The sequence below is a fragment of the Cololabis saira genome, chromosome 15 (genome assembly GCF_033807715.1).
Source record: "Cololabis saira isolate AMF1-May2022 chromosome 15, fColSai1.1, whole genome shotgun sequence".
Taxonomy (NCBI): Eukaryota; Metazoa; Chordata; class Actinopteri; order Beloniformes; family Belonidae; genus Cololabis; species Cololabis saira.
The window spans coordinates 14,422,562-14,710,919 of NC_084601.1; the positions used below are offsets into that span (position 1 = coordinate 14,422,562).

The 288,358-nt window shown below is 41.9% G+C and overlaps 9 protein-coding genes across 28 annotated transcripts; 5 read left to right on the top strand and 4 right to left on the bottom strand.

Moving 5' to 3' along the window:
- Positions 1-1,156: 1,156 nt before the first annotated feature.
- col1a2 (collagen, type I, alpha 2) lies at positions 1,157-18,739 on the top strand. Of its 2 annotated transcripts, XM_061742677.1 has the most exons (49): positions 1,157-1,369; positions 4,361-4,413; positions 4,859-4,942; positions 5,475-5,534; positions 5,726-5,770; positions 5,866-5,919; positions 6,023-6,076; positions 6,186-6,239; positions 6,345-6,398; positions 6,825-6,878; positions 6,974-7,018; positions 7,118-7,216; positions 7,381-7,434; positions 7,667-7,765; positions 8,167-8,211; positions 8,594-8,692; positions 8,809-8,862; positions 8,965-9,072; positions 9,157-9,210; positions 9,305-9,403; positions 9,585-9,638; positions 9,732-9,830; positions 9,929-9,982; positions 10,144-10,197; positions 10,324-10,377; positions 10,615-10,668; positions 10,772-10,816; positions 10,993-11,091; positions 11,223-11,330; positions 11,423-11,476; positions 11,576-11,629; positions 12,178-12,231; positions 12,330-12,383; positions 12,502-12,609; positions 12,795-12,848; positions 12,961-13,014; positions 13,110-13,271; positions 13,427-13,534; positions 14,318-14,425; positions 14,546-14,599; positions 14,691-14,798; positions 14,903-14,956; positions 15,915-16,022; positions 16,121-16,174; positions 16,375-16,482; positions 16,599-16,842; positions 16,974-17,158; positions 17,274-17,516; positions 17,644-18,739. In XM_061742677.1, the coding sequence occupies exons 1-49, from the start codon at positions 1,288-1,290 to the stop codon at positions 17,788-17,790; spliced, it is 4,086 nt and encodes a 1,361-aa protein (XP_061598661.1). In that variant the 5' UTR covers positions 1,157-1,287; the 3' UTR covers positions 17,791-18,739. The 2 variants fall into 2 exon arrangements, with proteins under 2 accessions (XP_061598661.1, XP_061598660.1); XM_061742676.1 differs by lacking the exons at positions 1,157-1,369; positions 10,993-11,091; positions 11,223-11,330; ... (1 more) ...; positions 11,576-11,629; positions 12,178-12,231 and having other exon boundaries at positions 4,314-4,413.
- Positions 18,740-30,143: 11,404 nt separating this feature from the next.
- On the top strand, positions 30,144-44,562 carry casd1 (CAS1 domain containing 1). Its single transcript, XM_061742679.1, has 18 exons — positions 30,144-30,342; positions 32,857-32,953; positions 34,293-34,413; positions 34,977-35,021; positions 35,114-35,176; positions 35,253-35,297; positions 35,413-35,536; positions 36,996-37,210; positions 37,349-37,768; positions 39,469-39,558; positions 39,662-39,781; positions 39,913-40,069; positions 40,207-40,286; positions 40,397-40,498; positions 41,069-41,209; positions 41,380-41,457; positions 41,709-41,801; positions 41,995-44,562. Exons 1-18 carry the CDS (start codon positions 30,210-30,212, stop codon positions 42,262-42,264), a joined length of 2,394 nt encoding a protein of 797 aa, XP_061598663.1. The 5' UTR covers positions 30,144-30,209; the 3' UTR covers positions 42,265-44,562.
- A 117-nt stretch (positions 44,563-44,679) lies between these two features.
- sgce (sarcoglycan, epsilon) lies at positions 44,680-61,352 on the bottom strand. 4 transcript variants are annotated; one of them, XM_061742688.1, is made up of 13 exons: positions 61,169-61,350; positions 58,709-58,816; positions 54,771-54,893; positions 51,879-52,036; positions 51,329-51,401; positions 49,873-50,071; positions 48,032-48,194; positions 47,635-47,849; positions 47,158-47,184; positions 46,539-46,727; positions 46,215-46,258; positions 45,186-45,223; positions 44,680-45,033 (listed from the first exon to the last, which is right to left on the bottom strand). In XM_061742688.1, exons 1-13 carry the CDS (start codon positions 61,203-61,205, stop codon positions 44,983-44,985), a joined length of 1,425 nt encoding a protein of 474 aa, XP_061598672.1. In that variant the 5' UTR covers positions 61,206-61,350; the 3' UTR covers positions 44,680-44,982. The 4 variants fall into 4 exon arrangements, with proteins under 4 accessions (XP_061598672.1, XP_061598673.1, XP_061598675.1 ...); XM_061742689.1 differs by lacking the exon at positions 47,158-47,184 and having other exon boundaries at positions 61,169-61,352; XM_061742691.1 differs by lacking the exon at positions 58,709-58,816 and having other exon boundaries at positions 44,681-45,033; positions 61,169-61,346.
- ppp1r9a (protein phosphatase 1, regulatory subunit 9A) lies at positions 58,112-116,320 on the top strand. Of its 7 annotated transcripts, none has more exons than XM_061742681.1 (20): positions 58,112-58,418; positions 69,215-70,664; positions 83,562-83,694; positions 85,053-85,173; positions 90,396-90,500; positions 97,974-98,109; positions 101,570-101,722; positions 102,803-102,856; positions 103,739-103,968; positions 105,252-105,348; positions 106,013-106,145; positions 107,759-107,835; positions 108,504-108,618; positions 108,814-108,868; positions 109,796-109,844; positions 110,107-110,151; positions 111,429-111,551; positions 111,901-111,924; positions 112,388-112,570; positions 113,493-116,320. In XM_061742681.1, the coding sequence occupies exons 2-20, from the start codon at positions 69,324-69,326 to the stop codon at positions 113,673-113,675; spliced, it is 3,357 nt and encodes a 1,118-aa protein (XP_061598665.1). In that variant the 5' UTR covers positions 58,112-58,418; positions 69,215-69,323; the 3' UTR covers positions 113,676-116,320. The 7 variants fall into 7 exon arrangements, with proteins under 7 accessions (XP_061598665.1, XP_061598664.1, XP_061598666.1 ...); XM_061742680.1 differs by lacking the exon at positions 58,112-58,418 and adding an exon at positions 67,341-67,734; XM_061742682.1 differs by lacking the exon at positions 58,112-58,418 and adding an exon at positions 67,341-67,734 and having other exon boundaries at positions 101,573-101,722.
- A 38-nt stretch (positions 116,321-116,358) lies between these two features.
- asb4 (ankyrin repeat and SOCS box containing 4) lies at positions 116,359-122,736 on the top strand. 2 transcript variants are annotated; one of them, XR_009784194.1, is made up of 6 exons: positions 116,359-116,907; positions 117,149-117,448; positions 117,548-117,790; positions 117,872-118,119; positions 118,228-118,366; positions 118,585-118,708. XR_009784194.1 is itself a non-coding variant. In XM_061742692.1 (6 exons), exons 1-6 carry the CDS (start codon positions 116,607-116,609, stop codon positions 118,771-118,773), a joined length of 1,395 nt encoding a protein of 464 aa, XP_061598676.1. In that variant the 5' UTR covers positions 116,359-116,606; the 3' UTR covers positions 118,774-122,736. The 2 variants fall into 2 exon arrangements, 1 of the variants encoding a protein (XP_061598676.1); XM_061742692.1 differs by having other exon boundaries at positions 118,253-118,366; positions 118,585-122,736.
- Positions 122,737-123,074: 338 nt separating this feature from the next.
- Positions 123,075-134,203, bottom strand: pdk4 (pyruvate dehydrogenase kinase, isozyme 4). The gene is made up of 11 exons (XM_061742693.1): positions 133,822-134,203; positions 133,363-133,504; positions 131,901-131,972; positions 129,750-129,934; positions 128,731-128,820; positions 128,371-128,448; positions 126,811-126,887; positions 126,620-126,718; positions 126,396-126,509; positions 125,232-125,345; positions 123,075-124,964 (listed from the first exon to the last, which is right to left on the bottom strand). Exons 1-11 carry the CDS (start codon positions 133,937-133,939, stop codon positions 124,821-124,823), a joined length of 1,233 nt encoding a protein of 410 aa, XP_061598677.1. The 5' UTR covers positions 133,940-134,203; the 3' UTR covers positions 123,075-124,820.
- A 1,493-nt stretch (positions 134,204-135,696) lies between these two features.
- LOC133461606 (cytoplasmic dynein 1 intermediate chain 1) lies at positions 135,697-194,355 on the top strand. Of its 8 annotated transcripts, none has more exons than XM_061742698.1 (18): positions 135,697-135,794; positions 136,636-136,769; positions 137,027-137,141; positions 137,790-137,877; positions 139,065-139,106; positions 140,401-140,460; positions 140,688-140,803; positions 156,077-156,169; positions 159,071-159,242; positions 161,522-161,621; positions 161,783-161,908; positions 175,569-175,715; positions 179,012-179,125; positions 179,618-179,751; positions 180,068-180,212; positions 187,791-187,931; positions 191,093-191,218; positions 193,529-194,355. In XM_061742698.1, exons 2-18 carry the CDS (start codon positions 136,650-136,652, stop codon positions 193,637-193,639), a joined length of 1,950 nt encoding a protein of 649 aa, XP_061598682.1. In that variant the 5' UTR covers positions 135,697-135,794; positions 136,636-136,649; the 3' UTR covers positions 193,640-194,355. The 8 variants fall into 8 exon arrangements, with proteins under 8 accessions (XP_061598682.1, XP_061598681.1, XP_061598683.1 ...); XM_061742697.1 differs by having other exon boundaries at positions 135,701-135,997; XM_061742699.1 differs by having other exon boundaries at positions 135,701-135,997; positions 156,080-156,169.
- On the bottom strand, positions 193,844-238,106 carry LOC133461607 (electrogenic aspartate/glutamate antiporter SLC25A13, mitochondrial). 2 transcript variants are annotated; one of them, XM_061742707.1, is made up of 16 exons: positions 237,979-238,106; positions 232,979-233,094; positions 228,828-228,967; positions 224,617-224,763; positions 222,552-222,690; positions 217,247-217,340; positions 216,334-216,418; positions 213,074-213,155; positions 211,985-212,143; positions 209,992-210,044; positions 209,613-209,693; positions 204,609-204,749; positions 199,128-199,266; positions 196,574-196,732; positions 196,113-196,203; positions 193,844-195,371 (listed from the first exon to the last, which is right to left on the bottom strand). In XM_061742707.1, exons 1-16 carry the CDS (start codon positions 238,086-238,088, stop codon positions 195,188-195,190), a joined length of 1,920 nt encoding a protein of 639 aa, XP_061598691.1. In that variant the 5' UTR covers positions 238,089-238,106; the 3' UTR covers positions 193,844-195,187. The 2 variants fall into 2 exon arrangements, with proteins under 2 accessions (XP_061598691.1, XP_061598689.1); XM_061742705.1 differs by having other exon boundaries at positions 213,074-213,158.
- Positions 238,107-263,825: 25,719 nt separating this feature from the next.
- sem1 (SEM1 26S proteasome subunit) lies at positions 263,826-266,387 on the bottom strand. Its single transcript, XM_061741902.1, has 3 exons — positions 266,249-266,387; positions 265,683-265,776; positions 263,826-264,248 (listed from the first exon to the last, which is right to left on the bottom strand). The coding sequence occupies exons 1-3, from the start codon at positions 266,322-266,324 to the stop codon at positions 264,206-264,208; spliced, it is 213 nt and encodes a 70-aa protein (XP_061597886.1). The 5' UTR covers positions 266,325-266,387; the 3' UTR covers positions 263,826-264,205.
- Between the last annotated feature and the right edge of the window lie 21,971 nt (positions 266,388-288,358).

Genomic DNA, 288,358 nt, shown 5'->3' on the forward strand with positions numbered 1-288,358 from the left:
TTAGGGTTTTGAGGGTTAAGAAAAAGTGAATGAACTGAACAAAAAGCTTATATTGTTCCTTTTATTGAAAGTATGGCATTAACACGCTGAAATCAAAACTACATTTGACCACGTTTATGCTCTAAGTGACTTTGATTAAGGCAAGAAGAGGCCCATTGAAGTAATAGAGGAGAAGCTGGCATGTCTGGTCATGTGGGCAGGTAAAAGCTGCTGAAAGAGTGAGCAGGAGAGGCTGAAACCAGATATCTCCTCAAATCTGCCTTTTGAAAGTGAGAAGCGCTCCTAGTACTGTGTGTCACAACATTTATTCAATTTATTTTAGGGGGTGTGATGTGACATGACAGGCTATAAATCCTGCATCTCTGACAGAGTAAATGAGAATAAAGTCATCACGGAAAAGGCTTTATTTTAAAACACAACTGAAACACTTGCAGGAATGCTTGGTGCATACGTGTGCAATTTGTGTGGAAAGAAGATAGTATCTGCGTTGCCGTGTGAAGAATATTATTGGCAGCGCCGCATTTAGCACAAAATTGACATCGCCACTAGATTGTCTTCCCCTGCAATGGAAAAGTTGCGCTTCTGGAAATTTCTGCAAATCCGTGCGCAAAAACCCAAATCCAACCGAATTCCAATAAAATAGATCAAGAAAAATCAATCAGATTACATTGCCACTCTTTTTCATTATAGTCACTATAAAATCCAGCGCGGAAAAGAAGGACCATGGTCCTCGCCGTGCCAAATAATGCCCATCGATGTGCGCCGAGGAGCGGGCACACTTTTACGCACAGCGCGCTGGGTTGAATGCCCGGCCGGGGCCCGCGTCTCAGCCCGCAGCCTCCGGATTGACTGCAAGCAACCCATAAATAGAGGGGAAAATGTAGGCCTCCATCTCCCTTTTAAACCTCGACGCTGTCCACGTCCTCAAAAAGAATGGATCTAATTAAAACGTTGCACTCGTCATCATCGCCAAAGCTTTGCCAAACGCGTTCTGGTGGAGAGAAGGCAGGGAGATGCAGGACCACATGACTGCTCCGAGCACAGGAGGGATGGGAGTCAGATTGGGTTTCTCCTCTCTCATTGGCCGGTGGGCTGACTTTTGACACGCAGACCAGGGACCCTCCTGCCGTATAAATAGGCCTGATAGGACTTTATTATTCTAGCATCACGGCAGCAGGTCCCTGCAAAGCTTGGAGTTACTATCGTCACCATAACTGTATGCCTGCTTGAAAGGTGGTTCAAAAACAGGGGCTAAGCGGCACAAGGAGTCTGCATGTCTGTTTAGACATGCTCAGCTTTGTGGATACCCGGATTCTGTTGCTGCTTGCAGTAACTTCATACCTAGCATCATGTCAATGTAAGTTCAAATGTCTTTCTCTATGATGGATATTTTTCTTTTTCCTTTTTTTGTTCTTTTTTTTCGGGGCTCACTGCTTGAGGATCTGTCGCTTGGCTTTTGTTTGGGACTTCCATGATGGTCAGTCTGAAGACAGATCTAAACGCTGCTGAATAAAACTCAATGGACTGAGCTCATGCTGAGGATTATTCACTTTTTCCAAGGATACAATTATGATGAGATTAGTTTCCGAGGGGGAGAAGTTGCGCTGCTGAAAAAAAGAAAAAAAAAGTTTTTTTCTTTTCTTTTCTTTTCTTTTAAGAAAGATTATTTATGTTGCCATGTTAGTGTATTTTCACAACTTCCAATGCATGTTGAGCTTTAAAAGTAGACTAGCTGTGCATTTTCTTTGAGATATGGGATGAAAGGCTTCGTGGGGCGTTGTACACATTGTTCCATCCAGACGTCCAGACTGGAACTCTGCTGTCGGAAACTACAACAGCTCCCCCTGGTGGCCGTGGGTGCAAACACCTACTTGGCACCAATTTCATTCTTCCCCTCTTAACACACGTTTTTTCTTCAAAATAGTACATGCATGGCACTGAAATATAGAATAATTCTTTTAAATGTATTTTTTTCAAATAGTATTAACTTTGAATTTCTTAACTATTATCTTAACTATCTATTATATCTAGAAAAAAACATTTAAAGATAACTAGACAATAAATGGATTTGACTTGGAGCTTCCAGGTCACTTTTATGTCGTTTTAGTATAAAGATTAGAGAAATAAATAGTCTCACAAGGATGTCAACGTCCAAGGGCGCCACCTTATGGACTAGATGGGGCATGGCATGTACGAGTTCATGGGGAGGTCCCAGCTGTGTCAGTCCCAGCAGGTCCAGAGGCTTCCAGAGCCACTGAAGTACACCTGCAATACAGATGAGAGATGCCAACATCAGCCACCAAAACCACAACATTATTTTACCTATTGCTCTAAAACTCAGTTTCTAAACAGCTCCATCACAAAAAACTCATTTTGGCAAAAGTATCAGTTCAGCAAAAGTACCAATGTATCTGTAGCAGGTCTCATTGGAAGGGATCTAGTCCTTGTCTAGTTTGCAGTAGGAACTATTCGTGTCCCAAGGGAACGAGCTGCCTGTTCAGGCCTGTTAGCAGCGGGAGCTTTGGTAACAGGAATGCTGCAGCGCTGGGACCTACATCCATTACACAGTTAGACAGGAGTCAGCTTTGCTAAAAAGATATTGCTCTCAGGCACATTTTACACAGGGCTTAGGCAGTTAGCAGGGTGTTAGCAGACAAATATGTGGGGAAGCAGCTTGAGTTTGTTTTTGATGTGTTCTGGTTTGACAAGGAATTTATTTTACATTTTCAGTGTCAGATAATGGCTCAGGTGAAGTTGACTCAGGATACATGTTTTACATGAAATATAAAATCCCTGCAGATTGTTTTGACTGCTGCAGCTATCCCAGTATTTTATATTTTCTATATGAATGCATGCAATCTGCAGAGTATAGCAGCACCCTGCAGCAGGTGTGCATTACCCTTTTCTTTTTTACCTTTTTTTCAACAAGCAAAGGGAAATATTACACTAAGAAGAGGTTAGCACATTTAGCAAGTATATGGATGGATGGAAATAACATTTCTTCTTTTTCAGGTTTTACCCTTAAATGTATATAATGTTCTAACAGAGTATTCCCTTTTCTCTCCCTCTCCACCCTCTTCTGCCTCCTCCTCCTCCTCATCTCTACAATGCCACAGTATCGGTTAGTACTTATGCATGCTACCATGTCAAAATACGTTAAAGACAGTGTTACCTGGTCAAATTGCCCCTTTGAATCATCCCGGTAAAAGAGGGTTTCAGCCTTTCTTGACCGTCCGAGCAATCTCAAGCGCAGCAGAGCATTTCGTTCAGCGCTTTCTGACTCCGAACTGAGTTATTTCATATACTTCTTTCCCTTCCTGTCCATGAAAAGGTGAGGGTCCTATTGGCTAAAGATTGTGTCAATGAAAGCTAAAACCGCAGTGCTGAGGCCCCAAAGGGCCTGGCACAAAGGATCCTTTCTGAGGACAGCAGAGAGGAGAGGTTTGCACCTAGCAGCTGGCTTTGGGTCAGTTTGGGATCCTCCTCTGCCCCTTGGCTTGCTCATATTTGTCAGACGAAATCCTGGTCTCAGATCAGTGCGGCCAGGCTGAAATTGGTCATATGGGGAGAACACATAGAAAAATACATATTTTAAAAAGAAAAGAAAGACTGAATTCCTCTGCTTGTAATTGAGATTGCTTGGAACTGAACACCACTTCTACGCTTAGTGTTTGCAGTTTGAGCAGCATTATGTTGAGGTTGCAACACTCACTGTGGGGTTCTGGTATCAGGTCAGGATGTGGCCGGTCCTGCAAACTAACACGCTAGTTTATGCCAAGAAAGGTTGGAGTCTGGTTATGAACCATCTTCAGCATGTCTGTTCACACGCTCATCATTTAATCTCATTAGCACATTACTCCACTCTCCTCCTCCATGTGTAGTATCATGATGACAGAATACCTGCATGCAGACACCACTAATAATTACGCTCATGCAGAAAAAAAACAATGAGCTGCATGTTTTCTATAGTCTTAGAAGTCTAAACAAGTAAACGTTGCAATTAGTTATCTTCTCCTGCATGAAGGGAAGAGATGATGTGGACACAATGTTGTTCTTAGGTGTCATTTCATGCCTGAAGTGCGGCATGTCAGACAGATGACGCATCATTTCCATTAGAAATGTTCAGGCCATCGTTTTGATTTCTGGTGGAATCACTAAAATGTCTTTTTGATTGGCTTTTTATCCTCAGGGGGAAGTCACATCGTATGCCTGATTATAATACAAGCCTGGTGCATGCCTTGCTCTTATAAATAGTGTAGATTCAAAGCAGCGGCCTGCTTTGCTGGAGGGATGATTTAGACTTTACACATTGCTAAAGCAATAAACCGAGCCATCTGCTCTGCGTTGTGGTCTGACTGAGTCATTTCTCTGCCGCAGGGTCCCAGAGGAGACAAAGGACCTCGAGGTGACAGGGTAAGTCCAGATTGAACTCTGCTGCCTTCTCATCTGACAAGCAAATGCGTGATTCCTGCATCTGATGAAGTTTATTTATGAAGCTCTTTAGCAAAGTGTTTGTTGACGTCACATGACCCATTAACCTCACTAGGCCACACCCCTTTGTTTACATCAACCATTACTCTAGTCACGGTGACATAATGTGAACACATGACAGATGTCGATTTCATTCACATTCGTTTTTTTTTTAACTATTCATGAAATGAACGGTTGCACTTTATCTTTAGGTTAAATAGTAACATAGTTTTGCAAACCAGCGTATCTGTTTGTTTATGGCATAACATTTGAGGATTGAGCAGATCAGCCTGTCGGCGCCTGCAGGATTCACGCGCTGCATCCTCCAACATCCCCAGCTGATCAGGAACAGCAATGTTCACTCACTGATCCCTTCTGTTTCTTTCAGGGTTTTCCAGGCCAAAGTGGTAGAAATGGAAACCCCGGACCCAATGGGCCTCCTGGCCCCCCTGGCCCCCCTGGACTCGGAGGAGTAAGTGTTCTCTTTATACACCAGTAATATCCAGGGCATGTTCGGGTAAAACAATTCAAAGTGGAAAAATGTGCTGGAAAAGTACAAAAACGGACAAACGTCTGACCCACATCTGGCCCCGTACTGCAGCACATGACAAGTCCAGTAAAACCTTGATTTTTATTTACTGACCTCTGTTGACCTCACTGCCCCATTAATCTTGTGGCAGTTGTGCAACTTCTATCTTTTGGGTCCTTTTTTATCAATTTGAACACCACATGCACGACGCAGAATCAGGTCATCGGTATAAATTAGTGATTTAAATCAACTGATTTAAATGCTTTTTATAAATTCTCAAGCCACAACGAGTGCAGATGTGTACTGAAATGTTAAACTTAAGCGTGTTTAAAATACTGGCCCTTCAGGTCTGCACAGTAACTTTAGTGATTTACCTGGAAGTTTTTGAATTGTGTGTTTTTTTTATACTGTTTATTCCTTCAGTACTTCATGTGTTAATCATCATAATTAATCTGTGTTTCTACTTTCCCTACAGAACTTTGCTGCTCAGTACGATGGTGGTGCAAAAGCCCCTGATCCCGGCCCCGGACCAATGGTGAGGGCTGCTGTGTTTCATCCAACTCCAAATCACACATTTCCAGTCATAAGTTCAGCTATATTGTAGATATGCCTTTGCAAGACAATATATTTGAATTTACTTTTAGCCAGTAATGTTCAAAATAGAAAAGGCTTCAGGAAAACTTCATTTACATGTGATTACCGATTGTTTTTCTTGTTCCTCTGTAGGGTTTGATGGGTCCCAGAGGCCCTCCTGGACCTCCCGGACCTCCCGTAAGCACAACATTTGCTAAAATTCAGCCTATTTTAGCATCTCTTGAAATGTTTATGCATCGCGGCTAATTGCTGAACCTCTTTTCATTCAACAGGGACCTCAGGGACACACAGGACACCCTGGCGAGCCTGGCGAGCCTGGACAGTCTGTGAGTATAACCTCCGAAATATTCACAATTGTTGAGTTTGGGAAAAAAAAAGAATCAATCCATTTTATCTACGAGATTTTAACGCGCTACTTCTCTGTTCAAGGGCGGCATTGGAGCTCGTGGCCCACCCGGACCCCCTGGCAAAGCAGGAGATGATGTAAGTATTTTTTCCCCCCCACAACATATTCTTAAAGGATTTTGAGCTACTTCTGTGATCTGATGTCCCTGAAAGATCAAATAGTGACGTCTCCTCCGTTAACTCACAGGGTAACAACGGAAGACCTGGCAAACCCGGAGACAGAGGTGTCTCTGGCCCTCAGGTAAGAGGTCTTCAGCAAGTCAGGGAGCCTGATAAGCTATCATGTCCAGATTGATTACAAACGTAGCAGGTATTTTAAACTTTTCTTTTTCCTTTTGAATTGCAGGGTGCTCGTGGATTCCCCGGAACCCCTGGACTTCCAGGAATGAAGGGACACAGAGTGAGTGGAGATTTTTTCCTGTGTTTGACCTGAAATGTACCTTCTCCTTCATGCTCACCTGAGTCCCACAAAGCCATCGGCCCAAAGCAGCGCAGTAGTGAAGTGTTGACCTCAGTGTAAAAGAACATCACACCCCATAACAAGCACTGCTTGATGTGATGACGGTCCTAACATCCTGCCTCTGCAGCACTGAGGCCCTGCAGGTTCATAACTGATAACAACACTACATACAAGCAAGAGCGAGATGCAAAACATCCCCTTCAGTCAGATTTAACGGCAAAAAGCATCTTTATCAGTTATAATGAGGCTTGTCCTTTTTTTTTTACACATAAGACTATTATAAAGGCTAGATGTCCCTCAAGAACCGTGATTGTCTTCACTGCCCTCCTTCTGATTTGTGTGCTTCACTGTGCTCCTGTGTTTTAGGGTTACACTGGTCTTGATGGACGTAAGGGAGAGGCCGGTGCCGCTGGCGCTAAGGTAAGACATCACCTGACCTCCACATTTGCATCTGCAGACGTTTCTGCTTGACACTTTGATCCACACTTGACACATCCGTCCTTCTTCTCTTACAGGGTGAGCCCGGTGCACATGGAGCTCCTGGAAGCTCTGGACTTGCTGTAAGTTTTTGATCATTAAAGGCACAAACCCTCGGGTGTTTGAAGCGGTTCCCATCATTTATCAGCATGCAGCGAAGCTAATGTCTGCCTTGTCTTTAGGGTTCTCGTGGTCTGGCTGGAGAGAGAGGTCGCCCCGGCCCTGCTGGCCCCACTGGTTCTCGTGGTTCTGATGGCAACGTTGGACCCTCCGGCCCCGCCGTAAGTTAACCCTTTCATCGGGATGCATATTCTGTCTGAACTTCGGGGGCTATTTAAATCAATAAATCATGGAAAATATGAACTGCAATTACAACTACTCTGCAGAGTTGATATCAACTTTGACCTTCATGACATGTTTCAGGACATACTTTTATCTCTTCTAGGGTCCCATGGGTTCTGCCGGTCCCCCAGGTTTCCCCGGTGGTCCAGGCCCCAAGGTGGGTGTGATGTCACTTCCTGTTGCCACAGTCTGCCACAATGGCCAGAAAATGAAACCCATCCCAGAGCTTTTTCTTACACAATCTCCCTTTGGGAATGAATGCACATTTCAAGTCTTTTATTTTTTAATACTCAAACTCAATACAAGATTTCCTTTCTAGATTATGTTTTATTATCACAGAATAATATGGATACATTGATTGAGTGTGGGTCAATTTCTGTTGTTAACAGGGAGAGATTGGAGCTATTGGTTCAACTGGCCCATCTGGACCTCAGGGAGGCAGAGGAGAGCCCGGTCCCAATGGTGCCGTTGGCCCCATTGGTCCACCTGTAAGTATATGGAGAAATAGGTGCCCTCTTTATTTTCTTCTCAGGTGTTGACTTGACTTTAATTCTTCAATTCCATCTCTGTGACATGAAAGACAACATACATCAGTTCCAGAGCTCTGTTTCGACTAAAAATATTGACATTTTGACTTTTAGCATGGAGTCTTATATTGAACAAGCTGCTTATTTTTCTTATTACATTGTAATGTTGGTGTAAAATATTAAGTTAAAACAGAGACACAAAAATAGAAATTAACTCTTTTTTTTTTAATAGCTCTTGATAATGACATTTAGTTTTAGTTTTTTACCTTGTTTGGCATCAGAACAGCCAGTTATAATAATCTTAGTTTAATTGCACATTCTTGCAGTAGATTGATCTCTGATCTCTTGTCCTTTTCCTTCAGGGAAATCCCGGTGTTAATGGTCTGAACGGAGCCAAGGGAGCCGCTGTAAGTATCCGAGTTATAACAGATATTTGTGTGAGATTATACTTTAGTGTACAGACAACATGAGTAGAAATCATTTTGCAATGGCGTCACATCTGCTGTGATGCTCAGATGCATCTTGAGAAGTTTATACACCTCATCCACCTCATATCTGGATGCATTGACAAAGACTGGCCAGATGCACGCACATAAATATATTCCCAAATGCTTTCTCCGGCATAATTGATCACACACACAAGTGTACATACAGAATAGGAAGTGAAAACAATATCAGCATTGCCTTTGCTGTCACTGCTGTGGAAGCAGTTGTTTTTTTTAAATCAAAAAGAAAGATGCTAGACTTGTGGAACCATCGTGCTGAGCTCTCTCCATGCCTGTTGTTAAGGGTACCCCTGGTGTTTCTGGAGCCCCTGGCTTCCCTGGACCAAGAGGAGGACCTGGACCCCAGGGACCTCAGGGTTCTGCTGGACCAAGAGGCCTTGCTGTGAGTAACACCAACATAACACACACCCTAACATGCAGATACAAGGAGCAGAGCAGTAATTGTTCACAGAAATGGACTGGATTTTAAATCTACTTGTTTATCTCCATGTATTTTAGGGAGATCCTGGTGCTCAGGGTATCAAGGGAGACGGCGGTCCCAAAGGAGAGCCCGTAAGTTCTTATTTTGATCAATTTGAAATTTCCCCTAAAATGCATCCCAAAACCTCTGCAAGCGTTGTTCACGACCCTCAACTCCTCTGTCGACTTCTTCAGGGTAACGCTGGAGCCCAGGGAACCCCCGGACCCCAGGGTGAGGAGGGAAAGAGAGGACCCACTGGTGAGCTTGGAGCCACTGGCCCTTCTGGCAACCGTGGAGCTAGAGTGAGTACCGCACCATCATCCTCAATCACGAGACACGAGTGGCGTTGCCGAGAGTAGGTGTTGACGTATGTGTCTCTTCTTCAGGGTTCTCCAGGCGGCCGTGGTCTGCCCGGTCCCGATGGAAGAACTGGCCCCGTTGTGAGTACAACCATCCCGAGACAGGCAGCATTCAGCCATGGGGTGTGTTTTTATTTGTTCTCCTCATGGTTTATCGTTTCCCTCATTTCCGTAGGGTATGCCTGGTGCTCGTGGTGCCACCGGTGGCGGTGGATCCCGTGGACCCCCCGGAGATGCTGGTCGTGCTGGTGAGCCCGGCCCAGCTGGTCTCAGGGTGAGTCTTCTCCGAGATGTCGTTGTTGAGTCATCATGGTGCCCCGAAGGCAGAATGAGTTTATAGCTAACTGATAGCCTAGCGAAGTGAATTTGAAAAGTAAAAATAAACAACTGAGCCCTTAGTTACAATCGCTGTCATTAATTGTGGAAATATTAATGGTTGTCCTATGTTTCTATAGGGACTTCCAGGAAGCCCCGGCAGCTCTGGACCCCCAGGAAAGGAGGGACCTGCTGTGAGTGCAACATCTTTCTGATACACGGGTATCTGCTGGTCTCATTACGTGATCTTCATGACCAACTGTTGCTTGTTTTGCTTCGTCTTCTAGGGTCCTGCTGGACAAGATGGACGCTCTGGACCTCCCGGCCCCACCGGACCTAGAGGCCAGCCTGGAACCATCGGGTTCCCTGGACCCAAAGGACCTTCTGTAAGCAGAAATCCAACAAAGACCTTAAAATAAGCATCTTGAACCAGGTCCTGTTTCAATCTTACACAAACCTGTTCTTAACCCGTCTTTTATCTCAGGGAGAGGCCGGCAAGCCTGGAGATAAGGGAGCTACTGGCCCCACTGGACTGAGAGTAAGTCAGAAACCTTATCCTGTCTGATTACTGCAACTTCTTCAAAATGGAAACGCATTTTGTGCAATATGACAAATAATCCAGACACGTCCTTGTTATCTGCCACTGAAGAATCCCTGAGCCGTTCCCTCATTTGTCCTGTTCCTCTCTCTTGTGTTCAGGGTGCCCCCGGAGCTGATGGTAACAATGGAGGCACTGGCGCCATGGGACCTGCTGTAAGTGTGATAATGTTCTTAGATGCACCTCAATCATGTTTTGTATCAAATGCAACACGTGGCTCTGACCATCACCAAACCCTTTGTGACAGCGATAACCATTCTTTTCTGTCTTTCTTTGCGTAGGGCGGCGCCGGAGATAAGGGAGAGCAGGGACCTTCCGGAGCTCCTGGTTTCCAGGTTCGGATCCATCATTTGTCTCTTCATAAACTACCAATTAGTGGGTGCATTGTGATGTTGTGTGAGAAATAAATAAATAAAAATAGAAAATAATAGAAACCTTTTGCAGCTACATTTGGTCTGATGTATTAATCTAATTGTAAAAGGAAGCTTAAAACATGATCATCGTAAAACCAACTTATTCGCTTCCTTCCTGTTGACCCCGCTGCGTCTGATGTCAATACGCAATGTTTTCAGGGCCTGCCTGGACCCGCTGGACCTGGTGGAGAGGCTGGCAAGGCTGGAGACAGAGTAAGTGAACACAAACGGAGTTTCAGCACAGTCAACGTGCAGAAAAATGACAGTTAGGATGGCTGTGAAGTCCAACTCTAACCCGGCGGTTGTGTCTCTGTAGGGAATCCCCGGAGACCAGGGAGCTGCTGGACCCTCAGGTGCCAAGGTGAGATCACATGGACGTGCATATTGATCATAACTGGATTAAACTGGACCTCATTTCACATATTTTGATTATATTTGACGGTATTTAATTGGGCTTGAATAGAAACTTCTATAAACTAGTTTACTTTTGTCTGTAAAGTACAACATTGAGTTGAATGAAACTGTGTGATCCTGCAGGGAGAGCGTGGTAACCCCGGTGCTGCTGGAGCTTCTGGAGCTCAGGGCGCTATTGGACCCCGTGGACCCGCTGGAGCCCCTGGACCTGATGGTGGCAAGGTAAGATGATGGCATAGCAATAGGAAGTTGCAAGTAGGGGGAAAAGAAAGAAAAAAAATACAGCAAAATTGAGGAAAGCACCAGTAAAAAAAGATAGGAAATAACCATGAGTTTGTGCTGTCCATCTGCAGGGAGAGCCTGGTGCTGTTGGTGCTAACGGTGGCCCTGGACATCAGGGACCTGGTGGCATGCCCGGTGAGCGTGGAGCAGGTGGTACTCCTGGACCCAAGGGAGAGAAGGTAATTGGCCTGCAGATAGGCTCATCATTCACCAGTGTATCATTTCTCTTGGTAACTGTTTGTTTCACAATGTCTTTTCTTTTGTCCGCCAGGGAGAGCCCGGACACAGAGGCCCCGACGGAAACGGAGGCAGAGATGGATCCCGTGTAAGTTAAACCCTCCTCTTCTTCTTGAGGAAACACGGTTACTTTCTGAGTATTTTAGACAGCACCCTTACCTGACTGTCCCTTCCTTTCTCTTACTAGGGCGGACCTGGACCTGCTGGACCTCCCGGACCCACCGGAGCCAACGGTGATAAGGTATATTCATGTAATGATTACAACTTGAAAATAAAAGTTTAAAAAACATACCTGACAGAAACAAAACATGGCATGTATGTAGGATGTTGTCTGTAATATAAACAAATGTTACATTTAGACCCGACAGCAGCCCCCCCGCCCCCCCACCACAGTCTCATATCACTAGCTACAGCATCAATATTGCCATCTGATGGCCATTTTATGAAACTACAGCACTTATATATCTGCATCTAATTAATTTGCATTTGTGCCCTACAACTGACCTCAAACCCAAAATGACATTAGTCATACAGGTGATTAAACGTAGCAAGCGGGTAAAGGTTTTCCAGCGATATTATACATTTTTGGGTCTTTTTTAGTGGAAATTTCAAATCACTCTGTTTTGATCCATCCTGGAAAATGTTCTGTGAGAGGCAAACTGCTCAGCTGTGAACCACATTCACATCTGTAAAAATAAAAGCATAAGCACACTGGAAATCCACATTTCATCGACTGATCGTTAGCTGGTGGAGGTGGAACAGTTCTGACCTGAGTGTTGTTTCCTCCAGGGTGAGAGCGGTTCCTTCGGACCTGCTGGCCCCGCTGGAGTTCGTGGAGCATCTGTAAGTAGCTTTACTCATCTCAACCCCTTTAGGTCATTATGTCGTCATTATATACATCATTAGGCCGACCTTTCTAACCGGCCGCCTGTTCTCCACAGGGAGAGCGTGGAGAGGTTGGACCTGCTGGACCCTCTGGATTCTCCGGACCCCCTGTAAGTCTGACACTAATCCCCTCAAAATGCACTCTGATCATCAGAAACGTATCCAGATCATTTGATGCACACAAGCTGGCTCTGATGCTGACCCCGCCATGTTCCTTCCCACCTACAGGGTGCTGATGGTCAGCCTGGAGCAAGAGGAGAGCGTGGACCTGGTGGTGGAAAGGGAGAGGTTGGCGCCGCCGGCCCTGCCGGACCCGCTGGACAGAGTGGACCCCCTGTGAGTAAACCCACACACACACACTCACACACACACACACCAGTGCAAATGTTTGTCAATTAATCAACCATCCAATGAAAATCCAGCCACAGAGTTGATTCACATATTAGTTTATTTGCATGATCATAAAGTTAAGGATTGTAGTTTTAACAGATATAAGTGATGCTGATGTCTGATCTGTTTAGGGAGCTTCTGGCCCATCTGGACCTGCTGGTGCTCGTGGAGACACTGGCCCATCTGTAAGTATATAAACACACATTTAGTCGCTTTGAATAACATACACACACATACACAAAGTTATACCAGATGTTAGCCAGGACGTCTGTTTATTGAGCGTGTGTTTCTGGACAGGGTCTGACTGGTTTCCCTGGTGCTGCTGGTAGAGTTGGTGCTGCTGGTCCTGCTGTGAGTACTCAGTTTGAATTAACATTTATTTGTCATTCATAAACACGCACACGGCCTTAACTTTAACTCATTGGCTTCCTTTTCTCCGTTCACAGGGCATCGTCGGCCCTCCCGGCCCCTCTGGTCTCGCTGGCAAGGATGGCCCTCGTGGAGGCCGTGGTGATGTCGGTTCCGCTGGTCCTTCCGGCCCACAGGGATTGATCGGACCACCTGGTCCCCCCGGAGAGAAGGGATCCCCCGGAGAGTCCGGTCCTGCTGTAAGTCTGGTTCTGCTTCAAGTTGGGAGCGACTGCAGAGAGCCGAAATTCTGAGAACGGCTTAAGTTGCGCCCAAAACAATCACCAAGTGAACATATAGACCGCCTTCATCAACGGATGCTTTTCTGATTGTAAACCCTTGTGCATTTGTCTAGGGAGCACCCGGTACCGCTGGAACATCTGGTCCTCTTGGTCTTCAAGGATTCGTTGGTCTGCCTGGTGCCAGAGGAGATCGTGGTCTTCCCGGTGCTGCTGGAATTCTCGTAAGAACAAAATTAACTCTTACTGTTTTACCTAAACATTGAAGCGTTAAAAGCTACGACATGTTTGTTAAATATGCACGGACATCAGTGCTAGAACCCATCCACCAAGGGGCCCGTTTTCTTGTAGCGCCTCTAAGTAGCCAGGATAAATGTGAGAGGTTATGTCAGTCAGGGTACCTGCTGTAAAACATATGTCAAGTTCAATAAAACTGGTGGCAGGAGGTGGAAACAGATGGTCCAAAGGGCAAAGCCAGAAGAGGAAGAAGATGTACATCAGTGTTAGACTAGCTCAGATCCGGTAGCCGTGACAGCTGCATTATCAAGACAGACTCAAGAAGACATGCTGGAGAATGAGAGGATTCTGCTACAGGCAGTGCTCGGTAACCGTTAGCTCGCTTAGGTGTCTTCTTGTTGGTAGGAACTTGACCTTATAAGGAAATGACACTATCTTACGTAAGACAGAGCCAGTGATAGGACTAATAATAATAATAATAATACATTTTCTTTGCCTCTGTCTCCCTGTGCAAGATGATAATTCATTGTTACAACACAGAAAAGCCTAATGTGGCCCCTTTAATCATTTAAAGTGGTGCCCACTTGGTAATTTGTTTGAACTGAAACAAGTCTTCAATAGGTGATTTGTTATTCTGTAACATCTTATCTGCCTCTGTATCACATCCTTACCTCCCCCACATGTGCACCACGTATCGTTGAGGTGTTGCAGAGCGTTATACGGCATTTACTTGTATTTGACCCACTGTTTTGCTCTGTATCCTGTCACAGGGAGATGCTGGTAGAGTTGGACCCGCTGGTCCCCCTGGAGCCCGTGGCCCCTCTGGAAACAGCGGCATGCCTGGTATGACCGGACCTCAGGGAGAGGCTGGACGTGAGGTAAGCTGAAGCATGTTCAAAAAGGATGAGGGATTTTTAGTAACCGGTACCAGAAAGTTGCTTTTGACGTGTTTGAGGTTTAAAGATCTGCTAGTTACTAATATTTTTTGCCACCCACAGGGTAGCCCTGGCAACGATGGACCCCCTGGCCGCCCCGGTGCCGCTGGATTCAAGGTAAGGACCTCGGATACACCTGTTTGGATTGCGGACCACACCCACACGTACCGGGCCCTGACCCGCACTTGCCCTGCCCCTCTGTGCTTAGGGAGACCGTGGAGAGCCTGGATCTCCTGGATCTCTGGGACTCGCTGGTGCCCCTGGACCCGCCGGACCCTCCGGAGGTGCTGGCCGACCTGGAAACCGCGGAGAATCTGTAATTATTTCTTCAATATATTGAATTCCGGTGTTTCAGTGAAATCATTTTGCATCTACAATCCTCTGCTTGCGCCTACTCATTGTTCTTTCCACGTGTCCTAGGGCCCCGGAGGCCCCGCCGGAGCTGTTGGTGCTGCTGGAGCTAGAGGCCAAGCCGTGAGTATTCAGACCGAGGGCGTAGGTTTGCATAGGGACGGGAGGGACATAACACTACCAACTTTTCAGGAGGCTCAAATTGTCCCCACCAACCTTACTTGCATTATATAATGATATAATGCAAGTAAGATATAAAGGTAATTTAGATTGTCTTCCCAAATGTTGTAAGGATAGAATTGACCCTCACATCATTAAGTGAATTATTTTCATTATGTTCAGACTTACATTTACCCCTTTTCACTTGCTGAATTTGCCGGTCCATTTTATTTTTCCTCAAACGCACGTTTGATTGGCTGATGACTTGACCATTTTTTTCCATAATTGCTCAACCCACTGATGCATTTTACAAATGAAAATAAGGGAAAAGAAGGTGAAAGAGACAACCAATTAAAGCAATGTATTACGCTTGTGGTGAAGGACCATGTAGGCTAACATGTAGTTCCATATAGGTTAAGTAGTAGTTAAGAGATTATTAATAAGTTTGTATTTATTGTGTATCTTAATATAATTTAAGTTTTGTTCAAATATTGCAATTTAAATTGCTAATAAAATCTTGGAATATTCTGGAAGTTTTCAAATGTTTCTTTAGTAGTTTTTGAAAACAAAGGTTTGAATGGAACCGTCTATCAGGTGAACCAATACACATTATACACAGTATAAGTCAATGCAGATTTATTTTGCATTGATCATTTAGCCTATCAATTAATTAGGTTCATATTCGTGACAAATGTAGCCCTGACCCCCGTTCACCCAATCTGTTTGGTCTTATTAATGTCCCGTCCCCAGCAAAAAGTACATGCAGGTTATGCTGTTATATTGTCCCTACCAATGTTGAGACCAAACCTACGCCCTTGATTCAGACACAGCTTTGTTCAAGCTGCAAGCTCTCCACTACATTTATTTCCAAGCCCTAGCGATGTGATGTTGCTGAATGAGTGTGCGTCTGGCGTTTTTCTAGGGACCTGCCGGAGGCCGTGGTGAGAAGGGAGGTGCTGGAGACAAGGGAGAGAGAGGCATGAAGGGTCTGCGCGGACATCCTGGTCTCCAGGGCATGCCCGGACCTTCTGTGAGTGTCCTCATCCACACAATGGACCGGGATCATATGGAGATGGGTCGCCCCGTGACTGCTGTGTCGCTCATCCCTGTATTTTTCTCTTCATCCAGGGACCTCCCGGAGACTCTGGAGCTGCTGGCCCAACCGGACCTTCTGGACCCAGAGTGAGTGGACGCCTACATGTTTCTATGTTCTTACCTGCAGTCCCTACAGAACCCTAGATGAGAAGTTAGCCTCTTTAGCATGTCACATTCTTCAAATATCAAAAGGAAAGGTTAAGGGGGGAAGGTTTTGAGACGTGTTTGATTGAGAATTTCCGTTAAAAACGTCCTTTGACCGTGTATTGTGATGATTTCTTCTTAAGGGAGCTAGCGGCCCACATGGACCTGCTGGTAAGGATGGTAGATCTGGTTCCCATGGCTCTGTCGGTTCTCCTGGTGCCCGTGGACCCCCTGGAACTTCTGGACCATCCGTAAGCTTGAATTTATAACCTCTGATGTTCATCATTTCAATGACCGGAGCCTTAAAGACAAAGGTTCCAGGTTAAGCCTCCGTCTGCCCGTCAATTCACCGTCTTATCCACCTCAGGGTCCTCCTGGAGCCCCTGGACTCCCCGGACCTCCCGGTAGCTCTGGTGGTGGATATGATGTCTCCGGATACGATGAGTACAGAGCTGATCAGCCCGCTCTGAGAGCCAAGGACTTCGAGGTCGATGCCACCATCAAGTCCCTGAACAGTCAGATCGAGAACATGCTCACCCCCGAGGGATCCAGGAAGAACCCCGCCCGTACCTGCCGTGACATCAAGCTCAGCCACCCCGAATGGACCACCGGTAAGCTACACTTCATCCGATGATCGCATGGTACAAATATAAAACCTTAGGGTGTCTTTTGGAATCTATATGTGTAATATTGAATCTCATCAAACTGGAAAAATAAGACACGGTTTAATCTTCTTCTGTAGGATTCTACTGGATCGACCCCAACCAGGGATGCATCAATGATGCCATCAAGGTCTTCTGCAACTTCGACACCCGCGAGACTTGCATCCACGCCCACCCCGGAAGCATCGCCCGCAAGAACTGGTTCAGAAGCACCGAGGCCAAGAAGCACGTCTGGTTCGGAGAGACCATCAACGGCGGTACCGAGGTGAGACGCGTACTCCTTTACTCGACACCACACAGTCAAATAAGACCAGAAAATAACATACTGTAATATATTCCTCGCTCAAAATATTGATTGCTCTTTTTTTCCCATCTTGCAGTTCACCTACAACGACGAGACCCTCAGCCCCCAGAGCATGGCCACCCAGCTTGCTTTCATGCGCCTGCTTTCCAACCACGCTAGCCAGAACATCACCTACCACTGCAAGAACAGCGTTGCCTACATGGACGGTGAGACCGGCAGCCTGAAGAAGGCCATGGTGCTCCAGGGCTCCAACGACGTGGAGCTCAGGGCCGAGGGCAACAGCCGCTTCACCTTCTCCGTGCTGGAGGACGGCTGCACTGTGAGTAGATCCCCTTCTCATCCTTAGTTGCTTTATTCAGACATTGCAGTGTGCTTCAGTCACACCTCAGCTCCACCTCACTATTTTGATATGTAACCTTTTCCTTTTCTTCCCGTCCTCCCTGCAGAGACACACTGGTGAGTGGAGCAAGACAGTGATTGAGTACAGAACAAATAAACCAACTCGCCTGCCCGTTCTCGACATTGCACCTTTGGACATTGGTGGAGCTGAACAGGAGTTTGGCTTGGACATTGGCCCAGTCTGTTTCAAATAAATAGACTCATGTTAAATTAACACCAAAAAAAGAGAGAAAGAACGAGAAAAAAAGAACCCCCAAATCTCAGCCCTGCCCTTCTTTTTGTGTTGTTTTTTTATACTGAATGCTGATTTTTCTCAGAGCATCCACTTGTTTAAGATGGGCAACTATCGGAAAGGACTAAGGCGGACTGAATGGAGTTTTTTGTGCAATGCAAATTAATACAGCCACCCAAAGGGACGCGGGAAAACACCTTGTTGTGGGACATCATGTCATCTTTTTGTAAAAAATAAAAGAAGTGTAATAAAAATGCTGAAAGTGTGCATCACTTTGTGGTCTTTGTATGTCTTCCAAAGAGGAGGTTTAAATCCACAATCTCCAAGAAAAAGGTTTGAACTACCTCATGCCTGTACGTAAAGAAAATACTATTGACGAAACCCAGGTCCACAACGGAGATGTTAAGACTTCTACTGCTTCAAGCTTTGTCCCATATTGGAAGGTGCTTAGTTACGTACTTGAAGCAGCAATCGATGGTGCTATTATGCAGCTGTGGAGCGAACCACTTTTTACTGTATTACTTTGTATTGACCTTTGAGGAGTCCTGCATTTATTCCCACTGATCCTCCCCATTTTAAGCAGGTGGAATGTTTCAAAACCTAATGTCTGTTTTTTTTTTTTTTTCTCCTTTTGTTTAGTTTCTGTTCTGTTTTTTTTCCTAGAAGTTTGTTTTTCCCTTTTGTTGTTTTTTTTTTCCTTCCCGATCAGGCTTTTCCCTTCTCCGTTCCCACTCCAAGTGTTCATACTGACAGCACATAATTCATCCAGCTCTAAATGGTTTTTCAGCGGCCTTTTTTCTCTCTCAGACAATGACATCGCAAAGTCTATTGTACCTATTTTGTATATGTGAGATGTTTAAATAAATTGTGAAAAGTTCTGAAATAAAGCATGTCCAATGTTCCAAAACCCACCACGCAGTGACTTAAGTGCTTTCATGTTTTAATAACACCGATGCAGCTGTGTCACTGTAAATTTGTTTTCAGGTTTTATTTTAGCTGATGATTTATACGTCATCACTGACTTAAACATCTTCCTATTGTGGAAGCAAAGCCATATTCATTTGATCTACCCTCCCCTTTTCCCTTGCCTTTCAGCAATACGTCCAACTTTGATGTATAGTAAATTTCTGTTTACAATGTCCATGCCAATGTGTGATTACTAATGTGCATTGTTTCTTGTAAATACTCATCCTCTCATGATGCTTTTTTCTGGCATAATACAGCTTTTGCATCCAAATAAATCTCTATGATTTGGATCAAGGCTTGAACTGGAGTGATGCATGAATATAATCGATATTTATTATTTTTTCAAAAACACTAGGGGAACAGTAATTTAGTATTGACTTTGAGTTGCAACACCTTGTACAACCACGAGAGGGCAGTGTAGGTCAATATTCAAGAAGGTTAGAATACATGCTGAAACCATGCAACCACCCTCCTTAACATAAACAAAACCAAAACAGGACAAAGGATATGCATTAGGACAAATTAAGATCATACCTTCAATAGTAGAAAGTCTGAGTGTAACGAAATAAATAAAGTGCACATTGTCTGAAGAAAAATAGCAACAGTCAATGTGATGGTGATGCTGCAGGAACAGTTGAATTGGAGCTGGGATAATTCAGGAGACTAATAGCTTATGGAAGGAAACTGTTTGTCATTCCTGTAGTCTGTGATCTCACACCTCTGTAGCTCGTCCTTGAGAAAAGCAATGTTAAGAGATTATGTTTCATGTGTTCGTTGGCTTTAACTATGTTGTGAGCCCTCCTGGTGTGTCCCTGCAAGTATAAGTTACCTCTGTGTGATGTACAGCTGTTTATACACACTGGAGCGCCTTCCTTGTCTGCAGAGTGTAGTTCCTTTGCCTCACTGTGGTGATACTTTTCAATGTGCTACTCCAGAGAAGACTGAGATTTGGGGTGAAATGCCAAATTTCTTCAACATGTTTAAGTCTCTTCAAAGAGTCATTGTAGAGTTATTGCTGTGAGCAGGAGGGAACTGTGTTGCGAAGAGGATGCTCAGGGTTGTCCACAATCTTCTTTAGTTTATGAAGCATCCTTCGTCGCACAATCGCCTCCAGAGGCCTGTTCGATTTCTTTAAGTCACTAGCTCTGATGCTGCTCACCCAACTTTCTCTTCCCTGGATTTATAACAATCTCCCTGGCTATGTCCATGTATAAGGAAGGATTATTTATTTATTTATTTAAAGGACAATGTGCAGGTACATTAAAAAGATGGCTGCACCAGAGTTAGCCACAAGCTAATTTCCATCTGTAGTCCTTGACAAACATAAATAGTACACATTAGGATTTACAATAATGACAGTATTAAAATGCAAATACAAGAAACAGACTACTACTACTACAAGATAAATAATTAAGAAAATCCAAATGCCATCAGATGGTACCCACAAGGGTACCGTCTACCCGTCCAGTATTGTCAATGAGAACAGGACTGACTATCCAAAAGCCACTTTTTGACGGCCGTAGAAAAACTATGGAAGTCAGCCATGTTCATTAGATTGTTCGGGAGCCCATTCCATTCCTTCATAGCTTTATATGAAAAAGCTGATTGAGAAAAGGCGGACTTCCTTATTGGAACGTTGCACTCACCCCTGGAGACAAACCTTAGCACTCTACTTGTCGATTGAGAGCGTAGCTGAACATAGGCCTTTGGGGCAGCATCGTGCAGGATTTCGTGTACCAGGTGGGTATTGGAGTACCTGATTAAATTATCAAAGTTAAAATTTTAAGTTTTAACAATATGTGGCAATGATGGGAACGTTGTGGCTTTCTATCAAGAATTTTCAAAGCCTGATTGTGCAAAGATCTAAGAGGGTTTAAAAATGATGATCTGGCCTGAGACCATGAAGACAAACAGTAAAAAATATGGGATAAAATCATATTAACCTGAGACCAATTCACAATACCAACCAACTCTATCCTTTAGTCTGCCTCTACCCCTACACAAAGGTGACTGAGGAAGAAAATGAAAACCTTTTAAAAGGTTAAACGGTTAAAGGGTTGCAAAAAGATAAATGACTATCCTGCCAAATTTAGGGTAACAACAGCGGTGAGTGCAATGGGATGGTCATGTCCACACTTACACCTGGTTTATCTGCACTCACCTTCATTAAAGAGGATCTGGTGAAAAGGCCTCAGAAAAACCCTGGAGAACAGCTGGCCTGGCTTGGCCTGGCTTGGCACAGACTACATCTGTGGTCATGTTTCAGGACCCGTTTCACTTCACAGGTATTTGCATCCCTAAGAACAATACTACCACAGCTCCTTAACACTTAACAGCCACCTTACATGTCCCTACATCGCTTTCATAGACACGTACATGTCACCTACATCAGCCTTCATGCACACGCACGCCACATACAACCCCAACTCTTGAACTCCTGTAAACTTGAATCCTTTACCAGGGCACCTACCTCACCAGCAGTCAGCACTTTGACTTTGTTTTTTTGTTTTGTTTTTTCTTTGTACTTGACTTATTATCTCATTTTTATCTCATACATTTTATTTTAAATCTGTGGATATATATTGTCAATCTAGTCTGGTTTTTATATTTATATTTTGTGTCTATCTTACAGTTCAGCTACACATTATTTATTCCATATAAAATAGAATTGTATAAATTCTCTGATTATAATTTTCTTTCGTAGTATTTTTTCTTGTTAATTGATATTAAAATTTGCATGCTATGCACCTATGCACCAGGGACAGCCAAATATTGTTAAATTGCACTGACATGAATTCACAATGCTGAACTCTTTTGGTCTGGCATACTTTCAATAATGTCTCCTTTTACACTCAATTTATAACCTATATAATCATACTCAGCAAAACAGACATTTTATGTTTGACCACTGAGCTTTACTTACTTTGGTACCTAGACCATAAGATGTGTCTGTGTAATAAAGCCAAAACAAGGGATGTTTTTATTTTTGTCTCAACAGTAAAGTGTATTTGAATCCTACACTATTCATCTAAAGATATCTTTCAAAGCTTTAGCAAAACAACAATCATTAAAAGGACCTGCAGATAAACTGCTCATAAAAGTGATCAAAAGCTGCAGATCTGATTCAAATGCATTAAATCAGTCAGGAAATGTCCAATGTTCGACCTTGAAAAGTAACGTAAAGGCAACCCACCCAACCTGCGCTGCAGCCTGATTGTGTTGTTGTGGTGATTGGCTGCCCCCTGCTGGTCAAAGAAAGAATTTCACTTAAAAGAGTTGAGGCCTCTACAAGCTTTCAGCAGCCCCAACTTTGCTTGGCACAGTTCTTTATTTCCAAATCCTTCATGTTGTCATCAAGAGCAATTAAGATTCATATGATTTGATTTTATTATTTTACCATTTGGACTAAAATGATGTACATATGAGCTCAGATAAACTTAAATGACATGCTAACGACTGTCTATTTAATATTACTATCAATTTATATTTGCATATCCATATCCATCCATATCCATTTGCATATCCATATTCTATGGAGCTGGCAGTTGAGGAAGCAACATGCCAAAAACAAAGGAGATCAGTGTGGACCTCAGAATAAGAATTATAGATGCCCACAAAGCAGGGGAGGGATATACGAAGATATCCAACCGTTTCCAGGTGTCAAGGACTGGAGTGAGAGGCATCATTCAACGCTCCAAAGACAGCAACACAGTGCAGAACAAGCCTGGCAGAGGTAGAAAGAGAAAGATTTCAGAGAGACTGGGGAGGAAACTGGTGAGAGACGTGTCTAGAGACACCAGATTAACTTCCAAGGCGCTCGCAAAGGACTTGGCCACATCAGGAATCATTGTCTCGAAGAAGACCATAACTAGAGCTCTGCACAGGAATGACCTATGAGGGTGCAGACCAAGAAAAACCCCACTTTTGAGGAAGAGGCACCTTCAAGCCAGACAACCTGGCTGCTCGACACAACCTGGAGAAAGATTATTCATACTGGAAGCGTGTCTTATGGTCTGACGAGACTAAACTAGAGCTCTTCGGCCACAGGGACACTGCTTACGTTTGGAGAAAAAAAGGACAGGCATTCAACCCAAAGAACACCATCCCCACAGTGAAGCATGGTGGTGGGAGTATTATGCTGTGGGGATGCTTCAGTGCATCTGGAACAGGAAATCTTGTCAAGGTGGATGGAATCATGAATAAAGAAGAATATTTGGCTATTTTGAAAGAGAACCTTAGGCAGTCAGCTGTGAAACTGGGTCTGAGACGTCACTTCATCTTCCAACATGACAAGGATCCTAAACACACCTCCCTCTTGGTGAAGAACTATCTCCAGACGACCAAAGTGAATGTCATTGAATGGCCTGCAAAAAGCCCTGACTTAAATCCAATAGAAAATCTGTGGGGTGACCTAAAGAAACATGTCCATGCCAGGCACCCATCAAATCTAGAGGAACTGGAGAGATTTGCCAAAGAAGAATGGGCCAGGATTCCTCAAATGAAGTGTGAGAGACTTGTTGTAAACTACAACAAACGTCTGCAGGCAGTAATACAGCAAAAAGGATACACAATTGACTATTAGGGTGTGGGGGGCTAATCATTTTGACCCTGGTAGTTTTTGTGTTTTGTACAATATCTTCATTTCTGAGTGGAATATAAAATAGTGTAGGCATCCAAAATAAAACTACGAGGTCTACAAAAAGCTGTGTTCAGTTTATTTTGCTCTGGTTAATATCACTTGGAAAACACTTAGAAAACAAGCACTATTTTGTAAGGGGGCTAATAAAATCGTCCTCAACTGTGTGTGTGTGTGTATGTATGTGTATGTATATGTATATATACATATAGTACAGACCAAAAGTTTGGACACACCTTCTCATTCAAACAAATGGGGAAGTATACAGCACTTTAGAATAACCTTTCAATGTACCAAAGTGCTTTACAGAAGTTAATAAATAAACAGGAGGATAAGTAAGAACAATCAAAAACATTGAAAGAACAGTGAAAAAACAATAAAATACAATACAATCTAATAAGATAAAAGTGTCGTCACCCTACTGGGTGTTAAAAGCCATCCTAAATACGTAGGTTTTTAGCCTAGATTTGAAGATGCTGAGGTCAGAAACAAGCTCCGCAGGGAGCTCATTCCAGAGCCTGGGGGCGCCAATGGAGAGGGCTCGGTCACCCCAGTGTTTTGACCTCAGGACCTCGAGCAAAAGTTGATTTATTGACCTCAGAGCTCTACTGGGATTACGGACAGTTAAAAGCTCAGGTAAATACAAGGGTGAGAGCGGCCATTAAGAGCTTTAAAAACAGACATCAAAAGTTTAAAATCAATTTTATTCTTGTATTTCCTCAACCGCACCATTACCTCACATGAAGAGGGTTGCTGATTCCCAGCAGTGGTCTTTCTGTGTGGAGTTTGCATGCCCCTAGAATCTTCTTTAATCTATCAATTGATAACATGATCTTAATTATTGTAGCCTGTACTGCATCTCATAGTTGTCATCATTGTCAGATGGAGGGTTAAGCCCTCCTAAAGACATGACCCCTCATGTTTTCAGCATGCCCATATTCCAGCCATGTTTCAGTTCACATTAGAAAATGGAGCGCGCATACAAATGTTGACCTGGGTTCTTTAAGACCAACGTTCAGACAACGTGACATTCAACATTTGCAGATTGCTGCACTGAAAAAAGTGCATCATGAAGAAGCGGCACTATGGCAACAAGAAAACATTCACCACAACAAGCAAATGTTTTGCCCCTCTAGTTTCTTCCCACGGCCTGTTTTCAAATGTCCTTTTTTACTTGCCTTATCGCATCATGTCTTGTGTCATTTCTGGCGTATATTTTGTTGACAAAATGTGGTTTGGAGATGAGATAGCATGTGGGGAACTGAATCTGGGTGATTGCGAACACCAAAACAGCACAGCCGTCTGCAGACATTTAAACTAAGTTGACACAGAAATTCAACATGAACAAAATATAAGACAACATAAACTGGAAACATAAACAGGATCAAATATGTATTCAAAGGTTTCTGTGAACTGTTGTTGCACGATTGTTGCATGCAGCTTATGATTTACAGTAAAGTATTGTAAAGCTTGTCTTCTCAGCTTTTAGGAAGCGTTTGAATTTCTTTTTTTTCCAGGTTGCAGAGTTGCACTAATTCAAAGAGCACTTGAAAAGACATTAGGAAAACAAATCTTGTTTCAAGGTATTTGGCTCCATCCTTGGAATTAAGAGGGTTGTTGATGTAAAATAAATGTTTCAAAAACCTCCGTAACAGATGGAACCCAACAGTTCTGTTGGGAGTTCTTGGAGCACCCGTCTCAATAGCACACACAGCTACTGTCTGAAATCAGGTGGTCGTTGCTCGACTCAGAGCAGTCATACTTCACACATACTGTAAGTGTGAAAAAGGATTTACCCCAACCTCAGATTTCTTTTAATTTTGCCTTTTTGTCAGACTTGCATGTTTCAGATCAAACAAATTTTAATTTCAGACAAAGTAGCCACATGACTTCATTTACTGTATATTGCAATTTTTTTTCTTTTTTTATCCTTATATTAATGCTTTTGGAAGAAATGTGATACTTTCATCCATTAATTCAATATATACAGACCCAAAGACGATGACAGGGAAAACCTTTTTTCCCACGTGTAATTATGAAGTTAGGTGCTTTTGATTGACTTAGTATTCTCAATGGTGGTTGATGAGCTAAACTTGATGAGAAAGGCGACATGTGACAGCAATCACACACACAAAGATAAGACCAAACAGGAGATGGGAGTCTAGATAATGTGTAGGAAGAGAGGGAGAAGGCAGACAAGACAAACACCTGTGTACCGTCCGCTAGGTGACGCTGCAATCCAGATAGAGAAACTTCCCAAGAATATTATAAAGGTGGTTGGATAGTTTCTTGAAAGTCTAAAGTCCTGAAAGTCAAGTTTATATCACATCAAAAGCAAAGGGCTGACACCTGCAGGGCAGTAATAACTGGTGCCCCCACATGCAGTCTAAATTTGGGTAAAGTGTCAATTATTGCTTGATGACAATAAAGAAATAAAAACGGGATAACAGCACTCAGTAATAATTTATGTCACCTTAACTACTCCACCGTGGGGAGTAACAACTTATAAAACCACCAAGATTTTTCTACAAAATGCTATAAATTGACAAGCCTATAACCACTGATCCGCAACCATGGAATTGCCCAACTCCACATATTTATGATGCTTTGCAGTTGTGAAATCGTGAAGTAGTTGCAGCCCACGGTATTATGTGAACTTGTCCATTATTTCAATTCAATTTATTTATTTATTCTGTATCATGGAAATGGTAGTTCACATACATGTTCCATTCCATGATCGAATTATTGTGTTTAAGGATTTAGTTGCAGCTTCTTGCATTTCAGGACAGACGTGCGAATGCTTCAACGTGGTAAATTAGTAACTTCAAGATGAAAGAATTATGGGATTAGATTAGATTAGAGATTAGATTCTCCTTTATTCCTCCCTCAGTGGGAAAATTCACTTTGTGTAGCAGCAGTACACACAACACACACATGCAGCATAAGGGTAAAAAAGTAAAAAATATATAATTACAAAATAGTATATTCACTGGAATGAAAATAAAAGTAGTGCAGTACGAGAAAGAAAGAAAAACGGTGCAAAAAAAGCAGGTAGGATGTGTATGAGGTAGACAGATATTGCACATCTTGTTGTTATTGTCCGTTTGCTACTGAAAGATCCTCATGTTCGTTTGTCTGGTGCACCATAAGAAAACCAGTGAACAGAATAAAATGTTAATACAAGCTTTTTCATGCACAATGTTTTTCAGCCGGAGGTACACTTTTCTCAAACCACGTGACGTAGGTAGGAGAGAAATGCACACTGTGGTCATCAATCCAGTCATATTTGTACTAAAAAAGGGAGGTGTTTTGTACGTTATAGGAGCAGAACCTTATCTTTTGAACCTTATCTGTTGAACTTTATCTGGGAGGCCAACTGCAGGGAAAGAAACTTAAACATGTCACACTTTCAGCCATATATTTTCTGTTTTCTATCTCTAATCCGACATGCCAACCCAGCAAAGATCTACGACAACCAAAACCCAGAGAAAAAAAGGAGGGGACCCATCAATCAATCTTAAACATCCGTTCCTCTTCACCGTCCTCACCTAAAGAAGAACTCAGCTAATCAGTCTAGTCATAAAAACAGGAGGGGGTTCAGCACTGAGAGCAACCATCAGGTTACAATCTTATACAAAAACCCCTCATACTTTTAACAATTTCATAAAATCCTAACACTACTGTGAGCTGTCTGGAAGTTAGTAACTTCTGGAAGTTAGTAAATTCTGGAAGTTAGTAACTTCCAGATGAAAAGAACGAAAGAATTACTGTATGTCATAAACGTTGGTTTGTAGTTGGTTCATTACAAAAAAAAACTTTTTTTTTATTTATTTATTTTGTTGTTTATTTTACCCATGTCCCACTTGGTTCCAAAGTTTCGTGTACTTAGTATTGTTTTAAATATATCTTTTACTTTTTTTTAGCGGTACACACAACACACATGCAGCGAAAGGGTAAAAAAGTAAAAAATATATAATTACAAAATATAAACAGTATATACATTGGAACTAGAAGTTAGTAACTTCCAGACGAAAGAATGATGTCATAAACGTTGGTTTGTAGTTGGTTCATTGCATAAAAATGTATTTATTTATTGTTTATTTTACCCATGTCGTACTTGGTTCCAAAGTTTTGTGTACATACGGTAGTGTTTTTTAATATATTTTTTACTCTTTTTCTTTGTGCAGCAGCAGTACACACAACACACATGCAGCAAAAGGTTAAAAAAAGTAAAAAAAAAATATAATAACAAAATATAAACAGTATATCCATTGGAATGAAAATAAAAGTAGTGCATTTCAAGAAAGAAAAAAAAACTGTGCAAAAAAGCAGGTAGGATGTGTATGAGTAGACAGATATTGCACATCTTGTTGTTCAGGCAGCTGCAGCTGATCCAGAACTCTGCCGCCCGAGTCCTTACAAACACCAGGAAACTGGACCACATTACACCGGTCATGAAATCACTACACTGGCTTCCAGTGAGTCAAAGGATAGAGTTTAAAATCTTACTGCTCATCTACAAAGCACTGAATGGTCTTGGACCAAAATACATGGTTGATCTGTTAGTTCCTATGAAGCTCCCAGACCCCTGAGGTTCATCTGGATCTGGTTTGTTGTGGTTCCCAAGAACCAGAACCAAGCAAGGTGAGGCAGCGTTCAGTTATTCTGCTCCTCACCGGTGGAACAAACTTCCTGTAGACCTGAGGTCTGCTCCAACTGTCAGCTCCTTTAAATCAGGGCTAAAAACATTACTGTTTACTGAAGCGTACTCTTAAATTAAATACTTATCTGCCGTACTCTACTGCTCTTCCTTTTTTTTTGTGATCCATTGTTTTTATTTATATTTCTTTTTTTTTAAATTATAAACGGTGGCATCCACAATGATGTCAAACAAACATATACATATTTTCACCCCCTTCCAAACCCACCCCTTGGAAGTGGGTTTGGACTGCCCTTACTTTTTAACAACTTGTGCTTTTTATTATTTTACCTTTTCTTATCATTTTATTTTATTAGGGCCCGAGCACTTGCAGTGCGAAGGCCCTATTGTTTGTAGGAATTTTTCTTCTTTCTTTATTTTCCTGACGAAATTAGGGCCTTTTTGCCCTCCTAAACGTGCCCCAAAAGTCACCAAATTTTGCATGCAAGCCAGGCCTGGCGAAAGGTTTGATATTTAATGGTTTGCATTAATGGGCGTGGCCTAATGGCTCAACAGCGCCCCCTAGAAAACTTTGTGCCTCAAGCCCCACAATACGGTTTGACGTACATGCACGAAAATTGGTACACACCTGTATCATGTCGCAACTTAAAGAAAAGTCTCTTGGCGCCATGGCCGAAACCGAACAGGAAGTCGTCATTTTGAATTAATCGTGTAATTTTGGCACAATTTATGCCATTCCTTCGGCAGTTAATACGGCCCGAACCGTAACCTGCACCCAGGTGTGTTATACATCAAAATGTGCGTCTCCATCCTGCGACACCACGCATTACTTTTCTCAGTCAAAAGCGTTACCCTGGCAACGCTAGACGCCAAAAAGCACGCCCCCCCTTCATCTGATTGGTCCATATTTGATAGTTCCTACTTTCTGCCATAACTTTTGAATGGTTTGATATAAAGACTCGTGGGTGGTGTCATCGGACTCGGTATTGAGTACTTGAACATAATTGGTGAAAATTAGCCCCGCCCCTTCTTCTGATTGGTCGATATCTGATGGTTCCTACTTTCTGCCGTAACTTTTGAATGGTTTGATACAGAGAGTCGTGGGTGGGGTCATCAGCTAAATGTCCAGGCCTGAAGAATCTACATGCAAGTCATACAAGCGCTTCCACTCCAGCACGCCTGAACGTGCACAAGGGTGCGAGGGCCCGTTCATCGTTGCTTGCAGCTTTAATTTTATTTGTTATTTACTATTTCATTGTGTCTTGTTGCTTTTAATGTTGATATAAAGCACTTTGAATTACCTTGTGTTGAATTGTGCTATACAAATAAACTTGCCTTGCCTTACCTTAATAATACACATTTAAAGCCTTTTAAAATATAGATATATGGCCTTATGGTTCATCTGGGCATTATGATAACTACGTGAGGGTGGAAAAGAACACCTATTTACATTACACTTCTTAACAACTTGTGCTTTTCATTATTTTACCTCTTTTCTTATCGTTTTATTTGTTATTTACTTTTGTTATTTACTGTTTAATTGTGTCTTGCTGCTTTTAATGTTGATGTAAAGCACATTGAATTACCTTGTGTTGAATATAGCCTACAAATAAACTTGCCTTGCCTTGTTATTGTCCGTTTGCTACTGCAGTCTGGAAGTTAGTAACGAAAAGAACGAAAGAATGATGTCATAAATGTTGGGTTTGTAGTTGGTTCATTACAGAAAAATGTATTTATTTATGTTGATGTTTATTTTTACCCATGTCCCACTTGGTTCCAAAGTTTTGTGTACATAGTCTTTTTTTTTGCGCAATCGCCCATTAAAAAAAAAACAAGACAAAATGGGAATTCAAATGTTTTTGTGGTCTCTGGGTGGAGACAATATTTTTCCACAAATATGTCCCACAGAAATGCGTGAATCAAGCCTGAATTATGGTTCTGCGTTAAATCGACGCCGTAGGGTACGGCGTAGGGTACGCGGCGACGCGCACCCGCTCTGCGTCGGTGTAACGCGGAACCATAAACCCCGCTTGACGCTGCTGGGGCGCGGGGAGGAAGAGCAGCAGATGGTCCGCCGCCGCCGGACCGCGCAGCCGCTGGTTGTCATGGAGGAGCAGACATGGCGGTCCTGGCCTGCAGCCTGGGCAAACGCGAGATAAACCAGCACTTCACCGTCAGAAACGCCAAGCTCATCTCGCTGGCGGTGGTGGCGCTGCTGCTGGTGTTCCACGCGGCTCTGCGGCGCTACGGAGGTGAGGGCTTTTCCCCCGTTATAGTCGGTTAGCTGCAGACGGCTAGCGGGGCTAGCTCGCTGCGCGCTCCCGCGAAGCCGCGGCGCGGCCGCGCGCACCGGCCGTGGAAACGCGCTGTAGAAAAACGGTGTATGTACATGTAGGCTATATGTATATATGTGTGGGATAAAGGGCTGTTTGCATTAGTAATATCCAGATACAGCAGCAAGGGACTGCTAACCAGAGCTAACACCTGCACGGAGCTGTTTACCTGCTTCACCTGGAAACGTCATGGAGCTGGTTTTGGTTAATAAAATACAACATATCTGGACCTGAATCTTGGTCTGGCTTTCACTCAACCTCAGTAAAAACTCTACAAATCATAGTCAAAGCGTGAACTAATTCACTTACAGGCAATTTACAGAAAATGTTTTGTGACAGGGAGGGGGGTTATAATTTAAGAGGAAAATTTAATTAAAAAAAACAATGTGTTCATTCTAAAAGGAAAAGCATGTGTATCTCAGTTGTTGGAGTGGATCTATGGAATGGGTTGGTGATGGGTTGAAGCAATGTACAAATATAAATCAATTTAAAAAACGGTATAAAAAGGAAGTTCTGGGAAGTTATTTGAGTGAGGAGGAGTTAAGATAAGAAAAGATTGTGTTTGTTAGCTGGTTAGGTGCAATGGCACAACCAATGGGAAAATCAGTAGCCTAATAGGTAAATTAGCAGCTATTTATTATTAATATTTATGTTTAATTTATAATAGAGGTAACAAAGGGGCAGGGTTAAATAAGTTTTACTTCTACCTGCTCCTTTTCGGACACTGTTTTTTTCCCCCCTGTTTGTATAACGTTTTTGTTGTTGTTGCTTTTTTTTCTGTATGTTTTGAATTTGTTTTAAAATTTTATATATTTTTTTCCTTATGTGTTCGAAATAAACAATTCAATCAAATCAATCAACCTCACACTTAGTTATAGAGCTGGTCCAGTTTGCATAACAAGGAGCGATGATCACATTTAGGGTGCAGATTTTCTTTACATTCATGTATATAAACCTGCTAATGGACATTTGAAAGATGTTCAAACTCTTAAGAAAACTTAACTTTTATAGTCTGCCCTAGTAAACCTGAACCAGAAAGCAATCTCTGGACTACATCTGGGTGAGAGGAGCCTCTCTGTTCATGGCTAATGCAGATAAATGTCATGTCCTTTTTTGTTTTCTTTGTCTTACTAATTAAGAAACTTTTCACAGGAGTTTACTGACATTATCGTGGATTTTGCACGGTACTTCACATAGTGTATATTAGTGGTGGGGGGAAAAAATCGATATTGCAATATATTGTTGCGCTCTCTGTCGCAATAAATAATCGATAAACTGACAGCAAATATCGATATTTTATGGATTAATGGATTTACGCGGTTGTCACTGCACTATTGTTCATGCACTTTAATTTGTCCAGCTGTACAGTGTTTACATATACAGGACTAGGAGGCAGTGAGGTAATATGCAAAATTAAGTTGCTTACTGACTTTTCAGTATTAGAAACAAAGCAGCGCATTGTCCTGGTTTATATAAAGCATGTTATTAATGTTCATGCACTTTAATTTGTCCAGCTGTACAGTGTTTACATTTACAAGCCTAGGAGGCAGTGAGGCAAATATATACAAATGCATTTTCTTTGTACATTGTATGAAGTTTTGGCATTGAATAAATTCATAACTACAGACTTTTTCCTTTTTAATGGGTATTTTTTCTTTTTCAGTCACATATATCATAATATATCGTTGGTGAAATTTCTTACAGTATATTGAATATCGTGATATTATCGTTATCGTGGGCCACGTATTGCCACAGTATTGCATTGTGATTTACCCGTATCGTCCCACCCCTGGTATATATGGTGTGAATTTATATAGCTGCATAAGAAGCACTGCAACACCTTTTTGTAAGACGGTTATTTGTGTGTGGTTCATGTCTTGGATTACCATTATCTCAGCATGTTTTACATTTTTTCTCTTTTTCTCTCCATGCATGGTTTATATGTTTGTAAAAATATGAGGGATAATGACAAAGATCTGATCTGAATACGGAAGGAAATTATTTTGATTAAAAACAACCAGTTAGATAAAAGAGGGAAGAGAAAAGCCTCAGAGACCTGTGTGTGCACTGTGAGCAGCTGCTTTGGCCGGGGGGGCCACTAAATGCCCGTGTCTGTCGCCAGCCTGCAGACCCTTCATGTTCGCCGGGGTCTGTGGACTGATTCAGTTGCAGATGGCGCTATTCATTTTGCACACAAATGAATAGCTGGAGTCATTTATGGTGGAGCTAAATCCCTGTTGGTTTCATTTTGTTCTCTGACCGCTAGCAGAGCCGGGTATTGTATATTCTTTTGTCAGCAGCGTACCCAGTGAAATGCCAGGATACCATCTACACGGACAGATTTCTCTCATAATCAGAGAGAAACGTGAGAGAAAGTGGGATACAAGTTTTGTTGTTTGGACTTACTGTTAAATTCTCTGTTTGTGCCTGTAGGCGGAGACTCATGTGACTGGCTGCTGTCCAGAGGACGCTACTTGGGGGAGAATGTATGGCAGCCTTATGGCTGCATGATGCACAAATACAAAAGCACGTGAGTCACACAAACTACAGCTGCACTTAGAGACAAAGATGTTTGTGTGTGCTTGTCTGTTTCTGCAAGGATTCCTGAGCCTCTTAAAGAACGAGGGGGTGGACAGTGGTGCTGAACAGTTTTTGAACTTTTTATTTACTTAACTTTTACAGAATTATGATTTGAAACATAAAAACATTTTCACTTAGGTCCTTCAGGTGAATTAAAGGTGAAACACTGAAGTTACACAATTATGTTGATAAGTTGTGCCATGCACTTTGGAGCACTTATAACCTAACCCTTTGTACAGAACAGCTTTGAATCTGGGATGTTGGTTGATTTCCTCACATGCACCACTTATTTTTGATCCCTTTTAACATCATTTCTCATAGATTGTCAGGACTTTTATTTGGTCATTTGAAAAGGTTAAAATCCTTTTTTCCATTTAATGCATGTAGCATCAATGTTTTGCTGACCTTTCTCTTGAGATGGATGGGTATTACTGTGCCGACCTAAATTATGAAAAACTGATCCAAATAATAATACCACCACAAACATGTTTCACAGACAGGTTAAGGTTGTTTTTTTTAAGGAAGGCCATGTGTTTTCACGTCTACAAAAGTAATGCTTCTCATTTAAAACAGTGAATGAATGAATACATAAGTATAGTTGTTAGTACAGTGTTTGCCATGTTATCTGTCATAGGTAGAAATGTTCTCTATGGGGAGCCTCTCTGTAAAACATTGTTGTTCAGTATTCTCCCGACGGTGGCCTCATGAACGTTAATCTTAGCTGATACAAGATAAGACATGGTCTTGCTTCAGTTTCTTTGTGAACAGGGTGTGTGCTAGTTTTGCATGCGCTCTTGGAGGCACCTGTGTTGGTTAACTACTTCGGGAGCGTGTTAATAGTTTTGTTATTTGTACAGAGAGCCCAACTTTTTGAGAGGTGTAATTCAAACTCTTAAGTGTTTGATCTTTAACACTTTAGTTGACATTGCAAGCATTGCAAGTTTTCTTCCTTTTATGTACTCTGAAATCCTTTTTCATGTTGCCGCAATTCGCTTAGCAAAACCTGTTACACAAAGATCAGGCGTTGACAGATATCTGGTCTTTTAAATAAATAAAACAAGGTCCTTCCTAAAATTAGTCATCCTATCAATTTAAAAAGAAAACAAACTGATTCTGAATTAAATCTTTTGAAACTGTCTGTTAATCCTGGAAGTTCACATATTTTCTTCCGTTACAGATAAGATTTCAAAACACAGTGATACAGCCATGTGCATCTTCCATCTGTAGTTGTTGTCAGATTAATCACTGTTGTTTCTTTTTTTTCTTTTTTTTTCTCTTCTATCTCGCAGTGAAGCCAAAACATGCCTTGCAGACAAACGGGTGGCCTTTGTCGGTGACTCAAGAATAAGGCAGTTATTTTATTCCTTTGTCAAAATTATTGACCCTGAGCGAAGAGAAGATGGAAACAAGGTGAGGTTTAAAAACAGCACATTTTAAGCCCCATGTTTTTCTTACCAAAGGTTGGGTTTAACAGGTCAGGCTCAGCTCGAGTCCACGCAGTTGGTGGACTTCGTTTTCTTACATCCAAGATGCCTTTACAGAAAAGATGGCCCTTAATTTTCCCTGCTCAGATTTAGAAGAAAGTTCATCAACAAGATCAAAATAATTAATTTTAAATATTTCCACTTTTGTGAATAGTAATTTAGTATATACTCTGTTATGAATGACTACAAAGGATTTGGAAGAGCAAACAGAACTATGGCTCAGTGTGGCAGTGGCAGCAGTTGTGGAAGTGTGGTTTTATGAATATCTACCAATGACAAGTAACTGTTATTTTATTCTTGTCTATTTTTTTATTCTAGATAAGCTTGAAATGTTTTCTCAAAACCTCACAGCTTATACAGCAGTGTGCATGCATTTATGACTATGCAGAAAGCACATGGTTTGGTTTGTGGGAGAGCTGGAAAAAAGAGGAACAATAACAGTTCTTCTTTTCGTTTTTGTTTTTCACCCTCTGTATTTGATGTCTGAAGCACGAGGACATTTTCTTCAAAGATGAGAGGTCTTCTGTTAATGTGGTGAGCTATTTCTGGATGTGCTGTTATTTTCTGTTCAGTGAAGTAAAGCATAAACTGCAAACAAATTTTCAAAAATGTACTTTTGTCTCCAGGACTTTCTTTGGTATCCAGAGGCAAATAATTCGATGAAGGAGCGCTTAATAGCGTGGACATATGTGAGTGTTGCAAAAATTAAACTGTCACAAGGGGTGGACTGCGCTTTATTCTATGTTGTCTTCTGTTTGTCTTCAGGAAGCTTCAGTCAAGCCAGATGTCATCATCCTCGGAGCTGCCACAGTAAGCTGCATAAATGCACACTTGGCAGTGCACATTTCATACTGGACAAGCACAAGCACAGGTGTTGGCAGGATCATGTCAGTCTTATTCTTACCTGTTTGACTGTTTACCCCAGTGGTCCATCAAGTTGCACAGTGGCAGCAGTGACACCCTGCAGCAGTACAAATCTAACCTGACAGCCATTGCTGTGCCCCTGGAGAGGCTGGCTGAGCATGGGGAGGTGTACTGGGTCCTACAAGGTTAGTAATGTCCCCTACCAGAATAAGGCCCTGTCCCAATACTCCCCCTCGCCCTTGTTTTCATCACTTCCCCTAAATTTTGCGCGTTCCCGTGAAGGTAGTGGTGTCCCAATTCCTCTTTTCACCTAGGGGGAGTGAAGAAAACGAGGGCGAGTGGCTCTGAATAGCCCCTTCAGAGCGAGTGTTTTCAGATGCTGACTCGATGACCTAGGGACCATAAAATTTCCCAGAATGCTTTTCGTCCGTTTGAATCCCAAAAAAAAAACATGGCGGACATTTCTTATTTTTTAGTGAATAAAATCAATATTTTGAGTTAGTTTCTGCATAACAATGAGTTTTGATTACATTTCTAGCGAGAAATATATATTTTACTTTCATAATATTCAGTCAGTGAATGTACATAATCCCTTTTTTGGCCGTTGTTCACGAAGATCGCGCCGGAATAAAGGCTGTTAGGTTACGCCGTAGGCTACGTAACCTACACAACCTACGCCGTAGGCTCTGCTTCGATTTGACTCGCCGACCGAGGGCAAACAGACTGCAGACTCGTCTCAGATTGTGACCAAGGGAGCAAGCATTTTTTTGTGAGAAATAGAGAGAAATAATCCTGTGACTCGTCGGATTTGTTTTGGATGTTTCTGATATACCGGTAATAGTTTTCAGAAACCACAAAGTAATCCAGCTGTTATCTGGGTAATTTACACACTTTCAGATAAAGCTGAAGTGAAGATAGCGGAGCTGATTTATGGTTCTGCGTTAAATCGATGCAGAGCCTACGGCGTAGGTTACGCGGCGACGCGCGCCGTACCCTACGCCGTAGGCTCTGCGTCGATTTAACGCGGAACCATAAATCAGCTGCCGGAGCCGGCAGTCAGACAGAAATCCCGAAATTTTCGGAGCAAATTTCTTAACAGGCGTTATTTGGATAAACTGAGCCCAGGTAGGGGATCTTAACGGTTACTTTTACGCCTGAAAAGATATTAAAACTTAATAAAGTGCCATATTAACAGCGCTACAGCTGAAATTAAAACAGCTTTTGGCTCTCAGCTTCCTGATCAGGGTAGGGATGAAAACGAGGGGGAGTATTGGGACAGGCCCCTGGGCCAAGTGCCCTAGATTTCAATTGCCCTAAAATCTGCCCCTTCTTTTTTAGGGGGTAGTGAAGAAAAGTAGGGCTAGTGAAGAAAAGTAGGGGGAGTATTGGGATTGGGCCTAACCCGTTTAGAAATGGAATCATTTTTCATGTCAGTAGGGTAGGTGAAGGATTACTGGCTTTTAAGTTTATGTATTTACAATATTTACAGTTCTATTTTAATAAATGTGATTAAAACACCAACATCCCTAAACCTTAGATTATTAATCACTATTTAACAACACAGGCTTTGACATGTTTAGTAGTTTCATGTTTCACTTCAATACTGCTGTATACAGTACATAATAGCACATCTCCATGCCCCAGATCCAGTCAATGAGGCCGTCTTGAGTGAGAACAGGAAGATGATCACCAACCAACAGCTGGAACTGTACAATGAAGCGGCAGCAGATGTGCTCAACAGCAGCAAGTATAATGGCAAATCTCGGGTCAAGCTGCTGGCAGCGTCCCGCCAGGCCGCGATGGAAACCATCACCCAGTCAGATGATGGTTTGCACTTACCTGAGAGCACCAGGAATGTGGTATGCTGGCTTTCTTTCTTTTTTTTTTTTGTTTTATTTCTCTCAATTTAGCGTGTTAGAATCTAAACTGGCAACACACCTCTTTAATCTGTGTACGTCTCACATAGTCTTTTCTATCCTCTGTGTCTCCCCTGTCAGGGGGCCATGGTCCTCATGAACTCTCTGTGCAACAAGATACTCAAGCCCATTGATGGTTCATGTTGCCAGACTCTACCGCCCCCGAACTTCCTGCAGAAACTGTCAGCCTTTTTCTTTCTGGGCTCGGCCATCGTCTTCGCAGCCCTCCACGTCCTCGGAAACAACCGCCACCGTCGCCCAGTGCCCCCCGACGTGGAGAGCCTAGAGGAGAAGAAGCCAGTAACTGCAGCCATCCCCCTCGGACCAAAGGCGCCTTTTCAGGCTCTCTGCAGGATGGGCGTCATAATGGGCTATTTTTACCTTTGTGACAGAGCAGATGTGTTCATGAAAGAGCAGAAGTTCTACACACACTCGACGTTCTTCATCCCTCTCATCTACATATTTGTCCTGGGAGTGTTTTACAGTGAGAACAGCAAAGAGGTGAGTTCATTGCAACATCATGTGTTAAGACACATAAGGCCAAATCCACAAAAGGATTGCGCGGCTTTTGCGGCCGCTAAACCGGTGCGAATGAGACAAAAAGAGAGCGTCTAATTCACAAAGCACCCGCAAAGGGCGAATTGCATCACAAACTGCGCTGCCAAGCAAATAGCGTCATGGTGCGCCTGTGCCATTTGCATGCATGTAAATTAGGTAATATTCATACATTCGGCGCAAAATTGCCCCCTTTCTATGCAAATAAGCCTCATTGCAAAAACCGCCTAATTCACAAAGGCCAGCGCTATTTGCCACACGCAAAAATAGTGGAGCAAATACCGTCTTTCAGAAGCGTGTATTAACTGCGCGCAAACTCACTCCTCACTCCCCATCTCTCTGTTTCTCTCTCTCTCTTCAATGTCATTCAAGCCTGTGTGATACTGAATGATATTAAGGGTGAAATCTATAGTCAGACATGACTGTAGACAATCAGATCAAGTGGGGTTGTGGACTTATCTCTGATTTAAAAATAAAAATAACAGGAGCTCAGGATTCATCCATACAGTAAGGGTCTGCTTATAACAATTCCACCATATAAACATATAAATCTAGAATGTGTGTGTTTAACAGCTTAATAATGTCATCACATATCACAACATATATCAGACTTATAAAATAGCGCTGATCGTGTCCCTGTGACGCTCAGCGTCAGTCAGGACTCTCAGCTGCTGCTGGAGATGCAGCCGCGGTGAGTGGGCTTGCCACCCGCCCTTGAAATACGGAATTGTTACGTAATTGGGAATTAGAATTCATATAAAACAGTTTATTCCGTATTTCACAATCGTCCCATGCACGTCTGTCACACACGCACACACTAGTTAAGCCTAATTATGCCTAAATAATGGTCCGCGTTAAATCGACGCAGAGCCTACGCCGTAGGGTACGCGGCGACGCGCACTGTACAGTGCGCCAGCCGCGTAACCTACGCCGTAGGCTCTGCGTCGATTTAACGCGGAACCATAAATCATCCTTGAACAGCACTGAGGGAGGAGGGAGGAGGGGGAGTGGGGCTCTTCGCACAGTCTCTTGAGGATTTACAGGCTGAGCCTACCGTTAGTTCTTAAACTGTAAAAAAGCTGGGGGGGACTAAAGCATGAGTTTGAAAAGTGGGGGCATGCCCCCCCTGTTCCCAGTGGAAATTGCGCCCTTGCGCCTCACGGCGTTTTATTTTCACTCGCTTTACTTTTTATTTCTGCAGTTTTCATTATGGACCAATGTGTGTGCAGAAATATGGAGAACACTGGAAACAGCTCCGCTCACTTACTCAGACAAGTGCAAATTGCACTCAGCCGCAAAACTTTATGGGCGTGTTTGCTCCGGTATATCATTAGAGCAAAATCTTTTGTGAATAGGACCTTAAAGCGGGGCAAATTGCGGGCGCAAGTGCAGCGCAATTCACAGCGCTATTTGCGGGCGCAAACTATTCTTTGTGGATTTGGCCCATACTGTAGTCATGAAATATAATAGTTGTAAAGATGAGATCAATCATCAAATAATGTCGTAATGACAACCAAGCACTCATGAAATGATTTCCCTTGAAGTTTGGATTGTATCATGCTCTTGGTAAAACTTAATTTATGACTTAATTCAGCGTTATTCATTCAAATCTGGTCACAATTTTGATCCCATATGTTCTTCATCAGACCAAGTTGCTCAACCGAGAACAGACAGATGAGTGGAAGGGCTGGATGCAGCTCGTCATCCTCATCTATCACGTATCTGGAGCCAGTGCTGTGAGTCTCAATCGTGTCACCTTCGCATAAATTTGCCAGTCGCCCGGTTGGACACACCCTGGGCTGATATTTGATGAGCAAACTGATTCTGTCTGCCTTTCAGTTCATTCCAGTGTACATGCATGTGCGGGTGCTGGTGGCAGCGTACCTGTTTCAAACTGGCTACGGACACTTTTCCTTTTTTTGGCTCAAAGGAGATTTTGGACTTTATAGAGTGTGCCAGGTAAGAATACAGTCAGTTGTACCGTATCTTTCTCTGGTAATGGACAACAGTTTCCCCCATGAAATCTCAACTGTGGAGATTTTCATAACCGACTGATCTTTGTATGTTTGTGTCGTCACGGGCGTCCACAGGTGCTGTTCCGACTAAATTTCCTGGTGTTGGTGCTGTGTGTAGTGATGGACAGACCTTACCAGTTCTACTACTTTGTCCCCTTGGTTACCTTCTGGTTTGTCATCATCTATGGCACCATGGCCATGTGGCCTCAGATCCTTCAGAAGAAGGCTAATGGTAGGTATCAAAATAAATGCTTCACCCAGTCACATGCCAGTCCTGTTATTGTGGGAATCTATACCCACGATTAGTTCGGCTTATATTTGTATGCAGTTGAAGAAAAATTCTGTTTGTCTGACGTGTTTCCTGTACAGGTAGCGGCATGTGGCACCTTGGGGTTCTGGCAAAGTTAATGGGTCTTCTGCTCTTTATCTGCTTTTTTGCCTTCTCACAGGTGGGTGGGTTTACATTTTTGCACTTAAACTTGGTTGTAAGTCATTTGTTTTTTTTAAATCAGTGTCTTAACTTGAATGTGATGTTATTGTTTTGACGTTGTGACTCCAGAGGTTTTTTGAGAGCATCTTCTCCGTGTGGCCAATCTCTCAGCTCTTTGAGCTGAATGGGAGCATCCACGAGTGGTGGTTCAGATGGAAGTTGGACAGATTTGTAAGTCAGATTTCTCTCTCCAGATCCATCAAAGTTAACTAGGCTACAGTTAATGATGCACTTTTTTTCTATACCAATTATCTTTTTTTCCACAAGTTGACATTATTTTATAATGTGTTGATTAGACTTCAGCTTCAGAGCTTCATTTCTACCATACTTTTACAACTCTGTTCTTTGTTGGTTTTAAGGGGTGGACTGGTATACGCTGCTCCAACTCCTCTTCAGTGTCTCATTTGAAATCAGTATTAAAAGCTCTACTTACTTCTTAAGGTGCAGCACATGCAGTATAATGTAAAGCTGGGTGGAGATGAAGGTGGAGAATCTGCATGGTTTTCTCTGCTCTAACAGCGGACATGCTCGGTAGGGTTATACCCTGGATTAGGTCGACCTAACATAAACTATCAAAAAAATATTTCTTGCATTTATTGATCCAATTATCCCCAAGTGAAATGCATCATAGATCATAACCAATTTGCCAAAAAATATTGCTTGATTCTGACAATCAACCACTGATTTCAACCATTTCTTGAATGTGTAATATTTTTCTAATGTGGCAACGTTGTTTTGCAGGCTGTGATTCATGGCATGCTGTTCGCCTTCATCTACCTGGTGCTGCAGAAGTGTCAGGTGCTATCAGAGGGCAAAGGAGAGACCCTCTTCCCTGTCAAGATTACCAACCTACTCCTCTTCCTCTCCATTTTCTCCTTCATTGTAAGAAAATGTACTGCTTGTTCAGGTTTGGGCCACCCAAGTACTAAGGTTTAGACTTGGAGCTTGACAGAATGACTAAACTGCTGGTTGATACATGTTGAAGATGTTATTGGTGTTGATTTAGAGCTATACTGAATATAACTACCTCTTCCTTGTCCACATCATCCTAGACTTACTCGATATGGGCGAGCAGCTGCAAAACCAAAACGGAGTGCAATGAGATGCATCCTTACATCTCTGTAGTTCAGGTACTCTCCCTCCTCCTTTCTCGTTTGTCTTTTATTCCCACGTGGTTTTATATTAAGCACGATCTCCGAGTCAGCTCAGTATTTCATTGGAACATGCTACTTGGTAAAAGTAAGAACACTGGTTTATAGTGTACATTCTCTTCAGTGTCTAAACCTTGATTTGTTGACTTCAAATGATATGGATCTCATAGTATGCTTGAGTATTTTTTGAGTACTTGACTCTTATAAATGTCTTTACTGTGTGTTGCTAGATTTTGGCCTTCATTCTCATCAGGAACATACCTGGTTATGTTCGCTCCATCTACAGCTCATTCTTTGCGTGGTTTGGAAAGATTTCTCTGGAGGTAAAGCAATCTTAGTAATGTGATATTCGTCATTTACATGGTATATTACAAAGGTATGATAAAAGATTAATAAAAACATCAAGGAATAAAAACCAGCTTTCAGTATATTAAGCTCAGTGAAGATGATCAGGTCAAACAATTAACGAGAAGATTTTTGTGTTACATTTTTGATCATGTTTGCTTTGTTTTCCAGCTGTTTATATGCCAGTATCACATATGGCTCGCGGCAGACACCAAGGGGATTTTGGTTCTCATCCCAGGAAACCCTTCTCTCAACATCATGGTCAGCACTTTCATCTTTGTTTGTGTTGCTCATGAGGTTTCTCTCATCACTAATGACCTGGCCCAGGTGGTCATCCCCAAAGACACTATGGCTCTGCTGAGGAGACTGGGCGCCATGGCGCTCTTCAGTCTGGTTGTATTGCTGCTAACCAGGGGAAACCAGCTCTCACCCGGGGCCTGATGGACACGTCACCAAGTGGAGGACAGGGGGCCGGGCTCTAACACCCAGCTGAGACTGAAGTGAGGCACAGATGCACATCACAGTCTGGCCTGATGTTTTGGCTACTGGTGGCCACTTGAGACAAAGTCGGAAGTAACCTGTGGAAGAACAATGTTTTTCTGGTCATGTTTAAACAGAGACTGTGCTTTTTGACTGCTGTGAAACATTAACACTGAAATTAGGAGGGGGGGGTGGAGTGAGAGACGGAGACAGAGAGAGAGAGAGAGAACGGAAAAGAAGCCCTAAAATAGGGGATCGCTCCTCTCAAGGCAAAGTGCAAATTGCACGAGAGGAAGGAACAAAAGGAAAAAAACAAAACGAACTGTTTACATAATCTAATTCAGGAGGTCTCTAAAAAGAGGTGTTTTGGTGTGTGTTTTTTTTTCTCTCACATTTCAAGACAATGTGCTTGTGGTGAATTTTGCAGCATTGCCTCCGTTCAGCCACACGTGATGATAAGAATATTTTTTTACATGCCGTCTTTCCTGTCGTCGCTCCACCATGGCAGGGATCTCTCCGTCCACAGGGAGGTAGCAGCTGAAGGCCATAACCAACATATTCAGATATCTACTCTTTTATGGCAAACATGTTAACTTGTGGTGTGTTTTATCATCATCATTGTACAGTATTTCTGGTGTTGGATATCTAAATATGCAAAATATGGACCAATGACTGACTGGGGTGTTGGAGAAAACTAAAAAGACTTAAGTACATTTTGGAGTGCAATGGTTGAAATGTTGGAATATTGTTCTTGACATATTTTGCTAATGTGCTTTTTGTGAGTAATTTTAGAGATATAAGCCTTGCAAAAAAGGCTCTGTGGTCACCTGCTGTAGCTCTGAAATATGTGACATGTACAGTATTTAATGATTTAAATTAAGCTTATATTTTATACAGTTTTGTTGCCTTTTGTTTTGTACTGCGCCCTCGACTGCTGTTGTGAAGGAAGTATTGCATTGGTAATTTTGTACCCGTCCCAGAATCTCACTGACGAGGATGAACGTTTCTGGCCGACTGTCTTATTAGCGGCTCACTTCTTTGTACGTATGTATATTTGTATGATAGACTGAGATTTATTTTGAACACCAATGCCTCAGTGACGAGTTTTAGTTGTTTATCCTTACAATTTTCAGTTCAAACATGCCTCACTACTGGAGAAGCATACACCACGTTGCATGTACTGTTCTACGATGTAAAATAACTAAATGTACATCCTCTCTCTGCAGCCGGTGAAGCGAGTGAGTGAGGTGATTTGGCAGACGAATGCCTTTGTACATCAACTTTTTTTCTTTTCTTAATGCAGTGGCTTATATGTACGGTACATCTTCAGGTGCACAGAGTCACATCTGTGACGTAGCTGAGATCACACTCCTGTGATTAGGCGCTTTGCATCAGGGCCACATCAGCGTTTGAAGGAAAAAAAAAAAAAAACTTGGTAAAGCACTAACTAAGCGGAGTACACACATTACTGTTGCATAAATGGAAATATTGTTTATTTTGTCTGTTGCCAAATGGCCAACGTCTCTGCCTGTTAATACTCAGACATTTAAGAGAGAGAGCACTTTTGTTTTTTCATCTTTAAGATTATTTACAGTGTTCATTTTAAGGTTAAAACAGTACAAGTGCAAATATATTTCAAGCACTTTGGGATATTTTTATTGCTAAATCAAATATTTTGTCAAGGTACTTTTTGCAGATTAAAAATAGCATAAAATGAAAGCTGTGTTGCATATGAATTTTGAGTTGCATTTTGTGTCTACCCTTGGGTAGTAAAACATTGCTGTGTCTAATGTTTTATATTTATTTTACTTCTCTTTTCAAAAGAAGAAAGTGGGTCCACTTCTGTTTTTTTGTTCTCTGTGTATGTGTTTGTCAGAATGGTTAAATCTGTCTTAAGCTTTTGAGTCTTCTTGTGATGCCGTGGTTTGAGTTGTGCTCTAAAACTGACAGAACCAAGTCGAGTTTTATTTTCTGATTCCAGTCGCCACCTCAGTGTATAAAGATAAATTGCATTTCCATGTTAGCTTTTGATATGACTATTCAACAACAAAATGATAACATTTGACAGCCTTTTCAGGCCTTAAGTGATCTCTTTGATCGTCTAAAAGCAACAAGTATTTATACCCCTGAGCAGGGTCCCTTTGAAAATTGTTTTTGTCTTTTACATTTGTCTTAAGGTGTTAAATGTATCCATATTATTTATAAATGCCTTTTTTCTGTTGTTGCTACAAAATTAAAAAAAATTAAAAAAAGATCTTCATAAAATGTATTTTGGCTTCTTTTCTTCAAGGCAAAAGAAAATGAATAAATTAAACACTAGAAATAAGATATGTATATCAATATAATTCAGGCAAAGGCAGGAAAATTCATTTTTTTTGAAAGAATTTATTGTTATGTGACACTTGAACACATGACAACTGAAACTCCCCTTTGAAGAAGTCCATTGTGCAAAGCAAGTAGAGATATAGACATATTAGGCATATTTAACAAATACACAAATATTTCAAAAAATCTTCCTTAAAAATCGATTAAGCTCCTCTGTTCTTCATCACACTCTCACTAATTAAGGTGTACGTGCATACAGACGATAAAACCCAACTTGTGAGACATGCATTTTGGCACAAATGTTAGAAAACACGGACAAATGTGGAAAGGCAGCTCTCCCACAGGTGATTGGGGTCATAAATTCAGTGCTTCTGCCACCTTTCTTTCCTCAGGAATACCATTTACCTAGAATAAATGAAGACAAGTGAATCAATGCTAATGACTAATACTTCTTCAACCACTGTTTAGCAGAGGAAAAAGTCTAAAGTAGCCTCAGGGACCACAAAGAGCTGAAACATGAATTAACTGGACATGAACTGGGAGAGAGCAGCACCTACCTCCAGCCTTCGAAATGTTGACATGACATAGTTCTCTCCTTTGTTAGCAGTGAACAGAGAGAGTGCTCAGTTAGTCCATCATGCAGCTGATCGGCAAGCTCACAGGAGGGCGCTCATGCATCAGCGTCTCAATTGATCGTCTCTTTTCATAACTACGAAGGTTGCAAGCAGAGTTAAATGACCTGGAACAACGTGGTAGCCATGACAACGGCTGGACAAACGCTCTAAAAGGCCAAGGACATGAGCTTCGATGGTTAATTTATCATTATTTTCAGCACAGAAAACACAAAATTAAAAGGAACAGAAAACTTCTCCCCACATGTGCAGTCAAAGCAGTGCTTGATAATCATCATCCAGGCATAGTTCCTGTGATTCATGTGAGCAAATATGATGACAGGAGGGGGAGTGGATGCTGCATCAGTGAGCAAAATCGTTCACCTCTGTGGCAGCTTCTTTAAATTTTACATTACCGAGATTAATAGAGGATTTTTTTTTTAAATATTCCCTCTCTGAATTACGATGAGAGATTTTAGAGAAACTACTTACTCTGTCAACGCTTTGAACATGTGGGGTGAGGTTGCATCGTTATTGCCTTGCAAATTTTTCCAACCATCTACATCTCTTGGTGTACGCAAATGAAGTTGAGGAAACATGCTTAGGAAAAGACGATGAGGTTTTTATTTATTTCATGACCCTACCCTGTTGTTCAGAGTAATGTAGATGGGACAGATTGTGAGATTTTTAATATGCCTTCACATTATTAATGTTAATGTTGAATCTGAAGAAGTGAAATGTAATGAGCAAAGTAAACTGTTAGTAATTTTACCCATAATGAACTGAAACATGCTTTGCTGAAGCATATTAAAAGGAAGCAAGTAAAGCCTATGATGTAAAGAAGAAACGTGCAGCAGTACAGATAATGTGCCATTGCCTGTTTTATTTTACTCTTTTTAGCATTGATTCGAGTATGGAACTGAGTTATTACACATGCAAATGAATTAAGACACTACAAGTGGAGGAAACACTGACCTGATGGCCTCTGCTGTGGTATCGTTATCTGGTTTTGAAGATTCCTGCAAGCATGAACAATTGTAGTATGGTTAAGGGACAAACATGACATGTACACATGTTCATGTCAAAGTGTGTTCTTTTAAAATAACTGGATTTTTTAAGATCTGGAAATCTTTAAATTGTAGTTTTGCTCAAGCTGTAAAACATGCATAAACATTAGCTGATAAGAGTACTGCTTTTAGCTATATTTCCTTGTAGCAACTCTTGCAACCTGCTTCACATCTCGTCACCTAATGAGCCTGAACGCAAGTGAAAGGCTTCTTCTGCGGATCATTTACTCACGACTGCGTCTGCATCAGGGGCATGCTGGTGGTCTCGAAGTTGTCGGGGTGAATAGGTGGCACCACTTCGCCGCTGACGGGGTTGAAGACGGGCAGGGTGGATAGCGGCCAGGAGATCTCCCGGTTCTTGGACATGCTCCGCAGCTCTTTGGTGGACTTCTGGATGGCACTGTGGTGAACCAGCTGGATGCTGCAGGACAGGAGGTACCATCAATTTCTACAGTCGCAAGTTTTCATCAAAGCTGAAATTGATTTCTTCCTGGGAGGAGATCTGCTGTGCTCAGTTTGTGCATGCATGACATAAATTTGACCTTCACCCTCATCTATTGCTCCAGTTTCTTTTATTTTGTTCTATTTAGGGTGCAGGACATTTGTTAATCCACCAATATGATTCACGTTGCTCTTATTTCTCATCACTGACACCTACAGCTACAGCTCATTGCATTTGAAGCAGCCCACTGGATGAACAGATGTCAACTCATGTAAGAGCGTATGGATGAATGGATATGAACAGCCATTAGTGACGACAGAAATGACAAGACTGCAAACCAAAAGGGAAGGAAGGAACAGAAACAGACCCAAAACAAAAAAAGGGAACACAGGAGAGGTAAAACACTTACTCTGGTGTTTGCATGTTTCTTTTTTCCCTAGAAACAAAACAAAATGGATGGATTAAATACTAATATTGATAGTTAAAGCAGCATGTACACACAAGTGAATGGACTGTTGTACAGAGACAGAGCGGAGATGGAGTGGAACGCTGCGTGGGGAAGGGGGCACGCCTCTCCCAGCCTGTAAATGATGACAGAATGTGAATGAATGATGTTGTGGCTCAAGATGTAATGACAACATCAACAAAAAACTGCGACAAATACTGATGAGGAACTTAATACAAAATGGACTACACTACTGGATGGTAATGACAAGCTGCATTTCCTCTCTTGCCATATTATCCTGCTCCTAAATGGGCCCTTCACTGTCATTTCCTGCCTTCATTTAATTCTAACCATTCCACAGCTTTGTTTTTCTCTCTCAAATGTTGATTAGGGTGTGTGGTGCAAATATTAGTGCAGAAGTAGAAGACCAAGCACACTTACACCCCTTCCCGTTTGCAGCACATGGCGTAACCGAGAATGAAGAAGAGAACTAGTGCCACAGCGGAGGGGACAGCCAGCGTGACGACGAAGTCCGAAAAGTAGTCCCGACTCTTCAGAGACTCAGACGGAGGGTTGTACTCCCCAAATTCAGGCAGGATCCCCGTACCTGGGTCGGGGCGGGTAATGTATACCGGAACTACTTTGTTGATATCAACCTACAAGAGATAAGTAAGGAATAATTCAGTATGAGTGCAGGAGGTAACATAAATGAGCATAATTTCCCTTCCTGGGATTAATAAAGCATTATTTAACGGAACTGCAGATACGAACTGAATTGCCATAGCATAAAAAATGTGCTATCGTCATTGTGGTGAATCCGTGCGAGAAGCATCCTCACCAAGGAAATCTTACACCAGTCGATGTTAAACTGAGCTCTGAATTTCTTGTCACAGCTGATGACAGGTTCCATCTCCTGACTGCAGCGCAGCTGATTGTGCGGGCTTTCCACCTCCCTCAGGCACGACGAGAACGGGACGTCAGCACCGACCATCACATAAACACTAGTCAGAGGACGAGATGATGACGATGAGAACAACAACCAAGAGAAGTAGGGCTTTGTTTTATATGTTTATGCTGAAGTTTGTAATAATCAAACCATTTCTGCTCCACTAAAGCCTGATATAAAAAAAAGAAATAAATGAATAAATCCGTATGAATCTTTGATGCACAACTTGTGGCAGTTCACGTGGGCTTTTCCCCCCAAACTATATGAGCCAAAGGTGCCCCTGAATGCAGACAACCACGAGCTTTCATCTTATTAAACATGAACTGATGAGCCCCAAGGCCATAATTAATGAAATCTTAGCGTGGGCTGAGTTGCTTGAAAAGGCATGTAATTGAAAGGAGAAGACGCCGAAGATGCTTCCTGAAGGGAGTTCAATCCCAACATTAGCTAATCAAATATTTACCATAAGCAGAGCAGAGGTATTATTCTTAACGAAGACTAAAAAGTGAAAACATAATCTCCTTTAACTGAAATTAAAAAAAAAAATGCGATTTTTACCAAAGTAAAACTAAATAAAAACTAAAATTAACAAGGCAAAACTAACTGAAATAAAATAAAATTGTAGGTAAAGTTAACTTTGTTTTCATTTTCATTTTGAGCCTTGTTTTTTCATGTTTGCAGCTTAATGGTGTTCGGCAGGGAGGGATTTTGTCACCAGTCCTGTTTAATTTTTATATGGAGGACCTTTCTCTGCAGCTGAATAAGTGTGGAACAGGCTGTATGATAGGTGATGTACTTGTCAACCACTTAATGTATGCGGATGATCTGGTTATTTTCAGTCCATATAGTGCTGGCCTCCAGCAGCTGCTGAGGACATGTTCTCAGTACGGGTCTGAATACGACATTAAATATAACACAAAGAAGACTAATGTGATGATTGTCCGTAGCCGGGGAGATAGAAAGCTAGCTTTTCCTGACTTCTTTCTGGCAGACTCTGCCCTCACCGAGTGTGACGAGGTGAAATACCTTGGTCATTTTATGACTAAGGATCTCTCTGATGACAGAGACATTTACAGACAGTGTCGAAGGATGTATGCCCAAGCGAATATGCTACTGCGCAAATTCAGCATGTGCTCAGTGGATATTAAGATTTTTTGGTTTAAAACATATTGTACATCCCTTTACACTGGCCACTTGTGGTGTCGGTACAAGAAAAGCAGCATGCAGAGGCTGACTGTGGCTTATAATGACTGCATGAGGCTGCTTCTTAGTCCCAAGGAGCTGTAGTGCTAGTCTGCTAGTCATCTGTTTGCTAATGTAGGAGTACCAACCTGTGCTGCTGTGCTACGGAAGGTGATGTACAAATGTATATGTAGAGTATCTAACTCTATAAACAGCATCATCACCTGCTTAACAAATCCTGCACTCAGCTCAGTCAGGTTCACATCCACGTTGTGGAACCACTGGCGTTCATGTCTGTACACTTGCGCATGTGACACTGTTTTATTTTTGTGTCACTGTTGTTTTTTAGTCTTTTGTTGTTGTCTTTTATATCATAGGTTGTTGTCTTTTATATCGTGTATTTTATATGTATAATGTTTTTTTAATGGTACTATGGACCTCTTCTCAAGATGTGTCTTTAATAAAGTATGAATTGAATTGAATTGAATTATTACTCAAAAGCCTGAATTAGTTGTGACTAGTGCAGCGTTCGTATAAGTCCAGATCCTAACCCTTCTTTTAGGTTGTTGATGGGGAGGGGCACACGGCCGCCGCGGTCCAGCGCTGAGGTGATGTTGATAGCATTGAGCCTTTCGGGCTGCCAAACGTTCTTCACTGCGCCCAGGAAGTCTCCCAGAACCTCGCTGGCCAGCATCTCCTCCACGTTCATGTTTTTGATGTAAAACTCTGCTTGGTAAGGCAAGGGGAACTCTGTGGAAGACAAGGAAGAAGAGGTTTGGAAGACAAGCTAAACGGTCGCACATTAAAATCCATAAACCTGAGGAAAGATTGAGTACGGCTCTAGGAACACCGTTATTATCATCTGACTGATTTAGACTGATTTAGGTCTGTCCAGCAGACTCCGGCGCGTCTGTCCTGCTATGTTCTGAACTCTGGCGGGGCCAGATGGCAGAGGACTTCACAGCACGAGGGAGAGGGATGTGACATCGATGGTGCGAACAGCTGCTGTTCATGTTGTAAATGCAAGGACCATGACTGATCATAAACCTGCAACTAATGTTCTCTAGTTTAATACTGGCAAAAGTAACAACATGCCAATTTGAGACACATTATTATAATTTATCATGGTTCACTTGAAATCTGCAAGATAAATCCCAGACTTAACATCCATCAATTTCTCAAACTAACAAGAAGATTCCAATCTATGTAGCTTTAGTTAGATTTGTCAACAAAGCTGTACATAGAGAGAGTGGTATTATTGAATATTCACTTCATTATTGTTTTAAAGGTTGTTTAATGTACAGTCCTTTGAAAATTCTTAACATAATGTAATTTATTAATTAGCTTTAACATTTTAAAAAGAGGCATTTTTTACATAGAACACACATTTTTATACTAATGGCCCATCATGCAAAAAATAATAAGCATTATTCATTTAAAACAGCTTAAAATCCATCTGGTGACAGAGGTCTCGTGGCAGTGGGTGTGGCCTAATTACAATAACCACTCCAGTCAATGCTTTCTTGCTTGCCAGCTTTACAAAAGAAACTTAAATCTGGATTTTTCAAATATTCAAAACCTTGCTCTTGTTTTCTTATCCTTTGATTCGTGTAAGCTGCCTTTAAACCAGAACTCTGCAATACTTTTAGCCTCAGGGACATTTTTTTCAAGGAACTAAAGGGTTTAATGATCAGCGCAATTACCCTGCAGCCATAGTAAACAAAAAATAAATAAAAAATGAATTAATAAAATTTTTAAGAAAATACAGACGTTCCTGCCCTCTGTTCAAGCTGCAGATCTGTCTCATGGATGGGGAGGTTGAGCTTAAGTGCAGTTTTTGACAAGGATTGTTTCGCTACTGCAGATAAAAGTAGTGAAATGCATCCTCTTTCTTTGAAGGAACCATATTATGCAGTCCAAGCACAGAATGTGCCCTCAGGATTTAATCAAGGAAGCCTCACAGTCCAATCTCTATTTGCTCTAAACCGCCATGCTGGTGCCTCTTACCTTCTGTGGCCATGATGTTTATGACCAAGTTGTGCCGCGCTGTCTCAAACGTGCGTCGGTTATAGGCAGTAATCTGCAACACACAAGGGTGAAAGTTTAAACCCAGATCAACGCAGCTTATATTGCAGCACCTCTATGGACGAGGTTGAGATACATACAGAACATATGTTCTGCATCCTGCTACAGAGGTACGTGAACCGTGTTTGACATGTTAAGCCTTTTGGGAAAATAATTTCTACAGTGGTTTATAGCGGACAAAAGAAGGATAAAATATGTAATGGAAGTTCAGTCTGAAGACTCCAAGCCCCAAATGGTGCCATTTTACTTCTTAAAGCAAACAAAATCAGCTAAGCTTAGTGAAATCCTTTTAAATAGGTAACTTTTGCGTTATGGCATACTGTAGATTACATGTATTCTATTTAAATAACTCAACCTGATAGATTATTTTTAAACAGACGCTTCAATTCAATTCAACACTTTCAGCCCCAAAAGCCACATTACTCTCCCGTCTCATCAATATAAAAGGAGCACAAATGACTCAACCCACTACCTCTATGACTGTGGGCCTGCCCACGTGCTCTGCAGTGGGAGAACCATAGAGTACGCCGTCGCTATACAGAGTCCTCTGGATGTAGCGCAACCATCCGGGCCTGTCAGGGAAATCCATCAGGTTCGTGTTGAAGGTGATCGGGTCATTGCTGGCATCACCTGTAGACAGAGCCGACTAATGAGGGGTAGTCTGGTGATTTGTTACGGGTCAACACAAAAGTTATATGTAATGTGTTTCTGTGTGAAAAAGAAATTAAAATCATCTGATTGTAGTGGGTCTTCTGCAAACACAACCTAAGACAACCAACATCATGATTTTTTTTATTTTTATTTATTGAACAAAAATGAATCCAAACAGCAAAATCATGTGGGCAATACTAAGTACACCCTTACTTACATTTAAGAGGGTATGTTGCTGCCAGGAGCTTTTAATCATCAACTCTTGATGAATTGTCCACTAGCAGGTGTCCACATCTCTATAAAAGCACTTTGGCAGTTTGGTAGTCTGGACCACTTAAGTGTGTGTTAACACCAGTTCAAGGCGGAAAGATCTTAGGCAAGCAACTGTTGCTGCACATCAATCGGAAATTGGCAATAAATTAATTTCAAATCCAACATTATGCAATGAGAAAGATTATTCAGAGGTGGAAGGCATTCAAGACCAGCTGCCAGTCTTTTCAGGACTGGACTTTCCAAACAATTTACCCAAAGGCCAGGCCATGCAACACCCAGAGAAGTACAAAGAAAGGAAAAAAGAGAAACCCCAGGAGCTTCATCTCAGACTGTCATTTTAGTTTGTGACTCTTGTTATATGTAATCTTTATCTTTGTAATTTGTCCACTGGAGCGTTGTGGCGAAAGAGTTTCCCGCAAGGGATAAATAAAGTAAATGTAATTCTATTCCATTTAATGCTTCACGTCACGTTTGGCAAAAATCAAACACAGAATTTCAGCAGAAACATCTCATACCCACTGTAAAGCACAGTGGTGGAGGGGCAATGACTTGAGTTTGTTTTAACCATGAACGCCTCTGTATAAAAGTATAAAAGGTAAATGTGAGGGCATCTGCCCAACAGCTAAAGCGCGGTTGAAACAAAGTCATGCAACAGGACAAAGATCTGAACCAAACCAGCAAATCTACATCAGAATGGCTGAAAAATAAAAGAATCAAGGTTTCGAAATGGCCTCGTCAACATCCAGACCTCAATCTGATGAAATGCTGTGGCACAACTTTCAGAGAGCTAAAACCTGAATCATAAAACTGATACAGTCATACAGGAAACAACAATTGCAAGTTTTTTCTGATAAATGTGGATCTACAAGCTGTTGAATCTTGGGTACGTAGTATTGACCACATGACTCTTTTTGTTCATTTGTTTTTTGCTTAAAGGGGACCTATTATGAAAAACAAGTTTTTTCTTGTTTTAACATATATAAAGTGGTCTCCCCTCACCCTGCCAGCAGAGGGAAGATGAAATCCCATGAATTTCTGCAAGGTCTGTACCCCCGCCTTGCTGAATCTTCCAGTGTCATGTGGTTTCTACGAGCCACTTAGATTTGTGCATTTTCTTTACGTCACCAAAATGCAAACCACGCCCTCGGTCTCCTCCGCTGCTGAAACCACGCCCGCAACTCTCTCCGCCGGCTGGAGCTTCAGCCATTGTTCAGCAGCGGTGACTGTTTCCACAGCGAGGGACAGTTAAAATGAGGTTTTGCATCGACATTTACCCTCATAAATGGATCAGTTCCCACAGCACTGACCCGGCAACTGCACACGACTCAACAGTAAGTGACGTTATTTTTTTATGTTATTTATTTTTGTCTACAAGTATTTAGCTTAGCTCCGGAGCTCCGGAGGCCACACACCGGACCGGACCGGTGAGGAGCCCCGGGCCCGGAGCTCCAGGCGCCGGCGGCTCTATTAGTACCGTAATACATTTTTCTTCTGTTTATGATTTCAGATCTTCCAAGCAATGCACCTGAAGCTGTTCAACGACACCTTCAGAAGAAATGCACGGTCCTTCCTTGAGCAAACAATAGTGCATAAATGTTATTTATATACAACTTATGTTTTTAACAATAAAGTTGCCATTTGTGAAAATTCAGTGTTGTGATTTCTTGTAACATATGAAATGATGAGGAATCTGAGTAACTGTGGTGTCCTGTGTGAATTAGTGTGAAGACGAGGAGACCCGTTCCCCCTTCAGGTAACTAAAGGCTGATTTATGGTCTGCGTTACAACAACGCAGAGCCTACGGCGTAAGGTACGCGTCGATTTAACGCAGAACCATAAATCAGGCTTTAAGATCCATGCAATGGAATTGATTTTGTCGCAGAAGCTTCTCGCATGGGACACAGTTTGTGTACGACGCAGCCGGCTGCTCTGGCCGGAGCGAGGTTTATTCTCCTCCCCTCCTACACGTCATTCAGGGAGCCAATCAGCACAGAGCCTCATTATCATAGCCCCCCCCCGCCCTTAGAATGAAGCACAGAAAAAGGCTTTAGAAGCGGTAAAACTAGAGACATGGCCCACGGCTGAATTTCTGATTTATGTAGAAAAAACAAGCTTTAGATTGTTTTTAAGACATTAAAGGCCTGTTTAAAATATACATTAAATGCCATAATATGTCCCCTTTAATAAAAAACTATATGTTGTGGTTTGTCTAAGGTTTTCTTTGCCTAATACCACAACCCACTACAATCAGGTGATTTTTATTATATTTTAACACATTAACACAAAAGAAAACATAGGATTAAATCTACTAATCTTTGCGCATGACTGTTAATCACTACCTCTAAAAACTATTTTGCGCTATTCAGATCCACAAATACATCAATCTTACTTATCAGTGCATCAAAGTGTAGAAAAGTGTTTATGTAATTTACTTATTTACCTGATTTGGGGTAAGGAGGGAATTCTCCTTTAAAGTGCTCTCTCTCCAGAACATGGACAAAAAGCACCCCGGCAGATGGGTAGACATTTAGCTCCGCATGCGACCTCGACAAGATGGTGATCACTGAAACACAAATTTGAAAGAGGCCTTTATTTCCTTAAATCTTAACGTTTCATAGTCCGTGTTTCTGTCATTTATCATTTAATGACCTGCCAGCAGTTGGACTTGGAAGAGAAAGCTTGGTAGATTTGCCTCCTATCTTGCCTTACCACTGCATTCAAAGCTACACCCAAGTATGAAGTGCACAAACAGGCCAGGGTAAAAGGAAAAACTGATTATTATCATCCAGTAAGAATGCATTTTGAATAGAGGAAGCAGCAACTACTGAGAAGCAGCAGTAATGACTCAGACTGTCCTGAGGTATTTTTATGCTCTTAACTCTCCCTCTCCACCATTTCAAACACAAACATGCAGACTTTATCAGTGAAAGGCATCAATAGAAAAGTGGCATACCCTTAACAGAAGTGTACAATGTAAAAGCTGGAGGTGATTTACCTATCGCTCACCTTCATTTTATTTATTTTTCTTTCCCTATTCCCCTCAATCTTGCCTCCTCTTACACTAGCCAACTTTTAACCTTGCATCTTTTTTTCCTGCAACATTTTTCTGTTCCATTCTTTTCACTCTCCCAATGTGGGCGGGAACTCAAATTTTAATCACCATGGGAGAGTGAGTATACAAAGAACAGGAGGAGGTAGAGCAGGGGGACGAGGCCAGAGGACCGAAGATCAAGGAATCAACGAGACAAAGTGAGATTGATCCGATGTCACAACTACGGATGCATTAAAAGTCTGGAGGACAATGCCCTGTTTATGTGCCGAAAATGCTGCAGATTTTCACAAATTTTGATCCTCTTTTCAATAATCTCAGTAACAACCAACCAGTGATGGCTGCTTTAACAACATCCATTCATCCTGCACTTCTGCATTGTACGGCCTGTGCTTGAAAAGCACCTGACTCCCAAGGGGGGGGGTCCAGGAAAGAGATTAATAGAGCAGGATTTACATTTCATGTGTGTCCGCAAAAAAAGAAAACCAGTACGAACAGGCTGTTATATTTTCATCCACAAGGGTTCACAAACGGGTTAAAAAAAGTTAGATAACAGCTAAATTCAAATTGTAACTCAATATCTCCAAGTCAAAATCGCCACAAACGATCAAAAAATAAAAGGAAACAAAAACGGTTACATATGTTAAGCTGTGCTGCCTGACCTAGCCATATGTCAGAGGTCCCCAAGGGCCAAGTCTCTGTAAAGAATATAATCAATAGCCTTTAACAGACATTAAATGTGCTGCCGTTGGCCCAACCTGTGATTATATCTACCCCATCTCTTTTCAAGGAAACACCTGAGCATAACTAATCAACATGATAGCCCTTTCAGCTCCAACAAAGGCACCCTTGACATCTGGATCTGGGTTATTCAGAGACCAAAAATAAACCTCATTTAGTTTCAGCAGGTTGATCTGCACCCTGTACGTGCATGCTCGGATCTTTTATTTCAGTGTTTCCCAAGCCTGCTCCTCGAGGCCCACTGTCCTGCATGTTTTAGATGTTTCCCTGCTTCAGCACATCGTGATACAAGTGGCTGTGTCATCAACAGAATTGTGCAGACCTTGATGACAAGCTAATTAGGACCATTAATTAGAATCAGGTGTGCATCTAAAACATGCAGGACAGTGGGCCTCGAGGACAAGGGTTGGGAAACATTGTTTTATTTGACCCACAGGGCCTCTGCAATTTTTCAGCACGCAAGAGACCATTTTCAGGCACTTCAAGGTTAAATACCATGCTCAGGGACCAGCTGGGTGTGGTGTAAGGATTTTTGACAGGTAAAGAGATGCGACAAGAGCCCAGATGGTTTTCTGATATGATTGTTTTTTTAATTTTAATTTTATTAAATAAAATCTATAGGATCGGAAATTAGTTCCTGCCCATCAGCTTTAAATATCTTAAATCAGGGGTGTCCAAAGTCGGTCCTCGAGGGCCGGTGTCCTGCATGTTTTAGATGTGTCCCTTTTTTTATCAAACCGTGATACAAGGGGCTTGATCATCAACAGAACTATCCAGACTTTGATGGCAAGGTGGTGACGACCGTTAATTAGAATCAGGTGTGTTGATGCAGGGAAATAGGCCTGTGTTTAAAAAAATCGATTTTCCGATTCTAAATCGATTCTCATATTAATTCCTAAAAATTGATTCTTATATCTAAGATCGATTTTTTTGGGATTATTTTTCCCATCATTTTCGCCAGGTGAACTTTAATCCCAGTAGTCGGACACACAGTTTGTCATGACACTTCTGAAAAATGCCAGGTCCTTCATAGCAATATGTGTGCGTGGTGACAGAATAAATTAGATAAGCTAAAATGATTTGTTTACTGCATGAACTGTTGCAATTTCTTTCTTTTTTGCACTTTAAATGGATATTGAAAGGCCTGTTTGAGTTATTTATTTCTTAGTTATTTCACAATAATTATTGTGAAATTATTATTTCACAGTCATATAATTCAGGCAACAGCTCAAAAAACATTTTAAATAACACTAAGCCAAATTAATATCGGATCGAATCGAATCATGATAATCGATTCTGAATCTTAAGAATCGGAATCGAATCGATTCTTGACATTTGAATCGATACCCAGCCCTACAGGGAAACAACTAAAACATGCAGGACTGCGGCCCTCGAGGACCGACTTTGGACACCCCTGTCTTAAATCAACAGCATCACACACTCACAGAAAGCCTCCCTTTTTGTCACCTTGATTCACCTCCACCTTTATAGTCACGCCAGGGTACAGAGAAGCCAGAGTAAGCACAAGATCAGTGACTAAGCCATCCTAAGAATCTGCCAGCCGCATCAAATCTGCTTATTTGTGGCAGGATGACTCTGTAAGACTTTCTCGAGATGATGACTCAAAGTGCTCCCAGTTTACACACAATACATCACCAATTAAAAGGTTAATGCTTAACTGTCCAATGCAGACTAACCTATTGGCCAAATGACAGAGACAAGAAAAGGTTGATGATACTGCTAACAAGCTGCACTGCCCCAACAGTTAAGATTCACATACAGTAATAACAATTAAACTGCACATAATTGTGCAGTTTTTGAAGTTCACAAAAAGGACAACAACATAACCTGTTAGATCCCTAACGCACCTTGGGAACAGTGGATACGACTAACGTGATTTTATGCCTATCTGGCCTGACCTTGACTGGCTGAAGTAACGCCTCATAAAACAATGCAGGCAACACTGAGGGAACGAGCCACCCAAATGGCTTCAGCTAACTCAGGCTCGTAATGAGCTGTGGCACAGACAAGGAAAGGGTGTCCCCTGGCTTTGTTGAATCAGCTTCATATGCACGTCTTCCGGGTCAGGAGGAGTGCATGTGCTCAACGGGGAAGCAGGGAACAAGGATTGCCACTGTTTATGACAGAGCCTTTGGTAGTGTGTCCAAGACGAGTTTGAGCCTTGTTATTCTGAACATGGAAGTGAAAGTAGGTGGCGTAACAACTTGCAGCAGACGGCCGCTAAGAACGGCGGTGGGCACGAAACTATCACTTCAGTGCTGGAGCACTCTGTAAAAGGTAAGAAAGAAACAGACTTGTCTAAAGTTATAACTGAGAAGCTGTGTTATCCAAAGTTTTAGATTTGTTTTTTTTGGGGGGGGGGGTGGGTGACAGTATTGCGTTAAGCAAAAGGAGTTAAGGTGACATCTACTTCTAAAAAGCAGAAGTCCAGTGTGAGGCACGGCAAGACAAAACGCAGCAATAATGCCAGCATTAATGGGGGAGCAACCTGAGTCATTGTGTTACGACAGTGGGGGAGAGCAGAGCAGGTCAACAAATGAAGTGCACCACTTCACACACTCACTCACCGTCTCTGTGCCAGGCTGCTCTCAGCCTCAAGACTTTGGATGGCTCCGTATGGACATTTCTCTCATGTAAAGCGCTCCGTGTTGCAGCATAGGCATGCACAATGTAAACTATTGGATCAATGAATAGAAGCATGCATAAAACAATGATGTCTTTCAATAGCTTTTAGAACAAAACTCCTCCCTATTACCAGTTTTTTGAAAGTATACAGATAATAAAGTCTATTAAGACTATCTTGCATCATGTCCAGGTGCTCTATTTCAGGTGATCTGAGAGGTCTTCATAGACTAAAACTAACAAGTAGCAAATATATTTTCAATCTTTATTAATATGCAAGTTTACTAACACTTGGTGTTAGCAAACTTTGGACACAGTCACACGAATAAGCTCTATTTGAATAACTTTTTACCTATATGCACTGGAGTCTCATCAATGATCAGGTTTATATGGAAACAATTGTATTTATTGTCAGACAAGTATGAAACCATTTTTTTCTGTACAAAAGATGCCTATAAGGTTCTTTCAGCTTTTCCTTTTAGGGGCAGATCATATTGATCCACATGCTGATGTGACCAAAGATTTTAATCGGGGCTTTAGACCGATACTATGATGATATATTTAGTTTACATGCAGCAGAATACTGTTATTTTTCCCCTTAAAAAAAAAAAAAACAATGTTTTTTTTCCTTCCATAATTTGCAGTCACGCTCCTTCTGTTTGTCCGAATCCATGCTCATGTGTTATGTATGTGGCATCCAGTCCAGTCACGCATGCATAATAGTGCGTGCAACTCCCTGATGTGCAGTATGGGGCAACAAAATGTACCTGATTTTCCTGCACTTGAATAAACCACATTTGGGCTCAGCCTGCCCACAAAAAGAGGGATAAAACAAGAGTCAATCATTGTCCTTGCAGGTCTCCAGAGTTATAGTCCATGGGCCAGAGCCCAAAATTTAACTGGTCAGTACCACTCAAGGTGACAAAACTTACTTATGATTTTTGAAAAGATCCATGTCTATAGATGATATTTTGGTAAGATAACCCTTCCTGAGTGGCAGCTGGATCATAGTTATCAGCTCATGAAGTAGTAATTGTCTTTGGTATAATTTTAAAGGGGACATTTTAAGCATTTATTCAAGCTAAGATGTGAATCTTTCTGACCAACATATAGTTCACTGCAGCTCTTTAAACTAGAAACAACACACATTTTTACACAATTTTCACCTAAAAGATATACTATCTTTTAGCTCTGTATCATCTAGGAACAACAGAGACACAAAATACAAAAACTGGAATACTCACAGGACCATAAGGATTCAGGAAATGTATAATATACCCCTACTATATCATTGTTAAAGGTCATTGTGAGCCTTAAACTAGAAGAGCATCATTAGGCTCCTATGAAACTATAACAGCCACTAATGTCACAAACTGGTCTTTATCATGCAAATACACCACATAAAGGACACCACAATGAGATAAGGAACCAGCTTAGGTTTATAAACAAGCATCTAAAATGTAGTTTTCTGAAGGGGATCGGTAACTTCATGAGCTGATAACTACGATACAGCTGCCACTCAGGAAGGTTATCATACCAGAATATCATCTATAGACATGGATCTTTTCAAAAATCATAAGCAAGTTTTGTCACCTGGAGTGGTACTGATATTAGAAACTGGCTCTTGAAACACTCACTGGCTATGAAGGACATCTCCACACTAATGTAACAGAGATCAAATTAGAGATTCAAAGGACTTTGGGGTTCATTCATTATTCAGGAACTATTTCTGTATGATTTGGGGCATTTGTCAAGTTAATATGCCAAATATTCTCCAGTTCCAGTTTTTGTGGACAAATGATGCGTTTTTCGCAGGATATAATGTGGGAAATGTGAACTTTGAACTAGTATTTAAGTAAGATTCAAAGGACTATGGGGTTCATTCATTATTCAGGAACGATTTTTGTATGATTTGGGGCATTTGTCAAGTTAAAATGCCAAATATTCTCCAGTTCTTGTGGACAAATGATGCGTTTTTCGCAGGATATAATGTGGGAAATGTGAACTTTGAACTAGTATTTACATAAAACAACCCGTGAGCATCTCTTTTGAGTTAATTAGGGATTTTATATAACACACCTGGTGAACATTTCATGAATACTGGGTGAATATAAAGAACATAAAGTCTGCAAACGTAAACGCTCATGTATTCCAGCTTCATCACGCCTACAAGGTAAAGTGGAAAACAGCTGAAAACAATGGTGTTTTTGTCCGGCCGGTCTCCGCGGATAGCGGTCCATATGTCAGCTCGTATCCATTTTTTCCACGTCTCCTGCACATTTCTTTAGGAAAGAATGAGCCAGACAGACAGCAGCGAGCTAGCCGGGAGCTAACCAGCGCCTACGTTGCACGGGACGCGACTGCGGGAAAACAACGCAGGATTTTGGGGTTAAATCGACACCTACCCGCTCCGAGCCAGACCGCGACAGCTGCAGCGGACATGGTGTAAATCACCGTCGTAAATCTTGCATGAGAAAGGGTTTTTTTTTATCTAGCAGTCACGGGGTTTGACAGCCATGACATGGAGCATCCTGCAGCGTTGCTGCCTCCGCCTCCGCCCGCCCCTGAACGCAGCGCGGGCTCTGGTTGGTCCAACATCTGGATGGAACAAGAGGAGAGTCTCCTGAAGGAAGGGGATAAACATGATGGGAACTGGAAAAGAGACAGCCACGCCTGTGGATAATGTTTCTGTGTGATGCTGTTTATTTTGGTCAGAGGAAATTAGAGGAAAGATCCGACTGCGCCTGCTCCTGGGTGTCACACTGTTTCCCCCCCGGGGCCACATTTATTTTATTTATTTATTTAAAGGTTTAGATATCAGCAGAGGTGGAAAAGGTACTGAAAAATTGTAATTGAGTAAAAGTATCTTTACTTTGCTTAAATCCTACTCAAAGTAAAAGTACTCATCTAAAAATTTACTCGAGTAAAAGTACAAAAGTACTTCACTTAAAATGTAATTTGAGTAAAGGTTACTTTCAGTTATTTAATGCAAAAAAAGGATGAGTCACAAATCAAATCCAGCACAAGTTGTTTTAATTAACTTCGAGGCATATTAAAGTACACATCCACACTTGTAAAAGCTCAGCTGAGCTCAGTAACATGATCCTTTTACTTCCGCAGAACAGGATAAAAAGGACAGTCACAATCTGTACTGTAAAGTGCAAACTATTTTCAGTCATATTGTGCAACCGACAACACTAAAACCAGAATCAACGTATTCAAACACAAAATAAAGTGCCCAATGCCCACAGGATCCTGCTATTCACAATAAACCAAAATAAAATGCCCACAAGATTTTCACCATATATTTTGTACTCATAAAATCCATAAAACTTGTAATGTGAGGGGGTTCAAATGTAGCGAAGTAAAATACTTGGGTCAAAATGTACTCCAGTAAAAGTAAAAATTACATATTTCAAAAACTACTTAAAAAAAATACAAATTACTCAAAAAAAGTACTCAATTACAGTAACGTGAGTAAATGTAATTTGTTACTTTCCACCCCTGGATATCAGGGACAATGCACATTAATAATGCATTTAAACAAATGTAAAATATGCCAGAATTAGCCAAAAAGGCTATTTTGCATCTGCTGTCCCTGGACTGGTGTAAAATAGTCAACCTAAAAGAAAAATTAAGATAATATCAATAAAACATTTCCGAATAAGAAGGCTACATCAGAATAAAGATTAAAAAGTAAGAGACTAAGCTAAAATACATACACCAACAGGTTAACATAAGCTCAACAGACAATTGCTACAAACGAAAACAGAAACAACATGAAGCAGCAACAGTAACATCAGCATTAATAACACAAGACACAATAACACACTAACAGGCCAAAAACAAACAAGACAAAAGTACTAAACCCAGAATAAAAAGCCATGCACAAAAAGCAACATTGTAACTAGACAAACTAATAGGCAATATGACAGGTGACATCAGACAAACACCGACAGGCAGGCCAGAATCAGAATCAGGTTTATTGGTCAAATCAGGTCACACGAGACAGGGAATTTGACTTGGTTATTTTCACTCACTGCTCTGTTAATGTGCCGAAAATGCTGCAGATTTTCTCAAATTTTGATCCTCTTTTCAATAATCTCAGTAACAACCAACCAGCGATGGCTGCTTTAACACCATCCATTCATGCCATAGCAATCCTGTACTTCTGCATTGTACGGCCTGTGCTTGAAAATCACCTGACTTCCAAGGGGGGGGGGTTCCAGGAAAGAGATTAATAGAGCAGGGTTTACATTTTCATGTGTGCATGTGCGCAAAAAAAGAAAACCAGTATGTGCCAAACAGGCTGTTATATTTTCATTCACAAGGGTTCACAAACGGGTTAAAAAAAGTTAGATACCAGCTAAATTCAAATTGTAACTCAATATCTCCAAGTCAAAATCACCACAACCGATCAAAAAATAAAAGGAAACAAAAACGGTTACATATGTTAAGCTGTGCTGCCTGACCTAGCCATATGTCAGAGGTCCCCAAGGGCCAAGTCTCTGTAAGGAATATAATCAATAGCCTTTAACAGACATTAAATGTGCTGCCGTTGGCCCAACCTGTGATTATATCTACCTCATCTCTTTTCAAGGAAACACCTGAGCATAACTAATCAACACGATAAAAAAAGTTAGATAACAGCTAAATTCAAATTGTAACTCAATATCTCCAAGTCAAAATCGCCACAACTGATCAAAACATAAAAGATACAGCATTATTAATTAGCGGAAAGATCTGACTGCGCCTGCTCCTGGGTGTCAGACTGTTTCCCCCCCGGGGCCACATCAGAATCAGAATCAGGTTTATTGGCCAAGTCAGGTCACACAAGACAAGGAATTTGACTTGGTTATTTTCGCTCACTGTACAGTCAATAGACAAATGACTCTTATATATTCCTGAAGTCAATCAGCATTATAGTTGGTACCAAAGGGCCAGTTGTACAGCATATGCATCTACTTTTACTCGGTACTCATGTTACATATTTGCCTTTGCGTTTAACGAATAATAATAGATATACATTCATTACTTTTGTAGAGTTATGACACTTGGTGGTCTAAATATATATAACGGCTTGTCTCCAACAAGCAAAAAAACGTTATAACGTATAACATACATTTTTTTTTACATAAGTTCCCTATTCATAGTTGTTTTGTTTATTTTATTGAACATTTTAGTTTGAAATCTATGACTTAACCACACAACTGTTGTGATAAACAGCTTAATTTCAGATATTGCCATCCAGAGGACGGATACCATCATGGCACAGTTAATGTCACTAGTGTCCTCATATGTATCTTAAACAGTATCATAAGTACATAATTATCTTAGCATGTTTTCACAGACCAGTTAATATGAGGTTGAGTTTCACTGTCTGTCTTAAATCATCGTTTCAGTTTTTCGTGAACCTCAGTTTTGTCAACTTTTTTTTTTTTTTCACGTTTGTCTACCTTTTTTTTGTGTTATTGAGGACATCTGAAGACAGAGACACTCTTACTTACATATATACTCACCAGGGCTCGACCTTGTGCACAGCTGTAAGAGGGCAGAGTTTGTATGAAAAGTCTGCTCCAATCTGTCCAGACCTCCTGCAGAGTCAGTCCTAGCAGACAGATGGTCATGTTTTGACCCCCCCCCCCCCCCCCCCCCCCCCCCCCAGTCAGTTCTGCTTAAGGGCTTTGGGGCATTCACTTCACCATTCATGCTCTCTTGATATCAGCCACAACATTTCTCTTTTAGTGTTAACTGCATGTGTCTTCTTGATATATTTGTATTACACTGACACGATGCCAGGCATCCATGATCTGTGCTCTGCAGAGCATGTCTGTTTTCTGCTCTTACCCTCCCCTTTTATCCCTTTAAGATCATTTTTAGGTTGCTTAGCAACATCGCACTTAGCCTGTGGTTGACTGTATCACAACAGTCACTATATGTGCGCAGGCACGTCGCTGTAGCAATAAAGTCAAGGGCAAGCACTGCCTTTTTGTCACGTCAAGAGGCTGAATTTGGGGTCAAATGTTTTTAATTTGCTGCTCATTTGGGATTTTTAACTCTAATCATTCATTTTTGTCCGTCATGGATTACAGTTCCAGCTGTAATTGTCTTGATTCGATGAGGAAAATAAAAAATATCTGCTCTACTTAGCTGTTAAATTTTAAAGAAAAATGTAACTATGGTCAGTTTTAGCACAACAAACAGAATTAAAACCCTAGATGCAGTTATTTACTCAAAAGTGAAGATTCTTGGGATTTAAAAAGTCTTGAGGTTAACAAGTTAAAGTGCTTTGACAGCATATCTTTTTGTATGAGTTAATGTACAAGCCTCTCCTTTATGTGAGTGTAGTTTGTACTGAGATGGTTTTATAATACTGTGGATCATATGACCACAAAATGTTATTATTAGAAACATGAAAGTTAAGATTCAGCAGAAATACTGCAATCAAATCCATTACACTTACTTTATATGTTTCCCTCAGAGCAATGCGCAGTATTTCCTTTTATTTATGCCTATGGTGTACATGTGAAAACAACAACGCCATCTATTATAATACATCAGACTCAATTAAATAGCTCAGTGCCGTTTGGGAAAATAATCACACGTTGGGATGTTGACAAAGCTTCCTTTTTGTCTACTGCTGATCACATGAATCCAGTCCTGTTCTTAGGTGGTGTCTGTTGACTCATGCATGACCAAACCAACAAGAACTTTTTTTTTACACTGATTCCCTCTAATATTAGGCATAAAAATAGTGCTCCTTGACTAAATGGGGAAAGTGAAAAACCTACAGGAGATCGTTTTAATTTTAAGTAAACTTGTCCTGAATGGTGTGAGAGTGTTTGTATGGACAACCCATGTTTCCCCCTTAACACTTTTTGCCCAGCGCAATGAAACGCAAGCTAGTTGCATATGTATATATTGTCATTCTCGGAAGTAAACATAATTTAAAGCAAAGATATTACATAATTTGATGAATGCAACTCCACACAGCACCTTTAAGGCATGATACCACCCATGTTTCTAACTTGCCTCAAATTGTTATACAGCATTTACTTAAACTCAAAATGGGATGTGATCATATCAAGGAGAGGTGTGTGAAGTAGTATTATAATTCCCACATTTCCACTGGCACAAAATGCACCAAACCAATTGTACTGGGACTGGGGTCGGTTTTAGGGCCCGCTGTTCAAAACAACCGAGACGGTTGACGGATTGGAGGATCAACAAGGATGCAATTCACACTCCGCTGCCACCTTTTGGATGTCTTTTGTTTATGGTTGTCTGGTGACCTGGTTGTCTCACTGCAGATGTATTTTCTAATTGGGTGCATGCCTATCCAACGGTATCCAGGGCCAGTTTCTTCTGCTCTGCTGGTACTGTCCCCTAGACATCAGTCTTCTCCAGACTTCCACAAAAAGGGAACAAATTAAGATAGCTGTGGCCATAGCATTAAATTGATTATTTGTTATATTGTGTGCATCAGTGATAAAAGTTACATATATTCATCTATTTTCTTGTTAAAAGTCTGGCATCCTTTCTTTGCTGCTTTAAAGTTCATGTTGCAGACGCACAAGTATTTAGTAACTGAAGTAAAGCTGCACGATTAATCGTTAAAAAATTGCGATCTCGATTCATGCTTGAACGCAATCTCATTTCCAAATGACGACGATTTAAAAATTATTTTTTTTTGGATGTTTATTGTTTTTATGTTCAATGTCAGCTGTTACAAAGTTGATGCCAGTCTTTTATCAGACACCATCATATTTTTTGTAACGTTTACCTTTTGTATCGGCAGCTTCTTAATAGCAGCAAAAGGCAATGGGAGCTTCATCCCAGCCAGAGGAATAATTTGTTGCCTCAGAACTACAGGATCTGTTACAAGTCCCCTTTCTGAAAGGGTGTTCAACTCAGGGAGGAACAAATATTGTTCAAAATTGTTATTATTGTTTAAATTATTCAAAGGTTTGTGTAAAGAAGACAAGAGATGTTTATTGTTATTATATTTTTGTTCAGCTGTTGCAAAGTTAAAGTAATAAGTGCAATACATTTTATATTGGAAAAAAATCGTGAGAGAATCGTGATCTCAATTCTAAGCAAAAAAATCGTGATTCTCATTTTGTCCAGAATCGTGCAGCCCTAAACTAAAGTGACCCTGCAAAGGATAAAGCGAGTATAGATAATGGATGGATGGATGGAAGTTTTAAAATAAGGTAACAATTTTCATTTGCAGGAAGTATGATGTAAAAAACAAAAGAAAAACAAGGAATTACTTAGAATGCAAGTATATCATATTATTACTTAAAATGTAGTAATAAATAGTCTGCAGTGCAGCAGCCTGACTGTCTCAGGTCTCCACTGGCTGGCCCTCACAGCTCACTGTGAACCCTCATTTGAGCACTGCATCAGTGTGGTCCCTGACTCTTTTTTATCCCAGCCAAAGCCCTCTGATGAACAATAAGCAGCCGGTGAACTTCCAATTGCTGTGTGTTGGTATTTATGCCAGACTGCAGCTCGCTGAAACCCCCGCCGCACAGCAGATTATGGGACCGAACCATTGCCGCAGTTCTAGGTTTTAGCGCCTGTCATGTGACGCCTTATATTTCCAAATCGCCAGCCGCCGTGGCCAGCAAGTTGGTGTACTTTACTACACCGCGGACGTGCATTGGCCGCTGGCGTCCAGCAAACGCAGTGAGAGTGCAGCTCTGAGTGAGATGAGCGGCCACACCGCACCGACACCCCTATTGTGCGGCTGGCAGCATCACCCGCCGCCCGCAATGGCGTTGGAGCGGCTCTAGTATGTTCACTCGTCTCTCTGCTGGCGACTCCACGCCGGACTACCGACAGGCGAGGGCTAGAGATGTGTTTTGTCGAGAGATATTACCACGAGAGCATGCACATTTTCCTCCAGTTTACACTTTGGACCGCAGTTCATTTATCCTCCGCGTTCAACGAGGCTGGAGCCGTGGATGTAAGTCTTTTGTTTTTCAAACAGTGAAGCCACATCGCTTTGAGGTCTGTGGTTTAACAGTTAACTTCGTCCTTTTTATTTTTTTATTGTTTTGTTTTTTTGTTTTTAATGATCGCGGGAAGGTCGCTCATATGTTGTTTTTTTTTTTTTGTATTTTGCAGAAATGTGCAACGATAAAATGCAAATAAATCCATGTGATACGGTCCCGAGGAGGGGGAACCTGAGCTGTCATGATGCGCGGTGTGGCTGATGTGCGCTTGTTTGTCTCATTCAACTGACTCAGGGTTACAGCTTCACTGTTGCCTTTCCTAGTCCTCTCCTTCCCGTTGTTAGCCTGTCAATTAAAGCAGCAGAATGTGTTCTTGAAGTTCAAACGAGTACATTCATCGCTCAAGGATTTCTCATACAGTAGGTGACCCACAAGAGTCCAGCTTGGTAATTAAATGAATACTGAAGCAGGTGATTTAGATCTGAATCTCCTCTGCTGTGGCACTCGCATCCACACAGCCCTATCCAAACGATGCTGTGGGTTGCAAAGCAATTTAGGTGATTAGATCCTTTATGACCCAGATTATATATATTTTATCTTTTTTTATGTTTAATCTTGGGTTGTTGCAGTAATTGTTTCCTAACCAATAGCTGTAGATATGGATTATTTAACCGCTACCACAAGCCCCACTAGCCTCCTCTGATCCAGCATTATTGTAAAGGAAGCAGAGCTCTTTAATAAACGTGTGCCATTTTTTGTCAGCAGGAGGACATTATTACATAAATTTATGTGTATCCAACTTTTTCTTTGCACAAGTAAAGGTTGTAAGCACCATGTGTAACTATGTGTGATGGCTGACATTTAGTTTAAAACATTATAATGTCAGTGATGGGTCTGGGGAGCTGAGACACCTCCTTAATTCCTTACTGAAAGCAGAGGTAAGGAAGAAGCATGAAGTTAGTGATACAATATTTAAAAGAAAAAACACATTTGCCAGACTATAACGACATTTTAATAAATACAAGTTTAAGCCTTTACTCTAATGTGTATTATAATTATTGATGTATGAACATTAAGCATCAGCTGAGTGCTTTTAGAGTCCAAAGGGCTTTCAAATATACAGTGTTATTTGGCATCATGAGCTTTTATATCAAGCATCAGAAAATCCCGGAAGGAGTAACCGAAGGTGAAAATGACACTTTCAAGCTTTGAAACCAGCGCTTCAATTTCTATTGTCACATTGTTTATTAAACACTGTTTTGATTAAAGTGTGTCACTTTCCAACTGTGATATTATTTTCTGCCTGTTGGAGGATTTATCCTTCTTGAACATGCAGCATAAAGTGTTTCAAAATGGGGAAGGGAGAGGGTATCCACACACAAGATTCAAAACCCTAGACGTCACCCCTGGAATCTTTGATGTTTGTGTATATTAGAGGTTCATAAAGGGAGCACATTATGAATTAATTGGCATCTCTTTTCATCTTCGCAGGTGTGACTGGGCCTGAAGGATTGGACCAGGTCAAACTAGATTCCTCACTCCCATATTCTAATGAGGTCACAGCGATGCTGACATCCTCTCTAGATCCAAAGACGTCATCATGCTGAAGATGGAGTCCACGGGGGAGAGGACCAGTCTCCGGAGTGCCTCGCCCCACCGTAATGCCTACCGGGCTGAGTTTCAGGCACTGAAGAGAGCCTTTGACCAGCCTCGGATTGAAGGCAACTCAAAGCCCAAAGACGTTGAGCGGGTGAAACAGCCAAGAGGTCGGCAGTATGGCGCTCATGTCAGCCGCATTAAAGACATGTTCACGCAAATGAGCACAGACAACGTACCAGCTAAAGCCAGGGGTCGCGAAGAGTCCTCGCCACAGAAGCTGGTGAAGCCTACCAACTTCATCAACAAGGCCGATGGGTCGGTGGTGAAGCTCCACCATTCCTCGTCAACTGAGAGGGTTGGAAGTATTGGGGCGAAGTTCTCAGAAACCAGGAAGCTGTTTGAACAGCAGTCACGTGACCAATCGCAGTCACCAGTCTTTCCATATGGACGCGATAAAAGGGGCTCCCATGAGCACCTGGATGAGTGGCGAGGGGCAAGGTCCAACAGAGGCAGCACGGACTCCTTGGATTCACTATGCTCCAGAACAGAGGCGTCCTCGCCAACTGTCAGCCAGCTCAGCGCCGTTTTTGAAAGTACTGACCACCCCAACCAGGGCGGTTCCCACAGAGGAGTCAGTAGACGAGCCCTCTACTCACCTGATGGATCCCAACGCCATGGAGGTGATCTCAGTGAGGATGATTCCCGACAATCTCCAATTCTTGGAACCCACCAGAATAAGACCACGGGCAAGTTTCCGGCATCCTTGTCCTCCGAGGATCTCCTGAGCCCCAGTCCAGAGGCAGAGATTTCAGAGCCCAAAACAGAACCTCTACGAGACGCAGAGCTCCAGGGCCAAGCTGGTGAGACTCAGAGGAAAGACAGACAGCATTCGTCAAGGTTTGCCTCCAATGGAAGCCAAATAAATGGCTCTTGCGGAGAGGAAGAGAAACTTTCGGATTCAATAAAACATCCTGGGGCTGAAGAGGCTTCAAAAGCCCCCAAACCTTCTCATGGTACTGTGATTACAAACAAAGGCTCAGAAGGAGAGGATGGGGATATTTCAAAAGAAGACAAACTGTCTGAGTCTCCCAAGGACCAGATGGAAGAACCTGAAGAGGAATACACAGGAAACGAGCGGGTTATTTTTAATGCAGATGGGGATGCGTGCTACCAGGGTTGGGGAGAGAGCTGCACAGATCCTGAGGATGACCTCTACGGCGATGATGACGATATCGTCTATGACCCAGGTTCCGATCTTACAGAAATCCCTGGTCTGCCCGAAGAAAACAGAGAGGACATCCCCCCAAAGAGGAAGATCCGCTTCAGCACTTCTTCCATTACAGTAAGCAAGATGCTCTACAAATGTGTTGTGGAAGCCTGGATTGTGTAAATGCTCTGAACACAATCCATCATAAAAGCATCCGTGCAGCTCATATCAAAAGTAGGTTAAAGCAGCAGTTAACTATGACTGTACTCAGAGCTTTTCTATGGGCTGGTATTTATAGTTACTATTGAAGCGCACATTACGGCTGCCTTCTTCGCATGAAACTATAAGTAAGCCACATGATCGTCCTGAAATTATCAGACCTATTGTTTAATATTTTTTAACATTTTCTTACCTTTAGTATGTTAGAAGCAGAAGGATGTCTCTGGGAGTTTGATGTGTTCATGTGCGGCACATCTGTGCCCGATTTAGTCACACTGGTTAGTCACCCACACAATTTTCACACCAGGTATTGTGTTTCTGTTTTCTAAGGCAGTGTCTGTGGGTTTGTTTTTGTAATCAGAACAGGATACGTTTTGTTTTACACTTGTTCACAATTCTCTATATTTTCAGCATGTAGTAAAACCCACAGAGCATAATCTAGCTTTTTCTGCTCGGCTAAATTACATCAAATTAGTACAAGGTTTCACAAAGATAGGAAGTGGTAATTAAAACACAATGGTATGCGATGCTTCTGCCTCTTACTGTTCTGATGCTGTTTGCTGCTGAGTTGGTCACAATACAGCCAGTGTTTTCATGGATTGGAGAGATGGCTTTGAGAGATTACGGGAAATATTTTCCAGTCTTTATCCTTAAGTATTTCAAATCACGGGCTTAATGTTCGAAAATGTAAAAATATGTAATACAGTTTGTCTTAGGAATTGTTTATGAATGCGACTTTTAGCAGATAGAAGCACTGTAAACATGGTAAACATGATCTTCTACAGATTATGGTTTAGTTTGAAAGCTCCAACTGGAGCTTACACAAACATCCCAGAGGCTGTGAGTCAACCCCATTCACATTTTGTAGTGAACCAGAACAATTAGCCCAGTTACTCTGAGGAGAAAAGGTGATGTTAGCTAACTAATTATCCAGCGCCGTCTTCAACCAGAGTGTCCTTTTTGCTCTGCTGTCTTATCACAAGAACAAGCCTGCACACACGCACATGTCCACGTGTCGTCTCGAATAGGCATGGGACGATATGAAAATTTCATATCACGATATTAGTGGACAAAAATATCACGATTACGATATTATCACGATATTAGCGCGTCGCTTATAAAATTCTTAAAATGCAAGGAAAAACACTAACCGTGGATCCACTGGTTCCTTCAGAACATTTATTCTCAAATCATTCTCAACACAGTGACACTTGAGGTAGAGAACAAATAGTGTACTGTAAATGTTATGCATTACAAAGTGTAAACTATAGTACCGGTACCGGTACTTTCTGAACTTTCTTTTTTTGTAAGAAAATACTTCCCTGAGAGTCGAAAGAAATAAGTGACAAATAGAAATAAAGTGACAAAGTAGAGCCAAATGCACACTGATTGTATTACTCTCTGAAACTTTAACAGTGGCTGGCTGCCTGCTACTTAGTACGGCTCTCTGGAAAAATAATAAAATAAAGGCACTGCTCTGTAGTATACAAAACAAAAGCTGCATGGCCAACACAAAGATTGAGTGAAAATAAATTGCCACAGTAGTCAAATGCACACGGATTGTACTACTCTCTGAAAAAATATTAAATAAATAATAAATAATATTAATAAAATACATGAAAAAAAAAACACTGGCTTCTACCTGGCTGGTAGCCTTGTGTGACCAAAAAAAAAAAAAAAAAAAAAAAAAATTTGGCGATAATTACAGTACCCCACGAAAACGTTATCGCGGCCGTTTTTTATCGCGATATACGATAATATCGTATATCGCCTCATGCCTAGTCTCGAATATGAAATTATAACACCATTTTGATCATATGACCATAATGCTGATGACTCATTTTAAACCGTTGGCTTATGTTGCTTTAGTATAAGGTTAAATGCAAAAATGTGTACATTTACTGTAATAGTGAACGGATATCTGCGCAAAGCCTTTCATTTTGAACCAGTAGCTGCGTCCAAACCTTTTATTATTTTTTTTATTATTTATTAGTTTGGCAAATGGCTTTCATTCATATCTTTTGTATATATCAATGAAAAATAACTCCAACATTTACGTTTAGTTATAAAAAAATTATCAAAACAGTTCTGAAGTTTTCAGTTACTGAACAGTGAAATCGAACACTACAAAGCTTGTTGTCCCATCGAGGTACAACAATCGGAGAGTGTGCGTCTCTGTTGTTGTCTGCTGCTTCAAGGCTTCTGTTTTCTATGAAAAGGACAGGCGCTCATTCATCATATGGAATATTCAAGAGGGAAGCTGCCCCCACCTCTAAATACAAGCTCACGCTCAATTAGACATGCGCCCCTCCCACCTCTTCATCATACAACCCCCCCTCCTCCTCCTCCTCTGGGCCAACGATGAACAAACAGGGTTCTGTCTTTTGTTTGTCTATATCGTGAAAGACAAAGCTTTTTTTTCTCAGCTTTCAGAGCTGTACGAGTCCTGTTTCACCGCTGTGGGGGGGGGCACTAAGAGTCTTAAAAATAAAAGTGCTTGTATTCAGATCTGACACCCGGTCTTTTCTTCATCTAAGTACTTATTGATCTCATCTACCCTGCATGAAAAAGGCACTGACAGGTCCATATAATCAAAACACTGACACCCCCCCCATTAAATTAGTCTTAGACATGCAGCTCTGGGAAGGAACAACGTTAGGAACCGGTGACCCTTGAAATGAATCAGCACAAAACTCTACCCACTTGGTTTATCATCAGAAGAGTTGTTGTTTTTTGTTAATTCATCATCTCTGGCAGGCTCAACTTCACTTCATGACTTCAGTTCAAATGTTACCCTCTTATGTTAAAATGAGCATGGCAAACAGTATTCCTGCCAATCAAGAGTTTAGCCCCAACAACAGTAAATGCTGCCTCACGAAGCCATTTCTCTGTCTGTAAACTACAGCTGTGACGTCCTCACCGACCCATTATGGAAACTGCCGAAACGATCTTCCAGGAGGTATTAACCTCTACAGGAAAAGAAGGTTGATACTTAACATCAGTTATGTTGCTGAGTATGAGACGTACATTAAAGCAGTAGCAATAAAACCAATCCAGTCCCCCCATCATATTTCTGATGTGCAGCACATCAAATCTCACACACGCATCTTAACCAGTCACCCCCCCACCCCCCCTTTCATATTTTCAATTTCCCAGCCTTATTAGCACTTTGATCCCAAACATTTTTAACCATTATTCTTGTTGCCTTATGTTGTTTTTGCCATCTCAGGGGTGAAACAGTTGTCTTCTGTTCTTGCTTGCTGTTTGTTATCATCATTCTTCACCTGCTTCTCCTCCCCTCTGCATGAGGCAACTGTGTTTTCACCATTTGAGACACTGCAGCATTTCAACAGAGTTAAGCAGTTGCGATGAGTGGAGCACCAGATGAAAGACCAACAACTTGGCCCTGCAATGATCCTCTCCACTCTGCATTAGGGATGGGCGGTATGGACTAAAAAATGTATCACGATCATTTCTGGCATTTATCCCGATAACGATAAAAATGACGATAAAAAAAATACCAATTCAACTCCACCTTTTTAACTATAAATCTATCTCACTCTCAGATCCGCCATGTTTGTTACACAAAAACGTCATCAACGGGAATTTATCCTTTTTTCTTTCTTTCTTTCTTTCTGGCTCATTTCCTTCCTTCCTTCCTTCCTTCCTTCCTTCCTTCCTTCCTTCCTTCCTTCCTTCCTTCCTTCCTTCCTTCTTTTCCTTCCTTCCTTCTTTCCTCCTGCTTTCTCCTTCCTTCTTCCCTTCCTCTTTTCTCCCTTCCTTCCTCCTTGTTTTCTCCATTCCTTCTCCCCTTTCCTTCCTTCCTTCCTTCCTTCCTTCCTTCCTTCCTTCCTTCCTTCCAAAAATCAGCCTTACACAAAAACATCATCAACGGGAATTTATCGTTTTTACCGTGAGAGGACAAATTCTTATCGTGAGGAATTTTTTTGACGGTTTATCGTGAACGGTAAAATATCGCCCATTCCTACTCTGCATGTTATCTCTTTCTGGATCATAGAGATGGAGGCCGTGCCCATTAGATTCTGCTGCACCATTACTGGAATGATGAGGAGAATGGATCTGAGCTCACAGCGCTGATCGATATGATAGATGTTACTACCCTTATATGTAGCAAGTTTTGTAAATGCAACCTGAATGTTTCATCTGGCATGTTGCTCTGCACCACAGAAAATATGGTGCTGCCCAGTCAGACTCCATGCACGACAAACATCCATGGTGAATCTTGTGAATGTGGACCTGGTCGTTAGTTCTTGATGTTTTGGAGAGCACATGCAGAGCATGATATATGGAGACAGTTTTAACCTTCAGCTGACATGTTCACACTTGCCGAGTTCATCCCACCACAAGCATTCAGTTTCCAAAACAACGTAAACACTCATTGTTTCTGCATACTTTGTTACATTGTGCATTTTTGTATCTTAAGCAGAATGTAATTCAGACTCATCGTATATTTTACTGGAGTCTGAAAGAGCATCAAGGCAAAGTTGGTGTAGTATCTGCTCTCTTTTAAAAATTAACACTTCCTCTTAAGGAATTTGTGTCTCCCTGGACTTTCTTTTGAAGATGTACCTCGACCTATGACCTGTTTCTCTCTACTCTCTCTACTCTACTGGATGTGAAACAGTCATGATGACAGGCTCCCTATAAAAGCGTGTCAGAAAGCTTGGTTTGAGGCCGGAAAATTGGCCAGGAAGATCCCAGATGCTGCAGAATCTGTGTTTATGCCCACTTTTATTGTAACTGGCTTCAGAGCAATCCTTTTGATCCTTTTTTCAGGCGCATCAACAAGGGACAGGCAGACACCACATTGGTAATTCTGGAAAAAGAGAGAAAATACCGATTTAAACTCCCAGTTCGGTTCCTCAGACTAGCAAGGCATTAAGATGGATATATCTTGAGGATTATTTGCTCTTAATTCACTCCACTGGAGAGGAGGCTCCCAGCCTCCAAAACATTGCTTCTGGTCCTCTCTTCTGTACGCGACTGCTTTTCCAACTACTTTCTTCATCTACACAAATCAGCATGTAAACATGTAGGATTCCAACTCGGCTCAAATGAAATGGTCTGCTGCCAGCGAACGTCTCTTCTGACCGTGTTCTCTGACAGACAGGATTTCTCCACTTGAGGGCAGTTAGTCTTTTTTGGTGACTTTACAATATGTGTAACAGCATTTGTCACACTTTGGCTTCAATATGTACATGGCTATTTCATATTTGCATTTCATTGCTACAGTGTTATCTTGTTTAGTATGGCTTTGTAGAAGATGCTTTTTAAGTAAAATATTGTTGTTTTTTTTAGACATCTCTGTTTTTTTTACATTGAATTAGTCAAAGTCTACAAAATACCACTGATCACACTGCGGATGCCAAGTGGAGACCTGGTCAATCATTTCTTTTACAGACCTTTCTGAATCATTACATCCCAGCTGCAGTGTTGATCTAAGTCCATTAGATTGTGGGTTGAGCAGCACTTTGAGGACAGGAAAAAAAACATGTCAAATCAACTTCCAGAATTTTTTTTCCTAATCTTTACTGCAGAATCTTAGCATTTTTGAAAGGTAGATAAAATGTAAACAATTCTTTAATGCATATTTGTTTATTCCAAGGTTAAGCAGCCAGTTGCCGTTAGACATGCGTAACTAGTCAGCTGGACGATGCCGGTCAGATGGAGACGTTTCTCTGGGCACCCTGTTTGCCTTTTCTGGTGCTCCAGGTGCTCTAGCTTCCTCCCACAGTCCAAATAGGCGTCATCATCAGTTAATTCATTTATCTAAACCGTCTGTAGTTATGAGAGGGAGTGTGCACAGTCGTCCCCGTCTCTGTGTTTGCATTGTGATGGAATGGCAGCCTGTTTCACAGCTGTTATCCTCCCTGTGATCAACTGTAATCAGGTAAACAGAGAATAGATAATTGTCATCAGTATTTATAGTGGTATCGCACCAGCGTTAATTCAAAATAGCGTATGAATATAATTTGAACATTTCTCGTAGTAAAGCACCAGTGTGTATCCCATGGAAACAAAAGGTCAGCATGAACAATTAATCAGCACTTTATGTGTTATTCAGTCCAAGCTCTCCAATGAAATTCTGTGTTTTCATGTAGACGTGCCAGTGGATTTTTATTTTTTTCCTCCCTCTTTCATATCTGTCAGGTGCAATTTTAGACTCAGATCTTTGTGTGTGTGTGTGTGTGTGTGTGTGTGTTAGTATTTTTAGTGTATTAATATCTTAGCCCCTCCATTATTAATGCGGTTGTGTTTTTTGTTTGCTTGTTTCGGTGCCACCCGATCCTCCCTCGGGCGTGCATTTTTAACGATCCTGGAAAGGCGAGACGTGTGTCGTGCATTTAGAGGCCAGTGCATTGCCACGTAAAAGTCTGTGTCACGAACTATCATCCAGCGCCCACCTCCCCAATCTGGCCCCGTGCTAATGATTGTCAGTTGTCATTCCAGTGAAAAGCTGCACAGAACAGTCTCAGTGTCTCAGTGACACGCTGTTCTCAGCGTTTCCAAAGCCGGAGCCCAGGAAGGCTCTGACTGCTGTAATATCACAATGTGCTTGTTTACCAGGCACACTCCCTCCCAATAAGAAACATAAACCAGTGAAATGGATGTAACACTAACAAACATTCACAATTGTGCAGATCAAACAGAGTCATTACTATGCTTCATACACAGTACCACAGTCTACAGAGTCATTTTTGTAGCATAATTAATGTATAATCGCAAGTGGGCATGTGCTGCAACAAGCAACATGTTGTTGCGCTGTTTCTTATTCCCGCTTCCTACTCACTGTATATGATAATTTTCTCTGCCCCCTTGTTTTAAGATGGCCCCTCTCCTCCCTCCGTCTCTTTGTCTCTTTCCCAGTGAAGTTGGCCGGTGGCTTGGTTGTTGATGGGTGTCATGGCATGGCAAAGGCATAAGCAGTAGGCCGAAACACGTTGCTTAGGGCAGAAATGTGTAAAGTTTCCTCAAGTTGAATGAAAATTAAACTCTGTATCACATCTTATTCATATCTCCACTTCTGAGAATGATGTGGGCATCTATTTTGCATTCAGAAACTGTATGAGAAGTAAAAAATAAAATGCTGACTTATTCCGCTGTGGTGTTCTGTGTCAGCGTCGCATCCTCCGATGAGGGATGATGCACGTCAAGATGACAGACAGGCATAAATTCCTGTAGGCCTCTACTTATCTCAGTATAAAACTGCAGTGTGAATATCTCAGTTTCTCTTCTCTTTTCTCACTTTTCTTCCTCCCATCTCAGCCCCTTTTATGCGTGTCAGTCATACAGTACTTATCGCCACCATCAGACACCGCCCCGGTTCTCACAGAATCCCGACACTTCCCTTAGCACTTGTCAGCTCACCAGCCCGGCGTTGCATCTGCGCGTGACGGCGGCCACAGGCAGCGGTAACCAACTGCAAGTGCGGCTGAGGTGTTTGTGCGGCAGAGTGAATCAGGTCGGTGGGTGACGCGCGTGTGCTAGGCAGTAGTTAATCCACCGCAGGCTTTCCTGGACTTTTGCCACAGTATTGGGAACATTTCTCTTGGGCTTTTCCACGCTCCCATCGCCCTGGGCAACGTCCACTCTCTGGAAAGGACAGGATGAGTGACAGCACTGGCACAGAGACACCAAAGGGCCGGTTTAATGCCATCAGAGGCTGCTCGCCTGGAAATAGGCGCCGTGCCGTCTTAAGCAAGGACGCAGACGACCCCAGAGCAAACTGCCCCCGGCCTCAGCCACTCCTCCTTTCATTTTCTTTATTTTTCTCTTATCCCCTGTTTCATCTTTAATAGTCTCATTGTCTGGAACAGCTGGAGGTCATGAATCATATGATTCATTTTGTTTCCCTCTCTATCGTGATGGTTATTGTCTTCCTTACATTTAGTACTTCTCCATTTTCTCTACAAAGCTACATATTCTTCTTTCTTTTTTTTTTTTTGTCCTGGTCCCATTTTAACTCCGGCCCTCTCATTTTCTCGGATTCATTTATTTATTATTTTACCTCCAGATTCTCCTTCCTTTCACCTCAAGCATGTCTCAGTTTTAGCCTTCAGCTTACTCTCCTCCATCAGCTGATGCAACAGAGGAAGCTGAGGGGTGTTGTTCAGCAGAAAAAGCCAGAGACTTGGAACGTGACTCAGCATGTAGAAATGGTCAATAGCTGTTTTATATTTAGCCTAAAGCTGAGGGCTGCCAACAGCGTGGCTCTCGAGTTAATCACCATAAAAATGTCCTGACGTTTCTTGAAGTTCTCCTTCTCCACAAGCAGGAACGCTTTCATCTACTGACATGTCAACCGAGCACATTCATATAAGCGCTAAACAGATATGTGATCTGTATGTGCCTTGTCTGCAGACAAACACAAGGATTGTGAAAGGCTCCTCTATGAAGTGAGAGGTATCTAAGCATCAGCGATAAAATTGCTTCAAGGAATCAAAGCAAACTACTTTTGTCCCAACTTAAAACTTCAAAACAAGGCAAGAAGGCTGCCTGTCCAAGCAGAACCGCTGCTCCCTGGACCTGTTGTTGAAGTCAAACACTACGTTTACATGCAGTCAAAATTCGGGTTATTGCTAATATTCCGGTTACTGAAACATTCGGAATATTCCGTTTACATGCGTGAGCAAACAGGGTTATCCCTGTATACATGGTAATTAATAATTCAGGATATCCCGATCAAACCAGCGACGTGCGGAGAATGTGATGACGCAATTAGCATCATTTCCGCTTCTTCTTCCTGTTCTCAAACAAATGCTGCTTCGCGCAACTTTTCGCTCACCTTCTTGTAAATCTCGCTATCCCGGTACTTTCTACCGTCTACAAATGCCACAATGTTCACATCCTTCATTACATTTATGAAGTGATTGGTCTCCTCCTCACTCCAAAGGGGTGGCGTGGGCTTGCGTTTCACCGTGTTTATAAGAACTTCCTGGACTCAAAAGACCAGGATTCCTTGCAAACAGAGCATGCGCAGAAAACAAATTCCTGTTCCGGTTTTTAAAAACCGGAATATGTGCAAATTCGGGTTATTCAAAGGGGTTATTGGTGTTTACATGGCCGTGCAAATTCGGGTTATTGCCAATATTTGGGTTTTAAAAGGGTTATTGACTGCATGTAAACGCAGTCATTGAGAGCCAACGTTGCTGAGCATTTGTGGTTTTTGAGTTAGAAGAGTTGGTGGATGAATAAGTAGTATAAAAGTGAGGAAAGATCTAAAATAGACCTAAAATAATGTGTTAAACCCGAAAGAAATTGTCCTGAAAGAAAGTGCAGATGAATATATTTACACATCTGGTACCTGGTTCTGGTGCCAGGTTGAATCCTCCAGGATTCCTCCAGACCTTCAGCAGAATTTGTACTGAGCATCTTAATGTGCTTCATCACAGGTTGGCCGTATCTAAAAGGGGAAAAAATAGCACGTCAAACCTCCCCCATTTTCACAGTTATTAACGGATAGTGAAAACCTAATTTTTGACTGTAGCTTTCACGGATCAGTTTATTTGATTATGTTGTTGTTATACGTTGTTATGCATCAGATTGTGTTTGGTGAAGCTGTCAGGTTTGGTTTGGTTTGCAGGTTGTACATGAAATTCGATTAGTAATTATTACAGTTAGTCGGTTAGACACACACACACACTGAATGAGCCGGACGTAGGTAATTTAGTGGCACTTAAAATGCAAGTGGTTTTGAGCGTAGCCATTAGTGGCCCCTACCAGTCTGCTCAGTCTTTGCTCATTTTTCACCTCCCTTTAGCAATAAGAGCAGAAGTAATAAAAGCGTGCAGAAGTAACCCACCATTCTGTCAAGGTTAAGCACAACCTCACCGTCTCATGTACCAAATCATACCCTACTTATTGCTTCACATTTCCAACAGTGTCATCAATCTTATCCAGAACAAAAAGTACTTCTTTCCCCAGAACACAGTCCAGTCAGAGAGCACAAACATGTCCACTCATTGTCCTTTATTTCAGCAAGCTTTTCTGCCCTTTTTTTTCTATCTTTAAATACATTTTTGAATTGTGTTTATGCTTTTGAAGTGTTAATGTTTACTCAGTTGATGAACTGGAGCAATTTTCTCTCGAGGAAGCAAGTTAATGTTTGGACAGGATGGAGATAATCTGTGGTAGTCTTGTGTAGATACTTCCTAACGGTACGGGCAGTCTGGCTCTATACGTTAGTACACTCTCTTTCTGTCTGTGGTTTGTCATTTTCCCTGTGATGCCAGGGCTCTCCTCTCCATCCTTTTCCTTCTCAGTTCATGTGTCTCAGATTTGTTGAAATGCCTCTTGTGCCCTTTACTTATCTTTCTCCATCGCCGTCTCTTCTCTGCTTGCCTTCCCTCATAGATCCGCCCTCATCCGTCCTCATCTTCCTTCATGACCTCAGTCTCGCTCAAGTGGCTAGATACACACACACACAGACACACACACACGCACACATACGCACTAATGTGTTTGTGGATAACACACTGACTGAGAGGCCATTAGAGGATGTACTGTCTGCCAATGGAGGCATTGGGTCCAGGACATCCAGGACAGTAGAAGTGCTGGTGTTAGCATTTGTCAGCAGTCTATGTGTTGTGTTTGAATGTGTATTTTATGTTAAGTGTGTGTGTGTGTGTGTGTGTGTGTGTGTGTGTGTGTGTGTGTGTGTGTGTGTGTGTGTGTGTGTGTGTGTGTGTGTGTGTGTGTGTGTGTGTGTGTGTGTGTGTGTGTGTGTGTGTGTGTGTGTGTGTGTGTGTGTGTTCAACAGATTACTTAGTACTTGTGAGTCTGCCTTTGCCTACATGCAGCATGTTTGATCATTCTGAGTGTGATTGCGTCTGCTGTACATGCGTGCATGTTATGCTTTTGCAAGTGTTAATAATGCAGGGCTGCTGATCAGACTAAATCATTGATGGCAGGGATAGATCTCTGGATCAGACAAAGGACAGGATGAAAAAACAAACAAACAACAACCTTTCAGTATCTTGCTAAGTTAAGTTGGCCGGGCTGTTATCGGCAGCAAGCGTGCCGTCTCCATAACAGAATGCCACTTCCATGTTTACTCTAGTTTTCTAATATCATCATTATGTGGTAAGCTATTATCCAAACATCTTCTACTGCATTGAGAATGTGTAGTTTAAAGAGAAAGCATTTCAACAGGGTTGGTGTCATGAAACTTAAATGCTTTAGGCCTCACTCTTGGTATTTTTCACAAAAAAACAACAGCACTCTGCTTTTGTCAAAGTGTTAAGATATCACACCATTTCTGCTAATGTAAAAGCACATGCATGCACACGTATCCCCCAAATGATCAAAAGAAATCTGGCTCCAGGGTTTAATCAATACACGTGCTGTATTTTTAAGCCTCATCGATCATCAGGCATAAAGAGCATGCAGCGTTGTAAATCACTCTTGACAGCTCACATTGTTCAGCTGAATAGTTGATTCATTCTTTGCAAAGTAATTTTTCTTTATAGGAAAATATGCAATGTGGCAAATGACACTGATCTCATTTGTGACTCCAGTCCGTTGTGCATGTACAGATGCAACTTACTCTCTGCAAAGAGGGTGGAGAGGCCATGCAAACACGTCTCTGCACTATCACACTTGTTTATCTGTCTGTGTAAACAGCACCCATTCACTTTGCTCTTTGGTACCAGCAGCCAGTTTTCTGCAGAGCGCCATGCTACAGATGTGACAAGAGCACACATGTTTGAGTCAGCTTGTACACAGCTCTCTACCCTCATGCCCTTCCTGCTCGGTGCAGAGAGCAGTGGGAACGGTCGGTGGAGATGAGATGTGAAGTGACAGCTGACTCTTGAGGGGAGGAGGAGAGGCATCCCTGTCCTCCATCACCATGTTATGTTTATCTGCATTGGAGCTTGCAGTCGGCTGATTCGCCTTTGTAGTTGTGGATTTGTTATGAAAGCCTTTCCTACTACGGCTTTCTTAGCTTTGTTTCAAGCTAAAACTGAAAGGATGTGTTGTGTCGCTGTACTGCAGGATAACAGCGTTGAACCCCTTGCCTGCTGAGTGACCACTGCCCTCATCGTAAGGATGGCAGCAGCTAGTCACATTATATGTTATATCACAGTATATGTTGTGATTGCATTAGGGTTTTAGCTTTAGAAACGGCATTAATGAAGAAGAAAAATTTAAACATCCTCCTTAGGCCTGTGTTGAAAAAATCGATTTTTCGATTCGAAATCGATTCTCATATTAATTCCTAAAAATCGATTCTTATGTCTAAAGATCGATTTTTTTTCCCTTTTTTATTTCTTTTTCCCATCAATTTCGCCAGGTGAACTTTAATCCCAATAGTCGGACACACAGTTTGTCATGACACTTCTGAAAAATGCCAGGTGCTTCATGGCAATATGTGTGCGTAGTGACAGAATAAATTAGATAAGCTAAAAGGATTTGTTTACTGCATGAACTGTTGCAATTTCTTTCTTTTTTGCACTTTAAATGGATATTGAAAGGCCTGTTTGAGTTATTTATTTCTTAGTCATATAATTCAGGCAACAGCTCAAAAAACATTTTAAATAACACTAAGCCAAATCAATATCGAATCGAATAGAATCATGATAATCGATTCTGAATATTAAGAATCGGAATCGAATCGATTCTTGACATTTGAATCGATACCCAGCCCTAATCCTCCTAACACAGGCTGTATTTTGTTATAAAAACTGAACTAAGGTTTCAAAATGAGTGCTTTCAGTCTAGTCTGTCTCAGTGACCCGAGCTTCGATGCTCATTCATGCGTCCTCACTGCCATTTTCACGTGTTTCTCTTCAGGTTTTCAACACCTACTCCAACGAGGACTATGACCGCCGTAATGAGGAGGTGGATCCTGTGGCCTCCTCTGCTGAGTACGAGTTGGAGAAGAGGGTGGAGAAACTGGAGCTCTTCCCTGTGGAACTGGAGAAAGGTGGGGAAAAAGAAATATCTAAGTACATCTTAATTAAGAAAGGGTTTTTCTGAGATACCTATTACACCCAAGTGACAGACTCACCCACACAGAACATCATAGGATGTCTTTTATGATTAAAAGGTGGTTTTTCCTCCCGGTATTAAAGATGTTTTCTTCGTTTTTTCTTCTTCGGCAGCGGTTCACCACATCTCTTGCTAGAATACAGTAAAAGCAGTAAAAGCACAGAAGGGCACAGTTTGTCGCGATCCCCCGGCATACTTGCGTTCAGGATGCATGCGTCATCAGTTCCCCCGCTTCTTCTTCACTTCTCTTGTTCCGTTGAGATATTTTCCATGTTGCATATCATAACTGCCAAGAACCTAAAACAGAGAGGCTTCACGTCGTAGAATTCCTCCGTTACGCAATCGGAAAAGCTCGTGAATATTTAATGCAGGATGGGGATGGATGAAGGGAACTCCTCATCCAGCATATTTCCTATTAATGAGAAGGCCAGCACATGTCTTGAAGGTAGATGTGTCTTTCCCCGGTTATGTTTGAATCTGTTCACTCATCCAAGTGTCCTCATAGCTCGGTCGACATGATGCAGCTCGAGGCGGTTGGACTGGATGAATCCAAACTGACTGGAAAGTTAGGAGATGAAAGACAAAGCTTCGTCACACGAAATAAAAACATCAGCATAGGGCTGGGCGATATATCGAGATTTTAATATATGTCGATATATTTTCAAACACGATATGGTACGAGACAATATCGTTTATATCGATTTAAAAAAAAAAGAAAAAAAAAATAATTTTTTTTTACATTTTTTTTTTAATGATTTTGATATAGCTTATTTTGTGACAAATTGACTTGAATGTTTTATTTGAGATTTGCACAAATGTTTTGTTATTTGCACAACTGTCAACCTCAGTGGAAAAGTCTGCCTGTTACTGTCTACATTGTATTAATTGCACAGTGTATTTTAATTTAATTGTTATGCAGGAAAGGGATATTTGTTTTATTTTATTCAAGAAGCATTTTTATTCTATATATGCGGCAGTTTATTTTTATTTCATTTGTTTTATACATTTTGATATTGTGCAGACCTCTGTTAACAAAGGAACCTGTGTGATATTTTGGCACGAGGCTTTGTATTAAAACTGACTGTTTTTTTTAAGGGTTTGCCTCAGAAAAACATGAAGCTAACAGAGATGCTATGCTATAATGCTTTGGGGGAAACCCCAATTAAGGCACAGAAAAAATATCGAGATATATATTGAGTATCGCCATTTAGCTAGAAAATATAGAGATATGACTTTTGGTCCATATCGCCCAGCCCTACATCAGCATAAACACTTGTACCTGTGTGTTTCTAGATGAAGACGGCCTGGGCATCAGTATCATCGGGATGGGTGTTGGTGCTGATGCGGGTTTGGAGAAACTTGGCATCTTTGTCAAGACTGTCATTGACGGTGGAGCTGCTGAGCGAGACAGCAGGTGAGGACGTGGTTCTTATCTACAGTTCTGACTGGGAAAAAAAAAAAAGGACCAGAGACACATTTCTTAAAAAAAGCGTTGCCAACAGTTAAAAAAGGATTTTGTTTCTGCCACTGACCTCTACACTCCGGTTTACTTGCTCACGCGGTCACGCTTGTCCTTGTCAGATTTAACAGCAGGGGTTCGGATTAGGTCCACTGCTGCACCGGTCTGACACAGGACGGTGTGTGTGTGTGTGTGTGTGTGTGTGTGTGTGTGTGTGTGTGTGTGTGTGTGTGTGTGTGTGTGTGTGTGTGTGTGTGTGTGTGTGTGTGTGTGTGTGTGTGTGTGTGTGTGTGTGTGTGTGTGTGTGTGTGTGTGTGTGTGTGTGTGTGTGTGTGTGTGTGTGTGTGTGTGTGTGTGTGTACACGTACAAACTGAAGGTGGATGGTGTGACAGAGATATTACATCAGAGTATAGATGCCTCTTCTATTCTAGGTTTAAAAGAGTTTGTCTGCAGAAATTTCCCATGTTTCCCCTTCCGTGTCCATCTCCGGGTGCTGCATCTGTGAGTGCATTAAAAAGCGTGAACAGTGCAGCGTAAGCGCTCAGCCAAGGGTAAAGGGTATGACAGCTTCTCACCAGGCAAGCTGTGGTTTCTTGCCTCGAAATAACAAGCTTCCACCTATTAGTGTGTCAATGTGGTTCAGGTTGCATGTTAACTGAATAAACCACCGATAGGCCGCACGGCTCGGTGAGAGGAGCGAACGGTGTAAGCTCTCACAGGATGGCAAGCCTGATGCACTGGGGAAGTTTGCGGTAGGTGTGTTTTTCCTTTCGGGATTAATTCTTCCCTTTGAGCACTGCAGCTGACATGGCTGAAGGTCTTCTGGAAACGACAGTGAGTTTGGTTAAAATATAACAAGTGGAGAGAGACGGGGGAGAGAAGGGGAGAAGAAGCTGCTTGTCTGAAGGAAGAGAGGCTGGTCTGCTCTAAGATGACAGTTTCACTGACTCCAAAGAGTCCAAAGACTCCAAAGAGTCGTAACTAAGGAAAGTTGAAAATTTTAGAAGAAGTTTGTGGTTCTCATTTGTCCACCATCCATCCGTCTTGATGCTGCGGTGGAAATAATTAATGGCTACATAACTGTAATGACATGAGCCGTTCTGCTGGATAAACTGAGCTCGCTTAAAGTTTTACTCATGTTAGCTATTCTCTTCTTGGGATGGCAGCCAGTAACTAATTTTGACCCAGAGCAATCTTTGTATTGGCTGATATTTATCATGCTCATGCACGAGAGGGTGATGTCTAGTTGATTTTAGGGCCAGTTAGTCTGGAACCAGCTGGCTGGTGTCTGCATGTAGTCTCTGGGCAGGACGGCCAAACCTCTGAGGCCTCTGGTGTCAGCTGCTGCCAGCAGATAACGGCCAAGACTTCTTGTTTTGTTCAAAAACTTATTGAATGTGGATACACTCATCATCACAGTGTTATCAACCTGCAGACTATCTCAGCCCCAATCTAATATGTGGTCACTAAGGCCCCGTTTACACGGAGCAAAAACGGAGGCGTTTTCATGCGTTTTGGCCGTTCGTTTACACGAAAACGCAGCTCAAAGCCCCCAAAAACGATCATTTCTGAAAACTCCGGCCAAAATGGAGATTTTCAAAAACTCAGTTTTCACGTTTGCGTCTAAACAGAGGAAAACGGAGGAAAACGGAGGAAAACAGAGGAAAACAGAGATTTAGGCTTCAGAACGTCACATTATGCACCAGAAACTCACCAGCGTCATGTGTGCGACCTGTGTTTACAATTAGATTGGCCACCGTCAACATTTTCTTGTATTTTACCTGTTTTATATTCTAAAGTCACACTTAAAAGTAACTCCACTTCTCTGTCACTCAAAAACGAAAGACTCTCGTAGCGTCTTGGAAGTAAAGCCTGAATTATGGTTCCGCGTTACACCAACGCAGAGCCTACGGCGTAGGGTACGGGCGATGCGCGCCGTACGGTGTGCGTCGCCGCGTACCCTACGCCGTAGGCTCTGCGTTGGTGTAACGCGGAACCATAAATCAGCCTTAACTGGAAGTTACACATGTCATTTGTTGATGTTTTTTCCAGGATTCTGATTGGCTGGCATGACGTTAACAGCGTTTTCATGCGGGTCCGTGTAAACGAGGATATTTTTGAAAACGTAGAGGGGAAAATATCCGTTTTTGTAAATACCCGGCTACGTGTAAACGTGGCCTAACTCTGAATATACAGTAAACAGACTCCAAACCAGAAAGCTTCTGCTACCCAAAATCTTGGCCCTCGCCCCCAGATCACTCACTTTCTTATGTATATAGCTGAGGAGATTAGCTTCTAATGAGCCCCATCACGCTAATACCAACATAGTTAACATTGTAAATTAGATGTGCGTATTAGAAAAACGTTATACTTGTCACTCTCAGCTTGTTACCATGCTGATTACAGCATGTGGTGATTTTTTTTGTTAAAGCCTGTGTCATTTCTCTCACAGATGCTTTCATTTCCTGAGGTTTTAAATCCGATTCTTCTCTCTCTCTCAGTTCAAGCAGGGTCTTATTTAACAAAATAGTATTGATTGCATCTTTTGTGTCTCAGAAAACAGCTTTTTCCTTGAATGTGAATCTGGCTCTGTGCTTGTTTTGAATTTAACAACAAACTTTGATCACAGTATGAGAGGAATGTACTGTAAACTGAAGAGCTTGGAGAGCTTTTGCACGTCCAATCCACCGTTTAAGTGCTCACACTCTCCACACACAGGGATGTATTTTCCTCAGGTCATTACCTCTTGCTGGAAGCTTCCTATCTACTGCTGAGGGGAACTTAATGGTCTGATACGCACCAACACACTCACTCCCGGGCAGACAGATAGATGGAGATGGCCGAGGCTCGCTCCACCCTCTGCGACTGCGCTGATGTCACATGAGGGTTACTAGGTTGTCTGGTGTGCATTTACTGTAGTTGTATTTGCATTAAATAACATCCTTATTTGACATCAATTTCTCATGGTTTCCTTGTAGATTTAAAAAAAAAAATACTATATACTTGTATACATCTGCATTTCGTTGCCCTGTACTTTTGACATGTGCAATGACAATAAAGTTGAATTTAATCTAATCTATACAAACAACCATTGGAGACACGTGAAGATTTTAGACTCGGTGAAGGTCAGAAGAAGCGTCTGAGCTGCTTCTCCGTCTCCACCTGTCACAGCGATGCCTCTACACCCATCCATGTGACAGTTGTGTTTTATGTGGAAGGAGTCACAGTCATAATAAATCCTCCTCAGCACCTTCAATACACCCTGAAAGCAGTTTAAAGGACAAAGGTTATTGCAGCAGTTGTAAGAATTCTTTTATTTTTTAATTTTGAGCTTATTTCTACGGAGCCCCTAAAGGGACACAGATTTTTTTTTTTTTATAATGAGTTTTACGCGCGCACGTAAAACCTTTAGTGAGCACGTAAAGTTGTTTACTTGAAAGCAAAGTGGCAATGTCCTTATAATGGAGTCCCAGGTTAAAATATAGCTCAGCTAAATCCTGTAATGTCATTTCCATTCATAAACAGAGCAGGGCGCAACTGGATGGTCTCCTGTTCCAGCAATACTCCCAATGTACTTGTTTTTACACACTCACGTAGAACAACTTTTAGGCGCTCACTTATAAGTTTTGCGAGAGCGCGTGAAACTTTTTAGTGAGTGCATGAACGTTTTACGTGCTCACGTAAACAACTTTACGTGCTCACTTAAAGGAGCTTGAGGCTCCTTTTAAGAAATGAGACTCTCTAGCGCCACCCTTCACCACGACGGCCGTTGGGGGTACTGCAGCCAACAGTGAAGCCGGCACGGGAGAACGGGGAGAACGCACATGCAGCGTCATGTGACGTCACATCCACAGGACAGCGCGGGAAATTCGGGACCGAATTGCAGCACATTTTGCAGCACACAGCCTGTTCAAGGCAAAGGAGAGATACGCTAGAGGGCTCATTCTTTTGGGTTTGGAACACTTCATCTGACATTATTACTAGAAAACTTAAAATGTATACAGATTTTTTTCATAAATCTTGCAACAATCCGGCCTCAAGCTCCTTTAAAGGTTTCACGTGCGCACGTAAAACTCATTATATAAAAAAATTAAAATCCATGTCCCTTTAGGGGCTCCGTATATTTCTTAAATGGGCCAAAATATCCAAAATCATTTTGCAGCTGTTTTACTGCAAGGAAATCCTGCTAAGATCTGAACTGTAAAGAAACTGTTCAGAAAGAACTAAAGTAGTCAAGATGTATTTAATAATGTTATATTTTGCGTTAAAGTGGAGATTTGGGTCCGTCAGTGAAAGGTTCATCGTGCAAATCAAGAAAATGACTGCGTGAAAATGACACAGACTTGTGACGGCAGAACGGTAGATCTACATTTCCAGCCTCACTGTGATCCAGAAGGAGCACAGCAGTGGAAGCTGAAGGAGTTTGTTTCACATTAAACAAAACAAAACATGTCTGCACTGCTGTCCCTTCAAGCGTTGAAGTATCAGAATAATAAGCAGTTTGGATGAAAAATAATGAGATGGAGCTTTGTGTTATTCATATGCGGAAGAAAATATTCACAAGCTACATTCAATCTTTTTAAAACTCTTTTGTTATTCTTTTTTCCTCCAACCTGATTTGAATTGAATATATAGCAAGAATGTTTCTTTAAGGTGGTTTGCATGCAGCTAATCTGCAGTGAATGAATACATTTTCATCTGAAGTTACACGTCGGGCCAAGAACTTACGTGACCTTCCATTGTTTCCACATCAGAGGAGTAATCCAGGACGTGTTGAGGCCCAGGGCGAAAGGCTATCAGGCCCCCGTGTCCTTATCAACCCTCCTACTAGGTTTTGAGCCTCATCTTTTCTGTCTCTTGGTGAGGCAGCAGTCTCAAGATATCACAGAGGAAATGCATGAAGGGGAAAAAGTGCTGTTGCAATGTTGGAAATAGTATTATGATATACAACATTCCTGTTTGTTTCAGATGCTCTGCATGAATGTCACTTTGATAGTCTCTGCTTATGTTTTGGACTTAACAGACACTTTTTTTTTTAACCTTTTCCACTCTTTCAGTTCTTGCAAAGATACAAACTCCATCTCACTTACAGTCTAAATACAAACGAGCAAAACTATTCAAAATAAAGACTTTGGTGCAAAAACTGCTGTGTGATGTTGCTGATTTTGTGCACCAGGATCAAGGTGAATGACCAGATCGTGGAGGTGGATGGGACCAGTCTGGTTGGTGTCACTCAAAGCTTTGCTGCCTCCGTCCTCAGGAACACATCAGGAGTGGTTCGGTAAGAACTAGACACAATCAAACTCAGAGCGTTGTTTGTTGCTGACTAATAATCAGTTTGAGTTTGCTTTTTTGTCCCTTTTAAAAAGACATAAACTGATTCTGCGTGCGTAGTAAAACCTCATTAAGTTACAACAGGGTTCTGATACTACCCGTCATACTATGTGATTGAAAAATGTAATGTTGATGACCATAATGACAAAGTCAGCGAGTCACAATAGCAGGAGTTTTATTTAGTTGAAGAGTTTCCTCAGAGCTTGAGACGTGCAGGTTTGACTGAGCAGGGAAGTTTTTCAGGAAACACTCAGGCGCTGGTAGGATTTTAAAGTGCTTTTCTCGGCTCTGATCATTGACATCTGAGCAGACAGCAGCGAGCAGTGCGATTCTGAATTCACTCAAGTCCTGCTGTCATGTTGCAAAGTTTATAAAAATGTCCCCATAAGCCACCATTCTCAGTGTGAAGCACGCTGAGCAGCTTCTGGCTTGGGGTCTGCTGAGAGCATTTGGAAGTAACACCACACACACACACACACACACACACACACACGCACACGCACACTAACGCTGAAAGCATAGCAGTGCAGCTTTGATTTGGAAAGCTCAAGCTGTCCTTGGCAACTGCTTGCAATCTCGGCCTCCGACTGATTCTTCTCCTCGTTTTTTTCTTTGGTGTGGTTTAGTCTTTCTTCCTCCTCTGGTTTTTTTTTCAGCATTCTGTGATCGTCCACCTTTTCTCCTCTACCTAACTCTTCTCAATGTATTTACACGCCACACCTGTTGGTGTTAAATAATCCCAAAACACATCTTGAGTCATATTCTGGTAGGAGTGGACAGTGGAAACACAAACGGTTGCGTGGAGAGACATTGTTGGGGGTGAAGCTGGCAGCTGAAGTACGTCTGTTCATATCAGGACAGACTGCTGGTGCGGTAGATGCTGTTTGCTTAGCTAATATTGACAGTGAAGGTTTTCCACACACCAGGATGTGGCTGTATAGGCGAGGCAGCCTTGAACGAGATCCATCTGCCACCATTAAATAGAGTTTCAGCCAAGCTTTTTAACACTACATTTAATTTGTTTCTGAGGCGTAAGAACTTTTGAATCCAGCTAATAAACGTCTAGTCTTCGACAAGTTTGAACAAGCTTATAATGATGACTCTCACACAAGACTTGTTTTCACTCTTCCTGCCCCTCTCTTCTCTCTCTCACTCTTTCAATCTTCTCCATCATGTCTCACTCACTCCACACCCTCCCCCTCCTCCGCCTCCTCCACCTCCTCCTCTTTGATAAATCCTGCTCTCACTTATTCTGATCACCAGAGGTTTTGTGGCCAACTGTCCTAGATTTGCCATTTAGGCTAAATTTAACCCTGATTTTCTGCAGCAGACGATCTGGGTTTCACACAAAAGGCTCGCCTCACCACTCTGACTATAAAACCCAGTGATGTATAGCTCTGTCACGTATATATTGTTGAATTTGAAACACAGCATGCGTCATAGACAGTGGAATACTTCACTACATCGGTTAGTTTTCCAGTGGTGGTCTGCAAGAGCCACTGTCTCGGATGTTTCAAGCGTTTCTTTCTCCGACACACAAATAAATCACATTAATGGGTCATGCACAGACTTGATGCGATCGTGTGAAACATAAGCATGCAGGGCAGTGGGTCACAAGGACCAGGGTTGGGAAACAGTGGCATGGGGTTTCCTGCTTATTCAATAATCCTAAACAGACTAGGAGTGAAGTGCAGCTTGGCCGTTTAATGCTGCATTTCAATTGAACTTTTTCTTCTGACGGGATTTAAAGCTGCGGTATTAGCTGTTAATATTCAGACTAAAGGTTTGAGCTTTATTAACGGGAGCGGTGTTGCTGTCAACTAGACTCAAATATTGAAATCTGAACAGATCTGAGTTCACTGCTTTCTACACGTCGATATTTATTTATTTATTTATTTATTGTAGATACCCATTAGTCACGACCTCAGCAGCGACTATTCTTCTATTCTGTTAAAAATTACAATGCAATTTAAAAAAATTACACAAAAAACAATTAAAGAACAAATATAATATATACATTCACACATCTACCAAAGAAAAAAGAAAACCAGAACTATTATCCTACATGACAAAGAATGATGAATTAAAATATAACAAACATAAAATACATACAAAAGTAAACAAAAATAAAACATATATCAATATAGTAATGATGCCCTCACTCAGCAAACTAATTTGAAATTATACCAAAAAAGTATAAAGAAAATCAAACATTCATAACTCCTAACAGATTACAATTAACTGACAAAAACATTAGTCACATTCTACAACAACCTCTTTCTGCATTACAGCTCTTCTAAGTATTTTCTTAAAATCAACTGCATTGGAAATTAAAACTAAATGTTGTGGAAGTCTGTTCCAGTATGTGATTGCCCTGTACATCACAGTTTTTTTGAAGGCATCAGTTTTAGGTTTAGGCAGGTGAAAACACCTCTCTGATGTCTAGTGCCGTAGTTGTGACTATCACTAGCGAGCAACAGCTGAGAAGAGAGACTAGTAGGTTTACGTGACGTATAAATGTTTTTCAAAAATATAATAATGCTACAAACTAGTCTCTCACCGACTCTCATCCATGACAATTGATTGTGCATTTCTTCCACGCTATCAGACATGTTTGATCATATGAAGGTATAGAACTCTGTGAATATATGAATATGAACAAAACCTATCAAATGGCATAAAGCAGGACATTTTTCTTATTAACAGTCATTGATTACATGTACAGTGCCTTGCGAAAGTATTTGGCCCCCTTGAACTTTGTGACATTTCAGGCTTCAAACATAAAGATATAAAACTGCATTTTTTTGTGAAGAATCAACAACAAGTGGGACACAATCATGAAGTGGAACGAAATGTATTGGATATTTAAAACTTTTTTAACAAATAAAAAACTGAAAAAGTGGGCGTGCAAAATTATTCAGCCCCTTTACTTTCAGTGCAGCAAACTCTGTCCAGAAGTTCAGTGAGGATCTCTGAATGATCCAGTGTTGACCTAAATGACTAATGATGATAAATGGAATCCACCTGTGTGTAATCGCGTCTCCGTATAAATGCACCTGCACCGTGATCGTCTCAGAGGTCAGTTTAAAGCACAGAGAGCATCATGAAGAACAAGGAACACACCAGGCAGGTCCCAGATACTGTTGTGGAGAAGTTTAAAGCTGGATTTGGATACAAAAAAGTTTCCCAAGCTTTAAACATCCCAAGTATCACTGTGCAAGCGATAATATTGAAATGGAAGGAGTATCAGACCACTGCAAATCTACCAAGACCTGGCCATCCCTCTACACTTTCAGCTCATACAAGGAGAAGACTGATCAGAAATGCAGCCAAGATCACTCTGGATGAACTGCAGAGGTCAGAGGTCACCTACAGCTGAGGTGGGAGACTCTGTCCATACGACAACAATCAGTCGTATACTGCACAATTCTGGCCTTTATGGAAGAGTGGCAAGAAGAAAGCCATTTCTTAAAGATATCCATACAAAGTGTTGTTTAAAGTTTGCCACAAGCCACCTGGGAGACACAGCAAACATCTGGAAGAAGGTGCTCTGGTCAGATGAGACCAAAATCAAACTTTTTGGCAACAATGCAAGATGTTATGTTTGGCGTAAAAGCAACACAGCTCATCACCCTCAACACACCATCCCCACTGTCAAACATGGTGGTGGCAGCATCATGGTTTGGGCCTGCTTTTCTTCAGCAGGGACAGGGAAGATAGTTAAAATTGATGGGAAGATGGATGGAGCCAAATACAGGACCATTCTGGAAGAAAACCTGATGGAGTCTGCAATAGACCTGAGACTGGGACGGAGATTTATCTTCCAACAAGACAATGATCCAAAACATAAAGCAAAATCTACAATGGAACGGTTCACAAAAACATATCCAGGTGTTAGAATGGCCAAGTCAAAGTCCAGACCTGAATCCAATCGAGAATTTGTGGAAAGAACTGAAAACTGCTGTTCACAAATGCTCTCCATCCAACCTCACTGAGCTCGAGCTGTTTTGCAAGGAGGAATGGGCAAAAATTTCAGTCTCTCGATGTGCAAAACTGATAGAGACAAACCCCAAGCGACTTACAGCTGTAATCACAGCAAAAGGTGGCGCTACAAAGTATTAACTTAATAATGAATAATTTTGCACGCCCAATTTTTCAGTTTTTTATTTCTTAAAAAAGTTTGAAATATCCAATAAATTTCGTTCCACTTCATGATTGTGTCCCACTTGTTGTTGATTCTTCACAAAAAATTGCAGTTTTATATATTTATGTTTGAAGCCTGAAATGTGGCAAAAGGTCACAAAGTTCAAAGGTCACAAAGTTCAAAGGGGCCAAATACTTTTGCAAGGCACTGTAGCTTGATTCTTCCTCAAGTCGCAGACTTGAGTAAGATGATTTCTTTGGTCAATAAGGCTGCTTGAGTTTATTTTGAGTAGGTGACAAACACCATATCCTGCCCCGTAAACACCCGGGGAAAGCCACGTGTGACTTAACCCAAGGCAGAAATATTCCCCGGCTGAAGCTTTATTTAGCCCTGCTGGGATAATCTTTAGTAAAAACTACGGTACACAAATGTTTTAGGAAATTACAACTAAATATATCACCACCTATTATATTTGTTATATTTATATTGAATTACTTATTATGTAATAAATGAACAAATGCAGCGATGTTACTATAAATGTGTTACTACTACCATGTGTTACTATAATAGTGGTTACATTCATAGTGTTTCCTATGTGTACTATTGTTTTTAGTTAAGATTATCCAAACAATTTTATACAGAAAGACTCAAATGAAAAAGAAACCAGATATAATCTGTAAAGCCATCAAACTGTGAGATGATACAGTTAAAATAAGACTTTAGTAATCCACCAAATCTTTAGCTTAAATACATGTCTGCCATTTTTTTCTTTTTTTTAGTTTGATTATTTCAGATTATATTTAGTTGGTTTAAAAAGTGCATCAGTAGTTTTTGAGGTAATGCCTCACATATCTACAGAAAGATCTCGGGTGGAAGAATCCCATCAACGATGCCGTACAGTACAAAATCCTTTATCCTTCATTTTGAGAAATCAGAATTTAAAAACAAAGAATGAATTAAAAAAATTAAACTGCAAACATAAAAAAAGAAACATGGGACATAATGAAAATGAAACCAAAGTTAACTTTACCTCTTCAGCTTCATCTCAGTTAATTTAGCTTTTTGACTTTAGTTTTTATTTTATTATTTTATGAAAATCTTTAGTGAAGGGGATTTTTATTTTCACTTTTAGTTTCAGTTTCATTCTCAGTTTTTATTAACTATAATAACTCTGGTGTGCACCGATGCTGACGTACTCAAACACCTGCCAGCTAAAATGATGTGTCCTGCCGCCCCAGGAATGCAGACGCACCGCGAGAAAATCAAGATTAGCTTTGCGGTATACATCTTCCACGTCTTCCTGGATGTGGCTCTCATCCATCAGGATGACGTCCTGCAGCACCGGGATCATTTTCTGTACGCTTATCTCAGAGGTCTATTTCACCGCTAACTACAAAATGTTCAGTTTTATCTTGACAAATGCCTGCGCCAGCTTGTAAATTACGAGTTGTGATTTTATTAAATTGAGTAAATGAAGTAAATCAATACTGAAGGTGTCTACAGTTCAGTAAATCCAGCATCCCGGGAGGCTGTGTGAGAACAGGGGGAGGCAGGGAGCAGCCAAGACACACTCGGCTTGCATGTTTCCAGGTCATCTACTCCTCAGACCTCCCTGCTGTCCATCGGCTCGCTCAAGTATGAGACTTCGCTTACCCAGCGCCCACTCGCTCTTTGTGTGTGTGTGTGTTTGCATATATTTTTTCCCTCTCTGTCTGCATCCTGCCCTTCAGTTGTTCCTTCACATGTAGATCAAGCACTCTTCTCTGCTGGAGCATGAGCTCTTTTCTGCCTGGCCTTTAGAAATGTATAAAAGAGCTCAGGGGAATAGAATTCACTTGATTAGCTCCTATCTGGAATCCACTTCCTGCCTTTTCCATCGTGAACACTCACTTGCAAGCATACAGTAGATTGGCCTTCACACACACACACGCACGCACGCACGCACGCACGCACGCACGCACGCACGCACGCACGCACGCACGCACGCACGCACGCACGCACGCACGCACGCACGCACGCACGCACGCACGCACGCACGCACGCACGCACGCACGCACGCACGCACGCACGCACGCACGCACGCACGCACGCACGCACGCACGCACGCACGCACGCACGCACGCACGCACGCACACACACACACACACACACACACACACACACACACACACACACACACACACACACACACACACACACAATTACTGTTACCCTGCTGGCATTCATATTTCCCACGTTTCTGTGCTTAGATTTGTTTGTTGTATTTGGAGACGATGTTATTTTATCCTGACTCATGCAATGTTACAGCGTGGACAGAGGGACACATCTCTCTGCCCTCTTTTCTCTCTTTTTTGGTTTTGTTCTTTCTGTCCAGTTACCACTGGTCTTATTACCTGAGCAGACACGTACGGTACAAACACGTACACGATTTCCACTCGACGCTATCTGTATCTGGAGGAAATTGAATCCGGCGATAAAGGCTTATCAGCCCCCTCGTTTGTCCTACGTTTTGAATATAGTATTTCCTTTTGTCAGGTGCTACATGTAATTCAAGTAGTCAGAGGTCAATAGCTCGGAGGCACAGCATGTGGGTTTCACCGTTTAATTCCCTGCCAGGATAAAGGCGGGCCGCCCGGCCGAGCCGACTGGCTTTTCACATTATCATGCACATCCAGTCTCCCGGCTCTGCCCTGAAACGTCAGCAAATATAGTCGTCAGTGCTATGTGACTGAGGGCCACTGATGCTCCCACTCACGCTTGTGTGGTTGTTTCTCTAAATAAATACACAACACTGTCACTACACATGACTGTATGTGACTATGTGAGAGAATATGGCCAGATTCTGATGTACTAGCAGTGAAAAGTCAGCAAAAAACTATAATAAATGTTGATAATATTGTTCATTTCTCCTGTTTAGAGAGGATGTTTGCCTTTTTCGTCATAGAGTGAACTGGAGCTGCAGACAAATAGAATAAGAACTACGAGATTAAGATAAATGAGAGCTATGAAGTTGTGTATATTAAAATTTGTAATATTTTGTTAAAGCTCTTTTACTTCTTAATGCCGCTGCGTACCAGAGGAGCCAAACTGTCAGAGCACTCTGCAATATTCTGTTTTGAATTTTAATGCTTTAAAATTACATTTTTATCATCTGTACTTATAAAAGTTAATCCATTAAACCACAGTGTTCATGTTGTAGCTGTCAGGCAATCACCGAGTGGTCGACCCCACGCAGGCACTGCCAGAGCTGTTTATGACTGGAGCATGTCGTTACAGGTTCGTGATTGGCCGAGAGCGTCCAGGCCAGCAAAGCGAGGTGGCCACCCTCATCCAGCAGACCCTGGAGCAGGAGAGGAGACAAAGAGAGCTGTTAGAACAGCAGTACGCACACTACGATGCTGACGATGACGAGGTAATGGCGACTCACGGCACCAGCCGGTCTAGAAGATGCTACATTCCTTCAAGTGCTGTAAAAGAATATGCACACGTGTATGAGATTATCATGGCACGGAGCTTAAAACGGTGCCCCACACAGTCATACAGTATGAGTAACACTGTAGGGTGTAAGAACAGCATTATCATGGCCTAATAAAGCTGAAATGCTTTAGTGGAAAAATGATGCTCCTAGTTGTCGCTTAATGTAAATCAGCTGCTTTCTCACGACAGCTGACTGGAGGTTTTAGCTTATTTACCTCATAAAGCTGAGTGACATTAGGCTCTTCTGCTAACACAACAAACTGTCTCTGTCACAGCCACACACACACCCACACACACCCACACACACCCACACAGCCGCACACACACCCACACACACCCACACACCCCCACACAGCCCCACACACACACACACTAAGAGGATGCCATGAGAGCTGCATCACTCAGCATTTCCTTCTCCGATTCTGCTGCGTGCTCACAGCACATTTAATCCACCACACACTGGTTTCATAGCCGTGCAACTCACGCCATCCGTGGATGCGAGCCATATTACCAAACTCACACTGTCTGTGCACATGACATAATGCACTGTAGTAACACCGAGAAGAGCGCATCTTTACTTGCAGAAGGAGGAAAACAGTAATCCTGCTGGAATTTACACTCAAGCATCATTACTTGCATTATTTTAATGAAGACTTTCTGAAATTGAGGCTCTGCTTGTGTGAATTAAGCTTGCTCAGGCCTCAACAGACTCCTGTCAGGCTCTGGATGCTGATAAAAGAATTTCCATAATTACACCAATGGACACAGATGACACTAATAAGTTTGGATAAAGCAGAAGAGATCAAGATATTACTGTTCATGCAAGAACTCTTTCTTAATTTGCTGTATTGCTGCACTTATTATTATTTTACAATTTTAATATACCATTAAAGAATAATATACAATTAGGGATACAATTTAAAAAAAAAATAAAAAATAAATAAATAAATAAATAAATAAATATATATATATATATATATATATATATATATATATATATATATATATATATATATATATATATATATATATATATATATATATCTTTATAAATAGGAGTCCTTGCTGTAGGTTCCAGCTGACTTTAAAACTACTCTTGTGATCTGTGAGTAAAGAGTCCATGAGTCGATGGATTGTATTAGAAACGCTGATAAGGAGAAACATTTACAAAAACCACAACAAAGGCATGGAGCATTAACAAGGGCTCATCAATATTAATATGTTCATAAATAACACAAAGAGTGTACAGTGGGTTGGTGGGTCATTGTGGAGCTGCACAGCTCAGAGACGGAGAGCTCTGGTCGGGATCCCAGAGGAATGAGTGCTGCCTCGCCTCCCAACTGATCAGACCGTGTCGTCTTCAGCTGCAGGCCCATGCTGATCCAACACTTATTCATGCACATCTGTCACTATTATTCTGACTTTCTATCATGCAATAAACTGAAAAAGATATGCACATTTATTTGAAATAACTTATTTTGTGGTTCAAATTACAGCAGTGATTTTACTAATCATTTAATGTTGTGTGTTTATTATATCAAGTCATTTATTGGTAAACTACCGGAACAAGAAGAACAAATAAAAACGTATAGAAATATAATTCACGAAGCGAAGACAGCGGGATGTTAAGACACAAAGTATGACGTTGCTGCCGTTGTTCATGTCATCAATTAAAGTATTAAACTAATTTAATAACCGATCTGATGCTAAAAGTTTATGCAATTTTCATCATCGTCATCAAAGAAATCACACTATAAAACATATTTTATGAAATGATCCAGTTGTTATTCATGTCCATAGTTGAATTGCTAATTAAAAGTGTGATAGTTGTCAAACTAGGTGTCTAATTAGGTGTCTAAAATACAGATTATATTGTTCGTGTGTAAACGGATGATGATGGCAAAAGCAAAGTAAAGTCAACCTCAGCCATGAACAATCCCCACATCTGTAATTGTCAACGGCGGTAGCAGATTTCTTCTCTCATGGCCACATTTTACACATCCATTCATGAAATTATACGTCTAAGCTACAGTTAGTTGGAGGTAAATCTTTAGAAATAAATGTCTTGCACAGTCATGAAAATATCTTAGGCTTCAAGAGGAAAAGTTCAAGATACTGAGGGAGAGATGGATAAAAGAGATGTGTTGCTCCTCGTACCCCTTGTCTTCCAACACTGTTTTTGTGTTGTAATAACTACACAAAATAAGGATTGAATCCCCTGAGAATACTTTTTTCTTTCATATGATCAATTTTCAAGTCCTCCTTCAGTAAGTGGGACCTTAATATAGGATAATAGTACCATGGCAACAAGCAAGCCTGTTTTGGAAATAGTACCGAAATGTTGGCTTTGCATGCAAGCGCTGTCATCTGAGTGGGAGATAGAGGGAGGTAAGTGTGGAAAGAGTGAGAGATGGGAAGAAAAATAGAGGCCAGAATAAGGAGAATAGAAGTGGGACTCTGAAGACACAGAAGTATTTACGTGCATGAGCGATAAAGTCGGGGGAGCAGGCAGCTATGGAAACACGGTATATGATGGATTGTAGTGCATCAAGAGAGACGGGGGAGGCTTTGGTGTTTTCAGGGAGTAGCACCATTTCAGATGCTCAGCTCTATTCTTAAGCAGTTCATACTTCCAAATATCTCTAAATATGAGTGTTACTCAAAGAAAAAACATTATTGACAACATAAATGTTAAACTACTTTTCTGATCTGATTGCTCCTCAGAGCTTGAAACTATAATACTATATGGTTTCTTGTGACTTTTATCATCCAGAGAGATGATGACTATTGGAAACCCAACATACAGAGCTGTCAGCACAGCCTGTACTGGGGTTTATTTTTACCGGTAGGTTCCTAAAGCTTATCAGCTCACCAAACTGTCAAATGCTTTGCGAAGTTTGGGGAAAACCAGGTGGGCTGTTGAGATCTTATGTAATAGGTGGTGTTAAAATAGCATTACTTATGTGAAGAGTCTGTCGGCAGGAGAATAAAAAGAGCTTTCGGGTGGTGCTTGACAAGCAAAATGGAGTATGGGAGTGCGATGTGATGGGCTGTGACTAGTGTAGCTTTGGAAGAGGCGGGCAAATGCACTTCCAGGAAGTAAGAGGTGATAAATAAAAAAAGAAAATACTGCAGATGGAAACTTTGATGTCTTCTGTTTCGTCTGATGGGACTGAGTCGTCATTGACGAGGACATGTTTTGGCCATCTTTGGTCTGTTGTTCCTCCAGGTTTGATTTAAAGAATTTGAAATCGAATTAAATGACCACATCTGTTAAATCATGTTACCATAAAGTTCCCCTGTTAGTTAATTTAGGAAGAAAAAAACCATCTCACTGATTTATATGCTTTGACAGCTGCAGACTTAAGTTACTGACTTTCAGTTTTCTCTTGAAGCAGACGGGAGAATATGCCACAGACGACGAGGAGACGGGAACGGCGGTGGCAGGTGATGAGAAAAGCATCGAGGTGTTTGACTTGCCAGAGAACGAAGACATCTTGTCTCCTTCAGAATTAGATGCCACTAAACTCTACCAGAAGTTCAGAGAGGTAAACGCAGTCGCTTCATCCGGCAGTTTAATCCCAGAAATAAATATATCAAGACATCCGATGGGAACCTGCTAACGTGGTTCCCATGAACTCACCAGAATAACTCACCACAGGAAACATGTCATTGAATTTAACAACAAAAGTCAGCAACACAATATCATACATCACCTCTGCTCAAGATCTGCTTATCCTGGCAGACTCCTAATCTGGGTGATAAGAGCTGGTGAAACTGACGCATTACTGCTAATTATCATGTTTGGTTGAAGCCCCCCAGACAATGACGAGGAGCTTCACGGCTGCATTTCCACCAGTGTGCGTCTGGTCTTGGTAACTTTTCTTCTCTCTCTGAAAACAGAAGCCAGCCTGTTGAACCTTGAGTAGTAAAATTGAACTCAGCACAGAAAACTACAGCAGCGAAGTGGAACATTAATTTACTGACAACTAACTCAGTTGAGCTTTTAATGCTGCTGAGAGACTGGTCACATTGATTGATCACTACTGTTACACTATGGTGCTTCTGTTGAGTTCCACAGTAGATCTATAACACATTTATTAAGTGACTTTTGCAGCCGATATCCAGTTTAAATAAAGAGTCTTGTTGCAGGGTATATATGCTGATATATGATTCCAGTTACTGTTTCTTATGTATGACCTTTGAGTTAACGTGTTTGTATTTGTAGCCATGCCAGAATCTAGTGCTCAGGCTTTTCTTTTTCTTTTTGGGCCCTTGTTTTCTCATATTATCTCTCTTCTTCTATATTATATTTTTTCTGCCCATCTCCTTGTTTTTTTGCCGTTTTTTTTTTCTTTTTTTTTAAATGATGCCTTTGTCGTTATATAACTCTGAATGAAATAAAATAAATTAGCTTTCAGTGTATCTCGAGGCTCACGTTTGCTCTCTTCTTGAGGGTAAATGTCTGTGTGGGAGCTGGGATGCAGTCGCAGGGAGAACAGGGTCGGCTGCCTCTGTCACTCACGCCGTATCGACAGCAGAGAGCCTGCGCAGCCATGCGTTTGATTATCTGACCGCCCTCTTTCCTCTCTCCCGCTATCACTTTCCCCCGCCTCCACTCCCAACAGCTCCAGATCAAACACACAGTGACTGAGGCGGAGATCCAGAAGCTTAAAAACAAGGTAAGAGATCAAAACTCTCAGCGAGAAGGATGGTCAGGTACCAGAGGCAGGTGTTTGTCACTTTGCAGAGGGCTTGTGAGAGAATGCGTGGGACTGCAGCAGAGAAGCACCGCTGGGAAGTCTTGGCAATAGATGTTTGATCAAAAACAGTGTTTGAGATTATTATGAAATCTTTCCTTTTCTCAAACAAAGCTTTGAAGGAACTTCACATCCTGCTCACTTTTCCATCTTTTAGTTTTGTACAAAATCTCCTCCTTTGCTGCCGAATGTCTTTCTTATATAAGAGCATGAAAACACCTTGTACTTTTTCAGTTTACGATGCTTTCTGCAACTTGAATGTAGGTTATGTGAATGTATTCAGGTCTACATACTCTCCGCATCTGAATTGTATAATTTGGGAACATTTATTAAACGTTAGTTGACTAATTTGATTAATTCCCAAATCAATGAGATGGAAAACGACATGATCGAAGCATGCGCTGCCTAAAGAGCTAATCTAAGGGTAATAATGCCTCTGCTTTTCCATGGAAAGTTTCCCTGGAGATCAAAGTGGCAGTAAAGTGATCCTCTTTATACTCTCTATTCAACAAAAGAGCTTTTGTCTCTGAGTACTGGGATGTTTTATTGCCATTAGTGATCATAATAGTCATGGTGATAAGCATTTATTTATGAGATAAGGTAAAGCAGGATATTTAATTAACCGTAGCTTTTAATGTGATTGATACAATCTGTAACTATATATGATCATTTTTCAAAATATGAAAGCTATTATCACATTTTGCAATGAAAAAGAAACCAACACTGAATTGGTTATTACTCAGTTTTGATTTTGCATTTCTGCATGTTTTGATTAAAGGTTGTTTTTTTTCCTCCCTGCTTCAGTTGGCATCAGTAGAGAGGGAGAAGCAGCGCTGGGAGAAGGAGAAGAGCCAGCTGAAGGCCAGCATCGAGGAAAACAAGGAGAGGATGTTGAAGCTGGAGAGCTACTGGATCGAGGCGCAGACCCTCTGCCACACTGTCAACGAGCACCTGAAAGAGGCCCAGGCCCAGTACCAGGCGCTGGAGAAGAAGTACAACAAGGCCAAGAAGCTCATCAAAGACTTCCAGCAGAAGTGAGACAACCATCTAATCAATCAATAGTCGTAGGAAGTTAGTGGACACAAACCAAGATTATATTTTAGGTTCAATTTTAGATTAAATCTAAATAAATATGAAAATAAATATTTGATTTAGTCTCCGTTGCTCGAGAATTCTCCGGCAGTTTTTCTTTTTCCCAACAGAATTAAAGTAAATTAAAGCACGATCTGAAGTAAAATAATTATTTTGGCGCATTTAGCCAAATACTCCAATCAGGATGCAAACACATTAGCACGGATGGTGCTGCATGTTCGTAAGCAGGTGTTTTTCACCATATTCCCTTTTTTTTAAAATTACGTTCATCATGTCAGTATGCTAAGACTTATTTATAAGCATTATTTGCGGGAGACGCTGCTCGGTTTGGGAAGATACAGTAAACACTGCGTCCATCTTAAACGACAGAAGCCAGAAACGTTACTGAATGACAGAACTTGGGCACAAAAATTATGGTTTGAATTTGTATCTTTGTTGAAGATGCAGCTCCTCCTGCACGGTGTATCACCACCACGTTACAAAGCTACTTCAGCGTTCACCGTCGTCCACCTTGGACGCTAATGTTTGTAAACCCTGGTCTCCATATAGTGTTGCGGCTAGAAGTTGAGTAATACCTGTCGGCTGCATGAAGTAATGTTGTTTACTCCCCAATTGCCTTTTTCTTAAACAGTTCTGTCTCCTAAACTTATTGAAAAAGGGATCTGAGCAACTTTGAGATGAGCAACATTATGTAACTCGTTCATCTCATCATTGCGATGGATTCCTGCAGCATAACTTTCACAGCCTGTCTCACTTCTGTTACTTAGCGTGAAAGTCAAATATCTATTCACTTTCCATTTCAAAGTGTAGTGCAGCAAAGAAGCTCTCTTTTCTCTCTTTTCCTCCAAGTTTGACCCCATTCCAACATTAAGAAGTTTCCAATTTAATGCAGTGCAGCGCTCCCGCTTTACTGTGTGGTCATTTCTTTGGTCAGTCCCATCCCAACCTCTCCTGCTCAGTGGCAGTCTGACAGCATCTAATTGGCTCTGCTCCTGAAGGCCAAAGGAAACCGAACCGATGAGAGAAACCCTCCGTGCGTATCTGTAACTGAGGACAGAGCTGTAGCAGAGAAGCCGTGAATGCCCTGATGAAAGGGAAAATGTCTGCGGCTGGTATTCTCAGGGGTGTGGAGGAGTGATGCACGTGTGTCCAGTAGCCTATGAACAAACATGATGGAGGTGAAATGAGTCGTGCTGATGTCCTTAAACGTCAATCCTTCCTCCAGAGAGGTGGAGTTCATCCAGAAGGAGGATGCAGAAAGGAAGCGACTAGAGGAGGCTGAAAAAGCTCACCTGTCTGAGATCCAGGGACTGCAAGTTCGGGTAAACCACCGTCTCTCACACCTGTTGTAAACTTGAACTTTTCCGTCTGTAAAATTCAGCTTCTTTGGTTTTAATGAAGGGCAACACTTTAAAATATACTAATGACCATTACAGCATGCGAGAAAGTAAATCAAAGTGTATTTTTGACAAAGCTGATCAACAAAAGGACATGTTTGGTGTTTTGCTCCAAGCATGCAGAGGATCTGTGTATTTCGACAGCAGATGGGTGCTTTCCTTAAATCATGTGGTTAATTAATATGCATACCATACAACCACGCAGTTATCGCCCCTTTTCCTCGCCCTCTTTCCGGCCTCCACAGTCGTATTGTTTGCTGCTCGGTTTTTGGTTGCTCTCCACAGTTGAATAGATACTCAACCCGACTAACCCCTATTGTTACTCTGCACAATAAACTCTTATTTCTGTACCGTCTGATTACAGTGCATCGTACAAACTCTAACATCTATGTTTCAAATCTTTGCTAAGACAAAGTGCACTTGTATATTACAACTATGTACTGTACTTAACTTTCGACATGAACTCATGAACCAACCGTTGCAAGAATTTTACATTTCAACGAAAGATTAGATTATAATGTGTTCACTTCACTACTGGTGCTTTAAATGTGAACAAGCCACTGACATTGACTGTTTCCTGCCTCCACAGATTGCAGCGTTAGAGTCTGAGTTAATGCAGCTGATGAAGCAGAATGGCATCCAGGTCAACAACAACAACAGTAACAGCTCTGAGAGGCTCAACGCGCAGCAGCACAGCCCCGGCAGAGCTGCAACACACACAGGTCGGTTTGTGACAGGACTGCCTCTTGTACGGATGATTGCTGTGAGATTTATTAACACTCTTCTGGGTTGTGGTCTGATATCACACATTTCTAAGAATATATATATATATATATATATATATATATATATATATATATATATATATATATACCGTATGTATAATACAGGACTGTCTCAGAAAATTTGAATATTGTGATAAAGTTCTTTATTTTCTGTAATGCAATTAAAAAAACTAAAATGTCATACATTCTGGATTCATTACAAATCAACTGAAATATTGCAAGACTTTTATTATTTTAATATTGCTGAATATATTATTATTTTTTGAGATAGGATATTTGAGTTTTCTTAAACTGTAAGCCATGATCAGCACTATTAAAATAATAAAAGGCTTGCAATATTTCAGTTGATTTGTAATTAATCCAGAATGTATGACATTTTTGTTTTTGTAATTGCATTACAGAAAATCACAATATTCTAATTTTCTGAGACAGTCCTGTATATATAATGTGTGTGATCCGAAGATCACTCTTTTTTTTTTTTAATTTCTGGAAAACAACACGGATAAAAAAACACGTATAAACATTCAAAGAATAAACTCACCACGCATGTGGCTAAATATCATGTAAAAATTTTAACGATATGTTTTTTACATCCATCACTTAGAAGAGTTTACAGAGTAAATCATCTGTAATGATCCATGTACCTTTTAATTGAGCTGTGGATGTTTGGAAAGGCAGCCCGGTTTTCAACTGTAGATGTAGCTTTGATGTTTAACACCATTGTACTGCACCCAGCTATATTTCAGATCGTGAAAGGGATGCATGAAAGTTGGGGAAGTCATTTTTCTGCATCCACCTGACTTGGTCAATCCAAAAAGGTCGCTTTTTTTCATCTTTAGCCAACAAATTGTTTGCTGATGGTTTTTATCTTGCTAACTGAGCTGCTTCCTCTGAAGATCATATCATTGTTCCACCGTTTAATGCAAGCCCAGATGATGGAAATATTTTAGTTCTACCATCACCATGTCTAACAGATAAGACTCTGTTGGAATGCAGAGTTCTCGTCCTTTGAAGCAGATTAAGAACTCTCCCAGGCTGTAAACATAATCATTGCGCACAAATGCACTGTATATCCACAACAACAACAATAAGTCTGCAGACTGAGGAGGCAAAATGTATTTCAGGCATTTGAGTGCACATTGCAAACCCACTCTACCACCTTAACCTTTGCACGCACTTGCACCTCTGACTCAGATATCGCTATGCCCCTTTGCAAATAAAACATAAACACGTAATCCGTTTTAAGCACATCTGCCTGAGTTCATCCTCTGGGAGACTTTTTAAGCTCTGCTGGCTTTCTATCAGTGGGTATATGTGTCAGAACAGAGCGTCCACAAAGAAGTGCCATGTCACTGTCAAAGTGTTTCCATCTGTCCCTGCATAAATGAGACTACCCATATATATATATATATATATATATATATATATATATATATATATATATATATATATATATATATATATATATATATATATATATATATACAGTATATAGTTCCTTGTCTGAATAGTTTTTACTCAGTTTTCTCTGTGTTTTTGTGTGAATACAGATGTTATGGAGGACTGTCAGCACTCACCGAGCAAAAAAAGAGCTGTGCGGGACATCATCGGTACCACAGAGGGAGAGGTTTGTATTAATTCACACTTGTGAACTTTCATGACTTGAAACAGCACATTTCTAATTCAAAAGCAGATGTTGAAATATCCTCCAGATGTGATACTGGCATTATTCCAAACAAACTATTGTTAGATTGGCTATGTCTTTTTATTTCACCAAAGGGCGTATAATTGGTGTGCATAGATGTTCAGAGACTTCAGCCTCTGTCTGCTCCACTTTATTCACTTTAATGGATTAATTGCTATGTGGTGCTCTGCCGCTCTAATTGAGTCTGTGGTGCCGTCACAACTTGATGTCTCTCCCTGGTCGTTCTTGTTTTTGGGGGAAAGGGCTCTTGTCTGGCTACTGCTGTCGCTCAACTAGAGCAGGAAGTCCAGATTAGATGCACAAGTCGAGATCAGAGCTGGCAGGAAGGCAGAGACGAAGGCACTGTAGCGTCTCCAAAGAAAAAGAGGCCAAGGAATTAGAAATGGCAAATGTATGTCAAGAGACTTCTGTCAGATTAGTCTGCAGCTCCTGCTTATCCAATCAGCCGGTGTTCCTCCTCTTTTCTTATCTTCTTTTCTGCTGTTTTTTCATTCATTTCAATCCACCGTATTTTAATTTCTTTATGCAACATTTCTCACATTTGTTCATTTCCACACCTTTTTTCTGTCCTCCATTGTGTTTATGTCCAGGCGGCACCTCCAAGCCCAGTCCACTGTTGCTCTGGGTCAGACTGCAGCGCCGGAGGAGCCGCGGGCCTCAGGGCACCCGGCAGCGCGGAGGGTTCGCCTAGAAACCCCCTGCACGGTTGGTGCATCTGTAACCTCATACTACATGCTTGAATGGTGAACATATACAGCTGTAACCTGCAGGCAACTTGTGCATTGATATGTCTTTGTGTTTGCTGCCCATATTTTAATTTTAATCTTTTATTTATGGGTTTATTTTAAGTAAGTTCATCATTTAAGATCATCATTCAGTGTGTGATTTCTCTGAACACAGACTCTCAGTCTCCTGCTGTGTCGAGCCCCTCTCACAGACAAGTGCTGGACCCCAGGTAAGACCGGGAATTAGGCCACCTCATTCCTTTATTTACCTTCTGAAGGCAACAATTCATCATACATTGTTTGGAGAAATGTGGCACTTGATAGATGATGAGGAGGACCAAGTCTAACAGTTTGCTGAGGCTGAGGACCCAGTTCATTCAGAAGTAGTAAAATTTCATTAACATAAAAATAAGTTTAATATACACAAAGTAAAATAAAATGAAAAGAGAATAAAAGTGTGGGATCTCATTTCTCAAAACAGTTTATCCAAGTCAACAGTGCGCAAGTTTACAAGTCCTTGAAATTAGGTCTGGAGTTGAACTCAAGTTCAAGTCCTGGACTGGAGTACTACAAGTCTCCCCAAAAACATCCCAGACAGCAAAATATGAGTGAATCAACGTTGAAGCATTGAATCCATGTTAAAGCCCGGTCAACGACAAACAGAATATGTGGACTCAACTTTGGTTGTAATTAGAATTGGATGATTGTTTGATCCACCATCAATCGTCAACTTTAACCAAAAATCAACCTTTTTGACCGTAATTCAACATTGAAGTAACATCTTATGCTATCTGGGATATTTGTGTTATGTTGGAGTTCTTGTGTTGATGGTGACTTTTTGAGCACCCAAAAAAATGTTCTCAAGAACAGGTAAAGACATTTAAGATAAGACATACTTCACTGTCCAGAAGAGAAGAAAATGTTGGGCAGAGGTTGCACACACACGCACACACACACTATACCTATATGGACTGAGTTATGTGTTAGGAATGAAGGGATGATAAACCATTTGATGAAAACTCCCTGTCCATATAGTCCAAGCTGGGATAAGGTTTAATGCAGTGCTTTCTGCAGCGATGGCGACATGAGGGAGTCACAGAGTGAACGTCTGCACGGACGTCTGTTTAATTTCCCCCTCCAATGATTTCTTTTCTCAGTTCCACAGAACCATCAGCAGACGATGGTCCAGAGAAACTCAAGGCCAAGGTAAGTTAAATCTACCTGTCTGTCTGTCTGTCCGTCTATCTATCAGTATATTATTATTATTTATTTATTGTTATTTTTGTCCGTTTTAAGTTGGACTATTGTGGGTTTTCCTTTCTTTGAAGGGTACCAACAAAGCTGTCCATGCCTGCATAGGGGTTGATAAACCTCACATTATCTGTGTCTGAAGGTCTACAAAGTACAAGAACCTCTGTAGCTCCGCTGCATGCTCTTTTTAATATGTTGTATTGTTTCTGTTGAACAGAGCTCACTTACATGGCCCCATTTCTTCTCCTTTTCACGTTATGTGGTATTGTATTCTCTTATGCTTTCAACATTTATCGCTAAATTCATCGAGAACCAAATTATTCTTAAATTGCCTCTTTAACTGCAAAAGAAATCATTCAATAACATCATTTGAAATCTCTTTTGTGTCTTTTGAGTGGCACTGCAACAAATTATCAGCGAGTTAAGAATCTTTTTTGAGCAGAAATTCAAAATGTGCAAGAACATCTACCCTATTTGGAAAAGTGCATCACAGTGCACCTCCAACCAGTCAAGTGTCATCCGGCAACAATAAGATTAGAGATGTTGACATGAGCATTTGTTGCAGTGCGGGAAGTTGCATGAAAACGGTTTCTAATCCAGTGTAATATCAGATGTGCTTATCATAGGATTAAAAAAAGAGATTATTTTTTTGATCCTGAACAAGTCATGTCTTTTTCTCTCTGAGGACAAGCTTAGCTGAAGATGAGTGCACATCAAAAGATAAATCAATGCAGAATTCATGCGAGTTAATAGTCGTGCAGAGCTTTTACTGTAGGTGAGGATTCAACACGGAGAGCAAACGTCTGAGCCTTTGAGATTAGTATAATTTATACCTCAGATAGTACTGGAGCTCAGAGAACCCGTCTAAGTCATTTTAAACATTTTTTATCATTAAAGCATTTGAAACCTGCCTTTCATTGAAGAAAGAAGGCAAAATGATTTGTCCAGGAAAAAACACCCTTTCAACCTCCATCTAATGACGATGCATAATGCCGGTCATTCTCATCTCCTCGTGACAGCTTGCTCCCTCTGCACTGGTTGGTGCTGGAAGTGTGCAGGTATTGGATCTCACCAGCATTAATCCCTGAGAGTTCTCACTGTCTCACACTCATCAGGACACATGCAGAGTGAGATATTTTTGAAGTTGGACAGCGTCCAGCTTCAACCCCTTCTGACAACCAACTCTCATTAACAGTTAGTGCAATGACGGAGCATTTAAAAATGAGGGATGTGCACAACTCTCCCTGCTTCCAGACGATGATGCACAGCAAACACTCTCACATCGGCTGAAAGGAAAGATTTCATTTTTGAAGAATTCCCTCCTCACCCAGTCGCTCTGGCTAAGAAATAGATGAAATGAATCGCCTGCGATCCATGTACAATATCAATTTATTAATGCAACATCATGTGACTTTTAATCAAGAAAACTCCACAGAAATCTCAGTACGATATGAGCCTCTCCAACTAATCAACTAAGCCTTGTCTGGAAGCCAGCTGGCGCTCTCCACCAGTCCTACATGTGTGTTTGTGATTTTTCAGGCGCCGACTTTGAGAGATGATCTGAGCGCCAGCAGCAGCAGCAGCTCGGCCGAGATCAGTGGTCTGCTAGGCGAAGCCAAGATGTCAGGACACTCACACACACTGGTGCCCTCTTCAGATGAGGTACGAATATGCAGAGATCTTCTCAACTGAAGGTCACAGCTGTGCAGGGGGATGTATTTTAGATTGCACAAAACCGTGCATGCTCATTTTGTTGAATCAAAAATATGAATCACGAGTAGAGTTCAGATTGCTGTTCTAATCCCAAGCTTACGCTACATTAAAACACAGTACGTCAGTGCCCCAATTTACCATTTAGTTGATACAGCCGACAGATAAAACAGCTACAGAAGTATAGCTGTGAAAAAGTCACTGAATCAGTTCAGGCTTGTCATGAAATGTTACCGGTTTCTGTAACTCTGCTTTGTTGACAACACAGTCCCTTCTCTGTTTTCTATGCTGCAATGTTCAGAGTCTGGATATGATAGATGACGAGGTGAGACCGAGGCCACTGGCCCGGAGAGGACGTGTGCTGTTGCGTGTTTGTGTCTTGTGTACTTGTGTATTCTGCACTTATCTGTGCACGTGTGACATAATGAATGTGTGTTAGCCCGGACATGCAAAACACAACATTAGACAAAGCGTTTTTTCACAAAAAGTGTAATAAATCATATTTATTAAGAAAACACTACAAACTAAACTTAAAATTCACAAAATGTGACAACAAAACAGATAATACATTTCAAATACATGTTTTTTTTTTTTATGTTGTTATTTCTAGTTTTGTCTAATGTGGTTGTGTTTTCCACCTATGAACTGCTACAAGTCTAAAAGCAAGCTTATCCTCTGCTGCAGCAGCTGTGGATTTTATTTGAACTCATTATCAAAACCGTTGGAGCTGCTTCTTTCTGAATCTCATGAAATGTGTTTCTGTTTGTCTTTTTGAAACGAATGTTCAGATATTAGACGAGTGGCAGCTGTCAAAGCAGCATCAGTGGCAGAACCGAAGCATAACGGAGTGGACTTCGCAACAGGTGGCGCACTGGCTGACGGGTCTCAACCTAGAACACCATATCCCACAATTCACTGCCAAAAATGTAAATGGGGAACAGCTGCTACAGCTGGACAGCACCGAGCTCAAGGTTACCTTTTTTTTTTTTTTTTAGTACACTCACATTTATGTAACTTTAGTTCTGCACAATATTTACATGAAATGATTCTCTGTTCTCAGTAATCCTATAAAAATATTAATTAAAAAATAAAAACATTTCCAGAAAAAGTAAGGCTGGGGGCACGGTGGCGCAGCAGGTAGTGCAGCCGTCTCACAGCAAGAAGGTCCTGGGTTCGATTCCCGCCGGGGACGCTGTGGGCGCTGAAGTGCGTGTTAGTTCTCCCATGACTTCAGTGCCCACACCCTGGGTGGGGTTGGCGAAAGGGCCTTTCTGTGTGGAGTTTGCATGTTCTCCCCGTGTTCCCTTGGGTAGAAATGTGAGCTACCCTCACAAAAACATGCAACAGTCCTTGGCTATACATGCCCCCTCTGGCCAACCGGGGCGCCAGATGGGGTGGGGAGGATCCGGCCGGAATAACGTGATCCTTCCACGCGCTACGTTCGGCCGGAGAATCCTCATCCTGTCTGGTGAAAAGAAGCGGTCCATCACTCCTCAGGATAAGAAGGAGACCTGAGCTCAGTGTAGGGCCCTCCTTGGGTTGGCAGAGGGGAACAATGCCAAGGACTGTCTAGGTATGAGCACTGGGTGATGAAATGGGTAAAAAATCAGGGATAAAAAAAAAAAAAAAAAAAAAAAAAAGTAAGGCTTCTGGTGGGAGTGGGAGGATGCGAGTATGATGCATAAACCTGTTTATTCAGTAGTCATTGGGAACACTGAGAACATCCTTTTTAAAAAGCTAATTTATTGTTAAAAATGTTTCTTTAGATTGTGCGAAAATGTAAAACAAAATGCATCATACAGACACAGGTTCAAGTTCAGCCTTAATGTGATGTTCCACATGTATATAAACTATATACAAGGTCCACTGATCCTACTTATGGATGTGTTACAGGCTCTTGGAGTTGCATCTTCCGAGGATCGTTCCCTTATCAAGAAAAAGATCAAAGACCTTAAAGTTATGATGGAGAAGGCCAAGCGGAACCAAGAGAAAGTGGAGAAACAGCGTGAGAAGCTACGGAAGAAAGCTCTAGAGCAGCAGCAGAAAGATGCACGCAAAGAGAGCGCAACAGAGTGAAAGACGCCTCAAATTACCTCCTACCTTTACTGTAGCACCACACCAAGTAGCATCTTGCGGAACAGAACGTCAGCAGGCCCCACAAACGAACCCTGAGGGACGCCTAATCTGTAGTTCTCAGTGGTGGAGCTCCACACCCAACTGTCAGAGCTTGTTGAAGGATCTTTTCACCGAGCAAATCAAACCAAAATGAGGAGTTGGATGATTGAATGCTGCCCTTCATTTTCCTCATTTTACACCCATCCTGTGTTTTTTTTTCCTTTAGTCTTTTAGGATTTTTCTGAGTTCTATTTATTTGACTGTTTATAGCTGTAAATTGGGTTTATTTATTCATATCCAGATTAAGTCTGTGAAAAGTTAAACTCATCCTGCTTCGATATATCATCTTTTGAGACCTAAAACGTGAAGGTTGTGTATATGTAAAGTGAATAATACGGATACAACTATGTCTCATGTGCCATTTCAATAGACTTATGTAAATCCTGTTCTAATACACTGAAAAACATTGTCTACTGCTTTGATGAAACATGCACAGGTCGGGCCTGTGGTGGAGTTTTAAAGGCAATGGTCATCTGGCACCACTGGAGGTCCCCATGCTGCTTATTTTCCCTGCTGAAGCGAGCGACATCGACGCTTCAGTGGGAACTGAACTGGGAATCACCGGCAAAAATAAAACCTTGTGGTTCCTAAGAACACTGGAAGTGCAAACACTGTAAATGTGACATACGTGCGATCCTCCTTACAGTGTACAAACTGAAGCAGCTCTCACTGGACAGTAATCACTGGACTGCTTCTGATAGTGATTTTCAGGTACTGTGTAAACAGCAAATTTGTACCGGGAAAAAAAGCAAAAAAAAAAAAAAAAAAAAAAGCCCTTAAAATGAAACTTCATCCTCATATTTATGATGTTGCTTTGGCTCCTCTTGTAACCTGCTTTTGACCTCTTTTTATATTCAGTAACAAAGTAGTATCCTGCTGCTGCCGTTAGAAATCTACCTGCTTCTGCGTAAGTGTCGAAACACCTACTAAACTAATCCACCTTTTGCTCTTCATTTTGTCCCCCCCCCAAAAAAAAAAGACCAAACGTCAGAGTCTTTTGTGCTTATTTATCTGGAATATTCTTAGTATTGTTTAGGAACGCTGCCATACAGGTAGTTTTCTCTGCTCAAGGACAGACGCAGTGAGACGCAGTGAGATGCAGCAGAAGTCAAATACCTGATATTTGAATAACTCTGGAATCTGCTCCCTACGAAAGCATCGTATTTGGAATTAATCATGTTCATGGTTCATTTGTGATTTTTAAAGTACTGTTATTAACTTGTACTACCTTTTGAAATTATTTTCACTCATGTTCTTTTTATTGAAATACCTCTTGCTTAAAGCAGCACAACGTAACTTTCAGCTTTTGTTGAGTTTGGCGTCTCCTTTGGACAAAAGCGGTAGTGCTTTACCATTAGTGTGGAAGGGTTCCTACCATGCTCCTTAAAGTTACATAGTGCCAGTGAAGGTGATACAGACCCCTCAGACCATGACAGAGGTGTCATTAAACCTGTTGGAAGTTGATGTACCATCACAATGACTCTGGAAATATTATATTAAGGTGGAAAAGTTACGTAGTGTCGCTTTAAGAATATTAAGTTCACTGAGATACACCTTTTAAGTATCTTGATTTGTCATTCCCAACAATCGTACTTTTAAGTTTACGACTTATGTAGAGACGTGATAAATACGAGGACCGCTTCGGCAACGGCCCCCATTAAGTTTTAAGAAGTGCTGCAGACGGGTTAAGACGGGTTAAGAACAAGATTAGTTAAGTTTCAGATATTTCCATGGTGTGCTAAAAGCATCACAGGTTATTTATTTATTACTATATTTTTAGAGGCAACCGACTATTGTTTATGATTTATACAAATTAAGAGTTTTATTGACATAAGCTAATGATTTATCCAGAATTGTATGATTGCGCCTTTTTGCCATGACATTATTAAAGTGTATCGTTAAAAAGATTTAAAGGATCAAGTTAAGGACTGAAAGTAAATGCAAAGAGAGGAGAAGAAAAGACGGCAGTATTCCCTCGTTGTGCTTGTGGTTTTCCTTTTAATACAAGCAGAGTTCAACTCCAGCTGTCCTCTAATAAACTGCTACTGAAATATTCTTATGAAATGTTTTATAACACTTGGACCCTCCTGTGAATATCCCCACTCCCTTCACAAGTCACTCTTTTCTATGTATAGTTAAACACTGAGAGCAATATGCTGTAAGAAACCTAACAAAGCCTTGTTTTATATCGTGTCAGTGTGTTTGCGCAGTCTGTCAGAGGGCCGAGGAGACCTTTAGCTGCAAATGTGATTGATTTTTTTTTTTTTTTCTATATCAGCTTCCCCGGCGTGATGTAACCAGCCTAGGAATGAGACCCTGGTGCTGCAGGCAAGCAAAAACACACGTTTCAGGTCATGGCCGCGAGCATTTGTTTTTTCATGTACATAGAGAGCAAAAGATAACTTCCACAAACTGCCTAGCCATGCTTCCACTCATACATAGCTGTACTTACTATCCTCTTTCTTTCATGTCATGACCTTGCTCTCTTTTTTGCATTCAGAAAAAGTTTTAAAGGGCAGCTACCTGTCACACTGAATAAAATGTGCAGTCACTGTCCAGATTGCCTGTTGTTTCTTCTTATTTTTCAAACTTCTAGATCTATTTTGTGTCCCATGCAGCCAAACAGCTGACCTCCAGTCAGTGAGCAATGACCTATCAGTCCAACCCCCCCACACACTCACAGCTTCTATTTATATTCATCCTTGTTTCACTCAAGGACTATTTTCTCCTCTGGTGACACCGTGGTGCTACGCGTTTCCTCTTCCCCCCTTCTTCATTTCCGTCCTCCTTCCTTACACAACTCCGGTTGCGAGGCCTAATGGAGACGTTGGAATGCTGGATATACTCGATTCCTTCATCCTTGCTGTTTGTACATTTATATCTAACCTCCTCCATGCATTGAGGACAATATTACAGTTTGAGCCCGCTGGTTTTGCAACACAAATCCCTGATTTCATGGAGGAGTTGAGCCCAAGACAACAGGCTGTCAAGCACCTGAAGGAAAAGTTTCTGCAGGCCTTGCAGGCCAACAATGCAGACGCGGCCCTGCAGATTCTGCACACTGGTAAACTAGATATTGACGCTGTTTTGGAGGTGGATGACCCCAACATGGTCCTGGCCTCGTATAAACAAGGTAAGTAGGAAAGACAGAAAGAGTGCACTCCCCCATTAAAAAGACTTCAGTGTTCCCAGTGAGCCACTAGATGGTGCCAAACCCCAAGAAATCCCGAACCTGGCTACAAAAGGTGCCAACATACAGTGTCTACAGTATACAGTATGTTTTGAGTGTATGTACTCACTGTGTTGTATCATTAAGATTTGATATTTGACCTCAAGTGCCTTTAGTGTTACTTTTGTTGCCTGATCTCTTTCAGGGTATTGGCTACCAGGTCACAAACTGGAGAAGTCCTGGGCGATGGCTATCCATGTATGCGTCATGTACAATGCTTTGGAAACAGCGCTGGTGCTGCTTCAGAAAGGCGCTGCTATCAACAGGATGCCAAATGGGAAGACGCCGCTGCACGTGGCCTGTGAGGTGGCCAACAGTGACTTCGTAGGCCTCCTCTTGGCTCATGGAGCAAAGGTCAACAGCGTGTCTCTGAGTGGACACACGCCGCTACACCACTGCATCACCAGTGAGTCTGTGGACTGTGCCAAACAGCTCTTCCTCAAAGGTGAGGTGTGAAGGATGCACTGGAACAAAAACATATAACAGTAAAAAATACACTTTACTTAATCTGTAACTCAGTAATATCATAACTTGTCTTGCGGAGGTGCAAAGGTCAACACGGCCAGCCACAACAACGATGAAGACACGCCCTTGCACAAGGTTGCCCGGTTCGGTGTCCCAGAGCTGACTGCTTTGTTTTTGGCCCACGGAGCATCTGTGAATGCCGTCAACTCTTTTCAGGAGACACCTTTGATGACCGCAGTCTTCTGGTCTTTTGACTCTAAAGAGCAGACGTACAGCCAAGATCACCATTTGGTTTGTCGACTCCTGCTGGACCACCGTGCTGGTGAGACATCCAGGGTGTATTTCTTGGTCTGTGATTAAACTGTCATCGTGCTTTGTGATGACACTCTGCCATCTCTTGCAGATCCTAACCTGATGGAAGAGGACCATAAAACGGCCCTCCACAAGGCAGCCTGGAACTGCGATCATGTCCTGATGCAGATGCTGCTGGAGGCCGGGGCCGATGCGCGAGCCATGGACATGAACGGCTGCGGCCCCATTCAGTATCTCATCAAGGTGACGGACGTCAGGCCGATGGCCTTGCCCGAGCTCTGCTATCAGCTGCTGCTCAACCACGGCGCAGCAAGAATCTACCCACCGCAGTTCCACAAGGTGCACAGGCATGCCGTAGCTGGATGTTTGGTGTTATTTTAATGTCTCAATACCGCTGTTTTTCATGACAAAAAAAAAGCCTCTACAAGCTTTGTTTTCGCTTCACAGTGCAATGATGGGATGTTTTTGGCAGGTTCTGCAGTCGTGCCATGACTTTCCCAGAGTTGTGGAGATAATAGTCAACTCTTATGAACGTTTAAAGCCCACAAAGAAGTGGAGAGCTGCTCTTCCAGATGAGTGCTACAAGGTAGTATTTGTAAAGATTGTCAGTGCTTTCTTGAGTATCCTTCACTTAATGTAAAGATGAACAATTTACCTTAAAACATACTGAACTGTCTGGGGATATCAGTCTGATCCATGATCAGGATTGTTGGCGAGCAGCTTTGAAAGCCTCGTTTGATTAACATCACCTGTCTGGGAGTTCAACTGTAAAAATAATGTTGACTTTTTTGTTTGTTTCCCCAGCGACATAAAAACTTCTATGAGTCACTGTTCGCCGTTTGCTCCAACACGCCTCGCAGCCTGCTTCACCTCACCAGATGTGCCATCAGAGTGGGCCTGCGTGGGTTCTGTCACAGAGGAGTGGCGCAGCTGCCGCTGCCACCTCCCATGAAGAAGTATGTGTTATTAGAACCCGAGGGGGTTCTTTACTGATGAAGAAACGTTTGTTCTGGAGGTCCCGTTTAGCCACGGAGCTTCACTCAAATGCCGGACTGAGGAAAAGGACGAAGGATGTCGCCTGCCAGAGATCGAGGAAGCTTTTGGCTGCATCATGAGAGATCAGTTTCATAGTGATCCACTGCAGGAAAAACACACAACCTCCTGCTGGTGCAGAACCCTCATCACATGCTTTATTAAACAACTCTAAAACAGAAAAAAAGCTGGGTTGATAGAAAATGCAAAAAACAAAAAAGCTGTGTTTCTTACATGTACTTTGATTTTTTTTACTTCCAGGGTGTGAGCCATAGCCGGTCACCCGTCCAATCATCCGTCTCCAATCACTCAGACTGCACTGTATCAAGACATACTATTTATCAATAGCTGATATAACCACATGGATAAGGTTCATGCGGTTGTATCCAAAACAAGCTCTGATCAAGGTCCTTGTTGACAGGTGGTGTTGAAATCTTTGTTGTGGTCATGTGAATGGTTACTCCAGATCTTTTTTTGACAGAAATTTCCCTGGTCTGCTATTGACTGAGGATGAAAGAGATCGTGCAAACTGTTATCAGGCACAGCTCCAAAAGGGCAGCGTCTGTGACGGCATGGGGTTGTACCAGCGCACTTGGCAAAGGTTGTCTATGCTTCTGTTGTGGCAGAATTAATGCAGAGTAAATGTCCTGACTTAACCTATCCAGGGATGTCCATGCAAGACAACATCCTACCAAGGCATGGCCTGCCTGCACCCCTGACCTTTGCCCCTGTACAGAATGTGTGGGGTATTTTTACACAGAAAAATGTGACGGTGCTGGTGCATTCCTTAAGTCTGTTTGCAGAAGGAGTGGGATAAAATAACTGGAACGCTTCACAACTTAATCTCTACTCCAGAACGCCCTGGAAGTGGGATGAGAAGGGATTACACGAACAAAAAAAACCCATATCTATCTTTTGTTCCCTTCCTTTGATCTGGTGCAGGCCTGAAAGCAAAAATAAATAGATAATAAATATGAACACTAAAATACATGCAGTTACTAGGTAATGATAATAATGAATATAGTCACCATCACTGCATTTTTATTTTCCATATCATCCCAGTTTTTCTGATTTGGGGCTATGGCAGCATCCCTAAATGTTACTGAGAGATTTTATTCGTGTCATTTGAACATTTTGGAGCTCATTATTGATCAGTGAACCATTAAACTACACATGTGAAAGTTTGAAGAGACAGGAGAGCAGGTATTTTCCTCACCTTCCAGTACTTACGGGACTATTTCACCCCTAAAAGGGCCTTTTGGTTCTGGTTATTTTCCAACTTTGAAGTGTTGACCAACCCTTCTGGCTAGGACACTGCTGCCTCATGCTGAAGAGGATCCAGCTCTACCTGGCAACCGGCCTTAATGCTCACTCCCCAACTCGTGATATTCCTATTTCTGCAGAACACACACACTTGACCACCCACTCCACAATAAGTGCTTGTTTTCCGGTGGACTGTGCTTAGCTGTGCACATGGCCCACTTCCTTCAAGTCTCCGAGAACAGAGGTTACTCTGTAAAAAAAAAGAAAAAGATCGTAATGTTCTTGTCAAACTCCATCAGAATGTCCACTTCAAAGCCCAAATTAGTAAGAATTACTTTTTGTCCTCTCTATTCAGACAGTCATGGGCACGTGGAAAGAACCAGGCAGAGTAAAGAGGACTTGTTTTTTTTAATGCACGTTGTGAAGTTGTGCAAATGAATAAGATTGAACTGATGAAGTTATGGGAATAGTCATGTGAGTAATGTGCTGTTCCCTCGAAATTAGATTAAATATCTCTTCAGGTGTTCAGGAAGCTCACATGAAATATTACAGCAGATTAAAGAGAATTCCCGACTATTTATCCATGTCTTTCTTGTATACAACCAAGATGACAATGTTTGTACTTGTTCAGCTGTCAGTGTTGGTAGTATTTGCCTGCATGGGGGCGTCCGCTGCAGAGAAAGGGCTTTGCAGTGCTGATCCACAGCGGACAGGCAGGGGCTTGTAAGTTGTACTCACTGTTCACCTCCAGGTCAAAGTTCAGCTTCGTAACCTCAAGATACCTCAGTTTTCCTCTCACCTCTTTCCCTTCTTGCTTGTCCATGTAATCCTGTGCGAAGCATGTTCCCTGTCCCTTAAACGCAGGTTTATAACGATACACTGGTACATAGGTGCATATTGTTAACATGTGGATTAAATAAAAATAATATCTATGTATACTTAAACATACACATAAATACATACATATATATAGAGATATACATGCATACATCAGGGATCATACACATTTTAACCAACACATTTCCATGACTTTCCCATGACTTGGCAGCAAGTTTCCATGACTATACATGACCCTCTAAAACATCAATGTATGAATGAAATATAGTAATAAAACTATGTAAAAAGTCACCACAGTGGAGATCTAATGACAATTATGGTTTTATACAAAATAAACATTTGTTTAAACACTGATATACCAGCAATATGTTGTAGTATATGTTGTATATGTATAGTAATCTAATATAACTGTAATAACTGTAATAATAACCGATCTGCATGATGCGCAAGATGCTAGGCACGTCACGCATGAGAACGCGCAAGACTTTTCTATCCGAAATATTTATTGATCAATTTTAAATCTACCTTATAGGCTGTTATTACTAAATGTTATCATTAGGTGAGAAAAATAAATTCTGTGACTTTTCCAAAACCTTTGGGGTGAACTTATGTTTCCAAAACTTTTCCAGGCCTTAAAAATGCCATTTTCAAATTCCATGACTTTTCCAGGTTTTTTCAAAACGTATGAACCCTGATACATACAGTATACACACATATATAGCTACATCCTTGTCACATTAGACCGTACCAGATCCCCCTCGGCAGTGGCACCAGCTGTACCCCTCCAACGGGAGAGGATCGGCCCGTGAGGGACCTGCGGCACCACTGCCAACCAGGGACAAGGGTGAGGCTGCCCCACCCCCAGGACTCCCCCAGCCCACCACATCCCCACCCACAGCAACAGCACCGCCAAGAGCAACCAACCCAGCAAACCCCCATCCCACCCAGCCTGGCAGCACCACCACTTCCGCTGCCAGTCAGACAAAGGAGGAAGACGGCAGAGAAGAGAGGGAGGGAAAACAATAAGGGCCAGGACAGCCACCCCCTGCACACAGACCAGCTGAGGCAGCAAGACGGGGTTTATAGTATGTCTCATCATTATGTCCTTACCCTTGATCATGGGTCATTCACACAGACAGGTGTGTCTGCCATTTAACTCGGACTTTAACCCGTACATCTCAGATCCAGGATGAGCTGGCTCAAACAACTCTAGGGGGTTTCCAGTCTCGCTTTCCAGACAAGTTTAAGTAAACATGTCTCAGCCTATTAAGAAAACGCACAATGTCAACAACAAACTCACGCTGTTGATTCATAGTACCTGAGTGGATCCAAAATTTGCAACTCAATACAGAGAAGAAGAAATGTTGATTATGACAAATTTAAAACCGATACGCAGAATAGCTTAGCACTGCTCTGAAGAGCCATTCGTGAATCTGTTTTGTTGCTCAGCACGTGTACCAGACGTGTCCTGGTCCAGGGAACATTGTCCGAATGGCTCAAAGGCCGGTCTTAAAATAAACCAGTCGGGGTTGAACACATGCTCTTGCAAAAAAAAAAGAAAAACTCCCACTTTTATACATGTCACACCTTTTACTTTTAGGTATAGTTTGTTGAAAAACGACATTTGTGCTGCTGCCATGCTGATAACGTTTGAATAATCTGTAAAGCTGAGTTTGGGAAAAACAACAAAACCGGAGCAGAACTCAGCGCCGGCAGCGACACGCTAATGAAGCTGCACAACAAAGCAGGACGGCCTGTTCTCGACCCCAACGGGGAGCTGGCCATGAAAAGCCACTGGACTGTGTCTGATACGGTGGCTTACCAAGCGGGGAAAGTTTCCAAAACAATCTGTGGAGAGAGAGAGGGCGAGAGAGGGAGGGGGGGGACAAAAACTCACTCAGGCCATTACTGTTTGCACTTTTTACCAACTAGGCTGTAGAAACCTTTCCTTTTTTTTTTACTAATTAAATCATTTGTTCATGTTTTATTTTTCTGCTCTGTAGCACTTTGAGATTACTAAATATAAAGTGTGTTATAAATAACATGTATTATTATTTTTTCTCTTCTTTCTTTTAAAAAATGTGAGATAATAAATAGCAAGCTTTAGGATTGAAGAACATTCATAAAGCTGCATAAAAGGTGCAAAAAACAAAAAGACAAACTTGGAGTTCACATGAGAAGTTTATTCTCAACATTCACTGGTCCTTTTAGTGACGAACCACAAACTGAGCACAGTAACACTTGGCCTTAGAGTGATGCTTACAGCGTACAACAGGGGTCTGAAATCGGAGGTGTTTCACAAAATTAAACAAAACATGAAAGCAATCCCAAAAGGCTTCAAACTAGGCAAAGAAGGCAGGACACAGAAAAAAAAACAGCGAATGAAAGTATGACAGGGATGTCACAGAGACACATGTGGCACTGTTACTTCAGTCCATACTGCACGAGCCCGTGTCTGCGAGATCAGTCCAGCGTTTTTCTGAATCGCTCTCACGTGTCTGTCACACTCAGTGTGTGTGTGCGGCTGCCAGATAACAGGATAATGGTTTACAACGTGTTACATAACAGGGACCTGAAGGTCCGTCTTCTGCAACAGATTCATTCAACATTTCACAAAGAAGTTGGAAATAAAAGTCAAAAAACAATATTCATGCTTGCAATTCATTTAAACACCAAGTTCATCTGAAAATAGACTAAATGTTAATAATCAAACTGAAAAATGTTACTTGTCTGTGAATAACACATTTCAAAATACATAAGTTAATATCAGAAGCGACAAAGCTTGAAATGGGACGTAGCGTAATGTCCTCAGCTCACGTATGTCCTCACTTCTCATGTTTGTCTTCAATAAAGCACCACATCCTTTCTGTGTGACGGCTCTACACGGACCCCAGGGAGACTAGTGGGCACCTGGATTATTTTAGGAGGGCGTTACATACGCTCATGCTGTACCTGGTTGGGTAAAATACATCTGGATGGCAGCATGTGTTGCTCCAACATCTGTATGCATCTGACGGAGTGGATTAACGCACCCTCCCAACTTGTCGTTAAGCAAGTTAAAAAGGTAGTTAATAAAAGGTTAAATTACTTTCAGTCTGTCTCATTTTCATTTCATAGGCACCTTAACATCTAACAACAGAAGCATTTTTAAAATGACTCAGCTTAAAAGTCATTTAGGCGTGCGTGCATTGATTTATTGCTACAGTAATTTAAAGCAGGAAGGTTAGCTGCATTCACAATCTTTTCTTTTCATTTCATTTTAAAAATACCAATAAACTGAAACAACTCGTTACATCTCCATCATTCGAAGCAGGAAATAATCCCAGTGCAGCAGCTGTCGCGCTAACGTAGCAAAGCTGAAAATGACAGCTGAAAGTTCTAAACAGACTTTGCTCCCTTTGCGTTTACGCTGACTGAACCGATCACGCGACGTGATTTAACCTGAGAAACCTCGCTGGAGCTGGTTCTGACTGGACTTTTCCCCTGCCCCGATTCGCCTTCAACTAAACACAAAAAACAGAACTTTTACTCTGGAATTTTCTTTACTTTTTTACATCACTAAGGAGTATTTATCTGTGGACTTTGAAATGATACACCTTGAAAGAGGAAACAACTGATAAAAACAAACCGTTAACGTGCTCGTCCCGCTATCGCTGACCCAAAGAGAGATTAATACTTGTTCCGTTTCCATAAGAAGCACATAGATAATAGAAATACAGTTATTTGCAAGGGTTTTGTTAGGTGTGGAGGTGGGTCTGAAAGCAGGTTATTGTTTTGCATTTCTCCTTTTTGATACTCACAATGAGCATTTTCCAGATTTTGTCGGCTTAACTCCAGGTCCCGTAGCACGCGGAAAGGAGCTGTTGCTTCTCCTCAGTGATATCACACTCAGTTGAACGAGTCCACCATCATCGCGTCCGCTCATATTTGCCCAGCTGCTTGGGCTCCTTGCTGGGCATGCACCAGTCGTCGGCCTCCGTGCTGGTCTGGTAATGCCGCAAGGCCGACTTATTAAAAACGGGGAGCCTCTCCACGGAGTCCGTGGACAGGGCCTGGCGATACAGGACAGAAGGGAGCTGATTACACCGGATGCTCGTCACACTGGCATGTCATCTAGGTTGCTTCCCGTTTTCCATCCACGTCCCATCTGCTATTAATTAGCAGATTTTGCACCGTTCAAATGGAAGCTGATATCTAATCTACAGCGTGCGGTCAGTCATAATTTACAGCACGTTGTCTGAATTACAGAGCTGCTCTACATCCGCCACCGCTCAGCCTTGTACCGTGTCTTGCTGATAGAGTTTGCAGAAGATCCTCACCTTCAAGTATATGACGGCTGAGGTGCCGTAGCCCTCCATAGAGTAGAGCTGCAGGTCTCCCTGGAAGTACTTGGCATACAGGCGGGAGATGGGCAGGCCGTAGCCGAAACCAGCCTGGACATAGGAGGGAAGAATACTAGAGTAACAGGGACGAAGCAGCCGTACAGATGAGCCTTGCTAAATCATGGGTATTGCAAGCAGAGCCGTCTGGGAGATTTGTGAGGCCCTGTGCGAAATGGCCGGGGGGCCGCAAAATTTTGGGGTTTTTCGGGTTGGATCGGGTGTCTATATGCGCAATTTTAACTCTCCAATTAGCAAAATACTGGATACCTTCCCCTGCCTCATCATCATCTGGGCTTGCCTCGACGCGGGGCCACGCGGCTGCTTGAGACCCGGTCGGATCGGTGATTTTTGTAACAAATTTATCAAACAAGCCTTTCAGAGAGGCATTAAACTCTTCCATTTTCTTTATTCATCCCCTGATGGAAATTTCCTGAATCTGTCTCGTTCTCTCGACATTGTGTGACAGTTTGTTCCAACTCCACCCGTCTGGATCAGAGCAGCTTGTGTCTGCGCTTGGTCTGACGCAGTTGTATTGAACAACAGACACGCACATCATTGCACATATATTTATTGATTGACTAGTACACATTTAGGTCTGTAATGGAACATGACTGTTGATATTTATAAGGGAAAAAAGGAAAAAAAAAAGGAAAAAAAAAAATTGAAAAAAAAAAAAAAAAAAAAAAAAAACGTCCCATAGCGCGAGGCCCCGTGCGGTTGCACGGTTCGCACACCCCTTGCGTTGGCCCTGATTGCAAGTTACCGGTAATTTTTTATTTTTTTTTAATGAGACTATTGCGTGTTTATCAAGCCGAGACAGATTTAACTGGCATTTACCCAGAGCAATCAACTTGAGATCGGTTGGAAAGGTTTGCGTTGTATTGGCTTTTGTAGTCAATAGATGACTGATCTACAACATTATTTATTCATTCGTGTTGAAAGGCGACCAAACAATGAAATTAAGTGAACGATGACGTATTTGAAACCTCAATACATGTTTTTATACAATTTCTCTATGCATGTGAGGCCCTAAAAGCAGATGTTAATATGGTCTGACGTTTGTGGGGCTAAGATAAGCAAGCGTATCAGGTTTGAACTTACCAGAGGAGCATTACGCGCATTATCTATGTGCACGGGACTGGGAGCTGTGGAGTACATGTAGCTGAAGAGACGCTCGATCTTCCTGAGAGGGACTCCGCCTCCTCTGTCAGACATCTAAAAATAAAGGGAGTTTATGAATTATGGATATTTATTTTAAGTATATCCTGAAGGGCAGCTTGTATTGTTTCGCCTGAGCTGTGATGGGCCTCTGTGTCTTGGCACACCTTGATAGTGAGGTCTTCGTCACCCAGGGACACGCGCACTTTGACAGGAGGCAGCGTCAGGGCCGCCTCATGGGTCTCCACCGTAGCTCTCATAGCGTTCTGAAACAGAACAAGGATTCACGACTCGGTGAGCGGAAACATGCTGAGGAACATGACGTGGTCAGAGCTGTCGAGCGCGGTTGGTGTTGTACCTTGAAAAGTTCAAACAGCATGTGGTAAAGGTGGGAGGGCACGTACACCATGTGGATGGGCTGGTCGGAGCTTTTAGCTGTAAAACATTTCAATCATGAAACGAGAGAAACTGTATTGTGTTAAAACCTGGGCAGGCAAACATTCAGGAAGTTAAAAAAGAAAATTAAAGCTGCAAGCAGCGATGAACGCCAAAATTACACGATTAATTCAAAATGGCTGACTTCCTGTTCAGTTTCGGCCATGGCGCCAAGAGACCTTTCTTTAAGTTGCGACATAATACAGGTGTGTACCGATTTTCGTGCATGTACGTCAAACCGTATGGTGAGGTTTGAGGCACAAAGTTTTCTAGGGGGCGCTGTTGATCCATTAGGCCACGCCCATTAATGCAAACCATTAAATATGAAATTTTTCACCAGGCCTGACTTTCGTGCAAAATTTGGTGACTTTTGGGGCACGTTTAGGGGGGCAAAAAGGCCCTCATTTCGTCTGAAAAAAATTCCTACAGATACAATAGGGCCTTCGCACTGTTAGTGCTCGGGCCCTAATAAAATAAAATAGAAGCTTTAAAATATGGACATCTCTCTTGTGTCCTGAGCTCACCCCGCCAGAACGGCTCAGCTGTACGTTTCACAGACCTGAGACAGAATTAACCGCAGCGCCTGCGGCCACATGACTTTAACAAGGACAGAGAGTTGTTTTGCTGATAACAAGATCCGGATCAACTGTGACCCGACAGCGAGCTGCTGAACAAGAAAAAGAGGAATATGCAGGAATAGAGGTGGGGGTGGGGTCAGGGGGAAGAAAAGGTTGCAATCTATGGACGGAAGACGACTCAACAGACTGCGACGGGTTCAGCTGAGGTAGAAGGGCTGCGTTTTCCTCGCCGACAACCGACAAGCCATAAATACTGTACTGTATATCACACCCTCTTGACCAGCTGCCAGCAAGACCAGCTGCCTGAATATTCCTCTCCATCTAAGTATTGGAGAGAGAGGGACTGGCCCACCTAAGAAAACAAGGACATTTCAGGACACTTTGCTCATTGTCCTAGAGAAGGAGGTGCAGGCGACACAATCTACTTGCTTCTAGACAAAAAAAAGGTAGCAAATGTGAGGATTTCTCTGGTGCACTTAACATAATTCAGCTAAAGAAACCCCATGAAAACACAACCTCAGGGATTATTGACAAAGAGAAGAATCGTCTCTGGTTTCACTTCGCTATTCGCTTCAGACTTCCAGTCCAACTCCAGAAGTATTTAGATGAGTCAGCTCTTGATAGGTGTGCAAGCGGAGTGGAAATACTGAAACCGACGCCGCTGAGTGGAGACAACTGTATAAATATAACCTCTCGATGCCTTTTGTAATCAAGTCGAGGGACGCTGATGCAAAGGGTTCTGGCAAAGACAGGAAACAGACTCCCTGTCCCTGACTTATTTCAGTGGAGATTAGACTTTAAAAAGTAAAAAAAACAAAAGCAAAAAGACCCCTGACCTCAAATGTAAATCCAGATAAGACTGAGCTCGTCTCTGATAACATTTTGATTATTTTTTATTGACTCACAGTTGACTTCTGTGATCTCCATTTCAGGAGAGGTGAGATAATACTGCTCACACAGCATTTTTGAAGTCTCGTAGGCATCTGGAAAGTGACACAACACAGTTTGGAGTTACTTTTCCATGTCAGAAAGTCAACACATAACAGAGAACATGACACAATAAGTCTGAATGACGAGGCCCGCCACGCGTGGAACACGCTGAGTGGGGTTACACAACACTCGGATATGAAGCTGCTTTCACGCCACGCCCCCAGCAGAGCGAACGATCACACAGCTACGAGCGGACGGCGGTGGCGGACTGGTAACACATTTAAGTCTACGTGCACGGGTGCGAAAACGTGAAGCGGGGAAACATCGTTTATTACCTTTTACGACCTCCACGACGTCACAGGTGGGGTCAATGCTGCCGATGTGTTTGGGGTGGGCGGGGTTGACGCTGCCATCGAAGATTAAAGCTGCAGGACAAAAAGAAAACATTAACACGCTGCATCCGTGACTAACGCAGAACTGCATCAGCAGATATAAAGCCTGGCTGACACTAGTCTAGCACACAACCTACATCCTAAATATACAGTATCTGAGATTAAACGTAAAGGCAACACATATGTCAGACTAGGGCTGGGCGATATGGACCAAAAGTCATATCTCGATATTTTCTAGCTGAATGGCGATACTCGATATATATCTCGATATTTTTTCTGTGCCATAATTGGGGTTTCCCCCATAGCATTATAGCATAGCATCTCTGTTAGCTTCATTTTTTTTTTTTTTTGTCAGTTTTAATACAAAGCCTCGTGCCAAATGTCACACAGGTTCCTTTATTAACAGAGGTCTGCACAATATCAAAATGTATAAAACAAATGAAATAAAAATAAACTGCCTGCATATAGAGAATAAAAATGCTTATGGAATAAAATAAAACAAATATCCCTTTCCTGCATAACAATTAAATTAAAATACACTGTGCAATTAATACAATGTAGACAGTAACAGGCAGACTTTTCCACTGAGGTTGACAGTTGTGCAAATAACAAAACATTTGTGCAAATCTCAAATAAAACATTCAAGTCAATTTGTCACCAAATAAGCTATATCAAAATAAAAAAAAAAAAAAAAAAAATTTTATTTTTTTTTTTTAAAGCGATATAAATGATATTGTCTCGTACCATATCGCGTTTGAAAATATATCGATATATATTAAAATCTCGATATATCGCCAAGCCCTATGTCAGACATCAAAAATACTCACAATTGTGTAAAACAGAAGTGAAGCACAACTTTTCTTATTCCACAAATACCTACAGGGTCCCTTTACTGAAACGGGCTAAGAGAGTGAGCACCTGTGTTGGTTAACTCACAGTTATTCACAGAGTGCTATACTGACTGTGCTGGTTCATGAGCATGCGTGTGGAGATGCGGCTCATGTAGAAGCGGTCCAGGAAGTACTGAACGTTCTGGTTGGTGACGGGGTCCACCCCGAAGGCCTCCTTGTACTCCAACACGCCCTGAGCCATGGTGGGCACCACGTTGTTGTGCCGGTTCCTGACGTTTACGAGGATCTGCGTGAAGCTGCGGGGGGGAAACAGCACGGTGAATTCATGATTGCTACAGTACGTCACGTTCATGAGGACACGTGCACGTTGGCAGCAGCTGCACGGAGAATCATAAACTAATGTAGTTTTGAAATCCAATTTATTTATAAAAATTGAACTGATGTCCGTGACAATTCGTGTCAAAGCAAATTCCAAAAAATGATTCAATGACCACTCAATTCATTCATTTTTGTGTGTCTATGATCTTTTTATCTAAACTGAAACAAATTAAAAAAAAAACACAATATGCTTAAGTCTGGTGCTTGTACGAGAAGAGCAAAAGGTGAACTGCAATTCAAGTTCTCCAGATCTTATTATTAAAATGATCCACTGTGGATGATGCGATTGTCAAGGGCCTGGCAATTTTATGTTGAAGAACATTGTTCTGAAATTTTTGAATCCTAACAGAATTACCTTCAGATCAGCCCATTTCTCAGTTTGATACTCTTACTATACTTTTTTTAAAACTCAGTGATGGTTTTCCTGTCTTCTGGTGTACCTTTAGGAAGAACGTGATGGTGCCGTCAGATTCAAAACGAGCCAATGTACACTTTTCCCCGTAAACTTTTTTAGTACCGGGTTTGTACTTTCGTTTTGTGACAGCGACCTCCAGCAGCTGGACAACTAGACAGGTAAACACGAAGGATGCGGCCTTAACTGTTTCCACAACAGACATCCGTCTAGCCTGCACGACCAGTCATCTGCATTCATCAAGATCTTTTTTCCCCGGTGTTTTTCCCCATTTTCGTCACCTACCTGCTCTACCTAAGTGACAGTCTCTACCTAACGGCGCTTTTCCACTAGTACCTACTCAGCGTGCCCTGGCTCGGGACGGCTCGTCACGCCTCGTCTCGCCTCTACCCGCTTTGTCCTCGTTTGTTTTTCCACACCCAGGTGAGAAGTGGGCGGGTTGGGGTGAAGCTGCTGTGACGTACTCGATTGCGCAACCGCTTTGTTTGTGTCGGCAGTGATGAGAAATCAGCTGGAGCCGCGAGCGGCTGAGAGTAAAACAGAGCGCCTGTGGATCTGATCGTTCCTTATCGCCCGTCTACATCCTTTTTTCATTCTCTCGTTGGCCAACAGGTTTATGAACATCTGCACCTCACAGTTGGATCAACAAACAGACGTTTGCGCAGTATAATAAAATTGTTGCAAGCTGCGAGTCACTCTCGCGCTAACTCATGCCCCCCGACCAATCAGTGGTGTGGAGGGTGATGACGTCAGATCCAGGGCCGACTCAGCACGCTCAGAACCTCGGCACAGAAAAAGTATCTGCTTGGCACGGCTCCATCCGCCTCAGCCCGTAGTGGAAAAGCGCAAGACGGGGGCGTGGCGAGTAGAAGTGCACTGAGTAGGTACTAGTGGAAAAGGGCCATAAGTGACGGCAGTGCTCCCATCTACCAACCCCGGTAGGGCCCTGCACTGAGCTCAGGTCTCCTCCTTAACCTGAGGAGTGAGCAGGCCGCATCTTTTCACCAGGCAGGATGGGGTTTCTCCGGCCGGACGAAGCGCGTGGAAGGATCACGTTTTTCCGGCCAGATCCTCCCCATCCAATATGGCGCCCCGTAGTCCAGGACTGTTGCATGTTTTTGTGAGGGTAGCTCACATTAGCTACGGGGAGAACATGCAAACTCAACACAGAAAGGCCCTTTTGCCAACCCCACCCAGGGGGTGGGCGCTGAAGTATTGGGGGAACTTAACACGCACACGTCCACAGCGTCCCCGGCGGGAATCCAACCCAGGACCTTTTTGCTGTGAGACGGCTGCACTACCAGCTGCGCCACTGTGTCCCTATCTTTAGCATTTTTTGTTGGTATGATATAGTACATTAATACATGCAAAACAAAACAACACTGGTTATTCAGCAGTAACTGAATCACTTGATTGCTAACAAGACAAAACCAAGACCAGAATCTTTAAAAATATGTTGTGAAAGGACTTACTTTTTCAGGACATCTTTATCATCTGGATCTTTCTCTAAAAACTCCACGAGCTCCAGCAAACTCTGTGAATACCTGGAGAACACAACACAAAGAGGGCAGAGAAACGCCTTCTCTTCAGTTCAGATTGTAGAAATAAACATGAGCAAGAGTAAGAAAAGATAGTTGGAGCGCAAACTTTTGCAAAGCTTCACAAATTATATCCAATGTGCTTAAAAACTGTCCTCTCCTTTACAATAACAGTTGCTTATCATGTCACAGACTTGTCATGCAGGCAAGTGGGTGAAGAGGATGAGGGTGATGACAGAAACTCTTGGACTCTCGTTCTGCCTTGCTGCAGAAAAACTGGGTGAAAGGTGACCAAGCAGAGCGGCTGCACTTTCTGTTTGTGCCGGTTGTCCTCCAACTCACCTCTAGCCCTCAAGTAGAGGCCAAGACTCCAAATGCAAACAGACTTCTTGATTTCTTGACTATTTCACAACTTTATCTGGAATTATCAAGCTGTCCTCTTTCTAACGCCAATATCGTAAATAAATGTCACATAAACCTGTATTGTTGTGGCAGTATAAAAAATAGGAGTGAGAGAAAGATGCTAATATTTAGGAAGTGCATGGCCAAACACAACACAACACAACATAAATGATTGAGAGGGCAGCAGCTGCTCAAGTACTCAAAAGCGTGTTGTTTTGGCTTTAAAGAAAAGCGGTCATGCAAGAAAAGTTGATCTGAACTTTTGCATGATTGTACCTGCTGCATTCTTCTGTTATGTACACAGCAAACTTTAGTGCTACAGTGCTGAGGACGAGGGCTGAATTCAACAGGTACTATTGCATGCCTCTGCGAATATTTTGTTGTACTGCATCACAACACGGACACATAATTAATATGCACTACTGAAAGAAGAAACAATAATCATTTCACCTGCACGGAAACACTTGTGCTTCATGTAGCCTCGGTGTTAAGGAGGTTTGACTCATTTCAGTCAAAGCTTTCTCAGTGCGGTCTAATCCACCGATTGCGTACAACTGAAGGTCACTCAAGAGCTCTGCAAGCCTCCTCATGGACGTCGGCCAATAATGAACACTTGGTTCACCTCAAGAACAAAATGTGTGAAGGTCTGTGAGGAATCACGCACTTCTAAATCATCTTTTTAAGGAATCAAAAGGTTTTTCTCTGATTGGCTGATGTTCATCAGTCCATTTTAAGTGTTCATGGCAGAGCAAGAGCAACGCCGCTGTTGTATCATGGTTTGAACTTGCTTCCCTGAATCTGGATCATGAATATTATATATATAAAGATTTTTGAATCATAGCAGTGAAGTCTAAAGGAAAATGACACGAGAAATAATACAAGAATAACATATTCCGAGTGCATATACTGAGTGTTGTTACGACTAAGGTCTGGTCACATCTTTTTGGTACAAACCAGAAACAAAAAGGTATATTTGGCGGTCCAGGAATCCTACCAGCTGGTGAGGAGCTTCAGGGATGGAGTGCCAAGGAGCTTGTCAGGTAGGTAATCAATTTCCTTCATGATGTTAGCCAGTCTGACAGGAAGTTCCTGTCGCAAGAACACAAAGGAGGTCTTCTCACATGCATCTGTAGAGCCTGCAGTCACATGAAGAGCAAACAATGCAGGAGAAATAAGAAAAGTAAATGAGCATGTTAACCAAACAATGACCCTGTCAAAAAAAGGAAAAACAAACATGGATCACACTCTCCTTAACAATTATAGCTTTTGTGTGAACGTTTGACCTTGATTGGAAGCGGGTTTGCACGTGAAATTACCCCTGCTGAGCAATAATGCACATTATGTAAATACTTGGGTTAAATCTTGAATCATCACGTGTCAATAGCCATGTGACAATGTACAGTAGGCAGAATTAAATATCAGCACAGACACAGAAATCACTACCCATGCTTACCAAAATCAATGAACTGCTTCATAGATAAGGGCGAAGGGGAAAACTTGGAAAACTTCTCCACTTGTTTCGGTATACCAGCTAGAGAGCCGTTTTTCAACAAAAACTGGGCGAACTTCATTTTTCCTCCCCTTTGCAGAGCCCAGCTGTCAGTGTTTCAGCCACAAGCTGCCCTTTCCTCCGCCGACACAAATCCACGTCTGACGCTGTTGATCCAGAGCAGCAGCACCTCGACGCAACAAAAGATACTCATCCAAGTTATAGGTTCCCAGATAGGTTTTTTATCGAAGAGCCTTCTCCCATTTTGTCCAACAGTTTTTGCGCCTTCATAATTCAACTTCCAACAGCGACAGAGGTATGTTGTTGTCTCCGCAGCAGACGCCTGATTGACGTGAGAGGGAACCAATCAGAAGGCTGTATTTCTCACGGGGGCGGAGCTCTGTCCGCCTGTGTACGTCTAAACGTCTTGCGCTGTATAAATACACAATAACACAACTTTGTTATTATAGCATCCTCTACCGATGAGATGTACAACATACGTGTATATTGCATTGGGTTGTGTTTTAAATACGACAAAGCCCAATAAGGGTATAAATAAATAAATTATTCTTGTAACGGTGCAGCCCCTCTGCGTCATGGCGCTCGCGTTGCTACGTGACGGACGTTACTTTTCCCAGAATTCCTAGCGTAGGCTTCCAACATCCTTATTATATATAACATGTGTGTGTGTATATATATATATATATATATATATATATATATATATATATATATATATATATATATATATATATATATACATATATATATATATATATATATATAAAATATATATGTTATATATTAAATATGTTTATATTAATTATTTAAAAAAAGTGTATGTATATTTATATATATATATATTTGAATATATAAATACATATATATACATATATATGTATTTATATATATAAAAAAAAATATACATATATATGTATTTATATATATAAAAAATAAATATATATATATATATATATATATATATATATATATATATATATATATATATATATATATATACAAATATATGTATTTATATATTAAAATATATATATGTATTTATATGTTTAAAAAATATATATATGTTATATATTAAATATGTTTATATTAATTATTAAAAAAGTGTATGTATATATATATATATATATATATATATATATATACACACACATATAGATATATTAATATATAAATACATATATATGTATTCATATATTTAAAAAATACATATATATATACACATATATATACATATATATGTATTTATATATAAAAAATATATATATACAAATATATGTATTTATATATTAAAATATATATATATGTATTTAAAAAATGTATATATGTTATATATTAAATATGTTTATATTAATTATTTAAAAAAATATATATGTATTTATATATTTAAAAAGAAATATATATATACATATATATGTATTTATATATAAAAAATATAGATATGTATGTTATATATTAAATTGATTACATATTAAAATGCATATACAAACGTAACATAGAGATGCGGTTGATTAAACAATTATAAACTGTTATTTTATAATATCATGGAAGAGAATCACCTTGAATACTTCAATACTACCACGCTTGAGCCATAAATATTTTCTCTCGCAATGTATTTGCTTAAACTTATTAGCATAAAGCTTGTGTTAGTCTGTTTGTCACACGTTGAAAAGATACAATATTACCCCAAAAAAGTATCATGGATCAATTGCATGTGCGAGTTATGTGTTTGTTTATTGAATATGTTCATTTTTTTTCTATCAACACACTTCCCCACATGGCCTCAAGATGGCGCCGTTGTCCATGACAACCACATGACAATCATTGCCGGGGAAGAGGTGGGATTTCCTCCGCTGCTCCTCCCAAAACAGCATCTTCTCGCTCTTCCCAGGGATGTATCGGCGTGTGCTGCACCTGCCGTGAGCATTGTCTTGCTGGATAAAATGCCCCCTTTGAACCCACGTAATCATTAAACTCGGGGTTCCTATTCGGCAGCAGCAGAGAGGCTACGAAACAGTACGATAGGAGGCGACATTAGGGGATGTGTTGATTCACATCGAGGCTCAGCAGTGAGACAGCATCTTTGCCGGTGACACATCATTAGCACTACCAAGTGGATCAGGTATGACTGAAACCATAAAGCTAGATTTATATGGCTGTTTTTGTTACAGCAACCTGTTTTTTAAGCTATTCTTATAGGACAATTCACTGTAGAGTTATTGCCATGGCCTTGAACGCATCACTGCGATCACACATGCTGCCACAATGGCAGTTAGCTTGCTGTGACAGCATGGTAATTCCTCCCAAATTGAGTCAAAAGGTCTCATTCTTGATTCTGTGTCCATATTTTTGTATGCAGGTTGTCTAAATAGAATGAGCCTCTGGATGTTTGGAAAACAATAGTCTGCATACCTTTAGACACATGCAAATAATCTTCCTCTCAATTATATAATCATACCAGTATAATTGATGCTATGTTCACCAAACATAAACAGTGGTGATAAAGTACTTAACTTCTTGGCTTGGCATAATATTGATATTTTATTATACCTATTATGATAACTTTTTATACAACAATGAAGTTCCTTTTATCTGTAAGGATATGCCACTAGTGTATACAGCTGTATAGCTGCCTTATCCAGTTTATTTTATTAACCATTAATTATGCTAATTGGGCAATTTAATGGTCCTTTAAGTTTTATGTGTGTATCAAGAAATCGCGGGCATGATGTGCATTTCATTATCCTTTTGGAATTAAAGACCTGCAGGGCACCATGTCAGACAAAAGTGACCTAAAGGCAGAGCTTGAGCGCAAGAAGCAGCGCCTCGCCCAGATCAGGGAGGAAAAAAAAAGAAAGGAGGAGGAGAGGAAGAAGAAAGAGGTAAGGAGAAAAGTGAGTAAAGTCGCACTATCACCACTCACATTGTACCTCTTGTGGATTTGTGTATGTGTGTGTTAAGCTGCTTTTCGTCACGATGTGGCTCCTTAAAAAAGATTGTGGTTGTGGGCCAATGTTGGAATTTTGGATCGAACTGTGCAAACGCAAGCAAGTTGTCATCTGTCCACCAGATCATGACGTGAGTTGTGAACCCGTTTCTAAACTTCTTTGGATCTTGGGTAAGCTGGTGTTTGTCTTTGTGTCCCGTGCAGGCGGAAAGCCAGCAGAAAACAGAGGTGACCACAGAAGATTCAGACTTGGATCGCAAGCGCAGGGAGACTGAGGCCCTGCTGCAGAGTATTGGTATCTCCCCAGAGCCTCCGCTAGGTAAGAATTGTTCCTGTACACCAAAAGATAAAGCATTCCTTGCTCGCTTTCTTGTGATTGTGCTGCAAAAGTACCAAAACTTGTCCTGACTGTATGAATATCAAGATATACGTCATTAAATGTACTCATATAACATCATTTGGTGGTTCTTATCTATTAAAAGTGAATTGGAATGCACATTTAGGTCCAGAAATATTTTGGACAGTGACAGAGTTTTTATTCTAACTCTAAGCAGTGGATCTGATTTTTAGTGGAAACAGCTGATTGAAATATGGCCTAAATGAGTTTAAGAAAGCATCTTGTGCATCACACTCTTTATTTTACTTCTCTCACACCCGGTGAGCCCCTGGGAGATTGTAGTTTTCTTGTGGTTTTGACATTGTAATGACACCTCGAAACTGGGCCACTGCATACTTATTATTAGCCAGAGTTATTTTGAATGCATCTTCTAAATCAGAATACACTGAAAATAAAAATAAAACAAAAAAATGCATGTTTGAACCCTCAATCTGCAATTTCTCCCATCTCTTTTTTAGTATTTATTTTATTTGTGTACCATTTGTTTAACTCTATTTCTTCTGCAACATTTTGAGTTGTTCTTCCTTTGCACCTTTTAACATCAGATCCCTTGTTATTTTCGTGATTTAGTCCCGACTCCTATTTCCCCCGCCAAGTCAGTGAGCACGCCCAGTGAGACGGGAAGCCAGGACTCAGTTGATGGAGGAGCAGCGGGAAGGTAGGCCAAAATCAAACACTGCTCAGATTTGGAGTGTCTGAGTCAGACCTCTTACCTCTTTTAGGTTACTTGAAAAGAAACAAAACAGATTTATTTATTCATTTTGTTTTGTTTACTGAAATGCCCAGTTACAAAGACACATTCTTCAATCATTTGTTGTTACAGAAAAGAAAAATACATTTAAGATGTTTATTGCAGAGAAACTGTCTGCTCGAGGGTTTTGTAGAGCTTACTTCTAAACAAAAATAAGTAACAACGCATACTCATTACCTTTAAGACTTCAAATCTAAAAATAATTTTAAAAGAGTCACGGGGCTTTTGACTTTTGATGTATTACTTGATCTGCTTTCTGTTTCTTTTCCTGATCCTGGAACAGCAGGTTTAGGTAAGGATGGGGAAGCTGCCTCATTAAATTTGAATCTTGTATTGGTGTAATTTGTTATGGCATCCAGTGTTTTGATGACCACTGTCCAGATTTAGATTTTGATATCTTTCAGATATAATCAAGTATAGTCTTTCCCGTAAAGTAAATGTAAAACAAGATGATGTTTTGCGATGCTTTCTTGTGGATACGTTTGCGTGGGTGGATTTTTAGGAGGAGGCTTTTACTCTCAGTGGTATGAGCCACATGTTTAGGAGGTAACTCATTTGAGCACAAGTGACTAAATGTAATATCTCCACTATTGTTATTGCTCTGATGCGGTCACACACTTGCAAGATAATAGATCATACGTGTTCCAGCTGTTGTAGCATTTAATTGTATTATAGTCCATTAAGTACTACAGCTGTTTACTTTAACTAACGTAAATGGGTGACAGTGTGAATGCTGCTAGGACAAGAGTGGTCATCAAGCGCTTTCCATTTGCTTTTTTTAATGGCTTTTTGACTGTGAGGTTGATGTGCGAGCGGCACCTTTAGGGATCATTAGTGATGTGTTATTCTGGTATGCCCAAGGGTGGAATTGGGGCTGAAGCTTGAGTGAGAGACAAAAGGGGAATTCCTTTATGTAAGGTCAATCATTCCTTTATAGCTTTTACCAATTGGATTTTACTAACTGATGAGTTATTGCTTAGCCTGGAATGAAAGATTACATTTTTTTTAATCTGCCCCAAATCCACCCCGAATGATGGCATGCCATTTTGAGCTTCTCCATTTGTGGTTGTGTATGTGTGTGTGTCCCTTCGTAGGTCAGGTTTCTCTAAAAACAAGCCCCAAGCACAGAGCTCAAGGTAAGACCCTTCATGTCAAACTCAGGAACCCTCCCTTACCTTTCTTAAGCAGAGGTTCCCACAGTGTTGTCAGTGACTTACAGAGGTGGTCCCGTCATGATTTGTAAGATCAAAACAGTGCAGTGTCCTGTCTCCTTTCATCCCTCCACTTTCCTCTGGTGTCTTCCTGTCTGAAGCTCTGCTGCCTCGTCTAATACCAGGTTGAAATATTTCTGCTTGCCTGAGCTAAGCCACTGAGGTCATTTCAGTCTTCACAGAGTCGACAGTGTTGCTTAAAGTGTCATCTGTGTTACTGCAAAACAGCCAGTGTGTCAGGCTAAATAAATGCCCTGGCACTCTCACTTGATGCTGCATGACACACGCTTTATGTGTAATGGATGTGTTTTCTGTCCCTGAATGTGCCACCGGGAGGCCTCGTGTTATCCCTTTTTGCAGCTGGAAGATATTCCAAACAAATTTGACAGAAAACTCTTTTAGGTTTCAGTTACTCTTTGATTTCCCTGCTCATAAAAAAAAAAAGAATTCCGGTTTGAAACAAGCTGGAACTTCTGAGGAATTCTGTGAATGAGCTCAGTACTTTTTTTTCTTTTTTTTTTACTGTTGTTTAATTTATTGGATTTGCTCAGCAGTTATGTCGTGAATTATCTGGAGTGAGATCAATCTGTATGTTTGAATGAGTTTCACTTTCAAACTTAAATAAGAGTACATTTGTTTTACAAATACAATTTCATGGCATTCTCACTATTTACCAACACATATTCAAGTGCCTAAAATACACACCACAATCTTTAATTAAATAGTCTTCATATCCAATTAATAGTAAAACGAAAAAACTCTGTTTCAGTGTCTCAAATGTATTTATAAAAAATGCTGTGTCATGGATGGGTGAGCCTGTTTTGCCACTATATCTTCCATAATTTGAGTTTATACATGAAAATCTTCAAATGAATGGTGCAAATCTGCACTTTAAATCCATGTTTAAAGACCAAGAAGTCCCAGATTTGAGCAGAGGCCTTATATGATCAAATATAAGGCTGTACCTCATGTATACATGTAGCTGTATCGAATTATTGAAACAGTCCCTTACTGTCAGTGTGATTATTGCATTGATGTTGATGTTCAATAGCAGACTCAGTGTTGAAGCTGTTCTGTAGATAAGTGATTAGCGAGTGAGTGTGCATGCTTGTGGTAATGTGTATTAGTGCCATAGAGATCTGTGTTTCATCGTTGGTGTTGGTTAAAAATGTTTTTGAACGTGGATATCCTCTCTTGCCCCCCCTGTTGGTGACACTAGGACACTGCAGTGGGACTCAGACCCCTCGGTGCTGCAGCTGCAGGCTGACTCTGAGCTCGGGTACATCTTTCTCTTTTCCTATTCCGCACTGACATAAAGATTTAAGGCAAAGCACCTCATTTAGTTTTTTTCATACTTCATCTGATAAGACAATTGACTTTAAATAAGAAGCCCATTAAAGGTTGCTTATTGCTTTACACTTTGTATTCTAAAACTTAATATGCTGCCTTGTTTTTGATCAATTTGGGGTTACAGTTGCTAATCAGAAGCACTTGTCTCTCCCGCAGGCGCAGAATGCAGAGGCTGGGGGCCTCTAAGATCACACAGGTAGACTTCCTTCCCAAAGAGGTGGTCTCATACTGCAAAGAAACACAGACACCAAGTCTCGCCCACTTGTCTGAAGGTAAGTCTTTTATATGTGCGCCACTGGTGATGTTTCATATGATCCACAAAGTAGGTTCGAACAGCTCAAAGGTCTAAAAATGAAGGTCAGGGGGATTTTAAGAGCAGAAAAGCTTTACTTTGTCCATCTTGTATAAGTCTGTCTGACAGAGTTTTATAGTTTTTTACACATAAATAGTGTGAATATTTGTGAAAATGTGTATATGCATACTTTAGTCTCCGCAAGTTGGCGTTCGGATGTGTGCTGAGTAGCAGTGACTAAATGGATCCATATGGTCAAAGTGGAGCTTTAATCCTGCAGTGGAGCTGGTATAACATTAAGGGGTTTAAAGTGTATAGATTTAAGTATTTTTATATTGGAAAGGAATGGATATTTGGATGGGGGTCAGCTGGATTCATGCCATGTAACGGAACTTGAATCCCGGGCTCCTGGCAAATGCAGAAGCTTTTATTCAGGATTTTCTTCCTCACATGTTTGAATGCAAATAGAAATAATTCTTCTCTTACACAGAGTCTGTCCCAACGTATATGCACACTCGCTCACACACACATACCCTATCATCTTCTCTATCTTCCATCTTCTAGCTGCCAAGACAGCTGGCAGCCATGTGACTGTGAAGGGGGTTGTACTTCCTGCTTCCTGTCATTATAATAGATGGTCTGGTGTGGATTCCTCTGCCCCCCCTCAACCAGCAACCACGAAGCACATACACGTCTGTCCTGATCTGCATCCAAATGACCTGCTTCAACTCCCCTCATTTCCTTGACGGACCCAGGAATAGCTCATTTATTCAACAAGTGCACATGCACTGACCTGTGTGTTGTAAGACATGTAAATGCGCTCACATGTGCTTACACACACACATATATACATAAACATATACAAAACGGAGTCCCAACTGCTTTGCCTTGGTCACGGTTGCCCAACCATACAAGGAGTCAATAAACAAACATTCAACTGTTGTAAAATGTACTTGACAATTAGGTGAAGACTAGCAGCGCGTTGTAAAGGTCAAAAAGTCTACACAACGTGCACACATAAATAAACACACTACGACCAGTAAGCCCCTGCAGCAACGCTGTATGCTGATCCATTTAAGTTTGTTTGTGTTCAGCCTCCAAGAGCATGTTCAGAAGGTCTGTGGGCACAGGTGTGTGTGTGTGTGTGTGTGTGTGTGTGTGTGTGTGTGTGTGTGTGTGTGTGTGTGTGTGTGTGTGTGTGTGTGTGTGTGTGTGTGTGTGTGTGTGTGTGTGTGTGTGTGTGTGTGTGTGTGTGTGTGTGTGTGTGTGTGTGTGTCTGCACGTATGAGAACATCTGGAAACCAGAGCAGAGCTGCGGTGGTCTAATAGGAGGTGACCTCGGCCTCAGGAGACCCTTCCTTTGCAGACTGCCACAAAGCTTGTGTGTTGAGAGAAAAGGGGGGAAAAAGATGCAGATGGTCGCACCTGCCTGTATTTCTGGCTGATTTTTCAGAAAAGTTTTTTTTTTATGCTGTGACTTTCAAATTTCAATAGAAAAGTTGAGTTGACGGTCGTTTATAGTGTGTATTTACAACGTGTGTGCGTGTGTGTGTGTGTGTGTGTGTGTGTGTGTGTGTGTGTGTGTGTGTGTGTGTGTGTGTGTGTGTGTGTGTGTGTGTGTGTGTGCGTGTCCGTGTGATGTGCTTTTGTCTTAAAGAAGCCAGTGACTTCATCTTGAGTCTCCATATGTTTTATGTGGCTGTGTTTTAATAACTTTCGTAAGCGAAAGTGCTTCTGTCTTTATACTCGACCTACCTAACTTTAAAGAGAAGGGTTTGTGTTTTTGTACATTTTATTTAGCTCTTCTTTTCACAGTATATTCTGAATTTCACATTCAATCATTTCAGAAGATCAACAAAAGTACTGTAGGCAGAGGTTTCCAGCACCGCCGTAGGCCATGGTAACATTGAAGAAGTAGCAGATGAATCGGGGTTTCTCTCATCGCCCCATGAACTCCTGCTCTCTCAACCATAACATATCCCCTGATGGACAAGTGTGGCTGCCGTTTGCGAGTGACATGACTGCGGTATTGAAGAGTAAATATTTAAGCCCGAAGCCAGTTTCTCAATATTGGATTCAATCTGACTTTGCATGTGTTTATGTCCCCACAAAAGAGTTTGTGTTTTCATAAGGTTTGTATGTGTGTGACTGTTGTTTAATTGTATTAATGACGAGGCTTTTCATTTCCGTGACTAATTGGCTGCCTTGTAGATTGGGATGCGTTGCTGTCCATGTATGTATTTTTCCCACTGGATGCTCACTGATCTGTCTGTTCCCAGTTTCCATTGTGCCCGTCAATCAGATTAGCCCAGTCACGGTCGGCTCCGGTTATTTACTGTTATTCTAATTGGTATGAATGGATGCGCTTGTTGTGGGGGATGGATGTCTTGTTCGAAGGACGTATCGTGGAAATCAAGTACGGTCTGGCCTTGTGTGTGACAGAAACTGACTGACCGAGGTCAAACAAAGTGTGTCGAGCGCTGACTTTTTCATGAAGCTCGATCTGATTGTGTTAACATCCTTTTTGAGAAGTCACAGTTGTTTGAAATTTCAAATGACACTGCACTTTTTGCCCTTAAAGGATTGAATGTAAATATCTGATAATTCTTGTTGACTGGTACTCTTGGCTTTATTTCAGACTAACTAAAGGCACTGATGACAGGAACGAAGCGGGTGCACAGTTTTTAGCTTCTACAGGATGATAATTGGAAGTCATGTCAGTTCAGCTGCACTCGCTTACTGAATCACATTTTTATAACTTGTAAAGTTTATGGTACCTTCGGTATCTGTAAGATCAACTTGAATGAGAAAAATCTCCCCTAAAAATGTGAAAAAGATTTAAAAATCCTGGGAAAGAGCAGGATGAACCCCTGTCTGAGAATTACAGCATATAAAGTATCCTGCAAGAATAGAGAGACAATTATTTCCAGTATTTAAACATTTGACCCAGCAGGATCTTTACAGGCAAAAAACTTAAAAATAGGTAACTAAACATTAGGATAAACAAACATAATTTAAGTTTGGATTTAAGGCAATTAAAGAGCCTGATGATTTAAGGAACATGATTACTTAAAAAATAATGAATTCATAATTCTCAACTATGGAGTCAAAAGTACTTGATTTGATAAGAAGAGAAATGATATTTTCTTTTGTGCTCGTGTGAGTCTCAGTAACTGAAGCACTCAAACGAAACAACATGCCTACAAAACAGTCTTACTCCGAACTTGCAGTTCAGATGAATGAACTTATAAACAAATTGTTTAGTCTTAATGCAAATCCAGAGGCCTGCTTGGCCTTGCTCATACAACAGTAGGCTGTGAAGTGTCGTGGAAAACAAATGTATTTGTTTCTGGCTTGGAAAAGTAAACTACATCCGCTGAGCCGTGGTCGGCTGGTTTTCCCTCCGAACTGAAAACACATGTCCTTGGAGACATCTTGGAATCAAAAATGAAATGCTTAGTTGGAAGTAATGCTGATCCCCTGGTTTGGAAAACGCGCTGGATCCTCGCGGCCCAGTCATTAATGACCGCTGAAGTTCGTACACTTGTGGGTGTGGACTGGCTGGACAATATGACCATACAAGGAAATGTCCCCCTCCCCATGACATCATCAAGAACAGCTGTTAGGCTGAAGAAATTCCAGAGTGAAGCGTTCTTAACGCCCTGAAACTCAGTATTGTGTGCACTAAAACATAGACTCACCGGCCACTTTATTAGGTACACCTGTCCAACTGCTCGTTAACGCTTATTTCTAATCAGCCAATCACATGGCGACAACTCAATGCATTTAGGCATGTAGAAGTGGTCAAGTCGATCTGCTGCAGTTCAAACCGAGCATCGGAACAGGGAATTTAAAGGTCATTTAAAGGAGCTTGAGGCTCCTTTTAAGAAATGAGACTCTCTAGCGCCACCCTTCACCACAACGGCCGTCAGGGGTACTGCAGCCAACAGTGAAGCCGGCACGGGAGAACGGGGAGAACGTGCATGCAGCGTCATGTGACGTCACATCCGCAGCCCAGCGCGGGAAATTTGGGACCGAATTGCAGCACATTTTGCAGCACACAGCCTGTTCAAGGCAACGGAGAGATACACAAGAGGGCTCATTCTTTTGGGTTTGGAACGCTTCATCTGACATTATTACTAGAAAACTTAAAACGTATACGATTTTTTTTCATAAATTCTGCCTCAATCCGGCCTCAAGCTCCTTTAAGTGACTTTGAACGTGGCATGGTTGTTGGTGCCCAACGGGCTGGTCTGAATATTTCAGAAACTGCTGATCTACTGGGATTTTCACGCACAACCATCTCCAGGGTTTATAGAGAATGGTCCGAAAAAGAGAAAATATCCTGTGAGTGGCAGTTCTGTGGGCGCAAATGCCTTGTTGATGCCAGAGGCCAGACTGGTCCGAGCTGATAGAAAGCCAACAGTAACTCAAACAACCACTCGTTACAACCGAGGTATGCAGAAGAGCATTTCTGAACGCACAACACGTGGATACTTGAGGCGGATGGGCGACAGCAGCAGAAGACCACACCGGGTCACTCTTGTCAGCTAAAAACAGGAAACTGAGGCTACAATTCACACAGAATCACCAACACTGGACAACAGAAGATTCTCCATTTCTGCTGCGACATTCGGATGGTAGGGTCAGAATTTGGTGTCAACAACATGAACCCATGGATCCATCCTGCCTTGTACCAATACGGTTCAGGCTGGTGGTGGTGGTGTAATGGTGTGGGGGAGATTTTCCTGGCACACTTTGGGCCCATTAGTACCAACTGAGCATCGTGTCAACGCCACAGCCTACCTGAGTATTGTTGCTGACCACGACCCACCCATCCCTTAATGACCACAGTGTACCATCTTCTGATGGCTACTTCCAGCAGGATAACGCACCCTGTTATAAAGCTTGAATCATCTCAGACTGGTTTGTTGAACATGACAATGAGTTCACTACTCAAATGACCTCCACAGTCACCAGATCTCAGTCCAATAGAGCACCTTTGGGATGTGGAACGGGAGATTCGCATCATAGATGTGCAGCTGACAAATCTGCAGCAACTGTGATGCTATCATGTCACTATGGACCAAACTCTCTGAGGAATGTTTCCAGGACCTTGTTGAATCTATGCCACGAAAGATTAAGGCAGTTCTGAAGGCAAAAGGGGGTCTAACCTGGTACTAGCAATGTGTACCTAATAAAGTATTTATTTTAAGTGTCTGGCCACATGTTTCCCAAATGATATTTTACCATATTAAACACATCAATAATAAAAATCTGAAAAGCATAAAATCATGGCAATTTTAAGCTTTTATGGAGGTCAGATAAGTGCATACAAAATTAGAATGGTTTTTAAAGAAAAACGAACATTTTGTTGCTTTTTAAATCGTTTTTGGGCTTTAGAAGACCTGTGCTGGCTGCAATAAGGCTCTTCAGTATTTGTACAAGGGGCTTCTGTTCCTCCAGTTGAACTGCCCAGCACCACAGAGCGTTCCTTTAAAGAACATGAAAAAGAACAGTGTTACCTGACCGAGAAATATGGACAGTGCTGTAGAAATGACAGTTTAACAGCATTTAAGCACATGTGTGAAAAGAAGCCTCGTAGTTACAGTTTATCTGTTTCTATATGTTCAAATCCAAAATAAACCAGAGGGATTAGATGGAATAATGGCTGAAGGAGATGGCTTTTAGGAAGAAGAGATACATTAAAGCTGAACGTCAGTGCCTTTACAAAAAAGCAAGCAGGATGAAATGCTGTTTTTGCATTGGAAAATAAACTTAGTATTTAGTTAGTGTGTGTGTGTGTGTGTGTGTCTGTGTGTGTCATCACACAACCCCACTTAAGTAAAAGCACAATATCCCTTTAATTTTACGGTTGTTGCCCTGCTGCATCAGTCAGCTCCCACAAAGCTCTTTTATGGACTCCACTCCCACTCTTCAGAGTTTGGCCACAGCTAGAGAGCAGAATATAAACACACTTGTAACTCAAACATTATGGTTTAATGTCAGCAGATTTATTCACCATCAGCAGATTGTAAATTGTAAAATATATTTGCAAAACACAACTGCTAACTGTAGCAACAGAGTTTATCAATACTTAACCAGCAAGGAGTTTAGAACTGATACCAGTGTCTTAGCAACTGAGCACCAGTTTTCAGTCCTCATCCCAGTCCAACGCTGCTCTGACATTGACAGTTCCATCAATACTTGGACCGGCAGACTCCACTCCACTTTACTGGTTCCGTACTGATGATGGGTATCTGCTTTCTTCGTACTAAAGTGTTTGCAGGTTTCCGTGGACAAATTGTTCGCCAGTTGAAAGTAAATGAGTTCACTCAGTGGAGCTCCTAAAATACCCATAATAGTTTGATGTGGAAAATATCCAATGAAACAAAGAGAAAATGGAGGGAAGACAGAAAATATGGAGATGGTAAGAGGTGAGGAGAACTTTTCGATTACTTGGGGATTAAAGAAGAAATGAAGGCAGAAGCTAAAGGGGGACAATCAGTAAATTCACCATGACACAGGAAAGCAGTTCTGATACTACAGCCATAATTGTTCTCTGAACCAGCAGTAGGCCCTCAGAGATAAAACTCTGCGTATTTGTTTATAATTTGATATTCCAATGCTGGAAAACCCCTTGTCAGGGGTTAAAAGTTCAAGTGGTCTGGAGTTTATATGAACGTTTATGTGTCTGCAGCTCTTTTTCCAGCCTCTGCAGCATTTTCTGGCCCATTAGTTTTCACGCTCTGTGCAGCTCGAGTATGGTCAGAAACTCCTTGGGTATATTTACTGCAACAAAAAAAACGGCAAACTTTTCTATTTACATTTGGAGGGCTGGTAATGATCTTTAATTGTAAACCTCATGTCCTGGCATTAATCTGAAGACACACCAATGTTCTTGTAAATAGTCACACACCCATAAGCGTTCAGGCGTATAAATGTAAACACATATGTGCACAATAATGCACTTTTCATAGATGAACACAAACTAATCCATAGAAATGGACATACGAGAACTCTGACGCTCATGTGGACACACACACACACACACACACACACACACACACACACACACACACACACACACACACACACACACACAAACACACCCACACACTCACAGACACATTAGCTTCACATTAGCCATTAATGAAGCAGTTAGCGAACCAAAGTCAAAATTAAAAAATCCTGACCAATGCCAGTGCATTGGTATGATTAGAGTGTTAATATTGGTGTTCCTCTCACCAACTCCTTAAGATTAAATACCATTAAAAGGGCCCTGTACTTTAGATATTTATCAACATTTTTACAAATAAAAGTCATGTTGGGTTTGATCCAGTAGGAACGGATCGTAAATTGGTTCCAAAGGTCTTGTAATCCACGTTTGGCATTACTACAAGAGCTGAACAGATGAATAGTTAGTTCATTGGAGCTTATTATGACTTTATCTTTTTATGAGGCAATATAAAGGGATGCCTGATTTGATGCAGTGACAATAGTAAATAATACACCTGTCCCTTACATCCTACAACCTAACCTAAGTATAAAAAGTTGTATGATATATATATATATGGTTGAAAAAAATAAACGGTAAATGTAAACTTCGGTCTCAGGACTCAATGGGTTCATCAATCTCTTTTTCCTACCACCACCATATATGTACATGACTTTTGAGCATCTCAAAATGTCAAAGGGTGCTTTGTGTTCACCTCCAACGAGTCCCCAACAACAGCACTGTGAGGAGGAGCAGCACATTGACTGCAACAGATGCTGAGAGGATCTGTAGGAACATCTGAAATCCGCCTATTAAGTGCACAATTCAGCTCCTCGTTGGTGTGTATTTGAAAGCTTAGTGTAACCCGGGAGTCAAACGTCCACTCAGAACTTCTTAATGCGCATGCTTGTGAAATATACAGGTATGTCAACGCCTGATGACACTGGTGCTATTGCCCGGTGTCAGATCATTGCCTTGTATAGTAATATTTAATGTTTTCTCTCTTGTCTTTGTGAGTTTTTTTTTCTACAATCCAGTTTAGCTTTACTTTTAATCAAATAGAAACATATAATTCACTCTCACGCTCTATGAAACCGACATTGCCAATAATCTTGATCTTCAGTGCCCTATATGAAGAAAGTTCTAAATGCGAGTGTGCATTTAGAACATTAATGCGTGTGCACGTCTCTGTTTGTGTCTATACATGCGCGTATACGTGCGTCCGTCGCCACATATGGAAGCGCTTGTCTCATACGTTGTTGTTCCAGCCAGACGGCTTCAACAGTCAGAGGAGGCCAGGGAGTTGTGTGTGTTTTTGAGAGGCCGAATCCACGTACAATGTGACCTCATTGAGTCCGCTCAAAGGACCCGAACAAAACGGGCAGTTGTTCAACTTTGAATTTATTCTGTAAAAAAAAAAGTACAATTACCTTAAGAATTTTTCTTTTCATATTTGGTGACCTGTCTTTTGAAGGAGTTATCGCCTCGAGGGAGGGCTTTCTAGGGGTACTACTGAAGTGTGAACGCATACTCCTCCATACTCCATATTACGGTCTGTTGGTGTTTTCTCTGCAGACAAAATCGACCTTTACCTCTTCATAAAACAGTATGGTTTGATCCACTGTTGCTCTCAAAGGGCACGGGCTCTAACTGCTGTTTCACTTGCAAGACTGAACGCGGGGTCCCTGGCGGTTTTCACTCCAAACCAGCGTGGTTGTTAAAACCCATAAAAATATAAAAAGAATATCTTTTGCAGCACGTAAGGTATTTCAAGTGACTCACAGATGATTGCAATTTTCCCCTATGACCACCGTATAATGAGGTACACGAACCCTTTCTTCATCTCCCACCCTCTGGCTTTCTCTCTGTGGTAAAATTGCCATCATCCAAAATAATATTTGCCATCTGATGAGTGCTTGAGATGAGTAGAAATACAGTTTCATGTTTCTCCATTTTTTCTTTCAGCATTTTCATGTTCTTTTTTTGGCATGCGTTTTGTTGAACTTGACTATTTGACATGCAAGTCCCTCCCTGTACCTCCTCCTTGCATTTTTTATACATGTGTAAAACAACAGTGGGTCTTTACCAATTGCCTGGGTGGTCTCTCTTGTATTCCAGGATCTCCCCGACTCCCCAGGGGTTTTCAATTGAAAGGGTAGCAGTTCACTGCAACAACTAGCCCTGCCTTAGCTGGTTGTATCGATTTCATGTTTGCCAGACTTCATATGCCAAGTTCGAACTCCTTAGACTGCTTACACTTTCAGCTTTAAAGCAGACGTCCTTTAACAAAACACACCCTCAAATGAAAAAAACTCCAAACATTATGTAGCCAAGCAAAAATAAATCAAAGTTTAAATGACACGTTTGACTAAAATCATTCATGAAAAACCTTTAAAATAATCCTTTTTTTATTAATTATGTTTTAACCTTATTTAAGCGTTACATTTCAAGTTCATTTTCATATTTTAGTTTGACAGTTGACCAAAATAAAATGTGATAACTGCTGATTTGACTGGGACGCTCCTGCAGTTCCGTAGCTCTCCAGCAGGGTGCACTGTTGGAACATGCACTGTTGCTTTCTCCTAATTCTTCTTGCCAGGATGAAGTGACAGAAGTTTTTACGAGATTTCAAGATGAAGTACAATTGAATAATAGCATTATAAACTGTTCCAGTTATAAAATTAACTTCCATCATGCGTTGCCTTTCTGATTTCTAATGAGCTCAACAGAATCAGATTAGAGCGGGTTATAGTGCTGTTTCTAAACTCTACACTCTTGTGCCTGTGAACACATTTGTCTGTTTTAGTACAATTAGAAAATATCATGCGTCGTGCGGATCTTTGAAAAGGAATATTAAAATTATAGCCGTCCCATATGTCCCATTATAATAAAACGACATGAAACTGTTGTCAGAGTGGGAAGCACAGACCACTAATCAACATCTGTGCCACACACACGCTCTCGCAAATGCAGACGGACGCATGTCTGAGTGACACAAATACCAGCTTCAGATGATGCATTGCAAAGTGAGTTGGTGTCACAGCAGTAATTTAGTACTTTAAATAAGACATTTTCTTTCTGTTGGTCCATCTCATTCTCTTTCTCAGTCTCCCCCTCTCTCTCTCCCTCTCTTTCCCTCTCCCTCTTTAAATGGGTTTTTGACGGTTTGGAAAGTTTGAAGTCATTGGTTTTAATCAGGGCCCTGCGGTGGGGCTCTGAGCATGGCATGGCATGGCAATGATGGCTCATTTTAAAGTCTGGGTGGCAGTGCTGGTGGGGGTGGGGGGGGGGGGGGGGGGGGGTCAGTGTGGACAAAGAGAGAGAAACAGAGAGAGAGAGAGAGGGAGAGAGAGAAAGAGGCTGACAGAAAGAAAAAATGAAGCAAAAAAACTCAGGCAGCTTGCAGCACTCAGCAAAGTTTGCCACAGATCATAAAAGACCCACTTGGGTGTACCCAGACTTGAACACACACACATATATATACGATATTTGATCAGTGTGGTGAAGAAATGAATTAATCTAAGTCATGCTGTGGTATTAGCTCTGCCAGTCTTGAGTCAGGGCCTGCTACTAATGTGTTTTTATGAGGGGAACATGTTTACTGTTACTGTGGTAATCATGGCTTAATGAACCATGAGGAATTTTAAATATTATTTTCTATTAGAATAAATGGAAAGGTCAAAACATAGTAAAATTAGCAAACTGGGTTTCTGAGGATTATCAGTTGCCTGACGTTTTATGTATCGGAGCGGCTCTTTACGTAAATAAAGATATTTTGCATGCAATACTCAAAATTATCCCAATTTTGTAGGATGTTTTAGTGGTGTTGTGCCCCGACAATATGAGTTCTTAGTAAGATGATGCAACTGTGATGATGTGCCTTCTTATCCTTTAGAAAAGTCTCTTTTTTTTGTCCAGCCTGATTAAAAGAGGTTGTTGTGTGCCTGGTGTAAATGTTTTTTTTTTTTTAATTTATTTAAATCTCAGGGAACGGGTTAAAATATGGACCGTAGGCTCATACTGTAACCCTGAAGATAAAATGTCTGCTAGGAATAATCCAGAATGGTCCTAAAATGTTTTATGTTTTTTTTTTAGTTATGTAATGTTCACTGTGTTGAGATACATTTCCTTAAGATCCATTTTAGCTCGCCATTGCAAAAGATGGGACCCATAAAAGTGAGAGAATTCCCCTGATGCCTCAGGTGAGCCGTATGAAGTGCGTAGGTGTTGTTCCTTTGAATTGTTCCCAGTGAAGTTGGTGTGTTTGTGGGCGTCTGTGCCGTGCTAAGGCTACATTAGAGGAGCCTTTCAAGTTTTGTCGAGCTCCTCCTACTCCTCTGCATAGCGCCTGTGTTGTGGTCTCCTCGACAACCAGCGCCTCTGAAACCCGTGCAACTTTGTGTATATGTGCGTCTCCATATGAACGTCTCTGCAGGGTCGCTGCCATTGCGTGGGATGCCGCAGAAATCTGCGCGGCTCTTCTTGTTGTGTCCCTTTACCTACATACGCTGCCCCTTCTCTGTCACATTAGTAGCTTTCTTTCTTTGTGATTCATACAATGAGCTTCTCGGAAAAATTATTAGTTGCGTCAACTGTGATTGTGTGTGACTCAATTTAGTAGTCACCTCTGTGCTGCCTGGATAAGCGTGCAGCTCTGTCCCATAATGCACCTGATGACAAAGTTGGGGCCGAGTCTCGTCCTCCGTTCGACAGCTCTTTGATAAATATGCAAATCTTACCAAGCATGCGTTAACACATTTCAGCGCGCTCGCACTCACCGTGGATCGGGTTGGGAATAAAAGCTCAGCCGGGGCGCTTTGATCTGCACCAGACGGAACACATGCCAACACATTATTGCACTGACACACCGCGCCATTGTGCTTTATTGTCCTGGCTGAAGGGCAGCACAAGACCGTGCACATCCTTTATATGCTGTCAGCATCTCCCCCTCCATGTGCTCGGTGCCATCAGCCAACTGTGAAATTATACAAAATGTTTAAGCTGATGAAACTCAGTGGTTGATCAGCCTTCATTAAGACTACTCTGACTTTATTCCACCAACAGATCATTACTCTCGCCTGAACTACTTCAGCTCATTTAAAAAGCTATGGTGGAGCTTATACAAGCTAACGTGAGCCTCATGCACTGACAACCTGTAGTGTTAATCAGGCTAAATATGTTTCTGACTAGTCCGTTAAAGACATCTCAGACAAGTCAGACTCAGGTCACTGGAGCCAAGACTGCTTCAATTTGTTGGTTTTATTTCAATGAGTCATTGACTTGTGAGCCCCATTGTTTTTATTTTGTTGAGCGAGGCTCACTATGTAGAGGCCTGTGGATGATCATAAGTAGCCTATGAAAGCCAAGGCCCACATTTTTTCTCTCCTGGTAGCTGATTAAACTAAATTAAACAGTTTTATCCTGATTCAGGACTTTATGGCTTTATGTCTAATCACCCAGTCTGCTAGCAGAAATAGCAAATACTTCTCAGGGAGGAACGCACAAATGTACTCCTGTTTTTGCGAGGCATGCCAGGGGAGTAGGTGGCGCTTTATCGTGGCCCCCTCAGCACATTTGTATTCACACTGTAAGGATAATGTGAGCTTATATGCACAAGACCACCTCTGAATGTGGTTTAAGCGATCAGATCTCTTTGTCCTGGAGGCATTCAGAGCTGTGATGGAGTTACCGAAGGTGGGATCAGGGGCCAGTGTGACACAAATATCTTTTTTTTTTTCCCCACTCAAAATTGGAGTCAGTCAGAGAAGTCAACAGAACATTTCTTTCCATTACATTTGTAGTAGTGTGTATGGAGCGCAGCTCTGTCTGCTTTGCCACTTTTTACACATTTCGGTGCATGTGCGATGTGTCCCTACGGTGTGCCTGCATACCTGCTGGGCTGTTCTGAAATGACTGGGTCTGGTCAGCGTGAGTAAGCAGCAAAGGGGAAGATTGAAGCAGCCAGATGCAGCAGCTTGGGCTACGGAGGATATCATTACCCCGGGCGTGTGGCTGGCCAAAACGGGAGCCCCCAAGCCGAGTTTCATCAAGTCGGACCCCCGTCTGGGTTCAGGGGGAGGATACCAGTTAAACGGCCGTCCTGCGGGGAGTAGAGGTATTAAGCGGCAGGTGGAAAGAAAAAGCATCCCGTGACTGGAATGAGGTGGAAGCAAGAATGTTTGCAGGTACTTACGGGGTAGCTGGCAGACACGCTCACACTGCGAGATTGTCTGTTTGATTTCCTTTCAGTGCTTCTTTCACAACACAACAGGAAATAATGCCACTCTGTGTGCACTCTTGAAAATTTAACATAAAGTTTTATATGATTCCTTCTTTCCAGTACAATTTTTACGCTGTATAGGTTTTACTTTATTTTAGAGCGCACATGAAAGCATATCTGAAAACTTCCACTCAAAGGAAATAGTGGGGATATTTTGGTGCAGAGCTATGACAGAACAATTTGATGCATGGCCACTGGCAAAGACATCAGCAGTATCCTCATACGGGAATTGGACCGTCTCTCTCAGTGAGGTAACCCATAGTCCATGAATCACTCTGCCTTGCTCCAGACTCCTGTGGTCCCTGGGGTTGACAGTTTGACCGCTCCTCAATGTGGTCTCCCTCTTCTCCTCACGCTCCTCCCATCCAGATCACCACACATTCCAACCACCGGACCGGTCATGTGAGGTCAGAAAAATAAAGTAGGAGTTGCGTGTAATGTATCGTCCCCGCTTTCCTTTTTGTGCATTCTGAAGCTTCGCAGATTAATGACTGGACTTTGCGAAGGGAGAAAATGACTGATAGATGACCAAAAATACAGCACCGGGGCGAGATAGAGGTGCTCAAATAAAGGACGGAGGGAGGAACACAATCTGGGGGAAGAAAAAAAAAAGGGAGCATGCGTATGTATGTTTTGACATAGAGCTCGTCTGGCAGTCTGCCTGTCTGGTCCGTTCTGGATTCTTGTCCATACTGGTGGGTCACTGGTGTTTGGATCACTACAGCTGGCTGTTAACCACCGACTTGGACGGAGCCTCGACGAGCGTGCATTTGATCTAGCTTAGTCATTTATCATGTGCACAGATGATGGAAATTAAAGTCATATATCAAACATGTTTGCTGCATGTTGAAATGAAAACAAAAGTCACAAATATGGGAGTCTAAGTTGAATGAATAGGAGTTAAATGTCAGCATAATGATAATAAAGTCACTGATGGAAATTGTAGCTGAAGCGGCGCTGAGTTCAAATGCTTTTGGCGAGTGGAAGTGATAAATGGACAGTTCATCCAGCGCCGGAGCAGCCTTCGAGTGAGTGGTTTTAACTGTGCCCCGGGCCATACTCCAGCTGAGTTAAACACACCCTGACGTGTGTGTGCTTTTGTGTACGTTTCTGTGTATGTGCGAGGGAGAGAGAGACATGACATTTCTGAGGATGTGATGTAGTCACTTCCTCCCAACGGACTGAGCAACTGTTGTCAGCTTGACCCCGCCAGTTAACCCCTCGCCACCCCTGGCACTGCAGGCGAGGGCCCCGGTCGTGTGTGTTCGAGAGGGAGAGAAAGACAGATTGTATGTGTGTGCAGCGTGTACGCTGGCAGACCACAGGTGTCTGGTCGCGGTGTCAGGGTGTTAAGAGGTCTGTCGAGAGGCCCCACGACTGTCGGCATCTGTTTCAGATGGAGAGAGCAGCAGAAAAGAGGAGGAGAGGTTGGCGAGGGTTACCAACACATACCCTGAGGGGAGGAGGGCCAGTAGCTGACAAGCAGGTGCCTGTGTTGACAGTAACCCTTCATAGTTGAACCCTGAGCACGCACACACTCACACATATACATATCCTGCTGATTGTGTGCATGCATGTGTGTGATTCCAGTGAATAGTGTTACGTCCTAACAATGAACCAGCTATAACCCTGATTACAGTCTGTTTTATATCTTTGCTCTAAACAAACTTGGCTTAATCTACATGTGCAGCGTCTAAGCTTCATGTTTGTGTGTCAACCAGCTCCACAAAAAACAAAAAAAAAAAAAGAAAGGAAAACACACGCACACAAATGGTAGACTGTATGTTGGTAGAATGAAAGCCATTTGAGATGGATGTTAGTTAGTCAGGTGTACCCGCGCATGTCTGGGAGTGATTATTTTGGTAAGACGGAGAGGGAGGAGGCCTGCAGCAGGAGGTCGAGGAAAATTGGAACAGCTGTTGATTAACATAAGGCCTCTCTCGCTCTGTTGCATTTTCTTTTTCACTCTCTCTCAGTAGAGGAGGAAGAGGAAGATGAGATGATGGAGGCGAAGCCGGGACCAGAGTCGGAACAGCCAGACGACGATGACAACAAGGAGCATAAAGAGGGTGGGTGAAAACAAAGTCTGATTGATGTCTAAAAGGACAAACTTTCAAAACAAAGTGCAAAAATGTATTTTTTTTGTGATTATTAAATTATTTACCACAAAATTTAAATATTAAATCAAGTTTGAGTGAAGAAGGCATACCTTAAATTACAAGTAGTGATGCACCGAAATGAAAATTTGTGGCCGAAACCGAAACCGAAAATAATAATAAACACTTGGCCGAATACCGAACAATACCGAACATGGTTCTTCAGCAGTTTTTCATTTATTTTGCCAATTTTTTCACCATTGCATAAATCAAATACATTTGATTTAGGCATGCTTTTCAAAGAAAAAAATCTTTTACAAAATTACAAGGTAGAAAATATTTATTGAAGATAAAAAAATGTAATTTCCCAGCATTATGTTGTTTTGGTTCCACCTCCTGGTGAATGTTAGGTAAAATTCTTATGTGGTTAGTTTTTGGTTGGCCAACGATTTATGTAGTGCGCAACGTTACGGGACGGAGCGGCCAGTCTATTTCCTTATTTTACAACGCCGTTATTAATTGTTCGGTTTTTTCCCACTTATTCCACCAAACACCGAAAGTGTTTTTTTGCCATTTTCGGCCGAACAATTTCGGTTACCGAACAATCGGTGCATCACTAATTACAAGCGTGTTTTGACTACAACATGACTTGAATCCATCTGACTGAAGTTGCTGCTGTGCTGCAAAAGCTCAGTTGTTCAAGCTCTACCCCCCCCCCCACCCCCCCACCCCTGACTACAAACACACAACTTATGATTCTTCATCCTTAAGTCTCCTTCATCTTTTGACTTCTCAGATGTTGCTGGGCAATCTATCATGAAACATGGCCACTCATGTGTGACACCCTCTGCCATGCAGTGGGTGTATCAGATTGGAGGGTGGGGGTAGGTTACAGTCGGGGTTAAGGCGGGTCCGGCGTATCAGCTCCATGGCATGCGGGGGTCAACACTGATTAAAAACCTGTCACTTGACCCCCCGGCCACATTTCAAAGTGAAGAGCAATAGCGAAGCGCGTGCACGTGGGTGTACATGGAAAATAGATAATAGTAAAACAGGCACGGCGCTCTTAGGTATGTTAAAACTATGTTAAGACTTTATGGGTACACAGATGGATGTATTCATATTCAGCCTCAGGGACAAGGATCCGTGAGGGCATTGTGTTGAAGACAAACACAAATATGCACACACATGCACGCACGCACGCTCATAAACACACAGTCATCCGTCTCCTCGCCATCCCGGCCTATTAGAAGGTCTGGCCTTTGATCTCTGCCACTCGATTCACTGGGTCTTTTCTGACAACTTGTAAGAAATACAAAGGGATGGGGGGATCAAAGTCAAGAGGAAGGCTAAAGGTCGATGTATGTGTGTGTCTGCATGCGTGCGTGTTTAAAATCACATGTGCACTTGGGGACAGTGACTTTAAAAACTGGACGACATGCTGTGCCGCCATTATGTTCAAAGGGAGGCGGGCCGCTCAGAGGGCTTTGTTTTTCTCTTGTTTATGAAGTTCTCGCTGGACGATTTACTAGAAAAGATGCATTAGGAGCTGTTTGTAGTTTATTATGTCCTGGATGGGATTCTGGCTTTCATGGAGATGAAGGGCATGTTAAACTGACGACGGAGCTGCAAGGTGAACGTAGGGTGCTGCTTCAGCTGCAGACATGACAGAAGTTAACGTCTGGGTTTATGAACTTCAGCACGATATCTGTTCTGTTTATCAGTAGTTTAAGACTTCTGTGAAATAATGTCAAACATAAAGAATCTTCCTGGGCACCACTTAATGTCTAAGCAGGTTTAAATCAAGCTCTAACTATTTTTATTCAGATTTTTATTAGCTTCTTTGGCCGGCGTCCCCAGAGTTAAAATGAACAGATGGCAGCTCATTGGTCCCCCTCTTCTTGTCTATCCTTTGTTTATGAATAGGGACAAAAAAATATGGATTTAATTTAAATTTTACACAAGATAAAAAAAATCAAAGATGACAGAGATAATATTTACTTATAAGAAGACAACAAAAGGTAGTGCTGATGACTATAATTTTTCTGTCCATTAATCTGTCTACATGAATGATCATGATCATAAACATGATATTATAAGCAAACCATGGTCGCCGCGTGTTTAAAACCACTTTTATCTTCACAGTTCTCGTCAATCTCCAACTTGTTAAATCAATGCAGAACCACAACAAAATAATGAGACTAATATATTTAGACACATATTTTCTGTACCTGCTATATTCTGTTCATCTTCGTTGGGGGGCTGGAGCCCATCCCAGCGGTCATAGGGCGTTAGTTCGGGTACATCCTTGACAGGCTACCGGTCTGCCGTGATCATCTAGAATCACCACCAACCTACCGGTCCTGGTTTTGGACTGTGGGAGGAAGCTGGAAGAGCTGAAAAAACACATGAAAAACAAAAAACATGCACGCACAAAGAAAATCCCTGCGCCGCGTTCACACTAGTACCAGCTGCGTTGCGCATTGTGTTCCCGTTCCAACAATAATTGGAGCGCCGTCTGAAACAGCACAGATGCGCACCAGATACCTTTTGGTGTGAGTCATTTGTATCAACAGCAACAGAAAATATTTTATTTGTGGAACCAGACTGATTTGATTGAAACAGCTCAGAATGCAAGCGATGCCCGCTCAGCTACCGGGGACACCGAGTCACTTTATGTATGTTTATATAAACTGTTGGTCCAAAGCAGTAAAGGTAAAGACGTGACTTCTGGGAAGAAAGTACACATTATTGGGATTTTTTTGTCATGTAAGCTATACAAACATAAAAATGTGCTGCTCTTTTGGGTTATACATCCACTACTATTGTGATTTTACCATGTATGTATCACTAAGATGACGTTTCTTTCAACAGGCTCATTTCCCATGCTGAGGGAGCTGACGGAGGAGGAGAGGCAACAGATCCTCCACTCCTCTGACTTTCAGAGCTTCTTCGACTGCAGCATTCGGGTGATGGAGAGAGCTCTGGCTGAAGAGGACGACCTTTTCTTCGACTACAGCGGTCGAGACCCCGAGGACAAAGACGGGTGAGTGACGTTGCTCTGAGCTGATTTCCCAAAACCGATTCAACGATTTTTGTTCAATTATTTTCTTTTTTTTATAATCCATACTTTCTAAAATTAATATTTATCCAATCAGAATATGTCGAGTCCACAGCTTAGATGCTGAACACATGTGAGCATCTACTGGTGCATCTCAGACTCCAGAGATGTCTTTAACTGACTCATAGCCGCCGTGTCACTGTCGGGGCCTTGGAGGCTCTTTGTTCTTTAGAAAGCATATCTTCATGGTGATGTCACACTCTTGGAGGGTTCAAGACTCCTGTGAAGCGACTCCACCCCAACTTACAGAGCATTGTCTCTCCATCTGAAGTTTTGGATCCAAATGGTGGTGATCAAAGTGTTGGTTAAAGATGCAAGTGTCCTTCTTGGGGCGGTGCTGCGCCGTTCTGGAAAAACTTGCTTTTACTGACTCACTTGAGCTTCGACCACCTCAGCCAAAGTGAAGCATGAAGCCTATGATCAAAGAGACATTAAGTCCAAAACAGGACCTTTTTTTCTTTTTCTCAATAATGCCCTTTAACAGAATAACAATAACCTGCTTTTTTCAACCTTTTATTCATTATGCATAGTCTCACACGGTACTGCACCTCTGACTGAGGGGTATGTACTCAAACCTGAGACTGCTACATCTCCCTGAAGCCAGCCAAACTACTTTTATTTAAAACATTTGTAAAGTATTGTGTGTGCTTCAGCTTTATTCTACAATTCATGTTTACTACAGTTATTTACTTTTAGTAAGTTTTTATTTTTTATATGTTAGGACATAGCAGATGCATCCACCCGTGGCAAATTGTAAAATGTAGTGAAGGTAGGTATGGTTAATATCTCTCTTATAGGTCACGGCTAGAGTGCATTATAGAGGAAGTCCCTCCTCTTCTTGTGTGGTTACTATGGGGTGTTCATTTTGAAAATGCCTGACCATGTGTACAATGATAATGACCTTAGCAGGGTGTGCTTACTTTTTTCTAATAAGTATTTGGGCAAACTGTCCTTGCAAATAAATGAAGCAAAATTTGAAAAAAAAATAACATAAAACCAATCCAAAAATGAGATTAGACAAGCTACTGTACATTATGTGATTTTTTTTAATACATTTTTTAATCTGTTGATTATTTACTAATATACATAGAAAACAAAAGAGGTTGTTATGGAGACAAAAGATCTGTCGGGTAGGATGAAACTGGATTGTTAAGGGCTTTGGTGTGTGTTCTCATGGTTTTGCTTCTTTTTCCTGACGCCAGAAAGACAAGCAGGGTTGGGTCCTTGATGATGTCACTGGCCTGCTTTTGTAGTCAGCTAGCATATTTTGTATCCAGATTTGGAGCTTTTTCCCCTCAATGCTTTGAGTCCTTCCTGTTCTCCTCAATGCAACTGGAGTACCACACGGTAGTGCATTGGCGGACGATACTCTCTATGGTGCTCATTTATCAAAAAAAAGAAAAGGAAATTGGACCAGAAGCTGAAAGGAACATTTTTGCTGTTTTGAGTGTCTGCTGTGCTTTCTTCACCAGATGAGAGGTGTGCTACCTCAGGTTTGATAGATAGGCTTTGCTATGGATGGACGTACCAGCAGAGTGTGCAAGTCAGTTAAAAGCCGAGGGTTTTGCTAAAGTCAGAACCCAGTGGTTATCAATCATAAGACAGAAAGTCACCAGTTTCTGCAGAAAGCCAACCTGTTGCTCAGCTACAGGTGCATTAGTCTGGGAGAGGAGCGCTGATCTTTATAGCCACTTCCAACCTCTGTGTAAAGGTCCAAAAGTAGACCAACATGGAATGGGTCAAGATGTACAAAATTAAGAAAAAACAACAAACAAACAAACACACATCTGAAAATGTGGAGTTAACCTTTTGTGTTTTATTTTAATAACTACATTCCAGCTCTGCTTCTAAACAAACATAAAACTTTATCAAAGCTTTGCACAATATTTATTACATCCAATTTTCAGGATTAACGAACAAAAAGAGCTCTTAAGGTGCAAATGCTTCAATAATTTTGTCTTAAATATAGTGGAATAAAACTATATTAATACACACACTCTTCAATGTTGCATGTAAGTGCTGTATATAAATGATCACTTTAGTTTGTTTTTTTTGTAATAAAGATCCTTTAACTTATTCACGTTCACAATTTCATGCTTCATGCTCTCCTGGCAGGTACTTATTTTCTCTGACTGCAGGAGCAGAACTCAGCTCGCTCGATCAAAGAGTCAACCTTTGACGTTATCTCCTCCGTCTGTTTTCAGGGACTTGGGAAGCGGCTCCAGCCTGTCCTTCAGTAGACTCTTCTACGATGAGCACTGGTCAAAACATCGCGTCATCACCTGTCTCGACTGGTCCCCTCAGGTGAGGCCCGGAAAGCCTGAGCATCCACATTTTGAATTCACAGCTATTAACACTTTCCTACCAGTGGCAATGAAGCGATTTTCTTTTGGTTCTGTTAGCATTTAAAGGTCAGATCAGATTGTTTCATTTCTTACCCTGTGTTTTTCCTTTGTGTCCTTCAGTATCCTGAGTTGCTGGTTGCCTCCTATAACAACAATGAAGATGCTCCCCATGAACCGGATGGTGTTGCCCTGGTGTGGAACATCAAGTTTAAGAAGGCCACGCCAGAGTACATCTTTCATTGTCAGGTATTCTAACTTCATCAGACCTCATACATATTTTCCATCGCGGTCCAGAGGCAGCAAAAATGGTACTTTTATATTTTATTGTTACTTAGTCTATATTAGGAGCACCAGAATGCCTTAATTTTCCTTTCACTCAGTTTCCTGGTCCTTGATCTTTCCGCCACTCAGCAAACAAACTGCCACTACATTTACTCGGAGGGCGCCCTCCTTATTTTGATTATGACATTATTATGATGGTAATTCATGGACATGTTTCCCTCTCTGCGCCTGGACCAAAAAAGAAGCTGCATGAGTGTTTTTGTCATACTGAAAGTAATTTAAAGCAGCACTATGTAACTTTTCCACCTTAATGTAATATTTCCAGAGTCATTGTGATGGTACATCAACTTACAACAGGTTTAATAAACCTCTGTCATGGTCTGAGGGGTCTGTATCTCCTTCACTGGCACTATGTAACTTCGAGGTGCATGGCTCCTTCCCGATTCGTAGTCGAGACGAAAGCTGGAATGCCCATTCCTTATGCAAAATATAAGGGATGGGCATTCAGTTATTCACAGGTTATAAAGTATTTTTTTATTTTGTCAGTAAGTATGTTGGACAACTAATTTATGACGAAGTCCCTCTAAAAAACGTGACAGGAAAAAGGTGCAGAGCGTATGAGTTTGTAGGGTGCATTATCTCGCTGAAATAACTTAATAAAACCAAGTTGAAGTTGTGTTTTTGAACATCGTCATATTATATTGTTTAGCCAAAAATAGATACATTACCTCTTCGCTATCCATCCTGCAAACGACCGCTGAAAACAGAAAAGTATGATGTAATACATGTATATGTGTGTGTTTGTGTGGGACAGAGCTCTAGGAGGTTAAATTGTGCCATTGCAAGCAACACAGTGGTATTACATTTCAATAGTTTTAACACTAAAAGTAAAAAATCTGTGGGTGACCTCTCAACATGAACCTTTTCCTTTGTTGACTCTGTTGGTGCCAATAATGAAAAAAAAAGGAAATGGGAAATTGAATGCAGCACCACATGCATTCGTGTGACATTTTAGATGGGGTTAGAGATCAGCTCACCCAGCGGACGCTCGTTATAACAGAAGAGCCTGAAGGTTCAGTGGCAGGAAAACTCATCGAAGGATGTGATGCTAATTGAAAATGACACAAACAAACCTTGTTGGAAGGAGGAGCGAGGCGTTGGATTGACTGAGCGTGAAGACGTGCGCAGGTGCCACAAAGCAGACAAGGTCGTGCAGAGACCACGCTTGTAAAATAATGTGGGAAACTACTTCTGGATCTAACGTTGCATGTGTATGTTAGCCCACCCATGCCGATGGTCCCTTAGCAGTGCTGCATTAACTTTTCATCACACACATCTGTGTAAAAGCTGAAAGTCTCCTGTACTGGAGTCTAACCTCGCTATTTAAAAGCGACGTTAAAACTGCTCCCACACCCACACTCTCAGGTTCAAGGTTCATGCGCACAGAACCTTGAACCGTACAGTATACTGTATAAAAATATTTTCACACAAAGTTTGCAGTGTAAATCTGGATGCAGCGTGGATTTTTAAAGCACTAAGCTCTTTTGGTGCACCATAATTTATGCTGCTGCTGAAGTGTATGCGGTTACACGAATAGATTACAGCTATGCATCTTGTCGCTGTAGGTTTCTGGAGAGTTTCCTTGCGGTTCTCGGATGAAATGTGTATTGAACATGTACGTCTGACTTTATTAACAGTGTGGCTTCTGAGCACGCTGATCTGTACTGAATAGTAGATGTTAGGAAGCAAGGATGTTTGTGTAAACATACCATAATATGCTTGGATTATCAACGTCAGCTACAACGAGCTCAAGTTGAAGTGGAAACACAACAACGAGAACACAATTAAATATTGTGGAATCATCAGTTTGTCACACACACACGCAGGCATTTGTTTTATATGAGATGATGAAGATTAAAAGGAACAAAAAACCCAACAAGAGCAATATGAGCTTGGTTGTTTTCTTGAGGGGAGGAAGTAAATGTCAGAGAAACCCTACTGAAGACAGAAGTGGCAGCAAAAGAGGGAAAAAAAAGGATGAAATTCTGACTGTGAAATGAGGATTAAAATAATTAAAGGAGGAAGAAACTTAACGACATCCAATAATCCTCCTGTCAGTGTTGTATTTGGATGAAAACACCCCAGAAGTGGTTCTGGGAGGGGGAAGAAAAGCCAGGGGACTGCTTTGCACACAGAGCTGCTACTGTAGTTAGCTGCAGATCAGATGGCTCTTAATGTGCGAGCATGTCCTGGTGTTTAACCCCCCGAAACCACAGGACCCGGGGCCTCTTCCCCTCTCTTCCCCTCTCTTCCTCTACTTTCTCTTTTGCTCTTGGACTTCTACCTCCTTTGCCAAGTAGAGCTAACTGAGAGCAGACACATGCTTTGTCCCTGCATCTCTAATCACACATCTGTAATGCAGGCAGGGTTGGCGCGCTTCACTGCTGTTGGAAAGCAGCATTTAGCAGCATTTAGTTTTATTGAATTTGCCCACGGAAGCCACTTTCCTCTGGTGGAAGGACAGGTACCGAAGATGCTTGAGTACAGGTTGCGTGCATGTTTGCATACTATGTGAGGAGGGCCTGGAGGAATGAGAGGGGAAGTGGATATTGGGGGTGTTGAAGTTTGTGGTTAAAGTTGAACTCAGCAAGGACCTCAGTGTTTAAAAACTATGGGTTTTCTTTCACTTTGGCTTCTTTATTTTAATGTGTAATAGAGCTACAAAAACCAGCCTTTTCACTAAAAAGTAAACTGATAAATGTTAAATAATTTACCTTGAGTTGAGAAAGTTGTAGCTTCGTCCAGTGATGTTTTATTAGTTTTGTGACTTTCATAGTGCTCTGTTTAAACACTTAGATGGAACACAACCAGGTTTTTTGTGCCATCAATGGATTCTGTTTATTGCATTGCATGTTGCACAGTAATATCCAGAAAGTCAATTAACCGTTCCATCCTTGCAGAAGCATTGTGGGTTTGTGCCTCCAGCATGCTGATGTGGTTGGAGCCTCAGTCACTTGGGAAAGTGTAGTCTGCACACTACGCACACATGCCTTTAACAACGTGCAGCGTTGCTTCAATGTTACAATGTAATACAACACTTTCAGAAACAGGCGCTGTTTTGACAAATATTCTCCCCAGGAAGAGTATACAGATATCATGCGAGCCTCGTTGTACTGTGTATATTTTAGTATTTCACCCTTTTTTGTTGTTAGACCTGCCGTTAAGGTTTAATTGTATCCCTGCAGCTCCGGCATTCAGTATGTTTGTCAATAAGTTTCAGAATAATTTAAATATTTTTCCCACTTGACACAGGATGTGTGCTTTAACGTGTGCTTTAAAATACAGATTGTAATTTTGTAATATAGCAATTCCTTTTCAAATACAATTTGGATCCCACACCTTGATGCAATTGAAATGTATGAGGGTTTGATTTCCTATAGTTCTCGAAAGTTAGAATAGATATTTTTGGTAAATTATTTATGTGTTTCATCATACTGTCCGTCCATCCATCCATCCATCATCTATTGCCGCCTTTTCCAGTTTAGGGTCATAGGGTTAGGGTCTTACGCTGCTCATCTCATGGTGCAGATTAGATTGCATCTAAAGTTTTTTTTTTTTTTTTTTTTTTTTTGCATCTAAAGTTAAACAGATCCGTGGATGCCTTTTTGACCTCCTTAAAGTCTGTCAGGCAATTCTAAATTCATGCATGTTTTTATATACAGAACATTTCCATCACTCCATCTGGATGTAGTGATACAAACTAAGCCCACAAATTAACTTACTCTCTTTCTGATCAGAAATCTTGCACGAGAGAGAGTACGTTCACCTACGATGACCTTTAGCAGAGGTTCCTCATTAATCCCAGTTGTCTCAGGTAAAAGTTTGTATAATTAGATTGTAGAAAATTGTGACTGCAGAAGTGCACGACTCTTCACAAAACTCAATTTCTATGAGTACACCTGTAGCTCCTTCAACGCCCACAAGCTCTTTAGCTTGGCTCTGCTCAAAATTAATCCTTTACATCATTATTCCAAGGCAGTTCAAATAAGGAGCTGGAGTTATTTTTCAGATCCTGGAATCCAGGAAAGATGCATTTGCATACAAAGGTGACAGCGTCAGATAACATGATGTCAGATGTTTAACTAGATAATTAGCTAGTTAGATGCTAATGCAGTCCACGTTGTCTAATGTGAGGGTCATGCAGGTTCGTGTGTCAAACCAGGATTTATGAACCTAAAAATAGTGAAACTAACAACCAAACCATACTCAACATATAACTTACAATCTTTACACATGTTTATAGCAGTTACTTTCTAATATTCTGAATCTCAGAATTTCCTTGACATGGATTGCAGATGTTTTAGGACGCCGCTTTATATCCCTATCTGTGATACAGTGAAGCAAATGTGTGCAAGTTGAGTTTGCACCTCAGGAACGGAGGCAGTCCTGCCCTGGATTCTGGATTTTCCAATCTTCACAGCTGTCCTAACAGTGTAACCCATCATCGCCTCATTCCAGTTGGGTCCAATCTCGTAACTTCACACCAGTCTCTCAAGTGTGCAAAGTTGCACCACATGAAAGAGCGCGCTTGACTCAAAACTTCTGCTTCAGCCCCCAAACCTCCTAATAACCCCTGTTGCTACTGTCATATCCCATTGGACTCAGTCATATTTGTATAATATCTCTCTGCCTCTGGTTGCTGCATGACCCTCCGGCACTTCCAGGAAGCATGAGTCTGAGAAGCAGGCAGCGAGAGAAATGAAAGAATCAAAGCAATGTTTGCTTCTTGTGTAGTCCATGAGTCTCCCTTTGCTTTCACTTTAAGGTTGCCTAGCAACCAGCTAAATTCAATCATTTCCAAACTCAAACCTGGAGACTCACCTTTTTTACAGTAGATGTGGTGAATGCCCTTAGAAAGCCCAACGGGAACTCAGCACTTGGGCCAGCAATATCAGTAGCTGCGCCCCGATCAACTGCTGAAAAGCTGGGGGAGTTTTTCTCAACTTTCATTTCAGCGCTAAGTCATTCCCACCCTGAAGAAGAGTGGCACCATCAAGGCCTTTAATGACATCCAACCTGTAGCACTTATCTCTCTTGCGACGGCTGTGGCGTGGGTCATCAAAAGCCACATCATCAAAGAGTCAGACTCACTGATGGAGCCTCTCCAATACATATATCGCACAGGCAGAAGGGTTTATGACAACAAAGCTTTTACAATAGTCATCATTCATCTGGAACTCCTCAGAGCCACAGCCAGACTTCTGTTCGCTGACTTCTGTTCAGCATCTAACACCCCGCAGCCTCATATTCTTCTGGAGAAATTCACCAGCTGCTTCCACATGGATGATCATGGATAATAAACTTCCTCTCCGTTGGGTCACAGAGGGTCAATCACACCTTCTACTGCCTCCTTTACACCTCAACCGCCGCCTCACAAGGCTGCTTTACATTCTCTTCCCTGATAACTGCAGATCCACCTCGCCCAACTGGCACGGTGAAATTTACAAATCCAACAGTCTTCCCGTCTCCACCGTCGGGCTCCGTGCAGCACCACAGCTCAGCTGTACAGGAGTCCGTGGAGCGGTGTAAAAGGTTCCGTCTGTAACTGAACCACTGCAGCGGTCAACAAAGCCAACTAATCTAAATTCATCAGCATTTTTCTAGCAAAACACGATCGTTGAATACAGGTACTTAGCCCCCGTCTTTGACAATTAGTCAAAATGTAACTCGAAGACAGAGAGAGAATCCTCAGGAAATCCCATTAACCTTTGAGAAAGTTCAACTTGTTCTCAGTCTGCAAGAGATTTTACTTCCGCTTCACTTTTTTGTTTGTCAGTGAGGTCAAAATTTCACTGCGAAAGTAAATTTTGCAGTCGCCAAAGCCAAAACTCACTACTCACCCTACTAGTTGCCCCATATTGACATTGTCACATACTCAAGTGTCCAAATACACATTAATGCTGGATATTTCTACTGCTATCAGTTTGAAATATCTTAGGCCCCATACATTACACTTCCCACTGAATGGCTTACGGTGGTTCCGTCTCATTTGTAATATTTGTTATATACTTAATGACTGCAGATGAGTGTAGGTCCTGCCACAGCATTTTGATTAGGTTATGGTCTGGACATCCAAAACCTTGGCTCTTAATCTTTCGCAAATTGTAAATTGTTTTCTAATCCTTTCTAGAGCGATGTACAAGACCAATTCCACCTCTAAGGCCATGTCTCCCACTCTTGACATTGAGTTAACATACACCTGAGCCACTCGTGTGAGTGCTCCAGACCAGGACACTTACAGATGATCTGCGGTGCGTCCGAAATGCCATACTAAAAAGTATATACTAAAAAGTATACTTAAATTCGGCACACTTTTGAGTACCGTATTTTCACGACCATACGGCGCACTGTGTGGAAAGGCGAACCCTCAGTTTTGTGTGTCATTTTTGGTTTTAAAACACACATACGGCGCACCGACCCAAAAGGCGCCGTCTACAGAGACGGAGCTGCACACACACGCGCTGCAAAACACACACACGCTAAAAATAGAGTGGAAGCAAAACTTAGTCTGATATTTTATTTCACTTTTCACATCAATCAAACCCTTCAAAGGTTCATTTTCTGTTTCCGCATTAAATAATTTAAAAAAAACACCGGGGCGCCGAACATAAACCCGTCTCAGCCACCAGCCCTTTTCATTTCACTCTGGCTGGAAAAGTCTGTTTAGGCAACGCTTTTCTTTTAAAAATCACCATAGCCGGCAGTTTCTGTCCATCAGCGTGGCAGGCAAGCACAAGAGTAAATAAACTTTTCATACCCCGTTGTGCTGCGGATCCCGACCGCGGCGGTACCGGGTCCCGGTCCGCCCCCCCCCGCGCTGGTCCCGGGTCCCCCGCGCTGGTACCGGGTTGTATCCGACAGGAGCTCCGCTCCGCTAATTCAGCTGCGCCAGGCAAGCACCACATGAATGAGAATGTGTGTGTGTCGCGCCGCGAACACACACACGCCTATGTCGGAGATCCGGTACCGGGTTTGTAACTGACAGATTTGGCTGGAAATCTCGGAGGGTGAAGCTGATCAGACCTGGGACAGACCCCAGAAATCTCTGCTCGCAAAGCGGCCGGGAACCAGGTCATCGGACCCCGCTTGGGGAACCAGGAAGTCGGGAGGAGCAGCGCGCATCACTGTGGCTTTAACCGGGGAAAGTGACCGGTTCCGACCGGCCGGGACCGGAGGAGCCCGCCTGCACTGGTAGCAGGGGCTCCCGGGGAAAGAGCACCGGCATTTCAGCCGGATCTGCCCCGGGGATGCGGCGATCGGACCCGCAAACCCACGGCAGGTGCTTCCTCGGTTCCGACATGCAAAACACACGCGCGCTGCAGAACACACACACACAAGTGTGCTTATTTAAAAATATAGCGGGAGCAAAACTTAGTTCGATTGTATTTTATTTCACTTTACACATCAAGCAAATCCTTAAAAGTCTTCATCTTCTGTTTCCGCATTAATCAGCTCAGTTGATGGTCTCATTCAAACCGCAACTCACGGGGGCTTCACCCGCCCCTTCTCCCTTTACCGTTCTCATGGTGGCCGGCCTTACATTACCGTAATTCAGGTAATAGACACGGCGCACTGTTTCATAAGGCGCCCGGCACATTAAAAAAAAAAAAATAATAATTTATGTGCGCCTTATGGTCGCGAAAATACGGTAAATATCAGTAGTGTGCATTAATTTGGACGTACTATTAAGAGCGCACACGGCACTTCCTGCCGTAGGGAGGGGGGGATTTGTTACCATGGTAACCTGTCACAACAGCGGTAGCAGCGGTAGCAGCGGTAGCAGCGGTAGCAGCGGTAGCAGCGGTAGCAGCGGTAGCAGCGGTAGCAGCGGTAGCAGCGCTCCACTCCGCTATTTCCCGTTTATTCTGGCCGAAACAAGATGACATATTATTAAATATGAATATTATAATATTAATATTATATAATAATATTATTATACTTAATATTATACTTATGACATATACGTATCACTTAGCAACCAAACGCCGCTGCATTGCATTGTGGGAAGTTTCTGCTCGGCTAGTGTCCATCAATCCACACTCAAAAAATTCTCCGGAATGAGTATGGATAGTACATACTATTGAGTACGTTCTAATGTTTCGGACGCACTAAAAAATCTCGCATACTCATTTTGCATACTTATTAGGGTGGAAGTATGCAATTACGGATGCAGCCCTGCTTTTATGGAGATCTGCACACCTGCTGGAGATCAGTTCATCAGGGACTCCTGATTAGTAGCACCTGGCTGAACCTAACATTTCAAAACCTTCACAAGCAGGGAGCAGGCATTTTCATTTTGTCTGTAGTTTTAAATAAATAATGGCAAGGTGAAAAAAGGTTCTATGTGTTAGTTTACCTTATATGGGAGCATTGGTCTAATACTAAGACCTGAGGGGTATTCCAGAAAGCAGGTTCAACAAACTCTGAGTCTAACCCTGAACTCTGAGTTGATTTACCCTGAGATAGGAAACTCAGAGTTTTCAGTTCCAGAACAGCGGATATGAGTTAGTTCAATCAACTCTAAGTATGTTCACCCTGAGTTAAGCGCGTGCATGAGGAAAATAAAAAGCCATCATCAATGGAGCCCTGATACTACGATTCACCATGGCAACCGGCGACAACAAAAGATCCACATACTTCACGCCACTGGAGTTAGAAGTGTTAATACGTGCGTATTTGATATATTCAGCCTACGTACATATTCAGTGGCCATTTCAATGTATAGTGGCTTTATCCCGATTAACAGTTGAGTTCTTCTCAGCCAACAAAAAGAATTTGCTCTGAACTGACAGCACGTCCGCGGTTTGTAATGTTGGATATATATGGCTGGAGAATGTCGTTCAGATAAATAATAGAGTGTGACGAAAAACGGTAACGTTCTGTAAGGTACTCATCAGGGAATGAAAGTATATCTAATCTTGGTCTAAACATCCTCTCCTGACGTAAGGCATTGCAAATTAATTCGGCTTCGATGTCAATTGGACTCCGGAGGAAAGGACACCCCGTGTGGGATAGCTGCTTCAGGCTCAGCAGGAGGGAGGAGACAGAGAGAAACTCAGGGTTTATTGAAGAAAACCTGCTAGCGAGCAGGTTAGGTTCACAGGATCAGTTGCCGTAGTAACTGACTCAGAATTTGAGTTACATCGCTTTCTGGAACTGAAAACTCCGGGTTTCCCTCATCTCAGGGTTAACAAACTCAGAGTTTTCACAAAACCCACTTTCTGGAATACCCCTCTGCTCTCAGATGTTGTTTATTATGTTTTTACACAAAATCAACAGATGATAAAAAGACGAGGTTATGACTTTTGCACATTACTATACTGTATACGTATGTCTACTATAAAAAAAGGAGAATAACGATATTTGTAATCTGAGGAAGTATTTTTTCCAATGAAGCCACTAGCAAAAGTGATAAATGTGAGTCATGCAAACAAACAGGACAAGATAAATAATGTGAAAGGAAAAAAAAGAAAGTTCTAGGAGGCAAATAAAGGTCTGTTTGTGCTCCAAGAGCCTTCTCTTCATGCATTCGCTCCATTGTTTGCCTGGAGAAATGGAGACTCTGGTTTGGTATTTCTCTCTCCTTGCCAGAAACCACAGAGTGACAAAATCTGTGGGGTGTCATAAACGAGCGAAGCCAGAGGGAAAAAGGTGGTTGGGGAAGGGAGGTTGCGAAGCTGGGTTGCAGGGAAAGACAGTCAGATCCATCTGGTCCTGATAAGGCGGAGTGGAAAACAGATGAGTGCGGTGAGGGTAGGGGGCAGGAGATAGGGGGTTGTGGGGGAAGTTGGAAGGGGTGCGTTATAGAGATTTCGATGAGATTGGGATGATATACTGCCGAGCGTTCCCTACCAGTCCTCTCACTATTCCTGCCTTCCCAAGTCAACTTTCAGCAGCTTTTTGCCTGAGGAGAGAACTAAAGAACCGATCCAACAAAGGAGCGAGTCTCTGCCACTCTCGCTTGCTTTCTCTTTATGTCATTCCTTCAGACAACCCTAATCCCTTGCTGGGTGCCATCTTTCATCACAGTATAACGTATGTGTATGATCCCGTGCAGAACACTTCCTGTTAATGTAATGAAGACCGCCAGAAACACTCAGCCTTGGAAACCTGTGGGTGAGATACAGTTTTAGTGACGCTGTACTTGAGTTTCTCCGCTGCTCCGATTCCGTCGGCACGAACATGTAAAACTTCAAGGACTCATCCCATTCCCAACATATAAAACTTGTTCTTGCTCCTGCTTCTTCCTCGTGGAGTTGCATCTCCTCACAACCTCCCCATCTGGGCTGGCAGGAGATAAATTAGCAGGTGTCTGACCTTTGCTGCTTGTGACGTGTGAACTATCCCCGGAGAAACTCTGGTTTTGGAGGTGAAATGCCATTCCTCATGGGGACAGATGTCGTAATTCTCAGACTGCTATGTGACGAGTTTGAACAAAGGTAAACTGTGGAATGGAGGTGCATGGTTGTACTTAGTTTTTATGAGTATGTTTGACATTTAGGGAAACTGACATATGAGGTTTGAAACCGCTTACACTGTATGGTACTTTTGTTCTCCTGGTAGAAACATCACTACAGGCAAGTGGATGTGTCGTGATTTTGAACACATGCACATAATGATAGAAGATATAAAAAAACGTTTGGGGGTTAACTTTGCAAACGTTCATTTCAGGACAGCGTTGCCTTGGACTTGGCGACGAGTGATGGAAGGCGGTCTCGTGGATGTGAAACTGTATCTGAAGTATCCTCCGTCAACCCCGTTCAACAAACAAATCTCATATGCCGGATTATCTTCCTCCTCCAAGGCACGAATGTCCTTAAAAATAACTCCTTATAATAGATTCAAAAGGGATTGAAGGCTCACTACAGAATGAGAAGAAATAAAAGGATGATTTTGACAAAACATAACAAAGCCATTCATAATTCGATCTTAAATTCAGTCATTTATTTCTTAAATGACAAAAGATTTGAGAATTTGTCTTCCAAGTCCCTTTTAGTGCAAGGCATACATTTCTTGAGTGCGCACAAGAAACCGATCTTGTTTAAGTGCCTAATTGCATCAAGTAAATTAAAAAAGGATATTACTGCAGCACATATGCGCTAACGCGTAACAGCATTTATGGGAAATGACTCTCATATCAAGCCCAACTCGCCGATGGAGGGAGCCTCAAATTGCACATTTGGAACAAAGTCAGGCTAATTTTCAGTAGCTCCTTCTCTAAGCCTGACGGTGCACGAGGGGGGTGAATGCATAACCTGTGGTTTCTCAAAGTAAGGATTCAGAGTTAAGTTGAGAATTTTCCTCTTAAGATGGCGACACTGATAGAGCTTTGGAGTTAAACTAACATATGGAGCAAATAGAGGGGTCTCTTGATTAGATTTAGCTTTTCCTTGTCATTACTCATGTGGGGTAGAAATGTTTATGGAGAGCGGTGACTGGTGGGAGGTGGAGCGGGGGGGGCAGAAGGCGTGGATGCTCTCCGTTCGTGTCTCTCCTGGTTCCTGTGGGCTTGCATGTTTATTTTTAATTTCTGATGGTGTTAATGGTAAAAGTCTGTTGAGCATTAATGGGAAGATTGGAGGCAGCATCCATATTGTAATTTTGACAGTTTTGATGTGATAAAGATATTAAAAACAGAAGGAAAGAATTCATTGATAAAATGGGAAACAGTCATGTAAATGTGAATTCACCTTTTTCCAGTCATCTTTGATTTTTTTCCCTTTCTATTCCCACAGTGCTGAGTAAAGGTGCACCTGATATGACTGTCAGGTAAACCTGTACACTGTTTTATTTGAGCTTTTTATTGTTTTCTAAACTTTAAAAGGCACAAGTTTTGTTGATGACTTCTCACTTATCAGCTCTAGAAGTTTCTGGTCGGCCCATTGAATCTTTGTAGCAATAACTGCTAATACGGTTCAAACCTTGATCCTTTTTTTTTTTCCAGACTGTGTAAATAAACGTTTTAAACAGAGCCTCTCCCGCAGCTGGCATCTGACTTTATTTTTATCATAGACGCTCAGTTTATTTTGAGTCTTTACATCTCGAGTGACTCCCGAGCCATTCTTCTGGAAGCTGTGACCTCTCAGAAGTAACAAAAAAGGAGAAATAAAGAACCCGGAGTGTTTTCCTTCCTTCTGGTTTGTTTTTCAGTCCCCTTTAAAAATGAACTTGGGGTTTGGCTGCTATGCACATGGTGCGGTAGCCGGAATAGAGAGAGCAGCCAGGGAGAGAAACGAAAACAGAACGGAAAATAAGGCAAAAAACAAATTTGTTGCTTTTTCAGACTCTTTTATAGGCAACACATTCTAATTGTACGATAACCTTCAGCAAAAAAACGCCATGGTTTCATTTTATTGCGTTATTGTGATAATAGCGTTAAAATGTGCTATTTGATGTGTTATTTTTGAATTGTTGATCAGTCTTGTAGTCTGAATGCCACGATTCCTATTCTGCAAATTTGTAAGACAACTAGCCATGTAGTCTGAACAGCAAAGCAATCTGAGACCATGGAAAGTGTTGTAGTGTGAACGGGGCCTTGCTCAGCTAACTGGCTGCTAACTCTAACCAGAGGGGAAGGAAGAGTATTACTGTATATTGCTTTTGGGTATTCTGTTAGGATTACATTATTGAATTAGTTCATGGATTGTTTGTGCAATGGTTCTGATGTTTATTGACTAGTTCAGCCTGCAAGCATGCTCTCAGGGCTTACGGTTCAACAACAAAATGCCTGGCATCCTAGTTTCAGAACCACTAAAACTGTCAGCAGTGCTTCACTTAGCAAATCTATGACTGTATTAGGCAACAACCCTCTTGCGAAATACACCCTGCATGTTGTACTTTTGCTGTTTGTAATTGTGATTTGTGTTTGAGAACTTAAAGTTTAAATTCTGACTTGGCTCTGAAATGCCTGTGAATTTTTCCCCTTCTTCATTTAAAAAAAAAAAAAAAGAAGCCTAACATCATTTATCGTCCTTCAGTTCTACGCTACAGTATGAATCATTTTCTCATAACTCCAACGCACAGATGCTTCAGTGGCTCTGGGTCAGGAGAGGCTAGCTGTTGCACGCAGGAACCCATAAGGGACGAGCACTGAAGAGGAACCAAAACTCAATAAACACAGCTATGGGGAGGGGGGAGTTAAAGGGTGTGCTTGTCATAATGGAGGCTACAGTGAGCGCTCCAGTGGCTGCTGGGGTTTTGATGCTGTAATGTGAAACGGCTGGGGGAAAGAGGACTACAATTCCCCTCTTTGTCTCGTCTCCACCACACCGTCACCCCTCTGTCCTCTCCTCAGCAGACCCTCACAGTGGCCAGACTCATCATCTCCATCTCTGTCTGTGTCCCCATGTCCGCCACCCATTGCGATGCCGCGATGACTCATTCTAACTTGGACCCGGGCTGATGCAGTTTTCTATGCATATCTGTCTTTGCTTCTGCTTTTTCTCACAAAGTTGTTTTTTTTTTTTGTCATATCTTCCAACTAAACCACTAACAAACCCATACCAGCATTTCATGTATTTACTCTTTTCTCTCATTCTCTACATCTCTTCTCTTCTCTCCTCAGTCTCCCGTGGTGTCTGTTGGTTTTGCCAGGTTTCACCCCAACCTGGTGGTAGGGGGGACTTACTCAGGACAGATCGTGCTGTGGGACAACCGCAGTCACCGCAGGACCCCCGTGCAGAGGACTCCCCTCTCTGCTGCGGCGCACACAGTAAGGCCGGGACCTTCGATCAGCGACACGCACGTGCTGCATTTAGTCTTGTGTGAAGAACGGCTGGGGCGTCAGACACGCACCCCACTGAGAGACAACTCTGGCAGAAAATAAAACGATCATTTCTAAAGCAGTTCAGTCAGACAACTTATTCGGTGAAAACTTCAGACACTTTTTTACTGATAAAACATACTTGAGATATGGCGTCTAGGAGCCTGCAGGTAGGTGGGATTTGATGAGCAGCAGCGAAGCCAGGCAGGTGAGAGATATCAGAAAGCATCTGAGAGAGAAGTGCCTTTTGCCCTTTATATAGCTTAAAGAACAAGGTGAAGTACTTGAAATGAACCATGCAGAGGGGTGAGAGCAAGCATAAACACGGTTTGAGATGTCTGTCTGAACTAGCTCCCAGGGTCACCTCATATGTAGCAATAAACTGACTTTGGCCCTGAGAAGCAAAGCAAAACCGTTTCACAAAATACAACAAGGAAAAAAAAGCAACAACTTTCAGGTGGGCCAGTTTGTTTTTTGTCTGTTAGCATGTGGCTAATTTAGCTCCACTTAAACATGATCTAAACTATCTCAGAATCAGAATCAGAATCATGTTTATTTGGCCAAGTCAGGTCAAACAAGACAGGGGATTTGACTCGGTTATTTTTGCTCACTGTACAGTAATTAGACAAATGACAGCTCTTATTAACATATATACAATTTTTTTTTTTAAAGTGAAAGGTGCAGCAGTATGAGGTAGTCATGGTTATTGAAAGGTGCATTGTTACATCTAATCCGGGCCTGAGCTCGAAGATGATGATGACTGCAGTGCCTTTTTTATGTAGGGTGTGTTAAAGAAATGACTCATGTTGAAACGTATCTATATCAAGCTAAGTCTGAGCTGAAGGTTACGCCACAAACACTAGCTTTTGTTTTACCTTTTTTAATGTCACACAGAGGTGTCCCCCTGAGTCAAACACTAAACCTTAGTTAAGCTAGAAACAGTGCAATTTTGAGCCCAGCTGTGGTTTGAACTCAGAGCCTTACGTGTTAATTATTTTAATAACAAAGTGTTGCTAAGTTAGTCACATGCTAACTGACAGAGCAGTTGGACCACAAAGTTTTCCCCCAAGAAGCTTATCCACTTATCTTATTGTAATCCACCTCAACAGTCAGTGGATGAAGGATCACAGGCTGCTTAAACATTCTGGTCAGCTTTGGCAGGTGTACGGGGAAAGCTACCGGGTCCAACACGGCATTAACGTTAAAGGTCTCTCATTGCTGTACCTGGGAGTTATCATCCTTTTTTACCGTATCAACATTTATTCTTAACCTTCCCTTAAAACTGAATTTTACTAAATTGGCAACGCAGACAAAATCATCTCTAAACATGACAAAAAAAGAAAAACAATATTTCAAAAGTGATGTTTCCTTGGGGCAGCACGGTGGCTTGGTGGTTAGCACTGTTGCCTCACAGCAAGAAGGTTCCTGGTTCCACTCCCGGGCCTGGCAGGGCTTTTTCTGTGTGGAGTTTGCATGTTCTCCCCGTGCCTGAGTGGTTCCCTCCAGGTACTCCGTTTTCCTCCCACTGTCCAAAACCATGCATACTAGGTTAATTTGTAGAAGGTTTTTGGATTATAAAACCTTCTACAAATTGATGATTCTAAATTGCCCATAGGAGTGAGTGAGTGTACCCTATTGTCTGTATATATATACAGTATATATCGAGGGCCAAAGAACATAACCTCCTATCTGAATATGTCCCTTTTTTAGGAAAACACAAAAATGCTATTTTGTTTTAAGGATACCTATATGGGTGGAAATAACGTACAGACAGGCTGATTAGGTGTAGCCCACCTTGTGATGTCATCTAAAGTGAAAAACACCAGTCAGACCATTTTGCAGATAGGAGGTTATGTTCTTCGGCCCTCGATATACATATATATATATATATATATATATATATATATATATATATATATATATATATATATATATATATATACATATATATATATATATATATATATATATATATATATATATATATATATATATATATATACATATATATATATATATGTAGCCCTGCGATGGACTGGCGACCTGTCCAGGGTGAACCTTAACCTTCCCTTAAAACTGAATTTTACTAAATTGGCAATGCAGACAAAATCATCTCTAAACATGCCAAAAAAAGAACGCTGCCTGGAGGCTCCAGCAGACCCCCAAGACCCTGCAAAAGGATAAAGTGGGTATAGATAATGGACGGATGGATGGATGGATGGATGGATGGATGTTTCCTTGTCATGAAACGTTTCTCACCTCAGGCCCACTCTACAACTTGACGTGCACTTCTTATGTTTTTTCTCACCTAGAGAGCAAACACATACTCTGAGAATTTGAACTGTGATTGATCATAACAAATATGATACAGCTTTGACATAATAATTGCATATTAGTGGAAGGACAGTGCCTTCGCAGCATTCACATATACATCCACTCGATTGGAGCAATCACACACCAGACACGACTGAAAGGACAGCTCAGTTCAGCTCCAGCGAGCTAGCTGACCCCTCGACAAATTACCAATGAATATACACTGGAGACATCTTAGGGCCCATGGCCTTTTATAATCCCAGGTACAGAAGGCATGTAGGCCCACACGCTGCTAAACGGCCTCCATAATGCCCCTGTAAGTTTACGGGGGGCTGAGGAGTGCGATAATGGGGTCGCTGCTCTTCAGCTCCAGCTAGTAAGGCCAGCTTGCTAGCATGGTGCTGATTACTGAATGGACTCTTTGTGCGGCCCAGCAGACAAATCAATTACTGCCCAGTAATGATATAATGGCTTCACACACTCGTGGATTCGAACAGCGGCACATATCCGAAGCATAGAGGGATTTAAAAGGACGGCTGCACACTGGCATGCGAGCTGCTTGGGAGCCGACGGCGTCCTCCAGGTCTCCTGACGTCACGTGTTTCAGGGTTGAAGTAACACCATCAGAACAGGAATGTGTTTCGGTTTTTAAGTTGACTAATTACAACTTATAAAATTGATCCAATATTTCACATCCCAGAGAGAGACGATTTATCCAAATAAAGCAATTGCAAAAGAAATATTGTACCAATGGTTATGATTTACTACGGTGATGAAAGCGTTCAGAATGATACCAAGAAATATTTTAACAAGTAAAGTCTAGTTAGTTTGTCAGTTCCTTCTTGTTGGAAGCAAGTTGTTTCATCTTTGCCGCTTACATATCTTCACACACCTCATCCCTTTTTTTTGTGATTGTGTACGTGTTTGTGCAGCACCCGGTGTACTCCGTGAACGTGGTCGGCACCCAGAACGCCAACAACTTGATCACTGTGTCAACAGACGGTAGGATGTGTTCCTGGAGTCTGGACATGCTCTCCCAGCCCCAGGTACGTGTGCATCAGTCATCGGCCACGCGCCCACACAGCCTGCCGGGAGCAGTAAACGTCTACATGTCGGCGGGAAAAAGATTTATGACTCAGAGATGCTGGATTGTTAAAATGCATGCTTTAAGAGCAACTGGAGTTTCATATTCATTGTCTTGGGAGGAAAAAATAGCATCAGAATGGTCACAAATTTGTATTACTTCATATGCAAATTAGTATAACAATTGGTTCATAGTTTAATTACTCTAAATGTCAATTAATTTTGTTGGGGTTTTTTTTTTAATGCAGTTTTAAACAACCATGTCAGAAGGTACACCCCCTGGTTGTGGGAAATATAGTCCTCATTTTCAGAGGGATCAAAACAACTAAGGAGACGTTTGAAATGATAACATTTGGGTTAAAACTATCCAACGAATCGTTAAGACCTGGAAGGTGAGATGTACTGCAGCTCTGGATGAACATAAATGCCAACGGACCTGTGTGTGTTTTGTGCAGGAGACCATGGAGCTGGTGTACAGTAAGTCCAAACCTGTGGCAGTGATGTGCATGGACTTCCCCACGGGAGACGTTAACAACTATGTGGTGGGGAGCGAGGAAGGCGCCGTGTACACCGCGTCCAGACACGGCAGGTTCGTGGGCCGTAGTTTTAAATCTTTGGGTAAAGCGTGAGCTCTGTTTCACTGCCTGTCTGTTGTGGCGCTACAATAGGATATAATACAGTAAAAAAATACTTAAACCCGCTTTATTAATTTGCTTTACAAATTAAGTACTTTTAACCATGTTTTTATTTTATTTTTGCGAATATTCTCACTTTTATTTCCAGCTCGGGTATTGGTAATGCATCATTTGGCAAGAGTGAGATGTTTACAAAGTCTATGCCTTATATAATACAAAAAAAAGAGATTCAATGTTTGCATAAAGATAATATTTGTCTTCCTTCTCCAGTAAGGCGGGTATCTGTGAGATGTTCGAGGGCCACCAGGGGCCCGTCACAGGTATCAGCTGTCACAGCGCAGTGGGAGCTGTGGACTTCTCCCACCTCTTTATCACATCCTCCTTCGACTGGACCGTCAAACTCTGGAGCACCAAGGTATAGTGTGTGTGTGTGTGTGTGTGTGTGTGTGTGTGTGTGTGTGTGTGTGTGTGTGTGTGTGTGAGAGAGAGAGAGAGGAAAGGGGGAGAGGGAAGATGTGTGGGGGGTTGATTGTGGCTCTAAGAGCTTCCACAGACGGACTCCTGGGAGACTGCAGGAGGGTAATCGTGTACATTAGGAGAGTAATTCTTCTGAAAATCACTACTTCCATACACGTGTGTGTCCATATATGCGCGTGTGTGTGTGTGTGTGTTTGTGTGTGTGTGTGTGTGTGGGAGTAAGTTTGGTAAAATCTCTTATTTTCTGTGTGATCTGTTAAGTGAGAATACAGTATTGTTGATTATTGTGACTGACTTCAACGCACTCAGTTTTCTCTCGGACTCTGTGCCAGTGAATTTGCGATGAAATCTTGTCTCGTAAATGGCAGGAAACATGTATTCCTCTTGTGGTCATTTGCGTGGGCCGTCCTATTGGGTAAAAAAACCACAACAAACCAAAGATTTTGGCACATTTATCTCAGTCATCAAGCATAGAAGACATGAATCTAAACACGCACAAGCATATGCATAACCCACACATAAACATAAGATGAAAAATGCTTCAAGGACATTTTCATAAGACCTACCAAATATACAAAATGTCCTAAAGATGAGGCATGGCACACATTATATATATATTTTATATGTATATTTATATACATTATATATATATATATATATATATATATATATATATATATACATATATATATATATATATATATACAGTATGTATGATTGTGAAAAGGCTGCTCCTCTCCCTTTTCACTAAGCCCTGTTCTCCACATTATCATGATTTTGGGTGTTTATATCATTCAAATGTTTGCATTAATTTGTTGGGTTTTGGATGAGTGAATACATTGGTTGTTTTGGGGGGGCTTATCTTTGTTTACAGGTTTATCTGTTAGAAGGGTCAGACCACTCTGTATGTTTTCAGTTGTCCTGGCTGGTTGTTGTGGGTAGATCAGCTGCTCAATCAGGGAAGCAGGTTTGCATCATTAGGTCCTCTCAGTGTGAGGACCTGGGCGTGGTTAGGAGGTGGAGAGACTAGGTGGCAGGTTGCTGTGAGGCTGCAAGTTTTACAGTATTTGTTTGATGTTATGACTTGAGTGATTTTTGTTGAATTTCCTGGGATTCATTTTTCATTAATATTTTTGTTAATAAACCACACTTTTTGAGTTCATACTCCAGCCTGCCGACCTGCGTTTTGGCAACATAGCTGTAAAGGTTTCCAGTGCCGAATATCACCTTTAGCCCTGTGTATGAGGCAGCGGCGCTACACAGATATATATTCAAATGTAGTATATTTCACCTTTTACAACACAAAAAGATCCATTCAGCAGTTTTATGTAATGGATCTACAAAACATAGTTCAACTGGGTTAGGTGAAATCAAAAGAAGGAAGTGGATAGTAGTGAGTGCTCCCTTTGCCTGAAAGCCTCAAATTATATTCTGAGGCTGCCAATCTTGAAACGGGTCCACTTGTGCAGTGTAAGTGTAAAATAATCTTGCGATATACAACACTTTCTGTGAAAGACTTCAGAGTTTGTAACATTGTTAATCAACACCAGAACACCATCAAGCGAGAAGCACAAGGACCAAGAAGCTCTCGTAACGGGTCTGGGACAAGGTGGAGAAGTGTGGACTGAATCCGCTGGAGTAGAATGGACAGGATATGACACCACAAAGAAAAAAACTGATTAAAAAAAAGTGCAGACCACCAAAAAAAAGAAAATGCATTAATCAGAAAGGCTACCCCAGTTCTTCAGGGATTAAAGTGGAATAAACTGACCCACAGAGAGACAAAAATGACAAACTACCCCCTCACACTCAATCCTGCAAACAATTCAGAATCATCCTTTAACAAATCCAAGATCGAAGCAACAGAGTTGCCAAAAGGGGCTTATTTGTTTCTTTTTTCTTTTGCAAGGCCTGCAAAGGAGAGTAGGAAATCTATCAATTCATTCACACCTGTATCTTTCCATTTCATCATATAAGCCAAATCTCTAAACTGCACAATGTTTGCTTATTTCTTAGTAAAATGCAGCTGGTTTTTATGCATCAGATAATTCATAGACTTCATAGACTGAATTACAGTTATTGTTCCTTACATGCGTTTTATATAGGATATTCCATTCATCATGACATTATGTCCCCCTGTACCACTGAAATAAAGCCTTCAATATATCCAAAAACCTGGAATATAACTTCAATCCAACTGCCAACTTGTCTTAGCACCAGTTTCAAAAGAAACTGAATGAAAAATACAGTAGGTAGGACTTAATAGTGCAATAAAGTTACATATACGTCTACATAACTTGACCTATTTGATTATTATTTGATTATTGCTCATGTCAATGTGACTTTATTCAGGTACACTGGCTGTGAGAATGTGTTTATCCTGGAAGTTATTTGATCAGATGCTCCTTGTTGCAGCTCATATGACAAATAACTAGAAGTGCCATGTTGCGGCCTCGTTTACTCAGGGCATTTCTTTTTTTCTTTCTTTCTTTTACTTGGCAGGATTTCATTGGCAGAAAAACTAAACAGTTGCTGCTCCCGTCAGAGTCAGTTTGACGAATAGAAACGTTACCTAAAACATTGAAAGGACATGTTTTTGGTAGCGGGGCAGAGGATTAGTTTACTGGTACTTTTTGACATATGACGCAAAAAATGAAGATTAATGAGCGCACATACGCCAGGATAAGACCAGGATCAAAAAGGAGGGAGGGAAAGCAGTGTGAGGTGGGAAACCGAGTCAAAAACATGAGCACGCCGGTATTATGAAGTGAAATTAATGTGGCACCAGCGGAAAGTGATGCTAAATTTGAAAGACGTGAGCGGGACTCTCGCCCTGCTCGCTTTTATATAATACATAATGTATACTGCATAATGCCTACGACTTCATGTCTCACTTTTCATGCTCGGCAGTGGCAGGTTGTAAAGCATTCTGATAAACGACGTCCCACCTTCGGATGCCGCCGGTCCATAAGTCTTGGGCAAAGACTCCCGTGACACATATTAAAACATTTCTGTGGATTTTCATCAAGAGAGTGTGTTATTTTCCAGGATTTGGGAATTCCCTTTCCTTTGAGGGGCACCACAGGAATGCATGTCTGGCTCTTTTCCCACATAATCCATATTTGTGTGTGGGCAGGCAAGTACCTGGGAGTGTGTGTGTGTGTGTGTCGTGTGTGTGTAAATACAGACACACCACACATGCCTCACATACACCTAGAGCAAGCTGCCTTTGCTTGTCTACACCCCCCCCACCCCCCGCCCGAGGTTGGCCTTCAACCCTCTAGTCACAGCCATCATAACCTGCAGTAACACACACACACACACACACGCACACACTCACACACACTCACACAGGCTCACTGAGAATCCTTTTTTTCCCTCACACACACACATTTCCCCTCAGAGTTCAAAAAGGCCGTCGCACAGAAGTCTGCTAATGTTTTTACACTCAGCGGTGCAAATATTGTGGTTAGTGAAAGCGCTCCGAGTCGGCCGGAGTGCGAAGATGTCGCGACAGCTGGGAGTGGGTTTATGATTGTGCATAACTTGAACCGTCTTGCTCTCTTGACCCCAAAACCAGCATCGACTAAGTGATTTGGATGGAGTGTATTCATTCCACTTCTGCTCCCTTAAGACGGTAATTAAAGGGCCGTATCATTTTCAGTTCAGCTCGTCGTTAATATGTGTGGTGATGTCTCTAACGAGCGTCTGTAGATGCAGTATTTATGTGGAAAAACAGATTACACTCAAGATAGCACATGAAAGATTCAAAGATTAATTGGTTTTCAAGTCTGGTGTGAAGCTTTCATACTAATTAGATTTTAACATGAAGATTCAGTGAAATGCCGACTGGCTGCTGTTGAAATGTTTGCAGAGCGATGAGGCTTTTTCTGAGTCTCGGTCAGTGGCGGTAGCTGAGTTTTAGCAACGGTATCCATAGTCTTGGCTCCATAACTTGAAGTTATCCATCTGTTTTGGAAGATGATTCATCTGATGTAAACTGTTGAATGTGCTAGTCAAAATTATGCCCTCCCCCCCCATGAATTATGAAACCTGAATTTTGAACAAAAAGTCAAAACTTTCAACAGTTGTCCAACAAAACCAAAAATTTCGATCACCGTTCGATCCCGATATAATTCCAGTTCGATAAAGATCTGGTTTACGTTTGTAACAGGTGTCTTGCCACAGACTTTCATGGCATCTCTCTGCTGACCAATATCACTCTTCCCCGTTACCGACTGATTTTGGCAGCACGGTTGTGCAGACACCTGCAAGCCTGGGGTTTGGGAGCACGTCATGAAGTCACACTATTCAATTGAAGATATCATAATGCGTGTAGGTCCATTGGGGCATGTTTGGTAAACGTGGTCTCGGACATCCTGGTCTTTCCTTATTATCGTAATTTCCTAAGAGTTTGAGCACCTTTTCCGTTTTTTTGTGTTTACTATTTTTTTCTCTTGTACATTACTCATTTTTCTAAATTTTATATTGCTCTTTTTTATTATTTAGCTATTTATTGGTTATTTCTATTTACATTTTTTGTATAAACTGTTGAGTGTGTGTGTGTTTGGCTGCTGCACGATTGAATTTCTGCTCTGGGAGATCAATAAAGTCTTCTATTCTATTCTATTCTATTCTATTCTATTCTATTCTTAATGTGCACAGATCTTTACAGGGGTCTTCTCTTCACTGGGAGATTTCAGCCCCCTCTGAAGGTTTTCAGTTGCATTATTGCCAGGACTCATTATTGGTCAGTTTTCCTCTAACAGTCCACCTCTGTCTTTGTAATCCGTCTCTTGTGCCGTCGGTCTGGTTATTCAATTCACTGTCCTGCTATAGGAAGATATGGGACCTTCACCCCAAACATTCACTAGTTTCCTGAGGCAGGTTCACCAAAGCAGCCGCACAGCATAAAAAAACCTCCACCGTGTTTCACGGTCTGGAGGCTTCTGCTTGTGGCCTTATGGTGTCGTATGAGTGACGAGGACAGGACCCAAACACAGGAGAATCAGAGCCAGGAGTGGCAAACAAGGTCTTTTCGTTTGAAAAAACCTGCAGGAGATCCAACGTCACTGTAGTAAAAAACAAACCTTCAGATCTCAGAAGCAACAAAAGCAAAAAGATCATCAGAGGAACTTGTGTCAAGACTCCGGGGCAGAATCCACCAGACGAGCAGGGGAGACATGAGACGAGACAATACGGCTGACGAGACGCAGGGGACGGGGATTAGGAGAGACTGGGCCAAGGGAAGTAAAACAGAACCAAAATAACCAACAAGAACTCTTTCAAAATAAAACAGGAAGTAATGCCAGACACCAAAACAGGAGAACCAAGGAAAACCTCAAAACAAGAAAAGAAAACCAAATCCCATCAAAAACCCTACATCACAACATTACCATGGCAACAGCACTACAGCCTGACTTTACTCTTTAGGTGTATTAAAGTGCTGGTTGCTATTTTTTATCCGTCAAATAAGTGCAAATATGTATGTTCAATGAACAACTTATGGTGGTTCTTATTGCCCTTTTTGATTTTTTGTTTTGTTGTAGCTCAGTAACTTTTTTACTTGCATTTATTCCAGGAGATCTTCTGAGATTGCTGCTTCCAGTTCAGGTGTGGCAGTATAGCTGTGTTCAGCGTAGCGTTCTGACTCAAACCCACTAAAAGCTGCTCAGATGCTCATCTCAGGGAAGATAATGACAAGAGGTTTCCTCATGCGCGGCGCCACATGGATTAAGCTTAATTTGGAGATTTTAAAACTCATTTACCCAAATCAGATTCCTTGAAATTGGTGTATTGTCGTCAAAACAATAGCTTTAATCTGTGAGTAATCAATATGACGCAAAAATGGCATCCTGCATCCTGTTTTATCTCATAATTGATATATGACTCTTACGGCCCAAATGAATACTGGATAGGAGCGTAGCAGAGCGATATGAAATACTGCAGATTTCAAGGGTGAGCACAAGAGGAATACAGAGTGAGAACATAAAGAAAAAAATGACCACTGCTGTCATCCCGCCAGCTGGAAAACAGGCTCAGTCGAGGCTTGAAATTGGCTGGGCTTGTTTGTGTTGGGAGTGTTTCTGAATGTGTACGTGTACGCGCTACACAACTGTAGGGTGAAGAGGGAAAAAAAGTAAACATGAAGGGGGGGAAAAAGAGCAGGAATGAAGAAGAGAGGCACACTACATTCTTTCATGTGCTCCTCCAGCCAACCTGTCTCCTTTCTCCCACCGTTCCCGCTCTGCCCGTCGGGAGAGCAGCTCTCTGGAATCCCAGCAGCCCGTCTGAGAAACGGGGATTACACATATACGTTTGTATCAAGTCACATTTATCTAATGGCTTCAAAAATGAAAACTTGTGAGGATTCTTGGGTCTTTGGGATGTCTTAAGTTATTTGCAGCTTTTTACTCAGCATCAATACCTGGATATTAGTGTTCAAATTAGCCACATCATGATTGACCCTCAAAAGAAAATCAAAACAGTTGAACATGTGATGTCGGAGCCGATAAACTGCAGGTCTCAGTACTTATTGAAAGAGTTGCCATAGTTACAGTCTGTGGTGCTGATATACAGTTTTTCCCCTCGGAGGACATGGAGGTATTCAGATCCTTCACCTGGGTAAAAAAAGGCAATTTAAGAGAAACCCTGTTTAATAAAAATGTCATGCAGTTTCACTGAAAGCTCAGGACCAACAGATGTGCGGCTGTCATCTCGCTTCCCGGTTTCCTGATCGTTTTTCAGTAACTAGGAGCTAAAACTGTCAAATTATTGTCTGGAAGAAGAAAGAGAAATAGTTTTCTTCTGAAATGAAGTTGATTAAAAGCATTAGGTGGCTTGAAAAGCGCTTTCCGCCGCTGTTGGCCCCTCAGTAACGAGATGTGAAGGTAATTTAGGGACAGGGTCGTTATTGTGACACGATTTGTCCACTAGAGAGCACTGACAGGTCTCCCGTTGGACGACATCCTCCTCAGCCCTTCGGGATTCATCTTCATCAGCTCAGTTTATGTCAGAGATCGAGGCCGGCTGCTTTATTTATCGTGGCACTTTAGACCTTACAAAAATCCAGAATGGGCCCACTTTCTATCTGCAGATGGAGCACACATCCGTGCCTTTGCAGGTACCACCGGCTGGCCCGCCTCTTCCTCTCGTTTCCTATCTCTTCCCATCTCTCTGACAGCTGTTGTGTTAAGGTTACAGTACACCTTGTGCAGGGGCCTTCCCTTTCATCTCTCCCAGCGGTTTTATGGCGCTGTGTGAATGTGCGAGGCTTTTTAATTAGGCTCTGCACCCAGACAGGCCCCAAGGCTGAGGCAGCGCCACTCTGTCTGAAGCTGGCTCACTCCCTCTCTCCATTCTTCTCACTCTGTCTCTCTGTTCTGTCCATCTTGATTGTGTCATATTTTTTTGTAAGCCTTTTGCTCGCTCGTCTTTTCCCCACAGTGCTATTTCACGCCATGTCAGTCTTTCCTTCTTCCACAGATATCCTCTTTTCTCTCTCTCTCTCTTTCAGCAAAACAAACCTCTGTATTCTTTTGAAGACAACGCCGACTATGTGTATGACGTCATGTGGTCGCCCGTGCATCCAGCCATCTTTGCCGCCGTGGACGGCATGGGCCGCCTGGACCTGTGGAACCTCAACAACGACACCGAGGTGCGTGGATTTAGGTCACGGCGGGGCGTGTTTTTTTCCGGGTTTGTCTCGTCCTGCTGTCGACGTGCGTGTGTGTCTGGTGTCCTCGGGGCCTGTTGCTGGGGCTCAGCCTGAACCGCACATCCAAACACCAAAGACTCCCCCGGCACACAAGCACACAAGATTCAAGATTCCCCTGTAGGCGTTTCCCACAGCTCCTGCTCTAAATCACTGCCGGGGTGACATCTTCTCATCCTGACTCCCACCCAGCAATTCCGCTAACATTTCTACAACCTCTGTCTAACGTTCAGGCAACCTCAGGACCCCACCGCCTCGTTCCGTCTTCCTCCCACATTGTGTCCCATCAGAGGAAGGCGCAGATGTGCTGGAGACCGCGAGCGCGGAGCCCCAGCCCTCAGTCCACAGTCCCAAGGAAATAATAAAGTTTAGGCCAAGGGTTGAGTTCTTCAAGCCTGTGTGGCAACATTTATTTTCAGATGAGAGCATTTAAGGTCATCGGAGGCTAGACAGTTGCATGATTTAGTTTGTTTATATGTCATATGAAACATTAAATAACTGAAGCGTGCACTTACGTCCAAGAAAGTTGCAATCACAACACACCTCCTCCTGCAGCCGCCGTCCCCCCCGCCCAAGTCAGAGCTACTTCCTACATTAAATCAATCACAGAATTAATTTAATGTAGGATTAAGCACATTAAGCGAATTGTAGAATCATAAGCAAGCCAAGAGAAACTGATGCAACGGCTTTTTGGTCTCCTTAGAAAAAGCGTCACGAAATACGGTAAACCAAAACAGATTGGTGTACAGCTGTGATTCACGTACCTTTCCAGCTGTTTTTCTCGTGGTGTTACCCTTTAATAATGACTTCTTCTTAGAAAGCGGTGACTCACAATAGTTTCCCCGGGTTCCCGGATGCTTGATCTCGGTTTACCGTTTCAAAACTTTTCAGTCAGAATTATTTCATCAGCAGTAGAGAAAAAGTGTCGTCTGAATTACCTCCACAACTGTTGTTGGTCAAATCAGATGTAACAATCTCAGAAAAATGAAGTGTTTGATTTATATGTATACTTACAAAGAATATTTAAAATAAGCAAAATATGAAAGAATCTGGACGATAATCCATCCAACCATCCTCTATTCACCCTTGTAGGGTTAGCCAGCCCAACACAGGGCCATATACAGACAAACAACCATCACATTTGCTCCCATGGGGTGATTTAGACTCATCAGCTAAGCTACCAAACGTGTTTCTGGACTCTGGGAGGAAGCAGAGCACCAAAACCTGGGTAAGGATTGTAAAGCAGTCGTGGAGTAGTTCTTCTTCATTCCACTGTTCATTTTTACTTCAGGAGGACCTTAGTGTCTGCGTATTCGGGGGCACTGGCGCGAGCGGTGTTGCTCTTTTCATCAAACTCTTGTGAAGCAAACATGTAACTCCAACCGCGACTCTGAAAATCACATGTTTTCACAAAGCTGGCAGGAGAGTGGGCACCAAACCTTTGATCGCTCAGGTAAAAGTAGGGATTAAAGATGCCTCCATTCTCCTCCTCTCTTGGTTGCCATGGCGACAACACCCCCGGTGACTTCAGCCTTAATGCACGCGTACATGCAGACCAGAGTCCTGTCTCCCACACCATTCTCTCTTTCCTTTCGTTTTTTTTTCTCCCCTCTACGCCCATACGGGCTTCACATCTCAAGCTACATCTCGGTTCATCTCCTCATTTTCACGTCATCCGTCTCAGCCCCCGCGAGTCCGCCGGTAGCGCCAGGTTCCCACTCCGCAGCGCGGATTGATGAGTTTCCCATGGCTCCCTCAACAGCAGCCTTTTCACAGACAGAGGAAGAGTTCATTATCGGCGGCCTGACTCTGCTCACATTGTGCTTTATGAGAAACATTTGCTCAGACACACGCTCACGCAAACGGATGTATACACACACACACACACACACACACACATCCAGTCTAATAGCAACAGGCTTCCATTGTTGCCGTCATATTAAAAACACAGTCATAACAACATTAACGGAGCAGCGCAGTACGCCTGGTTCTCATTTCCACCGCACACGCACGAAGACACGCACAGCCAATTTAAAGCGCAGCGTTCAGATACGCTCTCGCAGGGCCGTGGAAGCTAGGAGGCTAATGACAGTCTGTGGTCAGCGCAGCTTTACGTGCGCAAGGGAGCTCGGTGTGTGTGAGGAGACGCGATGCCAGGGCCCCCGTCTCCTCTGGTGACATCTGTCAGACCCTCCTGCCACATGTCAGGAACAGTTTATGGAAACACTGCAGATGGTTTTAAGTTTTTAAAGGTGCAACATGAGCACTTAGAAAAAAAAAGGAAAGAGAAAGAGCATCAGCTCACCCGTAACAGCGAGCATGTGTCGTTGTAATACGGTAAAGAGCCGCGCGTGTGTCCGGCTGAATGAGGAGTCGTAAATGTGACATCTTTGTTTTTCTAACCTCCAGCGGAGTGGGATGAAGCTGCTCCTCTCATGTGGTAAATTTGCTCTGTAAATGAGTCTGTAACGGCATCACGCTCCCATTTTTCAATAGAATATAGCAGGAACAGCAGTTAGGGTCATAAACTGGAAGAATATTGAATGAGGAGGTTTTTAGTTAATGCACTTATGGTTGGAATTGAAAAAGGAATAACTGAGAAATGAACTGGTTCTGAACCACTTCAAAACTCACTTATTCACTAAAAACAGCATTTGAAACAGAGGAATTTCCCCACAGGTGGCAGGATAGAGGTTTTTTTTCTTGTTTTTTTTAAATGGCTCCATTCAGTCTGTGGTCGGCGCAGATTTACACGTGGTGAAGCCCATTGTGTGAGGAGGAGGTGTGACGAAGGGTCTCCCCCGGTGACGCCCTCCTCCCGGGTCTGCTGGTCACCAGGAGGGAACCAGGTCGCAGAGCCTGGAGCGTTTTATCAAAGTTCATCCGCCTCCAAGATGCTATAGTTCCCTAGGACGGGATTGAAATTGGATCAGATGACTTCATTTTACCTTGAAATGTTTATTGATTTGTTTAAAAAGTTCTTTTGGACCTTTTGGATTGGAAATCAAAGTCTCAAAGAACATTGTTGGACGTTTCCTCACTGTGTATCTGGATGACTTGTGGCCCTTCACATCACGTATCCTCTAATTCACTTTGGCCCCCAGGTACCGACTGCCAGCGTGACCATTGAAGGAGCTTCAGCTCTCAACCGGGTCCGCTGGTCTTCGGGAGGGAAGGAGGTCGCTGTGGGCGACTCAGAAGGCCGAGTTTGGATCTACGACACTGGAGAGGTAATAACCACGTCCTCACACGTGGTCAATCACACAGACACAATCACAGCTCGAGTCAGTTTAGTGTTAGTAAAACATAACATACGAACGTTTCAAGCCTAAAATTGACATGTGATGCTCCCCTCTGGCTTACTATCGCTGAAGAACATCTGAATGATCTGCTTTTACTGCCAGTATCGGGGCAGCCGTGAGACCTTCACGTGTATTTCAGCATCTATTAGACGCGTGTGTTGACCAGACTGTCAGCATCGCCATGGATTTACTGTATGTTTGATTTTGTTTTCCCCGCTTCCCTCGTTTGTGTTCCTGTAAAAGTGGCCGCCGCAGAGCGGCCTGCCTCCCTGCCAGCGCCTGCGTACTCTCTCGTGTTTAAAGATCTCTGGTTAAGATCCCCCATGTTCCAGCATGTTAGGCGAGGGTTAGGCTCAGCTAATTTTAGCATCTTTCTGTTGTGCGGTGAGCTTGAAGGCAGCACAGCAGAGCTGGTGGTAAGGAAGAGTCATCAACGAAAGCGAGCTGGGCCTGAGCAGTTCCACTACTGCAGTGAGCTGTGTTGTGTGTGTATATTGACTACAAATGAATACAGTTTTAATCAGGGATTTCTGCTACTCCACCATCGTTGCCCTGCGCGGAGAGTTCAGATCAGATGGGGCTCGGCAACGCCGTTGCATGACATGAAATTGTTTTAGATTCGCTGTTTTGATGAAGTTTGACATCATCCAGCAGGGTGCAGCGACTGCTCCAGTCACGCATCGGAGCCATATTGATGACATCCTGGTGGAGCCCCTGCTGTGGCTTTTTGGGGGGGGGGGTTTGTTCATGATTAGTCACAGCTTGGCCAGGCGGGCGGGTTGCAGACGTCTTGGGTGGCGACTCCAGCTTCTTTCCCACTCACTCTGACACAACTGCAGGGAGGAACGACGTTCAGTTTGACATCCAGCTCTGTCCTTTATGGTTTCTGCAGCCGACATGAATTCCAGATCGTGCTAAAACTCCTCTGGAAGTGAGCGACTGATTGACCGTTAAGAGAACCAAAGTCGTTAAGATTGATGTGATACTGTAAAACCAGATACGCCCGAGCTGAGGCTGAAAACCGGAGACGCTGGGAAGATGTTCAGAATGAAATCACCCCTTTAAAACAGATAAAATATGATCAAATGATCAGTTTAGTCTTCTTTTTTAAGTGTCACGCAGAAATGCAGAAACACGACTTCAATCCGACGGTCAGAAGCATCGTGTCTTTATATAACATATTTGTATACCATGAGGGCGGGGCAGCATTGGGATTGACAGGCCTCTATCCAGCTGGAGGCCTCGCTTTTTAATTCAGTCTATAATAGTTAAAGAATACAGCAGATGGTAGGATGCAGCTTATGTTCTGCTTTCAGTCTCTAAATGATTCATTGAGAAACGTGTTGCTCTTTTATCTCGTACAAATACCTTCTTTCCAACATGTTTCGCCAACCAAGCGAGCGCATCCATTTTTCCCTGTAGTTGTTACATCTGCGATCAGATTCCTGCTCAGCTTCAGCTATCGGTTTAAATTGTGAGGAAAAGAACGTGTTCATGCATTTTACAGGTGATTTCTTCGGTTTCTATTGACGCTGAAAAGAATCCGGCTCTGGTTTATACGTTTTTTTTGTTTTATTCAGGTTGTTTTTCTGCACGTACATCTTACAATCCACATTTGTTTCTTGACTCTCAGTTTGAGACTCGCAATCTCACACAACGCAGAGATTAATCAAGTGTTCGGTCATAATGACTCTTTATTACTGCTATTACTGCTCATTATATTTTATTATTCCCCTTCTTGTTTGATTGTAGTAATTTTTTTCCCATATTATTTACATTGCACTATAATTGACCTTTGAGGAGTAATAAAATATAATTTTCTTTAGTGTTGATATGTTAAGTAAGATCATTAAAATAGTTATATACACTGCAAAAACAGCCCCTCTAGAAATAAGCATGATATTTCATTAATCTCGCCAAAATGATCTTATTTTGAGCAAACGTATGTGTCCATGGGGAGGGACAATTTTACTTGACTAGAATCTTAGTAAGGACTAAAGTTACTAAAACTAGTAAATAGTCTAAAACAGTTATTTTTCTTACTTAGAAATAATTTTTTTACAGTGTATGCAGACATGTGTCACCACTCACCGGTGTGTGTGTGTGTGTGTGTGTGTGTGTGTGTGTGTGTGTGTGTGTGTGTGTGTGTGTGTGTGTGTGTGTGTGTGTGTGTGTGTGTGTGTGTGTGTGTGTGTGTGTGTGTGTGTGTGTGTGTGTGTGTGTGTGTGTGTCCTGCAGCTCTCCGTAGCTCACAGCGATGACTGGACGTGCTTCGCTCGCACGCTGATGGAGATCCGAGCGAACCGGGCCGACGGCGAGGAGGAGGGTTCTATGGAGCTGGCTTCATAGGGCTTCATGGCTTCATAGGGAGGGACTCCAGTGAATCAGAAGCGTTGCTGGTGTGCTTCTATCGGTGTGGCTGTAGCATGCGTCCCTCACACCTTTTATTTATTTATTTATTTATTTATTTATTTATTTATTTTTAACTCCACTCTTCACGTACAGTCTCCCCGCTTACAGGCTACCAGGAACAAATACTGTATAGTTTTCTTGTTTTTTCATTTGCAGTTTTTGTAAGAGTCAGGAAATAAGTACACCACTGACTTCTATTGATTTGTCCGCTTTTATTTATTCATTTAATGACTTCAGGTTGTGTGTGTTGCTTGCAATCCGTGAGCCTGCGGTGTATCAGGAGTGGCAGTCGTATCGCCTTATAATCGTGTGTAACTATGCTTTGCACTACGGTAACAGTAAAGCAGGGTCATAGACTAGCCGTGTGTTGTTTACAGAGAGTCGCCTTCATGTTGTGCTTCTTTTCTCCGTATTAAAGCCTGCATGCAACACATTCCTAGTGATATTCCAGGTGCAGGAACGCGGTGGCGTCACTCACACGGGGGCAGCGCCGCTACTGCTTCGTGTTTCGGTGTCAGACACTGAATCAAGTGTGCTTTTCTCTACTGGGCCAAAGCTTGAACTGTTTATTCTATAATAGACTCGAACTATTAACGAGGGGTGTATTGTAACTCAGAGTGATTGCTGTGAAGCCTCCTGTTTGCTATTAAACCGTAGCCAACTCATTAGTGTCTTGCGTCTTCTTTCTAGTGTCCAACCAGGTCATAATGGTGGAAATAAAAGCATACGGCTCGTTTACTAATATAAGTTTCTCTTTACTCTCAGAACACATGTTGCTGCCATACGTCCAGTAAGGCACAGATATTACACACCATATGTAACCCCTCCATCCTCCGCGCTGTGTAAGCTTTAACCACAGAGCTGGAGCTGGAGCCAGCTGTCTCTCTCACAAATGTACACATCTGCACACATTTAGACCCAAAACCAAACGGCTCACAACGGTAAATGTTACGTACAGTCCGAGTGCTCTACTACGGCTTTACATTCAAGTACTTTTTGGTTGTATTCTTGTGGATACTTTGGATTTGCACGAGTTACAAAGAGCACCTCGGGTCCTACATGAGCCACACAGATATGAAAATATCTATAAATACACTTTCATCAAGTCGCTGTCGGATCCAGGAAATAGCGTGCAACAAAAAGGAAGACGCTGGAAAAAGCTGAAACTGGAAGAAGGAGCGGATGGTTCGAAGTGTTTTTAGGTAGATTTCTACAAACTTGTTCCCAGATTCTAAACTAGTTGGAGACTTTTTGGAAAATAAAATACAACTATACACAATTAAATACAAAACAAACTGCAGCCTATAAGATCTTTCAGTAGCCTCTGAAACTAATCTGCCCGCACACACACATACGCACAGGATTGATAGATACAAGCATTGAATACATTCATAGTAATACCATGTGCTAGATGGTGCCTGTCAGTGCTTATGTGTTGGAGACTGCTCCAGCCCTCTCTTTTATATTCCCTCCCACCGCGGCGGGTCACGGCGCGCTCGTGTTGGAGGGGGCTGCCGTCACCACTGTGTAGCGTGGGAGATGGAGTCCAAACTTGCTCTCGATGCCAGCGAATGTGGCCAAAGCCAACCTGAAGCCTCCGATGTGGTCGGGATTGGGCGCCGGCAGGCTGATCCGAGACTTGGGGGTGGGCTCGGAGCCAGCCGGCTTTCTGCGGTGTGCGGAGAGGGGAAGGGATGGGAGGAGGAAGCCGGGTGCACGGCGAGGCAGAGGGGAGGACAGCAGCATGTGAAAAGGCGGAAGAGTAAAATGGGAAACAGTGCAAACCGGGAACAGTTGGGAGTTTTATTATCAGCCTTATTGGATCTTCCACGAATGTTATTAAATTTAACATCATTCCCCACAGAATATAAACACAGAAATAGATGATAAAAAGTGCAGCAGTTTAACCGTTTGTTGTTTTTTTTCTTCCCGAGAGCAGATGTAAATCAAACCCATCAAAGATTTCACGCCGAGGTCTCAGATTCGCTGCCAGCAAAGAGGAGCGCACATGAACCCGGCCCAGACCGCAGCGAGCCCGTCACAGATCTGCAGTTGATCTTATTGATCTGGGAGGCTCAGAGCGGCAAGGGCGCGACATGTGAAAGTAACGTGACGTTCTGGTTGTGCACATGTGTCCGGTGCCGCCTCAGCTCCGCTCTCCTTCTTCCCCTGAGGAGCTTTTCAGCAGTGAACCCGTTTTGAGTCTCACGGAGGAGAAAGTTACATGTTCAAGTCAAATGGGGACTGTCTGTCCCGATGAGTCTTTTAGCATTTTCTTCTACCCGGCAGAGGAGGGAGGGCGAGCTGTGAGGCACCGTGTCCGGGCCCATTTTTAGCTAAAACGTGGCACTTTTTGTGGTGTTTCAGTGATAAGTTAATGAAAGTGAAACCACAGCGAAAGGAGACTTACTGTCCTCCGAAGTCGACGTAGAACCAGCGCTGCAGGAGTTCATAGGTGACGAGGGTCACTCCGAATTGAGGAGAGGACCGGAACACTCGAGCTGCACAAACAGGCGGAAATCAGTTTATTTAAAATAAAAAAACACTAAACTATGCAAAGGTGACATCAGGTTCAACTTGATCCTGATAAGGGTAGGATCTTGCAAGCAACTGACAAATAAAACATTCAACTCATCCATATTTATTTCATAAAAAAAGGATGGACAACAGAAAACAATCCTGAATGTTTAGAATAAGTTTGATTTTCTCTTTTTAATGTCGTACCGGGCAAGTGTTAAGAAATGTAAACTCACTGAAGTGAGCTTTTACAGCTTTAACCTTGATTTTTAAATATTGAAAATCTAAAAGTTTCCAAAAGCTGCATACATGGTCTCAGGCTGCATTATTAAACCGTTGGCAGTGCAGATGTACCTTCGGCTCCTTTCCAGAAAGCGCGGGGTCCCTCCTCTCGAAGGATCTTCCAGAAGCAGTCGGTCAGGCCGCTGTAGGTGGTCTGGCCCGCCCGCGCCGCCACCTGCAGCCTGGTCTTGATCACGTCGGCTGGGGTGACCAGAGAGGCCGCCGGCATCCCTGTGGGAAACACCACTTAGTTGTGGGATGCCTTTTTTTATCTAAAGAGCTGAATGTGTTTGATTCGAAATAAAGCACAATTTTAAAATCAGCCTCGAACAAATGAAATGATTTGCTACAATCTGCGGCAGAAAACTTGTCTACAATGGCGAGCGAATCTTATAGAGGGGCTTTTAGCACTCTTTGTTCCTTCTTTTAAAAACACATCATCTTGACCATCTCGCAGGAAGTCTGCTGCATAAATAGGCTGTACGGAAGCCGGGGCCAGTTCCTATCACTTCAGCATCGGCCAATTCAAGCCATTATTTAATCTTTACCTTTCTTCTTACTTTCCTCTCTCTCCCACTTTCCTTCGAACCGCTTGAAAGGGGCCAGACAATGGACTGTAATGAGAGCAATGCACACTATGCCCTGCGTGCCAGTGAAAGTGACGGGGAGTCATGGCGGAGCCCCCCACCACTGGCCACTTCAGCCATGAATGGGTCCAATCATTGACTGCTCGGTCATTACCATCAACTGCCCTCTTGACGATTTACTCTGACTCCTTGGTTTTTGTGGCGGCCAAACGAGCTATTCAGCAAGTGTGATCAACTCAGCATCAGGTAGCAGACAGGAAGCCGGCAGGGCCTGACCACCTGCACTGTGCAGAGAGGTGAGGAGATGCTCGGTTTGCACGGTTCAAAGACAAAATTCAGTTTCCTCCCATGACTATTAAAAATTAATTACCTGAATGCATCGACCACTAATAAATGTATGCAAAATGAGGATAATAAATGTGTTGCATTAATGAAAAAAAAGAGGCTCATTTCAGTCGCAGCAACCAACCTTGTGGTGAGAAACCATAGTTCAAAAAAAGAGGGAAGGAGTTATGACTTTTCCATGCCTCAGAATCAAAAGAAAGTGCTGCTGATGCTACTCAAAACAACAAATATGAAGACGCTTTAAAGCCTTTTTTACCTGACGGGGGTATTTTCAGCTGTCTAGCGTTAAACTTTGCATAAATCACTTTTTTTTTCTCCATGTCGTAGACAAAGTTGTGGAGTCATCAGTGATGTTTTACGCCACCTGCTCACTGTTTTGACTGAACAACCCGACAGGACAGGGCTGCTCGCTGCCTCCTGGCAGGGTAAATTATGCACATTCGCTCCATGTCTTTGAATAGTGACCATGCACAAAGTATGCACAACCATGTTTGTGTGTGTGTGTGTGTGTGTTCAAGCATGTAGAGTATATAAGGATTGGAAAGCATTCCTGCAGGCCTGGTTGGCAGGCATCTGAGGCGCTTCCCTGCTCGCAGCTCCAAAACCCCAGTCCCCAATCACAGAGCAACGCTCTAATTAGCTGCTACCACCGTGGAGCCTGCGGTCGGGAGCGGCCTGGCCTCCAAACTCTCTGAGCCCTGCTACTGTTACGGCAAAGACAAAGCAAGAGAAAAGGGAGACCTCCTCTCACAGTTACATCAAAATGACTGAAGACTTCAGTGAAGGCTCTGCACGTGAAAAGCTTTTAGCCTCGTCTGGGTTGTTGGATTTATTTTCATGACAAGATAGCTTTCAAAGTTACAGACAAACTGTTAAAATGTCATATTCATCTCTAAAGAGTACATTCAAGGGATCAAATTATGTCATTAAAATACAAATGTCTAGTTTAATAGATCCTGGAAAGTCTGAGATGAAAATAAAAACCCCAAATCTACATTTAGAAACTATTAATGAATCCTATAACCTCACAACGTTGTCTCATTCAACTCTGTCTTAGTGTCTTTCAGCCCAGTTTATTATTATTTTAAACTGACTGAAACTGTTTCGATTCACTCTCATTGCGAAGATCGGTGTTGCTTTCGCTGCGGCAGGAACATTTCTTTAAAAAGTCCTTAACGCCAACTGCAACCACATACCATCGAGGAGCGGCAACGGCACCGCCGCGGCCTGAAACCTCTTATTCAGAATAGTTTGGCACACCGTTGAGTGATCTACGTCAAGGTTAGGCGTAGTTAAACTTAAGCGTAGTTAAACGCAGGACAAACCGATACCTCGCTGACTCAAGACTGAAGGGCAACCGCGACATACCCAAGTCATTGTGATGTAGATATTCAAAACGCCGCACAAGTGTTCTTGTTGAAGTCTCTGCTGATGTTCATAGAGGTATTTTGTCCAGTAATAAAAGGGCCACTTATAATTTTCCATATTTCATTCCTTCGTATTTACATACACATCATGTTCAGAAAGCACGCATGAGTACCTTTGATGTGCATTTAAGGATCCGGCCGGTATAATTCTTGCAAAACCTGTTTGTTCAGTAACGTTATCTGGACAGTACTTTTTAGCCTCTAAACTTGACACTTATGCATTTTTCCTTTTATGGAGGAGAACAAAGGCAGTGGGGGATGCTTTACCTGCCAGGGCTGCAGCAAACAGCATCCTGGCCGGCCCGATGCTGCCATCCTCCTCAGCCAGGTAGGCCTTGATGTGGGCGTAGCAGGGGAAGTAGATAGCCGAGAAGGGAATGTCCCGCAGAAAACAAGCCTTGGAGCCCTGCGGAGAGAGTTAAAGCTGGAGAATCAAGGAATATTAATCAACGATAAATAAAAGAGAGGTCAAAGCCGGGGTAATGAGGGTCAAGGGATTTGAACTTAGATTTATGGCTGGGGTCTCAAGCAGGGGTTATTTATAAATCAAGTTATACTGCCACAAGGTTGCCACCAACAGACCCATGAGAGGTTTAAAAAATACAACCACAACACGGTGCACAAATCCGGCCTCTCCAGATGCAAAAGACGTGTGTCTCCTCGGCGGCAGGTGAGGGGGCGGCAGTGAGGGAAAAGACAGACTGGCTGACGAAGATGGCTCCTTGTCTGCCACTGTAAACAACACTATATCATCAAGCTTATAGAGTTTCCTGCTGTACTTCAAACCTGCTGGCAAACTGCCATGTTTTTGACACAGCGACTACAATCAACAGAAGGCATTTAAAGAGTCAGGTAGAGCCTCCTTGCTTTGGACAGGCTTCATTTAACTCCTGTGGGATAATCCTTCGGTTCCTTCACACACACAGAGGATTGGCAGGTACCTGGGCTATCTCTTTCCCTCTCTTTCCTCTGGCACATCTCGTCTGCCTGTCTCTCCTGGCTGGGGCCCGAGTGGCTGCTGAAAGCTGGGAGACTCTTTGCAGGCAGGACAGACAAGCAGTGTCTCCGGACTGGGACTCCAAGTCATGATGCCGTTGATGGTTAATGAACACTCTTAAACCAAGTTGAACTGCATATTAAAGTCTGGTTACGGTGCAAATGAGCATCTGTGATGGATATAACAGTCTTTTATGCGTGAATTATCATCTGGCTACAACGGCAGCTTCCCCCCACTGGTGAATGGTGGCGCTAGAGTGCCAGCCACCCTATCATCCAGCAGCTCCAGCAGCAGAGGCTGAGCGTCAGGATAATTACCCTGACAAAGGCAGCTCTGTGCCTGGGTGCAGCCCCTCCGGAGCCAGCCCGTCTGGGGCTTGCAGGCTGGAGCTCGTCTCCTCCCCACCTCCCCGCCGCCTCTCCGCCGGCAAACAACACTACTGCTGCTTTCTCAATGCACTTTGTCTCCTCTTTGCTGCACCAAGAGACGAATGCAATTAAGTATGTGCGTGAACGGCGGACACATTTGCATCCACTTACGTCGGACAGGCAGCGCGGTGGTGTGAACATGCGATCCAAAAATACTAGTGTAAATACCAGGCGGGAACACACGACCACGCAAACATGGCAACAGGTAGATGGGCAGCACTGACAGGTATCAGCAGACAAAACCATTCAGATATAGCCAGGGACCAAAACGTACACTTTTAGGCCTGTGCAAGGATGCCTGGACAATTATTGATATTACTATTATTATTATTATTATTGCTATTATTATTAGTGGTAGTAGTAGTAGTATTGTTATTATTTTATTTATTTTAAAAGGTCTCATCCATACATCCCATCCCACACCAACCAGCGTGGGCTAACAGACGTGGCCGACGATAGCCAAGATATAGAAAACTGTGGGTAAACACTTAAAAACATATGGCAGATGTAGCAAAACAAACCAAAACGGTTCACATAGGGAACAATGTGAGAATAAATGAATAAGTTAACAAAAAAGCAAAGAGAAAAACAAATAAATAAAGGAGGCAAGACGAAGGAAGGGAAAAAAAATTTGGGGGCCACATTCTGTAAAGTGTATCAGATCCTCTCTAGATTTGTGCAGCTTCTCTCTTAAGCCCGTGTGGCAAAGAGAACCATGTGGTTGAAAAAGATCATCGAGCCAGAAGAGAAAGCCAGAACATTGAGTTCAGATCTGGAGCAAGGCAGGGGCTTGGGTTCAATATTGGAGGTGAAAGGTTTCTGACATCGTATGATAAACTGATGCCCACGAGAGGGACACGGCCCACACATGTGGAGGAGTGTGGCAGGTGCAGCTTTACACCTGTACACCAATTGTTTGTAATCTTTAACTTGGAAAAGTGAGATTTGGGAATACCATACATTTCCACAAGTTTGAGAAAAGCGAGGAAAATTAATGTCAATGTAGAAATCATCACCAAGGCTTTTTAAATCTTTCTCATGCCAGGTCTTAAACACACCATCCAATAGATGCAAATAGATGGTTAGCAGCAAACGAAAACTTTTCCTAAATTGGGCCTAAATTAGTGAAGAATTTTTTACTTCTGGATTGCTCTTGGGGATGTCCGAAGCAAGAAAGTTTGGGGTGGAAAGACCTCCAGCATGAAGAAATGTTTTCCGCAAACGTGGTTGTTTATTATTCACTAAGTGGATTTCATTAGTAGAAACTTTTGGAAGCAGTGTCAATTTAATTGAATTTATTCTACCAGGGTTAGAGACAGACGGGACCAGTTAGAGCAAACTGAGTGAATGAGTTTTTTTTAATTCTCTAGTAAAATATTCCAAAGTAGTGGAAATTATCCTTCAAGGGGGTTTAAGAGCTTCTTTCTTAATTGTAAATAATAAACTTTTATTTAGATTTAGTTTGTCTCCTGAAAGCTGACTGAAGTTCTCCAGAACCATGAGAGATATTGGTAAAGAGGCGGTGACAAAAGTAGGTCATCAGCATAAAGCGAGAGCTTGTGTTTGACTCGTCCATGTCCCATGAATCTGCTCCCACACAAGTTCATTGGGAGGTTTGATGGCAGCTGTGAAGGAGTGGGGTTAGCTTGTTAACCGTGCCATGACCTCTGATGCTGATTAAATATTCTGAATAAAGATTATTAGTCAAAACAGAGGGTGAAAGGTACTAATACAGGGATCTATTCCTGGAGATGAAGACAGGGCCGAGCCACATTTTTCCAAAGTCAGGAACAGATAGTTCCACTCGACTGTCGAAGATAAGACGAGATAAGACACTGAGAATCAACACATTTTGTGAAGTCTAAATGTTAAAAAAAAACTGACCAATTTTGTAAAATGAATGTCGTCTTTTTATGAACCCTGTTTGATCTGGAGATCATTTCTATTTCTTTGGATGTAATTTTATTTTAGTTTATTTTTATTTATTTATTCATTTTACCTCAAACCAAACAAGAAGCCACAATAAAAAAAACAACAAATCTAATCACCTTATTTAAGTAAAACAAGACTAATTAATTTAACTGCAGGGATTAGATTGACATTTTCACGGCTGATTGTGTTTAGAGGTTAGGCTGAACCGCTCCTGCCAAGCTCCATTAGGACTTTATGTAATTCAATTAGACGTGCTCCGTTTCATCCTGAGGACTGATGTCCTCATCAATCCACTTACGCTGCTACAGTAAGCGGTAACCACAGCTCCTTCACTGATTCCTACAGGTCGTCTGTGTGGCTGCTCGCCTCCAAAAATCCCCCTGTTCCTGGGAAACACGCGGATCCTAACAGAGCAATGCCAGCGGTAGAAATATTCATAGATTAAGGATTATTTAAGGAATGATATATTAATCAAAACACAATAATACATGAAGTACTAATGTGACTAATGACTAATCATTCCCACTTGCGGTGCAATGTGTTACACGTGCAGTATCAAGCAAATCTAATATGTTCAAACAGTGCTCTATAATTTTAAGCCCTGCACCATTGAAAAACGCCAATTATGACAATTAAGGTTAAATTCAGCTTTTAGCATAAATTGTGCCTTTTCTTGTTCTCCAGCAGACCACATGGAGTTGTTGACTTAAATGATAGTTGATGGGGTGAAGTAATATGTATAATTGTACCACAGTTAATAGAAGAATCACATATGATTTAATCACAGCGTTGAAAAGAATTGTTGTGAAGCTGTGAGACCAATGAAAATATAAAAGAATAAATACAGCTATTTGCCCACTGATCTCAGAGTTTAGTAATGGGGCTCGGTGTGTTTTTCAAAGAGGTTAATTCAAAGAAAAGTGTGATTTTTCTAACTTACATTAACATGCAATTACAAGTCTATCGTGAATATTTGTTTATTATGTGTGTGGTGAATTTAAAGTAGAGAAAAACAGAGGAAAATAGATTTTTCTTTGACATTTTCAGCACATTACAGCTCTGAAGTGCAGAACGTGGTTCCACTAAAATAAGAACGACATTCCCTGAAAGAGACGTCATTTGGACGACAGCATTTGACGCTGGATATATTATTCACATTAACACCCCCACACATTTGAATATTTTTGTTTTCTACCTACAGTAGATGAGGAAATCTAAGCAACACATTTGGGTATTTTAATGTTGAACTGATGAAAATAAAATACAAGTTAATCTATCTCAATGTTTATTGTGAGACTTTAAGAGTTTAATGAGCCTCTAAATGTGATCATTTTAATATAGCGATTGAATTAAAGGTATGCTGAGCAGAATTTTCCTAAAAACAAACAAAGAAATGTAAAAGCAGCGGTCTTGGAAAATTAATATTGCATTTATTTTGCATTATAACTTGGTCTTCATCATTACAGACAGTTTTTTTTTTAGGATATAGTAGTACTTTTATTTCATTACTTTCCTCAAATAAGTGTTTATGGTATGAAGCAGAGGTGTCAAGTAATGAAGTACAAATACTTCGTTACCTTACTTAAGTAGAAATTTTGGTTATCTATACTTCACTGGAGTAATTATTTTTCAGACGACTTTTTACTTTTACTCCTTACATTTTCACGCAATTATCTGTACTTTTTACTCCTTACATTTTAAAAACAGCCTCGTTACTCTATTTCATTTCGGCCTTTAAAAAAAAACTATCCAGTTAAATTGCTCCATCCGGATAGAGTGAATTTGGTTGTGGTTGTTTCAGATGTTCTTGTCCAGTTTTGTTCTTACATCAGATTCCTGCAACTAAACTTGGATGTACATTCCAATAAAGGTTAGGATAAATGATAACATGCCTCTGAAGTTTGACTTTTTGCACCATTACAATACTTATAGGCAACTAGTCATCATATCTCCTGCTCTCTGAAACACATGTTAATGCCCAATAGTACACATATATGGTTCTTTAATATATTTGCATTATACTAAGATGCATTCATTTTCAATGGCTTTTGTCCTTAATGGCTTTTTTCCCCCTTACATTACTTTTACTTTTATACTTTAAGTAGTTTTGAAACCAGTACTTTTATACTTTTACTTGAGTAAAAAACTGAGTTGATACTTCAACTTCTACAGGAGTATTTTTAAACTCTACTATCTATACTTCTACCTGAGTAATAAATGTGAATACTTTTGACACCTCTGGTATGAAGTCATGATTTGTGAGGCCAGATATCCACACGCTGATTAAAATGGCTCCACATCTGCACGTCCCTAACCCAAGTGCGACAAGGGAACATAAGCTCGACATGAGCCTTTAATGCCGGTCACACCTTGAAACCTAATGTTTCCCACCTTGTAAAGTCCAAAGAAGCCCAGGTCTCGAATGACGGACAGCGCGCTGACCCTCGGTCCAGTGGTGATCTCCCCGGCCACCTGTAGACGGATCTTTACAATTTCCAAAGGGTTTGTAAAGATCACCTGGGATCCACCTGCCTGCAGATACAGAAATACAAAGAAATTGGTGGGATTGAGCTCAAAAATAGAGAAAAAGATGGATGCTAACGTTCAACATGTACAATAACTCAAATCACCGCGAACAAAAACAGATTTGTGCAGTTTTCCTCATAACAGAGTCAAGGGACCAAATGTTTCTGTCATCTCACTTAATATGTTACAGATTTTGCGATCAGCTTTAAATGGAACATGTGGAGCGGAGGAGACCCCCCATAGATCACAGAGACGTCCAGCTGATGCAGTCAAGTCTGTCAAGTCTTCTGCAAACCTGCACTTGTGAGAGGAGAGTGACGGGAGCGCTGCATGTCCTGACGTGGTTTCTTTCCTGAGCAGCAGAGCTTTTAACTTTGAGGCAACAGATGTTATAAAGTTTCAGGAAGATACAGTAAAGTATTTGCTCTGTAGTCAGGGAACATGACAGGGTTTGCAGAATTCTTTCTAATACTAAGATTTTGAGGGTTTGGGTTTTTTTATTTGATTTGAGAAGGCAGGTTTCCTGTATTTTGCATTTTCCTCGCAATGTTTTTCACATCATCTGTGTCCTCCTCTGACCTCCTCTCAAACGATCTCCCTCATCTTCTCCAATGCTGTCTGTCTCTCCCTGCAGTTGCCAGTGGTTACTGTAGCTAAACGCAAAAGGGTGGCACATCGCAATTAGATAGCTATCGGTTGCCATGGCGCCATTTCTGTCTTAAATAGGCCTAGTCTGTTTGTTGTTGTTTCTGTCTTTTCTCCCCCTCCTTTATTTACCGCGTTATGAATGATGGATTGTGCTTGTCGCCTCTTGCCTTACGAGAAGGCACCAAGCTTTAATCTGCAACGTCGGCAGCTTTCTGCTAAAAGTCCCTCAGTTTTAAGCATTGCTTTATATTGCCTAAGAGGAAAAAAAAAAAGCTGGAGGGAGACACAAAGATTATAATCATCCTATTGAAGGTGTCTGCAGCTGTTTTTAAATAACAGAGTATCGAGGGGCAGAGCTTCCCTTCCAGACCCAGTGCTGGCCGCGGATGGCAGGAAGACTGTTGCTTCAACGCTGCTCCATCTCACAGCAAACTCTTTGTGACTTGTATTATGGAAATAGCCTTGTTGATTACATGCTGGCTAATAGCTGAAGCATTAAGAGGCCACTGGCCCCGGTCCCTAACAGTGTTGGCTGCTTCAGTTTGATTCCAGGGAGAAAGGAAAAGGAGGAGATGGAGATGTTGTTTACTCGAGGAGCGTAAACGTGCCGTTCACGGAGACGAGCTGGCAATTAGAATTAACATGAGGTCAGAAAAGTGACGGTGCTGGACCTCTTCGCGCATTTTGCCGTCCCACGTCGCCTGTCGCTGTTATATAAAGTGGCGTGCATTTTAATATTCATACATTAAATTACTTTATTTGTTTTGTACCACTTTAGATTGAAAAAAAAAGAGCTAAGTTCAAACTTAAGAGATCGGAGCTCCCTGATAACTGTCAGCTACGACCAGTTCAGAGTCATCATGAGGAAGATGGAGATTTAAGCAAACTAATACCATTTTAACAACAAAGGTAGAATGTTTATTCTTTATCTATTTTTTCATTTGCCCTGCAATGGACTGGAGACCCATCCGAGATGTAGCCCTGCCTTTCTCCTGAGGAGAACACCCACAGAACTAACTCAGCAAACATGAACATGCACACCTGTGTCATGTTCCACCATCGACGCCAGTCGGAGCCCGAGCCTATTGACCTAATTAAGTAAAGCATACATTTGATGTGGGACTGGATGCCTGGTACACGCTCACACTAATCCACTCACACGCCAGATGTTAGTGGGTGTTTTTTGGACCAAAGGAGTTTCTCGGAGTAAGGGAAGTCAGGGACTCTGTTATCTGACAAGGACCTTTAGGAAGACTCTGAAGTAGAGGAATGATTTACTTCAAAAGAAAATCTTTCCTTTATTGATAGCTTGCCAATGGACGTCTAGCCGAGCCACAAAAAAAGTCCCGCTCTCAAGGCGTTTAGCACGGGGGTGGTACAATCATTATTTGGGCTTGTGTTATAGCCAGGTATAGGAGTGTGGCGTTACATAGTACAGGGTTGAATGGATTCAATGAAATGTCAGCAAATTCTGGGAGGAACTTTATGTATTTACTGTATTTACTTGAATTCCCTTCAGCCATTTCTTTATTGAATCTACTGAATGTAAAACAGCTGAAATGAAAAGATGGTATCCACAAGAGGATAATGACTGCAGATGAAGATCAAAATTCAAGTTAAAGTTTAAAAAAATCTGAATTAAAAAAGTAGACTTGCATAAATATGTTAAAGAAGTGAACATAAGGTCAACTTTTCTCAAGAAACCAAAAGTCAAAGTCATTTGAATTACATAAGACCGTGAACAGAGTCAGCTAATAAGAGAGAGATGAGTAAAGAGATATGAGCAGTCAAAACAAGAGGAGTGAAGAGAGGTCAAGACCGAGAGACTGAGGGTTTTGATTCTGCAGTGACAGCGTTGGCGGTCCTCTTATTACTCCCAGGTAATTACAAGGCAAAGAGATCCTTGCAAACATGGGACGTCAGCACCTAATGCACACATCGTTGCCCCAGGCTAAAAAAAACAGAACAAAACAAACTTTAGTTAAGTTTGTGGATCCCTACCAACACACACACAAGCCATCCAGGAGATTAGCACCATCTAAAAACATTAACCACCCTCCATAAATAACATTCACACTTTCATTTGAAGGCTGGGTGTGAACCTTTAAGACCCAATGGTATTGTTTTCATAACTGATGTCAGGCATGAAAAGAAACCCATTAAAAAAAATAAAAAAATAAAAAAAATTAAAGCAACTATAAATTTGAACAGAGTGTTACTATACTTTGGATAACAGTCTTAACCCTGCATGCTTGCAGTAATGACCCAGTAAGTATTTTGTGTAACTTAAGGCCCAGAATGCTGTCCAGATAAGCATTCAACCAGATCTGTAAACGGAGCATGCCATTCTTACCAAATAATCATTAGAAACTGGCAGCCCGTACTGGAGCTTAATGGTGCTGGGCCACGGGGTTTAGACCGGGAGAAAGGAGGGAGTGAGAGAAAGGGGAAGCAAGAGAGCATTTGATGAGACGAGGCCAGAAGGGCAGACAGATGTATAGGGAGAAGAAACACAAAAACACCACTTTAGAGGCGATGAAGCTGCAGCTGAGATAAGATCATTTCCATTCCCAAAGAAGCCACCATAAAACTATTCCCCCCTTAAGCCTTTCTGTTTTCTTGCTTTACAGACTGTGGATCGGAGGACTGACTCTGTGGTCCAAAGCAACACTTTCACAGCTATCAAATGATATAAACAGATTTCATGGGCTACGGCTGAAGCCTCGCAAAAATCAGAGTTGTGTGTGTGATAAAGGCAGGCAGAGTGCAGTGCCAGCACTAACACCAGGGCTTCAGCAGGGATGAAAGGAGCTGTCATGACGGCTCTCAGAGGAAAAGAGGAAAAATCCATCCATCCACGCTCCTCTCTACTGCATTTATCCTCTCTCTCTATCTCTCTCTTTCTGCATTTGCAGAATGGCTCTGTATTGAATCCATATGCAATGCAGAAAACAAGCAACCAGTACTCTCCACACCTCGGACAGTGCAGAGAATTACTTTTGTATAGTTGTTACGCTTTCTTCGTCGCCTTCTTTCACAAAGCAACGATCACTTTCTACATTTTTGAGATAGAGAAGCTGTTAGTGGGTTTCAACATTTCTCAAACATATTCCCCGAACTAATAAGGTCAATTGAATGTGCCCAAGTGGAGCTAAACCCATAATGACTTGTGTATCCTGAAATACTTTGCTTTAGTGATCAGCATCAAAAGAAGGTTGAATGAAAGAGCGTCTTTCATTTGGTTCGGCTGGAGCGGCCAACCTGCCATGACTTACTGTTAGGAGTGTGTGTGTGTGTGTGTGTGTGTGTGTGTGTGTGTGTGTGTGTGTGTGTGTGTGTGTGTGTGTGTGTGTGTGTGTGTGTGTGTGTGTGTGTGTGTGTGTGTGTGTGTGTGTGTGTGTGTGTGTGTGTGAGAGAGAGAGAGAGAGAGAGAGAGATACTGTGACAGCTCGGTGATCAAAACCTATGATGGGAGGAGAGCCAGAGCAAGAGACGGACTGATTTGGGAGCCACAAGGGTGCTCAGGTAGCAGCTCCTGTCAATCTTCATCTCTTCCCTGAAAGTGCCCACGTGTGTGAATGCACCTGTACGCTTTTTTTTATTTTGGTTTGATGTGCATGCACATGCTTTTTACAAGCACAGTGCATGTGTTTGCTTTTCATGTGGGGTCGTTACAGGTTCCATCAGCAAACAGGGACTTCTGGCCTCTAAACAAGTCCACGTCCGTCTCCCTGACCGTCGCAGGGGCAGCACGCAGAAGACGGTCAACGCAGGCCAGTCTGGGCCCCGGCCTGGCCATAAAATCCCTTCAAATTCAGAGGGCACTGTGAAGAGCCGGGATGATTACACCAAAAACACAACCTGGATACTGTTTGATTAAGATACAAAACATTCAGAGGTTTGGAGAATAGAAGATCTTACAATTAAGATATGTGAAGTTTACATGTGGTTAGACACTAAATACATTGTATTAACACCACTGTTTTGGTTAAAAACTCACTTATAGAAACATCAAGAATAATGACAATCAGTAAAACTCAAAAGTTTGAATTTAAACTGAAATGTTTTGGGGGTGTCCAAACTTTTAACTGATAATTTCAACATTCCAAAAAGTGGTATCTGTCTTGTTCAACCCGTTAAACTTAGAGTCTTATCTGTACCTAACCTGAGAACAGGCCGATATGATCTGAAATGCTTTTTAAAAATGAATCGATAACTCACACATGCACCAGCCATGATCTCAGCCCGCAGCGGCACCGTACCGTCTTTCTGGAGCGTCTTTCCTCGCACAAAGTCGTTCACCTGAAGACACAGAGGTTCAGCTTTCACAGCACGGTATTAAAAGATTCTACAATGCACCGTGATATGAAATAATGCAACATTTTCTTTCTTGATGAGGTGGCGGCACCAACAAGAATGACACCAGTTGTCGGGAAATACCAATGTTTGTTACCGCAGATACCGACAGCTCTGGACGCTTTTAGGTTTTACCCAACACGTAAAAGGTTATGTGCATGCAGCCGTGACGTGTCTTGTGTGACAGAGACGTTTTGTGTGAGTATGGATGCATGTGTGCACATTTCCTAACACGGTGACTTACTGTGAGCTTTATGGCTTTCTCGGGCGCCACACCCAGTAGCTGCGGTACCAGACCTATCATTAGAAAAGGACAAAATGATTAGAAAAAGGAGTGCTGTGGTACCCCTACTCTCTGCTCCTCCCTCCACCCCCCCACCCACACACACACACACACACACACGCACACACGCACGCTTATACCACTTCCACAGACTCCACATCAAGTGTGGCTTCCCGCCGCATGCGTCCGACTGTGCGAGTTCCCCTCAACACTAATGAACTCTATTGATGTGGAGTGTGGGGACATCAGAGTGTAACAAGGGGGAGAGAGGAAGAAGGGATAAGGAGCGGATCAAGTGAGAAAAAAAAACAAAAATGGTTTCCCAGAATAGAAAAGAGGGGAAAGAATATAAAACGAAGCAACCAAATGTTTAGACACACCTCAATTAAAGCCCAGAGCGAGTTAAAAATAAACAAGATGATCACGAGTGTGCAGTCTTGAATCTGGCCCCCTACCCGGCCCGAAGACCAGAGGGACGTCCAACAATGCTATTTAACAGCTTATCTACGATAAAGAGTTCAATTCTTTATTCAGCATTGAGTTAAAAAGGGTCATTTCAATGATCCATTTAAAAAACAAGCTATTGATAACCTGTTTTTTCTTATTTTAGACACTTATCAAACCTCGAAAACCTCTTCTGTGCTCGTCAGTATCATATATTCACTTTCCATGTTCTCAGTCAACATCTCTGACCGGTCCAGTCCAGCGGGTTCGCAGGTCCGGTTCCCTCTGTAAGTTAAGGATGAGGCTTCAGCAGCTGCTATGCTGCTGTTACGATGTGGATACGCTCAATCACAATGTTCAGTGGTCTTATACGTGCCATAAAAACAGTCATACAAACATGTTAGCGACGTTCACATTTCCGTCAGAGAGGATCTTTAAAAGTCATTGTCGCTGGTACTCCCATTTATTTCCAACTGCAGTTTTTCCTCAACACTGACGGCTCTTTCAGCTTACGTTACATAAGTGCGGTTTCGCTGAAACGATACCTCTCTGGGCATCGATCTGAAGCCAAGTCTCTCTGTCTCTGTGTCTGCCAGGCGGATTCACTCTGGATAGCCTCTGCCTTTCCCACAGAAATTAAATTATTCACGTTTCCTTTCGGGAGTCCAACTCTGTCAATCAAAAGATATCCTGCCATTCCAAGGTACGTCTTCTCAATCCGTCTATTATGTGACTTTGACAATACAGACAGACTGGCTGGAGCTTCTGAGGACACGGGGGCGAGTCACCGCTGATGTCTTGCCCTGGTACACACCGCATCTGCACACCTTTAGTCCTATATTTGTGTGTGTGTGTGTGTGTGGGTGTGTGTGTGAGGCATTTGTACAGGTGAGTAGGGCTAGACGACCGACATCACAACATCATGACACAGACCTAAAGGCATGTGGCCTTCTGTAAGACATTCATTGTCCTGTTCTCCAAGTCTCCAGCCAGCCGGGCATCACTTCAAAGAGGGGAGGTCAGAAGAGAGGTGAAGTGACACCACCGTCCTGTCCAGCAAACCCCAGCGCCCTCTTCTCCCCTCACTCCTCCATTTCACTGTCCTCACTACCCCATCCTTCCTCTCATCGCTCTTAGCGAACTGTTTCTTTCCCGGTAATTGTATGCAAACATCATTTTGGAGACGGATCCAGGATGGACATTAGTTAAATGGATTCGAGCTTCGACTTAACGCATACTGTTTGTAAACATACACAAAGTCTTTTCGGCATGCTGATACTAAGCAATTATGTTCCAGTCATGCATGAGAGTGAATTTACATCAATCAGCAGGACAGGTGAAGTGAATAACGCTCATCATGTTGCTACAAGGGAAATCTTGGCTCCTATTTTCTTTTCTTCTTTTTAAAACAATGTGAAATACCAGCACGCATCGACATGGGGACACACAAAGAAAACAACACATGTTGACATACTTAAATACGATGTCCGAACCGTTCATTCAGACTGACCTCGGTAAAGGCCGAAGAAGCCCTCGTATTGCACCACCTTCTTAAAGCAGTCCAGGCTGTTCTTGTACATGAGCTCTCCCACCACGGAGCCGCTGCTGCGCTGGTTCTGCATGCGCGTCTTCACCAGATCAATGGGGTACACGGCTGTGGCCCCCACAGCTACAGGGGGGGAAGTGTATTCAGATACGGATCATTCATTGCAAAAGTTTATTATTACAACTTTTCCACGGCCACAAGGTAAAGCAAACTGAAATCAAAATCAATTAATCATTTAGGTCTATCACAAGGGACTCAATGAACTTATTATGTTGGTATGAAGAACTTCACCTGCACTCCCAGATGACACTTAAGGTCTTTTAGTGATTTAGGTAATCTGATCCTTTAAGAGGAGGAAGAGGTACAGGAAGTGGGACAAGAAGGGGAGGAGGAGGAGGAAGGGGAAATCAGGAGAAATAATGCTAAGATGTGTTTTGAGCTGCAGTGTCTTCGGGACTGTCACGTGGACGCAAACAAAAAGAACCGACCCAAGGCGACAGACTTAATTAGAGAGAGGCCGGGAAAGAAGAAGGGATGGCAGACCTGAACCACCTTATTAAGCTGTCTCCTTTGTGATAGAAGGAGAAAGAGGGGAGAGGAATGAAGGAGGGGAGGAGGAGGCCTAGGAAAACAGTGGGGCGTCGAGAGCCAAACACAAGGCCTGGGCACCACCCTTCACCCCACAGCCTCATCGTATGTCTCCTGATCACTCCCACAGGTACAAAGGAACGCACATGAGGAGTTTCCCATGGCAAACGGAGAGGCATCAGACAAGGTGAGGGCGAGGGATGAGGCGAAGAAGGGAGGAGATAAGAGAGAGAAAGAGAGACTGAGTGAGATCAAGAAAAAAAGAGTGAACACTTCTCTTAAAGCAGGGACTGAGTGTTTCTCTTAGGAGGGTAAAGGTGAACAGAAGGGCCATTATCCTCGCTCTCTCAACCTTTTCTTATGAGGACAGCACGGGGAGGGGGGGGGCAAGGAGTCGGGCAAACAGGTACGTGTGTGGGTGGTGGGGTAAAGGTATGCGGAGAGGCAATGGGGCGTGACTCTTACCCCCTGCGACTGAGCCAAGAGTGAATCTGTAAATAGACTCTGCCACCTGGACAAGAACAGGGCGGGAGCTGCTACTGCCCAGCTGCTGGCCGGCGGCCGCACACCAGAAAAACACAATAAAGACGTTAGTACAGAAGACAAAACAATTAGTGAATCAGAAAGAGCAGCCAAAGCGTAGGAATGGGCGATATTTTACCGTTCACGATATACCGTCAAAAGAATTCCTCACGATAAGAATTCGTCATCTCGCGGTAAAAACGATAAATTCCCGTTGATGACGTTTTTGTGTAAAGCTGATTTATGGAAGGAAGGGAGAAAATAGGAAGGGAAGAAGGAAGGAGAGAGCAGGAGGAAAGAAGGAAGGAAGGGGATAAAAGAAGGAAGGAAGGAAGGAAGAAAGGAAGGAAGGAAGGAAGGAAGGAAGGAAGGAAGGAAGGAAGGAAGGAAGGAAGGAAGGAAGGAAGGAAGGAAGGAAGGAAGAAAACAAGGAAAGGAGGAAGGAAGGGAGAAAAGAGGGAAGGAAGGAAGAAAGGAAGGAAGGAAGGAAGGAAGGAAGGAAGGAAGGAAGGAAGGAAGGAAGGAAGGAAGGAAGGAAGGAAGGAAGGAAGGAAGGAAGGAAGGAAGGAAGGAAGGAAGGAAAGGGGAGAAGGAAGGGAGAAAAGAGGAAGGGAAGAAGGAAGGAAAGAGCAGGAGGAAAGGAGGAAGGAAGGGAGAAAATAGGAAGGGAAGAAGGAAGGAGAGAGCAGGAGGAAAGAAGGAAGGAAGGGGATAAAAGAAGGAAGGAAGGAAGGAAGGAAGGAAGGAAGGAAGGAAGGAAGGAAGGAAGGAAGGAAGAAAACAAGGAAGGAAGAAAACAAGGAAAGGAGGAAGGAAGGGAGAAAAGAGGGAAGGAAGGAAGAAAGGAAGGAAGGAAGGAAGGAAGGAAGGAAGGAAGGAAGGAAGGAAGGAAGGAAGGAAGGAAGGAAGGAAGGAAGGAAAGGGGAGAAGGAAGGGAGAAAAGAGGAAGGGAAGAAGGAAGGAAAGAGCAGGAGGAAAGGAGGAAGGAAGGGAAAAAAGAAGGAAGGAAGGAAGGAAGGAAGAAAGAAAGAAAGAAAGAAAGAAAGAAAGAAAGAAAGAAAGAAAGAAAGAAAGAAAGAAAGAAAGAAAGAAAGAAAGAAAGAAAGAAAGAAAGAAAGAAAGAAAGAAAGAAAGAAAGAAAGAAAGAAAGAAAGATAAATTCCCGTTGATGACAAACATGGCGGATCTGAGAGCGAGATAGATTCATAGTTAAAAAGATGGAGTTGAATTGGTATTTTTTTTATCGTAATTTTTATCGTTATCGGGATAAAAGCCAGAAATTATCGTGATACATTTTTTAGTCCATACCGCCCATCCCTACCAAAGCGTGACTTGACAAAAGTAGACGGTGGTTTCCTGCAAAACAGTGCATGTCAAACATCTGATCCCACCACCAAGACACCCAAATACCGTAATAGGAGACTAAATTCATGATGCCTCTCACATCCTGCATAGAGTTTAAGTGCAGTAGGATCTACAAAATAAAGCTATAGAGAAATATTTTAACTGATGCAATGCAATAGTAGAGAAGAGTTCAGGCTAAACATCCATTAGGGGGTTGCTTTGGTTACGACTGTATGGTGAGAGCTGAAGAATGAATGCACATTTTCAACATTTTAAAAGAAAAAAAAGAAAACACTACATCAAATCACACAATGGCATGTAATTATTAACAAATGCAGACGGCCCACTTGTAAGAACTAACTCAAACTCCACTTAAGCTTGGTAATACTATCAGAATGAGTGAGGGAGAGACCGGGAACGGGTTGGTGCAATGCAACGAGAAAAAGGGGCAAACCTATATGAGAGAGGGACAGAGAAACAGAACTATTTAAAAAAGGGAAAAAGAAATGAAGAGAGGTAGTAAAAGACGAGGGGAGAGAGCTCCAGCTAGCTGGCAGCCAGCCCCTAATCCCAAACCACAAGGGCCTAAAGTGGCTCGTTGTGGTTGGACTGGCGTCTGTGCAGTGCTGGGCCCCTTCGCTTCTCCCCTTTGGCCCCAGCCTGCTCCAGTTTGCCCTGGCCAAGCAGCGCAACTACGACCAAACAGCTTGAGAAGGGGGAAAGAAAAAAGAAATTCTGTCTGGCTGTCCATACGTCCACCTACTTCTCATTGTTAAATACTGCTTTTGTTAGGTATGAAATGCAACTTGAGGCGTGTTTTACTTTGGTTTGGGCTCCTTCAGGGTGACTCTGCCTGCCTTTATTTCCAGTGATGTATGAGTGTTGCATGTCTTTTAAGACAATAACCACACGCAGTGGAAGGCCAGGCGGCATTTCCTTTCACGAAAAGTCTTTTTAGGCTCACGTCTATAATGGGAAGTTACTTAAACACAACTTTATCACCAACTTGGGTTGAACTTTTTAAAAGTGAGAAGAACTAGGAAGTTCATGCTTATCAAACGGGTTTGGATCTGGACTCGTGCTGTCTTTCTTTCACTGAACTGTGACTCTCAATAAATCTTTCTATTTTCAATTCATGCAAAAATTGCAAATCAAAGTGATGTTTTGTTTCAGAGTATTAATTAAATATGAACAGAATATATCAAAATATTTTTTTTAACATGTTTCTTTATAAAAACGAAATAAATAAAAAAATAAATAAATAAAATGAAATAAGATTAAAATAAGATAAATAAGATAAAAATTCAAATAAACAGACATAAGAGGAACCCTAAAAAAATAGACATGGTTAGCAATATCATACTTCCCTATAATTAAATTAAATCAAATTAAATTAATCTTCCAAGGATGCCAAAGAATTAACAAAAGAAAGAATAAGTTCCCAAATATAAAAAAACTTTGTAGAGCAACCCCTAATACCATATTTAATTGTCTCTAAATATAAAAAGGACATCAGGTCTTTCAACCAAGAATTGGGAGATGGAGGTTTTTGGTCCTTCCATTGAAGTAAAATACGTCTACGAGCTACAAGAGAGGAAAAAGCAATTATATTAATCTCCTTCTTAGTAAAACTATTAAAATCTTTAGGTACACCAAAAATAGAAATTAAAGGGCTAGAAACCACCGCTTTATTAAGGGCTTTTGAGAGAGTATTATAAAAAGATGACCAAAGATATATCAATATCTTTAATTGTGAATGTTAGTCATGTACATTGTGACTCAAGAGAACGTATTGGAAAGCAGAAGAGCTGCCAGTGTGGCAGAGCTGAGCAAACACACCAACAAACCATGTTCTGTACCTGTCTCTGGACCTCAGCCAGGTTGTAGGGCAGGGAACCTTCCTCCAACGGGGCTATCCTCTCAACGTCCACTAAACCAACACGGCTGATGGAGAGAGACACCTCAAGTTATCCTCAGAGAGTTATAATGTTTCACCCAGTTGTCTGTCTGACGTTACCTGAAGCTCATGCTTGAAAATACAGCAGCAATCATGAATCTAGATCTTGGCTTGGCGCGATAACTGTCTATAGAAGTTTTACGATCACTTTATCCAAGAACAACAAAGTTCTCTGACAGTCCTGAAATTCCCGGTGTCAGGGAACTTGGAACACCAAATCCTCACCCCCCCAACGCTCTCTTGGCAATATTGGATTATTATCTCTCACATCCCCAATCAAGGGGAGTGGAGAGAACTATTAAAGTATCCCATTGCCCAAAAATAATAATCAGGTGGTGTCTCAGGCCGGGCTTAGAAATTATGAGTGCGCTCGTCCGGCCGCAGGGCAGATGTAAAGGAAGCAGGGGAACGTGAGACATATACAGTTGTTTTGTGCCACGAACATGAGCTTCGATTGGGTTTGGACTGATGAAAGATTTTGTGGCACGAGTTGAATAAAAATACCATGTTTTTGATCCAAGCTGGAGAAGGTGGTCATCCCTTAGAGCTTAACGTGTAGTAAAGAAAAAGGGACAAAATTCAAGAGCTGCTGATAAACCGGTGGAGGCTAGATTTATTCCTAAACCCAATTGCTGGTCTGGCAAACAAAAGGTAACTGGAAGACTGGCGATTCTGCACTGTAACCTCGAATTTTGACGGGTTGATATAAATAAAGGCATTAAAATAACATATTTCAAACTTTTGCATGAGTGTGCATATGAAACCTTATCCCATCTCCTTTTATATCTGTGTGCAGTTCTGAAGTTTAGTCTTACCCACGAGGCTCTGACAGGTCAGCTAGCTGAAAGAGGATGTCGACCTCCATAGGTGTTACCTGTCCGAACTTCTGAGCTGCCACTATGAACTCCTCTGCAGAGAAAGGACACAAAAAGCATGTATAAATACAAAAAAAAGACTTTACTGAGGCAGAATTTATGGCTTCCTGTGAAAACAAGACAGCATTCACTCAGCTGAGCAACACACAGCATGATGGGAGCAGACATACAAAAATCTTATTCCAAGATCACTGAGTCAGAGAAATGTATTATTGGGAGGTGTGGCCACTTTTCTAGTGGTTTTTGAGAGGACAGTGGTTCTGATGGTCAGGAACCATTAAAGTGAAGGTCTGCCTTAGACTGGAACATGCTGGACGACCAGTATTTAAGTATTAAAAGGAAAATTTTTGTAATTGGACAGTGAGACTACAGTCCAAGAACCAAAAAGCCAATCTGCAGACCTGGCAAAAGTTGACAGATGGGAAAAGAGAGAGTCAGAAAGGTGGGTTAGAGTAGAAGGAGGCCCTCTTAACCCGACAAAGACGTGTCAAAAAGTCCAGGTTCAAACAATTAAACTGAAAAAATAACATCAGAACACGCTATTTGCCAACAATTCGCATTTTGCATCACTCTCAAAACTTAATCCAACATTCAGATTGGGTAAATAAGAGGAGTGATAGATGAGACAGGTGAGACGAGCAGCCCCACGCAGACAGTAACATCTGTTTACGGTTGTGGCATTAGCTTTGTGGACTGGAACTCCTCTCCTGCTGGTCTGTCTGGTGGATTACAACAAGAAAAGGTTGAAATAATGCAGTAAAACGACTACCTGACAACCTCAAACAGTAATCTAAGCAGTAAGGCTCCAGCTCGACTAAGCCCGGACAAAGATGCATCAGAACTTAAAGTAAAATGGATAAAGCATGTTAACAGTAAGCCGATGGCATTCCCAACGTTCTGACGTCTGGATGGAGCGTAGACCGCAATAAATATTAACTGCGGACCAGGAAAAGCTTTACATTTACCTGAATTACAGTGGTCAAAGATCCAGTCTGAAGTATATACAGGACAGTCTCAGAAAATTAGAATATTGTGATTTTCTGTAATGCAATTACAAAAACAAAAATGTCACAATTCAACTGAAATATTGCAAGCCTTTTATTATTTTAATATTGCTGATCATGGCTTACAGCTTAAGAAAACTCAAATATCCTATCTCAAAAAATTTGAATATTCTGGGAATCTTAATCTTAAACTGTAAACCATAATCAGCAATATTAAAATAATAAAAGGCTTGCAATATTTCAGTTGATTTGTAATGAATCCAGAATGTATGACATTTTTGTTTTTTTAATTGCATTACAGACAATAAAGAACTTTATCACAATATTCTAATTTTATGAGACAGTCCTGTATACACGAGCAGAAAGCAGTGAACACATGCTCAACTCCAACCCCAGTTCTGGCCCTTAGGGAACAACTCGATCAGATACCCGAGTCAGTCGCTCGCTTCAAGTCAAAGAATCAGATCATCAACTCTAAACTTCTGATTTAAAATTCCCACCTGAAACTAATGATCGGTTTTGAACGTAAGCTCACAAATGGAGGCGTAACATTTTGGCAAAATCGTGCGATTGGGGACTTCTAAGCAAAGGCGGAGGCGGCTGATATAGTTTTCCTTTATTCATGCCAAAAAATGTGCAATAAAAGATTTGCTGCACCCACTCGGGTGTGAGGTGAAGTAATGCCTGATGGGACGAATGCCATCTTACTATCAGACTGTTGAGACATCGGCCTCGCGACGGCCAGGATGCAGGTTTTCCCAGGAGAACGCTGCATTGTAGCAAGATTAGCAGTGTTACTTTACCTATGAGTGGTTTTAATCTTGTGGCTGATCAGTGTAGGCTAACACGTGTGGGTAACCGAATGATGTGACGAGCCTCACTAAAGCGTTGCACTGCGCTATTTAGTTGTTGTTCCTGTTATCACTGACACAGACACTGAGTAGCAAACAAGTTTGATGAAGCAGGAGTCCTTAGTACTGGCGGTATCCCTAATAAACTGTGTTTAGTCCTGGATTTTTCCTTCCACACACATTAGTAACCCTAAACTGATGTTAAAGGCCTATATGTCTATGAAGAGTTATGAATTTCAAGAGGCAGCTTTAGCATGTTGTAACTAAAGACCTGGTCTTTTGTTGGAGGGTAAAAAGAACAGGTTGACTGCAGGGTGGTTTACAGTGGAGGAGTCAGCATTGTTTGACCTGCATTATTCAAAGAGAAGCAGGCTGGGATTGTGACAAAGTCGTCCTACACTGGAGCCATTCACCCCGCCGAGGCTCAGCTTACCCCTGAGGCATGCTCGCTTTCCCTCTCTCTCTCACACACACACACACACACACACACACACACACACACACACACATCCCTGGCTACACGCAGGTAATGCTCGCGAGCACAGGAGACGGCATACCTCCACAAGAAAGGAAGAAAAAAATTCCCACACGCACTCAAATATACACACAGGGAGAGAGATAAGACTCTCGTCTGGCGAGATCCCAATCGTGATAGATGGTCTACATGTAACACACACACACAAACACAACACACACATATTCATACATAACTGGATGTCTTCTATAAGTGTAAACTATTAACCCGTTTCTAGTGGAGCACCACTTCTCGTGGACGTGGAGCAGCAAACCTGTTACTGAGTGGAAACGATAACCAGAGCTGCGTAATACTACAGCTGCTGCCAAACTATTGCTTGACAGTTCAGGAAATAACCTCACGTTCAAAGAAAAAACTAAACTGTATGTAGATGTTAAGATTCTCACAGACACAACAAAATAAAAAATAATTTAAACAGTTAAACACAAAACATCAAACATTTCTGGTCATATGTGAAGTAGAAGTGATGAGCCGGGGTAGTTTCATGGTGACACATAGGAGTTAAAACTTTCCCCAGTAATCCATATTTCCTTAAATACTAATCTGTATTTTTTCGTTTTAATATGAACGTTAACTATTGAAATGTGCGAAACACAAAGTGTAATGAGCACATTTAAGCCACAAAAACATTAAGTAAGAAGTTAACTACTTGTTTTCTGCATAAAATAGAACAATTTTAGACTAGTTTCTGAGAACTGATATTACATCCCATAATACAAGTCACAATAGATCCCTTTCATTCAGCATTCATTATTTTTGAGCAGCTGTTTGTAGACCCCTTCAAGTTTTCATTTCAGTGAAAATCGTAATAATTTAACCGTTTTTCTGTATCAAACGTCTTTATATTCAATAGAGAAAAACTTAAGATAAAAAATATCTACAATTTACATAAACCTGGCTGAACATAAGTGCAACAGACAGAGGCAGAGACGCTCTCTTATGCACGCGCACGCTTGCAGGCATGGAAATGCAACTGCTCCTATTATAGCTCGCTCGTGCGCTCCATGGTCCGATCAAAACATAAAAAAATGGGAGTGGCTGTCGCCGCATACTCGAACTATATCCTCGTGTTTGATCAGAAGAAACTGGAAGGTTACACACCTGACCGCTGAAATTATCATCACACAGATCCTGTTGAACCTTAAAAAAATGAAATACTCTCAATATTTCCTTAAGAGGAAACACAATGAACAGACAACAACAAGCACAATCCACCAAATTAGAAAATTACATGGACATCAAAAACTAAATTTAAATATCCTAAAAACCTTTTTATTGTTATTATTATAATTTTCCCAGTGTCCGAGAATAATGACAGACCTATGCGGCTGTAATTAGGCCCGGCAAGGCTTCGGTTGTAGTCTCGGTCTTTTAACATTCTCAGCATTTTAGCTGGTTTGCTTTCTTCCCTCAAAGTTTTACTTGAGCATGTTAAAATGTGATAATTATCAGTTTCCCAGTTTTGTTGACCGTCTATTTACAGGGTATATTTGTACCCAAAAATGATCATGGAGCTATTTATAGCTGAACTCACTCGGTGGACTGCATCCCGCTGTCAAACATGTGGTTACTGCAATTTAATGCCACGACCTGGCTTAAACTGTCATCGGCGCATATGTTGTAATGTAATACAGATGCCGTGCATCAACGCGTGCTCCGTAAGATACATATGACTCTAACGTTTTCACAAAGACACAGTAATTATCTGCCATGTAAACTGCTGGGTCCATCAAGGGTGTTTTGTATAAACGTCTCAACATTTTCACTCAGTAGTACAGATACATATGTGTGCGCTCAGCGTCGTATTGGCTTGAAGCACGGTAATGATGTCTCCCAGGCAAAACAGTGGCCTTGTTGTGCATAAGGAATCAATCTGGATTATTACGCATGTGTGCATGCTTGGCTGTGTAAATGTATTTGGATGCATGTGTGTTGCTGTTAGAAAAGTATGCCGCAGAGCACACATGCACGCAAACATGGCAGATCCACGCAGATATGCGTACACTGTGTGTTTGTGGGTCAGGCGGTACTGAGCGTTGCACTCCCCAAGGGGGTCTTAATGACCTGGGGAGTTGAGAGTGGATGGGTGGTGGCTGTGGAGGTCTGGCTGGCTGCGGGCCATCAAGAGTTGAGCCAAGCCTTGGAGTACCCATGGTGGGAACACCACGGAGAGTGCACGGGCTCTTGGCCCGGGTCATGTATGGTCCACACCCTTGATAAGGCTTCAGATAGCATCGTAAGGCTACATTAGTGGCCCCGAGCCGTGTGGAGAAGTCGTAAGAGCTGCTTAAAGACAATCAGAGACAGAGATAGAGTTAGAAAAACAAGAAAGAGGGGGAAAGGAGAAAGACAGAGTAAGCTTTTTGGGCTTCCTGACAAACATAAATGGCGATAAGTGGGGGACATAAAAATCTAACCAAGAGAGACATACACAGACATCTATTGACACGCATAAGAAAATAAAGGCAGGACGAAAGGCATACAATTGCAGGCTGGTTTTTAAAGACTCAATCAACCAAAAACAAGACAAAAATGGTGGATCTCAGACTAATGTCATGATGTGTAACAAAGAAGAGGAGCTCCGCCAGGAATTGTGGGTATGTAGCCTGTGTGCTGGGTTGAATCCATCATGCCCATTTAAATGCCCCCAGTAAGGAAGAAAAACCAAACAAAAGCAAGTTTCCACCCCTGTTTCAACAAACAAACACATTTAAATGCATTATCTGGAAAGCACATTAGTGCCTGTGGGCTAGTCCTCTCTGCACGTGACCACATTTGACTGTGTCTTCTGCACGTCTTCAGTCTCATAAACGCTTCGGTTGCTTGTCTTAGTACTTTTTTTCCCCCTTCTGTACCTTTGGTGACCTCCACGTCTTGGCGGGGCCCTGCCAGAGTTCTGCAGATCTTTCGAATCAGCTCCATGTTGTTGAGCAGCGAGTTGAAGCCACTGAAGTAGGAGAAGCTGACCCGATGAGATGTGCTTCCCCCTGCAACCTGAGCAAGGATGAACAGGGTTTGTTTAAGAAGCAAAACAATCACCAGCAGAAACATTTAACAATGCCAACCAGCCATGTGTCCAAATGCAATCCTCATAAATGCAATAAAAAGTGAACAAGAGCAGGACAAGTCAAAGAGGTGTCCCTCTTCATTATCTCTGCATGGGGAGACGTTAATGTTGTACAACTACTACTTTTTCCATCGCATAACGTCGCTCTCTCAGGGAGTTTAATTAACTGTCTTTATGAGGTGGAGGAAGCGGTAAAAGAACAGAAAATAGAAGAAAAAAAAAGGTAACAAGATTAAAAATAGACCCCAGGTTTTGCAAGGAAATTCCAAACAGCCCACAAAGTCTTTTATGTGAACCATGATCCCATCTTTATCAAACGAGGCTCTAAAACGCCTGGAGAAGCAGCTCTAGCTGTCTCCTAAAGAAGTAAGTGTTCAAGTATGTTTTATGAATCCTGTTTTGGGCTGCTGTTGCCTAGAGGTTCTGCCGTCTTAAAAAGGGTTGAGTCGGTGCGAGACTTAGACCTTCCCCTCACTAGATGGCACTGTTTGCTTTAAAGACACATTGGGAGAGCTCGCTGTGGCTCAACTATGTCTGCGATGAGGGAGGGAAAGTCTTGCTTGGGTGAAATTAACAGAAGGAACAGTTTTGTATTTGTCCATATCTGTGATCCGTACACACGGATCTTACCGTGATGTTTAACACAAACTCATATAAAAAAAGAATAGAAGGAGAATAATATATAAGAAAAAAAAATAAGATTTCCTCTACCATAATACCACCTTTAATGTTCCTGCATTGTTTATGAGGTTTTTATATTTGCGTGTGTGCGTGTGTGCAAGCCTGCACGCGTACATGCAAGAGAGTTTACTAACACGTCTGGCCGGTGAGGTAAACACGGCGAAGAAAATGACAGAGCCTGCAAGGTGTTTATGGACTGGGGCAAGACGTGGACACAGACGCGAGGTGCGCGCACGCGCAAAAGAAAAGAAAAGAAAGAAAAAAGAAAACACACTGAAAAGACAAACATCTCAGTGTTCAAAACAAACAGAGCGTGCACCCTCATGCACGTGCGCACACAAACACGGTGGCAGATGATGGCCTGCAAAGCTCCAGTCTCCATCTATCTCTGTCTCTATCTTCCCATTCAGCTGGCCTGCTTGGCTTTGACACTGCCAGAGAGGTTAGACTTAATGACATGTTGGGAGAGAGACAGAGACATGGGGGGGAGGAGGGAGGGAGGGAGGGAGGGGCAGCTGAGAAGGGAGAGAGAGAGAGAGAGAGAGAGAGAGAGAGAGAGAGAGAGAGAGAGAGAGAGAGAGAGAGAGAGCAAAAGAAAAATATTGGAGGAGGGAAAACAAGAGAAGACAGATGAGAGGTGACAGAATAGTTAAAAAAAAAGGAATGAAGAAGAAAGAGAGATGCGGCAAGATGACGGGAGAAAGGCACCGTGTTGGACTGTGGGAAATGTGAAGGAAAAAACAGAAGCGGCGAGAGAGGGTGAAACCATTTTGCTTTGCCTCTCTGATGGAGAACACGGTAATAACAGGCTGTTGGGTTTGCTAGCTTACTTCAGCACCCAAATCAATCAACCGCTGATGCTACATATGTGAGGGTGGTCCCTATGCAAAGTCTAGTTTACGTCTGACATCCAAAAGTGGGAGTCAAAGCATTTACACAAGCATATGTTGTTTTTTTTAAATATATATATATATATTATTTTTTATTTTTTTATTGTATCATTGATAAGCACGGTTGTTGAGATCCAACATGAAGCCATTGTAAAATGTATCTCCTAAAATGTTGCCCGAAAAAAGTAAGTCAACACCAACTAATGACTCACTATTTCCATGAACCTGACTTTGGTGAAACAAAATACACAGAGACAGAATAAAAAATGAATAAAAACCCACCGCCACTAGATATTCTTCTACGAAGGGTGTGAGCATGTGAGGCCGGATAGTGACCATGATGTCCCTGAAGTCCATCGCTGAGATGGAGCCGCTGCGGGCTCGGTCACGCTGGATGAAAGCCTGCCGTGCATGTTCCAGCTGCATCTCCTGTGGAGGGAAGGAAAGGGAGTCAAATTTTGGTTTTAGCTCAGAGCTGATACTTTTGTTGCTGCATCTGCATCATTCTCCTCTTTAAATCGCCCTCATAAGTTAAAGGTTTGCATTAATCTGCACATATGCATTAAAAACTCAGCACCCATCTCTCAGTTACAGGTTGCCAGTGTTTAGCCTGGCTTCAGCTTTGTCTGCCCTCCTGACAGCGTCATGCCTGCTGATAAACGTTGTTTGGGCTTTTCACACCCTCCCCAAATCCACATTAAACCCACTTGATGGAGAAACATATTAACACGTGCATAAACACACGGACAAGCACACACAGGCAAGACAGGTAATCACCCAACTGCTCACTTTTTGTCCGTGTTCTCACACACACACACACACACACACACACACACACACACACACACACACACACACACACACACACACACACACACACACACACACACACACACACACACACACACACACACACACACACACACTGAAGGTCTGCAGGGACAACAGGAGGTTGCAGTGGTGAGGATGTTTCCCACAAGGCCTTTGAAATTAGCAGCCATTATCGGTACCTGCAACCACAAGTCTTCAGAGAGATGCTGTAAACAAGCCGCTGCCATCTACGGTTCCTCGAGCTTTCAACAATAAGGTCAGACACAGCAAAAGAGAAAGACCGCAGGACAAAAAAATTATTTTCTCAGAGTCTGAGAAATAAAGCCAGAGGCTCACCAATGGCATTACAATGCTTTTTGGTTTGGCTCCTGACTCACCTGTAGAGCTTCAGGACAAAGATAAATGGGGGGAAAAAACAACAACAACAAAAAATTGGCTCCTTGCGTTTGTCTTAATGCATAAAATCAACATTTTACCTCCACTGAGGACAAATAAGTTAGAGGATGCTTTTAAACATTTTTAAAAGATATGAAGATAAATCATATTAACTTAATAAAAATCCCCCAAATTTTGGATATACTGTAGGTCAAACTATAAAAATAGAGAGGTTTAATAGTCATAAATATAATTTCTCAAAGTAAGCGTGGAAAACAGTTTTAGCGCGATAAGCAAGTTAGTAATTCAGTTGAGTATACATGACTGTCGCATTGTCCAAGAACAAATGGTCTTTTTACATTTTTATTTATTTTATCTTTTTAAAGCCACACACATCGGACAAAGCACGCTACAGGAGGACTGATTAAGTCCCGAACATGCATGACATTATTCATTTGATTGATTGAGATGGATGTTGCTGTTGTAAATGGAACTCGGGAAAAAAGTGGTACTACAACAACACAAAACCCTGTGAGAATATGACTTATTGTTGTGTTGAATTTGAGTGATATTTCAGTGACAACATAACTGATCAAACTCCAAATTCAAGGGGCCCTAGAGAAACAACTGTGGAAGAGTGACATTTACACAAAGCTAAATGGAAAGTGGAGGGGAGTAAGAACAGGCACAGCAACAAAAGAGACAGATTTGCAAAAACGGCAAATGCAGCAGCCATGTTTCAGGATCTCCTGTGAGCGCAGCAGGGGTTCTAGAGAGTGGATAAGTGGGGGGAAAGCAAGAAAATGAAGAGACTGATTCATGTAAACATTTCCAAGGTAAATAACGTGAGATATTTTAGTGTCAGCATCCTGAGAGTTGTGACTCTCTCCTCCGGTCAGTTGTGAGTAGGTCAAAACATTTTGCTGGGAAATAAACTGCAAGGAAGAAAGGGAGGAGGGAAGATAAATAACTCAAATTAAAACAAAAAAGTGGAGCGGGAAGCAGCCACTTGTTTGCTGTGTGCATATTTTAATCTGTTTGTGTCCATCTGCAAATGAAGGGAGAAGAAAAAATAAAAAATTAGATCCCATAATGCTCATGACGAGTCAAAAGTCTGAAAAGCCACACTGCAACCACACAGAACAACAAAACAACTGTGGTCCAGGAGAACGAGAAGTTTACAGTCTCAGCCTTCTAAAACCTTAAGTTGTTGCAACTGTACGTGTGTTCGTCTGGGACATGGTTTTTATTTAGGAGGAGCGTCAGGGAGGCAGAAGTCATAAAGCTGGGTGATTAGGAAAGCCAGCCAGAGACCACCGAAGCATTGGGCGGGAATAAAAACCCGTGACAAGCCACCTCTGTTTGTTTTCAATTGTTGCGCTCTCTCTCCGCTCACCGAAACTTGAACAATAGAGGAGCAGAGTCGTTCCTCATCGCCGCAGCGTGAAAGTTATTGCAAGAGAGAGAAGCACTGCAGCACATTTACATGCGTGCCAGTGATCTTAAGGTCTGGCGACTGGTTCTTGGTCGAGTCACACGTATAATTGGGACCTTTAAAGTCAGAGTTATGCCAACAATTTGCTTTTTCGAGTGCTTGGGAAAGAAGTGGGACGTGTGGTGTCCCCCTCCGTGCAACTCAAGTAGATTCTATAATACGAGCTACTATGCACCCACTATGTGCCACTTCTCTGGACATGGGTAAAGCCAGGGCCAGAGATAACACCACGCTGACAGTGCGAGCGGAGACTTGGCCAGAGTCCACGCATGAGACAGGAAAAATGCATGTAATTGGTGAGAATCTCTGGCTTCCATCAAGACAGTAATTGGCCAGAGAGAGCCCTTGTGAGAAATATGCGGCGCAAACGTTTTCCCTGATAATCCCATCTTGTGAGCATCTGGCAGCGGCGTGGTTGCAACGGTAGAAAAACAATAAGCACATGCATGTAAGGAAAGGGAAATAAAAGAAAGGGAGATTTTGGGGGACAAAAAAGTGGCGTATTTTAAACAAAATTACGAACAAATGTTCATAATTCAGAACACTTGTAGATGAGTTATACACATATATTTTTTTTAGGTTTTAAAGTTAAAAACAAGTCACCTGAAATAAATAATTCAAAGAAAAATGTGTGTAGTGTGTTATCATAATATCGAGTTCGGTTATTTATTAATTGATTTTTCAAACAACATATTGATGCAGAGAAACAACCTACAATATAACATGAAAATCATTTCATCTGCTAAACATTAGGGCATTACTTAAAAGCTGTGAACAATGATCGAATACAGGCAACATATGTAGAAAATGTGCATTTCATAGTTGAGAAATAAGTGCTGCTGGCTGCTCGCCTGCTGTTGTGAAAAGCTGAAAACCACTGACTGGGAGAGAACCGGGCATGCTGTCAGCGCAAAGCACAACATCCACCGTCCACAATGCCACAGAGCGGCACATCAGGACACACACACACACACACACACACACACACACACACACACACACACACACACACACACACACACACACACACGAAAATGAGTGCACAAAACACAAATGCACAAAGCTTGCATACTACTGCTGACACATAAAGCTTGCAAGCACCACACATATGTAGAGATACTTATATGCACATACTATAACAATGTCCCAATACCAGTATGCAGCTGCCCACTGTGTGGAAGCCATCTGGTATAAGTTAAGTGTAATATAAAAAGCTTATTCAGATACATGGTGAGTGTAGATGCAAACTTGGCACAGCTCAAGCCCTCTCTCCCATCCACTCCACCACCTCTCCCTGCTTAGGCCTGATTTAAGTCTAGACATCGTATTGGAAAATGGCTCACACTCCACAAATACACTAGGAGTATTTCAACTATACTATTTATGGACATTGAAATGTCTCTCTACCTGCTTCAGAAGAGGTGCAGTGGAGTAAATCTAAATGTACGTCAGCTAATGGAAAACAAATGCCCCAAATGCCCCAAACGCATGGCCGCGGTGTTTCATTAATGACTAATAAGGACAACATGTAGGGTTGTGATTGAGAGCGACAGGACCAGCAGAGTTGCGCGAGACTGCACCGGGGCGTACCTGGACGACTGACGGCTAATGTTATTTGTTCACATGATTTTACGCTCGGCCTGGAAGCTAAAAGTGAGAATAAATAATTGTACAGGTACGTAAAGCAGTAGCTGCAAATGAACTGATTATGAATGATAGTTGCTCCTGAATGGACACAAGAAGAATAAAAGACAGAAGCAACAGAGTAAAGGTGCTCAGCACTCCAACCCACCTGAAGAAACTGAGTGAACTCGCTGTAGCGGAGCTGCTTGTCCCTCTGTGCACCGAAGTGCAGCTGTATGAACTCACTGTCCCAGTTGAAGGGGATGCGCTGGTGGGTGGTGGTCTGGCTAAAGACCTGCTTTATGTTCTCTGCAGATTAGACAAAAAAAAGGGTCAAAATATCAAGCTAAATTGCTGATATACAATAATCAGGATATATATGTCAGTTCACGTAGGTCTTTTTTGATTATCAGTTTATTTACAATTGTAAAAGGCTTCAGTTCTGGATAAATATCTCCTCTTCAGAGTTTCAAGTGCAATATATTTTACCAATATACCTCTGCATGTCATTAATCGTAATTAATCTAAATTGAGCAGTTTAATCCATAAATGTGTTATCATGTTAAAGTACGTTGTACTGTATTTAATTGAGGATTTTTTAAATGCTACTTTAGCTTCTTAACATAATTATTAAATAAATGCAAGAAGAAAAATATTTTCTTCGGAAATAAAGCTTGTAGAATAAAAGGCACTAAAATAAAGTGCAACTACCTTAGATTTTTACATGAATACCAAATTTCATAAATACTGTACGTTGCTCAAAGCTTTGCTACTTATTTACCGTGTTGATGGACAGGTAAACAATTTTAAACTTAACTCACTCAGCAATGAGCCAAACACATATCAGCTTTTCTTCAAGTCGTTCCCAATTACAGGACAACAACTGGGTTTAGGCTTTATGGATTACACCTCCCTTTTAATGGACATAAATCTACACACTCGTGTTTTCATAACCAACCATTATCAAACATTTCTTCCTACTCAAATTTTAATTTGCTCCAATTAAGACTTTAAAATCTGTCAGTGCAAAGTCTTGTGAGTCAAGCCTTAACAAATAGCATGTGTTTCCTGTCTTGTGGTTAACATTAGTAATTATTTGATTTATGAAAAGGGGAAAAAAAGAAAATGTCTGAGATTGTTTCTGACAAATTGTCACTGTCAATCTCCAGAGCACACTCCTGCTCTGATTGAGACTTAAGCTCCTCTAAATCGGACTTGAATGACACATGGCAGAACCTTTTTGAGCCGCGGAGACTCTCCTCGTGGAGAAGGAAAGCATTTTCCTCTCACTTCTGTTCCTCTGCCTGAACCCTCTAAGCCTCTACAGCCAGCGAAGTGGAGAGACACTGAACATGAGTCCTAAATTACAGCCTTACTAAAGAAACAAAAACAAACCAATACGGCGACCTGTTTCTTATTACCAAACAGACCGAAGGAGTGGAGAAAGAAAAGGGGGAAAGAAACAAGTTCTTTTTTTTTTAACAAGCAGGGAGTGAGATAGAAAGAAAAAGAAAGGTGATATTTGCTGCATCTCAGCCTTACCTTGTGAAGGAAGACAGCTTGTGTGTGTGTGTGTTGTTTTTTTTCTTACACTTTAATGAGGCAATAAATATACAGCCTTTAATTCCTTTAAAGACAGGCTGCCTCAGAGTGTGGCATTTATATTATCAGCTTTTACAGACCTGTCAACACCCAGTCCTCTTTAAGTAATTTTTTTTTTTTTTTCTGTTTTGCTTTTATGGCTGCGCTGCAGTTGTGTGTCATGTGCTAAGTTACGTTGCAATATTTAACGAACTCAACATTCCACCAAATTATGCATTTATTTTTACGTGGCATAAACTCAGACCGCTATGCTGCCTGCGCTTAACAGAAACTGTTCCAGTTATTATCGAATAAAAAATGTCTTTACAGAAAGATGAAATAAAAAAAGAAATCGGGCTACAGACATTTATTGCACTTAAAAAACAAACAGGGCTTTAATTCGACATAAGCTGCAGCCATTAATGTATTTAATAGGTCGTAAAAAAAAAAGGGGGGGGGGGGGGGCGTTCTTTATTATGTATTTTGGTGAGGCAGTTCAATCAAACAAATGGCAGCGTAAAAGCAAAAGCAGGGGAAAACGAGAGAATTCTGCAATATATCATAATAAAGCAACTTTGACAAGTCTATAATCTCAGTCACAAGTTATTTGCTTTTGGTGAAATGGTAGCCTGACACTGCAGTCAGTGTTTGTGCACCGCTTGATGTGAGTTATGTTTTTCATACAATTTTCCACTTGTACGCCAGTCCCATAACACATCACATGCACTGGTATATTCATTAACCTTTGAGAGATGCAAAAAAACAGCAGACCTTTTAATTCCCACCAAGACAACGTCACTCTAATTGATCCTTTTAAATATGAAAATTTACATATGTGCATATATAATCACCTGCAGTGATCTTGCACCCTGTCGACAGCAACAATTAAAATGAAGTTCACTTTCGTGTTTGTGAGCAGGATGTGTGCGCTGCATCTTAAATCAAGCCTAATGCAATAACGCCTCGCACACCTACAGAACGCTGGCATTAGACTTGTTTAAATCAATTAGGCAAATGTGAAATGCACGACGAGTACAAATGTCTTCCCTTTTTCACCTCGGAGTCTCCAGGCATCAGAGTAATGGTGCCAATCACGCACATGCTCGTACACACGCGGTCATGCGGCCGCCCACCCTCTCCTCCATCTTCATCTGCATCCTTTAGTCGCCTCTACACCTCCAAACTTAACCTTATCTCAAAAGGCACAACACAGGAGCGGGCACAGGGTTTCTGTTTGTGGATGCAGACGTGGCACAGCAGACGAGCGGAGGTCGCAGGCCTCACGTAAACAAGGGAGAACCTTCTGGAAACATCTTTAGGGGCACATTTGAGAGGAACAGTGTCGGCGCTCCACCTGCACGAGGCGTCGTTAAATGTCAGTTGGGAAGACAAAGTTCCTCTGCTCACATTTGAAATCTCATAACATTAAAGTTGCAAACTGTGACGTTTTCTCGGTCTGTCAGATTTACATGCATCAGGGATTTACTTTAAATTTAGGAATGAAAAAAAATGCCACTTCTTTACAGGATAAGGTTTCTGTTGATTGCACATAAATAAAATGGGTCATTTTTCAATGTGTTTTTGAATATCGTTTGTTTATCATTCTCTTCAAAGCAGTTATTTTGTGTAGGTGTGTGTGAAAGTTGTTTACCTACACTCTTAAACTACAGATATACCTGAGCAATCTTGGGACGAGTGTTTGCTTAGTTTGTTTGTTTTTCTGAGTGCAGGAGTCTTCTTTTAAACTATTTCCTTCATGGTGCCCTGATTTTTTTCTGAGCAGTTTGCTTTTCTTGCGTGGTCACGACAACTTGTTTAAAGTCTCAGAACTTTCAAAAAGGCAGTGACACTGGCAAAATATTGTTAACACCATGAAAAATAAAAAAATAAGAACATATAGGCTTTATTTGCTATTTGTTATGACGGATTTTCCAAGTTGAGACATGCCAGCGATTTTGTCTCTGTTTTCTTCCGTTATTATTGATGCTGTGACAATTTTACCGCATCATCACCATGAGTAGCGGAGTGTTAGACTTAATAATAAGCATTAATAACAGTCAACCAAACCCATGTACAGAAGTAGGAGCAGTTGAGTCATGAGACTTTCATCCTGAACTTTGCCTCACGAGTGAGACGACGGTTGATGTTTTTTTTTTCCTTTGTTCTTTAAACTTCAACACATCTTGAGGACTGCAGTCATCAAGATTAGATTCCTAGAGAGTCTCGAGTGAGAATGTTGTTTTGTAGGTTTGAAAGCATTGTGAATGGTTTGATGCATCTATTAAAATATATAGTGAGTACGGAAAGCCCCTTTAAATTTTTCCCTCTTTGTGTCATTGCAACCATTTGCTAAAATCGAAAATTTTATTTCTCCGTAATGTACACTCAGCACCCCATCTTGACAGAAAAAAATAGAAATTTAGAAGTTTTCGCAAAATTTGTTAAAAATAAAAAACTGAAATATCACATGGTCATAAGTATTCAGACCCTTTGCTGCAACACTCATATTTAACTCACATGCTGTCAATTTCTTCTGATCCTCCTTGAGATGGTTCTGCGCCTTCATTGGAGTCCAGGTGTTTATAATTAAACTGATTGGACTTGATTAAGAAAGGCACACACCTGTCTATATAAGACCTTACAGCTCACAGTGCATGTCAGAGCAAATGAGAATCTGTATATATACATATATATAGTTGGGCAGAATTTAATCTAAAGCTATGAAGTAAAGTTACTTACCAAAAGTGGTCACTCCATCACCTGCTTTATCAAACAGCAGGAAGGCGACCAGGAAGAGGGAGTCGGGGGCACACAGCACCGACTCGAAAGCTGCAAACTCCTGAAAGGAGATCAAACTGGAGGAGAGAAAGAGGATAGTTTCACCTGTGGAAAACAAAAGCTGTCGTTTCAGCTGAGTTACTGCCATGGTACTGGAGGATTGGGTTCCCTGTATAGTATGTTATCACTGATCAGCCACACATCTGATCATTAAGTCTTCTAAACCCAATTAGTCATATAACACACAATAAAGACTTAAGCCTAAATTACTCTAATGAAGATATACATTAAACTGAAAGACCAATTTATTATTAACACACTCCATTACACTACAGAGTCCGTCGTAATTATTGCCACTCGCTGACTAAATCATACGCACATTCAGACAACCAATCAATCTGCACTGAACATAATTCAAGCAGCCTTTATCCAGAACGCTGCTAGTCAGTATGTAATGTCATAAACTCATTGAGTGTGACAGCAAGAAAATAAAACATTTTAAAAGGCTCGGTGTGTGTTCCCGATCTGAGCTGGCAGCTCGGACAGAAAGGGCCAACTTTGCACCGCGTGCACACGTGCAAAAGAAGCCTAAACATGCAGTTTCACGTTTTAGCGTGCCACTTTAAACAAGCAGACAGACGTGCAGCAAGTCGGGAACCAGTAAAGGAAACATTATTTAATCCAGTAGAAACATAATATAATATGATGTTAATACGTGAACATCAAAAGAAGCAGAGAAGGAAAAGGATTTAAGATGATGAAGTAGTTTGTCATTATTCTAACCCTTACATTTGTTAGTTTTAAGTGCAACTGCATCTCCTGATTACCCGTAGTGACACAACGGTCCACATGTCATACATATTCCCCCTGAAGGAGTGAAGGAGTCCCACTGTGGGGAACTGACTGGACCACGCGGTCCAGCCTTTATTTAGGCCCCGGTTCACAGTTCCCATAGGTCCATTACGAATTTCACTAATGGATCTGATAATTACAGGACGGGTCAGAGCTAATGAGCAGTCCCCAAGCATCCATCTATTAAACCTATTTTAATTTCTGAGGGGGAGTGTGGCAGTGGGAGGGGAGGAACGGTGCAATGATTACTTTTTTTTTTTCTGGTTGTTGTAATTAATTATGTTACTGATTAAATTTAGAGGTGTTTGTTTCAGGTTTGCAAGTGGGTGCTTACAGTATATGCATCCTTACATGCATTCTGAATTATTCAAATCCCCAATTCCTGTGTAGGTGAAACAAACTGATGACAAAGAGATGTGCACCGACAAATAAAAGGCCCTTCTCATCACAATAACATCAGAAAAGGCTGAACTCAGCATTAATCCCAGAGGAACTGATTTTAAGATACTGCAGATGCAGTCCCTTTAAAAATTATTCAAAAATCCCCACATTTTTTAGATTAACACTTGCTCTCAATAAATAAATTAAAAAAACACAATGAAGAGCTGGTTAGAATAAAGAACTATGGTGCAACAAAGAAATACCTCAGCAGCATGTGAAAAAAATATGTCGTCATTTCAAACACCAGACTAATTATTTTATTAACTAGGCAGGTAGTTCTTATGAGCAGGGCCCTGCTGAGGGCAGGTAGGAGGAAGGGGGCATGAAAGCACACTGCTGCGACTCTGGATTCACTGTTAAAAACAAAGAAAATACCTTTGCTGCGAGCACTGGTGGAAAATATTAAACTCCCAAACAATGTTCATTCCTTCGTGGCACATGCACTGTGCATCCTGAAATTATACCGCCGAGAGGTTGATGAGGGAGTTTAAACAAGCAGAAGCTGCAGTGCAGACTTACACATACAAACATACATGCTCCTACATTTACCTTTTTTCTTTTTTTTCCCACAGACATCAGTTTACATGCACACTGATCCTCCTATCTGTGTTTTCCCACACGTGGATAATCAGGACATTAGTGTAACTGAGAGGGCTGCTGATCACTAAGGGATTGAAACACGGTTTACAGCGCGGCGTCCAGACAAGGTTTCTCCATAACGCACATGAGAAAAACACTCCACACACGACGGTGGAGCTGGGACTGATGCCTATGATGGCTGATTAGCAGCGCCATGACGGCTGCGAAATGATTACCCTGAGACCGGGAGGGGGGTGTGGAGGCCATGATTTTTTGCTATCCAGACGTAACCCCACCAAGCAACTCAATCAAATCAACCGACAGCATCTCCCAACCATCAACTGCCATGGCATGTGTCCAGGGCTGCCCCGTCCGCGCACACAGCCCAGGATGAACTTTGCAGATGAGGCTTTGCTGTGCCGTGGCCTCTGTTTGTTTTACTCTGCACTCACTTTACCCCACAGGATTTTTATGGATAAAAGCTGAAGGCTGCTTTTTCTCGCCATTCCATTCAAAAGTCAGTGCAAATGAGCTGATTACATGCGTCTGAGATAAAGGCTCTGTATTCCGAACATTGTTGTTTGTTAAATCTCATCTTCATCATACGGCTACGCCTCCTATCAGCGTGTATCCAAATACCGTACCTTCCTCTGAACCAAAGTCGGGCTTTGAAACCCTGTTTACTTGTAACATGAACGCTTGGTGTTGATTTGGCCTGCTTTAACAGAAAAGGCAGCTCTCCTGCCCTGATAGTAGTGGGAGAGCGGGGTCCAGAGGGGATTCAATAATCCCCCTGTCCGTGGCATGTAAGCATCATTACTGACAGCCTTCCACCCACCCAGAGTGTACTTGCATACAAACACTCTTGCACACACGCAGGAGAGCTGTCAGTATCTGTTCGGTTACTAGAACTGGACACCCACCAGCCCGTGCTCAGAAGGCCCACTGCAGCTGGCAGTCTGCTATTTTCCCAGCATGCTCCCTTAACAAAGTTTTTTCTCTTTTTCAAACCTCCAAGAGTCTACGGGGGGAAAGAGGTTTTTCTTCACACTTGAACAATTGCAATATATATATATATATATATATATATATATATATATATATGGAGTCAAAAAAAGGGTCTTAAAGAAATGGAAGGAGTGCATTAGAATATGTAAATACAAAGAAACTTAGGATCGGAGAAAAAAAGACAAGCACAAAAGAAAGAGGATGTATTAAAGTCAACTGAAAAAGGTAAATCTTTAAACTGTTTGTGAGTCCTGTATGTCAGCTCCCTGAAAATTGAAGCTTATCCACCCTCCAAAGAACTGTCTCTCCTTCACTCTCTTGATCCATCCATCTGTCTTTCTGTCTCACTGACAATAAGAGGTAGAAAAGTGATTTCAACATAACAGATTGTTAGGACTGTCACTACATCCCCTGATTTACACAGTCGCCAAGGGGGGAGACAGATAAATGCATTTTCACATTTTACATCGCACCATGCGCACACACTCCATGCCAAAGTACTCACACACACACAACGAAATACAAACTGGCATCTAAGTAAAATTTCCCTCGCACAGATGTACTCCAACACAAAGGCAAGCAAGCGTGCCGCCTGCCATCCGACCCCCTGCTAAATCTATTACCCCAGACTCATCTTGCTGAAATGGAGCTCTACCTGGCAAAAATCAGCAGGCGCACTAAGCTTCGAATACACTGCACTCAACCGCAGCGTATTGTTCACAGACATATTTGCATGTGATCAGGCATGCTGGATGAAAATACAGCTGCAAAAGTGGTTTGTTTTGTCCCGCTCGTCGCTCCTTTCATGCAGTTTGCGCGGCTAAGCATTTAGAAAACAATGCACTTGTGTTTTTAGCCAGGACCTACGGGTTTACATCCCTGCGTTGCATTTGTTCTGCACACTGAAGAGACACGGGTCTGCAGAATAATTATCTGGACTCGGGATTAATGAGGAGAACACTTCATCACGGTCTAAGTGTCATTAGACATTTACAACTTCAACTGTAATAATAAAAAAAAAATGTAAGCATGTTAACCAGAGTCTGAACATTATTTAGAGGAAAATTAAAAATTACATCTTTTCCCGCTTCACCCCCCCCCTCCACCCCCCCCCTCCCCATTTCCATTCCCCTCCACAAAACCAAAATGAGGTTTAGATACAAAGCCAGGGCCATGGGTTTCTAATAGATTTACCCTGATGCCACGGCCACCATTTATCCTGCTCCAAAGCCACACAATGCAATGGAGTGCTCCTGAATAGCATGGCCAATTACAGTGCATGTGTGTGTGTTTTCTATATGTGTGTGTGGACGCACACTTTGCTCTGTCTCTCTTTTTCCAATTCCAAAACCCCCACTACTCAATCTCACTGTCCCCTGTGCACGCTGGCACACACACACACACACACACACCACATACACACGCTCACACACAAACCTTACGACAGATGTAATAGCATGAAACTACGTAGCCGTGTGCACTTTGCTCTTTGTAGAAACCTAGGTGGTTACCATGGCAATGTTTTTTTTTTTTTAAATCTTTTTTGACTTGCCCTAACATTGTATTACCCATCATTATGTATCATTAAATACATACATATTAATGTACAAAAAAAAAAAAAAACACGGGGAGATGGGAATGAGGGAGGCGGAGTAAGTGCAAAATTGGGAGTGCATCTACAAAGAAGGAAACACCTGAAAGAGGACTTGCTGGTTTGATGTCCCTTTGCTATATAATTCCCAATCCCTCTGTGTATTTTTACACTAAAAGATGAAATCATAGGTTTGTTTATATGTTACAAATAAACACTGGATCAAAGTGATACACAATGCATCTACTAACAGCTTTAATCAGTCTAAGATGACCTTATTACTTGGCACTTATTATCATTTTAATACTCATAACACAGCGTTAATATGAGCATTAATTTAGACTTTTATTGAAAATGCTTTTGCTCTCAGATTCACAACTTGTATCGGAGCATTTTTAAAACAGTACGTTTCTCATGCCGTCCTTCAGTGACATCATAATGAGAAGTTAGTGTCAAAGTTTGTCAGGGTGTGTGAAACCGTTACACCAACCCGTCTTTCTTCTGGTCCACCACTCCAGCCAGCAGCTTCGTGGCCTCATCGGACAGCCGTGTGTCCGTGTGAGAGTGGAGGAAACGGTTCACAAAGTCCTGCGGGGACATGAAGTAGTCCTCATTCTTCCTGACCGCTCGCGTACTGGAAGGATGAAAAAAACAAAGATGCATGATTTGCTATAGAATTTGATTTTTTTCATAAATACCCCTGAAACAAAAATTCTAACTAAGCTTTGATAAGTGGGGGGAGCCAAAAGACAATACATGATTATATGAAAATCCCACCTTTTTAAAAATGGCTTTCAGCTCAGTGCGGTCAGCCCTTCTTGGCAAAACTGCCTGCAAAACAATGACAACACATCTTATGATTGTAAACTCCACGTACATCAGGTAAAAAACAGTGACAAACAGTATAGTACGACATTTTAATCAGGACCCTTTTTGGTTTTGCTGTGTAAAAATCTGTGTAAAAATCTTTATTGGCTTGTGTCTCGTAAACAAAGCTTCGTTTGCTTCCTCCTTCTTACAGGCTGGGACAGACTCCTGCTTCAAAAAAGGGGTTTTTATTCTTTTAATGTTCAACTATTTTACAAGTCACAATCAACTGGAGGTTTGGTACAGCCTCTACAGGGGATGCAGGCCTACTGTGAGAGGGATTTGAGAACCATAATGCATAAACAAGATAGTGAATACAAGATAATGAAATTAGTTTTCTCATCAGTGTGGCTGGGTTGGGATCAGGTGAGAAATGCAAAAGGAGCCAAGAATAGGTCCACTGGGAGTTGAGGTAGTAGGGGTACCTGACAAGGATGCCAACTGGGAATCTCCCAGTAGGATCTAACAGGCACAGCCTGCTGGGAAAAGACCCTGGACTGACTGAAGACTCGCTGGGGGGATTATGTCTCTAGTGGGCCTGGAACTTGGAGACAGTTAATCGGAACGGGGAAGACAGTGCATCTCCACTTTCCCTGTTATAACTTAAAGCTCAAAGCAGCTTGGAGGGGGGGTGGAAACCTTTTGCTTTTTATAACATTCCTGCGTTTCAATTATGACTTCAACTCGGAAGCTGACTGTATCCTTCTGTGACTACAGGAAGCTATATGAAGCTATGACATGATGACGGCACCTCAACAAAATACTAGACTTGGCAGCCTTGCCTTTACATTAACATATATATATATATATATATATATATATATATATATATTATATATATATATATATATATATATTATATATATATATATATATATATATATATATATATATATATATATATATATATATATATTATATATATATATAGGGAATGTGCGATATTTTTACCGTTCACGATTATACCGTCAAAAAAATTCCCCACGGTAAGAATTTGTCATCTTGCGTTAAAAACGATAAATTCACGTTGATGATGTTTTTGTGTAAAGCTGATTTATGGTTCTGCGTTAAATCCACGCACAACGTACGTGAAGGAAGGAAGGAAGGAAGGAAGGAAGGAAGGAAGGAAGGAAGGAAGGAAAGGAAGGAAGGAAGGAAGGAAGGAAGGAAGGAAGGAAGGAAGGAAGGAAGGAAGGAAGGAAGGAAGGAAGGAAGGAAGGAAGGAAAAGAAAGAAAGAAGAAAGAAAGAAAGAAAGAAAGAAAGAAAGAAAGAAAGAAAGAAAGAAGAAAGAAAGAAAGAGAAAGAAAGAAAGAAAGAAGAAAGAAAGGAAGGAGGAAGGAAGGAAGGAAGGAAGGAAGGAAGGAAGGAAGGAAGGAAGGAAGGAAGGAAGGAAGGAAGGAAGGAAGGAAGGAAGGAAGGAAGGGAGGAGGGAGGGAAGGGAGGAGGGAGGGGAGGGAGGAAGGAGGAAGGAAGGAAGGAAGAAGGAAGGAAGGAAGGAAGGAAGGAAGGAAGGAAGGAAGGAAGGAAGGAAGGAAGGAAGGAAGGAAGGAAGGAAGGAAGGAAGGAAGGAAGGAAGGAAGGAAAGGAAGAAGGAAGAAGAAGAAAGAAAGAAAGAAAGAAAGAAAGAAAGAAAGATAGAAAGAAAGAAAGAAAAGAAGAAAGAAAGAAAGAAAGAAAGAAAGAAAGAAAGAAAGAAAGAAAGAAAGAAAGGAAGGAAGGAAGGAGGAAGGAAGGAAGGAAGGAAGGAAGGAAGGAGAGGAAGGAAGGAAGGAAGGAAGGAAGGAAGGAAGGAAGGAGAAGGGAGGGAGGGAGGGAGGGAGGAGGGAGGGAGGGAGGGAGGGAGGGAGGAAGGAAGGAAGGAGAAGGAAGGAAGGAAGGAAGGAAGGAAGGAAGGAAGGAAGGAATGGAAGGAAGGAAGCGAAGGATAGGAAGGAAGGAAGGAAGGAAGGAAGGAAGGAAGTTGAAGGAGAAGGAAGGAAGGAAGGAGGAAGGAAGGAGCCTGAAAGAAAGAAAGAAAAAGGATAAATTCCCGTTGATACGTGTTTGTGTAACAAACATGGTGGATCTGAGTCATTACAGTTTTGCAACAGGTGGACTCATTTAATTGGTTTTTCTTTATTAATTACATTTTATTGATGTAGTTTAGTAGTATTTAGTATCTTTTAGAGCTGTGATTTGGGGGGTTCCAAAGACTGAATGTGGGTGATAGATTTATAGTTAAAAAGGTGGAGTTGAATTGGTATTTTGTTTTTTTATCGTCATTTTTATCTTTATCGGGATAAATGCCAGAAATGATCGTGATAAATCTTTTAGTCCATACCGCCCATCCCTAATATATATATATATATATATATATATACATATATTATATATATATATATATATATATATATATATATATATATATATATTATATATATATATATATATATATATAATTATGATTTACACAGTTTTATTTTATATTAACCATCACACAACCTCACTGGAAGCAGGGACTATGGCTGTAAAGGAAAGTGCTGCAGATGCTGATCTACCATTTTAAAAAGACAAGGTCAGAAGGCTGATAAGAAAGGCAGGTGTTTCTCGAGGAAGCTTCAGTCCCCTCAGTGTTTGCAGCAGGATGTTGGGTATCTTCTAAAAGTCTGTTGTGGAGAGCGCAAATCTCATCTGGGGTCAACCTGTTGGGGTAGCAGCATCAGAGCCGATTGTTGTTTTATGTTTTGGCTCAGTCACTCTTGTCGGGACTGTACAACAAGATCCAGTGTGGACAGTCTGCACATTGACGTTGGTTTTAAAGTGTTGTTGCCCACTGAGCGGCAACAACATCAAAAGCAACAACAAAAGCCCCCCACCATCCCAGCAGCATCAGGGAAAACACCCTGATAAGGTTGGCTGGCATTTTTTTCTGGAGCCTCCAGAGCTGATCATTAAATGAAATACAGGACTGTCTCAGAAAATTAGAATATTGTGATTTTCTGTAATGCAATTACAAAAACAAAAATGTTATACATTCTGGATTCATTACATATCAACTGAAATATTGCAAGCCTTTTATTATTTTAATATTGCTGATCATGGTTTACAGCTTAAGAAAACTCAAATATCCTATCTCAAAAAATTTGAATATTCTGGGAATCTTAATCTTAAACTGTAAGCCATAATCAGCAATATTAAAATGATAAAGGCTTGCAATATTTCAGTTGATTTGTAATGAATCCAGAATGTATGACATTTTTGTTTTTTTTAATTGCATTACAGAAAATAAAGAACTTTATCACAATATTCTAATTTTCTGAGGACCGTCCTGTACATCATGAGGCAAAACTCTGCACATCCTGTGCAAATTCAGAAATTAAATTCAGCATCTAATTGAAATGAATTTGAATTGAAGATAAATTTGAAAACAGCAACATAAGGAGTAGCTGAGGTGTAAATGAGGCTACTTTTTGAACTACGTGTAATAAACTAATGAGGTTGACTGCAGCTGTGTTCAATCATCTTTTGGTTCTTTTCTTTTTAACTGTAAGCACGATGTCACAGCAGCTTTCACGATGCTAACCAAGGTTACAGGTAACTTGTGCAGGTGCCAGTAAACTGGAGAAGTGGTCTGCAAGTAATGACGTATACACAACCAACTGTATTGGCATTATTACAATGATGTGTTTATTTTTTATCCCTGCAACTGTCAGGGATCAATTATCAGGGAAGCTGCTAGCTTAGGTGTATATTAAGGAGCTAACGGGCTGCAGTAAAGCCTCAATGTCAGTGTGTTAAAGTGCAGCATCCCTCTTAAGGAGCTAACCGGCATAAGCCGGCGGGATGCGGGGGTTGGAGCTCCGACAACCGCCGGGCTCGGGGCGGACGAGACGGGGGCTCTGTCCTGAAAGCGTGAAGAGTAAAAGAAAAACATCAGCTGTGCGAGGAAACTTGTGGGCTGCTTACCTTTGGTGCCATGCTAAAACAAAGCTCGCTGCCAGGACCAGGTGGATCACTTCCTCCTCCGTGACGGCGTTTCCATGGAGATCACGCACCGGCGCGGCGACGGCAGGATGAAAGGGGATCAGCGGCCACGTGGTGCCAGAGCAGCAGAGGTCAACCGACCGGTGTTCTGCCAATTTCTGCTGCTTTGACAAAAAAAACGCTACCTAATGGTTTTCCACCTTTGTAGAGCTACAATTTTACTGTGTTTTACTCCCTAAACCACTTCCTTTACCCCCAAATGGTCCTTGTCTCTTGCCAGGCCGTCATTGTAAATAAGAATGTTCTTAATGACCTGCCTGGCTAAATAAAGGCCAATGACTGAATGAATATCAAATAAAGCGATAGAGTTATTGTTTTTTCCTCTTTATCGTATAATGTTCACAAAGTGTAATGCAATTCATGTCATGGGTCGTGTATTTTGAAGGATGAAATACTCAAAATCCCATATTATCAATTTTACATGGTGCAAGAAATGATTGGCGTGGCAATCAAACTTTGAAAATCGACGGTGCGCACGCGCAGAACCACAAAGTAGCATTTCTCGGCAGGTAGCAAGGATTGGCAGAACACCGGCTCCGAGAGGGGATTCACTCATTCATCATGTGTTGATGTGCGTTTGGGTTTCATATTGATCTAGTTCATGTCTCATAAGCTTCTTTGCGACCTTCTTACTTGTCTCAAGTAACATCCTGGAATGAATGAATGAATGGATGGATGGATGGATGAATGAATGAATGAATGAATGAATGAATGAATGAATGAATGAATGAATGAATGAATGAATGAAGGATGGATGGATGGATGGATGGATGGATGGATGGATGGATGGATGGATGGATGGATGGATAAATGAATGAATGAATGAATGAATTAATGAATTAATGAATTAATGAATTAATGAATGAATGAATGAATGAATGAGTTTTATTTTGGTGTCATGTCCAAAGACCCATCCCTTACAGGATTATAAGACACCAGAAACAGAAAATCAACAATATACAATATCATAAAAAACAGAATAACAGGAGCGCTGCTGGTGTCCCCACAACCACCGGTGCTCTTGCAATGGGTGCAACAGTGAACTCAAAAGAAAAAATGCAGGCACTCTGGTGGCTTGAAAAAAGTCAAAAAAAAAACTTTATTTAGACTGGGTTACATCTAAAACATGCGTTGGTGTTTTTTAAGATGTAACCCAGTCTAAATAAAGTTTTTAGTTCAATATCACTTAATTGGGAGCTACACAATGTACACCAGAAAAACAAAATAAATAAATAAAATAAAATAAAAAAATAAATAAAATAAAAATACTTAATATTTCTTTTCACCAACAAAACCCAAAATGGATATTTTCATCAAATCCAAATTCTTACACCTATCAAATAATTTCTGACGCAACTCATGATACAGAGGACGATAAAATACAAAATGGAACTCATTTTCAATATCATTAATATCACAGTAAGGACAAATCCGCTCTTCTTCTTCCTGGATGTGGGACCATCAAGGATGAAGGACAGACCCGGATTAACTCAGTGTGGTTCCCCAGGGTGACCATGCTTGAAGTGCCCCCCTCCTCCCACATTTTATGGTAAAAAAAAGGGAAATTTATTATGGTTATAAAGACCATAGATTTACATGAACATATTGCTGAAGTGCATGCTCAACAGTCATACTACAAATAAATGTAAGACAAGCAACCAACTAAGTAACACCATGGATAGACATGAGTCTATAAACGCCATACTACACTGATGCTCCAATTAGAATGCAACTCACACGCCAAAGTAACACAATGTGTTAACTATCATCATTTCCATCATACAGTATAAGGCCTATCTGAGGACTACATGCAAAACTATTACAGCATATACTAAACCAGTGGTCCTCAACCTTTTTTCAGTGATGTACCCCCTGTGAAATATTTTTTCAGCTAAGTACCCCCTAACCAGTGCAAAGCACGTTTGGTTGTAAAAAAAAGACGTAAAACAGAGCCCTGTGCCATCAGTAACTGATTTATTAAACATAAAAATATTGCTGCAATGCTTCAACCACGACTCCATCGTTGGTCAAAGTGATTGACAGGTGAAGCCAAGTGGCATTTGGTGGCATTTGACAGGTTAGGTGGAACCATCCTGGTGTGGGGGATACTCTGCGGTTTTAGGATAATAAGTTGAATAGCCTACTCCTGAAGATAAAATTCATTTTATGAATTTAGACTTATATTTTCCTCAATTATTTATGAAATATTTATTTTTAAAGGATTTTTGCATGGATGCTACTTTTTAAATATATGTATATTTTAAAATCTCACGTAACCTCTGGAGTGCCTTCACGTACCCCCAGGGGTACGTGTACCCCCATTTGAGAACCACTGTACTAAACAATCAAACAGGCCGAACGAATGAGCTGATGTGAATGTAGGGAACAGCACATTAATAAAATAGCAATGTGTAGGTTGTTAGATTTAAGGTTAAGTTGTTAAGGCACTCACTCAAACGCAATTCTTTTTATTTTATTATAATTATTTTAATGTATTTTTATTATATCATTGGTTACTGCTGTACCTGTTTGCTCCTCTCCCAGCAAATATATAGAGAAAATAACAAAATATGACATATATGGTCCAGTTAGTCATTTGATTTGGTGCCCCCTCATTGGCTGGTGCCCCAGGGCGCTCACCCGGTTCAGTATAAACCGGCCTAGATCAAGGATGGTTTAAACTTTAAGGGGTCTTTTGTAGTCCTATAGTAGCCTATTTTCAGTTTAAGATTTTTTTTAATGCAAAAGTATCTCTTCCAACAAAAGCTTTTTAAAGCTAAAGCAAAATATATTGAAATATTTTTGATAATTTAGAAGTAAGCATTTCATAGTCACACTCTATTGTGCTCATTCTTTCCAAGGTACTCTATAGGATTATATACATCAGTATAAAAGCCTGAGTTCTTTCCTCAGGCTTCGTCTTTCCTTGCTGTAAATGGTTTCTGTACTTTATTTCCAGCTTTTCCAGCCTATCTATGTTTTGTGCACAAAGAGAAAAGGAACACAGAGAGAATTTTGCGACTACAAAAGCAAAGGTTAACATTACTCACAGCATAAAAACAATTTAAAAGGGAGCAAAAGGGCCCTAATGGCCCGACAGTCTTCAAAGAAAATGTATTTTGTGCTCAAAATAATTCATAGCTTTTTGCCAGTGGCTTTTCAGCTTCCCGGAGACCCAGCATGAACCACTGTATTTTTCCCAGCAGGCTCTCTGCTCCTCGTAAAATGGCCTTCACCAGGGCATACCTTGTATCCCCTCCAAATATTGACAGCACCAGGTCCATCACTTATTGGAAAAATGGCTGTAAGTAATGTTTTATCAACCCGATGCAGTCTTAACACCTGTATTTTCTCCTGTCACATGACAATATTTGACAAGATTAATGATTTGATCCAGTGGCGTTTATTTCCCATTACTGCCAATCCGCTACCAAACAACTCAGCAACAAAGCAAGCAACAACCCACTTCTGGCATTTAGTGTCGGAAGCATGTGGCAGCATTTGCTTTGCTTTTTTTGTTATTAATAAGCCGTAAAGTTTACTTGAGGCATGTAAACAGCTGTGCCCAGCAACTTAGACATTAATCTCTTGACTGTTTATGTGAAAGATTTGTTAAAACCGACAGTGAAACGATTATTGCTTGTCATGTCTAGAAAAGCTTTTTAAAGTCGGGCTCTATTTTTAGCAATCAAACCAACAATGATCACGTCAACCACCCAAGAACAAGTGGGTAATTATAAACTGCGACCTTTGAACTTCCATTGCTTGAGGGGTCTCCTGCCTGCGTCCCCAAGGGTCCACACGTCCTGACAGCTTGAGCAATGACTGGCGGACGGTTGTCCCAGTCTGCCTCCTCCTATTTTTAACCCACACTAAACACAGAGTTTCAAAAATAGGCTTGAGCTCTAAACAAATGATTATTAGGGCACTTAGGGTCTCCCCACTGACCCGAATGTCCCTTTTAACAGCCAATAACAGGGGCCCTTTGGGTCAAAGGGTTTAAAGACTTTCTAATAAAAGTAACAGAGACACGGGGATGTGTGCTGGAGAAGAAAAAGTTGTGTCTCAGCTTGAAATGCTGACAAGTTAATAATCCCTTCTCAAATGGCCCAACCACAGTAAAATGGCCAGCTTGTTCTTACTTTTATTGCTATCATCTGTCAGTCAATCACATTTTTCTTTTTCTTTTTTCCCTGCAGCTTCTTAAGTAGACTGAAAGAGCTAAAACAGTTTCATAGTAATGCTCACGCTGAGGCTGTTTTTGCTTTCCTCCCTTTCCTCTTTTTTTTTTGGAGGAGGGGGGGTTAATTGTTATCATAGTTTTGGGCTGGAGATGCTTAATGGATTCCAAAGATCTGTTCATGATGTGGTAATGAGATGCCAATTTGTAGGACATTTTACCTGGATAAAGATGTTTCCTGCGTCATAAAAGCTGATTAGAAATAAAAAGAAGCATAAAAAATGAATTGTCACTTAATAAATATCAATACATTAACTTTAAAGCTGTCTTTTTACAATCAAAAGAGACATTTTTCTAATAAAACAAGAAGGAAAGGGGTTATTTTCATGAATGTATGTTGCTGGTAAATTTGTGGTGGTAAAGGATTAGCCTGGTGGAGCATCAGTTTTCTTACAAACATTGATGATCCGTGAGTTTCTTTTAGGAAAAGTGCAGTAGACAGGGAGCTCAACGTGTATACAGGGATGCTCTGACACGTTGTTGGTTTATTGATAAAATTAGTTTGCTATAGACTTGATGAAATAATACTAAATACAATTACACGTAAGTCTTCATATTTTAAGCCGGAGGCCAGCATGCAAGGTTGTGTGAAAGGTAGGCCAAAAAATATGTGTAAGTTTATGAGCAAATTTAACAAATAATGGTGTGTCCTGACAGATTTATGAGCCAATATTAAAGATTAATGACTTATTCAACTTAGCAGGGAGACAAAACTGAAATATTTGTGCTTGGCAAAATCAAATACGCTTGTTTGATGATCCTGACTTAACTTAAATCTTTCTCCCAGCTGATATTTCACATTACGTCCTGCTTGAGGAAACATCAGCGTGACTGCTTTCGGAGCGCACGGCTGCAAACCTGCAGCCAACTGATTACAGCCACTTCCTCTCCTCCTCTAATGAACTGTGTTCCACCAGAAAGCCAAGATTCACTTCCGGCTGTGCTCTATATTTCAAAAATGCAATTGCAATCCACTGTGCAACAAATACAATGCTGCAAAACTTCACATGCCAGTTTATGAGCAGTTTGATCATAAACTGTGAGGATTCAAGTAAATCTAAAACTGGTGGAGGGAAGAGAAATGATGCATTTTACATACACATATATATGGCTTTCATTACTTGCAGAAAAAGTGTTTCTGCACACAATAGCTATTTTTCACAATCATACTGGAAAAGCATTGGTAAAACTATGAACTTCTCTCTCTATGCTCTGAAGCCTGACTTATAACAAAATAAGAGCCTCATAATCTACTTACTTTAGTCCAATCAGGTTGTCAAACACTGTTCTTAATCATCATACAGAACATGCACTGCATTAAAGTGGCATTCTTGTAAACACCATATCTATAATAGTGTGTGACAAGCCGCCTTTGTTTACTTCATAATAACTGGTTGTTTGAATAACTTCTCAGTGACTTTAAGTAACAAGCCAGACTCTCTCTGCTTACGTTCATCTGTGCTGCCGGATAACCCGGCCTGACGTTTGGAGTGGACTGGAATGTAGATGGTTGCGTCGAGCCACAAGGCTGACTGGGCTTTAAAGCCGTTTCACCTGCAGGACTGAGACATGGGAGGGATTGTTTCAGGTGTATGTGTCCTGCACGACTCGTCTCATTACAGTATGCACGTGCTGACAAACATGTGTGACACAGACGGTTAACAGCGGTCACATGCTGCTTCGCTTCCTCTTTATGCTCCTTCCTTTCCATCTGTCATGAAATTCTTCCGAACCTTAAGGCACACTGTCTTTTCTGTAGCTTCTGAATGAATCTGTTTATTATCTATCAGTTCAGCGACGCCCCACTCTAACCATGCTTCAGGGCATCTGGGATGGACCAGGGGCCTGGTGCAGCAGGGGATATGAGTGGATGGGAGCTTTGAGATGGTCCAGACAGACAAGTTGGCGGGCTTGAGCTCCTCTTTTTCCCCAACAACAAGGACCCACACTGGAGCACGCTCAAACCCTGCAACCTGAGAGGGCAAAAGGGGTCCTCCAGGATGCCTGGCTGGGATAAATGAACCCAGATGCTTCCCGCAAAGGGAGAGCAACCAGACTCGGGGAGTGAGAAAAAAAAGAAGAAGAAAAAACTAGGCTCACCAGATTTTTTTTTTTTTCTTTCTATAGCTAAGGCAGCTGTCTGTCAGATCCCTGTGCTTTCTCATAAGTAGTGATCACAGAGGCCTCCGTGCAAGGAGCATTGTGGGAAATTATCCGAGGGGGCGTTTGTCTTTGAAGGAGAATGAGAGCAGCAGCAAATCTTTAAGTCCTTTCCTGTTCCTCTTCCTGTCAAGCTGCCACCTGGACTGAAGGCGCAGCGAGCAAAAGAGCGATGGTCACATTTGTCTAAAGGACACAGTACAAGTTGCTTTTATCTAATATGGATTTTTTAAATCAGAATTATCAATTTTCTTGATGATGTTCAAAATGATGCTGCTGTTGATACAAGACGCTTAACTGTCTTCCAACCAAAAGTTTCCATTTATAAAATCAAACCAGTTTTGGTTTATTTAAGCTGCAGCTGCTCAGCCAACATTATTATAAGACCTGGAACTAACCAAGAGATTTTAAAGATAAAGCACCACATGACCATAAAACCAAGACGTATCCTCGTCAGTCACCCGTTCCCCTTAGTTTTATCTTTTTTTTCAGAATCACAAAATAATTGACTTATTATGGGTGCCCTTTAAGTCCCCGGGTGTAGAGGTGGTGAACGCATGGAAACACAGGGGTTTCAGAAGATTCAGTCTCTTGAAGCGAGTCAGACTTTAACACTTGGTTTAACATTTTCCACTTTCTGTTGATGTTAGTTTTACACACCAAAAACAACCAAAATGATTGGGTTTAGGTCAATGTCTTTGAAAATAAATGTTGAATGGCACTTTCTTCTCTCAGCAAAATTATTCGCCTTTATTTTATGGGTAACCACGACAACAGGCCGAAGCCATGTGTTTTCTGACATCACAAGGATAAAATCTGTCCCCAATGTTCCTATTTCAGATATCAGGGACTTATTTGGTTGGACTACATTGATAGATTATGCTTAAGCGGTATGTCATGCCTTAAACTGTGGTGCGAACAAGTGTTAATAGTCGTGAGTTGGAAGACTGAAGGGGTTATCTCAAAGTGCAGCGCTGATTGTTCTCCAAGCAGCTCGGCATGATGATTGAAATCAGGCAGGAGAGTAAAGTTGTCATCTTATATTTCAGTAAAATCAAGATCTATTTTATAGAGCCACTTCATAAGGAGCGTACAGGGTTGTGAAATTATGTTTTTTTAAGGCCAAACCACAATCCAAACAATTTCTAAACTCCCAGCCAAATAGTTTTGTTACCTTAACCAAACCAAACAAAAGCAGGAGAAAACGAACCAACATAAACAATGGTCTCACTTGCTACTCACAAAGGAACTGAACCAGCGTGCCTGACAAAGTGAAAAAAGACACACAATGTTGTCACACTGTACTTGAACCCAACTCCCCAGGACGAAGCACTCCCTTCCATTATTATGGGGCAAAAATGTTGAGATGAAATGGATTCATGTCATAACATTTTACATCATGTGCAAACAATTCTGCAAAATTCTTTTCCTTGTCAAGTAATTTTCTGCAATGTTCTACCTGCAAAGGACAAACTAATCCAAAACCAGTGTGTTGCAATGAAAAAAAACAGAAATATATCAGCAATACTGAGTTTTTTTTCATTAAATGCAGTTGTGCTTCAAAGCTAATTCTTTGCTCCAGACTGCAACTATTTGTATCTCACCAGGTACCTTGGGAGTAACCCGTGTCGGTCCTGATTTGCCAGGCTCTCACGATACCATCCAGATCCCTCATCCTGAAACACACACCGGCTTCTTTGTTTGCTTCAATCGAGGTTTGGGCTTTTTCTTTCCAACACAAGGGACCTGCGTTAGCACACACTCAAACGCATGCATGCTTAAGCCAAGTCATGATCTGGGACACGCATGTTCAAATCAACGGTAGATGTTTGCATATCTGCTCAAGCTGCACACACTTAACCACGTGTCTGCGCACCTAAGCTCACAAACCAGACTCTGTTTGAGGCAGATGCAGCAATCAGGCATAGATGACAAATTTCCAGTTTCATTGTAGTACGTTTAGCTTGCTACTTGAGCTGCAATTTCAGGGGAACGAGAGTTAAATCAAAGGAGACAAAATTAACTGAAATTAAATGATCATTAACTTCTAACTAAAACCGGACAAAAATGCCTTTCTGTTCAGTTTTTGTTTAACGAACAGCCAACAGAGTTTGCAATATCAAAGGCAAGTATGGTAAAAGGTGTCGTTCTCTAACGAACTGTGAAAGAAAGTTGAGTTGTTTGTCTTAGATCACAGTGATTTGCAACAAGCCAGCAGTATGTAGCCCCTGTATATGTCATCACGGCCATTAGGAGGTGCTGACATCTATCCGATTAGGATGACAAAGGCAGTGAGCATCTGTGTATGTATGTGTGTGTTGCTGCATCTGCATGGCAATGTAATTCACATCTGCTGTCCATTGTGTGCATGTGCTTGCATTAATGCCTTTTCTGTGTATGTGGATTTTAATTTTGCACACACGTGTTGTATGTGTATGCATAGCTAAGAGTGAATCTTTGTTCATCTTTCACATCTGTGTGTGTGTGTGTGTGTGTGAGAGAGAGAGAGAGAGGGAGAGAGAGAGAGGATGCAAGAGTTCATGCCTGCATGGTGTGCTGGTTGGCCGTCCTGCCTTGAGGGGAGATTAATGCCTGAGCGATGTTGTTGTCCAGAGAGCAGATACTCAGACAGCCGCTCACACATGATTAATTGTTTCCTTGTTGGGATTGGGACCAGTTGACTGTGGCTGAGCCAAGGCCTCCCACCCGGCATTTCCAGACTTGTGTGTGTGAAGCAGAGAGAAAAAGTGATGAAACACAAAGACACTAACGAGAGAAAGGGAATGTTATGTCCCACTTTACGGGTCTGTCTGTCATAGCACTATCTTTTTTAACATATGCAATTATTTTGAGATCAGCCGCGCGGTGAAATCTCAAGGTTTTCCTTTGAATGTGGTGAAAAGGATGAATGCCTTTGAGCAGTTGGATTTCTCCTGCAGCCATTTTATGAGCACTTGATCTGGTTCGTGCAATGCTAGAAGCTTTTAATGGACTTTTTCTTGCAAGTGTTTTCCTCTCTTGTTTACTTACAATGCAAACGCAGTGACATGTAATTAACCATGCTCCGGCAACATGATCCAACTCAAAGGATCCCTCTGAATCACAGCAGCACATTGATTTCTCGTAGTACTAAGTACTAAGCTTCATCTACTGTGATGTTGGGTTTCATGGGAATACATGAGTGAACCTGATGATTTATTAATTACAATTATCAGAGGCCTGATAATTCACTACAGATGATAATAACATCAAGTGTGCTTTATTGCTCTGGCGGAAAAAAAACCCTCTCTGCTGTCTAAATTGTTCCCCCTGTTGCTTTACACCAGTATGCTCTTAAGTGCAGCAGCACTGGTAGATGACTGAGCCTGTTTATTCAAATTTTGAAATTTTGAGAGGGGATAGGGCTAAAATCTTGGAGTAATAAAAGACAACAAATTCCCTAATTGCCAGGTATCGCGGGTGTATGGGAAAGAAACACAGCGGGTGGTGTCGCTAGACCAAGACGTCACGGTTAAAAACAAGCTGCCATCATTGCAGGGCCATTTGGCTCGATTGCACATTATGATGTAATGATGGTATGAGGAGGACTCGCATGCAACAGTGGTTTCCGTTACATTAGACCCTTAATCATCACAGCCATTATCCAACCTCTGTGTTAATAAAATGATAATACAATTTATGCTGAAGTTCAGTTCACTCTAAGGACTTCCAGAATCAGCAGATTGTTGATTTGTTCAAATTACACAACTCGTCGTCTTGTAGTCTTAAACTTATATTACTGTTCACACTATATGACTGATTGCCAGTGGAGGATCACACACGCCAAGATCTGAAGGTGATTAGGTCCCCTGACTGGTACCTAAAACCATGTTTTGTTGACGAAACACACATACAAAATGAGGTGCAACCACAAACAAAACATGAATTGATTATTTTGGAAGTTGTCTGAAGGAGGAAACAATGTGTTTGTGCTATGATGATTTATTCATAACACGTATGAAAAAAGAAAAGATAAAGAAAAATAGTTAAGGGAACGGGTAAGAGCAACCAGCCTGCAAGGATGTTCCGTGCCTCAGGGAAACTGAAGATGTCTTAAAGCTGTTTTTAATGAAAAAGTATCCGCCAGCTCATGTTGTGGTATGACGCACTGGCTTCATCTTCAGGATTCCTTTTCTCATGGGTGTTAACGAGAGAGCTACAGCCCATGAGAGAAAATACCCTAAGAACTTCAGACATTTGGCTTTTTTTGCCACCGGCAATGTCTCCGAGACTTGTCTTAGATGAGTCTTTCAGTTGTTCACACATAATGATCAAGTAGCAACTTTAGAGCAACAACTGCCTGCCATCGGTTTAGCTATGTGACTGGCAAGTCGAGCCTAAAACCGTGCGGTCTGAAAGTGCCCCTATGTTCCAGAGACAACAGGAGGTGTATTATAAGTGTGTGAAGTCTCTGTGGAAGATATTATTAAATAGATCCTTCAGGTCTATACATGACGGGGGAGAAGTTGATCTACGACCCTAACTTTGCTTCTCTTTTCTCTTTTGGGTTTATTGAGATGGAGAAAACTGAATTTAAAAAGGATTAATTCCTTTCTTTTTCTTCTGTGCCATGGACCCCAGAGGTCTTGGAAAGCATGGAGACTTAGTTGAAGGTTTCTGGTTCTGTTGTCAGATGCTGCAGCAGATCTGTGACCGACATTTTGATTTTCAGCTTGTGCAAATGCTTTTTTTTTTTTTTTTAATTTATTTTTCCATTTTTCAATTGGTAACAAAATCAACAGACAGATACAACAAACACAAAAACAAAAATGGGTGTGGGGGGGTCACTACTGTCTTACATATTGATACCATTTTGCCCATCTTACAACATATAGCTCTGTTTTGAGTCGTAAACTAGGTAATCTGTTCCATTAATCGTATTTCCTCAACAATATCACGCCATTGTCTCAGGTCAGGTGGGTCCGTTTTCAGCCAATTTCTTGTAATGGCTTTCTTAGCCGCAAGAGATAGAATCTTAACGATGTATATGTCTTCTTTGCTTATTACATCCCATAGTATCAGTCCAAGGTACATAACTCGTGGATCCTTAGGGATTTTATATCCCAAAGTTTTCTCCATGGCTGTTAGGATCCCATCCCAAAATGCTTGCATTTTTATACATGCCCAGAAAATGTGAGAGTGGTTGGCACTCAATTGCCCACACTGTCTCCAACAATATTGTCGTTCACCCAATTGTTTATTTTTAATTGTTGGAGTAATAAAAAATCGAATTAAATTTTTCCAACCATATTCCCTCCATCCTTTGGAGCTTGTTGACGTATGTTGGGTCTTATTCATGGAGTGCAAATGCTTTTACTGTTCTTTTTCATTTTAATTTATTTTTTATAATCTTTACCAAAATTTACCCAAATTAGTCATCTGCTTTTAGCAGCGAGCTGCCCTTTTTCTGGTGCCCGGGGAGCGGTTAGGGGGTTAAGGGGCCTTGCTCAGGAGCCCATAGTGGTTCACCTTGGTTGCCAACCCGGGGACTTGAACCTTGAGTCCTCCAGACCCAAGCCCATCTTTGAGAAATGTTTCCAGAGGTGATGGTAAAAATAGTCGCTCATATTACTTCTTAAAAGGATTTCTGTAATTTGGAGTCTGTCGGATTCAAACACCAAACACACCATAATACATAAACAGGTTTTTATTCAGTTACAATTATTGGCTTAAGAGCTATAAAAATAAGACTTGAGACAAAAGTATTGTAAATACTTTTATCTTGAAATGAACATTTGGTTTGGCCTCGACTCAGTTTGTTGCAAAAGTGTACTTCTGGTGTTATATAACTACATAGGTTACGTTCTCCCAAATGTTTTACACCTTTAAAAACACTTACCTGTCATGGTTTACGAGATGGATCATGTGATAGATTGCATGATGGAGACGGGGCCCTGGTAATCTGCACCGACTTCAAACCGAAGCCTTGTGTTTTCACAGGGACAGTGCTGAATTGAAACATGCCCATCTGTTTCTCTTTGTGTGCCAACGCGTCAGATCAGGTTAAAAGTCGGACAGATTTAAGTGACAGTGAGGCCAGGGCGTGATCCCGTACCGTCTGAATCATCCAGTGTCATGTTCACATGCTCGGATAAATTTATCCAAATTTTCAACCAGGCTGAGATGGCAATCGTAAAAACACATAGGGGTGTTAGAGCAAGGCATGAAATAAAATCCAGATTCTGTATCTTTTAGTTGTGTGTGTAACTAGGTGGAGTCAGATATTTCCATTTTAGATGTTCCCCTCGACCACAGCTATGAAACTTTGGGCCAAGAGCCTCACAGTACTACTCAGTCTTAAAGACCAAAGTGTTGTATAGTCTAAATAGGGGCAGTTAGTGCTCATTTCTTTCATTAAATGGCAATAAGTATTTTTGTGGCTTTAGTTTGGATAAATACCAACTCCCTATAGTGACAGAGCAGGGTCTGTGATGCTTGCATTATACTGCCTACATTAGTCATCATTCAGAAAGGCAATGAAAGAAATGCAAACCATGAATTAACTACTCTCAGAAACATGTTTTCTTGCAGAGAGCAAAATCAAAACTGGCACAGTCTTCACAATTTAAGGCAACAGCCAGACATCAGTTATTCTTTAGACATGTTTCAGGCTGTCAGCTTGGATCAGTTTCTGGCCCATCCAAATTGTACCCAGACGGACGAGTCTGAATTGATAAGAAAAGACACACGGAGTAGGTTTAAAAAACAAAAACAGATATTGCTTCATGTGTACAGGTGATTTCTTTTAAGGAGCTGTAATGATACATTGATGCCACCAGCTACAATGTCCAGTTTCGATACAACTCTGATTTAGTAGTTATCTAATGTGACAGTTAGTTAGGACACGTGTCTTAAATGATGCTGTCCGAAGAAGGTGACAATCCTCTGATATGACATACAAGTGCACCAGATACTATTTGATGTGTCTCATTTGTATCAACAACGGGATATGTCATATTTTTCTAACCACATTAAAATGAAACATTTCCAAGTTCAAACATCAAAAGTAATCATTGAATTTCTGTGTCCACAAGGCCCTTAAAAATAGCTGATATGTCCCACGAAAATAGCAAAAAAAGTAATATAAATCACTTAAACTAGTTAGTGTGAACTAATGTTTATGTTTATGTTCATGTTCTGGATCTCTGAAAAGCGTCTAGAGACATCTGTTGTATTAAACGCTATATAAATAAAATTGAATTGAATTGAATTGAATTGAATTGAATTGAATTGAATTGAATTGAATTGAATTGAATTGAATTGAATTGAATTGAATTGAACATAGGTAAAGTGTCTTTTGCGTCATTCAAGGTGCCACAAACAGTTAATGCATTTATGTGCACCGAGTATCTACGGGATGTTTACATGCAGAGATTGGCTCAACTTCAGCTGTGTTATCTGAGTGCACTAGTTTAGTCTAATTTCAGTCAGTTTAAGATATTTACATGCATTTTAAAACAATGATTTAAATCCTATGCAGTAATTTGATTTGTTTTCTCACACCATGCAGTGACAGCCCCACTGAAAGCTCGTACCGCACAGCCGGATTTCTCTCCCTGTCGCACCTTTTCTCTGTCTCACTGTGCTGTGTAAAACACAGAGACACACAAGAGTGTATCACCTCGGTTCCTAGAAACAGGTCGTAACAGGGGCAAAACAAGGGAGAAATAACCTCTGTGTTTATGGGCCAGGCAGCAACGCAGAGCACACCTCTTACTCACAGTGTTTGCATTATCTCACTGCAAAAAAAGGCCATGATTGTGATGCCACTGCTGTTCCCTTGCAGAAATCCACACAGGCAGGACAGTGGGACACAGAACCACATCAGGTTGTGATTACAGACAGATTGCACCCTTGTGTAATCTTTATTGACAGCAGCACTGTTGGAAGTAGCTTGCTGTTCTACGATGTTGGCTCATACTCATGCACACAGCTCATCTCCCCTCTGTTACTACCTCCCAGAACAGAACGTAGTACAACAAAAATGTCCCACTGTTCAACTCCAACATTACAGTAACACACACACGCACACACGCACACACAATGGGGCTGATTATCAGCATAAAATGTCTTCCTTTCAGACACCAAACATGACACTAATATATACAGCGTCACAAACAATGAATATCTGTGCAGAAAATCCCAATATGAAAGTGCTGTATGAAGGGGCGTTAAATGTGATACTAGGCCTCCTCTGTTTGGTCTTTGTGAACCACCAATGAGTAGCAGCAGTTCTTAAAGAAGGACAGTCTTTTATTTGGCACAAGCATGATATGACAGCTATGTTAAAGGAGCATGAGGCAGGATTTATGAAAAAAATTTGTATACGTTTTAAGTTTTCTAGTAAAAATGTCAGATGAAGTGTTCCAAACCAAAACAAATGAGCCCTCTAGTGTATCTCTCCTTTGCCTTGAACAGGCTGTGTGCTGCAAAATGTGCTGCAATTCCGGACCGGAATTTCCCGCGCTGTCCTGCGGATGTGACGTCAAATGACGCTGCATGCGCGTTCTCGGTGGCGCACGAGTAAACATTGGATACGCGTTTGAGTCATGGAGGCAGCTTCAACGTGAATTGGGACTGAAAACAGATGCTGACATGGCTCATTTCCTACTGACCAGGTAAGATAACATTGTAAGTCATATTTAGAGCTTGATTTGAAAATCACATGAGATTACACACGCGCTCCCGTGCCGGCTTCGCTGTTGGCTGCAGGAACCCCGACGGTCGTCGTGGCGCTAATTAATCATTTCTTATTCTTGCCTCATGCTCCTTTAAAGGAGATAAAGTCAAGTCCGGAGGGACATCAGTTGTGAACCGGTAATTTGCTGTTTTTCAAAACCTCTACCGCACACTACCAACCATGCACTGCTTTAAAGTTCCGTGTGAAGGAGCTAAATTAGCTTATTTTCCAGTATGGTGGAGCACAGTGGTTTTAACTATTATAAAGCTCCACGTTATAGCCTACGGCAGATGCCTTAAACCGGTACAATGCACCCTGCAGAGTTGGTCAGGGCACAGAGGGAGACACCCTCTCTACCATTAAGATTAGCCTTAAAACTTTTGTTTTTGATGAAGCTTATAGTTAGGACTGGCTACGGTGATTTTCAGCCATCCACTTAGTAATGTAGATATAGGCCTAGACTGCAAGGGATCTCCCATGATTCACTCAATCAATGATTCATTGCGGTGCCCAAGAACTCCCCAAACACAGCAAAATGTCATTTTTGTCTCGTCTGCTTTTGAAGGATTTAAAATGAAAAGTTATGATGTCGTGTAAACCATTTAGCTTTATTGGTGCTAACAGGTGGAGTTTGTCATAAATTCACAAAGTTAGAGTTCCTGTTTCCAGTCTTTGTGATAATCTAAACTAATCCTGTCATGGCTCTTACTCGGCATTTCATAGACTGGAATGTATCAGCAACACTCCATAAACGTATTTCCCTTTTTTTATCATTATTATTTATCTCAACACAAACTGGTGTAAGTTTTAAGTGTAAACAGACCTTCTGGTGTCCTGCTTTTCTATGGTATATTTTTTCCTCTATGATACATAAACCATACATAAAATTGACACCTTTTCTTTAAAATTTCGTCCATTAAAGGATTCAATCGTTTTTTGTTTTTTTTCTAAAAGAGTAATTTATTTTATATGTCTCTGATTACTGAAGACATAGACATTTTTCTATTTTATATTACAAATCACATCAATGACATAATTTAAGATGCGTATTCTTGGTTTCCTCTGATCCCATAAAGCATTCAAGACAGAACCGGATCATTATGATGGGAATACATGGAGCTGAAAGTGTGGCCTGTGGTCAGTGCATACTGGTAAATTGAGACATTTAGGGTAAAAAAAAGACTTGAAAGCCCAAGCCCCCCTTGACACCGATGGCTGTCCTAAAAGGGACCCTCAGTTGGGCCCTCAAGTCTTTTGATAGGGCACTCGCCAGCGTCCTTTGGGGCTGTTTCACCCCCAACAATAAACAGGCAGGCCTTTGTCACCATGAGAGGGGGGGTCCAGAGGGTTCCTCCTCGTTATTATTTTCTAAAGTAATTATACCTTATTATCTGTGTTTACTTTAGCGGGGGGTGTGAGTGTGCAGGTGTGGGCCACTCGGCAGTAGGCTGGCAGGCTCACTGATGAAGGCGCTCCTTAGTGGATTTTTTTTTTTCTTTAACTCTTACCCTGCAATCTTTACTTGGAGATTTTGGGGTTTTTTAGTAGTTGTATTGTAGTCCCAATGTTAATTTCAGCCCAACAAAAGAAATGCGCAATTAGGGTTATTATAGTGGCAGCTGCATGCCTCCTAGCTGTGCAGCGACAGCTTGGTGCTCGCCCGGCTCGCTGGTGAAGGGATGGAGAAGGGATGCAACGGTGAGAGCCGGGTCTGTAGCAGCAGGAGAGAGAGAGATGGAGCGGCCACAGTTGTCAGTGTGGAAGAGAGAGGAAAATATAGCCTGAGAGGCTGGTGTTTCTTCAGTGTAGACACAGCGGGGACTCTCGCCCACAGGCTTGTGGGCCTTGAGAACAATGGATCTGCCGTCTTCCAACATGAAGTGTTATGAAATAGTCCTCACCACAGCTCCACTGGCTGCTCTCTTGCATGTGGCCTTAAGACTGCGTGGGCTGAGAGAGAATGATTGCAAATAAGCGGATACTTTATTTTTCTTTTTTAGAAGAAGAATCTTGGCAGTCAAAAGGACAAGAATATTACATTTGGTAACCTAAAATACATTACAAAGTTACAGTACAAGGTTACCCTATTGGAATTTCTCTGTCTAAACTGATTAGGAAGATATACTCTACATTTTCTCTTAGAAAAAAACGAATTAAAAGTTTTAAAAAATGTACACTTCAATAGTATTGAAATATTCTAAATCTGGTTTTTATTCATTTTACCACTTTTAATTGCACAATGGTGCATCTTAAGTGAACCATGTCGCTCACAAAGTAATGACAACAAAAAAAGGAGCACTAATAAAGGAATACAACTTAGCAGTCTTTGCAGTGTTGAATATTGAGGGGCCATCGAGGCCCCTCAAACACAAGGGAGCAATCTTACGCTCTCAGCACAAACAGAAAAATGGTCACAAGTCCTCCTCTGTTGCTCTCACTTACCAATTTACTCACTTGACTGACTTTCCAGCCGTTAGAATAATCTTCTTGCTTGGGGCCCTTGGTTTCGCAGCATAAACAAATGTGAGCATCCTGCATCTCTGAATCTGAGCACTGTGAGTTCACTCAAATGTGAGACCTTGCTTTATTTCTTGCTGTAAGAAAATAGTTATTTTCTTCACTGATATGTACATCAGTGGCAGATGAAGCCCACTATCTGGACTTCAAACTTAAGGAGAGTTGTAGAGCTCCGATACACAGATGATTGAGATAATAACTAGTGGGAAGGCAAGGCAAGGCAAGGCAAGGCAAGGCAAGGCAAGGCAAGGCAAGGCAAGGCAAGGCAAGGCAGGTTTAGTTTCAGCACATTTTGGCAACATGGTGCTTTACATAATAAAAACGTGAAAAGTAAAGAGGAATTAAAAATACATTTTTAAAAAATGATGAGTTACAGTGTGGTGGTGATAAACAGGGATGTTGGATTCCCATGAAGGGAACAGAAGACTGACAGACTCTCATCAGCATGGTTTCAGTTTCTCACCCTTTAGATGTGTGAGACATGCACAGATGTCTACTTCCACCACTTCCAACCATGAATGGTAAATCAGTACAGCTTTAAAGTTAAGAATGCCTCTTTTTAAATCAAACTTAAGGAAATGCAGCAGTTTGTGGTGATGAATCAAAGCTACTTAGTAGCAGGAGGCAGTGATGCCAAAGCTGGTTGACATGCTGAATCATTAATATGCATCCATCCATCCATTTTCTATACTCGTTTAATCCTGTGCAGGGTCGTTGGGTAAATTATTAATAATTAAATAAAAATCCTCTTAAAATTGTTATTAAATGTTTAGAGAATACTGTTATGCTGAAAAGTATGCTGAAAACTGTAAATCACTAAGAATTGTGCCTTTTAAAAAAATTTGATCAGATTATCAGATTTGTAATGTTAAACACATTTAACTTTTCAATCATATACATATGAACAAAGACAAAGAAAACAGTGCTTTGTTTATTAAACTGTCAAGGAAGGACTTATTCTTATGAATAAAAGCACAAAAACTGGAACGCTGGTATTATTGCACCAGTAAACATCCAGTTATTTTACTGCTTCAAAAATGTATTGTTTTAATATAAGTAAATCAAAACAGACTTTTTTCTAGTAAAAAGTAAAACTATAAGTAGAATCCTAAGATATCACACTGCAAATAATCTTGTTTCAGGAGTTTCAATGCATGAAAAATATGACCATAAAATGATTCTGTAACCTACAGAACCAGCTTCAGCTGAGATATCTTGAAGCTGTTGTTTTCTGTTTGAAGTTAGACGGTTCTCTGATATTGTGGAGGAATTCTGGCCCTTTTTTCTTCTCAATATTGGCTCACTTCATTAGGCTTTGCAGACATTTGTTAATGCAGAGCTCTGTGAAGCTCCGTGGACTCTATTCCATCTCGCCTCATGTAGATTTGCTGATGGGATCATTGGCCTGCTGCAGAACCCAGTTTCAACCACGCTTTAGCTGTATGATAGATGGCCTCACATTTGACTCTAGAGCATCATGATATACAAACAAATTCAGTGACTTTAAAGTACTCATATCTTGCTGCAAGACAAGCCCATAACCTCTTCACCACCATGCTTGACGGTCGCTATGACATGTTTGGTTTTTAGCAAACACGGTGCATTATGACCAAACATCTTGACTGGATGCTCTTCCAGATGTCCTGTAGTTGTAGTAAAAGTGGCCTCATTAAGCTGGCATAAGATGCTGTTTTTGACTCCTCACATGCACAAGTCTTTCAGTTTAAAATGACAGATTATTTTATATTTACTACCTTTTCAAGTCTTCCCATATCACTGCAGCTCTGGGCTTTCAGTTGGTCATTATTTACTCCCTTCAACACCAAAAGGTACAGTTCGGACACAGCCTCAACTCCTGGACAGATTGCCACACATTGATTGAAAAAAGAAAAAAACATTTTATGTGGAAATTCATGGCTGAATAGGTGATTGCATTGCCCAAAAGTGAGGCTTTGAAGCAACACACACTCCTTATTTCAGTTGGGATGAGGTCCTTCTTCTGTAAACATTTGGTCACACCACTTTTAGTCCATGGTGACAGAACTAGTATATTTAAGTTAATCTATCCAGATCACTATTTTCCAAACAATCTGCTCTTTACCTGTATGTACACCAGTAAAATATAATTTCAGTCAAGTGTCCTTTCAGACAGCACATTTCCCACACAGGTCAAATTTGATTAATCCCTTTTTGATTATAAATCCTGACACAATAACACCAGCAGCTGCAAGTGTTGCCTGCACATCCTGTGATGGCTGTTGAGCCCTCTAGGAAACATCAAACATTCTATACGTGGGATGAACTCGTGGAGGTTGTCAGGGCAAGACAGAGTGAAACTCATTTTGAAATGTACACCACTTGTACGTTTACTCTACGATGGAATTATGTATGTATTTTTGTAATAATTCAAAGATTCATAAATCCATGACCAAACATGCTGCAGACAGAGCACCGGGTCATAAAGATCCCAGGTTTGACTGGCTCCACCCACCAGTGGATTCTAGCATGTGGTATGGAAAGTAGGATAAATGTCAGGCTGTACTTTTTACATAACTAATTTATACAATTTTAAAATATCTATCTAAAGAAAAAAAAAACATTACTGAACATGGGACTTTTTCATTGTTTAGTTACATCATATAAACCAATAATTTGTATAGCAGTAAAAATTTTTGATGTGCTTTTCTTTTTCATTATTCATTCTTGACTTAATTGTTTTTTGATTTTCTGAATTTTTTCCCAAAGTTTAAAGAATATGTATGTGAACATTTATGCAAAGGCACATGCTTTTGACGTCGAATTTTTGAAATTATTGTCCATACTCCATGTTAAAGCATAATCTTTAGGTAACTACATTTACTAAATCCACCACATCTCAAATAACTAAAAATATTACCCAAAACCACAGCACAGCTAAAAAAATTGCATGGAAATATGTTTTCAGAAAGCATTTTCAGACCATTTCCACCACTACAGGTGGAGAAGGGATATTGTTTTTGGGATGAAAACAGCCCTTGAAGCCTCAGTCTTACTGGCATCCATTTCACCTCATTAGGACCCGGGGACCAAGAGTCGACAAAACATAGAGAAATGATTTCGCTGGGGGAGTGTGGCGGGGATAAATTGGCCTCTGGTTCAGTACAAGAATCCCCGCTGTGCCAAACGGAAGAGAGGGGTCTGGCTGGCAGTAGGGGCAGGCCCAGGCATGGCAGGCCTCACGCTGAGACCCCCTCCCTGCCTCTGACAAACACTGCAGTTGATAATCTCTCCTTCAGGGACTCAGCCCAGCACTGTGGGGTTGAGAGGGAAGGGGGCTGTTATGCAGCCTTCTGCAGAGGAACCATCTCCATTTGTGTGTGGCACGCACAAGAGCACTTTCACACACTTGTTTGCATTGTGTATTTCTGCTGTGCACAGCTTATGTGCATCTTTATTTTCTTTTATCTACACTTGCGTACCTTTCTACCAGACTGACAGGTTAAATATACAACCATTATAAAACAATAACCGTTTCTTTAAAATATTTCATGCCTCTATTTAGGATCTGAACCTAGAAAAACAGCCAAATTTTATGTAGTCCAAAATTTGTCAGAGGGCACTTACAAGCCACACGTAGCTGTTGTCAGCAACTCTTATAATAGCAGTTTGTAGATATTTTAGCTAAATCCTTACTTATTTTCCATCCACACAAATCTGAACTATTGGATAAAGAGGGAACTAGATTGATACAAGAACAATTTCTAATGAGGCCCTCTCAAGCAAACTCAGGGACTATTCTGCACGTCAACTCAGAGGCAAGGCAACCTTGACGGCCCAAATTTAGAAAGTTTTTAATTAACACTCAAAAAAAAAAAAAAAAAAATCCAGCGTTAAAAGGTCAAGGACTAAACAAGCGGGATGCCACACAAAGGTGTGAAATAAATGCATACAATATGTAAATAACATACACTTATATTGCTGCTATTTAATCTTGTTCAGTATAACTAGCAGGTTAAAGAAAACACTCAAAAGGGACCGTTTCCTCCTTACATTTTACTTGCATGTATCTGTTTGGGTTTTTTTTTTGTTTTTTTACAAAATAAACAAATCAACATCCTTAAATGTCTTGTGTGGCAAGTGGTCGACCAGTAATATTCAAATAGCAAAGTCCATGTTGAATGTCTTTCGACACTGAAATGATCTGCAAGCCACTATGACGTCTCCATCTTGTAACCATGTTTTTCGAGCTCCGCTCTGCAGGAAGAGGAAAAATGGAAAGATCAAGTTAGTACAGATGATTACAGGTGGGTGGTTGAGGGACAAGTACCATCTGAGTAAAGATTAAAATTAAGAAACAACTTAATAGTAAAGTTATTGTAACGGACCCAAATAGAAAAATAGAAGTGAATTAAAGCTTGCTTAAATAAAAAGACGGAGCACCCTCACCTTTCATAAAACACCAGTTAAACTCTCACAATGTGTGCCTGTATCTATATGATGGACATTTACCTGAATGTAATCTAATTTCCTACTCAAAGCGGTGATAAAATGCTACATCAATTACGAGTATTAACCAGAGGTGTCAAGTAACGAAGTAAAATACTTCGTTACCTTACTTAAGTAGAAATTTTGGTTATCTATACTTCACTGGAGTAATTATTTTTCAGGCGACTTTTTACTTTTACCCCTTACATTTTCACGCAATTATCTGTACTTTTTACTCCTTACATTTTAAAAACAGCCTCGTTACTCTATTTCATTTCGGCCTTTAAAAAAAAACCTATCCAGTTAAATTGCTCCATCCGGATAGAGTGAATTTGGTTGTGGTTGTTTCAGATGTTCTTGTCCAGTTTTGTTCTTACATCCGTTCCCTCAGATTCCTGCAACTAAACTTGGATGTACATTCCAATAAAGGTTAGGATAAATGATAACATGCCTCTGAAGTTTGACTTTTTGCACCATTACAATACTTATAGGCAACTAGTCATCATATCTTCTGCTCTCTGAAACACATGTTAATGCTCAATAGTGCACATTTATGGTTCTTTAATACATTTGCATTACAGGACTGTCTCAGGAAATTAGAATATTGTGATAAAGTTCTTTATTTTCTGTAATGCAATTAAAAAAACAAAAATGTCATACATTCTGGATTCATTACAAATCAACTGAAATATTGCAAGCCTTTTATTATTTTAATATTGCTGATTATGGTTTACATATTAAGATTCCCAGAATATTAAAATGTTTTGAGATAGGATATTTGAGTTTTCTTAAGCTGTAAGCCATGATCAGCAATATTAAATTTAAATTATATTTCTCCCTTACATTACTTTTACACTTTAAGTAGTTTTTAAACCAGTACTTTTATACTTTTACTTGAGGAAAAAAACTTGAGTTGATACTTCAACTTCTACAGAAGTATTTTTAAACTCTAGTATCTATACTTCTACCTGAGTAATTAATGAATGTGAATACTTTTGACACCTCTGGTATTAACTATAAAAAGTTTTGTTCTTACAAAGTATTGGGGTTCAACTGGAGTTCAATAATAATAATAATAATAATAATAATAATAATAATAATATTAATAATAATATTCAGATAAATCCCAGATGCCACTGTGCGATTGTCCCAGTATATTTGACCACAGTTACCTGTATCTGTTCACCTGGCTGACTCACTCACCTCAGCTGGTTGGAGAAATCATCCTCCACGTTGTCGTCATCCCAGTTATCTTCCCAAACATGAGCATCCTCGTCTTCATCCAGCCCCGTCCAGTCTGCGGGGTTTAAAACATCACTTTTATTACAGATTCAGCTTTAAAATGAAAACATCAGACAAACCGTTCAGGTTAAAAGCAGCTCAAGTCTCTGCAAAACACAAACCACCAACAGACCTAAACTATAAACGCTGGGAAAACAGTAGAGGTACCACCACAAAGAGACATTATGGGTACATTATTTTTTAGACAATTACAATAAAAAAGCTAGATTAGTGGCCCAGCGTGAGCGGAATGGTGCTAAAGTAGCACACGAAGCTAAACCTGCTAGAGCTAAAGGCTGATTTATGGTTCCGCGTAACATCGACGCAGGCCCTACGGCGTAGGGGATGCCGTCGATTTAACGCAGAACCATAAATCACGCTTAGTCGGCTAGGCTAGCTGAGTCACTGTTGCAGGCCGGCGACCTCCTGAGCAACAATAAGGCTGAGACATAAAACAAACGCGTCGCATGGAGTGTGTGAGGCTTTACCCTCAGCGGGGAATTCTTCAAACTCGTCATCCTCCTCCAGTAAGCCCAGGTCCACGGTCTGTTTCTTGTCTGACATGTTAGCTCTAGCTGTTGTTGCTGCTGCTGGTAATGAGCGGGCGCGCTGTGATGACGTCAGCGCGGCTGCTGCTGCGCAGAGAACACGCAGGAGAAATTGATACTGATTTTAATTTATTTTGGAAGGATGTGTTGTTCGGTGTTTTTGACCATGTAACAGTTAGAACAAAGCCAAAAGAAACATTTATTATTAATTTGTTGATTATCTTCGCAAAATTCCACATCCACAAATCCAAATTCTTACACAAAAAACCCTCTTTTTTTTACTTTTCATTGTGAATTAAAACAGTATCTGGACTCTATTAAGTTTTCTACTAATTTAAAAGCAATCAAAACCATAAATGTATGTAAATGTTTTGGCTTTCTGTTATAATTTCATCCCCCCTGGCTGGTTATAATGTGTTGTGCTTTTTGTTTTGTTTTTTATTTGAGTTATACTCTTTATATGTTATAATTCAACGTGAAATTGCATAACGTGAAGTTTTGTTATCATTGCACTGTTTGCAAATGTTAAATAAATAAATAAAAAAAAACACGCAGGAGAACATTAAATCCCTTAATTAACACCAAACAAAGTATAACATCAACCGATATATAAGAGAAGTTTTTTTTTAAAGACGAATACTGTATTTACATTTTATTTTTATTTTTTTCTTCATTTACTTGTTTTTTTTTCTTTTTCATATTTTATTTATTCACTCGTTTATGTGTCATTCTCCCGACTTCACTGGAATTTTATATTTATTTTTTTGTTACATATATATTGGAGCACTTGTCTGATGTTTTTTGTATATAAATTCTTCTCAATTAAAAAAAAAACGGTTATCAGCAACGAAAAAAACCAAACGCAGGAACGGTGGGTTCCTGGTGACGTCAGGCGGGCTGCTGCTGCGCCGAAAACGCGCAGGAGGCGCGGCTTTGCCATGAAGCAAGGCGTGTCCACTATCCGTAAGAAAGAGACCATAGGTTTGGGTGGTAACAAATTACATTGTTTTAATGAAGATAACAAAAAATATTGACATAACCTTGCACCATGCTTCAGCAATCTAACTCCCACCACTGACAGAATTGTCATCTGGATGTATTGCAGTTAGATTAAAAAAAATGCATGCTCCAAATCATAAGTGAAACACAATCCAGCTTCCTTTGTGGAGGAGTCATTCACAATAACATATTGGTTAGTCGTAGACTTGATTGATTACAGTAACTCATTGATAGGGAACAACTTCCTTTTATTTTTGGACTCTTATAAAGCCTTTGATTCAGTGGACTTTCTAGTCATTGTAAAAACACTTCTTAAGTTTTGGATAAAAATTATAAATGTAGCACATATGTAGTACAGTGACATCAACAGTAGCATGACAATGACTCATGAGGGAGTGATGATGATTCACCATTGGCTACGCCAACGGCCAGTCAAAAGTTTACGCCCCATGTTATATCCTCAATCAAATGGGTAGCACGAGATAGTACACGGGATCACAAGTGCAGACAAGTAGGCAGGGAAGGCAAATCATATGAATCTGAAAATGAATGAAAAAAGGAAAGAAAAAGGAACAGGAAAGCAGTGAGAAGTCGTTCCATCGTCCCTTTTTGTTAAAATTACGACTATAAGAAGCCATTCTGCTGATATCCACACTACAGTACCTTATCATAATTACACATCCAGTTTAAATGAAGTAGTACAAAACAGATAAACAGAAAGAGAAACCTGTATCTACCCTCCACTGCTGACATTGACAATATAACACGTTGCTCCCAGCATTGTGAATCTGCAACACGGTATGATGATAGGGACCCCAAAATGCATACCAGACAATAATTCAGTTTAATAAAAGAGTACATTAGAAGAAGACCATATGAAAATTTAGTTATATTGTTAAGAACTGCATAATTACAGTTGGGTTACAATATTAGAGCTATGGTAACAAAACTTTTAAATGAAGCAGACATTTGTGCAAGCCTTAGCTGTTGCAGTACAGGTTAGATGATTTTTAATTATTTTAAATGCAAAACATTATATAAGGCTTAACATTATATAAGGCTTTATATAAGTGTCCCTCTTTCAAACTCTAGATTTTGTGAGTTAATGCATGTTAATGTAACATTTAACAGTTTTTTAGTTAACTTTAAACATATTCTAAATGTTGACTCATGGATAACTGAGATTAATGTTTTTAATTACAAGATCTTTGAAGCCTTCTTCACTGTCGTTTTTGATTTAAAAAAAGGAAGCATCATGCCCCACGTTTTCACACGGTATTACAACTGTGTTTTGTATCAGTGCTATTTTTGCAGGAAAACTGTATAAATGTTCAATGTGCAAAATGCCAAAGTTAATTTATAAAGATAGAAAATCCAAATACTTTAGTACTGTTTCCCCTTCGTGTGTCTATATGGTATCCTCAAAGAAGTCGCATGATAAGATGCAGATTTTTTTTCAGCTAAAGCCCTACAGAACTCTGTTTTCAACTCTTTTTTTTTAAATCATCAAGCTTTATCAATGTGGCACTTTAAATTAAGGTGTGAATAGCGACAAAGGTTTTCTGAAATACCAGACTGATGTGACCTTTAAAATGAAGTCTTTTCTCTGTTTTTAGCATTAATGGGATTGGGGCAGAGTAGTTCAACTCTGAAATGAGAGAGAAAACCATAGAAAATTGGCAAAATATAGAGCAAAAAAAACAACAAAACAGCTTAACTCTCTTTTTTCTTAATTTTTCCCTGCATGTTGTTTCTGCATCCCACACGCAGACTGTTGCGGCCACACCGCCACAAAGCCTCTCGCCTGAAAACATATGCACCCAAGTCATTCAACTTTTACCAAAGATTTTTCATTCATTCATTCAAAAAAGAAAATGCACACTGTAACCCATGTGGCTCGCCCAAATAATGAAGCGGCAGCCACAGTTTAGGATGTATTTTAGATAAATGAGAGCGCACGTTCACCACAAAACCACCCTCACCACAATGAAAATTGCTCCGCAGCTGTCATATGTTGACAGACGGTACAAACCTCAACTTAGGCTGTGCGTACTTATTCTATTTTCAAATTATTTTGTAATCATCCTAAGCCTTTACACATGACAATGCCACAACATTCAGGGGAAAGTGGAACAAGACATGCAGACGAGCTGGGATTTGCATGGATCTGGGTTTCAAAAGTGGCATCCCATTAAATGGGGAAACACAGGCACAAAACTTTTCAGAGAAAAAATACTATAAAATAAAATTTAAAAAAATGTTCAAGTTCAAAAACAATTTAATTTGAGTTCATTTGAAGCAACATTAAAAACTACCAAAATTGACTGAAAAACTATAAATAAACAGCAAATAGCCTACTTTTGTCTGATTTTTTTTCACGAGTTCTGTTTTTTTTTTTTTTACGTTTGTGGCCCATGTCCGATTTTAAAGACAAGAAAACTGAAATGATGGGATCAAGTTTACAAGAAGCTACAAAACAAGTGGTTTCACTCACATATCCAGTTATAGAGCATTTCATTTATGAATGATGCACTGTCTTGCTCTGAGCTATACCCTCCCCTGAGGAACTGCTGATTCTGGTTCCCGTGTCACTCAGTCTCAGGTGCAGTCAAAGTCCTGGGAAGTGGCCGCAACGTCCGCCAAGCATACCTGAGACTGCAGTTACACTGTGCCTGGCGCCTGAAGTCTCTTTGCTCAGGATACAAGGAAAAAAAAAAAAATTGGGGGAGGTGGAAGGGGCTCATACAGGGGAGATACAACATGACCGGAGCAGACAGACTCCACCACGACTTGTGGCTGCAGAGCAGCATCACGTTTCCGTCCTTTCATGAAACCCTCTGGGAGAGGACGGGTCGGGAGACGCAATAAATGCACAGAGAGAGACGGAGGAGGACTCCAGCTGAAGCCTGCTCTTCCAGCGTAATAGTCTGCCTCCTCAATCCCAGCTGCTGCAGGGCTTTCATCAGAGGCCTGGCTCATGATGTGGCCTTGAGGCGCTGCACAGTGTGAGGTGGATGGATGGAAATGGGTGAGATGCGAGTGTGTCACCAGATCAGCCCGAGAAGATAACAGAGGAGCCATCCCTTTCCACATGTCAGAGAAAATGGCAGTGCTTTCTAAGACAGCTGATTACACCTGCTGCGGTGTCTAGTTTGTGCTTCCTGTACCTGTGGCTACTTTGTCAACTGTATTCTCGCAATAAAACCCCGTATTTGAATTTTGTTTGGTCATAAATTTAAAAAAGATGGTTCTATCCATGTGTGGAAAGTGAAGCTGTATGAGCTTGTGACAAAGTTGTGAGACAGGTGAAACTTATAAGACGTATCAGTAAGTGATTATAATGGATTAAGGGGACTTAGTCTCCCAATTAATAAGGCAAATCCAAGAAAAAAACACGTAAGCTTTGCTCCTTTAGGAAATTTGCAGGGAGAACGACGTGCTTCCAGGATATGTCTGTCAAGATCCTGTATTAAATTTAATCCCAGCCAGTCAGTAAGTCTGCTCCATTGTGTGTTGTGTGGAAACCCCATCTCTCTTTTCATATGAGTACTTACACCTGAAGAAAACTGTGGATATTCACTATTTCATAGAGAAACTTGACAAGAAAATAAATTGAACTCCCGAAGGAGTCAAATGAAGATAAAAAATAATAAAGAAAGAGCCTTTTATGCTTGTTTTGTTTTACAAATTCATTTTTCTGTGGGTCTTGTTCGTTGAGATGTCTGTCATGACGAATTTAAGTTTCATATTTTCCCCCCCTGTCTGTCTTGAAAAGCTCTGTCATCTTGGGCTTGAGGTACAGTTTGCCAAAAGGCTAATGGGCCTTTATGACAGTACAATCTGATGCCTGTCCCGGGTAGTCTGCAGGTAATCCTGTCCACCTCGGCGGCTAAGCCCTGCTCAGGCTTAAGTTGCATATTTTGTTTTTATCAGGACACTGCTGATAAATGCTATCAGCGGGAGAGAAATGAAATATGGGGGGTCCTGAGCCCCAATGTTGGAAACCAAGAATTTAGGAACAATGACACCTCTATTGGCGAATCTAGAATTTCCCTAGGAGTAAACCACATATTACTCACAGCTTGGAACCCCCACATTTGCATATGCTATGAAATATTTCACCAACACGGTTTTTGAAACAATATCCACTATCTGGTTTATAAACCATTTCAGATTCTTGCTTTTTTTTCATAAAGGCACAATAATCCCACCACTCACTCACAAGAGACCTACTTTTGCCCCCCCCCAAAATATAATTTGATAAAACTAATTAAATTACATGATAATTTATTTCGTGTAATGTGCACTAATAGGGTTCCACGTCTGTGTCCATGGTCCAACGTATGTGAAAAGCACTCATACACTCTTAACATAGGTGATAATCCCCTCTGTGAAAAGCACTCTTATTGGAAGTGCCCATTATCTCCAAAGTCTATCCTCATGCTGACACTAAGTCATTAGCTTAAGCTGTCCTCTGTGTAAAACCGTTGTTAATTTTTTCTTTTGGCTGTGGTACATCATGAATGGAAACATTTTTCATTAACTGTGAAAAATAAATTTCAGATGAATATACAAACCCCCGAAGTTTGGATGTTCTCCACCTGCCAGTGTACGTTTTATCTATATATCTATATATGTGACCCTGCAATGGGCTGGCGACCTGTCCAAGGTGAACACCAGCCTTTCCCCTGTAATGAGCTGGGACAGTCAAAAGTTGAAACTGAGATGTTTTATCATTTCATGAAAAATATTAGCTCGTTTTGAATTTGATGTAAACAAGGTGTCTTAAAAAGCAGGAAAACTTGACACAAAAGGCTGGAATAGTAAGGAGTACGAAGAAGATACACCTGTAATAACATCTCTCAGCTACCCAGATTTATTGGCAAAAGGTAGGTGACGCCACTGAGTATGAAGAGAGTGTCTTAGAGAAGGAGACATTTACTAGTCAGAAAAAAACTGCAAATTAAAATAATAATTTCACAATGATATTCCTTGGCGTAAGATTTTGAAGATGGAGAAAATGTCAACATCTACTGTACAGAATATCACCAAAAATAGGATTTGTAGAAATCTCTGTGTGCAGAGGGACATGGCCCAGAATCAGTCTCAGATTTCAGTGCTCATTGGTCCCTCAAGCAGCATTAAAAACAGGCATGATTCTGTAAAATAAGTTACTGCATTGGATCAGGAACTCTTCTGATATGTATTTATTTATATGCACATTAATTGACATTTCTGTAAATGTGCCAGAATTAGCCAAAAGGCTATTTTTCATCTGTTGTCCCTAGACAATACTCAATTTGTCTTTCTAAAAAAAAACTAAGGCTATACAAACGAGGTTAAAATTACTTAACTACACAAAATTTGTCAATAAATACAAAAAATACAATCAATGCAAAACAAGGAAAGTACAACACAATTATCATTAAAAAAAAAGATATCACTGTCAAAGCCCCTTATGAAGCAAGAACCAGCAAGGAAGTGTACGTCGCCCGGACTGGCGTTACCGGGGCCCCACCCTGGAGCCAGGCCTGGGGTCGGGGCTCGCAGGCGAGCGTCTGGTGGCCGGGTCTTGGCCCACGGGACCCGGCCGGGCGCAGCCCGAAGGAGCGACGTGGGCCCGCCCTCCCGTAGGCCCACCACCCGCGGGAGAGTTCATAAGGGGAAGGTGCCGTGCGATTTGGGTGGCAGCCGTGGGCGGGGGCCCCGGCGACCCAATCCCCGGACGACGACTCTGGCTTTAGGGACATGGAATGTCACCTCGCTGGGGGGGAAGGAGCCTGAGCTTGTGCGGGAGGCTGAGAGGTACCGACTAGAGATAGTCGGGCTCACCTCCACACATAGCTTGGGCTCTGGAACCCAGCTCCTTGAAGGGGGCTGGACCCTCCACTACTCTGGAGTTGCCCATGGTGAGAGGCGGCGAGCTGGTGTGGGCTTGCTAATAGCTCCCCAGCTCAGCCGCCATGTGTTGGAGTTCTCCCCACTTAGCGAGAGGGTCGCTTCCCTGCGCCTTCGGGTCGGGGATAGGTCTCTCACTGTCGTTTCGGCCTACGGGCCGAACGGCAGTGCAGAGTACCCGGCCTTCCTGGAGGCCCTGGGAGGGGTGCTGGAAAGTGCCCCAACTGGGGACTCCATCGTTCTGTTGGGGGACTTCAACGCTCACGTGGGCAGCGACAGTGTTACCTGGAGAGGTGTGATTGGGAGGAACGGCCTCCCCGATCTGAACCCGAGTGGTGTTTTGTTGTTGGACTTCTGTGCTAGCCACAGTCTGTCCATCACGAACACCATGTTCGAGCATAAGGGTGTCCATCAGTGCACGTGGCACCAGGACACCCTAGGCCGGAGGTCAATGATCGACTTTGTTGTCGTTTCATCTGACCTTCGGCCGTATGTCTTGGACACTCGGGTGAAGAGAGGGGCTGAGCTGTCAACTGATCACCACCTGGTGGTGAGTTGGATCCGCTGGCAGGGGAGGAAGCTGGTCAGACCTGGAAGACCCAAGCGTATCGTGAGGGTCTGCTGGGAACGTCTGGCAGATTCCCCTGTCAGGGAGGTCTTCAACTCCCACCTCCGGGAGAGCTTTGACCGGATTCCGAGGGAGGCCGGAGACATTGAGTCCGAATGGACCATGTTCTCCACTTCCATTGTTGACGCGGCCGTCCAGAGCTGCGGCCGTAAGGTCTCCGGCGCCTGTCGCGGCGGCAATCCCCGAACCCGGTGGTGGACACCGGAAGTAAGGGGTGCCGTCAAGCTGAAGAAGGAGTCCTACCGAGCCTGGCTAGCTCGGCGGACTCCCGAGGCAGCTGACGGGTACCGGCAGGCCAAGCGGACTGCGGCCCGGGCGGTCGCGGAAGCAAAAACTCGGGTCTGGGAAAAGTTCGGGGAGGCCATGGAGGAGGACTACCGGTCGGCCTCGAGGAAATTCTGGCAAACCATCCGGCGCCTCAGGAGGGGGAAGCAGTGCTCCACCAACACTGTTTACAGTGGAGGAGGGGAGCTGTTGACCTCGACTGGGGACATCGTCGGGCGGTGGAAGGAATACTTCGAGGATCTCCTCAATCCCGCTGACACGCCTTCCGTCGAGGAAGCAGAGGCTGAGGATTCAGAGGTTGATTCATTCATCACCCAAGCTGAAGTCACTGAGGTAGTTCGGAAGCTCCTCAGTGGCAAGGCACCGGGGGTGGATGAGATCCGCCCTGAGTACCTCAAGTCTCTGGATGTTGCGGGGCTGTCGTGGCTGACACGCCTCTGCAGCATCGCGTGGCAGTCGGGGACAGTGCCTCTGGACTGGCAGACCGGGGTGGTGGTCCCTCTCTTCAAAAAGGGGGACCGGAGGGTGTGTTCCAACTACCGGGGAATCACACTCCTCAGCCTCCCGGGGAAAGTCTATTCCAGGGTGCTGGAGAGGAGAATTCGGCCGATAGTCGAACCTCGGATTCAAGAGGAACAATGCGGTTTTCGTCCCGGTCGTGGAACACTGGACCAGCTCTACACCCTCCGCAGGGTGCTCGAGGGCGCATGGGAGTTTGCCCAACCAGTCCACATGTGTTTTGTGGACTTGGAGAAGGCTTTCGACCGTGTCCCACGTGGCATCCTGTGGGGGGTGCTCCGAGAGTATGGGGTCGGAGGCCCTCTGCTGAGGGCTGTACGGTCCCTGTATGACCGGAGCAGGAGCTTGGTTCGCATTGCCGGCAGTAAGTCAGACCTGTTCCCGGTGCGTGTTGGACTCCGGCAGGGCTGCCCTTTGTCACCGGTTCTGTTCATTATTTTTATGGACAGAATTTCTAGGCGCAGCCAGGGGCCGGAGGGGGTACGGTTCGGGAGCCACTTGATTTCATCTCTGCTTTTTGCAGATGATGTGGTCTTGTTGGCTCCCTCGAGCCAGGACCTTCAGCATGCACTGGGGCGGTTTGCAGCCGAGTGTGAAGCAGCTGGGATGAGAATCAGCACCTCTAAGTCTGAGGCCATGGTTCTCGACCGGAAAAAGGTGGCTTGCACCCTCCAGGTCGGGGGAGAGTTCCTGCCTCAGGTGGAGGAGTTCAAGTATCTTGGGGTCTTGTTCACGAGTGAGGGGAGAACGGAGCGCGAGATCGACAGGCGGATCGGTGCGGCGGCCGCAGTAATGCGGTCATTGTATCGGTCCGTCGTGGTGAAGAGGGAGCTGAGCCGAAAGGCAAAGCTCTCAGTTTACCGGTCGATCTACGTTCCCACCCTCACCTATGGTCATGAACTCTGGGTCATGACCGAAAGAACGGGATCCCGGATACAAGCGGCCGAAATGAGTTTCCTCCGCAGGGTGGCGGGGCGCTCCCTTAGAGATAGGGTGAGGAGCTCTGTCACCCGGGAGGAGCTCGGAGTAGAGCCGCTACTCCTCCACATCGAGAGGAGCCAGCTGAGGTGGCTCGGGCACCTGTATAGGATGCCCCCTGGACGCCTCCCTCGTGAGGTGTTCCGGGCATGTCCCACCGGGAGGAGGCCCCGAGGAAGACCCAGGACACGCTGGAGTGACTACGTCGCTCGGCTGGCCTGGGAACGCCTTGGAGTCCCCCCGGAAGAGCTGGAGGAAGTGTCCGGGGAGAGGGAAGTCTGGGGATCCCTGCTCCGACTGCTGCCCCCGCGACCCGGACTCGGATAATGCGGTGGACAATGGATGGATGGATGGATGGATATCACTGTCTCAGCACAGTCTGCCACCCACAAATGCAGATTAAAGCTCAGTCATGCAACGAGGAAGCCAGATATAAACATGATCCTCTCTGTGCCAAAGCTAATTTAACATAAACTAAGGAAAAATGAAGGCATAAGAATCCAGACTTGAACCTCAGTTTGGACAAGGAGAGAGGGACCATCCAGTTTACTATCAGAGCTCATTTCAAAAGCCTGGATCTCTGATGGTATCAGAGTGCATTGGTTAACTCATCTGGACCAGTAACGTCAATGCTTAAGGTATGTAGAGGTTTTAGAGAAACATATGCAGCCATTCATACAACACTTTTTGGGGAAGACCTTGCCTCTTTCAGCAAGACAATGCTAAAAGCACATTTAAGGAAGGCTTGGTCGGAGAAGGCTTTTCAGACAGATTACTGCAATCAATTTCATATCCAAGATGACAAAATATGGGTTCATGAGATTTGCAAATCATTATATTCGATTTTTATTTATGTTCTTTTTTCCAGCTTTTGTGAAATTGGGATTTTTTAGTTACTTTTAATGATCTTTGTTTATCACAAGGTTTGAAAAAAAAAGAACAGACGTTCTAATTTTGACCAAGTGAGGCATAAATGTTCCTTTTCTTGCTTGTTGAGCCTTAGCTGATGGAGGTTTGAAGAGCATCTATCGTGCTGTCCCAAGATCAGCATCACAAAAGGGCTTTGTGAGCAAAGACACGTGTCACTTGTCCATGCGGAAATACAGCTTATGTGGATTTTTTTTTAATCTTTTTGCTTCTAAAACAACCCAAATAAATACAACTACCCCCTTTTTTTGCCCACTAATTTTTTTTCACAGTTGGATTTTTTTAATTTTATTTCAAAGGATCAGTCCATACGGCCCGTTTCAGCCATATATATCATCACTAATGTCCCTTCCTCTCCTTTCCCCCAGTCATTTTCTATTTCTCTATCGTTCACGTTCAGAAACAGACACACCTCCCTCCTCCTCTAGTTATAGTCATGGTATGTCAAAGTGTGCATGTCCCACACAGCGGGAGGCTCAGTGAATCACTGACGAGACCTGCGCTGCTCTGCTCTGACACCTGTCACTGGCTCATCTGTCATCCGTGTGCAGGGATGGAAATGAGCAGGAGTGACACAACATGCCAGAGGTGATGGTGATGGCTCACCTCTCTCCATCAGCTTCTAAATATGCTGCAGAGCTCGCAGCCCGTGTGCAGCCTGGCTAACGATAATTATCTGCGCTAAGCCTTCACAAGAACTTCATTTGTAGTGATGACACAATGCTTGGACTTTTCTTTGACTGCATGTGGGTTTTGCATTGATCCCTCCAAATGCATGGAGTCTTCAGATGCTTAAGCTGTTTGATGAAACACTTTATTGTCTTGTATTTGGAAAGTTGCTTTTAAAAGCATCAAAATGCAGTATTGTTCATTTTAATATGCTCAGAAAGTTTTCTTGTATCTAAAACCTTATTCATTTCAGTTCTTTGCTCATCTACTTTAGAAAGGGATATACAGAAGTGCTCATGCACCACTTTTGAATAACTCACATTTTTAGCTATGCAGGCTGCTTCAATCGTTTAACTTCAAGATGTCCTGAATTCACATTGATAAGTGATACAAACAGTACATAGATCCAGCTGCAGCCACAGTGGAATCCAACTCCTTTAACTGTTGATTTGCTGTAATCTCTGACTGACTAACTCTGCAATTAGGTTGCGCTGAATTCCATGCACCTTAATCCCCAACATGTGGCTGTCCCTAGTCCCGGAAAAGTCTGTGATTGGTCTGATTGATAAATGAAGCCCTCCTTATGCCTCTGGACGTCCATTCAGTCGGGGGGCTCTGCTGGTCTGGACTATGTCCCGGAAACCTGGGACAGCCACTTATTAAGTTGTTAGACCCTAAAGACGAGGCTGCAGACAGGGACTGCTGGTGGTCACCTGGGTTTGGATTTAGTTTTTGTTGTCATTCGGCCTAAAATCAGGTCGAGAGGATTCCCTATGGTTTAATGTCGTGAACGTGACACCATCCCGTCCTTTGTTTGTTGAACGTAAAGAGAAGCAGTAATAAGTGAAGGAGAAACCTGTTTTTTTCCCTCTTTGTTTTTAAATGTTCTCAGCACCCGTTCATGCAGAAGATTGTGAAATTTAGGATTTTATAAATGTAGTTTTACAAATGTGTGCAGCCTTCAAATTAAAATAACTAAAAGTAAGGTTTCTTTATCAGTTCTGCCTTCCTTTGTTAATTTTATGTCATTTACATCAATTTTGATTCCCTTCACAGGCACTGTTCATACATGAAATTTAAAGAAATAGACAAAAAAATATGCAAAACCTCTGCAATCCCATTCAGTTCAATCACTTCTTCCAAACTGTTCCTCTTCCTGTGGTGAATTTCCACATCAAAATCTAAAGCGTGCCTGTTTATCATCATCTCATGAAGTTTCGAGGGAGAACAGGAAATGAATTAACAACTTAAACCAAGCAGGAAAGTGGGCAACAATAACTTTCACAAGACTGTATCCTCGTAGTCTCGGATTTAGCCATTCACTATGAATTTAGGAAAAACAGAGACGGTTGAACGTGTGATTGGCTGTAACATCTAAGACAGAACATGTATAGGCCCCCAATCGTGCAAAATCAATCTCTCCATTACAATTAAACACAGACTTTGCAGTCTGCACTTTCAAATTGCGGTAACAGCTAGTGGTAACGCTTAGAAAAGCAGTTTAACACTGAAGCCCAGGAGGGCGTTCATCAGAATAACGCTTTCACCAGAATGTGGCCGTGGGTGAGGCTAAAACAGCGCAGCCAATGAACTAGTGCTGCAGGATCAGAGCAGAGCAACCTGGGTAGGACCCAGATGAAACCCAAGGAGGTGAAAGGGAAAGTGGTTATTTGTCATTAGGATTTCTCAAGAAAAGACTTATGCCAAGGGTCCACTTTATGCTGGTTATAATTTCATTCAATTAGTCTCCCATGTCCGTAAACACATTTTTCTTTCGGGTACAAAGACAATATCACTCCAGTTGGACTTGGACATGCGTGAAATAAAGCAGAACTACCACAGTACCGAAAATGTTTTTATTCTGACGGATCATTTTAACTTAAAAAGAAATACCACGCCATCCTGTTTTAAGCAACAGATTATTTCACCATCTTTTAAGTCGCTTTTGCATTAATGTTTGTCATGCAATGTATTTGGCAGCGTCCTCGGCCCATAAGTAATCTATTCTGGCTCTGAATCGGAGCAGTTTCTGACCTCATTACACAGTATGAAGGTGAAGAAAGCCTTTTTCAGTGTGGCTGCCAGGTACAGTTTTTCTTGCCCTGAGTAGAATTTGTAAAACATGTTCTCATAAAACTGAAATCAAATGCCCCAATACTTGAGCGGGATGTTGGAAAATTATTTATAGGCAAATAAAGCTGTGTGCAACGATGTAAAAAGCCGCCCAGTTCTGATGTATGGTTCTGTTTAGCAGAAATCATTTTCACTCCGAAATGTGGAAATGTCAGCTGTGATTTGCTGCAGACTCTCAGTAATCCCTTGCACAGACTTGAAAGTTCATCCTCCAAATTTAACACAGCTTTATGCTTTCCTCAGGCTTCAGTCTGTTCCTTTTTTTTTCTTTGCTTACAATCTCTTGTTCTTGTGAGGAAAAATGTGATGGATGGAGATGCTTTACCATTTTATTTACAGAATTCATAAGAAGCTCACTGCTGCATACCTCCCTGCCCACACACACAGATGTGCATCATCACTGCTTGATTGTGGGTGACCTTGGCTGATTGAACTGGTAAAGGGCAGCCAGTTGTGCAGCTGGGCCTGACATGTCTGCACACAAGCAGTGGGGCGCTTAGGGGAGAAATGGTAGCGTGACTGTGAGGGACCATCGCGCCGACACATCTTGACCCCAGCAGACGCACTCCCAAATCTGCACACTGTGCTGCACTTGTTCCCCTGGCAGAGATGGCAGAGACAAAGGAGCAAGGAACTTCCCCGGACCTTCATTTGGGGGTGTTTGGACAACTCTAGGGCCCCCTCCGTGCCCGCAGGGGCCTCTCAGCTGGCCCGGAGAGCGAGAGCAAGACAGTGAGGACTGAGGAATCCACTAGTAAATCCATGTGCATTCAAGTGTATATGCGTTCAAGGAGGATATCCATGACACAATTGTTTCTGAAATTTCTGATAGCGTGTTATCATAGCTGCAGTAATTCTGGTTTCCAATTAACCAAAATAGCTGAGGTGTCTCCCTCCTTAGGATATTAGAAAAAAGGGTATACATTTGCAACATAAATCTCTTTCATTATTTTAGTGAAAACATCTCCTCTTTATCGACCGTGTCTCTGACTTTTATAGACTTATAAAGTCTTTTCTGCTCTATCATTATCGCCCAAGTATACAGGAAGCCTACATTAAATCGAATATTTGTGTAGTTTGTGTGAGCATATGCAGTGTTTTACTGGTCTATGACTCATGCTTTCTCCACTGCATGTTTATTTGTTTATTTGTTGGCCATATATTTTGGTGGATAATGACCCACCTCACTGAGACACATAAAGCAAAAGGGGGAAACGTTCGTCGTAGCCAGAGCGCAGCTTATTTTTCCAGCAGAAGTAATGGCCAAAAAACAGTGAATAAGATGGCTGCTGCTCCACGCTCAGCAGCAAACACAAACATCAGTCATCAACGACCAAAGTTAGCTTTGTTTCGCGACTGTACATTACCGTTCAATTATTCTCACATGGAGAGAGAGAGAGAAAGAAAACAAAGTGCAAAATATTTTTGGCAACGAAGCCGTTGCCGCTTCAGACATCAAGGCTTCAAGGAAGCGGTTGAAAGGGGCGAGTCAATAAGTCATCAAAAGAGGTTTTTAGCATAAAGAGAGAGGGACTGGCGAAAAAGGTTTGTGTGGAGTTTCGTGAACGCGAGTTGGCCCTATTGGATGACAAATTGTCCGGCGCTGGGACGCGACGGTTCAGCCAGCTGGTTGGCCCCTTTGGCGGGTTGATTGATGGTGTTGATGTTCTAAATCGGCCGCCAACACGCCGAGTACAGGACTCGTAATAGCGCAGCTTTAGATTGGCCCTGGAGATAGCAGGAAGTGGACGGGGGTATACGAGGAGGGGAGGGGGGACGAACGCAAGGGAAAAAGGACACGTTCCCATGCATGCATATGGCATGTGAGCATTTCAGACCATAAACGCTGGGTCTAGTCAACTGAGGTACATTTTAGACGAGAAAAAACACAGCATATCCAACGAGGGGGGGGCGGGGTCAATGAAAATGTTTTGTTTTTTTTAGGTTGTTTTGTTTTTCACCCGACTCTCACGCATCATGCTATTTATTGGTTGTACAAATAGTGTGTTGTACATCATATTATCCAGGCATCTCCCGTCGGCTGATTTTTAACTCCCAAGAAAATACAGGACGGGTCATCATCACTTAAACAAAAAGAGCCGGGGTCAAGGTGCAGTCATTACCGTCAAGCAGAGGTCAGAGCCAGTGCTCTCATGTCCACAGTCGTCTGACCATCGCGCCAGCGACTCAAGAGAAGGAGCAGAGGGTGCACTGGCCAAAAAAAAAAAAACGACGACTTCCCTCCTAATTGTAACAGGAGCCTCTTTATCATAGTTTCACTGAATAACATACGCTACCTTTGATCAAGAGCAAGGCAGTCTGGGATTGTGTAGGAGGTCCTCAGATCTCGACACACGCAAAGGGGAAACGCGGGGCAGCTCAGTGCTGCACTGGACGCTTTCCACAACAATTGTTGGAGAAAAAGAGATTTTAAGAGTTCAAAGAGTTCAAACAGAGCTCAGTCATTTAAGTCAGTTTCTATCTATCTATCTATCTATCTATCTATCTATCTATCTATCTATCTATCTATCTATCTATCTATCTATCTATCTATCTATCTATCTATCTATCTATCTATCTATCTATCTATCTATCTATCTATCTATCTATCTATCTATCTATCTATCTATCTATCTATCTATCTATCTATCTATGAATTACTACATCTTTTTGCTTCATTTGGACTTAAGAGCACACTTTTTTTTCAAAAACGTTCGATTTCATCAAGAAGAAAATAATAGATTTAACTTCAAGCTCAAATTTTCATGAACATTCACAGCTCTGAATCACGAGCACGTAAAAACAGACCCGATGACACCAGAGATGTTGGCCCCTCGCTACTGTGAAATAAAATTTGCAGAGAAGTGAAATAACAGGAAATTTAAAATCCCTGCAGTTTGAATTACGTCTGATTACTTGATAGTGGAGGGCATCGAGGTTGGGAACATCTGAGCTTTTATTCTCTAAACTGTCTGTGTGCATCTGTTAATGTTAACCTGTTTGTCTATTTTTTTGTTTTCCCGATGTTATGGCTCTAAAAAAAATAACTATAATCTGCAGAGAAAGCTTCATCAAATCAAGCACTTTCACTTGCACTATTGTTTATAGCAGGGTCATACACGCCTATACTTCAGTATTAAATGTCTGATCCAAAAGGACTGAGGACACTTTTGATAACTCATCTCCCCCCTGGTTTCAAAACAAATATAACTGTTAAAAGTTGTTGTTTTTCTGCGGGTATAAGAATTATATATCATAAATCTGGAAGAGAAAAAGGGATGTGAATTTGGTGCACAAAAAAGTCATAGTTTCAAAGGTCTTGCCTGTTTTGTTCATTCCTCAAGCAATTTTAATGTGCGTTTGGACTGATTCTGCCGATTCTGACCCTAAAACTTTCCCCCAAAAGCTCTGACTTTGTCCAGGTTGTCAGTGGCAAGCCGCAGTCGACTTTGAGGGCGCCAACTTTGGAGCGATGTCTTCTCTCTCAGACTGCCGCCTCTTAGTCCACAGTGATATAAAACTTCCTTCACTGCCGACAACGGCACCGGCCTTCCTCTCACTGCATGGAAAAGTTGTGCCTCAGTAATCTGTGCCATTCCTGACCACCTGAACCAATTTTCTTTGCAGATCTTCATGAAATGGATTAATCTGCCAACCCCTACAAAAAAGATTACCTGAGAATCAGCACCTGTTTCTGCTGAAACCCAATGAAGAGTGTCAATCAAAACCTTATCGTGCTGCTATAAGAACAAATAAAATGCTACAGCCAAGATGGTTAACATTAAATTAACAAGTTGGAAAAAAGTGTGTATGCACAATATTTATTCAAAAAATCCGCTATGAATGAGCACTTCTGCAATTTATTGCCCCTGTATTCTTCTGAAGATCTGTGTTTTGCATTATTTTTCCTCAAACATTCAAATAAACCAAAGAAAGGCCAACATTACTTTTTATGTGTGTGTAAATGTCCATAAAAACAAATGGTGCCAATGATCTGGGGCTCTGAGGTCATTAAACTTGGACTGAGGCAAAGTGGAACAGTGTCCCGTGGTCTGACAAATCTTATGTTTTATTTTTTTCATGACAGGCAATATTTTGCACCTCATTTAAAAAAAAAACAACCTCTTCAGTGTTGCAGGGATGCAGTACAGTACATGGTTATAGGTCACATGCATACCTATAAATGCATGAGTGATACAGTATGTGCAGATATGAGGCTATGATCCAGGCGATGTCCTCATCAGGGAAGACATTGCTCATTTACGTAAGGTAATCACTATTTTGAAACGATTTTCAAATCATTTTATTTACATTTCTACAGCAACTCAGTATTTTTTAATGTATATTCTCACAGAAGGACCAGACAGTCTTTTAAAAATGGCCCAGAATGGTCTTTCAGGCATCCTCATGTTTTGCTACTGAGTCTATTCATTGGCTCTCGTGAAAGGCCAGAGGGGACAGAATAGCTCTGGCTGTCCGGCCGGAGGAAGATAAGAGGCGTGAGGCCAAGGAGCCGTCTGTGTGAGCTGTTGTTGGAGCGACGTCTCTCTGGCCTTGGGCTGCCTATAGTGGCGTCTATGAACCAGTCCTATTGTTCACGTCTTACATGCACAGACAGAGGCCTACACACACACACACGCACACACACACACACACACACACACACACACACACACACACACACACACACACACACACACACACACACACACACACACACACACACACACACACAGATAGACATGGCAGCCACTCACGTGTGCTTGCAAATACAATACACCGAGAAGAAAACAAAAAACACTGAAGCCGCAGTTGAGATGCCTTTTTCAACCTGTTGTGCATTCGAAACATGTTTAAGACACTTTGCTTGTGCTGTTATGCCGCATGGAAGCTACAAACGCCTTCTGCAGAGACAAGATACTTCAGGCATCTCATATTTGTGCTCCATCATCAGCCAATTTAAATATATGTTATGAGGAACAGGCTTGTGAGTTCAATCCATTTTCTTTTTTCTTACCTTGATGCAACCGTATCAGTTGGACAGTTTCTTATCATATTAGGAAAGAGTACGATTGTGAGATCTGACGTCATACAAATGAGAAACCAACTTACAAACTGCGGGTCGACCCTCAAAATCGGACTCATGCACGCCTATTTTCTGAGAGCTTTGCAACCACCCAATGTGCAATCCACTCCCAGGACGTGGGAGCAGAGGTGTAATTTTCACCCTTCCCTCCTGAATTAGGACCCCCAACACACACACGCACACATGCATGCAACATGGCACTAGATTCTTGGATAATTTTGGTCACTTTTCACCCTTGGCAGACCAGTGCTTTACAAATGATAGAGACAGAGCAGGCCTCGCAGCTGTGTTTCTGAGACCAAATCCACCCCCTGAGGTGTACACACTGTACACACACACACACACACACACGCACAGTTACACTTGTTCACACATAGAAAGAGAAGAAAATAAAAAATCGTGCTTACCACACCATTATGTTCTGACAGTGTGAGTGTGTGTGTACACTGTGTTTATATATGTGCGTTCTTGATTGTCTCTCCCTCCTTTATCTCATCCTCCCCATGTCTCTTTCTCCCTGTCTTGTCCTCCCCCTCTCAGATCCTTCCTCCTCACCATGGTTTCACAGACCTCCACTTACTCCATTGTGTGGAGAAACAAAAAAAAAATAAAATAAAAAAAAAGGAAAGGAAACACAATCGGCTTGTTCTCTCTCTCATCTTAATAAGCAGCTCCAAGTTTGATAATTACACGTTCAGCACGCCGCATGAGTTTCTATGCAGTGTTCACATCAGGGAGAAAGCCATTGACTCCACTGTTGAGGGGAGCAACTATTAGGAATGACTGACAACTGTCCTCCTCCCTCTTTGGTCCGGGAGTCTGGAAAAGCGAGAACAGCAATGATCAATTCTGTCTCCTCGTTAGGGTTTTGTGTGCACGTGCGTGTGTGTATGTGTGTGTGTGTGTGTGTGTGTGTGTGTGTGTGTGTGTGTGTGTGTGTGTGTCCCTGAACGCTACCATGTAACCGCCAGAGCGCCCGGAGGACCACATACGTTGCAAGGCCCATAATCCGTTCCACAACCTATCGCCATGTGCTGCCGATTAATGAGGTTTCTGCAGAGCAAGCGCCGAGGAGACGGCCAGGCTGAGGCTTTTCTTCTGTGGCGGAAGCCAGTCTGTTTGGGATTAAGAGAGTAACTGGCACAGCTGACGTAGAGGCATCCAGCATGCAGGCCCGAGGAAAAGAGTGAGGGAGAATAGGAGAGAAAAGAGGAAGAGGTGGAGTGAATGTGATGACAGGGAGTCGAGTGTCTTTTGGCATGTTTCTAGTTATCGGTGATGCTTTGAATCTGCAGCTAGAGTGTTGCAGCTATGGAAAAGGAAAAAAAGAGGTTATATTGAAATCATTTCATACTGATTTTTACAACTTCCATACAATCATTTTCCCGGCAGTTCGGTGCTTCATCTCATCTAGGATCAATGAAAGAAAGGAAACCCTGTTCCTCCTTTCTGTCTCCAGACTATCTGAAGGAGAGACACACCTTATCTGACTCCTCTGCACAGAGAGGCCTTCTTTTGTGAGCCGGCGGTTCACTCGCCCATTATGATGGCAATCTCCATGATTAAAGACCGTGGAACAAACTGGGCTACCTGTTGCAATGATGTCATGTCTAGTCGAGAGTAACTGCGATGATTAAGATTTAAGGCCACTGGAGCTGTTTGTGGAAAAATATCAATTAGTTGTTGGCTACAAAACAACAAAAAAAAAAGAAGCTTACGTTTTGGATGGGAGACGTTTGGCCTTTTAGTCAACATTAAGGAGCATTTGGAGGTGCAAATGTAAAAAAAACACCAAAAAAAAACACCCAAAAAAAACATCTGTTTTTTAAAACCACCCTTGTGTAGTGATTTAAGAAATAAATGATCACTGCTGGATGAAAAAGATCAGCACTTCAGCTGTTAGCTGTTAGTGGTGGATGTCTGGGTTTTGTCTCCATATTATATTGAGAAATTGATCTAAAAGTGTTATAATTCATTAAAGATAAATCAGAATTATATTTTCTTTAGCATTTTCCTGCATTAGTCAGTGCATGAGTAACAGTAGTTGCATAAAAGTAATCAATTTTTATAAGTTTGCAAAGCTGGTCTTACACGGCTGCTGTTAAAAGTCCTCTGAAGAGTGAAACGGAGCATTTTATTGCATTTCAGCTCATTGTTATTGTTTTATGGGCCGCAGCATCACTGTTACTTCAGCGTTGTGATGCATTTGCTACATAAACAGCATGAACTGACCAGCTGGTAAACATAACAGGGCCGCTAAATAGCCAAATACTCCTCTGGGGAGTCAGAGAAGACTGAAAGCAAAGCTTGGAGGAGAGTAAACATTGGACTCCATCTGACCAACTCGCTGTTGACTCATGGGACATGCCTGTCAACCGGCTGCTCATTTTAAGCTCTTCTACCTCTGCGTCTTGAATGTTCCCATTTTCTAAAAATCCTGAGCACTATGGAAAACAACAGCAGCTGCCGACATTACAACATTTCTAAGCCATTTCTAATCAGATGAGACAAGTAGGGCCGTATGAGGGGAAGTAGTCTTGCAGCAACAGCAGCCAAAACAAAGGAGGTGCTTCCACTATCCCTCAAAGTTGAATAATGAACAAAATATGCAATGTGTCTCCTTTAAAAAAAGAAAAAAATGCAAGATGAGTAGTGTACTTAAGGTTTATATCAAAGATAAATGTTTCTGCTGCTTTGTGAAGATTTTTGCTTGAAGTCAGTGATGTTACAGTGACTTCAAGTGATGTCTTTTTTTTACCTTTAAATTTAGGTTGCTAAAATAGTTGAGCCAAATACAGATACAAATACAAGTAAAGTTGAAGATGACTGAAGGGCAAAAATATAGGCGAAAGAACGATGAAGCACCTGAACATAAACATTCAGCCAAGAGGTGGTTGCAGGTGACAAACACATGCTTCTTTAGATCTTTAGATGTCTGATCAACTCTCACCTGCCTCACTTCCACATCTGCAAGTTCTTAGTTCAAATCCTCGGTGTGTAAGAACAAAAACTTCTGGATCTGAGAAAGGCTTTGTTTCATTTCTCACAATCTGCCTTTCCTTTCTTTTTTTGATTATTCCCCCCTCGTTCCTCCCACCACTTCCATGCAGGTGCCTGTACCCCGACCTCGCCTCTCATCACCCGTGACCCTCAGCCTCTGAGGCAATCTGTGAGATTCCACCTCCGATCGAGGTCTGCAGTCTTAATGCAAATGCGTAGTCACACTTGAACTGAAAATCAGAGAGAGTGGCCCTCCTAATACTTAAGCGTGCAACTTAGACACAGAGCAGCGCACTCACCTTTTCCTCCTTCATGGTGTTATTTTTGGCTTGAGGGTAGGACGTATGTCATTGGGGAATGTGTGTCGTACTTGGTTAATTAGAGCTACCTCAAAGCAGGCATATAAACGGGGGTGATATTTATTACTTTCTTGTCACGAAATATGTGTCAGAGCTGTAAAACAAAATTTGAGAGTGCGTCAGAAAATGTTACTAACCACTGCTACCCCGCTGTTCATGGAGAGATTAGCTATTTTTTATTTTTGCTCCACTCCATCAATGCTTTCTAACCTTGTACATGCTCACAGAAGACGTACCCTTCATGCCTCCAATATTAATTACTCGTAATCAAGTGGACAGAGGGATGTTTGTCCCGCGGTGTCTGCTGGTACAACACCCTCACTCACCACAAGTGTCTGATAATTTACGATGGCTATTTTAAGGTGGTTATGTTAAAGCCAGCTTCTTTAATTTTGTTCTGAAAGCCAATAAATCCCAGAGGCAGCATGAGTTAGTGTCGCCGTAACTGTTATTATGGTGAAAATCAGTTGCACCGTTCAAGTGTTGAAGAATGCTGAATATGTGCAGAATTACCCCACACATCCTTGTGAGGGTTGAAGTTTGGGAGTGGCCGCTGTGTTGACAGTTTG

Coding starts and splice junctions, on each gene's coding strand:
- col1a2 (XM_061742677.1), top strand. CDS start 1,288: ATGCTCAGCTTTGTGGATACCCGGATTCTGTTGCTGCTTGCAGTAACT. Junction 12,849..12,960: donor GTGGAGACACTGGCCCATCT/GTAAGTATATAA, acceptor GTTTCTGGACAG/GGTCTGACTGGTTTCCCTGG. Junction 17,159..17,273: donor CCATCAACGGCGGTACCGAG/GTGAGACGCGTA, acceptor CCCATCTTGCAG/TTCACCTACAACGACGAGAC.
- casd1 (XM_061742679.1), top strand. CDS start 30,210: ATGGCGGTCCTGGCCTGCAGCCTGGGCAAACGCGAGATAAACCAGCAC. Junction 32,954..34,292: donor ATGCACAAATACAAAAGCAC/GTGAGTCACACA, acceptor TCTATCTCGCAG/TGAAGCCAAAACATGCCTTG. Junction 41,802..41,994: donor TTGGAAAGATTTCTCTGGAG/GTAAAGCAATCT, acceptor TTTGTTTTCCAG/CTGTTTATATGCCAGTATCA.
- sgce (XM_061742688.1), bottom strand. CDS start 61,205: ATGTCCGCTGCAGCTGTCGCGGTCTGGCTCGGAGCGG. Junction 48,195..49,872: donor ATCAACAACCTAAAAGAAGG/GTTAGGATCTGG, acceptor TCCTCTGACTAG/TGTTTATGTGATGGTCGGTG. Junction 47,185..47,634: donor TGCTGCAAACGGGAAGGGGT/GTAAGTGTGCTT, acceptor TTTTGTTTCTAG/GGAAAAAAGAAACATGCAAA.
- ppp1r9a (XM_061742681.1), top strand. CDS start 69,324: ATGCTGAAGATGGAGTCCACGGGGGAGAGGACCAGTCTCCGGAGTGCC. Junction 90,501..97,973: donor AACACATCAGGAGTGGTTCG/GTAAGAACTAGA, acceptor ATGTCGTTACAG/GTTCGTGATTGGCCGAGAGC. Junction 98,110..101,569: donor ACGATGCTGACGATGACGAG/GTAATGGCGACT, acceptor TTTCTCTTGAAG/CAGACGGGAGAATATGCCAC.
- asb4 (XM_061742692.1), top strand. CDS start 116,607: ATGCTGGATATACTCGATTCCTTCATCCTTGCTGTTTGTACATTTATA. Junction 117,791..117,871: donor CCTGCTGGACCACCGTGCTG/GTGAGACATCCA, acceptor CATCTCTTGCAG/ATCCTAACCTGATGGAAGAG. Junction 118,367..118,584: donor TTCCAGATGAGTGCTACAAG/GTAGTATTTGTA, acceptor TTGTTTCCCCAG/CGACATAAAAACTTCTATGA.
- pdk4 (XM_061742693.1), bottom strand. CDS start 133,939: ATGAAGTTCGCCCAGTTTTTGTTGAAAAACGGCTCTCTAGCTGGTATA. Junction 133,505..133,821: donor GAAGCAGTTCATTGATTTTG/GTAAGCATGGGT, acceptor ATGTGACTGCAG/GCTCTACAGATGCATGTGAG. Junction 126,510..126,619: donor ACGAAGACCTCACTATCAAG/GTGTGCCAAGAC, acceptor CTTTATTTTTAG/ATGTCTGACAGAGGAGGCGG.
- LOC133461606 (XM_061742698.1), top strand. CDS start 136,650: ATGTCAGACAAAAGTGACCTAAAGGCAGAGCTTGAGCGCAAGAAGCAG. Junction 140,804..156,076: donor TCTCGCCCACTTGTCTGAAG/GTAAGTCTTTTA, acceptor ACTCTCTCTCAG/TAGAGGAGGAAGAGGAAGAT. Junction 179,126..179,617: donor ACATGCTCTCCCAGCCCCAG/GTACGTGTGCAT, acceptor TGTTTTGTGCAG/GAGACCATGGAGCTGGTGTA.
- LOC133461607 (XM_061742705.1), bottom strand. CDS start 238,088: ATGTCCCCGCAGGACTTTGTGAACCGTTTCCTCCACTCTCACACGGAC. Junction 209,694..209,991: donor AGAAAGCCATAAAGCTCACA/GTAAGTCACCGT, acceptor CTGTGTCTTCAG/GTGAACGACTTTGTGCGAGG. Junction 204,750..209,612: donor AGATCATGGCTGGTGCATGT/GTGAGTTATCGA, acceptor CTGTATCTGCAG/GCAGGTGGATCCCAGGTGAT.
- sem1 (XM_061741902.1), bottom strand. CDS start 266,324: ATGTCAGACAAGAAACAGACCGTGGACCTGGGCTTACTGGAGGAGGAT. Junction 265,777..266,248: donor TGAAGAATTCCCCGCTGAGG/GTAAAGCCTCAC, acceptor TAAACCCCGCAG/ACTGGACGGGGCTGGATGAA. Junction 264,249..265,682: donor GATTTCTCCAACCAGCTGAG/GTGAGTGAGTCA, acceptor CTCTTCCTGCAG/AGCGGAGCTCGAAAAACATG.